General features: G+C 41.5%; 9 protein-coding genes, 1 non-coding gene and 1 pseudogene across 39 annotated transcripts; 6 read left to right on the forward strand and 5 right to left on the reverse strand.

The window, feature by feature from the left end:
* The first annotated feature begins 1,656 nt into the window (after positions 1 to 1,656).
* C9H11orf52 (chromosome 9 C11orf52 homolog) lies at positions 1,657 to 10,044 on the forward strand. The gene is made up of 4 exons (XM_054440246.2): positions 1,657 to 2,138; positions 7,467 to 7,504; positions 8,813 to 8,874; positions 9,120 to 10,044. The coding sequence occupies exons 1-4, from the start codon at positions 2,107 to 2,109 to the stop codon at positions 9,357 to 9,359; spliced, it is 372 nt and encodes a 123-aa protein (XP_054296221.1). The 5' UTR covers positions 1,657 to 2,106; the 3' UTR covers positions 9,360 to 10,044.
* A 290-nt stretch (positions 10,045 to 10,334) lies between these two features.
* Positions 10,335 to 102,212, forward strand: DIXDC1 (DIX domain containing 1). Of its 3 annotated transcripts, XM_054440248.2 has the most exons (21): positions 10,335 to 10,555; positions 13,013 to 13,105; positions 48,612 to 48,741; positions 52,386 to 52,511; positions 57,948 to 58,179; positions 58,801 to 58,908; positions 64,670 to 64,782; positions 66,273 to 66,421; positions 69,174 to 69,263; positions 70,813 to 70,866; positions 72,955 to 73,005; positions 76,396 to 76,500; positions 76,934 to 76,987; positions 77,479 to 77,571; positions 77,652 to 77,723; positions 78,820 to 78,909; positions 79,204 to 79,365; positions 79,863 to 79,929; positions 96,321 to 96,426; positions 97,415 to 97,523; positions 98,589 to 102,212. In XM_054440248.2, the coding sequence occupies exons 2-21, from the start codon at positions 13,049 to 13,051 to the stop codon at positions 98,667 to 98,669; spliced, it is 2,049 nt and encodes a 682-aa protein (XP_054296223.2). In that variant the 5' UTR covers positions 10,335 to 10,555; positions 13,013 to 13,048; the 3' UTR covers positions 98,670 to 102,212. The 3 variants fall into 3 exon arrangements, with proteins under 3 accessions (XP_054296223.2, XP_054296222.1, XP_054296225.1); XM_054440247.2 differs by lacking the exons at positions 10,335 to 10,555; positions 13,013 to 13,105 and adding an exon at positions 20,639 to 21,087; XM_054440250.2 differs by lacking the exons at positions 10,335 to 10,555; positions 13,013 to 13,105; positions 48,612 to 48,741; ... (1 more) ...; positions 57,948 to 58,179; positions 58,801 to 58,908 and adding an exon at positions 60,863 to 61,726.
* A 402-nt stretch (positions 102,213 to 102,614) lies between these two features.
* On the forward strand, positions 102,615 to 141,329 carry DLAT (dihydrolipoamide S-acetyltransferase). 3 transcript variants are annotated; one of them, XM_054440251.2, is made up of 14 exons: positions 102,615 to 105,383; positions 105,828 to 105,929; positions 106,472 to 106,596; positions 106,749 to 106,902; positions 111,376 to 111,502; positions 114,728 to 114,915; positions 116,695 to 116,848; positions 120,923 to 120,990; positions 122,632 to 122,724; positions 123,351 to 123,458; positions 128,698 to 128,813; positions 137,339 to 137,501; positions 138,490 to 138,626; positions 139,859 to 141,329. In XM_054440251.2, exons 1-14 carry the CDS (start codon positions 105,105 to 105,107, stop codon positions 139,986 to 139,988), a joined length of 1,944 nt encoding a protein of 647 aa, XP_054296226.2. In that variant the 5' UTR covers positions 102,615 to 105,104; the 3' UTR covers positions 139,989 to 141,329. The 3 variants fall into 3 exon arrangements, with proteins under 3 accessions (XP_054296226.2, XP_054296227.2, XP_054296228.2); XM_054440252.2 differs by having other exon boundaries at positions 105,146 to 105,383; positions 105,913 to 105,929; XM_054440253.2 differs by having other exon boundaries at positions 105,146 to 105,256.
* On the reverse strand, positions 107,800 to 108,332 carry LOC129008257 (peptidyl-prolyl cis-trans isomerase H-like; annotated as a pseudogene).
* On the reverse strand, positions 110,481 to 110,583 carry LOC129009082 (U6 spliceosomal RNA). The gene has a single exon (XR_008492627.1). It is a non-coding gene; the product is annotated as a U6 spliceosomal RNA (small nuclear RNA).
* Positions 128,963 to 152,163, reverse strand: PIH1D2 (PIH1 domain containing 2). Of its 10 annotated transcripts, XR_008492493.2 has the most exons (8): positions 151,814 to 152,013; positions 151,586 to 151,703; positions 150,824 to 151,031; positions 149,511 to 149,634; positions 148,910 to 149,155; positions 148,306 to 148,571; positions 130,012 to 130,167; positions 128,963 to 129,185 (listed from the first exon to the last, which is right to left on the reverse strand). XR_008492493.2 is itself a non-coding variant. In XM_063671422.1 (7 exons), exons 3-7 carry the CDS (start codon positions 150,998 to 151,000, stop codon positions 145,755 to 145,757), a joined length of 948 nt encoding a protein of 315 aa, XP_063527492.1. In that variant the 5' UTR covers positions 151,001 to 151,031; positions 151,586 to 151,703; positions 151,864 to 152,163; the 3' UTR covers positions 145,682 to 145,754. The 10 variants fall into 10 exon arrangements, 8 of the variants coding, with proteins under 8 accessions (XP_054296232.1, XP_054296231.1, XP_063527494.1 ...); XR_008492494.2 differs by lacking the exon at positions 151,586 to 151,703 and having other exon boundaries at positions 151,864 to 152,086; XM_063671422.1 differs by lacking the exons at positions 128,963 to 129,185; positions 130,012 to 130,167 and adding an exon at positions 145,682 to 145,889 and having other exon boundaries at positions 151,864 to 152,163.
* Positions 151,928 to 161,726, forward strand: NKAPD1 (NKAP domain containing 1). Of its 7 annotated transcripts, none has more exons than XM_063671419.1 (7): positions 152,109 to 152,243; positions 153,453 to 153,529; positions 154,612 to 154,677; positions 156,091 to 156,191; positions 158,279 to 158,428; positions 159,856 to 159,909; positions 160,335 to 161,726. In XM_063671419.1, exons 2-7 carry the CDS (start codon positions 153,461 to 153,463, stop codon positions 160,840 to 160,842), a joined length of 948 nt encoding a protein of 315 aa, XP_063527489.1. In that variant the 5' UTR covers positions 152,109 to 152,243; positions 153,453 to 153,460; the 3' UTR covers positions 160,843 to 161,726. The 7 variants fall into 7 exon arrangements, with proteins under 7 accessions (XP_054296236.1, XP_063527489.1, XP_054296239.1 ...); XM_063671418.1 differs by lacking the exon at positions 152,109 to 152,243 and adding an exon at positions 152,665 to 152,801; XM_063671420.1 differs by lacking the exon at positions 152,109 to 152,243 and adding an exon at positions 152,665 to 152,801 and having other exon boundaries at positions 160,338 to 161,726.
* A 1,286-nt stretch (positions 161,727 to 163,012) lies between these two features.
* TIMM8B (translocase of inner mitochondrial membrane 8 homolog B) lies at positions 163,013 to 164,638 on the reverse strand. Its single transcript, XM_054440267.2, has 2 exons — positions 164,510 to 164,638; positions 163,013 to 163,330 (listed from the first exon to the last, which is right to left on the reverse strand). Exons 1-2 carry the CDS (start codon positions 164,636 to 164,638, stop codon positions 163,163 to 163,165), a joined length of 297 nt encoding a protein of 98 aa, XP_054296242.2. The 3' UTR covers positions 163,013 to 163,162.
* On the forward strand, positions 164,585 to 173,648 carry SDHD (succinate dehydrogenase complex subunit D). Of its 2 annotated transcripts, XM_054440265.2 has the most exons (4): positions 164,585 to 164,829; positions 165,725 to 165,841; positions 166,747 to 166,891; positions 172,677 to 173,648. In XM_054440265.2, the coding sequence occupies exons 1-4, from the start codon at positions 164,778 to 164,780 to the stop codon at positions 172,840 to 172,842; spliced, it is 480 nt and encodes a 159-aa protein (XP_054296240.1). In that variant the 5' UTR covers positions 164,585 to 164,777; the 3' UTR covers positions 172,843 to 173,648. The 2 variants fall into 2 exon arrangements, with proteins under 2 accessions (XP_054296240.1, XP_054296241.1); XM_054440266.2 differs by lacking the exon at positions 166,747 to 166,891 and having other exon boundaries at positions 164,696 to 164,829; positions 172,677 to 172,765.
* Positions 173,649 to 220,634: 46,986 nt separating this feature from the next.
* Positions 220,635 to 247,256, reverse strand: IL18 (interleukin 18). Of its 7 annotated transcripts, XM_054440268.1 has the most exons (8): positions 246,824 to 247,031; positions 245,854 to 245,953; positions 243,680 to 243,878; positions 232,441 to 232,527; positions 231,009 to 231,020; positions 227,476 to 227,610; positions 225,935 to 226,068; positions 220,635 to 221,197 (listed from the first exon to the last, which is right to left on the reverse strand). In XM_054440268.1, the coding sequence occupies exons 4-8, from the start codon at positions 232,517 to 232,519 to the stop codon at positions 220,976 to 220,978; spliced, it is 582 nt and encodes a 193-aa protein (XP_054296243.1). In that variant the 5' UTR covers positions 232,520 to 232,527; positions 243,680 to 243,878; positions 245,854 to 245,953; positions 246,824 to 247,031; the 3' UTR covers positions 220,635 to 220,975. The 7 variants fall into 7 exon arrangements, with proteins under 7 accessions (XP_054296243.1, XP_054296244.1, XP_054296249.1 ...); XM_054440269.1 differs by lacking the exon at positions 245,854 to 245,953 and having other exon boundaries at positions 246,824 to 247,256; XM_054440274.2 differs by lacking the exons at positions 245,854 to 245,953; positions 246,824 to 247,031 and having other exon boundaries at positions 232,441 to 232,548; positions 243,680 to 243,886.
* TEX12 (testis expressed 12) lies at positions 247,034 to 252,311 on the forward strand. Of its 4 annotated transcripts, XM_054440277.2 has the most exons (6): positions 247,293 to 247,558; positions 247,899 to 248,078; positions 248,998 to 249,076; positions 250,175 to 250,286; positions 250,379 to 250,430; positions 251,528 to 252,311. In XM_054440277.2, the coding sequence occupies exons 2-6, from the start codon at positions 248,056 to 248,058 to the stop codon at positions 251,670 to 251,672; spliced, it is 411 nt and encodes a 136-aa protein (XP_054296252.1). In that variant the 5' UTR covers positions 247,293 to 247,558; positions 247,899 to 248,055; the 3' UTR covers positions 251,673 to 252,311. The 4 variants fall into 4 exon arrangements, with proteins under 4 accessions (XP_054296253.1, XP_063527496.1, XP_054296250.1 ...); XM_054440278.2 differs by lacking the exons at positions 247,293 to 247,558; positions 247,899 to 248,078 and adding an exon at positions 247,034 to 247,152; XM_063671426.1 differs by having other exon boundaries at positions 247,278 to 248,078.
* Positions 252,312 to 254,678: the final 2,367 nt, after the last annotated feature.

The raw sequence follows: 254,678 nt of genomic DNA on the forward strand, positions 1-254,678 counted from the left end.
TTTTTTTAGTGACAGAGTCTCACTCTGTCACCCAGGCTGGAGCGCAGTGGTGTGATCACAGCTCATTGCACCCTCGACCTTTCTTGCTCAATCCTCCTACCTCAGCCTTCTGAGTAGCTGGGACTACAGGCACACATCAACACATCTGGCTAATTTTTCAGTTTTTATACTTTGTAGAGATGATGGGTTGTTGCTATATTGCCCAGGCTGATCTTGAACTCCTGGGCTCAAGCGATCCTCTTGCCTCAGTCTTCCAAAGCAGTGGGATTACAGGCATGAGCCAAGCCACTGTGTAAACCCAGCTGCTTAGGTGCTTTTTAAAACATTACAGAAGGGGTGGCTAAAACGGAACCGGATTATGGAGGGCTTTGAGTGCCAGGCAAAGCAGTTTGAACTGTATCCTGTAGGTGATAGGAAATCATTAATGGCTTTTGAACTGGGAGGAGAAGGAATGGGTAACAGGATGAAAAGGATACAGTTAATGGTAGAGTACAGAATGGATTGCATGGAAGAAGCATGGCCATGAAATAGTGCAATGATTAGGGCACAAGAAAAGAAAGTAAGATGTGGGAACCAGACATGGTGGAAGGGTCACTTGAGGCCAGAAGTTCAAGTCCAGCAGGGGCAACATAGCAAGACTCTATCTTGGCCAGGTGTGGTGCCTCACACCTGTAATCCCAGCACTTTGGGAGGCTGAGATGGGAGCATTGCTTGAGGCCAGGAATTCGAGACCAGCCTGGTCCACATAACAAGACCCCATCTCACATTAACTAAAAGAGAAAAAAAAAAAGACCCTGTCTCTAAAAAGATTTATTTTTTTTTAAATTAGCTAGGCACAGTGGTGTGAGCCTGTAGTCCCAGCTACTCGAGAGGCTGAGGGGGGAGAATCTCTTGAGCCTAGGAGTTTGAGGTTGCAGTGAGCTAGCCACTCAACTCCAGCCTGGGTGACAGATTGAGACCCTGTCTTTAAAAATAAAAAAAAGAAAGAAAGAAAATAAGATGCTTGGTAATAATAACAAGAACAATACCTAACTCTTACTGAGTGTGTCCCATGTGCCAGGCCCTGCATTAGAGCTTTATTTTTCACCATGGTCCTGTAAGATTGTCACTCTTACCCATGTTTCATAAGAGGAGGAGTTCAAAGTCCAGGGTATTCTCTGTGGAGTGCAGAGCTGAGTGGTGGGCCCTGAACATCCACTTAAAGGACAATAACCAGGCATCCGAAGAAAACAGTAAAAATGGGGTGAGAGAACTGAAGACAAGAATGACGGGTTTCACAAATTCTCCTAGAGCCCATATTTTCTACTGGTGGGTGTGGGGTGAGTCTAACTTTGGGTTACTGGAAGGAGACGCAGAGTTGAGGGTAAGTGGAGAATCAGTAGTTCTGAACTGTGGATAAGGAAGTGAGTGGTTAAGTGCTGAGGCCATCCTGATCATAGAATCCTCTGATTTTATACCAGAAAGGGGATTAGATTCAGTTTTTTTTCATTTCACAGCCCTAGAAACTTAGGCCCTATAATGGTTAAGTGATTTGCCCACATCGATTTCAAACAGCAGGGGAGAATATATGAGGAACCCATTTCCCCAACCTTAAGTTTCCAAGAGACTCCAGTATCCCAACCCAGATTCTGCACAAAAATAATAAGAAATTGGTACCAATTGCCTCGAAAGTGAAACTCAGTTAAACCTGAGTGGTGCTGAGCAAACTACTACATTAGGCACTCATCTATTATAGAGGATATATTTCAAAGACAGAGTGATGTAATGGAGAAGCATTTTCTAAGGAAATCAAGAGCCCTTTTCTATCTCAGGTTTCTTTTTATTGAAGCTTGAAGCTCAAGTTCATGGCTTCATCAAAAGACGCTTCAAATCCTGAAGTTGAGATAGCTCTCACCTGGAGCCCGTGTGTTGTTCTACCCTTTGGCTGGGAACACAGTCACCTGGGAATCATTCCAGCAGGTGGCTTCAAAAGTCCAACCTGCTAGGTTGAAATCTGACACTGACACAGACTCCGGGAGCTGCCGCGGAAAGCTCTACCAGGAACCCGGAAATGCACAAGCCTCTTGATGCATAAAAACAGCTGGGCTCCCTTGGAGACAGAGCGCCATGGGAAACCGGGTCTGCTGCGGAGGAAGCTGGTGAGTAGAGTGGAAGGGCAAAGGGGAACATCTATCTCTGTTGGTGGATGTAGAGGCCCCGAAAATCAGAGCACCTGGAGATAGTTGTCTGCCAGCCTCCCACTGCCACCTTCCTCTGCCTGGTACCTCCTTGTTCAACACCAGAGCAGCACCTCCTTTCAGGAGGCCTTAGAAGACAGAGCCAAGTGGCCGGGCGCGGTGGCTCACGCCTCTAATCCTAGCACTTTGGGAGGCCAAGGCGGGCGGATCATGAGGTCAGGAGATTGAGACCATCCTAGTCAACATGGTGAAACCCCGTCTCTACTGAAAATACAAAAATTAGCTGGGCGTGGTGGCGCGCGCCTGTAGTCCCAGCTACTCGGGTGGCTGAGGCGGGAGAATTGCTTGAATCCGGAAGGCGGAGGTTGCGGTGAGCCGAGGTCGCGCCACTGCACTCCAGCCTGGCAACAGAGCTAGACTGTCTCAACAACAACAACAAAAAAACAGAGCCAAGCTAGCTGTCTGCGGAATGGCCAGAGAAGGGCAGGAATATTGAACTGGCATTGTTTTTCTGTGCCCTCTTCTTCCCTTTCCCCTTCTTTCCCTTTCTTTCCGGATGAGAGTAATAATTGTAGCATTTGAGAGGTTTCTATGTGCCAGGCATTTTACAGTCTCATTTAATTTTTCCAATACTTTATGAGGTAAATGGTTTTGCCCCTCCTCCTATTTTACAGTCAGCTGAGAAACTGAGGCTCAGAGAAATTAACTAACTTGCCTAAGGTCACATGGCTGGTAAGCAAGTAAACCAAGATTCCAACTGAGGCCCACTTGACTTCAGAGGCCACCTTTTGAACCACTGCATAATATTACCTCTCAGATCAAGCAAGTCAACTTTGAAGCAATGTTTATTTAAAAGGGCAGAAGTGCCGGGCATGGTGGCTCATGACTGTAATCGCAGCACTTTGGGAGGCCGAGGCGGGCGGATCATGAGGTCAGGAGATCGAGACAATCCTGGCTAACATGGTGAAACCCCATCTCTACTGAAAATACAAAAAATTAGCCGGGCGTGGTGGTGGGCGCCTATAGTCCCAGCTACTCGGGAGGCTGAGTCAGGAGAATCCCTTGAACCCAGGAGGCGGAGCTTGCAGTGAGCCGAGATTGCGCCACTGCACTCCACCCTGGGTGACAGAGCAAGACTCCGCCTCAAAAATAAAATAAAATAAAATAATAAAATAAAATAAAATAAAATATAAAATAAAATAAAATAAAATAGGCAGAAGTGGTCGGATGCGGTGACTCACATCTGTAATCCTAGCACTTTGGGATGCTGAGGCAGGCGGATGACTTGAGGCCAGGAGTTCAAGACCAGCCTGGCCAACATGGCAAAACACCATCTCTACTAAAAACACAAAAAAATTAGCCAGGCATGGTGGCACACGCCTGTAATCTGAGCTACTCGAGAAGCTAAGGCACAAGAATCCCTTAAGCTTGGGAGACAGAGGTTGCAGTGAGCTGAGATTGTGCCACTGAAGTCCAGACTGGGCGACAGAGCAAGACTATGTCTTGGAAAAAAAAAAAAAAGGAGTTTGAGACCGGCCTGGGCAACATAGGGTGACCCCATCTCTACAAAAAAATTAAAAATTAGATAGGCGTGGTGGTGCGCACTTGTAATCCCAGGTACTTGGGAGGCTGAGGCAGGAGGATCACCTGAGCCCTGGGGGTCGAGGCTGCAGTGAACCATGATCACACCACTGCACTCCAGTCTGGGTGACAGAGTGAGACCCTGTCTCAAAAATGAAAATAAAAATAAAAGGGCAGAAGTAGGAAAAAGAAGAATATCCATGGAATATCTGAATATGACTTTCACACTTATTTACTATCTGACAATAGGTAATAAGTCCCTTAATTTCTCTGTATCCATCCTCACATGTAAAATATAGATAATACATCCTACATTGTGTAGATCACAGGCTTATTTTGAAGAGCAAAGGAGATAATAAATTATCTGTGGCATTGTTACTGTTGTTTCCCAGAATTTTCACCACTGCCATGCCAGAAATTCCTGGTCCTGGTTTTATCCTGTCTACTGCCTTCCATGCCTGGGGCAGATCTGGAAGATGTCATGTTATAAATAAAGCATCATTATATTTAGATAGACAAGTGAAGTGCATTGGAAAACACACAGGTTTTGGAGTATACATTGGATTCAAGTCCTGTCCTACTACTCATTCATTTATCCATTCATTTATTAAACAATGTTTACTGAACATGTACTACAGGCACAGTGATAGACACAGAAGACATAGTAATAAAAGGACATTTGGTCCCTGCCTTGTTGAGTAAGAAACAAGGTCCAACCTTTGGAACTTGAAGGTCCAATATTTGGTAACTGTCTAAATACATGGCATATCCAATTAATGGAAAATACGTAGGCACTTCATAAAGAATGTTGGAAGAACACCTAACATCATGGAAAATTTTACTCTTTATTAAGTTAGTAAAAAAGGTGCTTCGTTAACCCATCTGTAAAATGGGAACAAAAATATGTATTTCCTGGAATGTCAGGATTGAAAAAATAAAGCACCCTTTAAACTCTGAGATGCCGTTAGACATAGGACATCCAGAAGCACAGAAAAGCTTCTAGAGAAGGGGATGTAACAGCTTCTTTTATTCTCTTTCTTACCAAGTGTTGGTATTCTTTTTTCATTACTGATTAGTTCTCTGATGATGATAGTCATCAGTGGTCAACTTTTACTCATGCTTATTATATGCTAGGAACCATGCTAAGTATTTTACATTTCCTGTTTTATTTAATCCTTACAATAATCCCATGAGGTCTGAATTATATTATCATACTCATTTTTTTTTTTTTGAAACAGAGTTTTTCTTTATCTCCCAGTCTGGAATGCAGTGGCACAATCTTGGCTCACTGCAACCTTAGCCTCCCAGATTTAAGCGATTCTCGTGCCTCAGTCTCCCTAGTAGCTGGCATTACAGATGCGTGCCACCACACCCAGCTAATTTTTGAATTTTTAGTAGAGACGGGGTTTCACCTGTTGGCCAGGCTGGTCTTGAACTCCTGACCTCAAATGATCTGTTCACCTTGGCTTCCCAAAGTGTTGGCATTACAGGCATAAGCCACCACACCTGGCCTATCATACTCATTTTATTAATGAGAAAACAGAAGCCCAGAGAGGTTAAAAATTTGCTAAAGTTCTCACAGCTATTCTGACCTCATCAGTCTGACTCCAGAGCCCATTCTAGAGACACTATACCAAATAGTCTAACCAAAATCTTTTTTTTCCTCTTCAAATACTAGTAGGATTGAATACAACTTTGTTCTCTATTTTTTGTTATCTCAATAAACCTCCAGAGGCTTAAAGATATTATGGCAATTGAAGATATTTTTATTTTAAAATACTCTTTGTTGTTATTGTTTCTGATTACAAAGGTAATAATCATTCATTGCAGAAAATTTAACTTCTGCAACGAGCAGAAAATAGAAAGCAACCATAAATATAAGCACCCAGAGATGATGGGAACATTTGAGTGTATTTCCATATATTTTTTAAATGTGCACAGTTTTTATTCCAAAACATATCTTTTTACTAACTTAATAAAAAGTAAAATTTTCCATGATGTTCGGTGTTCTTCCAACATTCTTTATGAAGTGGCTACATATTTTCCATTAATTGGATATGCCATTTCTTTAGTCAGTTACCAAATCATGGACCTTCGGAGTATTTCCTATTTTTTGCAATTTAAATAATGTTATAATGAATATCCATATTTGTACATGTATAATTATTTCTTAGGATATGGAATTGCTACATCAGAGGGTATAGACATTTATGTTTAAGGCTTTTTATACTTATTGCCAATTGCATTCTAGGAGGATTGCACAAATTTTTATTTCTATTACCACTGTAGAAGAATGCCCACTTAGTTTCCTTAAATCTAAAAATAAAATCCCGTCACCTGTGTGTCTAAATGAATACTCACTCCATTTGGGTTGTGTCCAGGCATTGCACAATATCTAACTTGAGAACAGGCTCTGTTCACTAACACTGGATAGCCCTAGTCTATGTATTTTAGGATTAATATTTTCTCTATCCATTTAAATAAAAATAAGTAGGTAAAGAGTAGTAACAAGTGGCAAAGAATTAGAAGATTATCTCATTCTTAGGATAAGGCTGACTGAGCAGCGGTAACACAAAGCAAGAGCTGAAGTGGCAGAAGAAGTAGAAAAACACAGGAGTAGTTTTTCTTCTGAACCACCTGTAGAGTTTGGCCGGAGACTCAACTGCTGTCAACTGAGTAAGCTGTAGCAAAACCAAAAATCACATCAAAACAGAAACCTCTGTCAAATGTGTGTGGAAAAATCCTGACTTTTTTCCCACAGTAGTCCTCATGATTTAGAAGTCAGTCTTCTCTCTCTCGCCCTCTCCAATTAGCAAAGAAGGAAACCTCCCAGGAGATGAGAGATCAGGCAGACAAACAGGGTTGGCTCTGGCAAGAGTTGGAAATGTACTAGCAAGAAAGCAAGAAAAAGAATCCGGAGTAAGCCCCAAACTATTTAGCCTATTTCCTCAGTCAGTGTTGTCTCTCTGGCATCAAACAGTTAACAATCACGTAGACACACGGGCGCCATTGGGGACCCCAGGGGCTCAGAAATAAATATAAGAGGTCTGCCTTACAGTGAGGGCAGGATAGCTGAGTCACTCACCAAATTCAGTGCTCCCTGTTCTGTAGACAAAGTTCTCTAAAGGATGTTAAAGGTTAAACATCTCTCACTTTCTCTGTTAATTAAAAACAAGGACAAGAAGCAGGGAGGGTGGTCACTTGTTAAGAAAGGGCCTTGAGGGGCTGTAATTAGTTAGCCATGGTTGTGGCAACTTCCATGACTCCCAGAATTAAAGTCCCAGATTGGCAAAGACCCCAGGAAAAAAAAAAACCACTGAAGAAGAGGCAAGAGGGTCTCTGGATCCAAGAATATTCCATCATTTGGCAGATTTCCCTCACCCTCTGCTGGGATTAGCCTGTTAGACAATCCCAGAATAGCTCTCAAGCCAGATACATCCCTGGCATGTAGTGCCTGGTTGCCTGAGGCTGTATTTTGGGTCTGGTTATGTCAGTTGTACTACTCTACCTTCCAGAACCATCCATGTGGGAGAGGTGTGGTACCCTTGACTAATGCTTTGGGACTGAACCTGGCTCAGGGTGAACCTTTGTTAGAGGGAGGTAGGGGAAGGTCATCAGAATGTTAAGGAGACCACAGAGCAAATGATGATGGAGGGAAGGCAGAGGCCAGGGCTCTTGCACATGGGTGATCTGTTTTTCCTACCACAGGACCTGCCCATCAACTTTCCAGAAGAAAAAGAAAACAGGTAACTTTGGGGCTGGGGGGAGAATCTGGGGGAGGTAAATTAGAGAAGACAATAGAACTTCAATCTTTGGAAAGGGCAGAAGGGTAGAAAAGGAATGAAAGGATAAAGGGAGACAGCACACCAAAGAGAATCCAGGTTGCTGCGTTCAAGACTAGCTCTGAACCTCTGGATCTTATCCTTTCCATTATTTCAGAGTGGCAGGGTTGGTTGCTCATTCTTTCATTCATCTAGCAAATATTTACTCAGCACTTATATTGTATGTGAGGACCTGTGTGGGTCCCAAGGAGGCAGAGAGGCACAAGAGGAAAGACACATGATCTCAGCCCTGGAAGAGGTGAAAATCAAATTTAAGAGATAAATTCATATAAACAAACAGTTGTAATATCATCTACAGGTGCTGTAATAGATGTGCACTCATGCTGTGGGAAAATGAGAGAAGACACTGATGTCAAAATGTCAAAGAAATAATAGCAAAGGGCCAAGCGTAGTGGCTCACATCTGTAATCCCAGCACTTTGGGAGGCCAAGGTGGGGCGGATCACTTGAGGTCAGGAGTTTGGGACCAGCCTGGTCAACATGGTGAAACCCCATCTCTACTAAAAAGAGAAAAACTAGCTGGGCACGGTGGTATGCGCCTGTAGTACCAGTTACTTGGGAGGCCGAGGCACGAGAATTGCTTGAACCCAGGAGGTGGAGGTTGCAGTGAGTCAAGATCGCGCCACTGCACTCCAGCCTAGGCAACAGAGTGAGACTCTGTCTCTAAATAAATAAATAAATAAATAAAAGCAAAGTTCACAAGTCAGCAGAGGAGGGAGAAGGTGTTTTAGGCAGATAAATCAGCTCACGGAAAAAAAAAAAAAAAAGAGAGAGAGACTGACCTGATTCAAAGTGGCTGATTGGTATAGCTGAGCACTTACCACCTTGCATTGTAAGCCTGTTTACTTATTTTTATTTATTTGTCTCCCCTAGCAGGCTGTAAGTCCCCTGAGGTAGAGGAAACAGCTTATTCATCCTACTACCCCCAGAACATTGCACACAGCCTGGCACATAATGGGTTCTCTTGTTGAACTGTGTTAGGGGCTAGTGAAAAATGAGGATGGAAGATATTATGGCCAGATTGTGAAAGGGCCAGATTGTAAACCCTGCTAAGGAGTTTGGATTTAGGACTAGTAGACATGAAAGAAGTGAGAATGGAGGCAGGGGGATTAGACGGAAGCCTGCTGTAATAGTTTAATAGTGATTTGAAGAAGGCAATCTCAGCAGAGACAGGGAAGAGAGAATGAATTTAAGTTGGATTTCTTCCCCTCAGGAAGCCAAGCAAGACGGACACTGAAGCCGCAGCCACAACAGCTGCAGCAGAATCTCCCAAAGGTAATGACAGGCCTCTGTCCCCTCTCCGGGGCTGCTCGGACATGGGATCCCAGTAGTCAGCTCTTTTGCACTGCAACAGACACATTTCGGTCACCTGTAGAATTTGCTGGCTCTGTCTGTCCTTCTCTGTCTGTCCTTTGCTCAAAGGAGCAAAGCGAAGGGACACCAGTTGACCTGCCCCTGCATTGGAGGTGAGGGGCAAAACCAAGCCATGAATCTCCCTTAATGCTATCCGTTCCTCGCAGGGCCATGAAACAACAGGACATACGTATGAGCGGGTGTTACAGCAGCAAGGGTCTCAAGAGAGGAGTCCAGGCCTCATGTCGGAAGACAGCAACTTACATTATGCTGACATTCAAGTGTGCAGCCGTCCCCATGCCCGGGAAGTGAAACATGTCCATTTAGAAAACGCTACAGAGTATGCGACCCTTCGCTTCCCCCGGGCCACACCTCGCTATGACAGCAAGAACGGGACCCTGGTGTGAACGTTGGGGAGGAAGGCCCAGTCCATTGTTAACCACTAATCCTGTGGGGGAGAACCTACTGCTTTGGGGAATTGGGTGGCAACCCAGGGATATTGGCCACGTTTTAAGCTTAAAGAACTCCAAGGCCCCTGGAATTGTGGGCGTCCCATTTTCTCCCCTGGCCTCTGACTTGCCGCTGTTAGGTTGGAGTTATAGTTGGTTTAGCTATGGGTGGATAGCTAAACTTAGCTATCCACATGAGGTTAGGTGGAGTGTGCAGGGAGGTAGGTCTTCGACCCCACCATTGTTGCTCCTGCTCTTGAAAAGTGCAGAAAGAGCAGGTAAAAAGTTAGCCTATAAGCACGTGGGCTGATCTTGTTGGACTTTAATTAATGGTATCCTTTTTCACACACCTTAAACTCCAAAGCTGAAGGGGAGGTGCTCTGGAAAAGCATTCTGAGCTTTTACATTCAGACACTAGGGCTGGCTTGGGCCATTTCCGCAGTGGCTGAGTCAGGTTCCAGACCTTAACAGACAAATGGGGAAAGGGGGCTGAGGCGTGGAGGAAGCGCTTTCCAACCATGGGCTACAGGACCTCAAGTCAGTGATAACCGACAGCACAGCGAGGCCCGGAAACTTCCCTCGGAGGGACTGTTGGCTCTCGCAGGTGCGGGGCCGCTAGGATCAATAAACGGCCTGAGAAACATGCCTGGCGCGTTTTCTGGGGCGGGGCCCCGAGGCTCCTTCAGAGGACAGCGGATCCCGCCCAGTTTTAAGGGCGGTTCGAAAGTCCAGCCAGTAGACAGGCCTTCCGGCCCCACCCCCAGGCCGCGGCTGGAGGCGGAGCTGGAGGGGGGTGGGGTTTAGGAGAACGGGGGCAGGCTACCATTGGCAGAGGGCGCAGTTCCTGGGGCGGGGGTCCATGCCGGGATTGGTTGTTGTCGGGGCTCCTGGGAGGCGGATGCGGAACGGCAGTCGTGGGATCTGGGTCCAGGGGGCGCGGTCAGGGACTGCAGGAGGCGGGATCCGGCGGATCAGAGGCGGGACCAAGGCCGGCAGGGGCTGGCTCGGGCTGGCTGGAGGCGGGCGGGGCCTGGGGCCGGCCTCCGCATCACCATGGCAGCGGGAATGCGGCGGCAAAGCCAGAGCACTGGCAGGCCGAGCCCAGGAGGGCTGGGGACAGAGATGCTGAACCAGACGGACCCATCATTTAAGAGGTAGGTGCTGAAAGGTGGCGGGTAACAAAAATATTACCCAAGTTGATCATCCACATCGAAACTGGGGACACGCGGAGGTGGCGAGGATGAAGTGGGTAAGAGGAGGCTAAAATTTCAAAGACCAAACCGCTCTCAGCCTTGTACATTCTTAGTGTGCAGTTTCCTGCTTCAGACTTTCAGAGCTTGGAGAGGAGGGGTAACGCACTCCCCTTTCTCAGTCTGTTCTCCGTTCTCCCCAAATACCGCTGCCTATCTGCTGGTCCCTAAGAGGGATGATTAAAGACTGGTAGAGTACTGAAAATGAAATTGTAGCACACGCACACGCAAAAGTTGGCAATAATAGTATCGACCGGGCGCAGTGGCTCACGCCTGCAATCCCAGCACTTTGGGAGACTGAGGCGGGCGGATCACTGAGGTCTGGAGTTCGAGACCAGCCTGGCCGACATGGTGAAACCCCGTCTCTACTAAAAATACAAAAATTAGCCAGGCATGGTGGCACGGGCCTGTAATCCCAGCTACTCAGGAGACTGAGGCAGGAGAATCGCTTGAACTCGGGAGGCGGAGGTTGCAGTGAGCCGAGATCTCGCCACTGCACTCCAGCCTGGGGGACAGAGCAAGACTCCATCTCAAAAAAAAAAAAAAAAAAAAAAAAATATATATATATATATATATATTATTAGCCCCATAAAGTGTGAGAATTTAAAGCACTTGCGACAAGTTCATAGTTTGTAGTCAAATGTTGGCTGCCATTATATCATTACCATTATCACTTTTTCCCGGCCGGTTGTCTGGCAAAGACTCAATGCAGGCAGATTCAGAAAAGGTGGGTTGGAGGACTGACCCCCCATCACTAGTTGGTGGAGAAACTCTGTAGCCTATTTTCTATATATTAAATGAAGGTGGCCGGACGCGGTGGCTCACGCCTGTAATCCCAGCACTTTGGGAGGCTGAGGCGGGCAGATCACCTGAGGTCAGGAGTTCGAGGCCACCCTGGCCAACAATGCGAAACCCTGTCTCTACTAAAAATACAAAAATTAATGGCCATACCACCCTGAACACAACCGATCTCGTTTGATCTTGGAAGCTAAGCAGGGTCGGGCCGGGATAGTACTGGCGAGGCGCGGTGGCTCATGCCTATAATCCCAGCACTTTGGGAGGCCGAGGTGGGTGGATCACCTGAGATCAGGAGCTCGAGACCAGCATGCCCAACATGGCGAAACCCCGTCACTACTAAAAATACAGAAAATTAGCTGGACGTGGTGGCCGGTGCCTGTAATCCCCGCTACTCTGGAGGCTGAGGCAGAAGAATCGCTTGAACCCGAGAGGTGGAGGCTGCAGTGAGCTGAGATTGCGCCACTGCACTCCAGCCTGGGCAGCAAAGCGAGACTGCATCTCAGAAAAAAAAAAAAAAAAAAAAAAAGGTAAAAACATTAACCCTGTTTTCAAAGATTATTTACTGCAAAGGTCAAATAAGATGATGTAGATGATAGTATTTCATATTCTTAAAGTGCTATATACAAATTTCTGCCTTTGAATTATACATGCCAGGCCAGGCGTGGTGGCTCACACCTGTAATCCTAGCACTTTAGGAGGCCACCCGAGGTCAGGAGTTGGAGACCAGCCTGGCCAACATGGTGAAACCCCATCTCTACTAAAAAAGTACCAAAAATTAGCCAGGCGTGGTGGCACGTGCCTGTAGTTCCAGCTACTCGGGAGGCTGAGGCAGGAGAATCGCTTGAACCTGGGAGGCGGAGGTTGCAGTGAGCCAAGCTCGTGCCATCACACTCCAGCCTGGGCGACAGAGCAAGACTCCGTCCCCCACCCCCCAAAAAAAGAATTACACATGTTGTCTCTCTGGGTTAAAACTCAGTTTCTGAGGATAGAAGGAAGTAAATGCCAGCAGCAGAGCTTCCAGTATTTCTCCTGATTATCTTCAGAATACTTCCTGTGGTCCTTGACTGATAAATATAGGAAGAAAGGAAAATGCATTGTTGCTTGACTAAGGATAGGGGAGTATTACTCTTCACTTTATTAGTATTAATACCTAAGCAACTAGGTTTAAAAATGCCACAGGGTTAGCTGGGTGTGGTGGTGCACACCTGTGGTCCTAGATACTTGGGAGGCTGAGGTGGGAGGATCACTTGAACCCAGGAGTTAAAGGCTGCAGTGAATTATGACAGCACCAGTGCACTCCAGCCTGTGTGCCGGAGCAAGACCTTATCTCTAAAAAAAAAAAAAAAAAAAAAGTAAATTTCAAAATGCCACTGTGATAGGCCTGTTGTGCTTGTAATATCTTCAGCTGGACTTCCTGCTGACTAGGGTCCTATTTCTGATACTTCAAGATGACTTAAGTTTGTAGGTTTTGGGGAGGGGTCTGGCCCCAACTCGGTTAGTTGAGCTTTAAATTTTTTTTTCCTGGCCTGTTATTTTGTACATTTCTTATTCTTTCTGTTTTAGGTGGCCCTGATTCGTCTCTTCTAGGGACTCTTGAAGATGGGGACCCAAGTGGTTATGAGATTCAGTAACTCCTTGCTGCCAACAGAGCCTTCTGTAAGTTTTTGGTGTACTGTTGTGTGATGATGTTACTGGAATTTCAATACAGTTCTACTTCTGGGGATTTCTCCTTCAGGACTCAGATCCTGGAACAGAATTTTAATATATTTCTCTTATTTTTTTGCTTTTCCTTCTTGTGGAAATTCTATTAATAGCTCTCTTGGACCTGAATTCATCTTTTTCTGGAATTAATAAAATGAGGCAGGGGTTGAGAAATTCTAGCAATTAATCAGAATTATGGATTTTTAAAAGATTTAAAGTTTGTTATAGCAATAATGTATGTTAATTACAGAGCATTGGAAAAATATTGCAAAGTATGATTTAAAAAAATGCAAACCGTAGTTCTCCCACCCAGAAGCACACTGTTAATATTCTGGAAAATATTCTTGCGGTCCTTTTTTCTATATATACATATATATATAGTGAGCGATCTCAGCTCACTGCAACCTCTGCCTCCTGGGTTCAAGCAATTCTCCTGCCTCAGCCTTCTGAGTAGCTGGGACTACAGGCACGTGCCATCACACCCAGCTAATTTTTTGTATTTTTAGTAGAGATGGGGTTTCACTGTGTTAGTATATTTTTAACATGAGATCGTATGCTGTGCAAACTTTTTAACTTGCTTTGTTTCACTTAACGTTAACATAAAATCGTTAAAATGTTTGTTTTAATGTGGGCACGTTTGGTAAACATTATAATGGCTGTAATTTTCTTAACCACTTCTCTGTTGTTGGACTTTTAGGTTCCCTCACCCCTGACCCCCACATTGTAAATAATTAATTTCCTTATTTAGGACTATGTCAGGCCAGGTGAGGTAGTGGCTCATGCCTGTAATCCCAGGACTTTGGGAGGCTGATGCCAGGATTGCTTGAGGCCAGGAGTTCAAGACCAGCCTGAGCAACATCGTGAGACCCTCCTTTCTTTCTTTCTTTCTTTTTTTTTTTTTTGAGATGGAGTTTCATTCTTGTTGCCCAGGCTGGAGTTCAGTGGCACCATCTTGGCTCACTGCAACCTCCACCTCCTGGGTTCAAGCGATTCTCCTGCCTCAGCCTCCCGAGCAGCTGGGATTACGGGTGCCCACCACCACGCCCAGCTAATTCCTGTATTTTTAGTAGAGACGGGGTTTTACCATGTTGATCAGTCTGGTCTCGAACTCCTGACCTCAAATAATCTACCTGCCTCGGCCTCCCAAAGTGCTGGGATTACAGGCATGAGCCATCACGCCTGGCCGAGACACCCCTTTCTACAAAAAATTTAAAAATTTGCTGGGTGTGGTGGCGTGTACCTGTAGTCCCAACTACTTGGGAGGCTGAATGAGGTGGGAGGATTGCTTGATCCTGGGAGGTCGAGGCTGCAGTGAGCTGTGATTGTGCCTCTGCACTCTAGCCTGGGCAATAGAGTGAGACACTGTCTCAAAAAAAATTTTTTTTAAGACTTATGTCAGGCCAGGTGCGATGGCTCACACCTGTAATCCCAGCACTTTGGGAGGCTGACGGGGGTGGATCACCTGAGGTCTGAGACCAGCCTGGCTAACATAATGAAACCCCATCTTTACTAAAAAAACAAAAATTAGCTGGACGTGGTGGTGGGCACCTGTAATCCCAGCTGCTCAGGAGGCTGAGGCAGGAGAATCACTTGAACCCAGGAGGCAGAGGTTGCAGCGAGCTGAGATCATGCCAATGCACTCCAGCCTGGGTGACAGAGTGAGACTCCGTCTCAAAATAAATAAATAAATAATTTAAAAAACACTACGTCAAAGACTGTCAACATTTGAAATAATAAATTACCTCGTAAAAGAATTGTGGCGTCAGATTTTGTATACATCTTTCAGAAGGCAGCTGGACATCAGTTAGGAGTTAGGTCCTTGATAGAAATCAGGCTACCTGTTGCAATGAGACCTTGAATCTTGCAGAAAGATGATTTGATGTTAGTATAATTACTGATGTGGAGCTCTGACACCTGATCAACTGATAGCCCAGAGGCATAGGGGTGCATTTTCAGTGCAGTCAGAGAAACTCGTGTCACTTCCAAAATATCCACCAGATGTCGCTAGTCTTAATATAACACTCACCCACAGGCTAGCTGGCAGATAACTTTTTTTTTTTTTGAGACAGAGTCTCACTCTGTTCCCAGGCTGGAGTGCAGTGGCACGATCTCAGCTCACTGCAACCTCTGCCTCCCGGGTTTGAGTGATTTTCCCACCTCAGCTTCCAGAGCAGCTGGGACTACAGGCATGGGACACCACGCCTGGCTAATTTTTTTATTTTTTATTTTGGTAGAGATGGGGTTTCACCATGTTGGCCAGGCTGGTCTCTAACTCCTGACTTCCAGCGATCCTCCTGCCTTGGCCTCCCAAAGTGTTGGGATTACAGGCATGAGCCACCACGCCTGGCCACTGGCAGATAACTTTTGAAATGTGAATTTTAAAACTTCATGTGAAAAAAGAAAAAAACAACTCTGAAGGAAAAAATCTAATAATCGATTTTAAAACGGGCAAAAAATTTGAATGCACATTTCTCAAAAGAAGACATACAAATAGCAAACAGGCATATGAAAAGGTGCTCAACAATACTGAGCATCAGAAAAAAATGCAAATCAAGGCCGGTCACGGTAGCTCACACCTGTAATCCCAACACTTTGGGAGGCTGAGGTGGGTGGATCACTTGAGGTCAAGAGTTTGAGACCAGGCCAACATGGTGAAACCCTGTCTCTACTCAAAGTACAAAAATGGCCGGTGGCTCACGCGGTGGCTCAAGCCTGTAATCCCAGCACTTTGGGAGGCCGAGGCGAGTGGATCACAAGGTCAGGAGATCGAGACCATCCTGGCTAACACGGTGAAACCTCGTCTCTACCAAAAATACAACAAAATTAGCCGGGCATGGTGGCGGGCGCCTGTAGTCCCAGCTACTTGGGAGGCTGAGGCAGGAGAATGGCGTGAACCCGGGAGGCGGAGCTTGCAGCGAGCCAAGATCGCGCCACTGCACTCCAGCTTGGGCGACAGAAGCGAGACTCCGTCTCAAAAAAAAAAAAAAAAAATCATGTAGAATATTTTCACATATCTGCTTTGGTGTGGTTTATATTAAGCACTAGCATCTGGTGATTACTTTGGCGACATCCTACTCTAGTCTTTCACCATTCTGTCTTTTTCCCTTCTTCTGCCCACTCGGTCTGTCACATTAACCATGTATACTCTTTCCTCACATACTAGTTATCGGATTCTCAGTTTTACTAGTCTTCCTTTTACTATTCTTCCCTCCAGTCTTGTTTCTTGCCCCATGTGTTATGTGTATATTTATGTGTAACTGTCAGTTATTCAAGTTTTTGCTAAAAGAATAAGACCTGGCATATAATGACTTATAAGAGGTGCTCAGCATCTATTTAATGGATGTTTAATGAAACAATGTATGAATGAATGAGAGGAAAATACAGGATACTAAAAATTATTTATATTTGGCTTCAGAATACAGTAAACGAGATAAAGATTCACATTCCTAAATTACCTATAATTAAGTGCTAAATGACACAGTATAGAACATGCTAGACCGTGTAGTGTTTTTTCTTTTTGGTTTTTTTTTTTGAGACGGAGTTTCGCTCTTGTTGCCCAGGCTGGTGTGCGATGGTGTGATCTCGGCTCACCGCAACCTCCGCCTCCCAGGTTCAAGCGATTCTTCTGCCTCAGCCTCCAGAGTAGCTGGGATTACAGACACGCGCCACCACGCTCGGCTAATTTTGTATTTTTGGTAGAGACGGGGTTTCTCCATGTTGGTCAGGCTGGTCTCGGACTCCTGACCTCAGGTGATCCGCCCACCTTCCGCCTTGGCCTTCCAAAGTGCTGGGATTACAGGCGTGAGCCACCGTTCCCGGACCTTTTTTTTTTTTTTTTTGAGGCAGTGTCTCACTCTTGCCCAGGCTGAAGTGGAGTGGTGCAGTCACGGCTTACTGCAGCCTCAACCTCCCAGGCTCAAGCGATCCTCCCACCTCAGCCTCCTGAGTAGCTGGGACTATGGGCACATACCACCATGAGTGGCTAATTTTTGTATTTTTTTGTATTAATTTTGTAATTTTTTTGTGCCACTACATTCTAGCTTGGGCAGCAGAGTGAGATGATCTTGTCTCTCTCTCTCTAAAAACAAACAAACAAACAAAAAAACATTATTCCGAGGTTCATTTAAAATATTTTTATTGACAATTGTAATTATTTGTTTATTCAAACTGCCTTTCTGTTTCTTTATAGTCATGAATTATTGCCCATAATAGTTGTGTTAAATTTTATATAGATTTGAATTTCACACTTCTTATTTTTACACAGAGAGAAGTCACAGGCAATATTTTCACCAAATGATGGTTTTGTTTTAAGGCTCAAAGTCTTACTTAGGCTAACATCTTACTCTATTTATTAACAGAAGTGATTAATGTTTCCTCCACTGGCTCATTCACTCCTTCAAGTAAAAATAGATTTACATTTTTGTAATGTAATCTTGCATTCTTATGTAATGTAATGTTGCATTCTTCATATGAAAGTATTGCATAATGGTTAAGAACCTGGACTTTGGCTTCACCATTTAGTAGCTATTGAGTTTGTGACAAGTTACTTCTCCAAACCACTCTTTCTTTATATGTAAAAATCCTACTGTTTATGGTAATTGTGACAGTCAAATGAGCTAATACTAAGTGCTGAGTACAGGGTTTGGCACATAGTAAAAACTCAATTTTGCTATTATTACTGTTATATATAGATATTTGGGTAGCTTTTAGTTTGTGGGGGAAGTGTCTGCCATTATTGTCAAAATAATGCAGGACTGAGGAAGCCAGGTATAAGTTCAGAAATCAGGCAGCATGGCAGAGATATGCAGAAAGCAGTTTGCTGGGTTACTTTGCCTCTGCTTCCAGGCAGAGTGAATGACAGCCCTGCAGCAGCGGAAGTGGTTCCAGCTACCCAGATGGCTTGCGGTTTTCCCACATACAAACACTATGGGATGCCTGATCATTGTCCCAGTTATTCCTAGTTCTTGTAGCTAGCCCTCATACTCTCCCAGCTCTTATGTTGATATTACAACATGGTGGGGATCGGGAGGATGGAAGGAATACTAAATGTTAGTGTTGTTTGGAGCTAAAGCTCAGTTCTTCGCCTGAGCCACTTTGTAAGGTCAACTAAGATGACTGTGGTGAACATCTCTTCTGAGCAAAAAAAAATGGACATTATATGGTCCGACAGGAATTTTGTGCTTTTTCCAAATGTGAGAGGCAGACTGTATGTAATAGTATAATTTTTGGAACGCATCTTAATAGTCATATGGGGACAACAGAATGAATATTTTGAAATTGTACTATTTAAATCAAAATTAGATGCCATTAAAATTTTAGTTCCACAGTTGCATTAGCTGTAGTTCAAGTGCTCAGTAGCCACATGTGTGGCCACTATATTGTACAGCATAGATATAGAACATTTCCATCTTCACAGACAGTTCTAGTGAACACCATTGCTCTAGAATACGTGGTTCGTATAGTTATAGACTTTTACGGAATAGTGCAATATTGGATCATATGCCTTATAATACATTTTTAAAAATCAGTTCACTACAATTCTCTCTTAATTCCTCCAGCATGCTGTGATGGGCAGTACAAAGAGCACAAGGCCAGACCTCAGAGCCCTCTGGTTCAGATCTTAGTTTCCATACTGACTTGCTGAGTGACTGTGAGCACCTCTCCTAGCCTTGGTTGCTTTTTCTGTGATATAAGGGAGTTGGGTCAAGTAAGGAAGTTGGGCCAAAATGTTTTGGAGCTTTAAAATTCAGTGATTTCATAAGTCTTTTTCCAGAAACACTGAGCTCACAGATCCTACTTTGATCAAAGACTTGTTTGAGAAACGCTGACCTCTGGCATAGATAACTGTCAGCAAGATCTCCCTCTGATGTCTCAATATTTTCTGCTCTGTGTACAAAGCATGAGGGGCTCTCAACCAATCAGGATCCTCTACCCAGGGATCCACCAACTAGGTACTTTGGTTTTGCATCATTATGCATGTAGATGTATTGCATGCAAGTCCGTGCTGTTGGAAATTTCATGCTTCTCTTTATAAAGGAACTTGTTGAATTGACATGGGTTAGTGACTCTCCGGGGGTGTTACACCATGAAGTGTGGTAGTGTCAAAGGGAGTTCTTGGCAGTTAAATTCCTCAGCTAGATTATGAAGCACAGTGGTCTTCGGACTTGTGGGCTGCTCAGTTTTAGAATGATTTGGTGTCTTCGTTTTTCCCCAGCATTAGCCAGAATTGAACCCACTACACTCAACAAGCAGCTGCCGCTCAACACCTGTGCTGGCCCTCTGCCCCCTGCCTGTTGTGGTCAGGGAGATGTGTTCTTTTTCAGAAACATCTAGCAGCTTTAGACATTCAGACAAGATATTGCTAGCCTGGCTGCTCTTGGTAAGGATTTTCTTTTTCTCTAAGGACCTGAAGAGGTCATTAGGTTGAATAAGAGCCATTACTGACTTTTCTTGCTAAGGTACTAATCAGGATTTGAGGAGGAATCTGGGCCTTCCAGAAAATCATAAGTGTAGACTCCTAGATCCTTGAGCTGCCTGTCACTGATTGGCTGCGTCCTTGGACAAGGCCCTGACCTTCTCTGAGCCCTAATGCTCTGTAAACCCTTCCTCTCCATCTGGGATCACGAGGTGGAATGTAAAATGAATGTTTTTTCAGCTTCGAGTTTTCCTATAGAAACAAGAGTTTGCAATGAGTTGCAAATGACTAGTATTCCTAAAAATAAATAATCAAGGCTATGACTTGAATAGCTAGAAACAGCCTAGAATAGCTTTCTGTTTCACTTGAGGAAGCGTTTTCCCTCTTTCAAATGCACCAGGACATTTTTGCAGTCTTTATTTTAATTAAAACCCATTTATTTTAAAACACATTAAAATATGGGTTGTATATTTTAGCAGTTATTTTATAAAGAATGAAATAGGAAAATTTTGGAAAAGCCTTGGTCATCCTTGATGTTTCTGTTGTGATCCTGTGTGATGTTTAACACTGTTCTATTGAATGTGTTCTGATACCATCAATAACTAAAGTTCTTTTTATCCTCTTTTCCCCCTTTCTTCCTCTGCTCCTTCTCTTTCTTATTTCTTTCCCTTCTGCTTCCTCTTCTTTAGCTTGACCTCACTGTCCAGGGCCCATGTGGAAAAAGGTTGCTGTTTTCGGTTAGTCTGGGGGAAAATCCTATGATTCACTCCCTTTCCCACCCACCTTCTGGTGGGCCGTTTGTGGCCTTAAGTTAGCAGTGTGTGTGTGTGTGTGTGTGTGTGTGTGTTGCGCACCCTCCCCGCGGGCACACCCACCTGCAAGCCTGGTGTGTGTGTGCGTGCGCGCGGCTGCAAGCGCATGCATACGCCAGCCGGGCCGCCTGTTTGTCAACGTGTGTGTGTGTGTGTGTGTGTGTGTGTATGCACGCAGCGCGCACATAGAGCAGCAGGTTTGCCTAAAAGCCGTGTGTGTATGTGTGTGTGTGTGTGTGTGTGTGTGTAGCGCACGCACACACACCCGTGCTGCGGCCCGGGGCGGTGTGTGTGCGCGCGTGCGTGCGGGCGTGCAGCGCGCGCCCTCGCCAGCCTGCCTGGCCTTGGGGCTTTCCCGCAGGAAAGCGGGACTGGGGGCAGCCCGGCAGCGCCGCTCCACCTAGTGCGCGCCCAGTGGTTTCCATAGAAACCGCGACCGCGCCTGGCCCCTCCAGCGGAGGCCCCCGTGCGAGCATGCCCAGTGCAAGCCGCTAGTTTGGCTCCAGTCTAGGTTTTCAGTAAGTGGCATGCGGGACTCCGGAGGGATCCCAGTGAGCTGAGCCGAGAGCCTTTGTGTGCAGAGGGAGGAGGAGGAGGTGGCGGCGGCCGCCGGGCTGGAGACCCCGCCCGGGGAGCCCCCAGCAGGAACAATGCTAGCCTGCCTGACCCGAGGGAACTTACTGGACGTCCTGCAGGAGGGCTTCAATGAGGTAACTGTCCTGCTCCTCCCACTCCTCAGCTGCCCTCCCCCAGCGTCTCCCGCCCAGTCTCCGGAAGGGGTCCTCCTCCCCCATCCTCTGGGGACCCCAGAGCAAATCGCCCCCAGAACCCCAAAGGGGCTAAGGTGGTACTTACGGTGCAGATGGGTGAACCAGGAGAAATCAGAAGGGCCGCCTGCCCACAGCTAACCTGGGCCATGACCTTCCCTGGTAGCTTACCTGAGCCCAAGAGGACAGGACCACAAATTCAGAAATCACCTCCTTCCAGAAGAGGGGGTCTCCATCCTCCCTAGAGCTTCTCTCTCCAAGGAAATCCTCAGGGAATCCCTGGATATTTGGCAAAAGTGCTCATCTGTATCAGGAGCTAACCAGCGGAGCCAAGGGAGGGTGGAGTGGTACTGCATTGGTAGAAAGTTTGAGAGGGCAGGGGACTGTAGATGGTCCATGTGAAGTGCCCTCTTCATGTCTGAATCTCTTTCTGAGTCTGGGGAAGTAGATTTCTCTGCAATCAAGGACACGGTTGTCTGAGAGGAGCTACTGAGCGAGAGGGGACCTGGGTCCTGGGCCCAATCCCAGGGAGTCAGCGCGTGCACCCGTCCATGTGAAAGCAGAGGAACTGGGGCCTCAGTCTGACAGGCAAGATGGGCTAGGGCCGACAAGGGGTCGTTTCCTCCCCACTTGTTTCTCTTACAATTCTGTTTATTGCATTTGCTTTTCTTGTGACCCAGGAAATTCTGGTTTGGGATGCTTCCCCTTCAAGATTTGCTCCATACGTCTTCCACTGCAGCTAAGCCCTACTCCTGCGGGTTGTCTTAGCCCAGCATCCAGGGAAACCTAGGCTGTTAGTTGTGCCTTTCTTCATTTCTCTCTCCCTCCTTTTCGTTCCATCTCTCTCTTCTCTCTGTGACTCTCTGAAATTTAAGATTTTTAAAATCAGCTTTTACTCAACATATGAATACATTGTCTTCTTAAATATGAGCATTATAGGCAAGACTGAAGTGCCTTTGGCTCCCCCCACCCATTCCAGCCTTTTCCCCAGAAATAACCATTCTCATGAATTCGTGTATAAGATTTTATTTCTCCAGCTGCACTACAGACTCCTTCCTTAATTCCTGTTTCTAATTAAGAAGCTCTGCAGCCTGACCTGCCACAGAACCCTCCCCCGTTCTGGTGCCTGTGCCCTGGCGTTGTTCCTAACACAGAGGAAAACTGCAGAAATGCTGTCCCAACCTAACCGAGTTGGAATTTTCCTTTGGCCAAGGGGTGTCACAACCTTCACTGAAGGGCGGAGCTTGCATCCTGTCTGCACTGCAGGGCACCTCATCTTTGCATCATTCCTGTCTGAACACATGTAAGGGGATTGTTAACAAAGAGCTATAGTCTAAGAGTTGAAACACAGAAGAGCCAGGAAGCCTACCTCTGAGTGATTCCAATATTCTGGTTCCTCTTCTCTTGCTCTCTGCCTTTGGGCTGCCCCTGGTCTTTAGCTGTGTAAGTCTGACTCATTCACCAACTGTGGCAGAAGCTCTTTTAGTTGTCTTATGCCTCCTGCCCCAACTTAACAACAACAACAAAACTCAGCTCTTGATGGTCCCACTGTCTGTTTAAGAGGAGGAAACCAGCACAGAGCTGGTCCTAATCTTAGTTTTCTGCTCATTTTCACTTGGAAATCTTTTGACTGAAGAGCCACCTAAACTAAGAGGCTTGGTCGTCTGTTTCATGCTTTGATGCTTCCATAAATATCCCCTGACCTCCAATTCTTGAAAAACATAAGGGCGTAAGGGAAAAGGGGAATGGGAGAGTGGTCTTTTTGTGGTGGTAATGGAATCATCTTCATAAAAACAACAGATGCATAACTTTTTAATTAATTGATCCCTAGAATAATGCAGTAGTGCCTCTTTTCCTTCTCTGATATTTGATTTTTCTACCCATTCTGTAAACTTCCCTCCACCCTCTCCACAAGCTAATGTACGTCTGTTCCTCTCTGTTAGATTTGAACTCTGATAGCCATTGAGTACTTTTGGTTTCTCTGAAAAATTGACATCATCTAAATAACAATGACAGTAATATGTTAAATTTGAATGGTTCCTTACAGTTTCAATAATTCTTTCACATTCTATATTAAATAATTCATTTTACATACAATATTACATTTAGTGCTACTGAATAATAGTGTAATTGGTTATTTTAGAGTCCATGGGGCCCTATTTGAGCTATTCCAGCCTCCAGGGTTGCTTAATCGATTCAGTAATATTCAATTTATTTTTTTAGAGTCCTTGAGATAAGAATGTAAACAGGGATTTAAAAGCTAGTGTCAGAATACGCTTTAATTCTTCTGAGAATTCCTACTGAGTCTACGAATACCACACATGTATCCAGTCACCTCCTGGGAATGATCCAAGTACATCTAAAGCTATTCTTCATCACCCAGATGCCTTATAGGTCTGTGTAGTTAGGGCTGTGACCTCATTCTCTATGGCAGAGAAAACTGCCACAGGGAATGGAGCTTTGGCCTTAATTGGTTAATTATAAGGGAACCCTGCAGCAGAGAGAAACCCTGCCCTCTGAATCCTGGCTTCCCTCTACCCACTGTTGGCTTCTGTTCTTAATCTTTTGCCACTATGTATAGCCATGCATGACAGAGTTTTCTCTTACCGCATTTCCTACACAGAGCCCTGGCCTCAACATGTCTGGCAAATAACTCATGGAATTGATTCTTGTCAGTGCTTTCAATGCAATGCCTTTGAATGGCATGGTTAATTTGGATGGCGAATTATCCACAAGTTTTGGCTACTGCCACCCTGGCTGTCATCCCCCATTTCCTATGGCTTGGCCAGGCTTCCTATAGATCACAATTTCCCCAATCTGCATCTGCCTCAAAGCTATTTGTTTTCTCTGCTGCTTGGTATTGGTGTTGTCCTATGAATGTTGTAAATGTGCCAACATGGATTTCTGCAAGTGTTTTTTGGGGGGCTAACTTTCTTTAAAAACAACTTTGGTGCTTGTGTTGGGAGGTTTTGAGAGACTTGAGATTATAATATGGTTTGGCTAATATGCATTCATTTATTCAGTTATTCATTAGTTATTCATAAATCAGTAATTTAATTGAAAGAGGATGGATAAAAGAATTGAAAAACACTCAGTTCCTGCTTCCAAGGAGTTTATAGGGAGAGATAGGGTGTACTGATATGAAAAGGACTGAACATTTACCAACCCATCTGCTCATTGAGGCCAGATTTTTTCCCTGCTCGTCTGGTACATGTATGCAAGCAGTCATTCACTGGACATTCTCTGAATTACTGTGTTTGCCAGTCACTGTGCCAGGCTCTGGAAATACATAGAAGTCCAATAACATAGAGTCTGCCCTACTGGAGCTCACAGACCAATGAAGATGAAGTAGCCAGGCACAGTGGTGCATGCCTGTAGTTTCAGCTACCTGAGAAGCTGAGGCAAGAGGACCACTGGAGCCAAGGAGTTAGAGGCTGCAGTGTGCTGTGACCGCACGTGACTGGTGACTGCACTCCGGCTTAGATGACAGAGAGAGACCCATCTCTTAAAAAAAGAGATAGGCCGGGTGCTGTGGCTCATGCCTGTAATCCCAGCACTTTGGGAGGCCAAGGCGGGTGGATCACCTGAGGTCAGGAGTTCGAGACCAGCCTGGCTAACATGGTGAAACCCTGTCTCTACTAAAAATACAAAAATTAGCCAGGCGTGGTGGTGCACACCTGTAATCCCAGCTACTTGGGAGGCTGAGGCAGGAGAATTGCTTGAACCTGGGAGGTGGAGATTGCAGTGAGCTAAGATCGTGCCACAGTAGATGTTCACAGTGTCAAACTTGGGAAAATTGAGGTGATACAGAAATCTTACTTGTGGGGAAGAGTGAACGTAGGCCCAGCTGTGATGTGCATGGCCTGGGAGGCTGAAAGTTGGGGGAATGGTTTATGAAAATGATGGTTGACAGGAAATCAGTTGTCTGAACCTTAAGCTTTTGAACATAAGTTCTGGCAGACTTTCCCTACCAGTTTTCCTCCAAGTAGAAAAGTAGAAATTGAAATTTCACATTAAGATTCATCTGCTTGGCAGTCCCTTAGAAATATAGGAAGAGGCCAGGCACAGTGGCTCACACCTATAATCCCAGCACTTTGAGAGGCTGAGGCAGGAGGATGGCTTGAGCCTGGGAGTTCAAGACCAGCCTGGGCAACATGGTGAGACCCTGTCTCTACAATTAAAAAAAAAAATGAGCTGGGCATGGTGGCATGCATGCCTGGGATCCCAGCTACTTGGGAGACTGAAGTGGGTAGATCACTTGAGCCCAGGAGGTTGAGGCTGCAATGAGCCATGTTCCTGCTACTGTTCTCCAGCCTGGGCAACAGGGCGAGATTCTGTCTCAAAACAAAACGAAACAAAATACACACACACACACACACACACACATACACACACCCACGAAGAGTGTTGGTCTGGTCTCATCTCCATAAGGGGGACATAGAGTGAGTGAGGAAGAGGATTGGAAAGTGAAACATTGCTCCTAAGGGCCTTGTGCCCTCCATAGAGTAGCAGTGGCATCAACACTGGGCCAATTAGAGGCTTCCAGACATTTTCACAATGAACTCCTCTGTGCTTTGCTGTAGAAATTAAAGGCTTGTTAAGTCTACAGAGCAACTCAGCACCAGATTCCCCAACCTTCTTTTTTCTATCCTGCCTGATTTCTCCTCTCCCCACCAAGGCTCATTGGCTTCATTCCCACAGGAGGCAATGCCAGCTAAACAGATGCACTCTGGCAGCAGGCTATCAGGCAGCTTTATGTTCCCTGTGGTGAGTGATGGGTTGGCCAGGCATGTGGAGCAGTGATAGGGCACTGTTAGCCAGGTGCCACTCCCCGAGGAGGTTCAGAGGATCTAGGGAACACTAGAAAGGCTTCATCTGCCATGATTGGCCTTGTTATCTAGGCTGTAAGGACCAAAGGCTAAAACTGACACTTTCCTGAATGCATTTTCTTGTTTGTTATCCCCCAAACCAAGCTCCATTAAAGTGATCATGGATAGTAGCTAGATGTGGTAAGGGAATAGAGAACCAATTCCACAGGCCCTGAGGGTGGGCTCTTATCTCCTATTTCTAGGATGAGGGACACCCCCAGACTATGGAGTGATACTTCATTCATCCATTCATTCACATGCATTTATTGAGCACTTACCTTGTAACATGTACTTGTGAAGGAGCAGAGAGTGTTTGGGAACTTATAACTGATGGAAATTTAAAAATAAGTTTAGGAGATGATATCTTTCAGAAAATCTTTAGCTCTTTACTTTCTGATATATTATCTTTTGACCACTGGGCTGAATACTAATACATTAATCTTCCCTTATCCAAGGGACATCCATCTCAAGACCCCCAGTGGATGCCTGAAACCATGGATGGTACTGAACCTGACTGCCATCAATTGGAGCCTGTTTCTGTTCATGTTTTCTACCCATAAATTTAATGTCTTTTCCATCTTAACTAAGCACTTATCACACACTGTGGCCAAAAATTTTGCAGTCTGAAGTATGGCAGCAAAACTAGCATGCATTCCTTTTTCAATCTTTACAATTTCATGGATGAAAGATTCATTCTTATCATAAATCTTAGCAACCTCAGCATATGATTTTATTTTCTTATTAATTCAAGAACTTTCACCTTTTCACTTAAAGGAAGCACTTTACAGCGTCTTTTGGCATACCTGAATTTCCAGCATCACTATTCTTATACTTTGAGGCCATCGTAGAGTAAAACAAAGGCAACTTGAACACAAGCACTGTGATACCTTGGCAGTTGTTCCAATAAAAAGATGACAGGTAGCATAGACAGCTTGAATATGCTGGACAAAGGGATGAGTCACGTCTTGGGTGAAACAGAGTGGGATGGCACAAGATTTCATCACACTACTCAGTGTTGGACAATTTATTTGTTATTATTTTTTAAATTTTGATTTTAATTAATTAATTTTTTGAGACAGTGTCTCACTCTGTCACCCAGGCTGGAGTGCAGTGATGTGATCTCAGCTCACTGCAACCTCTGCCTCGCACCTCTTGGGCTCAAGTGATTCTCCTGCCTCAGTCTCCCCAGTAGCTGGGACTACAGGCATGTGCTACCACGCCCGGCTAATTTTTGCAGTTTTAGTAGAGACAGGGTTTCACCATGTTGGCCAGGCTGGTCTCGAGCTCCTGACCTCAGGTGATCCGCCTGCCTCAGCCCCCCAAAGTGCTGAGATTACAGGCATGAACCACCGCGCCCGGCTACGATTTAAAGCTTAGGAATTATTTTTGGAATTTTCTTTCTCTCTCTCTCTCTTTTTTTTTTTTTTTCAGACAGAGTCTTGCTCTGTCCCCTAGGCTGGAGTGCAGTGGCGCAATCTTGGCTTACTGCAACCTCTGCCTCCCGGGTTCAAGCAATTCTCCTTCCTCAGCCTCCCGAGTAGCTGGGACTATAGGTGCGTGCCACCACACCTGGCTAATTTTTTTGTATTTTTAGTAGAGATGGGATTTCACCGTGTTATCCAGGATGGTCTCGATCTCCTGACTTCGTGATCCACCCGCCTCAGCCTCCCAAAGTGCTGGGATTACAGGCATGAGCCACTGCACCTGGCCTATTTCTGGAATTTTCTGTTTAATATATTCAGACGGTGGTTGAACATGGGTGGTTGAAACTGTGGAAAGAAAAGCTATGGGCAAGGGAGACTTCTGTATAAAGAACCTGTCCATGAAAGGAAGAAGAAATTTAAGGATATTTTTACTTGTGAACTTTATTTGTACCCAATTAGCCATCAAATTCAATGAACAAATACCTTTTCCAGGTTCAGTAAAGGGCTGAAAGAGTTAATAGAAAAGAAATACAATAGGGTGTTTACTGGCAGAATTTAGGCCAATAATAACATAAGGTTTCTAAATCTCTAGCCTTCCTCTTAGTTTTTCAGCAACTTCCCCACCCTCATCTCCTCATCTCCTGCTGCTGGAGGGTCTCAGAGTTCTAAACAGGTATCTGGTTTCACTGTAAAACTAATTTCCTTCCTGAGCCATTCATGTCTCCTCCTGAACTGTCCCTCTAGCATACCACAAAAGCTCTCTGCTTTTCTTGTTTGCTTTTCTTGTTGCCAGCAGGAAAACATAGAGCCACCTCCTTGGCTGTTTCTACTCTGAGAACAGTAGATACTACACACTTCCCTGGTGAAGCCCTCTTGGTGCTTTCGCAACTCTGGCAAATAAGTCCCCTGCAGGAATTCTGTGAGCTTGAGTCTTGGAGGAGATAGAGAACTGAGGCTTGGTTTACAAACTTGTTTGGAAGGAAGGGCAGGTCCCAAAGAAAAACAGGAAGAAAGTTACATTTGGTGGCAAGAAAGCTTTCAAGGTCAAGATTTTCTGCACAAATGAAGATTTTGCATAGAATTGTCTATACTGGAAGACTTTTACCTAAAATCGTAGGGTTATTTGGAGTGTCTTGGAGGAAGCTGATGGAGATTATGGGATTGCTAAAGCCTCCTTCTGCTGGCCACTTCTTGGTACTATCACTGCTCTCACAACTTTAGAGGGGTCCAGTCTCATCAAGCCAAAAATCCTTCTCAGACAGTTTTAACTCTTGTCGTGTCTACTGACTGACTTCTTCTGAGGCCTGACTCAGAGGGTGGTTACCATGAAAACCTTCAGTTGTTCTAGACATTTATTGTACTGGCATCCTTTTAGCTTCCTTAGAACAAGTTAGTCATGAAACTCCAGACTGAGATTAGTTCAACACTGTCACACACGTAGTATGTACCAACTGTCTTGGTCTTTTTTTAAAAATTAGTTTGGTTACAAGTGCCAAAAACCCAACTTGAACAAGCAGGGATAGGAAGTGGACGTTACTGACTCATAGAATCCAAGGAAAGGTAGAAAAACTAAACCATGGAAAGGGCAGGGATGCAGCAGAAACAATGAAATCAAGAACTCTGACACTGGCAGGATCTCTTCCTCTGTTCTCTGCCTCTTATCTGCTTCTTTCTATGCTGGCTTTATTCCCATTTACTAGAGCTGGTTTTTCCTTCTCAGGTGGGCAGCATGGCCTATGGCAATGTCTAAGTTTTATATCTTACAACTTTGAGAGAGATGAGGGAGGAGGAGGAAGACTGATTCCATTCCTAAATGCCAGTTCAGAAAGTTCCAGGGATTGGCTGGGTTTCACCAATCAACTTTGCCAGACCAATCAAGTGTGGCCAGTGGAGGGGGTGATACAATGCCAACCTGGTCATATGACCCACCACTGTGTGCACAGAGGAGGGTTCTTAAAGAAGAGGGAATCATTGTGGGCTGGGCAGCTACCCCAGGAGCTGTTAGCTACACTATCACTGTAAGCCTAGCTGGAGTCTGATCATTCCTACTTTGCCTCTCTTGACCAAGATCCAGGGTCATAATCAAGATATAGTTCTTTTTCCTTTTTTTAAAATTATTGTTATGCAAAAGAGCTTCATTTATTTGTTTAGTTTTCTGACTTTGTGCTGGTGTGTTCAATACTTTTTCTTTTCCTCAATAAGGAAGGCACACTTGGTTCTGTCACAGACACATTTAGTACACATAGAACAACCACAGGCCTTGCTGACATGGATTTTTTTTGAGACAGAGTCTTGCTCTGTTGCCCAGGCTGGAGTGCAGTGGTACGATCAGCTCCCTGCAACCTCTGCATGCTGGGGTCAAAGGATTCTTGTGCCTCAGCCTCCCAAGTAGCTGGAATTATAGGCATACGCCACCAGCCTGGTTAATTTTTTTTTTTTTTTTTTTTGAGGCGGAGTCTCGTTCTGTCGCTCAGGCTGAAGTGCAGTGGCACGATCTTGGGTCACTGCAACCTCTGCCTCCTGGGTTCAAGTGATTCTCCTGCCTTAGCCTCCCAAGTAGCTGGGATTATAGGCACCTGCCACCACGCCCGGCTAATTTTTGTATTTTTTTTTGAGATGGAGTCTCGCTCTTTCACCCAGGCCAGACTGCAGTGGTGCGATCTCGGCCCACTGCAAGCTCCGCCTCCTGGGTTCCCGCCATTCTCCTGCCTCAGCCTCCCAAGTAGCTGGGACCACAGGCGCCCGCCACTGTGCCCAGCTAATTTTTTGTATTTTTAGTAGAGACAGGGTTTCACCGTGTTAGCCAGGATGGTCTCGATCTCCTGACCTCGTGATCCGCCCGCCTTGGCCTCCCAAAGTGCTGGGATTACAGGCTAATTTTTGTATTTTTATTAGAGATGGGGCTTTGCCATGTTGGCCAGGCTGGTCTCGAACTCCTGACCTCAAGCTATCTGCCCACCTTGGCCTCTCAAAGTGCTGGGATTACAGGTGTGAGCCACTGCACCTGGTCAGTTTTTTTGTATTTTTAGTAGAGACGGAGTTTTGCCATGCTGGCCAAGCTAGTCTCTAACTGCTGGCCTCAAGTGATCTGCCTACCTCAGCCTCTCAAAGTGCTAGAATTACAGGCGTGAGCCACTGCACCCAGCCAACATGTTTTTTTTCCTTTGTTTATTTTGGAGAACCTCTTAAGAACTTTAGGTGTCATAGCAGGAACTCATTGAAGTCGGCCTGGGCACACGCCACATGCAGATTTTGGTGTTTTCCCAACCTTCTTGGTATGAAGGTAAACAGTTCTGTGAACAGGGATTTGGGACAGCCTAATTTTGTTAGAGGCTGTATTGTAGAAAAGCCTACAATGGTATGTCAAATGCTGGACCATTCTGAGTGCCTATGGACACTGTCCCCAGAATAAGCAAGATCTATTTCTCAATATTCCAGATATTTTCATTTTGCTGAGCCTGTTGTATCTTTTTATCACTGAATAATAGACTTGTAAAATGATAGTGTTAGAAGGAAACAAAATGCAGTTTTTTTTTCTTTTGGTGTTTATATCTGTTTTGGTTCTTGTTTTCAGCTGCTGTGTGAAGCCCTTAAATTACTTTAGATGGCTGGAGAGTAGGGGTGGGGGCTTGAGGGTGGAGAAACACAGGAAAAGTGAGCAGGGTTTTGGACTCCCGACCCTGGCCTAATCAGAGAAGCACGCTTTTCCCTGTTTTACATATCTGCTTCTTACACAAGTTATAATTTTAAAAAATAATGAGGCCAAAAAAAATGAAGAAATGAAACTACTAGTCCACCTTTCAGAGAGTAACAGCCTCCTGTAAAAGGCATATGGTATTTCACCTGCTACAGAAAGAGAAGCCCTAATATATTGTTCAAATGAAGCAGCAGAGCCACTCAGGGCCCAGGTTTGCCCCACAGGCCTCTTTGAAGACAAACTGCTTTGTAGGAGAAGTGGATGGCATGGCTAGCCTTCACAAGTGTCTACTTTGTCCTTAAGTCAGTTTCTTCAGAGCTGGCAGTAGGCATTTATAGGAAGAACAGGGTCTTGCCTGCCCCTTGGATGAGAAGTACAGATATCTTCAGGTCAAAGAGAGACAGACACTCAGTTTAGTACTTGACATAAATTAGACATAAAAGGAGAGGCAGCAGCCTAAAGAAGGGTAGTATAACCCTTCACCTGTGGATAAGACTAGCCCTATTCACTTGTGAAGCTCTGATCACTGTTAGATGCCATGGAACAGATTTGTGTCAGCATGCAAACACAGTGATGACATGCCAAAGGCTTATCTTCAACTAAAATTTTTTTATCAATGATTTAATTGAAGACATACTAGTTTTTAAAGTTACATGAAGGCCGGGTGTGGTGGCTCACACCTATAATTTCAGTGTTTTGGGAGGCAAGGCAGGAGGATGGCTTGAGGCCAGGAGTTCAAGACTAGCCTGGGCAACATAGCAGGGACTCCATCTCTACAAAAATTAAAAATTTAAAAAAAGAGAAAAGAATAAAGTAACTTGGATCTGGACAAAATGCCAAAGAGCCTCAGCACCTTAGTCTCTAACACTCTCTAGACAGGACTTCAGGATCCATACTCTAGCCTCCCAGTTCCTGGACTGTCCCCACTGTAATGATTGTCCCCCTCCATGCCACTTCTACAAGGCCAAATATCGAGGCCACACTCGGAACTTACTCTACAGAATTTTCCCACCGCTGAAATCTTGAACTCTGAAACTCTACTCTGCTCAAAACCCCAGTTTTCACAGTCCTACATTCCTATTAAACTTATTTTTTTCATTCCATCAAGTTCTCCTTTCCTTCCTGTCCTCTACCTTCTTAAGGCTTATCCACTGTCTCTTAATTTCTTCTCCCTGGCCCAGACTTTACCGTCAGTCACTTCAAGCACTTTCAACACCACGCTCACTTCTTTTGCCCTGGTGGTCACTGCCTCTTCTCTGATTATTTTCGGTCCTAGATTAGCCCATCCTCGGTTTCCCCTGCTCGTGGCCCAGGCCTGCTGAGCAGGTCTAGAGCAAATCACACAACCTTGCTGATTGATTCAATTACAAAATGATGATTTCCAGTCCTAGCTGCGTGCTTGGTGCTGCCAGGAATCTTTAGCAGTCAGTGTTCTTTCCAGCATCTCACGGGGTCTGCTGCAAGTCTCTGACCCTTTCCTGAAGCCTCCTTCATTCTCCCTGTTCCTTTCACCCTCAGCAGATAAACTGGGCTACTTCATAGGAAGGAATGACTTGAGGGACAGCTGCATTTGAACTCCTTCAGCTTCCCTCTTCCCACTTCCACACTTCCCCACACTCCTGATCAGAGGACGCAGCTCTCTTCCTCTTCCTCTTCTCTTGATGCATCATGATCTCTCCCATTTCCTTCTCTGCCAAATAACTCTTAGAGCTCACCTTACCTTTTGGGATGCTGTAGAGCCCAGGATTTAGCATCAGCACTGAATTCAAACCCTTGTTCTGTCACTGAGCAGCCCTGTGACTGTGGGCATATTCCTCTGAACCTTGGTTTCCACATCTGTAAAATGGGAAAAATATTTCCTCGCAGGGTCAATGTGAAGGGAAAAATATATGTGTAAGGGATGTAGCAAAGTGCTTAGCACAATACCTGGCATGTAGTAAGTGCTTGGTAGATGGCAGTTATCTCATTGGCAAACTTATATCTAGATACTCTCAAACGTGGATCTCTCACCCTGCCCCCAGCTCTTGGGCTCTAGACCTGTGTTCTGCCAACTGGCTGTGGAACATCTATACTCTGGTGTTCTACAAATAGCTCAGACTCTCAAAACCGAGCCATTGACTTTTCCCCAGTACTTGTTCTTCATGTCTTCTCCATCCCAGTTAAAGCATCACCAGCCAGCCAGTCATTCAGGTCCAATATTTTGGACCCTCTTTTTGTCACTGCCTGCATCCTATCAGTCATCTCTGACTTGTTTCTGGAGTTTGTCCTTTGCTCACTGGTGCTGCTTCAGTTTAGGTGCTTATCTTCTCTTGCTTGAATTATTGCCTGGGCTTCTTCAATCTGTATGCTGTTCTTTCTATTCCAAGATGCCAATCACACAGTTTCACTCACCTGTTTCACAACTTCTCACTTTCCTGTTGAAGATCATTAAGCCTTAGTCTAAGTGCTGGTGGTCATGGGCTGACCTGTTTCTCTAACATTATCACCTGCCACTGACAGCTCCGCCCACACGCCACCCCCTCAACTGGCTGTTCCTCTAAGATACTATATGTCTTCTGACCCTTCCTCCTTCCATCACCTCTGCCCTTGTCCTCTCTGCAATTGGCAGACATCTGTAAAGAACCAGCCAAATGTCTCCTTCCTTGTTGACCTTTTCCTGATTCCCCCAGCCTTACATCCTGTTGCTCCTTCTCTGCATAAATAGCTTTTTTTTTAAAACGTTTCTCCCTTGTAGCAGCAATCACTTTGTATCCATTATTTATGTGCCTGTAAGCACTGACCTTGGCACAATGCCTGGCAGATAGTAGGGACTCAAGAATATGTTGACTTGAATAAATGAATGCATGGAATGACAGGATCTCTTGAGACACAGTTTAACAAGGTGAAATTTATTAAAGGCAAATGTGGATCAAGAAAACCAATTTTACAAGCTCAAAGATGGAAGGGATATGGTTTAACAGCAAAATGTGTTAAAAATTATTTAGGGGTTTTGGTTGACAGTTTAGTGTAAGTCACCAATGTGACCAAAAAAAAAAGAAAAAGAAAAGAAAAGAATATGAAATATCTTGAACGAAGAAGCTGAGTATCTGGTTTTATACCTAGAGTATTGTGTTTGGTTCTAGGTATTACAGTTTTAGAGAGACTTAAATTGAATAGCAATATTTCTTATTTTAATTTTTTTTATTTTTGTGGGTAGAAAGTAGGTATATATATATAATATATATGTGTGTGTATATATATATAATATATATGTGTGTATATATATTATATATATGTGTGTATATATATATTATATATGTGTATATATATAATATATATGTGTGTATATATATATAATATATATGTGTATATATATAATATATATATGTGTGTATATATATATATGTGTATATATATATATATATATCTTTTTTTTTTGGAGACAGAGTTTCACTCTTGTCACCCAGGCTGGAGTGCAATGGCATGATCTTGGCTCACTGCAACCTCTGCCTCTCAGGTTCAAGCGATTCTCCTGCCTCAGCCTCCCGAGTAGCTGGGATTACAGGCGTGTGCCACCATGCCAGCTAATTTTTGTATTTTTAGTAGAGACAGTGTTTCACCATGTTGGCCAGACTGGTCTTGAACTCCTGACCTCAGCTTATCCACCTGCCTCAGCCTCCCAAAGTGCTGGGATCATAGGCGTGAGCTACTGTGCCCAACCAGTAGGTGTATATATTTATGGGGTACATGAGGTATTGTGGTATAGGCTTATGATGTATAATAATCATATCAGTGTAAATGGGGTATCCATCACCACAAACATTTATCCTTTCTTTGTGTTACAAATAACCTAATTATACTTTTAGTTACTTTAAAATGTACAACATTATTGCTGACTATAGTCACCCTTTTGTGGAATAGCAGTAATTCTTCAAACCATTTTGCTTTTAAGGTTTTTTAAAATAAATTACCAAAATAGAGAAACCACTAGCTAACATAAATAAGAAAAAGGGAGAAAATATAAATACACAAAATAAGAAATGACAATAGAAAAATAGCCACTGAAACAGAAAAAGTAATTACAACAGACTTTGCAGTCCTCTGTGCAAATACATTCAAAAACTTTGATGAAATGAATAATTTCGTAGGTAAATACTGATTACCAAAATTGATAGAAAATGGAAGTTTAAACAAACCAATTTCTATAGAAGAATTAGAGAACCCTATTAAGAAATTATTCCTCAAAAAAGTACAGGCCCAGATTATCTCTTGGGTAATTCTACTAAACCTTCAAATATCAGATGGACACAATATTGTGTAAATTATTTCCGAGCATTGAAAATGAAGGAAAACCCATAAATATGTACACCTACTGTATACCTACAAAAATTAAAAATTACAAAAAGAAAATGAAGGAGAATTTCCTAAAAGTTTTTATGAAATGTAATATTTATATCTAAACATTATAGAGATGGTGCAAAAAAAAACTATAGACTAATATTTATGAATATCCATGAGATTTGGGAGTGGCCAGGGGCCCCAAAATGATATAGTTTGGCTATGTCCCCACCCAAATCTCTTCTTGAATTCCCACATGTTGTGGGCCCCAATGGGAGGTAATTGAATCATGGGGGCAGGTCTTTCCTATGCTGTTCTCATGATAGTGAATAAACCTCACGAGATCTGATGGCTTATGAGGCAGAGTTTCCCTGCACAAACTCTGTCTCTCTTTTTGTCTGCTGCCATCCATGTAAAATGTGACTTGCTCCTCCTTGCCTTCTGCTATGATTGTGAAGCCTTCTTAGCCATATGGAACTATAAGTCCATTAAAACCTTTTTTTTTTTTTTTTTGAGATGGAGTCTCACTCTGTCACCCAGGTTGGAGTATAGTAGCACGATCTTGGCTCACTGCGATTTCCACCTCCTAGGTTCAAGCGGTTCTCCTGCCTCAGCCTCCAGAGAAGATGGGATTACAAGTGCGTGCCACCACACCTGGCTAATTTTTGTATTTTTAGTACAGATGGGGTTTCACCATGTTGGGCAGGCTGGTCTTGAACTCCTGACCTCAAGTGATCTGCCCGCCTCAGCCTCCCAAAGTGCTGGGATTATAGGCATGAGCCACCATGCCCGTCTTAAAATCTCTTTTTCTTCCCAGTCTCGGGTATGTCTTTATCAGCAGCGTGAACACAGACTAATACAATGTTCTTGAGTAGGATGATTCAACATCATAAATATGTCAGTTTTCTCTAAATTAATTTATAAGTTTAATACAATCCCAGTAAAAATTCCAAGAAGCTTTTTTAGGAAGTTAGACAAATTGACGCTAAAGTTCATATGGTGAAATAAATACACAAGAGTAGTCAAGAAAACACTAAGGCAGTGGTTTACAGGCAGTGGTTTACCTGTAATCCCAGACTTTGGGAGGCCAAGGTGGGAGGATGGTGAGGCCAGAAGTTCTAGCCTGAGCAACAAAGTGAGACCCTGTCTCTACAAAAAAATCCAAAAATTGGCCAGGCCTGGTGGCTCACACTTGTAATCCCAGCACTTTGGGAGACCAAGTCAGGCAGATCATCAGGTCAGGAGTTCAAGACCAGCCTGACCAACACGGTGAAACCCCATTTCTACTAAAAATGCAAAAATTAGCCGGGTGTGGTGGTGCGTGCCTGTAATCCCAGCTACTTGGGAGGCTGAGGCAGGAGAATTGCTTGAACCCAGGAGGCAGTGGTTGCAGTGAGCTGAGATCACACCACTACACTCCAGCCTGGGCAACAGCGTGAGACTCTGTCTCAAAAAAAAAAAAAAAAAAATCCAAAAATTAGCCAGGTGTGGTGGTGTGTGACTATGGTCTTAGCTACTCTGGAGGATGGGGCTAGAGGATGGATTGAACTTGGGAGGTTGAGGCTGCAGTGAGCTGTAATCATGCCACTGAACTCCAGCCTGGGCAACAGAGCAAGACCCTGTCTCCAAAAACCAAACAAAGAAAAAACAAATGGGGCAGATTTCTATAAACCACTTTGGAGTGATTTTCAGAATTAAATCAAGTGAATCAAATGAAGTGAAGTTAGAAAGGAAAGTACAAATTAGTATCAATACTATCATGTATTTCACAAAAGAAAGAAAGGGAAATAAAGGAACATACATGTATCTGTTATTTTCCATATAAACTGGAAACTAATGAGCTTGGTTATGTGGGATAGGGTGCGGAGAGGTACATGGGAATGCGGTAGAAAGAATGATGTGGGAGTGACACTTTTTATGTTTTTGAATAGCTCTTTCAGGACCATGTTAATTTTTCATCTATCCAAAAAATAATTAAAATCAACCAGGCCAGGCACAGTGGCGCACTCCTGTAATCCCAGCACTTTGGGAGGCCGAGGCGGGTGGATCACCTGACGTCAGGAGTTTGAGACCAGCCTGGCCAACATGGTGAAACCCTGTCTCTACTAAAAATATAAAATATTAGCCAGGCATGGTGGCACATGCCTGTAATCCCAGCTACTTAGGAGGCTGAAGCAGAAGAATTGCTTGAACCCGGGAGGTGGAGGTTGTAGTGAGCTGAGATCGCGCCATTGCCCTCCAGCTTGGAGACAGAGCAATACTCCATATCAATCAATCAATCAATCAATCAATCAATCAAATCAACCAGAATGTGGGGCTAACCAAAAATGAACTACAAAGAGTAACAAATGAACCTAACTGTATTATAAATGAATAATATAACCACAGTGGAAGGAGTGGAAAAGGAAAGAACTAACCCAAGTAGCTTTGGAAACAGTATTTTGGCTGTGTACTATAAGGCTAAAGACAAAAAGTATTATACAGTAAGCTGTCTCTATCCATGGGTTCTGTATCCATGGCTTCAGCATCTGTGGATTCAACAAACTGCAGATGAAGAATATTTGACAAAAGAATTACATCTGTACTGAGTAGGTACAGACTTTTTTTTTTGTCATTATTCCCTAAACCAGAGGTCCCCAACCTTTCTGGCACCAAGGACCGGTTTCATGGAAGACAGTTTTTCCATGGACCAGGTTGGGGATGGTTTTGAGGTGATTCAGACACATTACATTTATTGTGCACTTTATTTTTTTATTATTACATTGTAATATATAATGAAATAATTATACAACTTACCATAATGTAGAATTAGTGGGAGCCCTGAGCTTGTTTTCCTGCAACCAGATGGTCCTATCTCAGGGTAATGGGAGACAGTGACAGATCGTCAGTCATTAGATTCTCATAAGGAGGGTGCAGCCTAGATCTTCACATGCACAGTTCACAATAGGGTTCCCACTCCTATGAGAATCTAATCCCACTGCTGATCTGACGGGAGGCGGAGGTCAGGTGGTAATGTGGGCAATGGGGAGCAGCTATAAATACAGATGAAGCTTCACTCTGTGGCCCGGTTCCTAACAGGCCATGGACCAGATGTCTGTCCTAAATTATTACAGCTTAACAACTATTTACATAACATTACATTGTATTAGCTATTACAAGTAATCTAGAGATGATTTAAAAGGGTGCTTAGGTTATATGCAAATACTATGCCATTTTATATCAGAGAGTTGAGCATCTATGGATTTTGGTATCCAAAGGAGTTCCTGGAACCAGTCCTCTATGGATACTGAGGGACAACCTTATACAAATACTCTATTGCAGTTAGTAAATTTATTTTTCACCAGGTATGAGTTAGCAATTCTGAAAAGATTTTATGTGTATTCAGGGACTGAGCAAATAAATATATATTATGGATAGTGAGAGTCAGTTTTCTCAGGAGAAAAGAGTTACACAAATAAGGAAAAGTGAAAGGAAAGGATGAACTCTGTGGTGTTGGGTTGGAGGAGATATCAATATAATTTATGGTATAAATTATGTATGTAAATATATATATACACACACACACAACACACCCCATATATATATACATTCCATACATTCATATATATATATATGTCAAGATAAGTACATATAGGTATGTATGTATGCATAAATAAATTTCCTACTTTATCTACTGAGAGGACCTGGAATATTACCTCAGTAGCAGTGAGCACATCTATCACCTAAATCTTGCTTCCTAAAAACTATTCTCCAATAAAAGGAACCAGAGTTCTTCTAAGAAATAGTTCAGCCTGGGCAACATGGCAAAACCCCATCTCTACAAAAAATACAAAAATTATCCAGGCATGGTGGTGTGCACCTGTAGTTTCAGCTGCTTGGGAGGCTGAGTTGGGAGGATTGCTTGAGCCCAGGAGGTTGAGGCTGAGGCTGTAGTGAGCTGTGATTGTGCCACTGCACTCCAGCCTGGGCAACAGAGCGAGACCCTGTCAAAAAAAAAAAAAAAAAAAAGGAAGGAAAGGAGGGATGGAGGGAGGAAGAGAAAGAGGAATAGCTGATCCAGAGCTAGAGCAGGGAGAGTACTAGATGAGGAGTCTGGAAAATCTTACAGTGTCAGAAAGTAAGTACTCAAAAGATGAACAGGCCATATGATTCAGCAGTTCCACTTCTGGGTATATATTGAAAATAATTGAAATCGAGATCTTGGCTGGGTGCGGTGGCTCATGCCTGTAATCTCAGCACTTTGGGAAGCCAAGGCAGGCGGATCACTTAAGGTCAGGAGTTTGAGGTCAGCCTGGCCAACATGGTGAAACCCCGTCTCTACTAAAAATACAAAAATTAGCCAGGCATGGTGGTGCATGCCTGTAACCCCAGCTACTCGGGAGGCTGAGGCAGGAGAATTGCTCGAACCTGGAGGTAGAGGTTGCAGTGAGTCAAGATTGCACCACTGCATTCCAGCCTGGGTGACAGAGTGAGACTCTAGCCCAAAAAAAAAAAAAAAAAGACCTTGAAGAGATATTTATATACTTGTATAGCTGCATTATTCACAATATCCAGGAGGTGGAAGCAACTCAAGTGTCCATTAACTAATGAATGGATAAAGAAAATGTGGTGTATACACACACACACACACACACACACACAGTGGACTATTATTCAGCCTTGAAAAGGAAGGAAATCTTGTCACATGCTACAACATGGATGAACCTTGAGGACATTATGCTAACTGAAATAAGCCAATCACCATAAGACAAATATGGTCTGATTCCACTTATATGAAGTATCTAAAGTAGTCAATTCATAAAGACTGAAAGTAGAATTGTGGTTGCCAAGGGCTGAGTGGAGGGGGAAATTCAGAGTTGCCTAATTGATACAATTTCAATTTTGCAGTATGAAAAAGGTCTATAGATTTGTTTCACAACAATGTGAATATACTTAACACTACTGAATTTACACTTAGAACTGGTTAATATGCTTTAATCACAATTTTAAAAAAATGACCTAGGCATATAGTAATAATACAGGAACCAATATGAATGAAGGTATCCTAATGGCCAAATCTGGAACAATTTGAGCAGCAAAATAAATAGTAATAATACTAATTTTTTTTTTGAGATGGAGTTTCGCTCTTGTTGCCCAGGCTGGAGTGCAATGGCACAGTTTTGGCTCACTACAACCTCCGCCTCCCAGGTTCAAGCGATTCTCCTGCCTCAGCCTCCCAAGTAGTTGGGATTACAGGTGCCCACCACCACACCCAGCTAATTATTGTATTTTTAGTAGAGACGAGGTTTCACCCTGTTGGCCAGGCTGATCTCGAACTCCTGACCTCAAGTGATCCTCCTGCGTTGGCCTTCTAAAGTGCTGGAGTTACAGGCTTGAGTCACCATGCCCGGCCTAAAATAAATAATTACAGTAATGGATTAATAGCAGAAATAAAAAATAAAGTAAATATCCATGATATACTGATATAAATAAATAAATAGGGGAGAGGGCCAGGCATGGGAGTTCATGCCTGTAATCCCAGCACTTTGGGAGGCTGAGATGGGAGGATCACTTGAGCCCGGAAGTCTGAGAGCAGCCTGAGCAACATAGTGAGACTCTGTCTCTACAAAAAAAACAAAAATAATAATTAGCTGAGCATGGTGGTGCATGCCTGTAGTCCCAGCTACTAAGTAGGCTGAGGCAAGAGGATTGCTTGAGCCCAGGAAGTCAAAGCACAGTGAGCTGTGTTTGTGGCACTGTACTCCAGCCTGGGCAACAGAGTGAGACCCTGTCTCAAAAAATAAATAAATATGTAAATAAATAAATGGGGGAGGAGAGAGTTCTTCCTCACAGTTGGAATTACAATTAATAAATGTAGGAGGAATGACAGAATTAGAAAATCATCATTTGGGAACCACCATAATAATAACTGTAGCAGGAAAGAAAAATCAATAAATGTTAAATTTGAAATGGATGGGAAAAGCGATGATGAGAAAGAGGATATTTTCATAGTCTCAAAGCATCTTCCCACAAATACTAATTCATTACAAAGGGAAAAAGAGCAACTTTACAGTAGAGAAATGTGGCAGATACTACCTTAACCAAGTGACCGAAGTTAACTTCAATAACGAGATGTATTGGCATCATGTGCCTTTTGGTATGGTTCGCTGAGAAGAGCACAATGTGACTTCTGTGGTTTTCTTGCCAAAATTCCATAACCTGAATTTGGTTATGAGAAAACTTCAGATAAACCCAAATTGTGGGACATTGTACAACATAACTGGCCAGCACTCTTCAAAATTGTCAAGGTCGTGAAAGACAAAGAAAGACTGCGCAGCTGTTCCAGATTGGAGGAGATGGAAGAGACGTGGCAGCCTAGTGCACTGTGAGATCTTGGAAGGGATCCTGGACCAGATAAAGGACATTAGTGGGACAGTTGGTGAAATTTGAACCAAGTTTAGATTAGGTAATGGTATTTTCTCACTGTTAGTGATGGCAGCGGCAGTCCATCTGGAGCAGCTGTTGCCATGATGCTGGCTGCAGTGGGGCAGGTGTGGCTGGGGTGACACACTCCACAGAGCTGGCGGGAGCCAGGGACAGGCAGAAGCCTGCCCCCTCTGAGTTGGCAGGGTGGGAGCTTCATGCTGTCTGGGTGCAGCTGCAGCTGCAGACCTGGGCATCCCTGTGCTCTTGGGGGCCAGGAGCAGGCAGGAGCCCTACCCTCCTGGGTGCAGCTGCAGTCACCAGAGCCCTAGCTGTGGACCCAGGCATCCCTGTGCTCTTGGGGGCCAGGAGCAGGTAGGAGTCCCAGCCTCCCGGGCACAGCTGCAGCCATCCAAGCCATGGCTGTGGACCAGGCATCCCTGTGCTCTTGGGGGCCAGGAGCAGGCAGGAGCCCCAACTCCTCAGGTACAGCTGCAGCTGCAGCTGCCCAAGCCACAGCTGTGGACCCAGGCATCGCTGTACTCTCAGGGGCTAGGCTTGGAAGTGCTTGCTCCTGCTGCCTGGCCTCTCCCGACTCCCTGCACCTGCTCCGATCTTGGAGCAAAGTTGAGGCCAAGCCCGGGCACTGCCACAACCTGGCTGGGTGTGCACAGGGTTGGGGCAGCACTGACATGCCAGCCCGCTGCTGCCTCAGCTCCCTCTGGACTTTGGGTGCCAAAAAGCACTGGAGGGAGGCTGAGGGGGTGCTGTGGGCAGCTCAGCGCTGGCCTACACATGCCCCTTGGCACATGGCAGGAGGCAGACAGGCTCCTGTGTGGAAAGGGGCGGATTCCTGGTGAAGCCCCACCTTCAAACCAGGGAATCCTGAAGCCTGGGGGGCCGGGCTGCCAGCCCTGCAGACTGGAGTGGGAATTTATGGTGTTTTTTCCAGGCCTACCCATGGCCACCCATGAACCAATCAGTATGCACTTCCTCCCCTTTGAAGCCCATCAAAACCCCAGACTCAACCAGACTTGGGAAATGATGGGATAACCTGCCTGCGGAGAGGATCTACCCACTCCAGGGTCTCCTCCCTCATGAATGGTGAGCAGATGATGGGAAAACCAGCTGAGGAGAAGAGCTACCCACTCCAGGGTCTCCTCTCTGTTGAGAGCCGAACACTCACTGGAACACCCTGGCTGTGGAGATGAGCTACCCACTGCATGTCTCCTCCGAGCTGTTCTATTGCTCAATAAAGCTCCTCTTCGCCTTACCCTCCACTTATCTGCATATCTCATTCTCCCTGGATGCAGGGCAGGAACTTGGGACCTGCCAAATGGTGGGGCTGAAAGAGCTATAACACCAACAGGTCTGAAACATGCCCGTTGCTCACCATGTTGCAGGCAACAAGAAGGAGAGAACAGAGAAGGAGAGAAGAGCTACAGAGAGAAGAGCTCCCTTTGGGGAGCCCAGACCTAGGAGCTCCCCAAGCCAGGGCTGTGACACCCTCTTTTGGGCTCTGTGGTTCTTGGCGTCTCCAAACTTCCAGGCACCACCACATTCCCTGGTGCCAGCTGTGGAAGCTGCTTGCAGTATGCTTCGTCCAGCTGCAGCCTCGCAGGGAGCCAGCACCTGTGCCAGTGCCTGGAGCTGCACACCCCACCACAGCCAGTGTGTCTGGCTGTGTGCAGTGTCTGGACCCCATGTTCACTTGCTCACACACCCCTTGCCACTCCACTTGCCCTTGGCAGGCATGGGATCCAAGCCGGCAGCGCAAGCCTGCCAGGCTGAGTGGGCCCAGCGGGCCCAAGCAAAACTCAGGCAAAAGCGCCACTGGCCACAGAGGTTTCCAGCTGCCAAAGTGACACCCAAGGATCCCATAACATTAGCTTCCTGTTTTGATCATTGTACTGTGCTTATGTAAGATGTAAAAATTTGGGCTACCTGGGTAATGGTGAACTCTACCATTTTTGCTACCTTTTTGCTAAGTCTGAGATTGTTTCAGAATGAAAAATAATACTTAGCGGTTTTGAATGACCTCTTAGTGCAAGTCAGCAGTGTGATCTTTTGGCCAAAGGAGGAAGGAAAGAGGAGAAAGAGAAATACAGCATTTTGTTTTTGTTTTTGTTTGTTTTTGAGACGGAGTCTCACTCTGTCGCCCAGGCTGGAGTGCAGTGGCGCAATCTCGACTCACTGCAACCTCCACCTCCCAGGCTCAAGTGATTCTCCTGCCTCAGCCTCCCAAGTAGCTGGGATTACAAGTGCACACCACCACACCCGGCTAATTTTTATATTTTTAGTAGAGACAGGGTTTCACCATGTTGGCCAGGCTGGTCTTGAACTCCTGACCTCAAGTAATCCGCCCACCTTGGCCTCCCAAAGTACTGGGATTACAGGCATGAGCCACTGTGCCTGGCGAAATACAGCATTTTGAATGAAGAAGCTGTATGTCTTCATTACGTCTAGGGAGTATTAGATTCTAGGTGTCATGGTTTCAGAGAGATTTAGAAAAGCAGCAACACTTTTGGCTGGGCGCAGTGGCTCACACCTGTAATCCCAGCACTTTGGGAGGCCGAGGCGGGTGGATCACGAAGTCAGGAGTTCGAGATCAGCCTGGCCAACATGCGGAAACCACGTCTTTACTAAAAATACAGAAATTAGCTGGGCATGGGGGCTGGTGCCTGTAATCTCAGCTTCTCGGGAGGCTGAGGCAGGAGAATTGCTTGAACCCGGGAGGTGGAGGTTGCAGTGAGCCGAGATCATGCCACTGCACTCCAGCCTGGGAGACAAGAATGAAACTCTGTCTTAAAAAAAAAAAGAAAAGAAAAAGAAAAACACCAATACTTTTAACTATTTTATGTAAAGAATAGTTAACCTTGGCTCACATCTCTGCATGTTACTAGGAGCACTTGAGGAATACTGATATACCTTGGTCCCACTCTCAGAAATTCTGACTGCTCTATGGTGGGCCTAGACATTAGTATTTTTCAAAAAGCTTTCCAGGTGATTCTGATTGTTAACCAATGGGGCTGGGAACCCCTTGTTAAGGGAACTGGAATGTTTCGCTGGGAAAAGACTCAAGTCAGCTTCACAAGAATCATATGGGAAAGCTTGGGAAGATAAAGCTTTCTGAGTTCCTACCCTCTGGAGACAACTGGTAGATTTAGGATGACGTCTGCTTATGAAAAACTTCCCTTGTGACCTTGATGTGCAGCTAGGTATGGCAACAGTGGGCTGGGTCAGTGCTTCTCATACTTTCATGTGCATATGAATCACCAGGAGAGCTTGTTAAGATATAGGCTCTGATTCAGTAGGCTGGGGAGGAGCCCAGGAGTCTGCGTTTCTAACAGGCTCCCAGGTGTTGCTGATGCTACTGATCTGGGAAGCACACTTTAGTAGACAGCCGCTTAGTATAGTTTATTACACAAGGGATTCAAGCATTGGATGTGGTGGAGGGAGTGGTTTGATTCAGGTACATCCTGAAAGTTTTAAGGAAGTTATTTAAGCCTCAGCAGTGCATTTATTTAGGCAGCAGTGTGGTAGAGTGGAAAGAGCATTGGCTTGGGAGTCATATCTGGATTCCATATTCATGATTTACTGTTTGGGTAACCATGAACAAGTTATTTCACCGTTTTGTGTCTCTGTTTTCAATGAGGAAAATAAATACAAAAACATCTCCCTGCCAGATTAGCATTACAGAAAATGTGTTTAAAGAACCTAGCACAGCTCTTGATACAAAGTAGGTGTTCAGAAAAGTGACTATTACTGTTTATGCTGTGGAATCCTCTTTTGTTGGAAGACCAGACTGTGAGTAATGTGCATGAAAAGTACTTAATAGTACTAATCAGTTTTGCATCAGAGACGACTTCTACGGGCAAGAAAAAGCTAAGGTTACTTAAGTAGGAATTATCTTGACCTCAAGAAAAATACTTGTTCTTGTTTGTCCCCCACGCAATTAACTTTTGCAGTCATCTTAGTTATTGGCCTGATAAAATGTGACAAATGATTAACTGATTCAAACAAATATTTGTTGAGCACTTGCTACTCTAAGAGTCAAATAATTCTGAACTATTGTGACTCTCTACATAAAGCATATTTCAGGCCTTAGCTCCTTTGAGCTCACTGTCCTCTTTGCTTCTTTTCCTCCTTCAGGAGACCCTCTGAAGCTTGGGGTTCAGGTTGGGCTAATACTCTTATTAGCACCCTATGTACCCCATCATAGCTTTGTTTCTACCAGCCTGCAAGCTGGGGCTTGTAGCCTCATAACTGGGTACAGTGCCTCAAATTATTGTTGAACTGATTGTGTGACATAGGATGCCCTCAGGGAGATCAGAGTCTGTGGTATCTGAGAGGTCAAGGAAGGCTTTCTGAAAAAAGTGATACTTGAGCTGAGATTTAAGAAGAGGCAGGTTGGCTGGGTGCGGTGGTTCGCATCTGTAATCCCAGCACTTTGGGAGGCCTAGGTGGGTGGATCACCTGAGGTCAGGAGTTCAAGACCAGCCTGACCAATATGGTGAAACCCCATCTCTATTACAAATACAAAAATTAGCCGGGCGTGGTGGCAGGCACCTGTAGTCCCAGCTACTTGGGAGGCTGAGATGAGAGAATTGCTTGCACCCGGAAGGCGGAGGTTGCAGTGAGCTGAGATCATGCCACTGCACTCCAGCCTGGGCGACAGAGCAAGACTCCGTCTCCAAAAAAAAAAAAAAAAAAGAGGCAGGAGTTAGAAGGAGGTGGAGCGGCTGGAAAGCATGGTGCATTTGGGGAACTGTACGTAATTCAGATGAGCTGAGCATGGTGGGTATTTGGGGAATTGGGGTGAAGCTGGAGAACAGGTGAAGGCTAGCACGTGACGAGCTTAAATGGCAATTGGATTTTATCTTTGAGGATAATTGGAGACAACAGATTTTAAGCAGGAATGTGTGGAGGGTGGGTTGAGGATGATAATAGATACAAGGAAATTGGTTAGGAGTTTTATATAAAAGCCAGGTAATCAGATCCCACCTGTCACCTTAGTGTTTTTTCTGGGCTTAAGTGCTTTCCCTCAGACCAGAGTGGTTTACTCTAGAGGTGCCCTTTGCCTGGTCTGCTTCTGACTGCACAATGGGAGCAGACCTTGGAGCATCACAGATCTCATCTGGTCCCTGGTGATGGGTGTCTGGCCCACGTGAGGCAGAAGGTGCAGCCAGTTCTGTTCTGTGGAGTAAGTCGGATAGCAAGAGGCCCTTGGTAAATGCATGGACAACATTACTGGGTTTTAATACCATGTCTGCTATGTCCTAGCTATGGGGACATTAGAGAAGTTACATAACCTCTCTGAACCTCATCCATAAAATGGAGATAATGCTAACTCTAGTGTTTTTCTGAGAATTGAATTGGATGACGATGACAAAAAATAATGTCAGTTAGTACATTTAGTAAGCGTCAATTTTATGTCAGGCCCTGGCCCAGGTACCTTCACTAATTAAAACATGGGTCAAACACCAAAAATTGTGTTTAGTTCACGATAGGTACTCAATAAATATTAGATTCCTCCTCCCACCTCCTCCTGATCATTGTACTTCCTACAGTTTGTCAGTGGCTGATGGATTGTTGTCTTAGCACTGTCTTCCAAACGATGTTATTTATTCTCACAAATTGACACAGAGAGAAAATAATGACATTTAATTTATGTTTAGGAAGCAGCCAGTGAGTAATTTCCAACACTGTTTCATTAAGGAAGTACTTGGGGCTTAGGAATCAACTGTATTTTAACCAAATTATAATTTAATACAATTAGCTCTTGAACTTAAATTTTAGGCTCAGGGTCCTGGGCTGCAAAGAAACCGGTCAGAGCTGCTACTTGGACTGTGACATTGTTTGTGTGATATTTTGATATTAGTGCCCATCTTTTGACCAAATAATCAGCATAAACATCTGAATACAAGTTCTGTTTAATGGACAAAATGTAATATGTAAGGTTGTCCAAGGGTTGGAATGAGTTGTATGTCCCTACCTAGATGCCTGACCAGTTTCTGATAATACTGGGCCCTAGCTTTGTCTAAAAGTAAATGAAAATGCCTCTTAGTCTTCAGTAACATTGCTCACTATAGCCTTTCTTTTTCCTTCTTTGTGTAGGTTTTCGGTAACCAGATCCTCTTTGACAATATAAAGCATGGATTAAAACTAACTCTGTAGCAATCCTAGGATTATTGGCTCAGGAGAATAAATCTTGGGTTGACTGTGAGATGATTTCACTTAAGTCTCATTTTGAAGAAAGCAGCTATGGGAGAGGCAGCTCTGAGCATGGTTTATTGTTTATTCCTGGTTGCCCAAGAGCAATTCGTATGAGTATCACAGTCTGTTATGCATATGGCATGAGTGATTGTTTCAGAAGTGTGGTGGGTTGCTGGCAGTCGTGAATAGACCTGAAAACTGGCTGTGGTTCTGGGCCAAGCCCTCATCCCTGGTCAACAGAGCAAAACTTGAGGAAAGCAGGAGTCATAGTCATTGAAAGACTCATCTGCTTATGTGTGTCTACAGTGCCACCCAAGTCCGAGGTTAGCTTATCACTGGAGATTAGCATAAAACTAGAGAATTTGTGAACATGCTGTGTGTCTGACCATGATATAATCTTTCTTCTTTCTTTCCTCAAAAATTTCTCCGGCTTCTGGATATAGGTTGTTTATCATACCCCAGTCACAAATGCTTCCTCAGAGGGTATGAGGTAAGGGCTGAGATTAATATGCCTTTCCCTTACTTATATCTTTTATTTTCCAGCAACAGCTGCAGGCGTATGTGGCCTGGGTGAATGCACAGCTGAAGAAGAGGCCAGCAGTGAAGCCTGTGCAGGACCTGCGACAAGATCTCCGGGATGGGGTGATCCTGGCATATCTCATCGAGATTGTTGGTCAGTTGGCCCTGGACTCTGATACTAGAGTACATAGATCAGAACCTGGCCTTCTTTATCCTTCTTATGCCCTTTAGAGCAGGTTATTTTTTCTTTAGAATATATGGCAGTGGAGGTAGAGAAGACTTAAAATACTTGCCCAAGGTTAATTCATTTATTTATTAGTCAATAAACATTGTGTCCCAGGCACTGTATTATGCTTTGGGAATATGAGGATGAGAATAGTCCATGCTCTCAAGAGTCTAACAAACTAGTTGGAAAGGCTGGAAAGTGAAGTCAATTCCATTAATGTACTTAGTACTCCAGTGGGGTAAGCACAGATGGGAGCACATAGGAGGGACACCCAGCCCAGTCTTAGGGGCTCAGGGATTGGCTTACCAGAATTGATGTCTCAACTGAGGCCTACCAGAAGAATTGGTATCTAAACCAAGGCCAGAGAAGGAAGTAGTAGTCAGGCAAAAAGAGAGATGTTACTGGCAAAAGGACCCCTCTACCGTAATACTTCATAAAAGGTTTTTTCCTCTTGAACCCTGGGGTTGTTGCCAGTCATTCTTACTAGATGGTACCATAACCTTATTTCCATAGCATTTGTCCATATTTCTATTATTTCTCTCATCGAATGGTAATTATGTGGTAATCATTTGATTACCTATCCTGTGTGATCTGAGCTCTTTAAGAGCAGGTATAGTATAATATTTTTCTGTTTATGCAAGCTCTAGCCAAATGCACATAATAGGTTCTCAAACATTTATTGTTACATTAGTTAGCTGACTTTGCTTTGAGTTCTTGAGGGATATAGGACCTGCAAGTGGTACGGAAGAAGCCAGGTTTGCAACAAGCAGCCCATCCATGAATACCTCATTGGGACAGTTTATGAATTCATCAGAGTATTCATCTGTAATGATGGTAATAATGGCAACGGTAATAGCAACTGCTAGGATTGAACACTTTCTATCTTGTTTAATTTTATTTAATCATCACATCTTTGGGAAGCAATATTATCTCCACTTTTAGGAAACAAGCTTAAAAGAGAAGATTTATAAAAATAAATAGTACTTAGTATGAGTCAAACAAAATAGCTAAGCATGCTATTTTGATTTATTTATGATAGGTGTATAATATGACTAGTACTATTGTATTCATTTTATGAGACTTAGAGAGGCTAAGCAACTTTACAAAGTCACGTAACTATAAGTGCCAAAGTAGAGGTACAAACCTAGATCTGCTTTAATTCCAAAGCCTGTTTTAAACATTTAATGTTCCATGTATTTGAATAGGTTATACATGGACTAGTAGGAAATCCAGATGTACAAAAGGATGTAAGATCAAATCTCCCTTTTCCACTTATGTCCCCCCACCAGCTACCCATTTTTCCTTCTAGAGGTAGCTAGTGTTAGCAGTTTCTTGCATTTCTTCCCAGAGAAACTTCCCATTCTATGTCTATACAAGTAATATGAATATGTATTCTTATTTTTCCAAAACCTAGGCCCCTTTTTTCCCGTTCCCTCCCCTGCAAAACCCAGGGCTTTTTTTTTTTTTTTTTTTTGAGACGGAGTCTTGCTCTGTTGCCAGGCTGGAGTGCAGTGGCGTAATCTCGGCTCACTGCAGCCTCCACCTCCTGGGTTCAAGCAATTCTCCCGCTTCAGCCTCCCAAGTAACTGGGACTACAGGCGTGCACCACCACGCCAAGCTAATTTTTGTATTTTTTAGTAGAGACGGGGTTTCACCATGTTGGCCAGGATGGTCTCGATCTCTTGACCTCGTGATCTGCCTGCCTCGGCCTCCCACAGTGCTGGGATTACAGGTGTGAGCCACCGCATCCAGCCAAAACCCAGGTTCTTAAACACAACTTTCTATTGTGACTTTGCTAGATAGAAAAGCTCCTCACAAAATTTTGCCTATACTCACTGGATCCACTTCCTTATTTCCTATGCTTTCTTTAATCTGTTCTTATCAGGCTTTTGATCCCACTCCACTGAAACCACCTTCCTCAAGGTCATATCAAATCCAGTGGCCAAGCCTCCCCCTTATCAAATCCAGTGGCTAGGCCTCAGACCTCATTTTATTCAACATAGCAGTACTTGACATAGTTGATAACGCCCTTCTCTTCAAAGACTTTCTTTACTTGGCTTCCAGAATCCTATTAACTTCTAGTTTTCTTCCTTCCTCTCAGGCTTCTTTCATTTGTTTTGCTGGCTTTTCATTTCCTTCCTGACCTCTAATGCTGGAGTGCTGCAGGTTCAGCCCTCTTATATATTCTCTACTCCTAAGTGATTTCTTCCTAAATTTGTATCTTTAGGCTTGAATTTTTCCTTGAGTTCTAGACATGAATATCCAACATCTCTACTTGGATGTCTAACATAGAACTCAAATTTCACACATCCTAATCAGAAATTTGGATGTCCTTCCCCCTACCAATCCCGTTATTCTCCAAGTTTCTTCATCTGAGTAACACACTGCATTATCATTTGCCTAGGTGTTAAAGCAGAACACTTAGAAGGTGTCCTTAATTGTCCTTTTTGTCATATATTATATCGAATCCTTCATATGTGCCGTCTGCTTTGTATTCACAATATACCTGATATCTAACTTCTCATCAGTCAGCCTCTTCCACTCTAGCCCAAACCATCATGTCCTGCCTTGACTATTTTCATCATCCTTCGGACTGATCTCCCTGTTTCCTCTCTCCATAGTCTATTTCCACGCAGAGTCCATTTTATTTATTTTATTATTTTTTTATTTTTGTAGAGATGGGGTTTTCACCATCTTGCCCAGGCTAGTCTTGAACTCCTGAGCTCAGGCAATTCCCCTGCCTTGGCTTCCCAAAGTGCTAGGATTACGGGCACGGGCGTAAGCCATGGCGCCCTGCCAGTCAACTTTTAAAAACATAAACCAGATTATGTCACTCCCTTGTCTCAGACTCTCCATTGGCTGCTCATTACACTTAGGATAAAATTCAGGCCCTTTGCTGTGGTCCAGAAAGCCCCACATGCCCTGGCCTTGCTTGCCTGTCTAGCCTTTCCTAGGGCTTGACTCCTTGCTCACTCCCCCAGCCACACTACTCTTGCTGTTCTTCAGGTAAGCGGAGCTTGGGGTTTGTCCCTGTGGTTCCTCAGTCTGGAATGCTTCCTCCTCAAATCTTAACATGCTTTACTTTATTCAAGGTGCTGCCAAATGTATTATCAGAGAGACCATGGTCACTGTACTTTATTTTTCTTCAAGCACTTATCGCTACTATGAAATTATATTAAACACTTACTTGTTAACTTGATTGTTGTCTGCCACTCCTGCAGATATAAATTCTATGAAGGGAGGGACTTTATTGTTCTTTTTCTCTCCCATTTCTCTGGTGCCCAGAATAGTGAGTACTTGCCACTCAGTAGATGCTGAGTGAGTATTTGCTGACTGAATAAATGTACACACAGTAACTTCACAGACCCCTAAGTATAAATTTGAAAGCCTTCCAAAAGGCTTTCATTTTCCTATTTCCCATCTAAATGACAAACACCAGGACTTAACTCATTTATATATTCATGTATAATGTTGGTGTTCACATCAAATCTTCCCTTCCTCTGTGTCTAGCTGCTATGAAACTTTGATAATATCCCTCCCTATAACTTCCTATATTTTCTGTCTCCTAACAGCAGGAGAAAAGCTGAGTGGGGTACAGCTGAGTCCCAGTAACCAACAGGAGATGAAGAATAATGTGGAGAAAGTGCTACAGTTTGTGGCCTCTAAAAAGATTCGTATGCACCAGACTTCAGCTAAAGGTCAGTGCCTCATCACATCCTTGGTGCACGAGTATACTCAACGTTAACCAGTGAGTGCTAGCCTCAGGAAAATCCTTGGTTGTAACCTGGGGGGAGATAGAAAGTCTCCATTCATTTTATTTTATTTTTTATTTTATATTTCATGATTATTATTTTTTGTGACGGAGTTTCACTCTTCTTGCCCAGGCTGGAGTGCAATGGCACAATCTTGGTTCACTGCAACCTCTGCCTCTCTGGTTCAAGTGATTCTCCTGCCTCAGCCTCCCAAGTAGCTGGGATTACAGGCATGTGCCACCATGCCTGGCTAATTTTGTATTTTTAGTAGATATGGGGTGTCACTGTGTTGGTCAAGCTGGTCTCGAAATGCTGACCTCAAGTGATCCACCCGCCTCGCCTTGGCCTCCCAAAGTGCTGGGATTACAGGCATGAGCCATTGTGCCCGGGCATTCATTTTAATTGAATACAGATTTGCTTGAGTGTATGTCGGAAAATTAGTGGTTAGAGAAGAAATTATGGTCGGGCATGGTGGCTCTTAACCTATAATCCCAGCACTGGGAGGCCAAGGCAGGAGGATCACTTGAGCCCAGGAGTTTGAGACCATCCTGGGCAACATAGTGAGGCTCTGTCTCTATTTTTTAAAAAAGAGAGAAGAAATTACAATATTGGGATAATAATTTTAGAATTTATCATTTAAGTTATCAAAAATGAAGAGATTATGTTTTTTAAGTTCCTTGGGTTTCATGACAAAATATTATTTAAGATATTCATACCCTACATTTTTTCCATCTAGTTTTTTACAAGGGAAATATTTTATAGCCCTTTTTTGGATATCATAGAACATTCTAGGCAGGATGAAAGCAGCTCCGTGACCTCTGCATCTGCCCTCTTCTGTAGTGGCTTGACCCAGATGGGTTTGCTGGGCTATTTTGAGCCCAGGCTTCAAGGGAGGAACAATGTAGGTGTTCTTAGAGAGCATAGGCTCCCTAGTTCTCTTGCTGTTTCTCGAGAACTGACTATAGATCTGGTTTTGTTTCAGCGTCAGTTCTTGGGTCTGATTGCCTTTGGGTCTCATGACAATAGGGGCAGAATGGCTCATGTTGGATTATTATATTAGTGTTCTCTGTGTTTAGATCATTTAGATGGGGCCAATACTGATCATTGAGAGCACCTTGTAGAAGGTATCAAAGAATCCTTCACCACTCCTTCTCAACATAGTACTGGCATTCCTAGCCAGAGCAATCAGGCAAGAGAAAGAAATAAAAGGCATCCAAATAGGAGAAGAAAAAGTCAAACTATCTCTCTTCACTGATGATTTGATTCTATACCTAGAAAACCCCAAAAGGCTCTGCCAAAAGGCTCTTAGAACTGATAAATGACTTGAGTAAAGTTTCAGGATATAAAATCAGTGTGCAAAAATCAGTAGAATTTATTTTACTTTTTTGAGATGGAGTTTTGCTTTGTCACCCAGACTGGAGTTCAGTGTCGTGATCTCACCTCACTGCAACTTCCGCCTCCTGGGTTCAGGTGATTCTCCTGCCTCAGCCTCCTGAGTAGCTGGGACTACAGGCATGCACCACCATGCCTGACTTATTTTTGTATTTTTGTAGAGACGGGATTTCATCATGTTGGCCAGCATGGTCTTGAACTCCTGACCTCAAGTGATCCACCTGCCTCAGCCCCCCAAAGTGCTGGGATTATAGGCATGAGCCACTGCACCTGGCCAAATCAGTTGCATTTCTATACACCAATAACATTCTAGCTGAGAGACAAATTATGAACACAATCCCACTTACAATGACCACACACAAAAAAGAAATATCTAGGAATACATCTAACCAAAGAGGTAAAAGAAATTCAAAATATAAAAATTAGCCGGGCGTGGTGGTGCATGCCTGTAGTCCCAGCTACTCAGGAGGCTGAGACAGGAGAATAGCTTGAAACCAGGAGGCCGAGGTTCCAGTGAGCCGAGATTGCACCACTGCACTCCAGCCTGGGTGACAGAGCGAAACTCTATCTCAAAAAAAAAAAAAAAAAAAAAAAATAGAACAAAGCTACAAAGCTGGGGTGTACCATTACCTGACTTCAAACTATACTACAAGACTACGGTAACCAAAACAACATGGTACTGGTATAAAAACAGACACATAGACCAATGGAACAGACTAGAAATAAAGTGTGGAAATAAAGTTCCACACCTACAACCATGTGATCTTTGACAAACTCAACAAAAATAAGCAATGAGGAAAAGAATCCCTATTCAATAAATGGTGCGGGGTTAACTGGCCAGCCATATGCAGAAGAATGAAACTAGATCCCTGTCTATCATCGTATACAAAAATTAACTCAAGATGGAATAAAGACTTAAATATAAGACCTTGAACTATAAAAATCCTAGAAGAAAACCTAGGAAATAACCCTTCTTGATATTGGCATTGGCAAAGAATTTATTACTAAATCCTCAAAGCAATTGTAACATAAACAAAAATTGATAATTGGAATCTAATTAAGCTAAAGAGCCTCTGCATAGCAAGAGAAACTGTCAAGGGAGTAAGCAGATAGCCTATAGAATGGGAGGAAATTTTCACAAACTATGAATCTGACAAAGGTCTAATATCTAGAATCTATAGGGAACTTAACAAGCAAAAACAAATAACCCTATTAAAAAGTTGGCAAAGGACATGTACAGATACTTCTCAAAAGAAGACATACAAGTGGCCAAAAAACATGAAGAAAAGCTCATCAACACTAATCAGATAAATGCAAATCAAAACCACAATGAGATACTATCTCACACCAGTCAGGATGGCTTTTGTTAAAAAGTAAAAAAATAACAGATGTTGGCGAGGCTGTGGAGAAAAGGGGACACATATATTGTTGGTGGGAATGTAACTTTGTCCAGCCACTGTGGAAAGTAGTTTGGAGATTTCTCCAAGAACTACAGCAATCCCATTACTGGGTATATACCCAAAGGAAAATAAATCATTCTACCAAAAGGACACATGCACCCGTAGGATCATCGCGCGCCATTCACAACAGCAAAAACATGGAATCAACCGAGGTGCCCATCAACAGTGCAGTGAATAAAGAAAATGTGATATATATATATGTGGTGTATATACCATAGGTATATATAAATGTGGTATATATATATATATAAAAGAGGATACTATACAGCCATAAAAAAAAAAAATCATGTCCTTTGCTGCAACATGGATGCAGCTGGAGGCCATTATCCTAAGCAAACTAATGCAGAACCAGCAAACCAAACACCATTATGTTCTTACTTATAATTAGGAACTAAACATTGGGTGCACATTGGGACATAAAGATGGGAACAATAGAAACTGGGGACTACTAGAGGAGGGAGAGAGGGAGGGGGGAAGGGCTGCAAACTACCTGTTGGGTACTGTGCTCACTATCTGGATGATGAGTTCAATCGTACCCTAGACCTCAGCATCACACAATATACCTTTGTAACAAACCTGCATGTGTACCACCTGCTTCTGAAACAAAAGGTGAAAAAGAAAAAAACAAACACAAATAATCCTTTTCCAAGACTTGTATATTTAAAGGCTACAAAGCTAAAAAATAAAATAAAATTTTACCCATTTCCTTACATTGACTTTCACCAGACTTACCACACTGTTTTCTGCCTACATTCCTCTTTTATTTCTAGGGCAAAATTTAGAGTTCCACGATACTTCTGATCTGGTTCCCATGTGGAGTGGGCTTGGGGATCTGGCCCATTAAAGTCAGCTATTTTGAGGGAACACTGCCATTTAGGACATCATTGTCATTTACCTGGAGAAGTGTAACAGTCTGAGTTAGTCCCGCAGCATTGATTTTTGTCCCCTTCTCATCTGCTCTCCACACTGCAGTCAGAATGATCTTTCTAAGAGTACATGTACTCATGCCACTCCTCCGTATCTGAGTGAGGACCCTTAGGATAAAACCCAGAGTCCTTCCTGTGGCCTCCCATGCCCTGTGTGATCCACCCTGTGATTCAACCCCTGCTGCCTCACCTTTCCCTGTCCCCCCCTGCATTCTGGGCTCTGGCTATGCTGAACTTCTTTCACTTCCTCCACCACAGTGCTGTGCCACAGAAATAGAATGCAAGTCACATAGGCAACTTAAGGGTTTCTAATAGCGGGCCGGGTGCCGTGGCTCACACCTGTAATCCCAGCACTTTGGGAGGCTAGGCCTCCCTGATCACACTCCTGGTCACTTGAGGTCAGGAGTTCAAGACCAGCGTGGCCAACATGGTGAAACCCTATCTCTACTAAAAATACACACATTAGCTGGGCGTGGTGGTGGGCACCTGTAATCCCAGCTACTCAGGAGGCTGAGGCAGGAGAATTGCTTGAACCCAGGAGGCAGAGGTTGCAGTGAGCCAAGATCGAGCCATTGCTTTCCAGCCTGGGTGATACAGTGAGACTCTGTCTCAAAAAAAAAAAAAAAAAAGAGTTTCTAATAGCCACATCATAAAAAAAGAAACAGGTGGGCCAGGCGCAGTGGCTCACGCTTGTAATCCCAGCACTTTGGGAGGCTGAGGCAGGCGGATCACCTGAGGTCACGAGTTCAAGACCAGCCTGGCCAACATGGTGAAACCCCATCTCTACTAAAAATATAAAAAATTAGCTGGGCGTGGTGGCGGGCACCTGTAATCTCAGCTACTCAGGAGGCTGAGGCAGGAGAATTGCTTGAACCTGGGAGGTAGAGGCTGCAGTGAGCCAAGGTCACGCCATTACACTCCAGCCTAGAGAACAAGAGTGAAACTGCATCTCAAAAAAAAAAAAAAAAGGTGAGATTAATTTTAATAATATTTCATTTAACTCAATATATCCAAAATACCATTTCATGAAATCAATATAAAAAGTTATCGAGATATTTTATATTTTGGGGGCATGTGTGTATGCTAAGTACATACTCTACTTAGAGCACATTTCATTTCAGACTAGTGACTTTTTAAGTGTTTGATAGCTACAGGTGGCTAATGGTTCCCATATTAGATGGCATAGCTCTAATATATCATGCTCTCTCCCACTTCAAGACCTTTATACCTGCTGTTCCCTCTTCCTGGAATACTCTTTGTCTTTCTCTTGTCTAACTAATGTGCTACTCTTTGTCAATCAAGTCTCAGTTTAGAACCCACTTCCTCTAGGAATCCTTCTCTGAGCCATCTAGATAAGATGTCTCTACTCTGACCTCCCAAAGAATCCTGTACTTCTCTTATCAAAACACGTGATCTTACTTTATTGTCATTGCTGTTATATATTCGGTCTCCCTTGTTGCCCAGAGCTTTGTGAGGACTGAGACTCTGACTGCCTTGCTTACCTGTATCACTAGCAATATGTATTAAATGCAGAAGTCCTCAGCTTTTGCCTCCCTCTTAGGACCTCTTGGTCTGTTTTATTCTTGGTCCATTTTATCCTTCAGATATTGTGGATGGAAACCTGAAGTCTATCATGAGGCTGGTCCTTGCCTTGGCAGCTCATTTCAAACCTGGCTCTAGCAGGACGGTGAACCAAGGACGGGACTCCAGAGCCCCTCTGCAAAGTCACCGACCACACTGTGCCACTGCTGTTGCCCAGGGAGCAGCTGCTGCTCTGGCCGATGTGTGTCATGACATGTCCCGATCAGGACGGGATGTCTTTCGATATAGACAGAGGTAAGGGTAGAAATCCGGGGGTGGGAACTAATCCCTCTCTCTGATACTTCTTCTGTTAGATGATACAGTGCAGTAGATAGAAACGTCACCCAAACAGCCCCAGATTGCAGAAAAGAACATGGAGTGGGGAGGTAGGGGAGGGCACTCTCAAAAGAGAAAAGCCTTTTCTTCTGAGATGTTTATTTTTATTTTGCATTTAGCGAAAGTAAAGGAATCTTATGTGTAAGTTTTTGCTCTGGTGCCCAAAATTTAAATATACACTTTTGGCACAGTGTGTTTTCTTCACTGGGAGGTCCGTGGGAGCAGTGTTCCAGTTCATCTAGAGGAAGCTCTACTCTGGAAAGTACCCAAAGGTCAGGGTGTCTTGGGAGTCATGGCAGGAAATGCTTTGTGGGTTGTGTATCTGCTAAGAGAGAGCAGGACCCTGAGGTGTTGCAGAGATTGGTGAATTACTTGTTTTTTGTCTGCCTTCCCTGCTAGGTACCAAGTGTCTTTGAGGCAGGGGTTTTGTCTTACTCATCCATGTATACTGCTCGCAGAGTGGCAGTCTATCTGTACTTGTTGAGTTGATCTGATCTGAAGGACTGACACCTTCCCTTTGCTGGGGTCCTTTGACTTTAGGAACAGCAGCATGGATGAGGAAATTGAGAATCCATACTGGAGCGTGCGGGCCCTAGTGCAGCAGTACGAAGGGCAACAAAGGTCCCCGTCTGAATCCAGCTGCTCCAGGTAACTGTGGCCTCTGAAACCTGAATTCTGGAGGATTCTCGGAGTTCTCGGCTTCAAGTAACAATACAAGCAAAAAGGCACCTAAGCCCTTTTTCTTCCCTCAGTTTATGTTTGGCTTTAAAGGGATACCCCTTAGCAGTGCTTTGTGGGTTTGTGCTAGTAGGAGGGTAGGAAGGTAGGGTGGGGTGCTGGTTTATTTCCCACAAATGGAATCTGTGCAGTCCCAGTGCCAGTGCTTAACTGTGACCACATGGGGGCATGACTGGAACCTGTCAGGGCCCAGTCCAGTGGTTCTGACATTTGCATATCAGGTGCCAGTGTTTATGATAGCCAGTTCCATCATGCTGTCCTTGAGCCTAAGTGTAACTCTTAAGTTAAGGCCGGAAAAGTCTGTGTAAAGCTCATAGAAGAGAAGAAATTGAGCAGAGTTGTCTTAGAGCATTAGAATGTTTCCAGCTTTCCTCCACAGGAACTGTGGCTGATTAGTATGCGTTTGAGCAAACTAATGATGTTTGCGACTCTAGCTAAAAGTTGTCTGTATCCTTTAGAGCCAAGTACAGAGACCAAAACAGGATACAGTGCCCTAATAAAAACCTTATCAGTGGCAGAAAAAGATTACTTTACTGGCTTATGTAAATCGTGCTTCTATAAACACTCCCCAGATCATGTTTTTACTAACTTCATTTTGTTGCTGAATCATAATTTATGCTCTAATGACCTTTTCTTTCCTATCCTAACCCTGTGTAATCTGCTGTATTTAGGGCTAATTGTTCCTTGTCTTGTATGTATGTTATGTGTCCTTGTTTTCTTCCTCCTATTTTTTTTTTCTCATAAAATTCCATCCTATTTTGATGCACCATTTCCTAATTTATTGAGGTCATATGGAACTCTTTCTAGTATTTTAATATACTGGTAACCTTGCTAACTTTTTACCTTTTACATTTAATAGGTGTGCTCTTTCTTACTTATAAAATTCACATAACATAAAATTAACCATTAAACATTATAAAGTGTACAATTCAGTGGCATTTAGTATCCTCATAATGTGGTGCGACCATCACCTCTATCCACTCAGAAGACATCTTCATCACCCCAAAAGGAAGCCCCGAGCCCATTAAGCAGCAGGCGTGCTTTTAATGAGAATCTAAATCATTTCTTCCTTGCTTGCTGCTTAGGTTATCACCTGGAGCAGAATTACAGGATGTTTTTGTTGTATGATGAGATCTATTGCTTCCTGCACTTCTGCAGGCCTTTCACTCTTCTGAGCCTGATAGTGCCTGCTAGAGTTGGGGGTAGGAGGAAGAGTGGATTTCTTCCTGAGGGCACCTGCTTTCTCCTCCAAGGCAGGAGGACTGAGGGGAGGGCTGTGAGACTGTGCATGTGTGAATGAGGGGCCCACCGGCTATCAGGCTGCAGTGAGCTAATGGTGACAGTTTTCTAGGAGAGGCGCCAGAGGAGAATTGTTTGCTTTACCTTCTTTTTCACTACTCGATTTTGACATTTTCGTCTAATGCTGACCCCTCATCCAGCTCTTTGGCATGCTGGGTTAGTAGCTGCCTTTTCCTCAGTGAGCCCCTGGGGAAGGAGAGGGCTTCTTGTGGCTATCTGGACCCCAGCAGATTCCCGCACATTCTGAGCCCTCGCCCCCAGGGAGCCCACTTAGTGGCTCTGTGACCCATGAAGAGCCCAGGAGCCCCCAGATGTGGCTTGCTTAGGACGGGAGTGGCTCAGAAGGAAGGATAGCCGCTGGGTGTCTCATTCCCTGCCACTGCTCCTCCAGAGACGCCCCGGGGAAGCCCTGCCAGCCTGTTGCTCCGAAAACCGCATACCAGCCTCACATTGTAGCCAAGCAAAATGATCCTTAGTTGGTTAAAAAGAACACACTAAACGCCAGAGGGGAAGGTGGGAGGGGATAGGTGCTCGGCCAATTTTCCTGGGGAGCGTCAGAGTCTCCATCCCGAGGAGCGGCCAGAGCCCCACGCGGGCCTGACCTGTCCGACCGACCCCTCGTCCACAAAGGAGGGGCTTAGAGTGGAGAAGGCAAGGTTTTTGGTGCGGGGCTTCCCAGCACTCAGACCACCAGAGCCCTCCTCGTGATTCTGCCGATACGCGGCTCTTCCCCTGCCTATCCTGAGGCTCCCAATCTCCTCTCCTCGCATCCCCCAACCCCTCGTCGACGCCCCCACCCCCACCCCGCCCAGCCCCGCCCCTGGCCCTCACCCTCAACCTCCGCCCAGAGCGGTCGGTTGGCCAGCGGAGCTGGCTTGGGTCGGAGCCCGGCTGCCTCGCCGCGTGTGACAGCCCAGGGAGGGAGCAGAGGGAGGGGCGGGGAGGGATCCGGAAGGTGGCACGGAGTGGGATCGCCGCTGGGGACTCGAGGCACAGCCTGCGCCGCCGGGAGCCTCCCTCCCAGTGGGAGATGGGTTGAGATGCCCCCGCCAGGGGGGATGCCCGGCACCGTGCGTCCGCGGAGGCCAAGATGCAGCGGCCAGGGGCCGGCAGCCTGCGAGGGGAGGCAGCTTCCGCCGGGGCCGGGCTGCGGCACAGCCTGAGCGGCCAGGACTGCGCGCTTCAGAGCCTGGAGCATCCCAGTCGCTGGGGCCGAGACGCCGCCGCCGCCGTTCCCACTTCATCCCGCGAGCCGGGCCAGTAGCTCCGCTAGCTGGCCTTCCCGTGGAGGCGTTTTCCAGCCCCAGCGCGGGGAGACATGCCTGAATTTGGGAGCGATGTGACTCTCAGCCTCCCACTTCACCCGGGGACGCAGGCTTGCTGAAGCCCGAGACAGGAGGGGGACTATGGGAGGGACGCAAGTCAAATGGTGAGCTGAAGCCACTCTGGCTTTGGAAGTGGGGGCCTGGGTGGGAGCAGGGGCAGGGCTGGAGGATGCTGTTGGCCAGAGACAGGTAGGGTGGTGGGAGCACTATGTTGGGAGGACCGGCTGCTGACCAGGGGTTATCACTATAAACTACGGTGGGCGTAGGAAGGGGAACCAGCATGCGGGGAGGAGGAGTAGCCCTTGCGCCTGCCAGGGTCTTTGGTGGGGGAGGGCACTTCATGAGGATATAGGACTCTTCCTTATTGCCTATTACCCATTTAAAAAAATTGATTTGAGTGGGATTTGGAAGTATCTTTGCTGCAGGATTGCTTGTCTGATAAATTAAGATAGAAGAGCTATTAGACCTGTGGGAATTAAGAAATGTATCAGCCAGACCTGATCAGTCATTCTCTGACCTCAGAGAGGATTATGAGGCTAAGTAGGGGATTGTTTATAAAATAGGACTTTTAAGCTAATCAGGGAGGAGCCTGTCATATACATAATTAATTAGCATTAAAATATTTTTATCTGACCTGGGGCAGAGGATATAATGCATATTCCTTGTCCATGAGGTACTTCTTAGGGAGGCAGCAGGGTGCCTGCTCTGACATGTGCCTTGGGAGTTGCCTACCTGAGGTCCTTTATCTCTCCACTTGGCCATCGAGTTTCATGGTCTCACCTCTCGGTGGCCTCACATTGGCAGCCTCAATTCAAGAAAGAGAAATGTTGTTTTCCTTTGGCTGCTCTGCCACTCCCCCAGCGGGGTTGGATATCCAGACATCCGCCTCCTTCTGCCCTTATATGGGAGATAACTCTTAGGAAGGAGAAGGAGCTGAGCATGCGTCTGTGCTTTTAGGAAAGCAGTTTTCTAGCATCCTAGGTTCACACTGCACCCTCCTCCCCGACTTTGTCTCACACATACCAACTGTGGTCCAGCAAAGTCAGAGGATGGAACATGTCATCCATAGCACCTTGTCAGATGAGAAAGTGTTGTTTTCTTGTTTCTCAAAGATGAGCAGCTCTTGCAGGCCGCTTTCTACGCTTGGATTCCCATTTCTGTAAGAAGGTAAACGCTGAGGCCTGAGCAGGCACAAATCTATTCTCCTTGTGAATGACATAGTACACTTGGATGAGAGCTTTTCAAGCAGCTAATTCATGTTGGCCTGGAAGTCAAGATTGCCTAAGCGGTGAAAGATGAATAAGAAAGTTCTAGAAAGCAATTGCTATTTCGGAATATCACTTCTTGCCACTCCCTACCCCTCCTGCCTGTTTGGGTTATAGATCTATAGATATGGTTAAGCAACTTTCTTTAATTTGATATTTCAATTTAAAAGCTTTAAAATGTTTTCTGTGGTTCTAAGAAGGAAGAGAATGTATTTCTAATTGAGCTCATTCCCAGCAAAGTGCCTAAAATACGGACAGTGAGGAGGATGAGACACTAGTCCTCAGGCTGCCTCACTGCTTTTGAAGTGCCTGGCTACCTCCACCATGCCTGGCTCTCGTTTTTTACTGGATTCTAGGAAGAAAAAATGTTAACTCCTGATTGTGGTTGTGAGGATTCGCCTGGGAGACTTCAGGGGCACATTAAGTGGGTCAGTGAATCCTAGCCACTTTCACTGTTGTCTGGGTGATAGATTTGGAAAGAATTCCTGAGAGGGGGCTGGGCCAGGAGACCCCTCAGCCCCTGAGATTCTTTCAGTGCTGATGTTCTCAAGGTGCAGTGCAAAGAGAGATGGCTCGAGACTCCTTTTCCCTGTCACATGGAAGCACCAGCCTCACATTCCCATCTTGTCTTGTAGATTTGCTGTTTTTTTGGAGATTTAAAATTCCACTTCCCTGAAAAATCTGCATAGTTCCTTCCAAGGCTAGTAGTTATATCAGAACTTAAGGGCCAGGTATGGTGGCCCACACCTGTAATCCCAGTACAGAGGCTGAGGAGAGAGGATCACTTGAGCCCAGGAGTTTGAGACCAGCCGGGGTAACATGGGGAGACCTTGCTCTACAAAATAATTTAAAAAATAACTTGGCATCATATGCACCTGTAGTCCTAGCTGCTCGGGAGGCTGAGGCAAGAGATTTGCTCAAGCCCATGAGCTTGAGGCTGCCATGAGTTATGATGGAGCCACTGCACTCCAACCTGTGCAAGAGAGTGAGACCCTGTCTCAAAAAAACAAAACAAAACAAAACCTTAAGAATTGTTGAGAAGATTCTGAGGACAATTTGAAAGTATTGTGTCAGAAATATAAATAACTCTTTGATAGGAATAAATCAAGTAAACCCTTACTCCACTATTCCTAGCAGGTCTTTCCCCTTTTGACATATTATCTTTCCCTTGTCATGCTCTAGCTCAATTACTGATATATAACCACTCCTCTGCCCAGCCTGGCAATGTACGCCCTCCAGCAACTTTTCCCCTTGAACCACCCCAACCCTGTACTCTCCTTTGTGATCAGCTCAGAGCTGATCTGCCATGATAACTTGGCTGGTATTGCCTATATCTGTGAGAGATCAGTGTTTTGGAAATAAAATTTCCTTCTAGCTCCAAAAGCTACTAGACACAGACTGGCATCAGTCTTTGAACGTGGGCCCAGGGATGGTGATGGAGGAGGTGGTGGGAGGTAAAACAAAACAAAACTTGGAGTTCTTTGAATGCTAGTTACCCATCATTTTGGTAAATCTCTTCTCAATGAATTAGGCTTAAAGGCATCCTTGTTGTGGGAAAGACTTTATAGGACTGGGTCATTCCTTTATTCAATATTAATTTCATTCATTCAAAAAGTTAATCATTAAATAAAGATTTTATTTTCTGTGGGCCAAGTACTGTGTTACCCATGGAGGAGTAAGATGAATAAGAACATGTCCCTGTTCTCAGGAATAAATTATGAAAGCTGCTTTCTGAACAACTCTTCATAATAATCGTTTTTCTTCCTTTTTCTTCAATCACAGCCTGACTTCACCCAGTCCAATCCACAGTGCAAAGAGCGAGTCCATTATAACCCAGTCAGAAGAGAAGGCAGATTTTGTGATTATTCCCTCTGAAGGAATAGAGAACAGAACAGGTACTATCTCTATGCCTGCCTGGGCTGGTTCAAGGAACAGTGAGCTTGAAGAATTTAGAGGTCCCCACCACCAATAAGCTCCCTGGCCTTCCCCATCTCCATGGTCTGTGTGTGCAGGGTCAGCACTAGAGGGCTCTAATGACTTTGAGCCAATTAATGTGGTTATCCTCTTGCAGAATGTCATTTCTGATGTCCTAGCTGTCAAAAATCTTGCAGCAGTGTAGACAGGCCCTTTCTCAGCTGGCTGCCTATGAATTAGGAAATGACTTTGGGGCAGTCAAAAGCCTTACTCAAGTAAACACTTTTATTATTCCTATCTTATACAAAGAATTGCAGGACTTACATAACTTAAATTGGGACCAGAAATGTATTGTATAAGCTGAGGTGTCTGTGAGGACACAGAGAGTAGAGAGCAGGTCTATATCAGGCTTGGTATGAAGCTACAGAAAGGACCACAAAGAGTTCCCTTTGTTTAGACTTCCATACTCTGTCTCAGTTGCTCTCTATTTTTTCTTACATAGAGAGAGAAACATGTAAGAAGCAAAGTGCAAGACTTAGAATTTTATTTACCCACAAGAGTTGTAATGAAACAGAGGCCCTCAGAAGAAAAACTGGAATTGAATTCTTCTGTATTCTGCTCCCCATCTAACCCTGGCATTAGTACCAAAGAGGCAGTCATGTTATTGAGTCAAAACTCCCGAGGCCTTAGAGAGAGAGGGAGAGCATTTACTAAGTGCCGCTCTGGGCCAGGCACCAGCAGGCCCTGCACATAAGTTACCTCATTTAATCTTCGCAGCAACCCAGAGGGGTTATTATATTCATCTTATGAATGAATAAACTCACTGAAAGAGTTTATGCCTTTCTGAATTTCTAGAACGCATTTTAAATGGCTGTACATACAATTAGATAGTATAAAATAGACAAGGAAACCAGAGCAAAGAGACCTTAAAGCTAGGAAAATAAAAGTGATATTAAACAGTTTGTACAGGTATGTTTTTATTGGTTTGTTTGCTGTGTGACTCACACAGTATTCTATATGAAAGTGGTCCAGTTATGACTGAGTGCTCAAAGGAATATTGAATTGAGGTCTCCCCTCTAAAGCTTCAGAGTAACCAGTAAGATTTTGTTTTCATTGCATCTGACAGCTCCTCTTTTTGTACCTGGCAAAGTCAGGCTCTTGGAATGCCAGTTCTAAGAATTAAGGGTAAAGTCTGTGTGGCGCATACCAAGTCTCCCATGGAGGGAATCTTACTACTTCCTAAATGTTTTAAAAGAGGATAGATTGTTCTAGCACCAAGTGAGCCTGAGGCCTGAGCGCACAGTCAATTCTTTAGGCCTCACAACCCCACCTGGTGGAGAGTCCAGTCCGTGCTGTGAGAACAGGTTCAGAACGCAGGTGACCTGAACCTGTGAACGCTACCCCGTGAACGCTGTCTGCTGGAAATCAGTTTTCTTCAACATGAACAGTACTCCCTCTTTTCATTTTGTAGAGGGGACAGATTCTCCATTATCTCGAGACTGGCGGCCAGGGAGCCCTGGAACCTATCTGGAGACCTCATGGGAAGAACAGCTGTTGGAACAACAAGAATATTTAGAAAAAGAAATGGAGGAAGCAAAGAAAATGATATCAGGACTACAGGTAGCTCTTTCCCTTGTAGTTTGCCCTTGTTATACCAATTGATTATGAAGTCAGTATTATCAATGGAAAATAAACTGATTTTAGTTTTGTAGGAGGTCAGAACTGAATGAGGAGTTTAGATGTAGGGAATAGTACAGAAAGAGCAGAACATTCCTTATATTTGAGTACTTTAAATAGACTTTGTGGGCTACCGTTCATAGCACAGCGCTTAAGATTTCAGCAAGCCCAGGAGCCATTACTGACCCTTATCAAGTCCTTATTGTTGACTCTGTGCTACATAGGTGGGCTTCTACCCTGTATGTGGCTGCAGACCTGCAATTGCAGCTTTCACCGAAGAATGGCCCTGTGAATAGTCTGGGATTTTCTTCTAGGAATTCTCTAGCAGGAAGAGTGTAAGAGCCAGTAATGCTGCCAGGTTTCCATTTGAATTTAGCTAAGGGATTTAGCTCACTCCTAATACATGTGCAAATGGATGCCAAGGCATAATGGTCAGGTAGAAGAGGTTTACTTTGAGCAACAAAGCCCTTTAGTTTTTCCTATACCTGTAGTGCCAGCTCGGCAAATCTACCCCAGAGACTGACTGACCCACTTGACATAGTTCCCACCCTGAGTGACCCCCTCATTCCTGTCTTTGTGTGTCTGTCTCTGTTTGGGGGAGCCCTTATAGTGTGCTGATGACCCTGAAATTGCCTAGGAATATTCCTTTCTGTTTGTGCTGGGAACTGCAGTGCTTCTGAATTGTCAAATATTTATGGACACATAAACAAAGCCCACATTATGTGTGTGGCTCTGGCAGCCGGCAGGCGGTGGAGGGCTTGCTCCCAGCTAGCCTGCAACAGGGTGGAGACACAAAAGGTTCCTAAAGAAAAAAGGAGATTGGTGCTGCGGTAAAGCAATTTGCATAATGTATGCCCCAGGAACTGAGAAGTGTGGGAGGAATGTTTCCTGCGTAAACATTCCCAAAGAAAGTTGGTGGTTTTCCTTCATTTGCTCTGTATTTTTAAAATATCTGGCTTATGAGGCCTTTTAGATCTCTTTTCTGCCACTCCATTAACGAATACTTTAATGGAATGTTTTTGTGCGTGTTTTACTTGCATAGGAAGTATGTCATGGAGAACTTTCAGATTATACCCAACCAGGTTGTTCCCAGGATAATTTGCAGTATATGAACATAGATATTCATCAGTTTGGCTCAAAGTTTGTTTGCATTTCTTAGTCTGGGAGAAATTTGATGGCAGATTAGACAGAAAAAGAAGAGAACTGACAGGCAGAAAGTCAGCATCTTAATATTCCCTGCAAACAGAAGAGTTTTCATTCACAGCCACATGATCACAATGAGAATTTGGTTCCATTGTAAAATACAAAAGGGCTCACAGCATCCACTGGGCTTCTTAACTCTTTTCAGTGATTAACAAATTGCATGCTAAGCCACATCCAAGATTTCTGACTTATTAGTATTCCTTAGTTAGAACCCTTTGAACAGTTTGCCGTTATAGTTGATATTTCCATAATGTTGAATGCCTTTAGCTCCCTGCGGCCCTGTGGCTTCTTATATATGTCTGTACCTGTTGCCATGACTGGTGAGATAGCCAGATTCATTTGACTTACTCAAATTTTATTATAAAATGGGGTCACATTTTTCAGTCTTTCACTGACCTGATAGATACTCACCTGCAGGGACAGATCCAAGTTTTGTGAGTCCTCAAATATATAATTTGTGTGTGTACAGGGGGGCTTCTTAAAGAATAAGATTACAAAATTATGAATATAATAATTAGGTATAGGCCAGGCATGGTGGGCCACACCTGTAACCCCAGCACTTTGGGAGGCTGAGGCGGGCGGATTGCTTGAACTCACAGGTTTGAGACCAGCCTGGGCAATATGGCAAAACCCTTGTCTTTACTAAAAATACAAAAATTAGCCGGGTGTGGTGGCGCATGCCTCTAATCTCAGCTACTTGGGAGGCTGAGACATGAGAATTGCTTGAACCCTGGATTGCAGTGAGCCAAAATCGGGCCACTGCACTCCAACCTGGGTGACAAAGTGAGACTGTGTCTCCAAATATTATAATAATAACAATAATAATTAGGTATAGGACCTTGGGAGAGGCAATGCATGCGGGGGGCCTACAGCTGGCGCTTTCTTAGCTTCATGGTAAATCTGCCTCCCCATTACACCTACTTATATTCTAATGAAAACCGTCTGGGTCAGGAGCTGAAATGAATGAGGACATCTCTCTGCAAATGTATCTTCCTTCTTGTTCTATAGAGGTTGCTTTAGGGAGTAAAAATGCAGAATCAGTAAAACAAACAAAAATCAAACAAACCCAAGTGAGTGCTCCAAATGTATTCCAAATAATTCATTATAATACTCATTTCTAAGTCGTGATGATTCTACACTGATTTTAGATCATTTTCTCCCTGGTAAAATTGAGTTTGAGCAGCTCCAGTTTGAAATGTGTTGTGTCTCTTTTGAAAGTAAGGTTTGTTTTTAGATTTTCTTCTGGGGCCAAGGCACCTTGAAGTAGAGCAGTGAGGTATCCAGAGAGCTGAAAGAGCCAGAGCATGGACCTGATGAAAGGAACTAGTCCCAGGGTGAGCAATGGGAAGTATCTAAGGAGCAAAAATTACCAATGAAATTTCTTGAGGAAGCTGAGTTCTGATTTTAACTTGGGGTGAGCTTACCAAGTTCAACTCTGGACTAAGTCATCTGAAGGAGAGTTAAGTTTCTTTCTGCCTTTGTGGTTATTCAGGCCTTACTGCTCAACGGATCCTTACCTGAAGATGAACAGGAGAGGCCCTTGGCCCTCTGTGAACCAGGTGTTAATCCCGAGGAACAACTGGTGAGCTCCATCTTTTGTGATTGGACACTGAATCTGTATGTATTTTACTTATATTTAGCATTTGACACTGCTGTTCATGCCTTCTTGAAATGCTGTCTTCCTTGACTAGTTCTGGTTTTCCTCCTACATTTTTGACCATTGTTTCCTTCTTCATTCATTTAATAAACAAATATTTATTGAGTGCTGACTATATGCCAGACCCTATTTCAACATGCTGGAGATATGGTAGTAACAAAACAGACCTAAGACCCGACCCTTATGGAGTTCACATTCAAGTTCTCTTTGAAGCTTCTCTTTTTCTGCTTGTGCCTTTACTGTTGGTGTTCCTCAGCATTCCAGTCTAGGCCCTCATGTGTCTTAAACATTCGCCTGGGTGCTAGTATCTGCCTCCAGTTCTCCACTCACTTCCCTCTTGCCTCTCATGTATTTATTTCCAGCTCAGCTCTCGCTATGGAGTTCTAGATTTATGTATGCAATATGCAACTGCCTACTTATTATCTCCACTTGTAAGTCCCATAAGCATCTCAATTTCAGTGAGTCCTAGATTAAAGTGTTTCTGTCCTCTGCCCAACCACCAAAGCTACTTGTCCTTTTGGATATCTGTTTTGGATAACAAAATGTGCCAAACAGAAATCTGGATATTATCCTTGAATCCTTTCCCTCTACATACTTCCCTCTACATCCAATCAGTCACCAAGTGTTACCAGTTTACATTTCTAATTTCTTTATCCAGTTTTCTCCATTCTCACAGCCACTTGAAAATCAAGCCTCCATCCAGTATTCTAACAGCCTTCTCACTGGTTTTCCTGATTCCTCTCCTGTCTTCCTCTAATTAATTTTTTGTAAAACAGCAAGAATAATTTGCCTTAAAGACAAACTTCATTTTGTCACCCTTCTGCATAAAACTTTCCATTGATTCCCCATTGCCCTCACTGGCCTGTCTTGATCTGGCCCTGATATTTCTCTCCAAATTCATCTCTTGCCATTTCTTCTTCCCTTTACTCCACCCCCTCCCCTGCACCCAACCCCCACCACATACTTACTCTTTTTTTTTTTTTTTTGAGACAGAGTCTTGCTCCGTTGCCCAGGCTGGAGTGCAGTGGCACGATCTTGGCTCACTGCAACCTCTGCCTCCCAGGTTCAAGTGATTCTCCTGCCTCAGCCTCTCAAGTAGCTGGGATTACAGGTGTGCACCACCACACCTGGCTAATTTTTGTGTTTTTAGTAGAGATGGGTTTCACCATGTTGGCCAGGCTGGTCTCTAACACCTGACCTCAAGTGATCTGCCTGCCTCGGCCTCCCAAAGTGCCGGGATTACAGATGTGAGCCACCACGCCTGGCCCACCCATACTTATTCTAAGCTTTATCCATATAGATCTACTTGCTACTTGATGCATATACTTACATCAGAGAGCAGGAACTGTTTCCTGTTCTTTGTATCCACAGTACAGAGCTGGCATCTAGTAGTGCTCAATAAATATTTGTTGAATGAGTGGCTCTGTACTTCACAGCATAGGTGCTTAGCCATCTCTTTTTGTCTTATTTTCAGATTATAATCCAAAGTCGTCTGGATCAGAGTATGGAGGAGAATCAGGACTTAAAGGTATGTCAAGACATGTACATTTTACCCCTTAAAAACATTATGGGGGCCAGGCACGGTGGCTTACGCCTGTAATCCCAGCACTTTGAGAGGCCGAGGCAGGCAGATCACAAGGTCAGGAGATCGAGACCATCCTGGCTAACATGGTGAAACCCCGTCTCTACCAAAAATACAAAAAATTAGCCGGATGTGCTGGCACACATCTGTAGTCCCAGCTACTCAGGAGGCTGAGGCAGGAGAATTGCTTGAACCTGGGAGGAGGAGGTTGCAGTGAGCAGAGATTGTGGCGCTGCACCCCAGCCTGGGCAACAAAGTGAGACTCCATCTCAAAAAAAAAAAAAAAAAAACATTATGGGAATGTTACATGACTTCAAGAGGGAAAGGGATTTCAGAATTGGAATCTTTCCTGTATCTGTATTATGTCTTTACTTGAAAGAGAGAGATCCATCCCAAGTATGTCAGGAAGGTAATAGCTTTTTAATCCTGGTGGTAGGTAATAGAATTTCGGTGTCATTATTGGTTGTACCATTCTATATGTTTGAAATATTTCATGGTTTTTATTCTTTAATTAAAAGAAAAAAATGTATCTAATACCAGTACAGTCTTGTTTTATAAATACTTCTCAGAATTCTTTTAGGTCAGTGATTCCTAGCTTCTCTTTCGGTCATAAATCTATGACTAAAGCTATTAACCCTCTCCCTAGAAGTATGCATGTATGTTTGCACTCATACTCATAGACATGAATTTTTTTTTTTTTTTTTTTGAGATACAGTCTGGCTCTGTCACCCAGGCTGGAGTGCAATGGTGCAGTCTCAGCTCACTGCAACCTCTGCCTCCTGGGTTCAAGCGATTCTCCTGCCTCAGTCTCCCAAGTAGCTGGGACTACAGGCGCCCGCCACCATACCTGGCTAATTTTTGTATTTTTAGTAGAGATGGGGTTTCACTATGTTGGCCAGGCTTGTCTCAAACTGCTAACCTTGTGGTCCGCCTGCCTTGGCCTCCCAAAGTGCTGAGATTACAGGTGTGAGCCACTGTGCCTGGCCGACACGAATTTTTAATAGAGCAACTTTTATTTATTTGTTTTGTTTTGTTTGTTTGTTTTTTGAGACAGAGTCTCACTCTGTCACCCAGGCTGAGTGCCATGGCACGATCATGGCTAACTGCAGCTTCGACCTCCCAGCCTCAAGCGATCCTCCCACCTCAGCCTCCCTAGTAGCTGGGGCTTCAGGAACGCACCACCATGCCTGGCTAATTTTTGTGTTTTTTGTATAGATTGCTTTCGCCTTGTTGCCTAGGCTGGTCTTGAACTCCTGGACCCAAGTGATTCTCCCATCTTGGCCTCCCAAAGTGCTGGGATTATAGGCATGAACCACTGTGCCCAACCCAATAGAGCAACTTTTGAGCCCATCTGTGGAGTCCAAGTTACAGATCCCCATTTTAGATACATTAATTGCAAAATCTTGATGTGATACAATAGGAAGAGAAGAGATTGGGGTCTGGGTTATGGTTGTTCCCCTTCTAAAATCTATTTCCTAGTGACAATCATATACATATATTTTATCTATTGTAAGGGAATGTTAATTACTCAGTATTTCATTATTAGGCTAAATGTGTTTTTGTTTGGCCCACAAAGAACGATACCCTCTTGGATCAGAAACACTCCAACCCTTTGCTGAACATTAAAAATAGGGATAATTATTTAATGACATTTGGGGTAGGCATATTTAGAAATGATCATATATTCAGTAAGAAGGATTTAGATTATTATAATTAGGTTTTCTTGTTGGTGAAGATTGCTAAATATAGAAATGAGAGCCTATGGGAATTGTGGGGTATCTTCTTTCTTGGCAACTCTTCTCTACCTGAGCAGTTAAGCCTGGGTGCCAACAGGGAAGAACGGAATGGTTCTCTTCTTGTTTCCGTGGATCAGCCTGTACTGCTCACTGAACCAGAGCTGTTTTCTGCCTTAGTAGAGGGTTAATTTTTCATGGAATGATCAACTGGGTTTTGTCCTCTTGCCGACAGAATGAGGTAATGCATTCTGAAGCAACCCAGATGTCACCATCTGATCTAACTATATTTGGTTTGCAGAAGGAACTGCTGAAATGTAAACAAGAAGCCAGAAACTTACAGGGGATAAAGGTAAAAAAGAAGACATTTAATTCTTTAAATAAAGTCTCTGCAATGTAAAGTAGTCTGTTGGTGAGTGGTGAGAGTTGGAATTTTCTGTGGACCTTTAATAGCTCTGTGCTATTGGTAAAGAAAGGGCTTTGTGGGAGGGAAGTGAGACACGTCGAGGAATATACCTTTGTTTTGCTGAGGCTTATTTCTAGTACTTATGATTCATGTTGCTACCATTTCCATCTGTGCCACCTTGATTGTCTCTATATGTAAAAGAATCCTCTTCAGTGTGAAAGAACGTCCTCTAGGGCCGGGCGCGGTGGCTCACGCCTGTAATCCCAGCACTTTGGGAGGCCGAGGCGGGCGGATCACGAGGTCAGGAGTTCGAGACCAGCCTAGCCAACATGGTGAAACCCCATCTTTACTAAAAATACAAAAAATTAGTCAGGCGTGGTGGCAGGCACCTGTAATCCCAGCTACTTAGGAGGTAATCCCAGCTACTTGGGAGGCTGAGGCAGGAGAATTGCTTGAACCCAGGAGGCAGAGGTTGCAGTGAGCTGAGATGACGCCATTGCACTCCAGCCTAGGTGACAGGGTGAGACTCCGTCTTGAAAAAAAGAAAAAAAAAAAAAGGAATGTCCTTTAAAAAAATTGTTATTTACTTTGTTTTTGAATAGTTAACTAACGTTCAAATCATTTTAAAGGTATAAAAAGATAAACCATGAAGAATCTGCCTGCCAGCCCTGTCCCATCAGTCACCTAGTTCTCTTTCCTACAGGCATCTTTTTTTTTTTTGAAACAGAGTCTTGCTCTGTCGCCCAGGCTGGAGTGCAGTGGCGCAATCTCGGCTCACTGCAAGCTCTGCCTCCCGGGTTCACGCCATTCTCCTGCCTCAGCCTCCCAAGTAGCTGGGTCTACAGGCGCCCGCCACCACGCTCGGCTAACTTTTTGTATTTTTTTTAGTAGAGACGGGGTTTCACTGTGTTAGCCAGGATGGTCTTAATCTCCTGACCTTGTGATCTGCCCGCCTTGGTCTCCCAAAGTGCTGGGATTACAGGCGTGAGCCACCGCGCCTGGCCTTTTTTTTTTTTTTAATCTTGACACGGAATCTCACTCTGTTGCCCAAGCTGGAGTGCAGTGGCGCAATCTTGGCTTACTGCAATCTCCGCCTCCCGGGTTCAAGCGATTCTCCTGCCTCAGCCTCCTGAGTAGCTGGGATTACAGGTGTGCACCATCACACCCAGCTAATTTTTGTATTTTGAGTAGAGACTGGGTTTTAGCATGTTGGCCAGGCTGGTCTTGAACTCCTGACCTCAGGTGATCCACCCGCCTCGGCCTCTCTAAGTGCTGGGATTACAGGTGTGAGCCACCACGCCCGACCTCCTAGAGGCATTTTAACAGTTATCAGCACATTTGTGTTTATATCACTTTCCCCCACAGTTTTACCCAAATGGTAGTATACTAGAAATAAAACTCGACACCTTGCTTTTTTTCACTTAGTAGTGTATCTTCGAGCTCATTCTATGTCAGTAGTACATAAAGACTTTCCTAGGTCTTTTTTATGGCTGCATAGTATTCCATTGTATTCCACTGTATACATACATATATATGCTAAATAATTTATTGTATATGATAATTTCTAGTCTTTTGCTAATATAAACAATGATCTAACAGCCTTGAATATATGTTTTTTTGTGTGTGTTGTTTTGTTTTTTCTGAGATGGAGTCTTGCTCTGTCGCCCGGAGCTGGAGTGCAGTGGTGTGATCTCGGCTCACTGCAACCTCCACCTCCCGAGTTCAAGCAATTCTCCTGCCTCAGCCTCCCAACTAGCTAGGATTACAGGCGTGCGCCACCATGCCCAGCTAATTTTTGTGTTTTTGGTAGAGACAGGGTTTCACCATGTTGGCTAGGCTGGTCTCGAACTCCTGACCTCGTGATCCGCTTGCCTTGGCCTCCCAAAGTGCTGGGATTACAGGTGTGAGCCACCATGCCCAGCCTGAATATATGTTATTTCACCCAAATGGGAGTATATCTGTGGAATAATACCTAGAAGTAGAAAAGGATGTTTTTAAGTTGCTGCTTTTCCCCTCTTCCTTGCACATCCATTCATGGGCTAGACTAGAGTTATCACTCAGCAATATTTTCCAAAGTATATTCTGTAGGCTTAGTACTTTTGAAACACTTTAAAAAACAAATGTGTTCCATGGTCAGATAAGTTTGAGAAATGCTCTGCAGTCTTGAAGACTCACTGTGAATAATAACATGTAAAGGATCTGAAAAGGTCTGTCATAAAGAGGTTGGCCTAAAAATGATTTAGAGTTAATAACCACAGAAGTGTCTTTTCTCCCATGTAACATCATGTGGCACATTAATGTCCCATGGAGCACATTTTGGGAAATATTCCTTTGAACTACTGATGCCAAGGGCATCTTAGACTTCCTTTACCATGTACTGTCATGGCAGAGACTATAATTAAGAATGGGCTCCCACATTCTTCAGAGTCTGTACCCTTTCTTTGCAGTCTGTAAAGAGAGAAAAGTCAGGACAAATATATTAGAATGCAGCCCTAGTCCATTAGTTCCATTTGAAGTCACCATGGTTGATGGAATATGTCATAACCGTCCTTATAAGCAAGGATATCCAGCTCACCTTTTGTTAGGCTTGATAGGAACCAAGAGGGTTCAAGCTGAGGGAAAGAAAGCGTAATGCTATTAAGATCCTACGAAATTGGGAAGAGGAATCATGAATCAAAGAACAGTTATGCTCAGTGGAAATATAATTCTAATCCTGGTCCAGACTAGGCATTGGAAGCCATTGGAAGCAGGATAGCAGTGAGGCTCTGGAAGCCAGCATGGGAGTGATTTCAGGAATTCTTTAACAACAGAGTAGCGGGCATGAATAGTCCCCATCTCTCCAGGAAATGGGGACTGGGCAGAGAGGTAGAAGGAAAAAGAGCTAATCTAGATTGAGTATTTATATGCCCAAGATATAGATGAGAAAGCCAGGTGGGAGAAAGTAGAGTGCATTGTCCAAGGCTAACATCACAAAAGTAGTAAGTGGTAGGCTTATAATTTGAATCTATATCTGTCTGATCCCAAAGTCCAGTCATTGTCTCTCGAATACACCATGCTGTCAGGATTGAGGGTGGGGACAAATAGTAACCAGAGAAAAAAAATCAGGCTTCAGTAAGTTTCATAGAACAGTGGATAGGATTTTGCTCTGGATGCTAATTTCCTAGAGGGGGACAGAAAAACCCCTCCTCAGCAACTCGTGGCAAGACCCTTTACTCCATTTGTCTTCCAGTCTGCCATAACAAATGCTGGAAACACATTAAAGGCTTTAATAATTTGTAATAATAACTGGCTGATTGATGAACTGAACAACAATAATTAGTATGCTTTTTCCCCTAGGATGCCTTGCAGCAGAGATTGACTCAGCAGGACACATCTGTTCTTCAGCTCAAACAAGAGCTACTGAGGGCAAATATGGACAAAGATGAGCTGCACAACCAGAATGTGAGTTAAATGAATGAGCCTTGACCTCAGTGAGCCCCATTAGCAGAACAGCCTACTGCACGAAGAGCTATTAGATTGGCCATCCTAATCTCTTATCTTGCTTCTGGGATGCCTGCCTTAAGTGTCTGCAGTTATTTTTATTCCCCATTAGACTCGTCTCTGTTCCTAGGTAAAAGCCCACATCATACTGGGCAGGAGGGTCCTTGATCTCCTCTTCAACTTTGAGGACACTGAGATACAGAGGCAAAATTGTGGTTCTACAGTCTAATTACTTCACTAAAAATGTGGAGAGCAGCTGTGTATTTTTACCATCATACCCCCTCTGTGCTGCATACTGTAACTGCCAACATTAACTATGGTTACTAAGTAGCTGGCTTCCTTGAGGGTTAGCAGGCAATACCTGCGGGCCATGAATTCTTTCTTATTCTTGCAGGTGGATCTGCAGAGGAAGCTAGATGAGAGGAACCGGCTCTTGGGAGAATATAAAGTAAGAATGAATATCAGTTTGGAAATGACTTCCACTGACCTTTCATGAACAGCCCGTTATTGTTGCTCAAAAAGCACTTAAGTATTCTATTCTCATCCTTTTTGATTTTTTTTATCCTTGCTTTTTAGAAGAAAGCATTTTTCTGTGTCCCCTGATGCACTAGCTCTGAAGAATAGATGGCACAGCTAGGAGAGGGAGTACAGGACTAGGGGTCTAGAAACTTCAGTTCTAGTCTTACCTTTATCTCTGAATAGTATGAATGGCTCATAGTGGTCCTCCTACAAATGCCAGTTCCCTTCTTCATTACTCTTGAAGAATCCTTTGCACTATGTAAGATTATTATGGTGTGTAAAGTCTTCCTGGTATATTTTGAGGAAAGGACTTTTTTTCCTGAGGCTCTACTTTACTTGAGTGGAAGTTACATTGCAGAGGGTGAACTTTTCAGTGTCCCTGGTTTTGCCACTCATCTGAAAGCTCTATCTTTATTGCAGAAAGAGCTGGGGCAGAAGGATCGCCTCCTTCAGCAGCACCAGGCCAAGTTAGAAGAAGCACTCTGGAAACTCTCTGATGCCAGTTACCACCAGGTCAGAACATATTCAGCCACTGACTTTCCTGCCCCTTTGGCCCAAAGAAATCCTTTTCTGATTTAGTGTCTGTTTTGCAGGTGGATCTAGAGCGAGAGCTAGAACACAAAGATGTCCTCTTGGCTCACTGTATGAAAGGAGAGGCAGATGAGGTAACCTAGACCCCGTGTTCTCCCTCCCACATTTATGAAGCAAACGGGGAGACTGTGTTTCTGACTCAGGCTCGTTTGTTAGGAGGCTCTATGATGAGCTAGTTAAAAGTGCAGGTTCCAGAATAAGAAAATCTGCTTTCACGTTCCACCTTTATCACTCCTACATTGTGTGGCCTTCAGTTGCTTATCTTCGGAGCCTTAGAAATAGGGCTTATTTGGAAAATGGAAATAATAGTGATTCAGTCTGTCATTATGAAGAATATATGAGATAATCCACATAAATAACTAAACACAGTTCTGTTGGATCCACTTGGCATAGAGTCAGGCTCAAAAAGTATTCACCATGGTCTGGCACAGCGGCTCACATCTGTAATCCTAGCACTTTGGGAGGCCAAGGCAGGTGGCTAACTTGAGGTCAGGAGTTTGAGACCAGCCTGGCCAACGTGGTGAAACCCCGTCTCTACTAAAAATTACAAAAATTAGCCAGGCGTGGTGGTGGACACCTGTAGTCCCAGCTACTCAGGAGGCCGAGGCAGGAGAATCACTTCAACCCGGTGGGTAGAGGTTGCCATGAGCTGAGATCATGCCACTGCACTCCAGCCTGGGTGACAGATCAAAAAATAAAGCAAAACATATATATATATATATATATATATATTCATACATACATATACACACACACACACACATATATATACACACACATATATATACACATATGTATACAAACATACATATATATATATATTCACCATTATTTTTAAATTACTGAAGCAAAGCCAGGCAGTGCTGGAGCAGCATTCTCAGGCTCTCCAGTGCTGTGGCAGAGGCTAGGTTGGGGCCTCCAGGTGGAGGTTAGCATTTCCTTCATTCACATCCAACAATGTGTACTAAGTGTCAAGTGCTGGGCATACAGCAGTGACCAAAAGGGGAAAAAAATCCATACTTAAGAAAGATACATTTTAATAAAGAGAGCCATTAAACAGAAAATTATGTACTTCGTCAGGAAGTGATAAATATAAAGAAGAAAAATAAGATAGCACATCTGGTTTACAATTCTCCCTTTAACAAGCAACATTTCTTCATGCTGCTGTAGGCGACCGACTACAACAGTCACAACTCTCAAAGCAATGGTTTTCTCCTTCCAACGGCAGGAAAAGGAGTTGCTTCAATCAGCAACAGAGGGGTAGGTACCTGGAGTTTTGATGGAGTCCTGCCACTTCTCACTGAAACCAAAAGAGTGCCAAAGCCATGGCCAGTGGATGAGGCCTTTTATATTCCAATTCTCTAATTCCTAGATTTGTGGAGTGTGTAAAGATGTGAGGCACTTGCTATCCAAAATTAAGAATTAGTGGGCAAACCATAGGCCTGCTTCTGTGGGGGAAACATCTTCTGGAAACTTCTCTCCTATATCCTTTTAAGCCCAGTGGTTGGGACGTGGCACCGTGCCATGCCAGCAACACCTTATTTTTGCCCACAGACCAGCGACCTGCAGCTTGTTCGAGATGCTCTCCGCAGCCTGCGCAACAGCTTCAGTGGCCACGATCCTCAGCACCACACTATTGACAGCTTGGAGCAGGGCATTTCTAGCCTCATGGAGCGCCTGCATGTTATGGAGATGCAGAAGAAACAAGAAAGAAAGGTAACCTTCTTGCTGTGGTATCTCTCTTAGGCAAGCTCCTGAGAAAGCTGGGTTTTAAGAATTTTAATTGAGATGAAGGCAATGTGAAGAGATACAAGACCCTGTTAAAGGTTAGAGTTGTTTTTCTCTATTGTTTTTTCTCTCAGTGGCATGGTATGACAATCCAGAGAAGAAGTTCATGGTCATACTTGCTCCCAGCAACTGTAGCTGTGTAAGGATTGTGGCTCTTGACCCCGCAGGGTCTCCCTTTACTGCTTCTTCCCCTCCCACCTACCCCTGAATGAGCTTGGCATTGGATGAGAAAATATACAGAAAATGCATTGGAAACCAGAAAGCCTTTCATATATATTATTATTGTTAGGATAAATAGATTTTATGTGTTGTGGAAGAGATGGTAGAAAAGTATGTAGTATTTTAAGCACACTTTTATGATTTAAATTTCTTGGTTAAGTTCTCCCATTGATCATAACTCTTGTGATTTTTATGTGGCTCCCCAGGTTCGGGTCAAGTCACCCAGAACTCAAGTAGGTAGTGAATACCGGGAGTCCTGGCCCCCTAATTCAAGTAAGTACCCATTTTTGCTCAGTAGGGACTCCTAGCATATTAGACCAGAAATTTAGTATTTTTCACACTACTCATATTTTGGGGATGTAATTTTTCTTGTAGTACTTCACTTTTATACTATTTTGTTTCTGTAGCAATACTGGAATTGAGTTAGTTCTAAGACTATGAAGACATATGCCATCACCACCCCCAGTGCCATTTAGCCACATGCAGGCAGGATGCTGTTGACTCAGAGAGGCTAAAATATCTTTGAAGAACATAGAAGCTCAAAACATTTATGCTGAAAAAGCAAAATATAAAACAACAAAAACACATACATACATAAATTTTCCTACACTCCCAAACAGCACAAAAAAAATTTCCACTTTTTCCTTGAAGCAAGGCGTTTAATTTCTTTGGAGATATTCTTAAAACTTTGAGTGCTCAGGCCGGGCGCGGTGGCTCACGCCTGTAATCCCAGCACTTTGGGAGGCTGAGGTGGGTGGATCACCTGAGGTCAGGAGTTCAAGACCAGCCTGGCCAACATGGTGAACCCCATCTCTATTAAAAATACAAAAATTAGCCAGGTGTGGTGGCGCATGCCTGTAATCCCAGCTACTCAGGAGGCTGAGGCAAGAGAATCACTTGAACCCAGGAGGTGGAGGTTGTGGTGAGCCCAGATTGTGCCATCGCACTCCAGCCTGGGCGACAGAGTAAGACTCCATCTCAAAATAAAATAAAAACTTTAAGTGCTTAAGGCATTTAGTTTAAGTCCTGCAAAATGTTTGCACCATCTAGGGAGTGTATTTTAACCTGCTCCGTGCCCACTCTATATTTTTTCCCATTTGTTCAAACTTGTTGGAAAGCTACCCTGCCTGGTAATTTCTGTTTTAGTTTGTATTTTGCCTTTTGTGGCTTAGTAATGTTCATGTTTTCTAACTTTTAATCAGGCCTAATCAAAAGGTATCTAATAATTTATAAAAACCAAATAGTAAAAAGCTGACTACAAACAGTTTTGTATGTTACATATAAATTTTTAAAAGCACATTAAGAGACCTAAAGTAAAAATCTGAAAATACTTGCAAAAATATGAAATGTAAAATTTTTTTGTAGAGTAAATAAAATAGCATTTCAAACCTCTGATCCCAGATATCTTTTCCTCTTGGATGAGGTTATCTATGCTGGGAATGAAACAAATTTTTTTTTTTTAGCGGCGGGGGACAGAGTTTCACTCTTGTTGCCCAGGTTGGAGTGCAATGGCACGATCTCTGTTCACTGCAACCTCTGCCTCCCGGGTTCAAGCAATTCTTCTGCCTCAGGCTCCCCAGTAGCTGGGATTACAGACGTGCACTACCACGCCTGGCTAATTTTTGTATTTTTAGTAGAGATGGGGTTTCACCATGTTGGCAATGAATTATTTTATTACCAGAATTAGTTTCAGTTTCCTTTTCTAGCAGTGTTTCAAAATAGTCATTTCTATGGTTTGTAGAGGATTTTTATTATTATTTTATTCATTGATTTCTTCAGATTAGTGTAAACTGCCAATATAAATAGGTGTAAATACTTAGAAATTTCTTTTTTAAGTATAATAAATTCCCCCCCGACAAATTACTTTGTGCATATATAGTATTTATTTAAAATACTACAAATAAATCTATAGCTGCTTGAAAACTAAGATGTTAATCTAATGCTTCCAGTGATACCTGTATTCACAGATAAGCTGAAATGTCTCTTATCTGAAAATACAAAAATTTGTGTAACTTCTGCCGGCTCTCTAGCTACTGACTTATTTCTCTTATTCCTCTACATCAAAATTCTTAAAAGAAGAGTCTATATTTGCTCTCTTTTCTTCTTTACTTCCTGTTCACTACTCAGCCCACTACAATCTTTTATCTGTTACTCTGCTTAGTGTTCTTCTTGTTGGGTCTCTGTTGCCTTTCTTGTCGCCTAATCAAGTGGTTACTTTTTAAACCTTATCTTTCATTGTCTTTTCAAAAGCATTTACTATTCTCTAAAAGTCTCCTGGAAACTTTCTTCTTCTTCAGTTTCAGTATCATTCAGATATTCATTTAACATATTTACTAAGCATCCATTATTCACCATCAATGTTAGATGCTGGAGATATAGAGAGGAAGAAGTTAGACTTGGCACTTGCAGGTAGTGAAGTAAATACCTGAGTTTTCCTTCTAGTCCCTCCTGAATCTCCTTTTATTCTGCTCTAATTCTTGAATGTTAATGTGTCCTGGGATTCCATCCAATTGAAGCCTAAACCTAAGCCTTTTCATATTGTCTTTGGCGTCAGGTGACCTCTTCCACTCCCCTGGCTTTAACTACACTTGTGTGCTGATAATTTTTATGTTTTATCTCAAATCTCAGTTATTTTCTGAGCTTCAGTACTATTTTTTATTTTTATTTATTTATTTTGAGACAGAGTCTCGCTCTGTTGCCCAGGCTGGAATGCAGTGGCGTGATCTTGACTCACTGCAAGCTCTGCCTCCCGGGTTCAAGCGATTCTCCTGCCTCAGCCTCCTGATTACAGGTGCCCGCCACCACGCCCAGCTAATTTTTTTATTTTAGTAGAGACAGGGTTTCACTGTGTTGCCCAGGCTGGTCTTGAACTCCTGAGCTCAGGCAGTCCACCCGCCCCGGCCTCCCAAAGTGCTGGGATTACAGGCGTGAGCCACGGCGCCTGGCCTAGTACTATATTTTTAAATGTAAACTAGATATCTCTCTCTGTAGGTCCCAAGGCACTGTAAAGTCATGTCCAAAACTGGACACAAAACAATAGAGAGGGAAAAATACAAAATATGCAATCAAACAGATCTAGGGTACAATTTTGGCTCTGCCATTCACCACAGTGTGTGACCATGGGCAAGAATGTTAATGTCACTGAATCTTAGTTTCCTTTTTTATGGAACCAAAGTAATATTGAAGAATTTGAGCATTAAATGAAATATATAGAAATCATCTAGTGTACTGTGGAGCATATGAGAGATGCAAGGCAAATGTTTCTCATAACCCTCTGGCTGTGCCCTTTCTCTTTCCTTTTCAACATAATTAAATTTCCTGGAAGAGTAATGTACTTTCTGAACCCACCTCCTTTCTTGCCATTTACTCTTAAGGGAAAACAATAATTATTTCAGATTTAAAATAAAACAGTAGATTAGTGAAATCAAATTGAGAGTTCAGATAAAAACCCATATAACCAGAGAATGTTCTTTTCAACCAATGGTGCTTGGGACAACTGGATATTTCCATGAAATGGGACTCCCTACTTCACACCATATACAAAAGTTAACTCAGACTATAGATGAATGACTTAAATATAAGAGCTTAAAGCTATAAAATTCTTAGAAGAAAACATAGAGAAAAATATTCATGACCTTGGATTTGGCAGTGGAGTCTTAGGACATCAAAAGCATGAGCAACAAAAGAAAAAAGATAAAATTGGGCTGGGCGCAGTGCCTTATGCCTGTAATCCCAGCACTTTGGGAGGCCGAGGTGGGTGTGTCACCTAAGGTTGGGAGTTGGAGACCAGCCTGACCAACATGGAGAAACCCTGTCTCTACTAAAAGTACAAAAATTAGCCAGGCGTGGTGATGCATGCCTGTAATCCAGCTACTCGGGAGGCTGAGGCAGGAGAATCGCATGAACCCCGGAGGTGGAGGTTGCGGTGAGCCGAGATCATGCCATTGCACTCCAGCCTGGGCAACAAGCGTGAAACGCTGTCTCAAAAAACAAGGAGAAAAGATAAATGTTTGAGGTGATGAATATCCCAGTTACTCTGACTTGCTCATTACACATTGTATGCACGCATCAAAATGACACGAGCCAGGCATGGTGGGCTTATGCCTGTAATCTCAGCTGCTTGGGAGGCTGATGTGGGAGTATTACTTGTGTCCAGGGATTTGAGACCAGCCTGGGCAACATAATGAAACCCCATCTTAAAAAAAAAAGAAATATATATATATATATATATATATATATATATATATATATAAAATCACATGTAACCTAAAAATACGTACAACTAATATGTATCAATTTAAAAATTAATAAAATATGCTTTTGGTTAAAAAAAGGCTGGTCGTGGGGATAGAGTCTAAAGCAACCCTCCCTCCCTGCTTCATGGAGCAAGGGAGCAGCTGCCACTGCAGGAAAGGCATGAAGCCACATCCGGACCATTCTCGCTTACGGAGCAAAGCCTTAAGCCGCTGTGGAAGGGAAGTAAATCCTGTTGACCCTCCATCCCTGCTCTAGGCAAAGGTGAAGACCCATTACAGCTAGTGGGGATGGAAAGGAAAAGGAACACTACCTTGGCAGAGGGGCAGGAAACTATCTTGGACTCAGATTATAAGAGGTCGCCTACCACTGGGGGAGGGACAGGATCACTGTGAAAACCCCATTTAAAAACTGGGACTGCGTCAGGACAACAGAGAAGCACTGCTCATCCCCCACCACCAGGGGAGCAAGCACTGTTTAATTAGGAGCAGTGGACTGCTTCTGAGGCAGGAAACAGCATACAGAGACTGACTGAGGCACAGGCACATGAGGAAAGCCTGCAGCTGAGGGAGGGGAAGGAACATTGAGGAACAACCCTGCAACAACCAGCTGTCCCTAAACCTAACTCTAGAAGACTTGGAAAATGGTGGTGCACTGAAAGTAACCTTAACAAAAATCTCAATCCCAGCTCAGCTTCTGACCAAATTAACTCAACTGTCCCCACTAATGGCCTGGAAGAACAAACAGTGTACCCATTTCTAAACAGATATTTTTACCTCTGTCTCTCCTGTCTTAACATATGTCTGGCATTCAATAAGAAATTATGAGGCACCCACAAGAGCTAGAGAAAAACGAAGCCACTGTGAAGAGCGAAAGCAGTCAACAGAATCAAACTCATAGATGACAAGGATGTCAAAACCATTAGACAAGGAATTTAACAATGATTCATATGTTAAAGGCTGTAGTGAAAATGTTGATAACATGCACATACACATGAGGAAGACTCAACTATCTACTGTTTATAGGAAACCCACTATAAATATAATGATATAAATGGATTTAAAAGTAAAAAGATGGATAAAGATAGACCATGGAAACACTAATCAAAAGGAAGTGTGGTTATATTAGTATCTGATAAAGTATACTTGAGAACAAGGAATCATTCCAGGTATAAAGATGATACATAATAATAATAAAAAGTTCAATTCACCAAGAAGACATAATAATCCTAAATGTATGTATACCCAATAACAGCTTTGAAATACATGAAGCAGCCCAGGCACTGTGGCTCATGCCTGTAATCCCAGCATTTTGGGAGGCTGAGGCAGGAGGATCACTTGAGTCTGGGAGTTGGAGGCTGCAGTGAGCTATGATCACACCACTGCACTCCAGCCTGGGCAACTGGGTGACAGATAGAGTGAGACACTGTCCTCTCCTGTCCCCCCCTCAAAAAATACATGAAACAAAAACTGAAAGGAGAAATAGATAAATGTTGTTACAATTGGAGGCTTTAATATTTCTTTTGCAGTAATCAGTAGAAGTAGTGTACAGAACATCAATAAGAATATAGAAAACCTGGGCCGGGCGGGGTGGCTCACGACTATAATCCCAGCACTTTGGGAGGCCAAGGCGGGCAGATTACTTGAGGTCAGGAGGACAGCAGGTGTAGCCCACGGAGGGTGAATCAAAGCAGGGCGGGGCATTGCCTCACCCAGGAAGCGCAAGGCGTTGGGAGATTTCCCTTTCCTAGCCAAAGGAAGCCCTGACAGACTGTACCTGGAAAAAACGGGACACTCCTCCCCCAAATACTGAGCGTTTCCAACAGTCTTAGCAAATGCAGACCAGGAGATACTATCCAGTGCCTGGCTCAGTGGGTCCCACACCCACAGAGCCTTGCTCACTGCTAGCGCAGCAGTCTGAGATTGAAGTGTGAGGCAACAGCCTGGCAGGGGGAGGGGTACCCGCCGTTGCTGAGGCTTGAGTAGGTAAACAAAGCTGTCTGGAAGCTCAAACTGGGCGGAGCCCACCACAGCTCAGCTAGGCCTGCTGCCTCTGTAGCCCCCACCTCTGCGGGCAGGGCATAGCTGAACAAAAGGCAGCAGAAACTTCTGCAGACTTAAACGTCCCTGTCTGACAGCTCTGAAGAGAGCAGTGGTTCTACCAGCATGGTGTTTGAGCTCTGAGAACGGACAGACTGCCTCCTCAAGTGGGTCCCTGACCCCCGTGTAGCCTAACTGGGAGACACCTCCCAGTAGGGGATGACTTACACCTCATACAGGCAAGTGCCCCTCTGGGACAAAGCTTACAGAGGAAGGATCAGGCAGCAACATTTGCTGTTCTGCAATATTTGCTGTTCTGCAGCCTCCACTGGTGATACCCAGGCAAACAGGGTCTGGAGTGGACCTCCAGCAAACTCCAACAGACCTGCAGCTGAGGGACCTGACTGCTGGAAGGAAAACTAACGAACAGAAAGGAATAGCATCAACATCAACAAAAAGGACATCCACACCAAAACCTCATCTCTAGGTCACCAACATCAAAGACCAAAGGTAGATAAAACCACAAAGACGGGGAGAAACCAGAGCAGAAAAGCTGAAAATTCTAAAAATGAGAGCACCTCTTCTCCTCCAAAGGATCGCAGCTCCTTGCCAGCAAGGGAACAAAGTTGGACGGAGAATGACTTTGACGAGTTGACAGAAGTAGGCTTCAGAAGGTCGGTAATAACAAACTTCTCCGAGCTAAAGGAGGATGTTCGAACCCATCGCAAGGAAGCTAAAAACCTTGAAAAAAGATTAGGTGAATGGCTAACTAGAATAAACAGTGTAGAGAAGACCTTAAATGACCTGATGGAGCTGAAAACCATGGCATGAGAACTTTGTGATGCACGCACAAGCTTCAATAGCCAATGCGATCAAGTGGAAGAAAGGGTATCAGTGACTGAAGATCAAATTAATGAAATAAAGTGAGAAGAGAAGTTTAGACAAAAAAGAGTAAAAAAGAAACGAACAAAGCCTCCAAGAAATATGGGACTGTGAAAAGACCAAATCTACGTTTGATTGGTGTACCTGAAAGTCACAGGGAGAATGGAACCAAGTTGGAAAACACTCTTCAGGATATTATCCAGGAATATTTCTCCAACCTAGCAAGGCAGGCCAACATTCAAATTCAGGAAATACAGAGAACACCACAAAGATACTCCTCAAGAAGAGCAACCCCAAGACACATAATTATCAGATTCACCAGGGTGGAAATGAAGGAAAAAATGTTAAGGGCAGCCAGAGAGAAAGGTCAGGTTACCCACAAAGGGAAACCCATCAGACTAACAGCGGATCTCTCAACAGAAACTCTACAAGCCAGAAGAGAGTGGGGGCCAATATTCAACATTCTTAAAGAAAAGGATTTTCAACCCCAAATTTCATATCCAGCCAAACTAAGCTTCATAAGTGAAGGAGAAATAAAATCCTTTACAGACAAGCAAATGCTAAGAGATACTGTCACCACCAGGACTGCCTTACAAGAGCTCCTGAAGGAAGCACTAAACATGGAAAGGAACAACCGGTACCAGCCACTGCAAAAACATGCCAACTTGTCAAGACCAGTGATGCTACGAAGAAACTGCTTCAATTAACGGGCAAAATAACCAGCTAACATCATAATGACAGGATCAAATTCACACATAACAATATTAACCTTAAATGTAAATGGGCTAAATGCCCCAACGAAAAGTGACAGACTGGCAAATTGGATAAAGAGTCAAACCCATCGGTGTGCTGTACTCAGGAGACCCATATCACGTGCAGAGACACACATAGGCTCAAAATAAAGGGATGGAGCAAGATCTACCTAGCAAATGCAAAGCAAAAAAAAAAAAAAAAGGAAAAGCAGGGGTTGAAATCCTAGTCTCTGATAAAACAGACTTTAAACCAACAAAGATCAAAAGAGACAAGGCCATTACATAATGGTAAAGGGATCAATTCAACAAGAAGAGCTAACTATCCTAAATTTATATGCAGCCAATACAGGAGCACCAAGATTCATAAAGCAAGTCCTTAGAGACCTACAAAGAGACTTAGACTCCCACACAATAATAATGGGAGACTTTTACACCCCACTGTCGATATTAGACAGATCAACGAGACAGAAGGTTAACAAGGATATCCAGGACTTGAACTCAGCTCTGCACCAAGCAGACCTAATAGACATCTACAGAACTCTCCACCCCAAATCAACAGAATATACATTCTTCTCAGCACCACATCACACTTATTCTAAAATTGACCACATAGTTGGAAGTGAAGCACTCCTCAGCAAATGTAAAAAACAGAAATCACAACAAACTCTCAGACCACAGTGCAATCAAATTAGAACTCAGGATTATGAAACTCACTCAAAACTGCACAACTACATGGAAACTGAACAACCTGCTCTTGAATGACTACTGGCTAAATAACGAAATGAAGGGAGAAATAAAGATGTTCTTTGAAACCAATGAGAAGAGACACAGCATACCAGAATATCTGAGACACATTTAAAGCAGTGTGTAGAGGGAAATTTATAGCACTAAATGCCCACAAGAGAAAGCAGGAAAGATCTAAAATTGACACCTTAACATCACAATTAAAAGAACTAGAGAAGCAAGAGCAAAGAAATTCAAACGCTAGCAGAAGGCAAGAAATAACTAATCGGAACAGAACTGAAGGAGACAGAGACACAAAAAACCTTCAAAAAATCAATGAATCCAGGAGCTGGTTTTTTGAAGGGATCAACAAAACTGATAGACCGCTAGCAAGACTAATAAAGAAAAAAAGAGAGAGGCATCAAATTGACACAATAAAAAATGATAAAGGGGATATTACCACCGATCCCACAGAAATACAAACTACCATCAGAGAATACTATAAACACCTCTACACAAATAAACTAGAAAATCTAGAAGAAATGGATAAATTCCTGGACACATACACCCTCCCAAGACTAAACCAGGAAGAAGTTGAATCTCTGAATAGACCAATAACAGGTTCTGAAATTGAGGCAATAATTAATAGCCTACCAACCAAAAAAAGTCCAGGACCAGATGGATTTACAGCCAAATTCTACCAAAGGTACAAAGAGGAGCTAGTACCGTTCCTTCTGAAACTATTCCAATCAACAGAAAAGGAGGGACTCCTCCCTAACTCATTTTATGAGGCCAACATCATCCTGATACCAAAACCTGGCAGAGACATAACAAAAAAAAGAGAATTTTAGACCAATATCCCTGATGAACATCAATGCGAAAATCTTCAATAAAATACTGGCAAAGCAAATCCAGCAGCACATCAAAAAGCTTATCCACCACGATCAAGTCAGCTTCATCCCTGGGATGCAAGGCTGGTTCAACATACTCAAATCAATAAATGTAATCCATCACATAAACAGAACCAAAGACAAAAACCACATGATTATCTCAATAGATGCAGAAAAGGCCTTCAACAAAATTCAACAGCCCTTCATGCTAAAATCTCTCAATAAACTAGGTATTGATGGAACGTATCTCAAAATAATAAGAGCTATTTACAACAAACCCACAGCCAATATCATATTGAATGGGCAAAAACTGGAAGCATTTCTTTTGAAAACTGGCACAAGACAGGGATGCCCTCTCTCACCACTCCTATTCAACATAGTGTTGGAAGTTCTGGCCAGGGCAATCAGGCAAGAGAAAGAAATAAAGGGTATTCAATTTGGAAAAGAGGGAGTAAAATTGTCTATATTTGCAGATGACATGATTGTATATTTAGAAAACCCCATTGTCTCAGCCCAAAATCTTAAGCTGACAAGCAGCTTCAGCAAAGTCTCAGGATACAAAGTCAATGTGCAAATTCACAAGCATTCCTATACACCAATAACAGACAAACAGCCAAATCATGAGTGATTCCCAATCACAATTGCTACAAGAAGAATAAAATACCTAGGAATCCAACTTACAAGGGATGTGAAGGACCTCTTCATGGAGAACTACAAACCACTGCTCAAGGAAATAAAAGAGGACACAAACAAATGGAAGAACATTCCATGCTCATGGATAGGAAGAATAAATATCGTGAAAATGGCCACACTGCCCAAGGTAATTTATAGATTCAATGCCATTCCCATCAAGCTACCAATGTCTTCCTTCACAGAATTGGAAAAAACTACTTTAAAGTTCATATGGAACCAAAGAAGAGCCGCATTGCCAAGGCAATCCTAAGCAAAGGAACAAAGCTGGAGGCATCACGCTACCTGACTTCAAACTATCCTACAAGGCTACAGTAACCAAAACAGCATGGTACTGGTACTAAAACAGATATATAGACCAATGAATCAGAACAGAGGCCTCAGAAATAACACCACACATATACAACCATCTGATCTTTGACAAACCTGACAAAAACAAGAAATGGGGAAAGGATTCCCTATTTAATAAATGATGCTGGGAAAACTGGCTAGCCATATGTAGAAAGTTGAAACTGGATCCCTTCCTTACACCTTATACAAAAATTAATTCAAGATGGATTAAAGACTTAAATGTTAGACCTAAAACCATAAAAATCCTAGAAGAAGACCTAGGCGATACCATTCAGGACATAGGCATGGGCAAGGACTTCATGACTACAACACCAGAAGCAATGGCAACAAAAGCCAAAATAGACAAATGGGATCTAATTAAACTAAAGAGCTTCTGCATGGCAAAAGAAACTATCATCAGAATGAACAGGCAACCTACAGAATGGGAGAAAATTTTTGCAATCTGCCCATTTGAGAAAGGGCTAATATCTAGAGTCTACAAAGAACTTAAATTTACAAGAAGAAAAGAACCCCATCAAAAAGTGGGCAAAGGATATGAATAGACACTTCACAAAAGAAGACATTTCTGCAGCCAACAGACACATGAAAAAATGCTCATCATCACTGGTCATCAGAGAAATGCAAATCAAAACCACAATGAGATACCATCTCACACCAGTTAGAATGGCGATCATTAAAAAGTCAGGAAACCACAGATGTTGGAGAGGATGTGGAGAAATAGGAATGCTTTTACACTGTTGGTGGAAGTGTAAATTAGTTCAACCATTGTGGAAGACAGTGTGGTGATTCCTCAAGGATCTAGACTAGAAATACCATTTGACCCAGTGATCCTATTACTGGATATATACCCAAAGGATTATAAATCATGCTTCTATAAAGACACATGCACACGCATGTTTATTGCAGCACTATTCACAATTGCAAAGACTTGGAACCAACCCAAGTGTCCATCAATGATAGACTGGATTAAGAAAATGTGGCACATATACACCATGGAATACTATGCAGCCATAAAAAAGGATGAGTTCATGTCCTTTGCAGGGACATGGATGAAACTGGAATCTATCATTCTCAGCAAACTATCACAAGGACCAAAAACCAAACACCACATGTCCTCACTCATAGGTGGGAACTGAACAATGAGAACACATGGACACACAGCAGGGAACATCACCCACTGGAGCCTGTCGTGCGGTGGGGCACTGGGGGAGGGATAGCATTAGAAGAAATACCTAATGTAAATGACAAGTTGATGGGTGCAGCAAATCAACATGGCACATGTATACCTATGTAACAAACATGCATGTTGTGCACATGCACCCTAGAACTTAAAAGTATAATAAAAAAGAAAAAAGAAAAAGAAAAACCCTCATGAGAATCTTAGGTATAAACTTCATAAAATATGTGCAATGACTATACTGAGAACTATAAAACAAGGATGAAATAAAGATTTAAATAAACGGAGAGATATACTGTTTATGGATTGGAGTACTCAACATTGTTAAGATGGCCTATTCTTCCACAAATGATCTATAGCTTCAATGCAGTTCCAATGAAAATCCTACCAGGCTTTTGTAGATATGAACAAGCCAATTCTAAAATTTATAGGAAAGAATAAGGGGACTAGAATTAACTTCCCTCCCAACCCAAAGGGTGAAAAAGATGAACAATGCAGTTGGTGGACCATACTGTCTGATATCAAAATTAACTGTAAAGTTAGGGTAATCAAGACAGTGTAGTATTGGTGAATTGGTAGATACATAGATGAGTGGAACAGCATAGAGTTAAAAATAGACACAAATTTAAGAGTTGATTTTCTACAATAGTGCAAAGACAATTCAATGGTAAAGGGATCGGCTTTTCAAAAGTGGTGCTAGAAAAGTTAAAGATCTATTTTTTTAAGTGAGTTTGACCTATACCTTATACCATATGCAAAAATCAACTCCAAATGGATAATAAGCCTCAACTTATAAGCTATAACTATTAATCACCTGTTTTGTGGTAATTTTCAAAATCATGTATTAAATTTGTAGACATACACAAGGATATGTTTTTGAGCCATTTATCCTGCATGAGTTTTTTTGTATGTGTTTTTTATAGTAATGCCATAATACTGTAATAACTATCATTTTGTCACACGGCTTTGTTGGGTGAGACAAGTTCTCCCTCATTACTCTTATTTTGCTTTTTTACTTGAAAAGTCTATGCAATCCAACTCATTCTTCATTAGTCATCTGAATCGACTTTTCACTAGTATCATCAATGATACTTTTACCAAAGCAGTCTTTGCCTATTAGACCCCTGTGTAGCATTTGACATCATGATTACTCTTTCTTTGACATTCTCCCCAAATGTGTATATAACATTTGTATTAGTCAGCTTGGGCTGCCATTGCAAAATACCTTCAACTCTCTTAAACAACGTAAATTAATTTTCTCACAGTTCTGGAGGCTAGAAGTACAAGATCAGGTTGCCAGCATGGCCAGGTTTTGGTGAGGGCTCCTTGCCTGGCTTGTAGAAGGCCACCTTCTCTCTGTGTCCTCACATGGGGGAGAGAAAGCTCTGGTATCTCTTATAAGGACTAGTTCTATTGGATCAGGGCTTCACCCATATGACCTCATTTAATGTTAATTACCTCCTTAAAGGCCCTGTCTCCAAAACAGTCAAATAGCAGATAAGGGCTTCAACATATGAAGTTGGCAGCGGGGCGGGGGGGGGGGGGGGGACAAATTCAGTCCATAGCAATATTATTTTCATATTTATTTTATTTTATTGTATTGTAACTGTTTTGCTATTTCACTCCACTAGACTTTTGAGCTCCTTAAGGGTGGGGATTATATCTAATTTATTTGTGTATCTCTAATACTTGATACATAATAAGGCACCCAATAAACATTTAAAATGAATAATGAGATGATGTAATTCAACTTGTGTTCCCCTGTTTTAGGTAATGGTATTACCATGTATCTGTCTTCCCACGTTGTAAATCTCAGTCATTGTTTACTTTTCCCTTTTATATACCCTATGTTCAACTATATCCCCAGTACTAAGACTTTGACTTTCTAAAGGTCTTTCAAATTCATCCGTTCTCTGGCTCCAGGGCTACATCTTTCCTATCATCCTGTGTCAGATTGTTTTTATTGCCTCTTAACTAAGACATCTCTTAACAGGATGTCTTAGTCAGTTGAGTGTTGCCATAAAGGAATACCTGAGGCTAGGTAACTTAGGAGGAAGAGAGGTTTGTTTGGCTCACAATTCTGCTGGCTGGAAGGTTGGGCATCTGGTGAAAGCCTCAATCCTCTTCCACTCACGGCAGAAGGCAAATGGGAGTTGGCATGTGCTGAGATTACGTGGAGAGAAGAAGCAAGAGAGTGGAGGGAGGTGCCAGGCTCTTTTTAACAAGCAGTTTTGTGGGAACTAATGGGTGAGTACTCACTCCTCCTCCCCAGGGAGGGCATTAATCTAGTCTTGAAGAATCTGCCTCCATGACCCAAACACTTCCCATTAGGCCCCACCTCCAACATTGGGGATCAACTTTCAACATGAGGTGTTGGGGGACAAACACCCAAACTACTGCACAGGATTTCTGGCTTCCAGTTTGTCCCATCCAATCCATGCTTTGCTGCGAGATCAACTTTTCTAAAATGCCAGTCTAATCATATCACTACCTTTTAGTAACTTTCCATAGCTTAAGACTAACATCTTGAACTCTTACTCTGTCAGAGTCTTTTGTGATCTGGCTGCTGCCTACTTAATTACCTCACAACTTCCCAATGTATTCATTATGCTCCAGCCTTACTAATTCACCTACAGTTTTGTAAATATATGATCCTATTTCATGCTTCTGCACCTGTCCTTCCCTCTTCTTGGAATACTCTTTTCAACTTTTGTATCTCATGATTTTTAAAAGGTGCTTTTAAAAAGAACTCTCCAACCATGGGCCCTTCCTGACCTGTTCCAGGTGGAATTAACCTCGCCATCTTCAGTCTTTCAATACAGTTTGTAGAAATCTGATTTTAGTGTACTGTAATTATTTGTATCTATCATCCATACTAAATGATAAAACTCTTGGAGGTTGGAGACCACATATAGTTTATTTTTATATTCTCAAATCGAACACACAGTAGGTACTCAATAAATGTTTGTTGAATGAATGAATAAATTAAATATATAGCTTTAATGTTAAAAGTGAATATTTTATTTATTCAACAACCACTGTGTGCTGGGCACTGTGCTAGATGCTGGGGCAAAGGAGAATTATGGCATGTAGGTTACAATAATTGGCATTCTTTTTTTTTTTGGAGAGAGAGTTTCACTTTGTCACCAAGGCTGGAGTGCAGTGGCTCGATCTCGGCTCACTGCAACCTCTGCCTCCCGGGTTCAAGCGATTCTCCTGCCTCAGCCTCCCAAGTAGCTAGGACTACAGGCACGTGCCACCACACCTGGCTAATTTTCTGTATTTTAGTAGAGACGGGGTTTCACCGTGTTGCCCAGGCTGGTCTCAGGCAATCCGCCCACCTCGGCCTCCCAAAGTGCTAGGATTACAGGCGTGAGCCACTGCGCCTGGCCAATTGGCATTCTTTGAAGAAAAACTCTGAAAACAGACTGAATGCCATTTCTGTACAAAGAGGGGAAGTTCCTTTGTCTTTTTCCCCTCTATTAATTCATCCTTCATACTCCTTATTTTAAACCTCCTCCCAGAACTACTGTTCTGTGGCTGCCAATCTGACTGCCTAGAATAAGTTAAGAGGAAGATCAGTACAGGTGGAATAGCAGGAGATATTTTAGTAACAGTTTAATTATTAGTTTTTGATAAAAGGTTCTGATTGGTCATTTCTCCTGTGAAAGTCATAATTACAAGGACTTATACTTTTCCAAAAGTACCTTTTTAAAAGGTAGAGACAGTCCAGGTGCAGTGGCCCATGCCTGTAATCCCAACAGTTTGGGAGGCCAAGGTGGGTGGATTACTTGAGGCAGGGAGTTCAAGACCAGCCTGGCCAACATGGCAAAACCTTGGCTCTACTAAAAATACAAAAATTAGCTGGGCGTGGTGGCACACACCTGTTATCCCAGCTACTCCGGAGGCTGAGGCACGAGAATGACTTAAACCCGGGAGGTGGAGGTTGCAGTGAGCTGAGATTGTACCACTGCACTCCAGCCTGGGCGACACAGTGAGACCCTTTTTTTTTTTTTTTTTTTTTTTTTTTTGCGGCGGGGACGGTGTCTCGCTCTGTCACCCAACCCAGGCTGGAGTGTAGTGTCACGATCTCGGCTCACTGCAACCTCCACCTCCTGGTTTCAAGCAGTTCTCTGCCTCAGCCTCCCAAGTAACTGGGATTACAGGCATGTGCCACCATGCCCAGCTAATTTTTGTATTTTTAGTAGAGATGGGGTTTCACCATGTTGTCCAAGCTGTTCTTGAACTCCTGACCTCGTGATCCACCCACCTTGGCCTCCCAAAGCGTTGGGAAATACAGGCGTGAGCCACCGTGCCCGGCGAGACCCTGTCTTAAAAAAAAAAAAAAAAAAAAGTTTATCAACAAACCTGTGTTAAAGACCATGGCATCAACACTATAGATCTTAAGTTGCTAAGGTTCTGTACCTTTTAGACTGGGAGCATAAGCCCTTTGGGATCTGAGTTTCTAAGGTTGCTTTGCTTCTGTGGTTCTTGTTCCTATTGATTTTTCTTTCTATGAGTCACATGAGTATTCTCTACTACGGACCTCCAAAACCTAAATATTGGCAGAGTCTACAGCTTCTGCTGTGTGTCTACCCTGCCTGGCTGAAATCTTCCCTTGCTTCTCTGTCCTTTTTTGATCTTTAACAATGATACCTGTCCTATCAGTTGCTGTTCCCCTACGAGTGAGGAATGATGAGTCCTTGCGATCGTGTGCATGTCTGAAGCAAGTCTTGTCCTCATGGTCCTAAGCAATCATAGCATATGGACATGGTGTTTGGCAAGGGTGTGAGAGCTGTGGGCTGTGACCTCAGGCAGCTTTGTTCTCCCGGGACACTTTGAATAACTGCAGATGGGTGGTTTGGAGCAAATGAATGTTCTAACCACAGTCTCTTTCTGATTGTAGAGCTGCCTCACTCACAGAGCTCTCCAACTGTCAGCAGCACCTGTACTAAAGTGCTCTATTTCACTGACCGGTCACTTACGCCCTTCATGGTCAATATACCAAAGAGGTGAGATTCTGGGATCATTGTATTTCACTGTAAAGAAGGAAAGGAAGGCAGAACCTCATTAGTTACTGCCCATATGAGCAGCTGAAAGGTGTTTGAGAAGCAGTATAGTGAGATCTCACTATAGTGAGATGAGCCAGAGAGATGGAGATTCTAGTTTCAGCTTTGCCACTATTCAGTGGTATTATAAAGGACAAGTCATGATCTACTACTACATACAGGTACAATAATAGTACTTCCAATCCTGATAACTATGCAAATATTGCTCTGCATTTGGAAAAATCTTTTTTTTTTTTAAAGTGTTCAAAATAGCTCCTGCTGATACAATGGATTGCAGCCTGGAACTCACTCCAGGACTATGACTAATTGATCTTTGTTACTATTCAATGACTGCAACTAATCCCTATTGAGAAATTATGTCGAAAACCTTCCAAAAAGTTAATGTGCTTCCTTTTAAGGGAAATGGTTTTGAAATACAAATATTTAAATTCTGCAACCAACTATTGAGAGACGTTATAGGATTTTCCTTACCTAGACAGTCTGCTTATTTAGTCTGGGTTAGAAGCCAGCTTCCTAAAGATAGAGGGATAAAGATGATGATACTTGATTTGATTCTACCATCCTAGAGAATTGGGATATTGTAGCAAAGAAGAAAATCAAGAGAACTTTGATATATTTACGGTTGGTTATTCAACAAATTTTATTTCAGGGACTTTTTATCTTATTTCCAGAGAAAAGTGATTTGGCTTCTGAAGCAATAAGTCAATTTTAAATTCTCACATCACCCCATATTTAATACTGTTTTCATTCCCTAGTGGTGACTGGTTCTCCAGCCTCTGCTGTTTTAGTCATCTGGGTTATCAGGGCAGTGACCTAACGAGGGGCTATTTCTGCTTATTGACTTTGGCAAGGGGCTGGGTTTAAAGTTAACATCTTATCTTTCCAGCTATTGATCAACAGTCTATTTTAGTGCTCTCTCCTTGTGTTGCAGGTTGGAGGAGGTGACGTTAAAGGATTTTAAAGCAGCTATTGATCGGGAAGGGAATCACCGGTATCACTTCAAAGCACTGGATCCTGAGTTTGGCACTGTCAAAGAGGAGGTAAAGAATCTGTGGGGAGTCTGTATGGTATTATTGGTCCTTTCTGAACCCTGAAGCCTCCTGTTCAAGCACTAGTGTCCAGAAGCACATGAGTTCCCTGACTAGGTCAGAGGAATTTGCCAGAGCCTCAGACCATGGTCTGATTACTCTAGACAAGTGGTCATAGAATAGTCCAAGATGCTGATAGGTTCTTTAGTTGTAGGACTTCATCATTTGACTGAGAACTTGGATATAATTTTAAATTTTTTGGGGGGGAAAATAAAGAACCTAAGACAATAAATAATTTTCCATCTGTAGCCAAATCTTAGAAAACTTCTTGCTTCCTATGTAGAGCAAAATAAACAGGCATGGATATAGGGAACTGTGTATTTCTCATAATGAAATCAAGGAACTTCTAGGGAGTTATGTACACTTATGTCCAACTCCTTGAGTAAGTATTTTCTTAGCCTACGCATCTCTTTATAATCCATTTGTCAAAGATAGACTTTTTTGGGGGAATACAGTTCTGGGTTATATAGTATTACAAGTGGATTCACTGCAGTTACAGAATGAAAAAAGTTATTATAGAGAAAGTAAAATTTTATTTTGTAAACATTTCCTCAGTGAAATGTTTTAGTAACCCTGTTTTATTAGTGGCTTAGGAAATGAGTTGAATGAATTAATGAAAATAACTGCATCTGAGAAATATGTTAAAATGAGTCTTTTTTCCCACCCTTTCTTTACATTGCCTGGTACCTAAATTTTCCACTTTCTCATTTTTAAAATACTTACACTACATCTTTCCTCTAAGAAGCCCAAAGTACTTTGTGATTGGTAATTTATTAATTCTTACAAATCTCTATGAGCAAAGGAGTATCGGGGATTTTTAAAAACCATTTCATAGATGTGGATCTAAGAAAAAAATAAAATATCAGTTGCAGTTTTAGGGACAAGACCAAAAGGACATAAGACTCTTAACCCAAGGCTTTCTTCTACATGGTTGAGGTCTTATTTTTATTAGCAGCAATTGTTTAGTGAGTGAGATTCCCTGTTTTTTCATTGTGGCTTTTTTTTTTTTTTCTCTAGATTTTCCATGATGATGATGCCATCCCTGGATGGGAAGGGAAAATTGTAGCTTGGGTGGAAGAAGACCATGGAGAGAATTAATGCCAAGTATCAGATTGAGGGCTTATGGAACCTGGTCACTCCCTGGCTGCTTCACTCAGGAAAGGGAACTAAAACCAGAATACACTAAGAAGTTTCTAGTTTGTATGCCAAAACAGAAGCTTCTCCAAGCATGATGGCCACAGGTCAGTCCTATTTCTGTGCCTGGCATATCTGGTACTTAAAATTCTGTCCAAATGTAGACCATGGGTTCATCTGGAGTTCCTTGTCCGTGGGAACACAGTGTTCTATTCTACTCTGAGGACAACAAACCGAAGGCCTTAAACGATGGGGATGGATGATCCCGCCTCTGTAGGGGCATGGCTGCTATTATCTGGAAACTAGGAATTGGATGCATCATTCCTGTGTGTTAACAGTATTATTTTAACTGGCCTCAATGGTTGCAGCAATCAGAGTCCCAGCGTTTATACTCACAGACAAGGCAAAGGTACCAGCATTTCTGTTTCTTTGAACCTACTGCAAACCAAGAATAACTCATGAAGTGGTACCAAAGATGAAAGCCCAGTCTTCAGTAATCTTTTGAACCAGACGTGGATGGTGCTGAATTGTTGCTTGGATGGAAAAAGGGCTGCCCATATTGTGCTACACTATGCTAAAACTGTAATTTAGTAAGACCTTGGGCTGCCTCTTCTGTCTTAACTGGTTCTGCAGCTTGTCCTTTTGCCCACATAGGGCCTATTTCATGTACTGTTAGTTTTCTCTGGGGACTCTTTAACTTTAGAGCCATTTCTTTTTCTTCAAACTGATGAACTTTGTGTTTGAAAGGCATAAGGAGTGAAAAGCTCCTTGAAAATCCAGGCGGGTAAGGAAAGGTGCTGCTACCCATATCTTTTTGACTTTCTTTGTTTCATGACTTTAACTCATGGCATCTCCTTTGTAGTAAAAGGAGACAGACCATTAATTTCAGCATTTCTTTGTGATTTATAAGTACTGAGCATGAAGTACTTGTCTGCCCCTCATTTCAAGGCCAGAGTTATTTTCTATTTATGTATTAGTCTAGGCTGATCCTTTAGGGCACAATAGAAACCATGGGGCGTGGAGCATGAGTTGTGAATGGCAGGGATCATTCTGGGTAAAAAAAACCTAGAATCATTTCTCATGTGTAACATTGTCAAGTGAAGAAGCTAACAGTTCAACTACCGAGATTGTTTGATAACCTGGGTTTTCTCATTCATCCATCAAGCACCATCAACCAATCAGCCATTATTATTTATATATGTATTACCAAAAGCAGTCTGTCTGCCTGTGACCTCCAATGTACACTGCCAAACACAAGAGTAAGACACATCTGTTCTGGGTTCTTGACCTATCTGTCTCCAATTCATCTCCCCTTTTCAGCCATTTCAACAAACTACTCTTTGGAGCTCTGAGATGACATCTTGTTGTTTTATATAGATGTATCTTTTAAAAATAGTTCATGTTTGGAGAATTCTTTTGTACTCATTTGCTTTTTGTCTGAGAACCATGTCTATTTTTATAACTGGAGTGTGAGTTCTGTATCTTCTCACATTCTGTATACTGTATCCATTTTCTAGAGAACCCAGTAGCTTTTATACAGTCTCTTCTTACCACCCCTTGTGGTTTCAGAACAAGCTTTATTTTATTACGAGTATACTAATGACAACTAATTACTGTTCCAATTCTACCTGTTTTAGTTGTGAAGGTAGTTTTGTGTAATCCAGTTGATCGCTCCTCTGGCAGAGAGAAGGAGCTCAAAAGATACTTGATGTCTTTCATGTAAGTTTACCTGGTCTTTTCCTATTGAAGAATTTTTCATCAGAAACGACTGGGAAAGTTTGGGAAAGTCAGCCAAAAGAAAGAATGCATTTTGAAAGCAAACAGAAGAAAACAGTATATTCTCACAGTTTTTCCCCAGGAAGTCTGGAGAAAAAGTCCTCATGTCACCAATTTCTCTGTTGCATGAATTTTAGTGTTTTGCTATAAGACAGCATGAGGGCTATCAGGCCAAAATTCATTATTGTATTTCCAATACAGTTTGTCTTGAATGTCTGTCTCTTAAACCAGTTTTTACTTGTCAGTTTTCTCTCAGCAAACAGTCTTACTATTATGTGGAATTTAACTTTTCAGAGAAAATTTCCAAAGTCCTCTACTTTATTTGGCTTTTATCTGTGTCTTTTGGAAAAGGAGCTGCATGGCCTTAGTGCCTCCATAAAAAGCTAAAGTTGAGTTCATGGGAGAACATTAAGATCGTTTTTTTTTCCCTTTAGCTCGGTAATCTCATGTACCACAGGTAATGACCAAGCATCTCTGCTAGAGGATGTACCTCTCATAACTCCTGTGTAAAATGAGGATCCTGTTGGTGATCCTCATTCCAGTTTCCAAAGCGAGAGGAGCCTTCTGAGCAGAAATATGCAAGACTGATTCTGTTTGGAACAGTTTCCTATTTGGCTGCATTCTAGGAGGCCTCCTGACTTATTCATAGTATTGTCCCCTGGTGGCATTGGTGTGGGGTAGCTTGTCCTGCTACTTGCTAAAGTTCTCTTTCTTTGAGAAAATTGAGGAAACAGAATGCTTAGAGTTCATAAAATAATCTCTAAACCATGTTAGGTTAAAACAAAATGACCATCTCACAGAAACGAGTTTAGTTGAATGCTCAATTCCTTACAAAATCTTCATTTAAGGCTGAGTGTGGTGGCTCATGCCTGTAATTCCAGTACTTTGGGAGGCCAAAGCAGGAAGACTGCTTGAGCCCAGGAGTTTAAGACCAGCCTGGGCAACATAGGAAGACTCCGTCTCTACAGAGAAATTTTATTATAAAAGTAGCTGGGGATGGTGGCACACACCTGTAGTCCCAGCTACTCAGGAGGCTGAGGTGGGAAGACTGCTTGAGCCCAGGAGTTTGAGGTTGCAGTGAGCTGATCATGCCACTGCACTCTAGCCTAGGCTTCAGAGCAGGACCCCATCTCCAAAAAAAAAAAAAGTCATTTAAAAACTGAAGAATGTTCTCTTCTTGCTCAGTTCCCTAAATTAGCTGGGGGGATTGGGATACTTTACAATTTTTACATTTTTAAATTTGAAGAATTTGTTTTAAACTTACTTGGTAATGGCAGTTCTACTTACTGACCAACTTTTCAGCTCTTTTTGACCAGGATGGTTGTAAATTAGGGAAAATATCTTTATACTATACACCCAATTCAAGAGGACTTTAATTACTTAAAAGCATTTAGGTCATAATTAAAATTATTTTCACTGTTTCCATAAAATAAGCATTATGATTGCACACTCCTACTGTCTGAATTTATGTAAGAGGTATAGCTTGCTTCAAATACATATATATGTAAAGTTATATTTTCTTAGAAACATGGATGTTTGCAGCCATTGCTTTCAAAGAGATTATTACTGTGTATTCTCCCTGTTTTACAATATGTTTTCATGAAGACTATGTTACACCAGAGGCTTCTGATTATCAAAGAGATAACCAGTTTTAACTGCCGGTATGTACCAGATTTGTGAACTAATTTAAAAAACCACAAACTATCAATAAAATGGAGTTTGCAAACTAAATATCATTAATGATTTTCACTTTCATTTACTGATGAGATTAATCAATAAAGCCATTTACATTTAGTGAAAGCAAATTTACTCAAGTGATCTCCCTGGTAGCATGTTTACTCACTATGTGGAGTGGAGATAAGAATTACTTTATTGCTACAGATATTTTACAGTTAGTATTTCTATGTAAGCACATAGGCTATTATCAAGGACAATTTATTTAGCACTTATTTTGAAATTATATGTAAACATGCAAACAAATAACCCAAGAATATAAACTCTATGACAAAAGTCATGTATGCAAGCATTAAGAACTCTTTCAGAAATGTGTATTTAAAATGACCAGAATTCCCAGATCATTTGAAAGCTGCCTCTTATCAATTCATCTTAAATGTTTGCTATATTAAATTCTTTATCCCTGAGTGCCTTCATTTGACTTCCAATTACGTATTTTCAACTATTAATTGGCTATCCTATGTTAAAATTAAATATGTATATAACTCAAAATCTTTCACTACCAACTAATTTCTCTTTCTCTCAATATCAGTGATATCACCATTCTCTTAAGTATCTCTATTTCAAACCTTTGAGTCTTGAGTCTCCTTTTCCATAATTTCCTTTATCCAATCTGTTTAGTGGAATTCAAGCTTGTTCTCTCAGGACTGATTTGACAAACCTAAGCATTCCTAGCCCACCTCTGGACTCAGCTTGCCATCTCTGGACTGGTTGAGCTATGCATTCCTATAATTTAGCTACACTTAAGTCAAAAGTATATTCAAGACACAAACTCGCTATTCTTTGAAACATGCAAAACAGGGTTTAAGCAAGCATACCTAAGTGCACAGCAGATCCTGAAGATCACCTCATACTTTATATCAAAGGCTAATTTAGATCCAGTTATTAAGTTCAAATGCAGCAAAAGCAGCAAGATATTTTAGCCAACTCAAAAACATTTTTATAATAATTTATAAGTCCTGGGCGGGCATGGTGGCTCACGCCTGTAATCTCAGCACTTTGGGAGGCCGAGGCAGATGGATCACCTGAAGTCGGGAGTTTGAGACCAGCGTGACTAACATGGTGAAACCCCGTATCTACTAAAAACACAAAATTAGCTGGGCATGGTGGCACGTACCTGTAATCCCAGCACTCGGGAAGCTGAGGCAGGAGAATCGCTTGAACCTGGGAGGTGGAGGTTGCAGTGAGCCGGGATCATGCCACTGCACTCCAGCCTAGGCGACAGAGTGAGACTCCATCCCCAAATAATAGTAATAATTTATAAGTCCTTTCAGTAATTACAATTATTCTTCCATTGCTTCTTCCAATTGTTAATTCATAAGTTGTACATAATTGTAACAATATAATTGCTCTCTTCATATTAGGTAAAATATGCCTTTTCATTCAATCTGGAAATTTTATATTTCTCAGTTATATTGCTTACATATTATTCTGAGAGACAGCTGTACCTGCTTAAACATTCCAATTTAAGTAGGCATGAAATAGTACATCCAATCTGTTTTACTTTTCCAAATTAATTGTTAGCAAGATTAGCCCCCATTTTTTTTTGTTTTTTTTTTAAACAGATAGGAGTCTCATTATGTTGCCCAGGCTGGTCTCAAACTCTTGGACTCAAGTGATTCCCCCACCTCAGCCTCTCAAGCATTGCTGGGACTACAGGCATGCACCACCGCTCCTGGCTAAAATCTTGTTTTAAGTTTTTTCCTTCCAACTTCCTCTTGTGTTCTTGGTGTTGTCTAACCATCTCTACAGTGGGGAAGTGGTGATACACAGCACATGCTTCCTCCTTATCTAATGTCATCTTCAGTTCAGAAACGATATGTTTTCTAATTAAAAGACTACTTTACAAGAGAAGCGTGCCTAACAAAATGTGTAGATGACTTTTTGTTCATTGATTCAAAAGACATACATTCAGCCCCCGCTATTTACTGGATACTAAGCTCTGGGGCTACATGGAAGAACCACGCAGACAACTCTTCCTGCCCTCAACGGCTTACAGTTAAGTTTTTCAAACATTTGAAACATAACGAAGCTTTTGGTTACTTAAAAGAATTCTGTGGTATTAGGGAACAACACAAACCTGTTTTGTAAACCTATATCTTCATACAGAGAATATGCTTAATCTTGCTACAGTATACATTAATGCGGGAATGTATCTTCCTCGGGGCTGCCTTTCGTACCACTTGGCTGGGTGGAACACCTGTTCACTCCACTTTCCACTTGGCCTACAAACCTGAAACGAAATCTTTGCAACCAGTACAGCTTGCGCGGGGCGGGGCCCAGTCCATCCCCCTTCGGATGCGCAGAAGCAGAGGTCACCACGCCGGACCCCTCGATTCCCTCGCGGGCGGTTCCTGGCTCCTTCACCACCCCAGCGCTCCAAGACCCCCGCCTTTTGGCCTGAGGCTCCCATTGCCCTAGCCAGTTCCCGGGCTCACTTCCAGCTTTTCCGGAAAGCTTGGCCACGCCCCTCGTCCCAGACCCTCAGGCCACTCGGCCGCAATTAACCCGCGTCTCTGCGCCTTTTTAGGCCCCTCCCCCTCGGTCGTGCCCTTGCCATCTCTTAGGCCCCGTCTCACCCTTTCGGATGCCTCCCCTAGAACCCCACCACTTTCCACCCTTTTCCGTCTGTTATTTCTCCCAAACTTGCGCCCGCACAGGCCCCTCTGGAACACCCCTGCCCCGTGACTGCTCCTCGTCCCCGCTCCGTAGAGAAAGAGCGTGCGTGCCGCGCATTTCTGGCAGGAGGAGCAGGTGGACTAAACTTGCGGGAACCATTTTACGACAACGTGCGGCTGTGCGGCGTGGCTGACGGCAACGCCGCGCTGCTCTTGGAGAGGTCACTCCGGAGACGGCGTTGGTTTTGGGGTGTGGGGGGTTGGTGGCACTATGTGGCGCGTCTGTGCGCGACGGGCCCAGAATGTAGCCCCATGGGCGGGACTCGAGGCTCGGTGGACGGCCTTGCAGGAGGTACCCGGAACTCCACGAGTGACCTCGCGATCTGGCCCGGCTCCGGCTCGTCGCAACAGCGTGACTACAGGGTATGGCGGGGTCCGGGCACTGTGCGGCTGGACCCCCAGTTCTGCGGCCACGCCGCGGAACCGCTTACTGCTGCAGCTTTTGGGGTCGCCCGGTCGCCGCTGTTACAGTCTTCCCCCGCATCAAAAGGTGAGCCCTAGACCCGCCTTCTCGGGACCCCGTTGTCCTTCAGAGCTGACTGGATGCCTGCAGGATCCTCCTTGAGAGGCCTCACTGATCCTCCACCCATTCCCAGTATCTGCTTTCGCCCTTTGTCCAATAGCCGGCTTTGCTGTAGCTCCTTAGCGTCCCTCTCATAATGTATTTCATTGAAAGGAGAGCTTCAAGACTGGGGCTGTATGCAGAATATCTGTCGAGGTTCATGCTTTGTCAGACCCATAGGACTGGAGGAGAAAGCCTGTCACTGGAAATTACTAACTTCTTGTGGACAGAAACTCCCTTGGCATCCCTAGTTCCCGATGTGTAATGGAACTAGATACACTTTGCATGAAATCGAATTGAATGAAATCTTAAGCCAGACTGAGAGTTAGGTAGCCCTTAAAAAATTTAATGTTTCTTCTTTTTCTCTTTCAGGTTCCATTGCCTTCTCTTTCCCCCACAATGCAGGCAGGCACCATAGCCCGTTGGGAAAAAAAAGAGGGGGACAAAATCAATGAAGGTGACCTAATTGCAGAGGTAAGTTGTTTTAAAATAACGGAGATGAGTTCGAAGAGACTGGCTTTGCCTAACTGACTGAACATTGACTTTCTGGATGTGTAGCTACCCCTTTGTTTAAGAAACTGAAGTGTTTTTCACAACTTGATGTTAGACAAGATTGGTTGGATAAGTTGTCAGCAGCTGGCCAAACTGATGTTTAGCCAAGGCGTTTCTGAAGTAATTTCTTCTTTGAAATCTGTCGTAGTGGCCTTATCTTCACATGAACTGTATAATTCTAGACACAAAGGCCAGGCTGACCAACATGGTGAAACCCCGTCTGTGCTAAAAATACAAGGATCAGCCGGGCATGGCGGCCTGTTCCTGTAATCCCAGCTACTCGGGAGGCTGAGGCAGGATAATCGCTTGAACCTGGGAGGGGGAGGTTGCAATGAGCCGAGATTGCACCACTGCACTCCAGCCTTGGTGACAGAGTGAGACTCTCAAAAAAAAAATTCTAGACACAAGCTAATAAACTACATACTGACAGTACAAACCTGAGCTGCTGCTTTTTGTGTTAAAAGGTTGAAACTGATAAAGCCACTGTTGGATTTGAGAGCCTGGAGGAGTGTTATATGGCAAAGATACTTGTTGCTGAAGGTACCAGGGATGTTCCCATCGGAGCGATCATCTGTATCACAGTTGGCAAGTGAGTAGTGCACTCATAATTTGTGGAACTTCATTGCTTGGTGGAGTATTTTACCCAGAATTGAGAATTAGGAGTTAAAGACTATTTTTTAAGACTACTTTTGTGAAAGCTGAATCTGCCCATTATATTTATGCATTCTTTCTCTTCCTTAGGCCTGAGGATATTGAGGCCTTTAAAAATTATACATTGGATTCCTCAGCAGCACCTACCCCACAAGCGGCCCCAACACCAACCCCTGCTGCCACTGCTTCGCCACCTACACCTTCTGCTCAGGCTCCTGGTAGCTCATATCCCCCTCACATGCAGGTGAGGCTCAGCCTCTGAGTTTTTGCTCTAGGTGATTTATTACTTACTCACTTTTTTTCATAGATGGCTACTACATCTTGGAAACTGACATTAAATGTGGTTAGGTCTTGTCATTTGGGAGTATATAGGTTTAAACATGAAGATTGACAATTTTCTTCCTGGTTGTTATTTCCAGTTATAAGAACTTGAACAGTTCCTATAACCTTTCTCAGCCTCATTGTATAGTACACAGGGTAATGCGTGGCACTTTTCATTCGAGAACATTACATTACAGATTTTGAGGATGATTTTTACTAACATCTATTCCCTGTATAATTAGAGTTTATAGTAGGCTGTGTTAGTCTGTTTTACTTTGGCTTAAAGAAATACCTAGGGCTGGGTAATTTATAAAGAAAAAAGGTTTATTTGGCTCAAGGTTCTGCAGGCTGTACAAGAAGCAGGGCGCCAGCATCTGTTTCTCTTATGGCCTCAGGAAGCTTACAATCATGGTGGAAGGTGGAAGGGAAAGGGGAAGGGTGGTGTGTCACATAATGAGAGAGGGAACAAGAGACAGAGGGGAATGGGTACCAGGCTCTTTATAGCAATCAGATTTCCCCTTAAGTCGTTACTATGGGGCATGCAGCAAGCCATTCATGGGGGATCCTCCTCCAATACCCAGACACCTCCCACCAGACCCCATCTCTAACACTGGGGATCATATTTCTTTTTTTTTTTTTTCCCACATACAAAAAAACTTTGTTTACACAATCTTGGATTCTGAATCTCCAATACTTCCAGGGTCTCTTGATCAAATGGGGCAGCAGTGGGCAGGGAAGCAAACACAGGAGCCAGTCCAGATTATCTTACTCAAGAACACCACCAAGAAGAAGGGAAGGCCTAATTCAGTCTTGGTCTGGACTACATCTCCCCGCACTTTGAGATCACCACAGTAGTTTGGGCTTATTGTTGGGGCCTGTGGGAACATTCTCAATCTTTCTCATCACTAGAAGTCCATCAATGATTTTTCCAAACATTACATGCTTCCCATCCAGCCAATCACACTTAGAGCAGGTGATAAAGAACTGACAGCCATTTGTACTGGGACTGCTGTTTGCCGTGGAAAGCAGGCCTGGAGCTGAGTGTCTAAGTTTAAAATTTTCGTCTGCAAATGTCTCCTGGTAAATACTGGCGACTCCAGTACCATCTCCATTAACAAAATCTCCACCCTAAATCATGAAATCCTTTATGACCCTGTGGAAAGTGCTTCCTTTGTATCCTATTGGAACCCCATCTTTTCTGAATTCTCTAGTGCAGAACTACCCAAAGTTCTCGGCCATCTTAGGCACAACGTCTGCAAAGAGCTCGATCTTTGTGCGGCCAGCTTCCTGACTGCCATTGCTGACATCAAAGAACACCATGGGGTTAGCAGGGCTTGAAGTTGCCACCACCATGGCTCTGACCCGGAAGCAGAAGTCAGGGGGATCATATTTCAGCATGAGATTTGGAGGGGACAAACATCCAAGCTGTATCATAGGTGTCAAGTGCTGTCTGTTGAATGAAAGTCCCCAGTTGGTGTTCTTTTGACATGTGGTGATCTATTTTCCAAGAGTGGGTGACGTAGTCCAATAGTATTAATAAATGAGAAGACTAACAAAGTTAAGTGTAAGATACACATATGTAATAGTGTTGCATCAAAGTTGAAGGCAGTGAATGTAATCACTGTTGATTGTGCTAACTGAATCAGTTTCTAAGAAACTAAGTCAGTTTATTAGGTATTAGGATTATCTTCTGTATATTTGTGTGCTTTAGATGTTAAAAGTGGACAAAAATCCAGCCATCCTTTTCTAAATAATTCTGACTAGCATTTCTCCTTAATCTAGTTTATTTGTAGAAATTTTTATATAGGAATCGTTTTCTTCTTTGGAAATAATGTTCTACTCCGTGGTGTGTTAGTAACAGTCATTTAGGATTTTTGCCTGGTGTTCAGTTCACACATGTATTACATGCTGTTCAGCAAATTCTATCTCATGATGTAAGACTGACTTAATTTTCCTCTACTTTGTGTCTGTAGCTTTGTGTGCATGTGTTAGGGTTTTACCTTAATTATTCTTTAAAATACTGAATTGGATTCTGGATCTCCGATATTATTCTTTAAGATACTGTATAGAGATTATTGGCTTCACTGTTTTTTAAGAAGCAGATGAAGATGGCAAATTCTGCACAAAAAAAGTACTTAACAATTTTTTTCCTAAGGCTTGTCTTACTTTCCCCTCTCTGGAAACACCTTCAATTGAAATTATTTTCCTCTCTGCATAATCCTGTTGCTAATCAGATACAGAAGACAAAGAGGATAGCAAATGAAACCAAATTCAGTGGACACGCAAGCCATATAAATAGTAAAGCAATTTTAAATTTAGATAGGCATTCTGATGTTTGGATTTTATTGGGGTGGAAATGGCTATTATAAAAACAGGGCTTTTTTTACCCCTGGTTTTAAATTTTTATTTATTTATTTTTTGAAACAGGGTCTCACTCCATCACCTAGGCTGGAGTGCAGTGGCGCGATTTCAGCTCACTGCAGCCTCTGCCTCCTGGGTTCAAGCGATTCTCCTGCCTCAGCCTCCCGAGTAGCTGGGAGTACAGGCACACACCACCACACCCGGCTATTTTACTTTTTGAGATAGGATCTCACTCTTCACCTACGCTGGAGTGCAGTGGTACAATCTTAGTTCACTGCAGCCTTGACCTCCCTGGTGCGAGCCATCCTCCCACCTCAGCCTCCCAAGAAGCTGTGACTACAGGCGCATGCCACCATGCCCAGCTAATTGTTTTTTTGTTTTTTTGTTTTTTTTTTAAGAGACGAGGTTACATCATGTTGCTCAGGCTGGTCGTGAACTCCTGGGCTCAAGTGATCCTCCTGCATCAGCCTACCAAAATGCTGAGATTATAGGCATGAGCCACCATGCCTGGTCTTTCCTGTTTTTTTGGTTTTTTTTTTTTGAGACAGTCTTGCTCTGTCCCCATGGCTGGAGTGTAGTGGCACGATCTTGGCTCACTGCAACCTCTGTGATTCTCATGCCTCAGCCTCCTGAGTAGCTGGGACTACAGGCGGGTGTCACCATGCCCAGCTAATTTTGGTATTTTTAGTGGGGGGGGGGGGGGGTTTCGCCATGTTGGCTAGGCTGGTCTTGAACTCCTGGCCTCAAGTGATCTGCCCCTCCCAAGTGATCCTTGGCCTCCCAAAGTGCTGGGATTACAGATGTGAACAGCTGTGCCTGGCCTCCTGTTTTATTTTTTTGAATGATCATCACGCCACTGCACTCCAGGCTGGGCAACAGAGTAAGACTCCGTCTCAAAAAAAAAAAAATTATCAAATAAAATTCTGTGTAAGAATTCTATGGACATATATTATATACAACAAGTTGTTTCGAAATATGTATATATTGTGGAATGGCTAGATTGAACTAATTTATATATGCATTACTTTATAGACTTATCTTTTAGGCCACTTAAAAATCTACTCTCAGGAATTTACAAGAATACAATACATTGTTATTAACTTGTCACCAAATAACGTTTTTTTTTTTTTTGTTTTTGTTTTTAATATGGAATGCTTCACGAATTTGTTGTCCTTGCGCAGGGGCCATGCTAATCTTCTCTGTATCATTCCAATTTTAGTATATGTGTTGCTGAAGTGAGCACAGAACAGTTCTTAATATTACGTTTTTATCTTGGAAAGATATCTGGGAAGGTTGGGACAAATGCAGTTTCCTGTAGGTAAAAAAATAGGTAGATGCTAAGTACAGAGCGCAGTAAAATTTTAACAGAATGGTTTGGACCAAGGTCATTTTGTGAAAATGAAAAACTTCTTGGTTAAAAAAAATGAAGTCTGGGCGTGGTGGCTCACGCCTGTAATCCCAGCACTTTGGGAGGCCAGGGCGGGCATATTACTTGAGGACGGGCATTCAGAGACCAGCCTGGCCAACGTGGTAAAACCCCATCTCTACAAAAATTAGTGGGCATGGTGGCGCCCGCCTGTAATCCAGTTACTCGGGAGGCTGAGGCAGGAGAATCACTTGAAACCAGGAGGTGGAGGTTGCAGTGAGCCGAGATTGTGCCATTGCTCTCCAGCCTGGGCGACAGAGCAAGACTCTGTCTCAAAATAAAAATAAAAATAGATGAAAAGATGCTCCATACTTAGATATTGAGAAATTAATTTTGACTATCTGAAATAAATCTTTCCCATGTGCTTGTTGCATTTAACTTGGAGTGTGTGTCAAGAGTGTGGGTGAGAGTGTAAGCATATGGGTCAGAGTATGAGATTTGAAGGATGATTTACCTGGTGGGAAGCTATTGAGGTGCGAAGCTTTTGCTGTGATGAGTATTTGGATTATCATAGTCACCATCATTCTATGAAACTATGTAAGTCTGCCAGACTGTTATTACGTAGAAGTCTTCCTGGTATTAAGCAATAATATGTGTTTGTTTCTACAGGTACTTCTTCCTGCCCTCTCTCCCACCATGACCATGGGCACAGTTCAGAGATGGGAAAAAAAAGTGGGTGAGAAGCTAAGTGAAGGAGACTTATTGGCAGAGATAGAGACTGACAAAGCCACTATAGGTGAGATTTCTTCAGCTCTTAATGGTTGAGGCACTGAGTTTCCCAATGAGGAAGAGGATTGCCATTCTTTCCTAAAATGAGTGAGTGATAATATGAAAACTTTATAATTCTTAGGATTCATTTTCTGGGACAGAATATTTTATTTAGTTATACTTATTCTTTAGTTTTTATTTATTTGTTTATTTGCTTATTTTTGAGACAGGGTCTTAATCTGTTGCCCAGGTTGGAGTGCGGTGGCAAGATCATAGCTCATTGTAGGCTTGAACTCCTGGGCTCATGCCCAAATGATCCTCTTGCTTTAGCCTCACAAGTAGGTAGGACTGCAGGCCTGAACCACCACACCTAGCTGATTTTTAAAATTTTTTGTAGAGATGGGGTCTCACTTTGTTGTCCAGGCTGGTTTTGAACTCCTGGCTCAAGTGATCCTCCTGCCTTGGCCTCTCAAAGTGCTGGGACTCCAAGCGTGAGCCCCTGTTCCTGGCCCAGCATAATTTATAACAAAAATAATGCATAGTCAGATTTGTCAGTTCCATCCTGTGCTCATTGAATCAAATGCAATCAATCTGTCAATTCACAGATTATTTTTAGGCCCAAGTTTGCTCCTTGGCCTTATTATGTTACTGAGAAGCTATATCAGAATTGCTGCTGTCTAAACTAGGCAAAGGAAGGCGAGAAGAAACAGGAGAAAATCACTTCCATGGCAGGATAATAGCAAAGAATTTAAGATGACTTTGAGGGAAAACTGAAACCAGGGTTGAGATTGTTTTCATAGTTTGAGAATGACTGATAGAATGTATGTGTGTAATATATATATGTTCAGATATGTCATATGTCCACATATCTCCTTCTTAATTCATTTTTAGGCTAAAAAAAACCCATATAGACAATCATATATTTATTATTATTATTATTTTTTTTTTTTTGAGACAGAGTTTCGCTCTGTCGCCCAGGCTGGAGTGCAGTGGCGCAGTCTCGGCTCACTGCAAGCTCTACCCCCTGGGTTCACGCCATTCTCCTGCCTCAGCCTCCCAAGTAGCTGGGACTACAGGCGCCTGCCGCCATGCCCGGCTTGGCCTCCCAAAGTGCTAGGATTACAGGCGTGAGCCACTGCGATTTGTAGTATTATGAATTGCTTCTCCCTGCACCCCCTTTTTTTTTATTTTTTATTTTTTGAGACAGAGTTTTGCTCTGTCACCCAGGCTTGAGTACAGTGGTGCGATCTCGGCTCACTGCAGCCTCCGCCTCCTGGGTTCAAGCAATTCTCCTGCCTTAGCCTCCCGAGTAGCTGGGACTACAGGCATGCACCATCACGCCTGGCTAATTTTTTTGCATTTTTAGTAGAGACGGAGTTTCACCATGTTGGCCAGGCTGGTCTCGAGCTCTTTGACCTCAGGTGATCTGCCTGCCTCGGCCTCCCAAAGTGCTGGGATTACAGGCATAAGCCACCGCACCCAGCCTCTCTGCTTCATAATCACCACCAAAGGGAAGCCTTTCCCAAAGATGTGATGGGAGGTACTGGGCATCCTCTGCCTTGGTTGTTTTCAGATTGTGTTCTTCAAATCCCGTCATTCCTTTAAGGCACCTTGAGGCAAAGGGGGAATTAAAGAGCAGGACCTTACAGCCCTGTCTGCCTCCCTTACTTCCAGCAGAGCAGTTCTTTTCTTTTTGTATTTTGTGCTTCCCCATAAATTTTATTTGAAGAAAGGATTCTGTTTCTTAAAAACACAGAAACTTTGGAAACAGTAGTTCTGCTTCACCATTTAACTTGAATACCAGTGTCACTATAGAGACTAGTCACTAGAGAAGTGTTACCTTTGTTGAACTTTGAAGTCTATTGTGGCCCAGGAGCCTTTTCATTTTAAACGCTTTTTTTTTTTTTTTTTTTTTTTTTTGAGACAGAGTCTCGCTCTGTTGTCCAGGCTGGAGTGCGGTGGCATGATCTCGGCCCACCACAACGTCTGCCTCCCGGGTTCAAGCGATTCTCCTGCCTGAGCCTCACGAGTAGCTGGGACTACAGGTGCATACCACTACGCCCGGCTAATTTTTGTATTTTTAGTAGAAATGTGGTTTCACTGTGTTGGCCAGGCTGGTCTTGAACTCCTGACCTCATGATCTGCCTGCCTCAGCCTCCCAAAGTGCTGGGATTACAGGCGTGAGCCACCACCGCACCCAGCCTTTTTGTTTTGAGACAGAGTCTTGCTTTGTCGCCCAGGCTGGAGTGCAATGGCATGATCTTGGCTCATTGCAATCTCCGCCTCCCAGGTTCAAGCAATTCTCCTGCCTCAGCTGCCCAAGTAGCTGGGATTACAGGCGCCTGCCACCATGCCTGGCTAATTTTTTGTATTTTTAGTAGAGATGCGGTTTCACCATGTTGGCCAGGCTGGTCTTGAACTCCTGACCTCAGGTAATCCACCCGCCTGGGCCTCCCAAAGTGCTGGGATAACAGGCGTGAGCCACCGCGCCCGGCCTAAACATATTTTTTATTGGGTAGTCTCAGTTGGGAAATGGAAGGATTCATCAAAGATGTGTTCAAGGAGAGGCACAACAGTACAGAAAGCCAATGGCTTCTTTTAGTTTTACTTTTGCAATCCTAAATGTTTGAGTTCTTTGCAAGGAAGGCAGTAGTTGAATAACATATAAGTTGTCAACACCATAGAAATCCCAGTAAAGCTGTAATTCTTCACATTGAAATATTTGGTATAATATCAAGTATAACCTCTTTGAAAAGTTCCAAAGATGCCTTTAGGGCTAAAATCCAACATTAGTATCTAGGTTGGTAGCTCCCTTAATTAGGCATGTATGTGGTTCTTATCTTTAGTGGCATAGCTGACACCATCTTAGAGTCCTGTGAGTCTGCATGGGGACTGTCCTTGGAGATTTTTTAATAACTTTGAGAACTAACCACTGTCTGTAATCTTTCATAGTTTTATTGAACAGATTTTTAATTGGCATTTACTTTGTACCAGGTCGTATTATTTCTAAGAACTTGAAAAATATTAATCTGTTTAAATGTATAACGTCCCAGTACCAATCCAGTCAGATTGGTACTATTATTATCCCCATATTGTAGGTAAAGAAACCAAGACACAGAAGGTTAAATAGGTTGCAAAAAAGGTTATATAGCTAGCTTGAATGAGAAAAATCACTTTACTTAAAACTGTGCTGTGAGTTTGGAGGGATAGTGGAATCTCTTAAGTCCCATAATGTTTTTTCTTTCTATTTAAGGTTTTGAAGTACAGGAAGAAGGTTATCTGGCAAAAATCCTGGTCCCTGAAGGCACAAGAGATGTCCCTCTAGGAACCCCACTCTGTATCATTGTAGAAAAAGAGGCAGATATATCAGCATTTGCTGACTATAGGCCAACCGAAGTAACAGATTTAAAACCACAAGCACCACCACCTACCCCACCCCCGGTAGGTATGCTTCTAGAATTCAGGAAACACTTACCTTATTCATCTCTAAATTAAGGAGTTTTGATTAGAGATATCCTAGGTTCCTTCCACCTCCAAGATTCTATGACTGAGGAGGGAGATAGTTTATTAACATTTGTGGAGACCTATAGTGTTTGTTGTACTGCATTGTTCACCTAATGGTTGATAGTTTGGGCCTTGTAGCTTTTTTCTTCGTGCTATCTAGAGTCCTGCTGAGAACAAAGCTAAGGGACATGTTCTCTTTCTGCTTTAGATATAGATATCATGCTTGTGGAAAGTAAGGCTTCATTGCCCCACCCTTTTTTTTTTTTTTAAAGAGACAAGGTCTCACCCTGTTGCTGAGGCTGGAGTGCAGTGGTGCAATCATAGCTCACTTCATTGCCCATTTTTTATTAAATATACTGAATAATTTCTGTCACTTGAAATCCTCTTGCTATTGACGTAGTAGGTCAAGCATATATTTGTGATACAGTGGAACCTTGACATGACTTGTTTTGCCTAGAATTTATTATATCACCAAATGCTTTATACACTATATAACTATAACCTGAACTTGTATTAACTCCAACCAAGATAACACTGACAGTGAAGCTTCCGCAGATGCTAGAATCATGTGAGTTTAAACTAGGTAAACATTTCTATAAGAGAAAAGTTGATTTCTGACTACTGTACATTTGTGGGAAGCTGGCAAGTAGCATTGTTGTTGTATTTATTTTGTTGTTGTTGAGACGGAGTCTTGCTCCATCACCCAGGCTGGCGTGCAGTGGCGTGATCTTGGCTCACTGCGGCCTACGCCTCCCGGGTTCAAGCAATTCTCCTGCCTCGACCTCCCAAGTAGCTGGGATTACAGGTGCCAGCCACCATGCCCGGCTAATTTTTTTATTTTTAGTAGAGAAGGGGTTTCACCATGTTGGCCAGGCTGGTCACGAACTCCTGATCTCAGGTGATCCACCCACCTCGGCCTCCCAAAGTGCTGGGATTACAGGTGTGAGCCACTGCACCTGACCGTGTTTGTTAATATACTTTTCAACATGGGGCCTTCCAGCATAATTTTATATTTTGAAATTAGCTGGCTGCGTGTGGTGGCTCATGCCAGTAATCCCAGCACTTTGGGAGGCTGAGGCGGGTGGATCGCTTGAGGTCAGGAGTTCAAGACCAGCCTCGCCAACATGGTGAAACCCCGTCTCTACTGAAAATACAAAAAATTACCTGAGTGTGGTGGTGCATGCCTCTAATCCCAGCTACTCGGGAGGCTGAGGCAGGAGAATTGCTTGAACCCAGGAGGCGGAGGTCGCAGTGAGCCGAGTTTGCGCCACTGCACTCCAGCCTGGGTGACAGAGCAAGACTCTGTCTCAAAAAAAAAAGAAAAAAAAAAAAGAAAGAAGTTAGGATAATTAAAAATAAAAATCATGTTGGTGATGTAAAATAATGTGAATAAAGAAGTGGTAAGAGATTAAAGTGAAGAAAGGCCGTAGGATACTATACACTGATTGGCAATATTCAATTCTGTGCTTCTTCATGTTGTTATGGAATAAGGTAACTTTGTTCTGTCTTTGATATAGAAGTATATTGTTCTTGCTGTTCATATTACTACATTATGTTGGTTAAGCTGGAGAAAAGTACATTATGATCTTTGGAAAAATGAAAGTTATTAATATTTAATTAAAAGTTTTTAATTTATTAATAAGATGTAAACTTTTAATCTTTCAGACCAGTCTTTGAAGTGGTGAATTAAAACAATTTGTAATTTTTTTTCAAAAGGTGGCTGCTGTTCCTCCAACTCCCCAGCCTTTAGCTCCTACACCTTCAGCACCCTGCCCAGCTACTCCTGCTGGACCAAAGGGAAGGGTGTTTGTTAGCCCTCTTGCAAAGAAGTTGGCAGTAGAGAAAGGGATTGATCTTACACAAGTAAAAGGTAAATCTGTTTCTATAGAATGGAGTTATAAAGTTAAAATTTAGTTGAATTTCCTCCTTAAGACTTACAAGTACAACTATGTATAGCCGTACTTATAATTGGGATAGTAAGAACAATCGTTAATAATTCCTTCAGAAGGGAGAAATAGTTCTTTTGTTGCCACCACAGAGTAGGGAAACTTTTACTGAGCTTTATTTACTCTGCCTAGAATCTACCCATCCACTTTAGATACCTGTTTTTTTCCTCTTCTATTCGTGGAAACTGCTTGTTTGGTGAAAGTATATGTACTTGTTCAGCAAAATTTGGTTATGGGACTTGATTATGTAATAAGAAACCTCTGTTAGTGCTTGGTTGACTGTAGCAATAAGCAAAGCAAAATAAAATTTGAAGTTGGGGTGATTTGGAATGACTTAATAAAATTCATATAAAACAGAACTAGAGCTCCCTGAAGGCAAGGGAAAACGCCTTACTTGTGTGTCTGTCCCCAAAGAAAAAATATAGCTTTGTGATAAGAGCATGGGGTCTGGAATCAGACCACCTAGCATTTAATCCTGGCTTTATAATTTTCTATGTAATATGTTTTCCAGTGAATTACTTAAATTGTATGTCCTTATGTCAATTACTTTTCTATCTGTAAAACTGAGGTACTGTACATCATATAGACTGTGAGAGTTAAATGAGCTATAACAGGTGAAGTGCTTAGAACTGTATCTAGCGTATAAGTACTCAATACATGTTAGTTGTCATACATATTGATATTACTGCCTGGCGCTTAAATAAGTTTTTTTGAATTAAACTTAAGCTGAAATTTAGTGTAGGATAACTAAGGTACTTATTTGGAAAAGGGGGGAAGTTATTATTCTTGGAACTTGGTTTGATGGCTTGTACTATGTGCCAGTCATTTAACTTACCATACTTAATGTACACAACACTTCTTGAAGTAAGAATTATCATTCCTTATTTTCTGGATAAGAAAACAGACTCTCAGACACTTCAGGGTTCTTCCTTCCTGTTAAATAGTAAAGTTGCAGTGTAACTCTAGATTTGTTTAACTCTAAAGCCTGTTTCTTCACACTACCCTATCCTGCCTTCTGTTTTGATCCTCTGCCATCCATAATTACTAAAGAAAAATAGCTTATTTCCCCAATTGTCTAGTTATGGGTACTTAATGGTGGTTATCCCCTATCTGCAATTTGCTGTCTTGTAGTTAGAAGGCAAGCCAATCCCAAGACACAAGAGTAGAATGTTGTAAATTTTTTGGACCTCAGAGATTCTTGTAATATTGGAAGATTCTTTTTTTTTTCCATCTTAATGCCATTTCAGTAGTATATTGCTATTATTTATGTGTATATGATTAGAATCAGGGACAGCACTGTAAGTTGGAATAACTTTTAAAGGGAGAAAGGACTGGGTTAATAATTATATCTAAAGAATTTAGACAAGCAAAGAAGGACCATTTATTAGATATTCAGCAATACTTGTTACCTTACTAAAGATATAAGTGGAAAATCCCTTAGGTATGAGCTGAGAGGAGTGTTAAGAAAAAAAAAGAAAGAGAATCCCACTATTCTTACTATGCAGGCAGAGTTAGGTGATAAATATCATCAAATACTAACTACACATCAGACACTTGTTCATCAGATGGATAAGATTTCAGTTTCAGTTGCTTATATGAGCAACAATAAAGAATTAAATGAACAGAAAGGGAGTATAGCATAGTAGTTAAGAGTGTGAGCTCTGTAGCTGGAATGCTTGGGTATGAACCTCAGCTCCTTATACTAGCTGTGTGACCTTTTGTGTCACAGTTTCTTTGTATATAAAAACAATAGGTTTAATGGTTGTGAGGTTTAAATAAGTTAACCAGTGCCTGTACAGAGAAGGCTTATCTAGGTATTAGCTATAATGATAATATTTTTGTTATTAAATAAGATGATTTAAGTGCTAAGTAAGAAAGAAACTCAGCGATATACTAGTGAGTGAAAGGGTGGATGGATATATGTGCAGTCATGACTACTTTTAGACAGGGTGATTGGGAGATCTTTTTGATGAGGTGACATTTGATTTGTTTTGAAAGATAAGAAGGAGGCAGCTTGAGCCAACCATGTGAAGAACTGGGGAAAGATCATTTTGGATAGAGAGACTAGCTGTACACAGTCTGAAATGGGAAAGAGTTTAGCATATCTGAGGAACATAAAAGAGGCCAGTGCTGGCTGGGCGCAATGGCTCATGCCTGTAATCCCAGCACTTTGGGAGGCTGAGGCGGGTGGATCACAAGGTCAGGAGATCGAGACCATCCTGGCTAACACAGTGAAACCTCGTCTCTACTAAAATTACAAAAAAATTAGCTGGGTATGGTGGCGGGCACCTGTGGTCCCAGCTACTCGGGAGGCTGAGGCAGGAGAATGGCGTGAACCTGGGAGGCCAAGCTTGCAGTGAGCCGAGATAGTGCCACTGCACTCCAGCCTGGGCGACAGAGCAAGACTCCGTCTCAAAGAAAAAAAAAAAAGAGCCCAGTGTTAATGAAACATAATGAGCAAAGGGTCTAGTAGGAGATGAGATTGGAAAAAAACAGGGATGAGAACATAAATGACCTTATAGATTATGGTAAAGAGTTTGAATTTTATTTAAAGTACTTGAGGAAGCCACTGAGAAATTTAAGCAAGGAAGTGAAATAAAATGATTGTTTTTAAAAGATCATTTTGGTTGCTCTATGGAAATGGATGAAACATTTATCTAGTTTATGTTTGACAAGATCCCTACTTTTTTTTACCCATAGTCCAGTGTTCTTCCCTTTATACCATATTGCTTTATGATGGCCTGTTGTGCCGCCCAAGAGAGGTAGGGGAAAGGGTTTACAAGTTTCAACTAACTCCTAAGTCAGGAAATTCTTGTGGGTGGCTGAAGCTTAGCATAAGGCAGGTGGTACTATGGATTTCCTCCTCTTGAGGGGCTGTGGTGTCTAAATCAGCCTTGGCTGTAAGGGGCGGTTATGGTTTCTGTCTTTTATAACGGAGAGAAATCTAACAGGGGTACTACCACCTCTGTTCTAGAGCTCCTAGTGAGGATAAATACAATCCTAGCCAACTCAGTTTTTGTAATGAAGGAAAGGAATTGGGAAGAACTACACACAACAAGAGTCCTTTTTAAAGTCTGCCTTGGGGGAAGATGAATCAATTTGACCAAATTTTTCCTAGAAGTGGGCCAGTGTAAAAGGTATTCTATAATAATAACTAAATACTGAATCTCCGTAGAATTGAAGGTCAAGATTATCTACTTGGGTCCGAAATTAAACCTAAGAGGCTGTAGGTGGGAGGAGGGAGGAAATTGAATATGAGTAAAATTAAACCTACTGAGAGAACTTCGGAGATCCTTCCTCATGTGTGACATTGCATCTTTTTCCTTTATTTCCTTTAACACGGGCCAGTTTAGAGCCTTGGCTACTGTGAAAAAGCTATGAATCATAGAGACCACATAAGGAATGAATGATTCTAAAGATAAGATAATTGCAGTAAAGAGTTATTCATGCTATTTTGGGGTGAAAAAATTGACTTGATTTGTCAAAACAATTATTGTTATACCTGTAAATTCTGTATAAAGGGAATTCTTTATGGTCACATAAATCCAGAACCCAAATGAGATCTGTTTCACGGCTCAGGAATGGTTTTTTGGAGCTAACCAGGAGGAGGCAGCTAGTTTCCCTTTTGGAGATATAAACTGTGCTCGGAATTATCCTTATGCCAGCATTTCCCAATTTAAAAGTAAGGAAGATGAAAAAAATTAAGTACAACTTGGATAAAACTCTAAAAGAGAAATACATAAAGGAATATTTGCAGTAGTTAAAAAGAAAAGACCCACTCCAGATCACACACTGGTACTCTGTGTGGATTAACATTAATAGTTGACAAAAGCTGGTATTCGTAGGTAGAATCTTAAGGGATAGGGTTAAGGCTGTGAACCTTTCAGAATGTTTTTGGTAGTAAACCCTTAGGAGCTTGCAGTTTAGGCTCACAGTGTTGATCTCCTTGGGGAACCAATGGTATGTCGTTATGTATGTGATATTTATGTCTCTTACAGGGACAGGACCAGATGGTAGAATCACCAAGAAGGATATCGACTCTTTTGTGCCTAGTAAAGTTGCTCCTGTGAGTTATGTGTAGCTCTTACTTTTTTTGCAGTTTGTTGCTACAGCCTGTTAGACCATTTCATACATTATTTATGAATGAAATAGCTCAACCAAGACTGTTTTCTTCTAATTTCAGTGGTTTAATAATACAGTCATCCCTCGGTACCCATGAGAGGTTGGTTCCAGGAGCCCCCTTGTATACCAAAATTCACAAATGCTTAAGTCTCTTATATAAAATAGTGTAGTATTTGTATATAACTTACCCACATCCTCTCAAATACTTTAAATCATCTCTAGATGACTTATAATATTAAATACAAGGTAAATGCTATGTAAATAGTTGTTATATTTTATTGCTTAGGAAATAATAATAAGGACAAAAAGACTGTACTTGTGCAGTACAGATGCAACCATCTGTTTTTTTTCTGGAATATATTTGATTTATCTTTGGTTGAATCCAGTGATGCAGAACTTACGGATATGGAGGGCCATCCAGTGATGCAGAACTTATGGATATGGAGGGCCAAGTGTATTTAGATATTTGTGTGCTATCGTTTATATACAAGATCAAAGATGATATACTACACTGACATGTATTCCACATTATGTTTTGAGCTAGTTAATCGGTTTTTGCTTTGAAATAAAAGACTTGTTCTTTTTTTCTTTTTCAAAATATTTTAAAGTACAGTTGAATGAGTTGTTTTTGGTGTTTGGTTTTTTTGTTTGTTTGTTTTTGAGACAGTCTCACTCGCCCAGGCTGGAGTGCAGTGGCGCGATCTTGGCTCATTGCAACCTCTGCCTCCTGGATTCAGGCGATTGTCGTGCCTCAGCCTCCCAGGTGGCTGGGACTACAGGTGCATGCCACCACACCTGGCTAATTTTCGTATGTTTAGTAGAGACAGGGTTTCGCCATGTTGGCCAGCCTGGTCACGAACTCTGGCCTTAAGAGAGCCATCGTGCCCAGCCTCCCAACCCCCTTTTCTTAACATTGTTTAGGATAATGGATTAGCTTGTTTACATTTATTTATTATTCCTTGCAGCTTAAGACTGCTTCCATTGCTTTTCTTGAACATAATTTTGCAAAAACAAAATTATTTTGACATAAACTGGTCATTGAACATACTCTGATACAAAGAAAAATGACATTTAAAACATGATTTCAGAATTCTAAGTAAAAAAATTAAAACTCTTAAAACAAGCAGAAGTCTCTTTTGCTCACTGGGGACAGAAATAGGTATTCTATAAAGCTTTGTTTTTAGACTGGACATGGTGGCTCATGCTTGTAACCCCAGCACTTTGGGAAGCCAAAGTGGGTGGATCACTTGAGCCCAGGCGTTTGAGACCAGCCAGGGCAATGTGGCTAATTTCCGTCTCTACTAAAAATACAAAAAAATTAGCTGGGCATGGTGGCATGCACCTGTAGTCCTAGCTACTCTAGGGGCTGAGATGGGAGGATTGCTTGAGCCCAGGAGTTTGAGGCTGCAGTGAACCATGATTGAGCCACTGCATTCTAGCCTGGGTGACAGAGCAAGACTCTGTCTCAAAAAAAAAACAAAAAAACAAACAAAAAAAAAAACTGCATAGTCACTGGCAGTCTTTCCCAGGTACTTATGCTAAGATTGAGTCACAGTTACTAAGAGCTTTTTCTTTCCTCCCATAGGCTCCAGCAGCTGTTGTGCCTCCCACAGGTCCTGGAATGGCACCAGTTCCTGCAGGTGTCTTCACAGATATCCCAATCAGCAACATTCGTCGGGTAAGAGAATTACCATCATCTGGAATCAGCTGTTAGGGGCATCTTTACTCTAGTTGTTTAATTGCTTCCATAGTTTTTAACACATTAACAGAGGCTTTTTAAGTTGGAAATATTAGATGATTAAGGGAAGTTTTGGCCAACTGAATACTTGAATCACTTTGTTCCTATTAGAAGGGCCAGGCGCGGTGGCTCATGCCTGTAATCCTAGCACTTTGGGAGGCCAAAGCGGGCAGATCACAAGGTCCAGACTTTGAGACCAGCCTGGCCAACATAGTGAAACCCCGTCTCTACTAAAAATACAAAAATTAGCCGGATATGGTGGCGCGTGCCTGTAGTCCCAAATACTCGGGAGGCTGAGGCAGGAGAATTGCTTGAACTCGGGAAGCGGAGGTTGTGGTGAGCCGAGATCGCTCCACCGCACTCCAGCCTGGGCAACATAGCGAGACTCCATCTCCAAAAAAAAAAATCTAGGAGGTGTTATATTATGGTGGAGTCCTCCATCTTTCAATTATAATAATGCTTGAGGTAAGTATTAGCAGAGAGTAAGGTAAAGAGACAAACAGAGCCCTGAATTAGTTAAGGTCTTAACTCAAGATAATTGATTTTTTAAATCTCTTTGGTTTCAGGTTATTGCACAGCGATTAATGCAATCAAAGCAAACCATACCTCATTATTACCTTTCTATCGATGTAAATATGGGAGAAGTTTTGTTGGTACGGAAAGAACTTAATAAGGTAAAAGGTCTGAAAATTCCAACTTTCTAAGTTATAAAAATTTTGTCTTTCCCCACCAAACATTTATATTTTTGTCCATATATTTTGTTACAGTATGTCAGTTGGTGGCTACTTTCTTGATCTTGTCCTTTGAAGCACAAGATTTTAAATATTGGTTATGTCCACTTTTATCAATTTTTTTCTTCTGTGCTTTTGGTATTATATCTAAGAAACTATTACCTAGTCTGAGTTCATGAAGATTTATACTTTTGTTTCCTTGTAACAGTTTTATACTTTTATTTCTTATATTCAGGTCTTCGCTCTATTTTGAGTTAATTTTTTGTAGGTAGTGTGAGATAGGAATCCAACCATTGTTTTGCATGTGGACATTTATTCTTTCATCCCAGCACCATCTTTCCCCATCAAATTGTCTTGGTATCCTTGTCAAAATTAATCATATATGTGAGAATTTTATTTCCAGATTTTTTTTTTTTGGTAGATCTTGTTATTTTTTGTTTTGTTTTGTTTTATGATACTTTAAGTTCTGGGATACATGTGCAGAACGTGCAGGTTTGTTACGTAGGTATACATGTGCCATGGTGGTTTGCTGCACCCATCAACCCATCATCTACATTAGGTATTTCTCCTAATGCTATCCCTCCCCTAGCCCCCCACCCCCCCTATAGGTCCTGGTGTGTGATGTTTCCCTCCCTGTGTCCACGTGTTGTCATTGTTCAACTCCCACTTACGAGTGAGAACATGTGGTGTTTGATTTTCTGTTCCTGTATTAGTTTGCTGAGAATGATGGTTTCCAGCTTCATCCATGTCCCTGCAATGGACACGAACTCATCCTTTTTTTTATGGCTGCATAGTACTCCATGGTGTGTATGTGCCACATTTTCTTTATCCAGTCTGTCATTGATGGGCATTTGGTTTGGTTCCAAGTCTTTGTTATTGGGAACAGTGCTGCAGTAAACATATGTGTGCATGTGTCTTTATAGTAGAATGGTTTATAATCCTTTGGGTCTATACCCAGTAATACTATTCCTGGGTCAAATGGTATTTCTGGTTCTAGATCCTTGAGGAATCGCCACACTGTCTTCCACAATGGGTTGAACTAATTTACACTCCTGCCAACAGTTTAAAAGCGTTCCTATTTCTCCACATTCCAGCATCTGTTGTTTCCTGACTTTTTAATGATCGCCATTGTAACTGGTGTGAGATGGTAACTCATTGTGGTTTTGATTTGCATTTCTTTAATGACCAGTGATGATGAGCTTTTTTTCATGTTTGTTGGCCACATAAATGTCTTCTTTTGAGAAGTGTCTGTTCATATCCTTTGCCCACTTTTTGATGGGGTCATTTGTTTTTTTGTTGTAAATTTGTTTAAGTTCCTTGTAGATTCTGGATATTAGCCCTTTGTTAGATGGATAGATTTCAAAAATTTTCTCCCATTCTGTAGGTTACCTGTTCACTCTGATGATAGTTTCTTTTGCTGTGCAGAAGCTCTTTAGTTTAATTCGACCCCATTTGTCTATTTTGGCTTTTGTTGCCATTGCTTTTGGTGTTTTAGTCATGAAGTCTTTGCCCATGCCTATGTCCTGAATGGTATTGCCTAGGTTTTCTTCTAGGGTTTTTATGGTTTTAGGTCTTACAATTTAAGTCTTTAATCCATCTTCAGTTATTTTTTGTATAAGGTGTAAGGAAGGGGTCCAGTTTCAGTTTTCTACATATGGCTAGCCAGTTTTCCCAACACCATTTATTAAATAGGGAATCCTTTCCCCATTGCTTATTGTTGTCAGGTTTGTCAAAAATCAGATGGTTGTAAATGTGTGGCATTATGTCTGAGGCCTCTGTTCTGTTCCATTGGTCTATATATCTGTTTTGGTACCAGTACCATGCTGTTTTGGTTACTGTAGCCTTATAGTAGAGTTTGAAGTCAGGTAGCATGATGCCTCCAGTTTTGCTCTTTTTGCTTAGGATTTTCTTGGCTATACCGGCCCTTTTTTGGTTCCATATGAAATTTAAAGTAGTTTTTTTCTAATTCTGTGAAGAAAGTCAATGGTTGCTTGATGAGGATAGCATTGAATTTATAAATTACTTTGGGCAGTATGTCCATTTTCACGATATTGATTTTTCCTGTGCATGAGCATGGAATGTTTTTCCATTTGTTTTTGTGTCCTCTCTTAATTCCTTGAGCAGTGGTTTGTAGTTCTCCTTGAAGAGGTCCTTCACATCCCTTGTAAGTTGTATTCCTAGGTATTCTATTCTCTTTGTAGCAATTGTGAATGGGAGTTCACTCACAATTTGGCTCTCTGTTTGTCTGTTATTGGCGTTTAGGAATGCTTATGATTTTTACACATTTATTTTGTATCCTGAGACTTTGCTGAAGTTGCTTATCAGCTTAAGGAAATTTTGGACTGAGATGATGGGGTTTTCTAACTATACAGTCGTGTCATCTACAAACAGACGATTTGACTTCCTCTTTTTCTATTTGAATTCTTTCTCTTGCCTGATTGCCCTGGCCAGAATTTCTAATACTATGTTGAATAGGAGTGGTGAGAGAGAGCATCCTTGTCATGTGCCAATTTTTGAGACTGAGTCTCACTCTGTTGCCCAGACTGGGGTGCAGTGGCGTGATCTTGGCTCACTGCAACCTTGGCCTTCCAGGTTCAAGCAGTTCTCATCCCTCAGCCTCCCAAGTAGCTGGGATTACAGGTATGAGCCACCAAGTGTGGCTAATTTTAGTATTTTTAGTAGGGACAGGATTTCACCATGTTGGCCAGGCTGGTCTCGAACTCTTGACCTCAAATGATCCACCCACCTCGGCCTCCCAAAGTGCTGGGATTACAGCCATGAGCCCCCATGCCTGGCCTATTTCCAGGTTCTTAATTCCATTCCATTAATCTCTGTATACCCTTAATGCCAGTACCACAGTCTTGATTACTTTAGCTTTGTAATAAGTTGTAAAATCAGGAAACGTGAGTCGTCTTTGTTCTTTTTTCTCATTTTTTTTTTTTTTTTTTTTTTTTTTAAAGACAGAGTCTTGCTCTGTCGCCCAGGCCAGAGTGCAGTGGCGCGATCTTGGCTCACTGCCAGCTCCGCCTCCCAGGTTCATGCCATTCTCCTGCATCAGCCTCCCAAGTAGCTGGGACTACAGGCGCCCGCCACCATGCCCGGCTAATTTTTTGTATTTTTAGTAGAGACGGGGTTTCACCGTGTTAGCCAGAATCAAGATTGTTTTGTCTGAGTCCCTTGCAATTCTAGGTGAATTTTAGGATTAGCTTGTAAATTTCTGCATTGAAGCCAGTTGACATTTTGATAAGGATTGATTGGATGTATCTGCTGATCAGTTTGGCAAGTGTTGCCATCTGAAGAATATAGTCTTTTCATCCATGAACATGTAGATGCCCCTGTATTTCGTTGGGTGTTCTTCAGTCTCTTTCAACAATTTTTTTATAGTTTTTCAGAGTGTAAGTTTTGCACTCTAAATTTGCATTTGTTGAACTTATTTCTAGGTATTTTATTCTTTTTGATACTACTCTTAAGCGGAATTGTTTTCTAAATTTCATTTTCAGATTGTTCATTGCTACTATATAAAGGTTTTTTTTTTTTTTTTAAGACTAGTCAGGTATACTAGTGAGAAGGGGGAAAGAGTAGAAGTTAGATTTATAACGGACTCTGAGCAATCAATTGAGATAGCAATTGATTTTTCTATATTGATCTTTTTTTATATACCTGCTGAAATGGGATCTATATTGACCTTGTATCCTGCAAACTTGCTGAAGTCATTTATTAGTTTTTACAGTTTTTTAGTGTATTTCTTAGGTTTTTCTGTAAACAAGATAATGTTATCTGCAAATAGAGATAATTTTACTTTTTCCATTTTGACCTGTATGCCTTTTATTTCCTTTCTTGCCTAATTGCTCTGGCTGGCACCTCTAGGCAATGTTGAACAGATGTAGCAGAAGTGAACATCTTGTCTTGTTCTTGATCTTTGGGAGAATAAGTCTTTGATCATTAAATAGTTGTGAGGTTTCCCTAGATCACGTTGAGCAAGTTCCCTCCTGTTCCTAGTTAGTAAGAGTGTTTTGATCATGAAAAGGGGTGGTGAATTTTATCAAATGCTCTTTCTGTGTCTGTTGAGATGGTTATGTGTTTTTTGTCCTGTGTTCTGTTAGGACATTATTACATTAATTGATTTTCAGATGTTAATGGAAATTTGCATTCTTGGGATAAATCACATTTGATCATGGTGAATGATCCTTTTTATATATTGCTGGATTTTATTTGCTAGCATTTTGTTGAAGATTTTTACATCTATATTCATAAGAGATTAGTGTGTAGTTTTTTTTTTTTTTTTTCTTCTAATGTCGTCTTTGGTTTTGGTATCAGGCTAATACCGGCCTTACAGAATGTGTGGGGAAGTGTTTCTTGCTCTTCTTTGATTTTTCTTTGAAATAATTTGTGAGGAATTGATATTAATTCTTCTTTAATATTTGGTAGAATACTGATGAAGCCATCTGGGTCTAAGCTTTTCTACATGGGTAGTTTTTAAATTACCAGTTCAATCTCTTCGTTAGTTATAGGTCTATTCAGAGTTTTTGTTTCTCCTTGGTTCAGTTTTGGTAGCTTGTGTCTGTATGGTTGTTCATAGTATTCCCTATAATTCTTTTTACTTCTGTAAGATAGATAGTAATGTCCCCTATTTCACTCCTAATTTTAGAAATTCTAGTCTTCTCTCCTCTTCTTGGTCAGTCTAACTAAACATTTATCATTGTGATTGTCATTTGGTTGATCTTTTCAAAGAACCAAATTTTGTTATTGTTGAGATGAAAGAAAATGATGACATAACATACTGTAACTTATGGGATATGCTAAAGCAGTGCTTAGCAGAAAACAGCTGTAAGAGTCTGCATTTAAAAAGATGAAAGAACCAATGTTTTGTTTCATTTCTTTCTTTCCACCTCAGGATATTTGTATATTCTCTTTCTCCTCCTCCTTTTCTCAAGATTATACAGTTTTACTCTTTGGTGAGAGAATTTAGAAACTACAGTTGTCCGAGGAGGGACATCATTAGGAAAATTAGCTAATGCATGTGAGGCCTAATACCTGGGTGATGGGTTGACAGGTGCAACAAACCACCATGGCACATGTTTACCTATATAATAAACCTGGACATTCTGCACATGTACCCTGAAACTTAAAATTAAAATTAAAATTTTAAAAAAAGAAACTACAGGTCTTCTTGTCTTTCCAGATTTTAGAAGGGAGAAGCAAAATTTCTGTCAATGACTTCATCATAAAAGCTTCAGCTTTGGCATGTTTAAAAGTTCCCGAAGCAAATTCTTCTTGGATGGACACAGTTATAAGACAGTAAGTATAACTGGGGAAGATATATATCTATCGGTAGTTTTCTTGTATTATTTAATGTGTGAGTAGGAGTTGAGGGGATAAGGAGAAATGGAATACAGAGAGGCAGATGACTTACATAGGTCAAACAACTTGAAAACAGCACAAAAATGTTTATGAGTTACTGCTTTTTACTTTTTTTTCTTACTGGCTCCAATTTTCAACCTTGTTTTTGTTTTTGTTGTTGTTGTTGTTTATTTATTTTTTAAAGAGATAGGGTCTTGCTCTGTTGTCCAGGCTCATCTTGAACTCTTGGGCTCAAGCAATTCTACAGCCTCGGCCTCCCAAAGTTCCGGGATTTCAGGTGTGAGCCACTGTGCCCAGCCTGCGATATTGCTGGATTTAGCTAGTAAAGGCTATAGATTCTTTGTATGAGTTCAGCAAAGGGAGATTAGTGAACAAATATGTGTGATTAAGTTGATAATGACTGTCACAAAGCAGGGTTAAACAGATGATTTTCATTCACCCATGAGTTCTCCTGAACTTTAGGGGCAAAATTAGAGGTAGTAATTGTTAATAATACAATGGTATAGAGTAGTATGGTACTCAGTGTGTCTCTTTTATCTCATTTAATTCTCATGACCACCTTATGATTTAACTGCTTTCACTTCAATTTCTAGATGAAGAAACTGAGACTCAGTGAGTTAAGTAACTTGCCCTGAGTTAATAAGTTAGTGTTAGGACTGTGATTAGAACCAAGATTCTGACTCCTAAGCCTATTCGTTTTCTACTGTGTAGATGCTTTTATGTTATTCTTATTCTGAAAGGAAAAAAAAAACTTTTCTCCTTTGTACTTTGCTGTCACACAGCACAGCACCACTTCTGTGACCAGATGAGTAGAGGCAGGGGTGGGGAGGGTTTCCCCACACACCAACCAAGCAATTAGTTCTGCAGTGAATTCCTCTAATTCAATTCAATTCAATTCAATTCTGGTGCTGTCTACCTGTAGATAGTGTCAGATCCCAAAGATTGAGGGCTCAGTCCTACAAGACTGCCCTCACTTCAGATGCCAGTCAAAAGTGTAGGCCACTCATACTTGTAACTGACTGGCTACAAACTGGTTGCTGTGACCTCTTCCTTGGGTTTGATTAACTTGCTAGGACAATTCACAGAACTTGGGGAAACACTTTATGTTTATTATAAAAGATATTACAAAGGATACGGATGAATACCAGATGAAGAGATGGCTAGAGCGAGGTTTGAGGTGGGGTGGTGCAGAGCTTCCATGTCCTTTCGGGACATACCACCCTTCCAGCACTTCCACAGTTCAGCAACTGGAAGCTCATTAAATCTTGTTGAAGAGTCTTGATAGAGGGGGCTGGAGAGAAAAAGGAAAGGAAAAAAAAAGTCTTTGTAGAGTTTGATCTCCAGGATCTCCAGCCTACATCTCCCTCCGCTTTCCCTTAGGTCAGTGGGTAGAGCTAAAAGTTCCAACTCTCTAATCCTCTAGTCATTTTGACCCTTCCAGTGACTGGCCCCATCCCGAGGTTACTTAGGGATCCCACCCTAAGTATCCATCATGGAGCTTATTATATAAGGGGCTCATTATAAATAACAAAAGATACTCCTATCGCTCAGGAAATTCTGGTTTTAGGGGCTTTATGACAGGAACTGGCAACATGGGGACAAAGACCAAGTATATATTATACCACACTTAATAATATTTATTAATGTTTTAGGGCCGGGCTCACACCTGTAATCTGAGCACTTTGAGAGGCCGAGGCAGGTGGATCACTTGAGGTCAGGAGTTCGAGACCAGCCTGGCCAACATGGTGAAACCCCATCTCTACTAAAAATACAAAAATTAGCTGGGCGTGGTGGTGCACGCCTGTAATCTCAGCTACTTGGGAAGCTGAGGCAGGTGAATTGCTTGAACCCAGGAGGCGGAGGTTGCAGTGAGCCGAGATTGTGTCATTGCAGTCCAGCCTGGGTGATAAGAGCAAAACTGTCTCAAAAAAATTTTTTTTCTAATAAATATTAAATTTAGGTTTGAATACTGCTCCATGGCTTAGAGTGACTTGTTCTAACCCTTAATCTGAGGTCAGTTCCCAGGAGGCAAACACAACTGTTTGGTTTTTTTGTTTTTTGTTTTTGAGACAGAGTCTCTCTCTGTCGCCTAGGCTAGAGTGCAGTGGCATGATCTTGGCTCACTGCAACCTCCACCTCCCGGGTTCAAGCAATTCTCCTACCTCAGCCTCCTGAGTAGCTGGGATTACAGGCATGCGCCACCACTCCCAGGTAATTTTTTTGTAGTTTTAGTAGATATGGGGTTTCACCATATTGGCCAGACTGGTCTTGAACTCCTGACCTTGTGAACTGCCCACCTTGGCCTCCCAAAGTGCTGGGATCACAGGTGTGAGCTACCACGCCCAGCCCTTAAACACAGCTTTTAAACTATTGTTTCTTCTCGTATTTATTTACCTGCAGATTTCCAAATAACATTTTTCTGTTGCCTTTTATGAGTTTTTCATTTATTTTACTTTATTGACTGACTTCCCGTTAACATTAATATTTAGCTTTAGCTCCAGTCTTGGGACTAGAGAGAAAAAAAAAGGTAGCTTTGTTATGCCCTTCCTACATACACATAACACCATCCTCCCAAATTGATTATAGCACAAATTTGGATTAAATCTATATTTGGGGCCGGGCATGGTGGCTCCCACCTGTAATCCCAGCACTTTGGGAGGCCAAGGCAGGTGGATCGCCTGAGGTCAGGAGTTTGAGATCAGCCTGGCCAACATGGTGAAACCCTGTCTCTGCTAAAAATACAAAAAAGAAAAAAATTAGCCAGATATGGTGGTGCGTGCCTGTAGTCCCAGCTAATCAGGAGGCTGAGGCAGGAGAATTGCTTGAACCTGGGAGGCAGAGGTTGCAGTGAGCTGGGATCACGCATGCCACTGCACTCCAGCCTGAGCAACAGAGCAAGACTGCATTTCAAAAAATAATAATAATAAATAAATATAAATCTATATTTGGTTAATTTTTTTAGTGTGTGTGTCCAGTGTTAATATTTGAATGCCTGTGACAGTGATTGTGTATGACTAAGACATGTATTATACCATGAATGCTAACCTAATTGATTTTAATAATTGCTTTAGGGAAGGCTAGTTTTCTATGTATATGTGAATTCTTTCTGAAACTCCACAAGCAAGGAGAGGAGATTCAGAAACGATTAAACCATTTCTCAATGTGATCAAACCTATTGGGTAAACTCTTGGTTCTAACTTTTCCTTGGTCGTTCTTCTCTTGGAGAACATCTGGGCATCTAATATTCTTTATAAACTGTATAGTTTTCTAGGGCTGCCATTATTAATGACCACAAAGTTGATGGATTAAAACAAATTTATTCTCTCACAGTTCGGGAAACAAGTCTGAAATCAGGGTTTCAGCAGGGTCAATGCGTTCCCTCCAAAGACTATAGAGAAGAATCCTTCCTTGCCTTTTCCAGTTCTGGTGGCTCTAGGCATTTAGTGGTTTGTGATTGCATAACTCCAGTCTCTTCTTCCATGTTTACATGGCCTTCTCCTCTGTGTCTGTATTTTCTCTTCTTTTAAGAGGACAGTTGGCATTGGATTTAGGGCCACTCAGATAATACAGGATGATCTTATCTCAGGATCCTAATTATACCTTCAGAGACCTTTTTCCAAATAAGGTCACATTGATAGGTTCCAGGGATTAGGACAAAGACTTATCTTTTGGAGGGCCACCATTCATCCCACTAAACAGACTTTAGTCTTCCTGTTTTCAGCATTATTCATATTACTGACTCGTGGAGAGTTTCCTGGAGCCTGGCAGAAATGGCTTGCTTAAGGCATTGACAGTCTTCCGTAATTCAGTCAAGGCCTTTTTTTTTTTTTTTTTTTTTTTTTTGAGACAGTGTCTTGCTTTGTCACCCAGGCTGGAGTGCAGTGGCACAATCTTGGCTCACTGCAACCTCCGCCTCCTGGGTTCATACCATTCTCCTGCCTCAGCCTCCCGAGTAGCTGGGACTACAGGTGTGCACCACCACGCCTGGCTAATTTTCTTGTATTTTTAGTAGAGATGGGGTTTCACCGTGTTAGCCAGGATGGTCTTGATCTCCTGACCTGGTGATCTGCCTGCCTTGGCCTCCCAAAGTGCTGGGATTACAGGCATGAGCCACCGCGCCCGGCCAAGACCTATATTCAACTATTGCTCCTCTCTAAACCCCTCTTCTTGTGCCATTCTGAGTTAGCCACTGTTACTGAACATACCTTTCAGTTCTCTCCTTCTAGGATGCTGTTTGGGTTTTCCCGTTCCTTGCTTTTAGATGCATTCCTTTTCTGTGCTATGGCCACCGTGATGATCGTCACAGCAGCAAACATTCAAGGAATTTATATTCCTTAAATATAAGTACAGGATACTTGAAATCTAGATAAGAGGCAGGAATTTTTTTTTTTAATATTCCTTTAATTCCCCTCTGTGCCAGCATATAGACACTTTTTTTTTTTTTGAGGTGGAGTCTCGCTCTGTTGCCAGGCTGGAGTGCAGTGGTGCTATCTCGGCTCATTGCAACCTCCGCCTCCCGGGTTCAAGCGATTCTCCTGCCTCAGCCTCCCGAGTAGCTGGGACTACAGGCACACGCCACCACACCCAGCTAATTTTTGTATTTTTAGTAGAGATGGAGTTTCACCATGTTGGCCAGGCTGGTCTCAATCTCTTGACTTTGTGATCTGCCTGCCTCGGCCTCCCAAAGTGCTGGGATTACAGCATAAGCCACCGTGCCTGGCCGCATGTAGACACTTTTTAACATTTAGTTTGCCATTTTACATATCATAAAATGTACCTGCTCTAAGTGTACAATTTCTTGATTTTTGTTAAAGGTGCAAAATTATGCAGTCTTTACCACAATCTAATTTTAGAAATTTCCATTACCCCCAGAAGATCACTCATGCTCATTTATAGTAAATTCTTATTTTCACCTTCGGCCTCTGGGCAATCTGTTCTAGTGCTTGAGTCTATAGATTTGTATTTTCTAGACCTTTTATAGAAATGGAATCATAAAATATGTGGTCTTTTGCATCTGCTTTCTTTCACTTAACGAAATGTTTTTGAGACTCATCTATGTTGTAGCATGTATCTGTAGTTTAGTCTTTTTTATTGCTGAATAGTGTTTAATCGTATCAGTATACCTCTTTATCATTCACCAGTTAACATTTGTTTTCCAGTTTTTTGCTATTATGAATGATGCTACTATGAGTATTTACATACAATTATTTGTGTGGACATATATTTTTATTTCTCTTCAGTAGATTCCTAGGAATGGAATACCTGAGTCATAGGGTAAAATTATGTTTAATTTTTAGAGAAACTTCTACATTATTTTTCAAAGTGGTTGCACCATTTTACCTTCCCACCAATAGTGAATAAGTGTTCCAGTTTCTCTATGTCCTCATCAATATTTGTTACTGTGTGGGTGTGAAGTGAGAACCATCTACTTGTAAGAGTATCTTGCTTTATTGCACTTTGATTTATTGTGCTTTTTTATAAATTGAAGGCTTTTGGCAACCCCCTGTCAAGCAAGTTGATGGCACCATTTTTCCAACAGCATGTGTTCACTTCCTGTCTTTGTGTCACATTTTGGCAATTCCTAGAGTATTTCAAACTTTATTATTATATCTGTTATGGTGACCTGTGATCAAGGATCTTTGATGTTACCATTGTAATTGTTTCGATGCCCCATGAACCATGCCCATATAAGATGGCAAACTTCATTGATAAATTTTGCATGTGTTCTGACTGGTTGATAGAATTGATAGAATTATCAACCAGCTGTTCCTCTGTCTCTCTCCCTCTCCTTGGGCCTCCCTATTCTCTGAGACACAATAAAACTGAAATCAGGCCAATTAGTAACTCTGCAATGGCCTCTCAGTGTTTCAGTGAAAGGAGGGCTTTCATGTCTCTTACTTTAAATCGAAAGCTAGAAATGATTAAGCTCAATGAGTAAGGCATGTCAAAAGCCAAGATAGGTTGAAAGCTAGGCCTCTTGTGCCAAACAGCCAACTTGTGAATACAAAGAAAAAGTTCTTGAAGGAAATGAAAAGTACCATCCTGGTGAACACATGAATGATAAGAAAGTGAAACAGCCTTGTTGCTGATACGGAGAAAGTTTTGAGTGGTCTAGATAAAAGATTAAACCAGGTACAGCATTCCCTTAAGCCAAAGCTTAATTCAGAGCAAGGCCCTAACTCTCTTCAATTCTTTGAAGGCTGATAGAGGTGAGGAAGCTGCATAACAGAAGTTTGAGGCTAGTAGAGGTTGGCTCATGAGGTTGAAGGAAAGGAGGCCATAATAACATAAAAGTACAGGGTGAAGCAGCAAATTATTCAGAAGATATAGCTAAGATAATTGATATCCCTTATCAGTCGGCAGCCATCAACATCAAGGCAAGATCTACCAGCAAAAAAATTACAACTCACTAAAAGTTCAGGTGATTTTTAGCATATTTTAGCAATAAAGTATTTTTAAATTAAGGTATATACATTGGTTTTTTGTTAGTCATAATGCTATTGCACTCTTAGTAGACAACAGTGTAGTGTTAAGCATAACTTTTGTATGTACTAGGAAATCAGAAAATTCGTGTGACTCGCTTTATTGCAATATTACTTTGGTGGTCTGGAACTGAACCTACAATATCAAGATATTTCTATACTTAGATGAAGAGATTGAGGTCTGTTAATTCTAACCAAACACCATTCATTTACTTGTTCATACACCCATTCAACATTTATTTAACATGTACTGTTTACTGGATTCAGTGGTGAACAATATAGGGAATAAATACTATCCTTACTGTCTCAAAGGGAAGATGATTGAACAAGCAATATTGTAATAATTTAATCAAGAAAGCAGTATTTGCTGTGTGATACCTTGGCTAGAGTCCTGTGGTAATTAATGAGTCACACACGGTATTTTTATTAAAGCAGGTCCCTGTGTTTGTTTGCAAGTGACAAAATCCTGCTCCAGCCAACTTAGGCAAATTGGGGGATTTGGTACCCGTTGATCTTTTTGGAGCTTGTGCCTAGAAAGAGCTGGAGTTCTTTGGAGGCAGAGCTGTGCCTTTGTTTGAAGCCTTAACTTTTTCTCAATTGCAGACCACTAGCAGGGGCCCTTATGCAGACCCCAAGGAGACCATGGATAAAATCCATGAATCCATGAGCTTGTGAACTTCAGTTGGGGCGGGGGGTGGGGAGGGGGAATCACCTTTTTTTTTTTTTTTACTAACCTCTACTAACATTTAGCATTTCTTCCTTTTATAAATGTAGAGAACAGATCAAATGTTAACAGTACTTGTGTCTGGTGACCAATAAAAATCAGTTATTTTCATATCACATTGTAGTTGTATATATCTCAAAATGTTATTTTGTTCATCCCTGCTTCAAAATGATAGCCATTATTAGACCTGCAACAAGATCTTATTATTGAATGAATACAGAAGCACATTTGTCATAATTTTGCTTTTGAACCATTTGATAACTGAATTTTAGTACAGTTTCTCTCTTTTTTCTAGTAATTTGAGTATTTTCAGTGTTAAAAAGGTATTCTGAGATAAGATCCAGATGCATAGGGGCACCTTCTGTAGAAAAGATTGGGACTCCTTGATGACAACTGAAGATCTGATATTGTGTAAAAAAAAAAAAAAAGATTGGGAACCCTTACTTTTACGTTCTTCTGAGGTACCACCACCCATGTATCCTGAGCACTCCTATTTCTTGCTACAGTGCAGTTCTTTCCCTTCACTCTTCCTTTCATCTGCTCAAACTACTTGCAGAGACTCAACTCCAGCCAATGTACTTCCACTCAAAATCCAAGGAGTTCTGATTGGTGGGGTTTTCTTTCAGCTGCATTCATGTGTGGGTCAAGGCAGACGGCAGGGGATGTTAGACGATATGTGTGAAACCAACCTACTGCTGCTGACACATTTCTCATTCTTTTTTTTTTTTTTTTTTTTTTCTTGGCGGTTGGTGGAGTCAGGGGAAGCGTTGGGGGACGGAGTCTCGCTTTGCTGCCCAGGCTGGAGTACAGTGGTGTGATCTCAGCTCACTGCAACCTCTGTCTCCCAGGTTCAAGTGGTTCTCCTGCCTCAGCCTCCTGAGTAGCTGGGACTACAGGTGTGCACCACCATGCCCAGCTAACTTTTGTATTTTTGGTAGAGACAGAGTTTCACCATGTTGGTCAGGCTGTTCTCAAACTACTGACTTCAAGTGATCCACCCACCTCAGCCTCCCAAAGTGCTGGGATTACAGGCATAAGCCACCATTCCCGGCCCTCTCTTTGACTTTTAATAACTACAAGTCAAGGAGAGGGCACGGCAAAATGTAAAAATTAGGATAGACATCATCTTTGGCTGAACAATAACACACATTGGTTCAAAAAATTTTTGAAGTAAATATAAGAATTCTTGCTTAACCTGGCACATAGGCTCTTAATAAACACTGTTTTTTATTATATTTATTTTTCTTTTAAAACAGAAATCATGTTGTTGATGTCAGTGTTGCAGTCAGTACTCCCGCAGGACTCATCACACCTATTGTGTTTAATGCACATATAAAAGGACTGGAAACCATTGCTAATGATGTTGTTTCTTTAGCAACCAAAGCAAGAGAGGGTAAACTACAGCCACATGAATTCCAGGTAGGGTATTAATTATTGCTTTCTAATTATGTTATTTTTGAGGTTTGCATAATGCATTTATTGCATTTTTCACCTTTTGATTCTGCCACGTAATTTTTTTTTTTTTTTTTTTTTTTGAGACGGAGTCTTGCTCTGTCACCCAGGCTGGAATGCAGTGGCATGATCTTGGCTCACTGCAAGCTCCGCCTCCCGGGTTCACGCCATTCTCCTGCCTCAGCCTTCCGAGTAGCTGGGACTACAGGCGCCCGCCACCACGCCCAGCTAGTTTTTTGTATTTTTAGTAGAGACTGGTTTTCACCATGTTGGCCAGGATGGTCTCGATTTCCTGACCTCGTGATCCGCCTGCCTGGGCCTCCCAAGGTGCTGGGATTACAGGCATGAGCAACCACGCCCAGCGTAATTCTTTTTTTTTTTTGAAACAGAGTCTCACTCTTGTCACCCAGGCTGGAGTGCAATGGCACAATCTTGGCTCACTGCAACCTCTGCCTCCCAGGTTCAAGCAATTCTCCTGCCTCTGCCTCCTGAGTAGCTGGTATTACAGGCATGCACCACTGCACCTTGCTAATTTTGTGTTTGTGTGTGTGTGTGTTTTTAGTAGAGTCGGGGTTTCACCATGTTGGCCAGGATGGTTTCAAACTCCTGACCTCAAATGATCCACCCACCTCACCCTCTCAAAATGCTGGGATTACAGGTGTGAGCCACTGTGCCTGGCCTGCCACATAACTCTTACTGACACACGGTTCTGAAAATAAAGTAAAATTCAATCATATATCCAAAAGAAGACATTGTCTGAAAATAAGACATTTTCCAGCTGACATTTTTGTTCATATTGTAATGGTTGTATATCTTCAGTAATGTGTATTCCATTCAGGCCTTTCTTAAGACCTTGCACCTTTTTAGCTTAAGGTCTTTTCACAGAACATTTGTCAAGTTTTCTGATTTATGTTGACAAACAATATAATTTATTGTTAATATTTTTTTCCTCTAGGGTGGCACTTTTACGATCTCCAATTTAGGAATGTTTGGAATTAAGAATTTCTCTGCTATTATTAACCCACCTCAAGCATGTATTTTGGCAATTGGTGCTTCAGAGGATAAACTGGTCCCTGCAGATAATGAAAAAGGGTAAGTGCCAAAATGGAGGGGAAGTCGTAAGCTAATTTTTATTACACTATACACTTGTCCTGTGGTATCCTCAGGGGATTGGCTCCAGGAACCCCCTCAAATATCGTAATCCACAATGCTCAAGTCCCTGATATGATATGATGTAGTATTTGCATATAACCTACACACATTCTTCTGTATACTTTATTCTTATAATAATACAATACCTAAACAGCACTTCATTCACATGGATCCAGTGTAGTGCCCAGTGTGCAGCAAATTCAAGTTGTGCTTACTGGAAATTTGTGGAATTGTTTACTTTCTGGATATTTTGATCCATGGTTGGTTGAATCTATGGATTTGGAACCCATGGATATATGGAGGGTCAACTATACCTGTTTTTGAGTATCAGTGTTTTGTTTGTTTGTTTATTTGAGATGGAGTCTCACTCACTCTGTCACCCAGGCGGAAGTGCAGTGGTGCCATCTCTGCTCACTGCAATCTCTGCCTCCCAGGTTCAAATAATTCTCCTGCCTCAGCCTCCCGAGTAGCTATAGCTGGGATTACAGGCGTGTACTACCACACTTGGCTAATTTTTGTATTTTTAGCAGACATGTTGTTTCACCATGTAGGCCAGGCTGGTCTTGATCCTGACCTCAAATGATCTGCTCACCTCAGCCTTCCAAAGTGCTGGGATTACAGGAATGAGCCACTGTGCCTGGCCAGAGTCTCAGTTTTATATATAGTTATTGGCATGCTATATTGTATCTTCAAATAAAATTATATATATATAAAAAAGATGAAATTCTTCAAGGCAGCAACTTTTCTTTACTAAATGCAGTTAGTCCTATTTGAGGTGGAAAGCCTTATTTATTCTAGGTGAGGAGTCAGCATGCTTTTTTTTAGTCGTATAGTAAGTATTTTAGGCTTTCTGGGATATATGGCCGCTGTTGCAAATACTCTGCCATTGTAATATGAAGGGAGGCATAAACAAGACAAATGAATTGCAGTAAATCTTTACCTAATAAAAACAGGCAGAGGACAGGATTTGGCCCATTGCCCACTCATACTCCAGGTATCTGGTCTGTTTCTTCAAGCTATAAATTTGAGCTAAAGGTATAGGAGACTGGAAGAGTAGATAGGAAATATTACCTGGTTGGGATTATAGGGTAGGAGTGAGCATTTGGGTGGTTACTGGCTGAAATGCAGTCTTTTCTTTCAGAATATCTAAAATGTCTTTTATCTTTTTCTAGGTTTGATGTGGCTAGCATGATGTCTGTTACACTCAGTTGTGATCACCGGGTGGTGGATGGAGCAGTTGGAGCCCAGTGGCTTGCTGAGTTTAGAAAGTACCTTGAAAAACCTATCACTATGTTGTTGTAACTAACTCAAGAATTTCTAAACTCTCCCAGGTCACACTGATTCATTCTTATCAAGATATTTATACGTTATTAAACAGGTGGTTCTTTTTATTTTAACCAGTTATTTTTATTATTGAGTCTGTCCAGATAAGTTATTTATAATGGGCATTACTGAATTTTTAAAATGCCGATTACACCCAAATATTGTGCACATTTAATAATCAGACACCAGATTTTTAGCTCTGTACTCCTAATTACGGGACATGTATGTGGCCTTGCCTAGCCCTTTGGTGATAAGTACTTCCTCTAGGAAATGTACGATAGGTAGAATTGTGGTTCCCTAAAGACGAGTACATAAAGGTGACCACGATGAAACCTTGAAGTTCTGAAATTTAACTGCCTAAAATGTTCTCCTTAGATGTGAGAGAAAGAGAAAGCAGGAAAATTAATTCTCTTGGGGGAAGGGCTTGAATTGAAGCTTTACTTTAGAATTTAACCCTGGTTTGAAATTTTGCATTACATGATCTTGGTTTATCATCGATGGGAAGGGTAGAAAACTTCAAGGAAAATAAGTGAAATTTTAAAAGTCAGCATTTTCTTAGACCTCTTCAGCTGATTGTTTATTTTTCTATGAATCCCTACACATGGTTGTTCACCCCCCACTTGAGATAATCTAAATATAAACCAGCTACTTGATGTAAATGACAATTTGTGTAGATATTTAAACAAATGTGTAATTTTGAGTACAGAATTCAAGTTACCTCCAAAAAAGAAACATTCTTAATATAATTTAACAGAAGTTGTGAAACTAAAATTTTCCAAGATTAACTGATAGTTCATTGTAAATGAACCTAATGAACAGAATTTATTACTTCACTGTGGAAAATGCTATCAAATAACTAAGGAATATATATGGAATAAGTGTACATATGTAAAATATTGTTACTAGAGTTAGATATGTGCCAAAGTCCATTTATCCCAAATCCTGTCTGAAAAGGAGGGGTACATTGGTAAACATTTTGGAGTGCTTAAAAATGCCAAAAACAAAATGGTAATTTCTACTTTGATAAAAAAGTTAAATGTGTGTAAAAAAGTGTTCTGTGTCCTTCTACTCCAGCATCGTCTCATGTAAAATAAGAAAGCCCTAAAATACTGTTGGAGAGAAAAAATTAACTAGGTTGCTACCTTATTAGCCTAAATACTTTTTTCCATTTTGTTAGATTTTGCCTTTCTTTTGGAAGGAAGGAAGGAGGTGATATTCTGGATTATAAAAATGAATTGGGAACATTATCACAATTCCAGACTTTCTATTGATATTTATGTGTTTTAATAAACGTTTGAAATTATTTATGACTACTTAAAATGAATCTGACCAGTGCTTCCTTGTATATGTAATATGTGGAGTTAGCCCCTGAAATTTGCTTTAAGTGTTTCAGTGTTGAATCTGTTTCTAAATATTCATTATTACATGGTGCACAAGTGACACTCCATATATTCCACACAGACTTTTACCTTGCTGTATTATTATGAAAATAATACATTAATCTGATTTTTCAGTAATTAGTAATTTTAGGTTGAAGATTATCCAAAAGAAACAAGCTTATCACAAGGGACCATCATCAATATGATCCGAATCTGGTTCAAACATTCAGAACTTCAAAGATAATTCATCTTTCGCTAATGCTTGTGGTTCTGTTCCCTTGAAAAAAATAAAAACAGTTGCCTTCTAGTAAACATTGTTGAGTTAAAAATTAATCTGAGCTATAATCTAAATCTGGATTCAGTCTCTTACCAGAACTGAAAGAAAAAAGTTAGAAATAGTGTTTTTGGTTCATATGTGATTATTTAAAAATTAAAGTATAAATCTTCAATATGTCTGGTTTAATTTTTGATCTGTTGGTAATTATTTTCACATTTAAATTATTTAGATCTAGGGACAGCCATGTATGTATAAGCTCTCAATACAGATAAATTTCGAGTTTATATAATTGGTAAAATATGGACTGCATTTAGGAGAATATAATCTAACACTTTTAAGCTCAAAGAGTTTCTGAAGCACTCCATGTTGGGGTGTGGCACTTATTATCAAGATGGAAAGTGTGGTCTGGTTCTGTTAGGTGATTTATTCCCAATTCTGAAGCTTGTGATTATGAAGTTAGGGTATCCCAAGGCATGATCTAGAAAGGAGTAAACCAGCACGTTAGATAGGAGGAATGTTCATCATGTGTAACACACAAGTCCTGGAATACATGGGGAAATCATCATCACTACTGGTAAGTGATCTAAAATGAAGTCTAGAAATTCTGGTCTCCAAATTTCTTTTTTTTTTTTTTTTTTTGAGACGGAGTCTCACTGTCACCCAGACTGGAGTCCAGTGGCGCAATATCAGCTCACTGCAACCTCTGCCTCCTGGGTACAAGTGATTCTCGTGCCTCAGTCTCCCGAGTAGCTGAGATTACAGGTGCCCGTCACCACGCCCTAATAAAAAAAAGCTAATTTTTTGTATTTTTATTAGAGACAGGGTTTCACCGTGTTAGCCAGGATGGTCTCTATCTCCTGACCTTGTGATCCGCCCACCTCGGTCTCCCAAAGGGCTGGGTTTACAGCTGAGCCACTGCGCCCAGCCTCCAAATTTCTAATTTTGAGAAAAAGAAATCTTAGTAAGATTCCAATTTAAACCAGTCCATAGTTCATTATTAGTTAATGCCCTTACTGGGCCCCATTTTGTTTTTTGTACAGAGGGGAAGGTAGAGCTGTTTTTATTAATATAAAATGAGTGAGAATATTTTGGAAAATAACTAGAATATAAATTTTACCACTTTAAGTATATTAGGTCTTGATGTGCATTTTAATGAGTATACAAACACAGATACTGATGTAAATAGCATCTAAGTGCTGAGTGCAAGGGTAGAGATTCAATTCTATGTGGTTAGGAGTTTTTAGGAAATACATTTTGGTAGTGATTTTGTAGGAGTAAAGATAAGGTGAAGGTACTCAGTTTTTCTGAGGGGTGAGAATAGGTTTGTTAATTTTAGGACATGATACAGTTCCAGAAATTTTTCAGGAGATAAATTATCCTGTTGCTAGTAGAATTTAAATCCAGGCCAGGCCTTCAAAAGGAGATTTGAGGCAAGGAAAAAAAAAAAAATCCAGACCAGGCTTAAGAAAATGATATTTGCTTTTAGGCCAGGCCCAGTGGCTCACGCCTGTAATCCCAACACTTTGGGAGGCCGAGGTGGGCAGATCACTTGAGGTCAGGAGTTTAAGACCAGCCTGGCCAACATGATGAGACACAGTCTCTACTAAAAATGCAAAATTTAGCTGGGTGTGGTGGCAGGCGCCTGTAATCCCAGCTACTGGGGAGGCTGAGGCAGGAGAATCACTTGAACCTGGGGTGGGGCAGGGGTAGGGGGCAGAGGTTGCAGTGAGCCAAGATCACACCACTGCACTCCAGCCTGGGTGACAGAGCGAGACTGTCAAAAAAAAAAAAAAAAATTATATTTGCTTTTAAATGTCATGTATCAGTTACTTCTGTTATACAACATTAGTTTCTATAGTTAAAAAGTTTTAAAAGTAGTAAACTTTGGCCTGTATGTTGAACTAGAAACTTTATTACAAGGATAATTAAAGGAAACTTGTATCTAGAAAAGATAATTAAGGGATGTTTAAAGTCTGCATATAGCTTACTTGATGTATAAATTGGATAGTTGGTACCTTTGTATTTCAGAGCTTAGAAGAGATGAATGATAGTTGAAAGTACATCACTTTTGTACTTCTGATCATTTCTTTAGGGGAAAAGCACTTGTCCCAACGTCAACTACTTTTTTTGTTCAAATATGAGATATATTTTGCAGGCCGGGCGTGGTGGCTTACGCCTGTAATCTCAGCACTTTGGGAGGCCAAGGCAGGCGGATCACCTGAGGTCAGTTCGAAACCAGCCTGGCCAACATGGAGAAACCCTGTCTCTACTAAGTATACAAAAATTAGCTAGGGGCGGTTGCGGGTGCCTGTAATCCCAGCTACTCCGGAGGCTGAGGCAGGAGAAATGCTTGAACCCAGGAGGTGGAGGTTTCAGTGAGCTGAGATTGCGCCACTGCATTCCAGCTTGGGCAACAGAGCAAGATTCCATCTCAAAAAAAAAAAAAAGATATATTTTGTTTGCTGTTACTATGTCATTGTATCCAATCTATCGACAAGTCTATATCTGATACTAAAATGTCTGGCTGGGTAGCTGGGTCTCCTGGCAGAGTTGTTTAACTTAAGTACAGAGGTTAGGGGCTGAGCGCCGTGGCTCACGTCTGTAATCCCAGCACTTTGCGAGGCTGAGGCAGATGGATTACTTGAGGTCAGGAGTTCGAGACCAGCCTGGCCAACATGGTGAAACCCTTTCTCTACTAAAAATGCAAAAACTAGCCAGGCGTGGTGGCACATGCCTGTGATCCCAGCTACTAAGGAGGCTGAGACAGGAGGATTGCTTGAACCTGGGAGGCGAAGGTTGCAGTGAGCCGAGATTGTGCCACTGCACTCCAGCCTGGGCAACACAGTGAGACTCAGTCTCAATGAAGTACAGAGGTTAAATAGGCTTGAGTATTATATTTGGCCCTGTATTTTTACTGTTGGAGGAGACTCACTGATACAGCCCACCCTGGTAATAAAAAACTTCTTGCACAGTCTGGAATTTCTTCCTGATAGAAAAATTTACTAGAGACTTTTTCAAGCAGTAAACCAAGAGTTCTCACTTGTTACTTGGAAACAATTAGAATTTTCCCAAATTATAAGTTACTTAAGATATTTTTAAAACAAGTGTGTCATAGCAATAGTTTTTAATTCTGGTCGATGTTTATTTGAGAAGAAGAAGTGAGTTAAAAAATATAAGACGTGGCCAGGCGTGGTGTCTCATGCCTGTAATCCCAGCAGTTTGGGAGGCCAAGGCAGGTGGATCACCTGAGGTCAGCAGTTCGAGACCAGCCTAGTCAACATGGTGAAACCCCATCTCTACTAAAAATACAAAAAAATAGCCGGGCGTGGTGGTGCATGCCTGTAATCCCAGCTACTCGGGAGGCTGAGGCAGGAGAATCACTTGAGCCCGTGAGGCGGAGGTTGCAGTGAACTGAGATCGTGCCATTGCACTCCAGCCTGGGCAACAAGAGCAAAACTCCGTCTCAAAAAAAAAAAAAATATATATATATAATATATATATATAAATATATATACAATATATAAATATATATATAATATATATAAATATATACAATATATATAAATATATACAATATATATAAATATATATAAATATATATAATATATATAAATATATACTATATATAAATATATATAATATATATAAATATATACTATATATAAATATATATAATATATATAAATATATATAAAATATATATAATATATAAATATATATAATATATATAAATATATATAAAATATATAAATATATATAATATATATAAATATATAAATATATATATAAAATATATAAATATATATAATATATATAAATATATATAAAATATATAAATATATATAATATATATAAATATATATAAAATATATAAATATATATAATATATATAAATATATATATAAATATATATATATGAATATATATATATTTAACAGGTGAAGAGAAAATCTCAGTCAAAATGAACTTAGAAAATAAAGGAATTGGTGTTTAAGATAAACTACCTCTTTAACCTCTTTAGCCAAAATGAAGATCCTTTAATTCACATGACTTTAGCACTGAAAACCCAAAACATATGATGCTCTTCTTCTACACCAAAGGCATTGTGATGATTAGCGTGGATTTTTCTTTGATAAATTTTGCTGTGGTCATTTCAGTATCAATAAGTTTTGGAAGATTCAGATGTAATCTGTACTTCTCAGATACTTCAATCAATAAATCATCCTAAGAATAATAAACCAAGAGATTTATTTCCTACTTAAAATTTGCGATACTAACTTATTGTTCCCAGTTTTATTCACTCCTTTGCCATAAAAAGATCCCATTTGTTGTCATGTGACTTGGAATGAGCAAAAAATTACTGTTGTAAATCCCTTAGATTTTAAGGTGGTTACTGCTGCTAACTACATCACATGTTAACTGATACAGTACCACAGTAGAGTGTTGCCATCCTAAATTATGTGGCTGACCAGCAAACAGCAAGGAAACTTATTGGAGCCTGGAAAGGTAGTGATCCATGTTTCATAATGATGAAGCCTTTAGTGAAACTATCACAGTAATTTGGATGACAAATACTCTGTGCCTAGTTGATTTGTGGCTTTAGGTGAAGAAGTGGGAAAACAGATGGTTGGTAATGTGTTGGTTCTGTTCACTACATTTAACAGGGTATTACAAGAAAGATAAGCTTAGAATGGACCATTTTGCAAGTCAAATTAAAAGGGAATTGGCTGAGTGCGGTGGCTCACACCTGTAATCCCAGCACTTTGGGAGGCTGAGGGCTGGTGGATCACTTGAGGCCAGGAGTTTGAGACCAACCTGGGCAACATGGCAAAACCCCGTCTCTACTAAAAATACAAAAATTAGCCAGGCTTGGTGGCACATGCCTGTAATCCCAGCTACTCAGGAGGCTGAGGCAGGAGAATCGCTTTAACCTGGGAGGCAGAGGTTGCAGTAAGCTGAGATGGTGCCACTGCACTCCAGCCTGGGCAATAGGGTGAGACTCTGTCTCAAAAAAATAAATAAATAAAAAGGACTTTATAGAGTCATTGAGCCATTCCAAGACTCAATGACTGAAAAGTGGAACTAATTTTTATTTTCGGCAAGTAAGGGATAAAATTGAGAAATTCTATCAACCAAGCTGATTAAGGCAATATAGAGGCAAAGATTAAATCTTTATGCTCTTTGTTAAAACCTCTGAATTTTGTTTTGTTTTGTTTTGTTTTTGGGAGACGGAGTCTCGCTCTGTTGCCCAGGCTGGAGTGCAGTGGCTCAGTCTCGGCTCACTGCAACTTCCGTCTCCCGGGTTGAAGCAGTTCTCCTGCCTCAGCCTCCTGAATAGCTGGGACTACAGGCACCCACCACCACGCCCGGCTAATTTTTTTTTTTGTATTTTAGTAGAGATAGGGTTTCACCATGTTGCCCAGGCTGGTCTTGAACCCCTGAGCTCAGGCAATCCACCCCCACCCCCCGCCCCAGCCTCCCAAAGTCCTAGGATTACAGGCGTGAGTCACCCTACCCGGCCAAAGCCTCTGAATGTATTAAGGTGGACTTCAGTAAATCCTTATATTTGGCTAAAATGACAGCAATTTAAGTCTAAAGAGACAGGTAAGTCTTGAAATATGGGCAATGTCTAAAAAGGAATTATGGGTATCACTGACTGGAATCAAAATGCTACCAGCCTGGACTAAAAGAAACTGACTTCAAAATTTAAAACAATCCTTTGAGCCCCAAGATTCCATGAGCAGGAACCAGGGTGAAGGGGCTACTTAGCATATAAGAATGGCACATTCTCCAATACTCTTCAGATGTGGCAAAGGTGGATAGTGGGAAAGGGAAAAAAAAGAAAACATCCTCCTGAAGACTGAAACTAAAGGTCGTGGAAAACAATGGAACTGGGGAGCTAGGTAATTACAAAACTTTCTCAAGGAACCTAAGTAAGAACATCCTCTGTCTCCAGAAAAGGAGCCCTCACAATGTCTGCTTACTAGGATTTCAGAATTGCTGTACACCAATAACTGCAGTGTGCCTCATTTCTCCCATTTCTGAATTGAGATGGTTAATTACGGTTATCTTCTCCCCATTCCACATTGCATGACGGATGGGACTGAGGGAGTACATAACTTTTTTTACATGTCTTAGTCCATGGTTCAAGAGGAAGAGAAAGCAAAATTCTGTCCTTTGGGGTCTGATACTGGGATTGGAGGTGTTTTCCTTCCAGAAAGAAGCAAATATTTGCAACCAAGAGTATAGACTGGTAGACTGTAGGACTGACTCTATTTGCTTTTCTGTAAGAGGATAGTACATCCTTGCCATATGACTTCCTGTGACTGTGAGAATACACTTCTCAGTCCTACTGATGTAGAATTGGCCTTGTGACTTACTTTGGCCAATGGAGCGTGAGTAGAAGTGATATCATGAAGTGTCGTGTCTGAGTAGAAGTATTACGATCCATTGCATGGTTTGATCATTTCTATTTTCCCTTTGCTGAGATGTGAATGGCACATCTCAGAAGGGAATTGCTCCTTCACTGGGTAACCTGAGCAAATCATTGTAAGCCCGTGAAATTATGTAGTTTGTTACTGTGGCATTATATAGTGAATGCTGGCCAATACAAATTTACAGTGTTACCTATTCAACTTACCTCAGAAACACTAAGGTCACAGAGAGAGACAGAATTAATACCAGGTAATTCAACTTTCAACTCAATTTTCAGAGGTTTCTCATTGTGATCATGCACAATTTTTAGTTCATAGGCTGGCATCTTCATCTCCACCTGGATTTCAGTACTGGAAATCTCTTCTATCAGACACACTGCTTTGCCTGAAACTTGGTCTTTTGGCAGTAACAGTTGAGGAAAGTGATCTGGATTGCTCATAGTACTGCTTCGTATCTGTCCAAGAGTTAGTTCTTTATGAAAAAAAGGGTGGAGGGGAGATAAAAAATAAATCTACAACATAAAATACTATGAGCTGTAATATATGTGGTGTTAGTAGAGATGGTAGCTAAAGCTGCAGTTAAATTAGTTTGGGAATCTTAAGCCAAAAGAATCTTAAATCAAAGAATTTGATTGAAAATTTTTCAGGATTTAAAAATCAAGGATATGATATTTCTAATATTTAATATTTGCATTTTTCTATCTTAAGTTTCTCACCTTTTAAAATAGAGATTTCCAGTTTGCAAAATGTATACAGGATCCAAAAACATCTTAAAGCAGTTTAATTTTCCATTTACAATCATCAACTTACCCCTTCTCATTTTTTCTCTTAAATCTATGGAATCAGTTTGGATTCCCATCAGATTTTGTTTCATCCTTTGAATGCTTCCTTTTATTCTAAATTTGGTAATATGGTAAGAGTGTGAGAGGGTGAACTGGAATTTTTCCTCAATGCATTTCATGGCCATCTGAATTAACTGATTTTTTTTCACTTGGTCCTTTTCTGCTGCCTGAAGAACATCAGGACTGTAGGCAACATCAATGACTGTGTAAGCATCTGTGTGTGTAATTGAAAGGGTATGAAATGAAGACAAATTGTTGCACTAATGATACTGTCAGGCAATATATTAAACCATATTCCTGATAAAGCTAGAGAATATTCCTGTATTTTTCAGAGGTAATCACAGTAGTGCGACAGCAATTATGACATTTCTTGGCACTTTTACATGGATTAAAACAGCTCATCTTATTACAAAAGTTAAACAGTATTAAATTTGCATAAATGTACACTAATTGTAATTATATTATCACCAAATAAAGAATTTTACTTGAAATGCTCTCAACCAAGTAAGATCTTGTCCATTCCTAATAAAATTTTTACAATGTGCTTTCTCTCACTTAATTATTTGTACCTGATGTCTCAGTTGTATCTTCTGGTTTGCCAACAGTTAGAGGTACTGGATGAGTGGTTGATTGGGGAGCTGGGATCCTTGTCCACTGACACAGGTTGATAAAAAGTATTTTTTCTTTTGGTTTCTGGAAAGCAAATAATTTTGCACATCTCAAAACCTAGTTTAAAACCATTTAAGGCCGGGCATGGTGGCTCACGCCTGTAATCCCAGCACTTTGGGGGTCCAAGGTGGCCGGATCACCTGAGGTCAGGAATTTGAGAGCAGCTTGGCCAACATGGTGAAACTCCGTTTCTACTAAAAATACAAAAATTAGCCAGGTGTGGTGGTGGATACCTGTAATCCCAGCTACTTGGGAGGCTGAGGCAGGAGAATCGCTTGAACCCAGGAGGCGGAGGTTGCAGTGAGCCAAGACTGTGCCATTGCACTCCTGCCCAGGTGACGAGAGTGAAACTCCATCTCAAAAAAACAAAAACATATTAAAAATAATATCCTAAAAGCCACTCACCACAGGAATGAAAGAATTTTAGCCTCCAAGTAAGTCATTTCATGTATTAAAACTGCGTTTGCTTATACTGTTGTTATTTGATTTCCCCAAGGCTGCTGGCTTTTAATCAGGAATCCAGACCAGGGTGGTGGCTCACGTATGTTACCCTAGTACTTTGAGAGGCTGAGGTAGGAGGGTTGCTTGAGGCCTAGGAGTTCGAGATTAGCCTGGGAAACATAGGGAGACCCTGTCTCTACAAAAATCATTTAAAAATTAGCCGGGTGTGGTGGTGCCCACCTGTGATCTCAGCTGCTTGGGAGGCTGAGGTGGGAGGATCGCTTGGGCTGCAATGAGCTGTGATTGTGCCACTGCACTCCAGCTTGAACAACAGAGCCAGCAAGACCCTATCTCAAAAAAAAAAAAAAAAAAAAAAAACCGTCTGCCAGGTGCAGTGGCTCATGCCTGTAATCCCAGCACTTTGGGAGGCTGAGTCAGGTGGATCACCTGAAGTCAGGAGTTCAAGACCAGCCTGGCCAACGTGGTGAAACCCCGTCTCTACTAATAATACAAAAATTAGCCAGGCATGGTAGTACACACCTGTAATCCCAGCTACTTGGGAAGCTGAGGCAGGAGAATCACTTAAAACCGGGAGGCAGAGGTTGCAGTGAGCCAAGACCACACCATTGCACTCCAGCCTGGGTGACAAAGCAAGACTCTGTCTCAAAAAAAAAAAAAAAAAAATAGCAATACCTAAGTGTAAAGTATTCTCTGGTTATTCTGGGATTATTTCATTCAAGACCTCCCCATCCCTGGCACCAACTCGACATACCAGAATCCTGGTCTGTAGACAAAGCTGTGGTTCTGGGGCAGCACAGAGCTGTTTCCCTTCTTTCAGCTGGTGCTGAATAAACTTCTCATAGCGCTCAGGGTCACTTTCAGCTAGATCATCTAGGAGGTTCCAAAACTGAGTAACTTGGGTAAGCAGACCCTTTGAGGATGTCTCCATGACTGATGAGTGGTGAACAATTTTCTTAAGCCTGTGGAAAGACATGACTTCAGGAAGAAAACTGTCTGTGTAATTATTGATTCATTTCTGCTTTGGGGAGGTGGAATGGGCCAGGAATTGTTTTGGTGAAGTTAGGACAGCATTTGTGTCTAAAAGTTTGTGGATCAGCACCACTTTATGTTTTCCTTATTCTTTAATTATCTAGTACCTCTTCCTAAATTCTCACATTGTCCTCTCAGATAAGGCCTTACTTCTACTTGGACCCTGACAAGTCAGAGTAATCATTTTAAGTCTGGGTTTCCTGATCTTCTTGTTCCAACACCTGACTGGTGGCTCCCCAGTTCTGAAATTGCCAGAGGTGTGGTGTGGGGTGAGGGCCACATGAGACTTCCTTAATCCTCAGTATAGTTTAGTAATTCAAAGCATGGACTTGCGAGCCAGAATGCTTACATTCGGGTCTTAGTTCTATCTCTCACTAGCTGTGTGACCTTGAGCAATTAATGTATGTGTGTGTGTGTGTGTGTGTGTGTGTGTGTATATATATATTCCTCTTATTTGTTCTGTTCAAAATGAAGACGATAATACCTCTATCATAGGATTATTTCGAGATTAAGTAAGCTAATAGAAAGGCTGGGACACTTCTCTACGTCTTCAGATAACTCTCCTTAGCCTCTTCTCCCACTGGAGAGGTGTCCCACAGCATCTTTAGAATGAGGAAAAGAGGAGGTTTAGATTCTTCAACTACTGTGTAAGGGTTACGCTAAATGGGAAACTTAACTAACGGATAATCATTCCATAGGTCTGCAAACCCACCTCTTCTCTCAGTTCTAATGGGTAATCATTCTATAGGTTGGCAAACCCACCTCTTCTCTCAGTTCCTTGACAAACCGCGACGCCTGTTACCAGGGTAACCAGCCTGGGTACAACATCTAATTGGGTCCGGGGAACTTCAGGGAGAAAAGTCTCTTCATATCTAGTTCCGGAATGTCCCCCTTCTGGTGCCAGGCTTGCTTTTCAGTTGGGCCTGACTCATTTCTCTTCCAGGAAAGCGCCCGCCTTCCTTCTGCACCCGTCAACCTCTGGAGTGTCCTGAAAACCCTCCCTTATGGGAGTCTCTGGGCTGCCTGTTGGTGGGACGATTTCTCAGGAGCACGACTTCCGGCCTGAAAAGGAAGTCTGCTCCTTTTTCTCCCAAACCCGCTTCTTCCCCCCTACCCCCCGCCACGCGAGGCTGCGGCGCACGGTATGGGTGTGTTTGTGTGTATTTGTGTGGGGAGGGCGTTTGGAGGGAAGGTTACTGGGAGCTCCGAGGCCGCTGGGGAACAGGGATCCCGGTGACAAAGATGGGGATATTTCCTCTGTCTTCCACTTCGAAACCTTAACCCCCGCTTCAGGCCCCCTAGATACTTTCTGGGGCCCAACCGAAGGCCGTTGCCATCCAAAGCGTCCCCAGCCTTTCTGGGGAGTGAAACTTACCCCCGGGGTTCGTCCCAGAGGAGCGTGAGCGGGGAATGCCCAGGTCAACCGGGCTGTCCGAATTCCGCGCCGGCTCAGCCTCCGGCCTCAGTCCGGGAGAGAGATCTGCCTGTCGATCTGGGCTGGGGGAAAGGCGGCAGTGGCCTGGGCCACAGGTGAGGGCAGAGTAACCAGTGGGAAGGCTGCGTTTTCACGAAGGACTCGGGTGAAGCTGCAGAGCTGCCTTTGAGCCCTGACTCCTTGGCTTCCTGGGTCGGAGGAGATCTTGTAATGGAGTGGTTCTTCGCCTCACTAACAAGATGCCTGATTTCCTCAGGATCAAGGGGTGAGTGAGCGTTGGGGTGGTTGCACAAAGCTCCTGTTAGCTACACACGAAAATATTCTTGTCATCTAGTTTTTGGAAGCTTCCGTACCAAGTAGGAAATAAAATGCCCCCAAATGGAGAAATTTAGGACATCTTTGCATTTGATGTTTTGAGTCATCAGTTTCTGTTACTGTTGACACCTGTGGTTCCTCACACTCTCAAATCTACGTATTTGCTTCAGTGCAAACTATATTGGGATTGGAGGTTTGATTTTTAATCTAGACAGTGACATACATCATTTGCCTGGGACTATGTGGCTTGGGACGTTATAGCTTTAAGGGAACTTCATCTACAAAATAGAGATGGAGATACTTGCCTCATATAAAAAATAGTTATTATGAGGAGTAAATAAAATGGTGCTCATGAAAGCACTTAATTTTATGTAGTCTTGTGCATTTTCAAAGAACTTTAATGTACATTATCTCTTCATCTCACATTAGTGTGTTTAGGCATTTCCCTCTTTTAATGGTAAAGGGAAAATTATTCTTTAGGATCTCTGACTTCTAGTTCAGTGATCCTTCCTGTACCTCACGCTTCTTTATAAAATTTAAGAAAAGATAAAGTAATAACAGAAATTATTACTAAACGTTATTTGTTGTTGATTCATTTCAGATTGAAGAATGTCCCGGATTCCACTGGGGAAAGTCCTCCTGAGGAATGTCATCCGGCACACAGATGCTCACAATAAGGTGGGAGGTACAACCTAGTTACTCCTCAACGCTTACTGAAGGCAAGCAGTGTGCCAAGCATTATTTTGGCACAACTGGGAGATACAAAGAATATTCTTGTCATCTAGTTTTTGGAAGCTTCCGTACAAAGTAGGAAATAAAATGATGAATAAAATAGATAATTATAATACAGTTTGATAAGTACTGTATAACAGAGATATTTGCAAAGTGCTTTGGAGCACTAAGGAGGAAATAATAAAATCTACTCTGGGGAATTAGAAAAGATTTTACAGAATTAGTGGTATTTGCGCTGCTGATCTTTGAACTGGTTCTTGAATAGGTGTACGTTTACCAGGTATGAAAGATCATTCTGGATAGAGAGCATCATGCATTAATATGGCAGCGAGAAAGAGCATTAATCACTTGGGGCATGGCAAGAAATTTATCCAGAAAGCAGGGAAGGTAGGGGATAGTGGCAGAAGACAAGGCCTCAGTGGTAATTAGAGTTGGATTGTGATGTTTGGAGCTGAGACTTTTTCCTCTAGGCAATAAAGAAGCCATCAAATGTTTTTAAACAGGGTGTGGCATGATCATAGTTATGTTTTAGAAAGATGGTTTGTCAGCTGGGTAGGGAATGAATCAGATGGGGAGATACAGAAGGGAGAGTAATTAGGAGGCAACTGCAGTATTACAGGTGAAAGATGATGAGGGTTGGCATGAAATTAGTGACAGCAGGAATGAAGAAGAGGAATTTAGGAGAGAGAATCCAAAGAAGTTGGTGGCTAATTAGATTATAATGATAAGAATGGAATCTAATTCAGTTGACCCTTGAACAATGCAGGGGCTAGGGACATCAACCCCCTGCATAGTCGAAAATCCATGTATAACTTTTTACTCCCTCAAAATTTAAGTGCCAATAGCCTACTACTGACTGAAAGCCATAGTGATACCATAAACAGTGGATTAACACATATTTTTTATGTTACATGTATTATATACTGTATTCTTATAGTAAAGTAGCTAGAGAAAAGAACATTTTATTAAGAAAATCACATTGAGTAGGCTGAGGAGGAAGAAGAGGGGCTTGTTTTGCTATCTTACAGGTGGCAGAGGTGGAAGAAAATCTGAGGATAAGTGGACCTGCACAGTTGAGATTCCTGTTGTTCAAGGTCAACTGTGTAACCACCTATGTGACTGGGTAGATGATGACAATTCTGTTAATTGAGGTAAAGAAAAAAGGGGACAATTATGATAGGAAAGGTAATTAGTTTGGTTTTCAACATGTTGATGGTGAGGTGTCCAAACAGTTGAAAATTCAGACTTGGAGTAGAGGAGAAAAGTTGGGGCTGGACATAAAGGTTTCGGGATTATTGATGTTTAAGTTGATGATAAGAGGTCATGAGAGTAGATGAGGTCACCTAGGAGAGCACATATAATGAAAAGAGGGCCAAGGCCCCTGGTTTAGTTTTCTTCAGTAAACTGTACTACTTTTGGTTTGATCATATTATTATTATCATATCACCTGATTCTTAAAATTATGGGCGAGGGTAAAACTGTTACCCAAGCTGCCTATGCAATTATGTTAACCTGCCCCTAGTTATGTAGTAAGCTTAGATTTAAAATGGTAGCTAGAAAAAGATAAATCTAGCACAGATCTAATGAAATTATGCAGGAAGACTTAGAAATAAAATGTGTTCTTGTTGTTTGGGTAATCACATTCTGCTTTTCAAGAAATTCTCTAGCAGCCATACTGATTATTTTATTTTATTTTATTTTTGACAAAAATTATAACGTTACCAGAAGAGATTTAGCTTAGGGAGTTTAAAGACCTGTCCTTACTAGTTTTTTGACTTTGTTAAAATCTCTGAGCTTTTGTTTCTTTACAGTAAAATGTAATAATGGTAGCTGCTTTATTTTCCTCATGAGATTGCTTAAGGTTCAATTGAGATGATATAATTAAAATTACATTGCATTTTGGAAATGTGGCATTATCATTTTCTAATCGCAGCATAATTGCAAAATTGGTAAGGTGATGTTTGTCTATGCAGGGGTTTAAAAATTCTATTGGGGAAGAATTCCACATATTTGAGATTTACTGGATTGGACTGTTCAGCCACTTTCTAGAGAAACCAATTTGTTTTCCAGGTTCCTGATCATAGCCCAGTCTGTAGTCCAATAATTAGTCAGATTGTATTTTCAGCTAGTTGCTTTTTTTTTTTTTTTTTTTTTTTGACACGGAGTGTCACTCCATTGCCCAGGCTGGAGTGTAGTGGCGCAATCTTGGCTCACTGCAACCTCCGTCTCCAGGGTTCAAGTGATTCTCCTGCCTCAGCCTCCTGAGTAGCTGGGATTACAGGTGCATGCTACCACGCCTGGCTAATTTTTGTATTTTTATTAGAGACGGGGTTTCACCATGTTGGTTAGGCTGGTGTCAAACTCTTGACCTCATGATCTGCCTGCTTTGGCCTCCCAAAGTGCTGGGATTACAGGTGTGAGCCACTGCGCCTGGCCAATTAGTTACTTTTCTGTAATGTAAAATTATTTTTAGTAACTTATTTTTATTTCCTTTTTAAAAATTCTAGATTCAGGAGGAATCAGATATGTGGAAAATAAGAGAACTGGAAAAACAGATGGAAGATGCTTACCGGGGGACCAAAAGGAAAATGCTACCCAGCAGTTCAAGGTGAAGTTGCAGCTCTGAGAACTGAAATAATTCTCATCTTTTTCAGAATCATCAACTTTTGTTTAAAAATACTTTGGTATATTAAGGATAAATTCAGTTCTGTGAGTCCTTAAGCCTTCCCTCTTTCGTAAATCTAGACCCAGGCATAAAGATAATGGCTGTGATGCATATGGCCCCACTCTTTGTACTTATTTACAATGGAGGGTTAAAAAATTCTACCTGAACAGTTATGAATGTGTAGGGTTCTGTGGATTCTAACCTTACCTGATAGCTTTTAACTGAAGATTTTCTACTGGAATCTTGTGGTCACTAAGCTGATCAGTCATTCAATTTTCTATTAATCTTTCATTCTTTTAGGCTTTTCTTTTTGTAGCTGGAACTGCAGGTGCATGCCACTATGCTTAGCTATTTTTTTTTTGTTTTGTAGAGGTGGTGTCTTGCTGTGTTCCCCGGGGTGGTATAGAATCCTGGGCTTATGCAGTCCTCCCACCTCAACCTCCCAGTGTTGGGATTATAAGCATGAGCCACTTGCCTGGCCTCAGACTTTTCTTCACCCTGTCTATTCACCCTCTTCACCAGATCAACAGCCTTTTCACATTACCTTAATAGCTTGAGTGTAAATATGAAGGATTATGCAGGCTTAGTTGTCTTCCTTGTGGAGAGGCCTAGGAATGCTTGAATAATTGGGAACATCCTTACATGCTTGTGAGTGTAAGAGCTACATATATAAGAAATACTTAAACTCTTTAGGAGCAGGGCTTGTGATTTTCTCATTTGCTGCTATATTCCTGCCAGCTAGACCAGTGCCTGGTACATAGGAGGCCCTTACAATTTTTTTTCTTTTTTTTTTTTTTTGAGACGGAGTTTCACTTTTGTTACCCAGGCTGGAGTGCAATGGTGTGGTCTTGGCTCACTGCAACCTCCGCCTCCTGGATTCAGGCAGTTCTTCTGCCTCAGCCTCCCAATCAGCTGGGATTACAGGCACCTGCCACCACGCCCGGCTAATTTTTGTATTTTTAGTAGAGACAGGGTTTCACCATGTTGGCCAGGCTGGTCTCGAACTCCTGAGCTCAAAGTGATCCACCCACCTTGGCCTCCCAAAGTGCTGGGATTACAGGTGTGAGCCACTGGGCCTGGCCCCTTAAAAATTTTTGATAACTGATTAGCAGCTTACTGGCTAGTTAGTAGAAATGGTAAACAGAAGCTGGATCAGTGGTTCTCAACTTTTTTCCTACTCCAGTATTCCCATGGGTTAGACCTTGTTCCCACTGTTATTGGGACCTCTCTATAGTAAGTTGCTGGTTTGCACAGAGGGAAGTGTATTTCAGAATCTCTAGGGTAGTTTGAAGTGTCCCTAGCTATGATTATGTTCTGCTTCCCTCTTTGCATGCCCTCCTAGTTGAGAATCAGCGAGTGAACTATCACATGACACAGTCCAGAGTTGATTTCATCTCTCTATGCTTTGCAATAGGATGGGTACTAATTTTTTTCTTTTTTTCTTTTTTTTTTTCCTGAGACGGAGTCTCACTCTGTTGCCCAGGCTGGAGTACAATAGCATGATCTGGGCTCACTGCAACCTGTGCCTCCCCGGGTTCAGGCAATTTTCCTGCCTAAGCCTCCCAAGTAGCTGGGACTATAGGCGTGTGCCACCACACCTGACTACTTTTTTTGTATTTTTAGCAGAGACAGGGTTTCACCATGTCCCCCAGGCTGGTCTTGAACTCCTGACCTCAAGTGATCCACTCGCCCCAGCCTCCCAAAGTGCTGGGATTACAGGCATGAGCCACTACACCTGGCCTGGTCAGATTTTTTTCCACTGGACTTTACAAATGTACAGAGAGGAACAGATAATCAAAGTGCTGGGATTACAGGCATGAGCCACTGCACTAGGCCTGGTCAGATTTCTTCCACTGGACTTTACAGATGTATGGAGAGGAGCAGATAATGTCTTTACCTTTTTTTTTTTAAACAGTATCATGTTGTTTCCTCCCCCCTCAGCTTGTTCCATGAGTTTTGTGCATGATGTTCCATAAAGTAAACTCACAGATTGTTTTTACATCTAAAAGTTCTTCTGCTTTCTCTTTTAGCCGGATGCGCAGTGATGGTTTTGATGAAGAAAGTCAAAGAGACTATTGGAGGCCAAAGAATGAAATTTCTGGGACACTGGAAGATGATTTTCTTAAAGCTAAATCCTGGAACAAAAAGTTCTATGATTATGAAGCAAACATGCCAGACAGGTTTGTGATTAATTCCTGTGAGCATTAATGTTTGGCCTGAGAACATGTACTTATCAAAATTAATTGTCCCCACAAAAAACTCGTGTACAAAAGTTCATACCAGCATTATTAATAATGGCCCCAAAAAATAATGGCCAAGTAATCCAAATGTCTGTCAACTGATGAATGGGTAAACAAAATGTGATATATCCATACAATGGAATATTACTTGGCAGTAAAAGAAATGAAGTACAGATACATGTTACAACGTGGATAAACCTTGAAAACATTATGCTAAGTGAGAAGAAAGAAGCCAAGTCACAAAAGACCACATATTGTATGATTCTATTTATGTACTATGTCCATACATAACTGTATGATTCCATTTATGTGGTAGGCAGTTCCATAGAGACAGAAGGTAGATTAGTGATTGCCCTGGGCTGGAGGCACTACACTTTCAATTCCATGATATGTGAATTATACTTCATAAAGTTGTTATTTTAAAAAAATAGGCCAGGTGCAGTGGCTCATGCCTGTAATCCCAGTACTTTGGGAGGCTGAGGCGGGCGGATCACGAGGTCAAGAGATTGAGACCATCCTAGCCAACATGGTGAAACCCTGTCTCTACTAAAAATACAAAAAGTAGCCGGGCGTGGTGGCATGCGCCTGTAGTCCCAGCTACTCGGGAGGCTGAGGCAGGAGAATCGCTTGAACCCAGGAGGTGGAGGTTGCAGTTGAGCTGAGATTGCACCACTGCACTCCAGCCTGGCAACTGAGTGAGACTCTGTCTCAAGAAAAAAAGAAAAATAAAAAAATAAGGCTCGGCGCGGTGGCTCATGCTTGTAATCCCAGCACTTTGGGAGGCCAAAGCGGGCAGATCATAAGATCAGGAGTTTGAGACCAGCCTGGCCAACATAATGAAACCCCATCTCTACTAAAAATACAAAAATTAGCCAGGCATGGTGGCATGTGCCTGTAGTCCCAGCTACTCGGGAGGCTGAGGCAGGAGAATCACTTGAAATCGGGAAGTGGAGGTTGCAGTGAGCTGAGATCACGCCACTGCACTCCTGCCTGGGCAACAGAGTAAGACTCCATCTCAAAAAAAAAAAAAAAATTGTCCCCATGTAGACAGCATGATATTATGAAGTGTTTTTGGAAAAGTGCTTCACAGCTAAAGAGCAGAGTGTAAGAGTTCGTTAGTGTTTCTTAAGGAAAGCAATGGCAAGTTCTCTTACAAATCGACAAAATGATCTTGTATGTCTGAAGTAATAGTGTACAGTACAGGAAATGTAGCTGTTATTGAGCTATAATGGGGGCTTGGTTCTACCATATCTCTATTTTGTGTTTATGTTTCTGTATGCATGTACTCCAAAGTCTTTCTAATGTTGCTTTAATTTCCAAAAATGTATGCATTGCTTTAACAATACATGTGATGTGTCATATTACAGATGGGGTCACAGTGGTTATAAAGAGTTATACCCTGAAGAATTTGAAACAGACAGGTAAGGAAAATAGACTTACTGAAAGAAACTAAGATGGTACAAAATCTGTATTATAAATTGATTTCCTAACTTTTACAAAGAATATACTTGCCAAAAAAAATGTAGCTAAAGAAACAATAGGTGATTTAGTTAGGAGGTGATCCCTGTTTTCCCATTCTCTGGTTGATGTTTGGCATGTCTGTAAGCATTTTGGTTTTTATATATAGTATTCCATACAGTAACTCAGCATGGCAGCTTAGAATTTTTATCTTCATTTTAAAGATGAGGAAACAACTCAATGAGAATATTAAAGTGTTAAAGTATATGTTAAAGTGCTTATTTAAAATTCAGATGTTAACCTCAATTTTTTAATCTAGAATGCATAATAGTAAAATAATATGCTTTTTTTTTTACATAAAAGCTTCTATTTTTTACTTTTTTATTAGTAGTGATCAGCAAGATATTACCAACGGGAAGAAAACATCTCCCCAGGTAAAGTCATCTACCCATGAATCCCGCAAACACAAGAAGTCAAAGAAATCCCACAAAAAAAAGCAGAAAAAAAGGTCACACAAAAAACAGAAGAAAAGCAAAAAGGAAGCTACAGATATAACAGCAGATTCCTCGAGTGAGTTCTCAGAAGAAACTGGGGCTTCTGGTACAAGGAAAAGGAAACAACCACATAAGCGCAAGAAAAAATCCAGGAAAAAGTCTCTCAAAAAACCTGCTTTATTCTTAGAGGCAGAAAGTAACACTTCACATTCAGATGATTCAGCATCCAGCAGTTCTGAGGAAAGTGAGGAAAGAGACACTAAGAAAACCAAAAGGAAAAAGAGAGAGAAGAAAGTCCATACCTCTGTAGCCAACAATGAAATACAGGAGAGGACAAACAAACGCACAAATTGGAAAGTAGCTACAGATGAAAGGTCTGCTGAGAGCTCAGAGGATGACTAAATGGGAAATACTATTGTTTTCCACATGACTGTGGATATTTACAGTTCTTACTCCTTGTGGTTTTTCCAGTGACTCTTGTTCAGCACGGGGCCTGAGGTCAGAGCTATCTTGTGCCATCTGTATGTTCTGACAGACTTCTTGTCTTCTATTTTGGTGTTAAGCTTGATCCCCTTTTCTTGTTAAAAGGGAATCTGGTATTTTGTTATGAAGGTTTCTTGAAGAGATTATTTTTTTGCAATTAATTATGTTTAGTGTAGAGTGCATATACAGCAAATTAAAGGACCCAGAAAGCTGGATCCAATAGTGACCTGGGTACACCAATCGGAATATTGAATTTGGGGAAGTCAAGGGCTGGGATCAAGAGGTGGATTGGAACTAATGCCATGTAGGATGGTATGACAAGGCAACACTATATTGCTCTCTGTTTATATAGCAGGTGTCACAACTGACTTGTCTTTAGCCTTGGTGCTTTGATCCTTCTATATTTTGACCCCATAGGTGTGGTCCGGTTTACTTAATCAGGACATGGGCCTAAGAACAAACCTTTTCCCTTCATGATAACATCCATAGACAACTTATTAGAAGGGACTAGAGTTTCTGCAAATTTCCCTGCTGGACGGGGCCTACAGCTATACTTAGTATACGCCTAAACATGGTAATTGGATATTAAATGGTTTTTTAGTTCCATTGCTGTATATTTGCCTAAATGGACTTGTGTTCAAATTATTTCTTCAGTTGTCATAGATAATCCTGTACCAAATGGGGAAGAATTAGGAAATAATCATGTTGTTTAATGGTACTCTGGATTCAGGGCAGCAACTGCCATTTAAATGTTGTCTTGTTCATTTCTAAATCTGTTAATGAAGTTTAGGTTTTCTCTGAAACTAAGTTGAATTATTTCCAAAATGAAACAGGCTTCTCAGGGACATATCCACTTCTTCCCAGTCTGCCTTTGGATTAAAGCACCAAGCAGAGACCACATTATTTCCCTTTGCTATACTGTGATCCTTAGTATGTTAATTCTTAAGAAACCAAAATATCACTGAAAGAAGGCTGGCAGAACACAAGTGCATTTTTTCACTATGGGAAGAAAGATCAAGTGACATATTATTTTTTCCTGGTTGTCACTTAATGGGCTGAGTAAAAAGCTTGAAAACTCAGACTTTTGGTCTTGGTTCTGCCACTCATTGGTTATGAGGAGGCCCAGAGCAGGTAAGTTCACCTTCCTGGCCTTACTTTCCTGATGTGTAATACGGAATTACTTCACAGTAGCATGACAGTATAAGACACCAGCAGTAGATACAACTATGATGACATTCCATGAGTTGGTATTTTTAGTTCTAACTGCTAAATTTGTTCTCTTTATGGGACAGATTTCTAATAAAGTGCTTGGTCTTAAAATACATGGTTGGACAGAGGTGCCCTATCCCTTAACTATGAGCAGGTGCTACCTTTTGGGATATTTATTTGAAATTTTAATACTTTGGTACTCAATTGTCAGTGTTCCATGGTGTGTATTTTCATTTTTGGGATTAGTGGGGGCCTAAAGGGAGAGGAATAGTCTCTAATTACTACCTCTTAACCTAAAGCAATTATTTTGTTCCTGGAGCAAGTTGAATCTTTGTTGGAAGGAGCTTTGGCCATATATTTTTTAGCATGCATTGTTTCTGTGCCCTGAAAGTACCTGAAAGGTTTTAAGCACAGACTCAGGAAAATGTGCCAGTAGAACAGGCCATCTCCAGGAAATTGGCTCTATTTGGGTCCTGACCTTCCCTTCCTCCCAAGTTAGCAGGCTTGTTCTTTCACAAGGAATACACATCTTGCCTTTTTTTTTTTTTTTTTGCCATGTTTTCCTTTTCTTGGTCATGTATAAGCAATAAAGCTGTTTTTTGTTCTTCATCTTTCTTAACCCCATATTTTCTTCTATGCCTTAGGCTTTGATGGTTTTTCCAACCCCCTTAATACGGCTTAGGGTGGTTTTTCTAAACCTACAATCCCCCATTTGCACTACTGGCCATGGAACATTTATTTCTAGTGTTCCTGCCAATCAGAGATCTCTATATTAAATTCTAAAATGGGATTAAAAGAAGAGTTGGAGAATTCACACTTATTGAGTAACTGATGTCATACAACCTGGAATTTCTGAATTCCAAATAAATAAATTTCACTCTTTGAACATTTCATCTTTTACTTTTTAGCACCAACAGACTTGATAACAGCCTGATGCTGATCTGACAGTGGGTTGACAGCCTTCCCCCACTGGCCCTTAAGTCTGCTTAATAACAAGTCCTTTGCTTCTGTCATTCTCCTGGGGGATGGCCTACTGCCCTCCTTTCTGTACAATCTGGGCAAACCGACTGGTGATGGCAAGAGTGGTGTCAATGAAGCGGTCTACACAGCTGGAGAGACAATTTTCAGTGCGAGAGTCTAGGCGATTCCCTGGCTTCTCCACACATTTATCCCAACATAACTCCATGAAGTGATGCACCTAAAAGGAAAGAAAAACAATAACCATTGGGTCTGCAGATAGGCCTAACTCTTGTTTATTAACTTCTCACTTTTTGACACCTGAAAAAACCATTCTTGAAATCAACCACGGAGTCACTTTGGGCTCTTCTCTTTCTTCATTTCCTAATTAGTCACCAATATTGATCCAGATCCTCGTCCCTACAGATTGTACATTCTCACATAGGACTAATAACATTTTATATTCCCCAAAGTAGCTAGCACCAGTGTGAACAAACTAGGGAACCAATTAATTTCCCCAAACTATTGCACTCATTTTATTCCAAACCTATCCCCTAGACAAGGTAATTGTTCCATTAACCTTTTGGGGGTTATGGATCCACTCCCCAGAAAAATGCACATACAGGCACAGAAATTATGTGCACTTTCATTAGAATGTTCAGGGCCCAAAGATTTCTAGCCAGGGTTCTTGCTGGTCATCCCAGCACCCTCTTCCTCCCATCCAAAAGGAAAAAAATAACCATTTTACCAAGAGCTTACTATTTGTGGGGCTGGGTGCTAAGAAATCAGTTCTCTCTAAGGTCCTCAAGGATAGCTGTCATCACCTCCCATTTAAGAGGCGTGATTATGTAGTCCAAGGTCATGTAGCCAGCAAGAAGTCAGGCCGCGTTAGAACCATGTCCGAAGGGCTCCAAACCCTTGTTCTAAATCCATAGTCTACAGCGACTACTTCAGAGTCCACCTTCCTCCGATAATGTTCTAGTCGTTTTCAAATACATTGTCGCATATGATCCTCACAATCCAGTGAGGCAGTGAGGTGAAGGCGAAACCAAAACCCACAGTGGATGAGTATCTTTTCTACGGGCACGTGGCCTGCAAGGAGTAGAGGGAGGATGAGAACCCACATCTTTCGAATGCCAGCCCAGTCATGTCGCCGGCTAACTAGGCTCCCGTACCCTTGCGTCGCCCAAATCTTCCCTGCTTTACACCTTTTCTTTTCTCCACGCTACGCTTACATATCCGGCACCTGAGCACTACCGGTCACCAGGGACAGGAGAGCCATGACTTGTCTTTCGTGAGGGGAATGGGATGCAGCCGGGATCGAGCACCAGTGAGCCGCCAGTGTACAGACCTCCGAGCGTGCCCAGGACCACCAAGGAAGGTGAAACTTCCTTTCCCTTTACCCTCCCCGTCCCCGCACCTGTGCAGTAAACTGCGCCTTCTGCTGCTCGGCGGCTACCAGGCGCTGCAACTCCGCTTCATCCGCTTCACCCAGCTCCGCCATTGTTCGCCTCAGGCTCGCCACCTTCCGACAACCGTGTTTGCGCATGCGCGACGGGTGTGTACCGCCTCTCGACTTCCGGTTCACTCAGCATTTCCCTCCTCCCTGTTTTGTTTCGTCGTCGTGGTGGGAATTGTCGCGTAAGTGCTTCCGGGTTGGTGGATGACCTTGAGCCCTCAGGAACGAGATGGCGGTTCTCTGGAGGCTGAGTGCCGTTTGCGGTGCCCAAGGAGGCCGAGGTGAGGGGTCTTCGCGCCCTGAGGTGCTTAGCGCAGCCTCCAGCCAGGGAAGGGGATGGAAGTGAGGACTCATCTGCCGGGTGGGAGATGTCTTGAGGAGAAGAAAATACCGAAATCACAGCAATGGCCACTGTAGTCTAGGGGTCCAGATGTTTACCCAAACGTATATTTCACTTGCTGTGAGCTGACGAGTTGACGGAATAATCAGAAAGAGAGCTCCCTCTGGAAGTTGCAGTCCTAATGAGGCTAATCCGCATAGCAGTTCTGTTTTCTCCCCGTTCACTGTCCCTAGAATGCTCCCCACTCGCTCCCACCCTGAGTCGGGAAAGAGGGTTAGGAGCTTGCCCATTTCTTCTGGAGTTGGTGTGTTTGGGTGTGGGAGTGGAGGGGGGATCAGTTCGAAAATCATTTAACCTGGGCATTTGTGTTACCTCAGGCACTGTAGTAATGCTAGGATACAAATGTGAAGAAAACATAGTTCCCGCCCTCAAAGAGCTTTCATTCTGATGAGGAAAACACTGTCATAGTAGTCCGGGCAAGATGAGGTCCTGAACTAGGAAAGTAGCACAAAGAAAAGAAGATTGTCTCAAGAACTGTTAAAGAGATATGCCAATAGGATTTGGCGATTGAATTTAGGGGAAAAGTCTCATGATTTCCAGGTTACTGAGTTAGGTTAAAGAATGCCTGAGGTGTCATTAAATAAAGTAGGGAACATGCAGATGTTCCCTAGTCTTAACTTCAAAGTAACCCCAGTGAAATAGATGCTATCTTCATTTTACAAATAAGATGATATCCCCTATTTATTGTTAAGTAGCTTACCTATGGTCATTTAGAAAGTTTGTCAGTCCTGTTAAAGGAGAGGTTCTTATGATCATCCTAATGATTCTTTCCTCAGCTCTGTTGCTGCGAACCCCAGTGGTCAGACCTGCTCATATCTCAGCATTTCTTCAGGACCGACCTATCCCAGAATGGTGTGGAGTGCAGCACATACACTTGTCACCGGGCCACCATTGTATGTTCTCTCCATCGCTGCTGCTTTCTGGGCTCTAGCCATCTTTACCTTCACTAATGGTCATGCCTTTAGCAGGACTTCCTACCTGTAGGGGGCTCTTGTGTCCAACTTTGTCAAATGAAGACCTAGTTTACACCTTTGGGCAGACAGTGCCATTATGGTTGAATGATGCCATTTATAATCATAGAAGACCTTCTAGCCTAAGTCTTTAAAAATTTTTTTCTTTTGTTTTCTTTTTTTTTTGGAGACAGAGTCTTGCTCTGTTGTGCAGGCTGGAGTGCAGTCGCGCAGTCTTGGCTCACTGCAACCTCCACCTTCTGAGTTCAAGCAATTCTCCTGCCGCCGCCTCCCGAGTAGCTGGGATTACAGGCGCCCACGACCACGCCCAGCTAAGTTTTGTACTTTTAGTAGAGACAGGTTTCACCGTGTTGGCCGGGCTGGTCTCAAACTCCTGACCTCCTCAAACTCCTGACCTCAGCTGACCTCAGCTGATCTGCCCACCTCAGCCTCCCAAAGTGCTGGGATTGCAGGCGTGAGCCACCACGTCCAGCCCACTAACTTACATTCATAAGGTATCTGTTCACTTCACTGAACCAAGACTGGCTTAATTCTGTAGCAATACAGCAATTCTGTATTTTATCCATCTTCTTGGATCTGTCTTCTAATCAATATGTAGGCATTGAGATACCCTTGTGCTAAAAGACTTCAAAAAACAGAGATAAAGACTTCAAAAAACAGAGATACCTTCTCTCTCAACTACTATTTTGATATTTTACTTCCTTTGTACTCAGAGTTATATCCTATATGTACACTGCCTGTCAGTTTGGGTTACTGTGTGGCATATGTTGAACATGAAAGATGTGTGTTTCTCACATCGACTTTTATGAATCTGGTCCTTTTTGTAGCTGGCTCCAAGGCTGCATCTCTCCACTGGACTAGCGAGAGGGTTGTCAGTGTTTTGCTCCTGGGTCTGCTTCCGGCTGCTTATTTGAATCCTTGCTCTGCGATGGACTATTCCCTGGCTGCAACCCTCACTCTTCATGGTCACTGGCAAGTATAGCAATTCCAAATATAGTTGTCTGCTCAGTTTGTTTGCTGTGAGCTTGTCTTATGTATTATATATGAGGGAGAAGTTGATTGAAATGCCCTAAATTTGTTGAAAACTTTAAAATATATATAAAATATGTATATGCCTAGATTTATATATCCGCCTGCCTATTCAATGTCTTTCAATTCGATTTCCGTGTCTAATAGCATTTTGAATGTAGCCTGTCAAACTGAGTTTCTGATCTCCCCTAATCTGTTCCTCCTGCACTCTTGCCCCGTCTGAACTAATGGCATTTCCAGTTTTCTCTTTGTTCAAATCTAAACCTGGTAAGCTCCAAACTTGGTCATTATCCTTGACTCTAGTAGTAGTCTCCTAGCTGGTCCCCATTTGTGTCCATTCCCAACACAGCAGACCCAGTGATCCTGTTAAAATGTTAATTAGAATAAGACATTCCCCTTCTCAAAACCCTATTTTGTCTCTTCATGTTACTCAAAGTCAGAATTCTTAGGGTTGTCTGTAGACTCTACATGATTGAACCACCTGTTTCTTCCCTCATTTTTAGCTGCTCTCTCTCTCACTCACACTGCCTTCCTTGAGATTCCTTGAACATGCCAGGGACATTCCAGCTCTCAGGGCTTCTCTTACTGCTTCTGCCTGAAACTCTTTTTCTAGCTATACACTTGGCTTGTTTCTTCATCTCCTTCAGGTCTTGAATGCCATTCTCTCAACAAAGCCTTCCCTAACCACTTATTCAAAATTGCAGTTTCTGTCCTGCCATTCCTTGTCTCTCTTGCTTGTTTTATTTTTCTCAATAGCACTTACTGCCTTCTAATATACTACATCATCTGTTTATTATTTTATATAGTAATTGCTTCCTTGCATTTTATCACCCAAATGTATATCCCTAAATAGTATAGTTTATTCTTGCCTCTTAAAAAAAAAAAAAGAGATGTATATGGGTGGATTATTTTGTTATTTTTACTGTATTTGTTTGCTGTTGTGCCTCTAGAGCCTAGAACTACTCTCTGGTATGTGACGTATAGCACTCAGTAAATACTTGCTGAATGAATGAGTATCCAGCATCTGTTTGTTTGTTTGTCTATTTATTTATTTATTTATTTTTTGAGACAGAGTCTTGCTCTGTTGCCCAGGCTGGAGTGCAATGGTGTGATCTCAGCTCACCACGACCTCTGCCTCCCAGGTTCAAGCGATTTTCCCTGCCTCAGCCTCCCAAGTAGCTGGGATTACAGGCGCGCACCACCACATCCAGCTAATTTTTTTGTATTTTTAGTAGAGACGGGGTTTTGCCATGTTGGCCAGGCTGGTCTGGAACTCCTGACCTCAGGTGATCTGCCCGCTTCAGCCTCCTAAAGTGGTAGGATTACAGGCGTGGGCCACCATGTCCGGCCCAGCTTTTGTTTATTTTATCTGGTATAGTTTATATGACTTTCTACGTTAATGAACCTTCTAAAATGAGGGTAAATGACAGGTTGGGTTCCTTGAGTTGTTCGTTTTAAGTTTTGCAGGGACAATATGTTGTCATTGTGGGGAGTTGGGAGGCACTTTCGGATTGTTGAAACTGGAAGTACTTTGAAGAGTATCTTAACCAACTCTTTTATTTTACAAATTTGGAAACTAAGACCCAGGGAGGTTAAGTGACTTGTCAGAATCATTTTCTAGCTAGTGTTAAAGATTTTTTTTTTCTTTTTTTTTTGGGACGGAGTCTAACTCTCGCCCAGGCTGGATGGAGTGCAGTGGCGCGATCTTGGTTCACTGCAACCTCTGCCTCCTGGGTTCAAGCAATTCTCATGCCTCAGCCTCCCAAGTAGCTGGGATTACAGGCATGCGCCAGCACGCCTGGCTCAGTTTTGTATTTTAAATCGAGACGGGGTTTCACCATGTTGGCCAGGCTGGTCTTGGACCCCTGACCTCAAGTGATCCTCCCACCTTGGCCTCCCAAAGTGCTGGGATTATAGGTGTGAACCACTGTGCCCAGCCTAAAGGGCTTTTAATTATCTGGTTTTGTAGGACTGGTTAGGAGAATGAGTTGTTGTTGATGTTGTTTTTTAACCACATAGATCTTTCCAAATAAAAGATTCCAGTTGCATATGAAATATTAGATCACAAGTACAGTAAGTAATATTTCTCTAACATATCATCCCTCTTGAAGGAGCTGTCTATAATGTGCTCCACTTCCTCAACACTGAGTCTTTTTTAGCCTGTATTAATTGGGGTCTTATCCCAACTATATAACTTAGGTTATTCTTACCAAGGGCACTGAAGGCCTTCATCTTTCCAAATCCGGTTGTCTATTCTCTACCCTCCACTTCCTTGAAGTCTCAGCAGCCTTCAACTTAATTAACAATTCTCCCTGTAAGTCACTTTTCTTTGGCTTTCCAGATGCATAGAAGTCTCCTCTGCCAGATCCTTCTCCTCTTGTCTGACCTTGAGATGACAAAATCTCCAGGGCTGAGTCATGGCCTTCTTAATTTCTCCATCTGTACCCTTTTTTAGGTGAGCTCAGATCTGACCTGTTTTTCTGAGCTTCAGACTTGTTTATCTGATTGTCTAATTGACATCCACTTGGATGTCTGATAGTTATCCTAGATCTAACATTGGCCAAATCACTCTTTTTTCCCCCCAAATCTCCCTTGATTTCTCCTTTAAAACCCCCTTCTCAGTTAAAGCTATGTTCAAACTAAAATTCTTAGGAGTCATTCTAGATATTTCTTTTTGTTCTTACCCCACTTATTCCATCAGTTCTGTTCTTTCTTTAAAAAATAGTCTGAATCGGCCAGGCGTGGTCTCACGCCTGTAATCCTAGCACTTTGGGAGGCCGAGGCGGGCAGATCATGAGGTCAGAAGTTTGAGACCAGCCTGGCCAATATGGTGAAACCTTGTCTCTACTAATAATACAAAAATTAAGCTGGGCATGGTGGCACACACCTTTAGTCCCAGCTACTTGGGAGACTGAGGCAGAAGAATCGCTGGAACCCAGGAGGCGGAGGTTGTAGTGAGCCGAGATCATGCCACTGCACTCCAGCGTGGGTGACAGAGTGAGACTCTGTCTCAGAAAAACAAAACTCTGAATCGGGGTGGGGGGGAAGGGGAGGGAGAGCATTAGGATAAATACCTAATGTATGCGGAGCTTAAACCCTAGATGATGGGTTGATAGGTGCAGCAAACCACCATGGCACATGTATACCTGTGTAACAAACCTGCACGTTCAGCACAGGTATCCCAGAATTTAAAGTAAAAGAAGAAAAAAAAAGGAAAATGGACATTATTAGAAAAAAAAATAGTCTGAATTGTCACTTTACACCCTGTCACCAGCCTAGGTTAAGCCAACAGTCTCACCTAGGCTACTTCGGTTGCCTTCTAACTAGTTTCCTGTTCAGTTGTTGCTCTTTCCCCCACCCACTCTGTTCATTCATCACACTACAGCCATAGTGACCTTTTTAAAACGTAAAAATATATTCCTCCAAAGTAGATATACAAATGGCCAATAAGCACATGAGAAATTGCTCAGCATCATTTGTCATTAGAGAAATGCAAATCAACACCACAATGAGATGCCACCTGACACCCCATTAGGATGGCTGTAATAAAAGATGGACAGTTTTAAGTGTTCCTGACGACTTGGAGAAATTGGAACCCTCGTGGTTCTGCTGGGAATATAAAACGTTTCAATCACTTTGGAAAAGCAGTTACAACAAAAAGTTAACCTTAGAGTTACCATCTGACTCAGCAATCTACTTTTAGGTGTATACCCAAGAGAATTGAAAACATGTCCACACAAAAAACTTGTACAGGAATGATCATAGCGGCATTATTTATAATAGCCAAAGAGTGGAAACAATCCAAATGTCTGTCAGCAGATGAATAGCTAAACAAAATATGGTGTATTCATACAATAGAATATTCAGCCATACAAAGGAGTGATGTATTGATAAATGCTATGACATGGATGAACACTGAAAACATTATGCTAAGTTGACACAAAGGCCATATATTGTATGGCTTTTTTTTTTTTTTTTTTTTTGAGACAGAGTTTTGCTCTCGTCGCTAAGGCTGGAGTGCAGTGGTGCAATTTGGCTCAGCATGATCTCGGCTCGACACAATCTCAGCTTACTGCAACCTCCGCCTCTTGGGTTCAAGCGATTCTCCTGCCTCAGCCTCCCGAGTAGCTGGCATTACAGGCACGTGCCACCATGCCTGGCTAATTTTGTATTTTTTGTAGAGACGGGGTTTCTCCTTGTTGGTCAGGCTGGTCTCGAATTCCCAACCTCAGGTGATCCGCCCGCCTCACCCTCCCAAAGTGCTGGGATTACAGGTGTGAGCCACCATGCCCAGTGGTGTATGGGTTCTTTTATATGAAATGTCTAGAACAGGCAAATCCATAGAGACAGAAAGTAAATTTGTAGTTGGGTAGTGGGCTAATAGGTAGAGGGTTTCTTTTTGGGGTAATGAGAATGTTCTGGAATTAAATAATGATGATTGCACAACTCCATAAACTAAAAACCACTGGATTATATACTAAAAAGGGTGAATTTTTTTTATGGCATTTTACTTACATTTCAATAAAACTGTTATAAAAATAGTAAAATTAAGTCACTCCTAACCTCAGGCACTCCCTGCTTAAAACGTATCAGTGGTTTCCTATCATATTTCATATAAAATTCAGATACCTTATCATGCCCTTCAAGACCCTATGCAACCAACCCCTGCCTTCCTCTGATCTCTGCTTCACCCCTGTGCTCCAGCCACACAAGTCTTACTATTCATTAGAGACGCCACTTTGGTTTGGATGTTCTCATTCATGTCTTCCTTTCTAAAGTGTTTCTTCCCAGTACATATGTATTTACTTTTTCCTTCTCATTCACTAGTATATTCCATAAGGGCAGGGATGCTGTCTCACTTATTATACTCCCAACATTTATGGCAGATTCTGGCACATGATATCTACTTAATAAATTCTTTTTGAATTAATTAAAAATACTGTAGAGTTTTAGTTATTTTTAGTTATTGAGGTGAAAGGATCACTTGCAGCCAAGAGTTCAAGACCAGCCTGGGCATCATAGTGAGACTGCATCTTTAAAGAAATAAAAAACAGGCCAGGCGTGGTAGCTCACACCTGTAATCCCAACACTTTGGGAGGCTGAGGCGGGCAGATCACAAGGTCAGGAGTTCAAGACCAGCCTGGCCAATATGGTGAAACCCTGACTCTACTAAAAATACAAAAATTAGCTGGGTGTGGTGGCGGGCACCTGTAGCCACAGCTACTTGGGAGGCTGAGGCAGGAAAATCACTTGAACCCGGGAGGCGGAGGTTGTAGTGAGCTGAGATCGTGCCACTGCACTCCAGCCTGGGCGAAAGAGCGAGACTCTGTCTCAAAAAAAAAAAAAAATAAATGAAATAAAAAACAATTAGCCAGGCATGGAGGCATGCTCCTGTAGTCCCGGCTACTTGGGAGGCTGAGGCAGGAGGATCACTTGAGCTCAGGAGTTCGAGGCTGTAGTGAGCTATGATCAGGCCACTGCACTCCAGCATGGGCAACAGAATAAGACTTTGTCTCTAAAAAAAAGTCACTAGAAATAGACTTACTGACATACACACGCAAAAGGCTATACAGAATCCCCTAAAGAAGCAAACAGTGACAGTGGAGTGGCAAATGGAGACATTGCATTTGAACTTGACAGATCGTTTTTTTGCAGCCAAGTTATCTGTATAGTCTTCTAATTTCACTGTGGTTTTTCATTGATGTTATGATTTTTTCTTTTTCTTTAGGGGCCTTGGACAAGTTGTTACTGACTATGTTCATGGGGATGCCTCGCAGAAAGCTGCCAAGGCAGGGCTTTTGGCACTTTCAGCTTTAACCTTTGCTGGGCTTTGCTATTTCAACTATCACGATGTGGGCATCTGCAAAGCTGTTGCCATGCTGTGGAAGCTCTGACCTTTCTGACTTCATACTTTGAAGAACTGATGTATGCCTCTTTGCCTCTGCTTTGTCATGCCATTAAGCTCGCAATAAGGAAGAAATAACAGATAAGCCCATTGGTGGACAGCCTTCTTCTCATAATCACAAGATTATTTTCAGAATTTAATCTTTGAGGAAAAGGTTTGAGAGGAATTATATCTAAGATGTGAGACTGAGTTCTGTATTCTCGTGAGTTAATGGGGTTGCCTCCCAGCTTCTTATAAGACTCACAGTATAACTAAACATGATATATCAGCTTTTGCCTTTTAATTTATTAATCTCTTAAAGAGAATCCAGCTTTATTACGATTAGTATATGATCAAACTTCCATATTTGCCTTGGGAATAATGGACAAAGGGAAATACTGTTAATTCATGAATAAAAACTTTGCAGAAAATTAGACAGTGTTTAATTTTCGAAAACTTCCCTCTCTAGTCAGTAGATACCACCTACTGATGGTTACATATACTAGGGAAATTTTAAAATTAGGAAATGCTGATATCTCATATTATAAATTTCTAAATCCTAGGAAGAAACGCTTGGAGTGCTTCTGAATATACAGAAGTTCCATTTAAGGGCAAGTTTCCCCGTAGACGTATCAAAATGCTACCAATTGTAAACTGAGATTTAATTCTCAAATGTATTCTACTTGTTTTAAAACAATCTGTCCACAAATATAAAACTGTAAGTAATAAATTGTTATTTTCGCACAATGGGAATCTCTAATGTGAAAATGTATTCTATGAAAATAATTTTTTTAAATAAAATGTTGTATAATAAAAGTGTCTTCTACGCTTTTATGTATTAGCTATCAGTAGTTTTATTCATTAGAATTAGGTGTCTGTTGCATCCACAGCATGAAAACAAAATTGGGTGTTTTTTTTTTTTTTGAGACGGAGTCGCACTCTGTCACCCAGGTTGGAGTGCAGTGGCGTGATCTCGGAGCACTGCAAGCTCCACCTCCCAGATTCATGTCATTCTCCTGCCTCAGCCTCCCGAGTAACTAGGATTACAGGCACCCGCCACCATGCCCAGCTAATATTTTGTATTTTCAGTGGACATGGGGTTTCACTGTGTTAACCAGGATGGTCTCGATCTCCTGACCTCGTGATCCACCCATCTTGGCCTCTAAGAGTGCTGGGATTACAGGCATGAGCCACCCCGCCAGCCAAAATTGAGTGTTTAAATTTCCTGGGGCTTAACAGTTAGGTAAATCAGACACAAAGTACTGGAAAATAAAAAGGACTTACATGTAATAGGCAGAAATATACCAAGTGTATAAGTAATTTGGTATAAATAGAGTATAAGATTTAATATTTAAGTAGGAATAAGAACTATGTCCAGATTATGGTGTTCTGTGAATACCAGCCTTTGGAATTCAGATTATATTCTATGTGTATTTAGTCTGGTCTAAGAGTTGAGTGTAAGGCATGATGCTGTCTTCTATCAATATAGAGTAACTGGGACTAAGCACATTTTACTCACCAAGGACCTTACTGGGAAGCTGAGGCAAAGGAAGAGTATGTGTTTATGAATGTGTACTAGGGGTTAAAGACGTGCTCTCCTTAATGTGCCTGTGGTCTTGTAGGAGACTCAAGTGTACATTAGGGTTTAGGAAGAGGTGATTAATTCTGTTTCGGGTTTCAAAAGGGGGTGATGCCTGAATAACAGTGGCACACCAACAGATAGTGGTGGTGGGACCAGTCCACCCTGGTGGGAGAGAATATATAAACAATATTCTGACATTGTTTAGAATTGCTGATGCTTGATGATGATAAAAAACAAATGGACTAAAAGTCAATTTTATTGTTTTAAAATTCTCTATAGACAATGGATCCCCTCCCTACCTTGTAGTGTCATTCCTTCCCTCCCCTAGCCCTCAGTATACTGCTGCTGTAGAGTGGAGTGATGAAATGGAGTCTTCCATAAAGTCAAAATGGGGATGGCAGTGACTCTTTATAATATGGGAATCCGTAGCTATCTCCAATACCGTCAGATCTAATACCATCAGATCCTAGATAAACAAGGCTGTCTAGTGCTAATAAGCTTCATTAGATGGTGAACGAAGTTGGAGTGGAGGCTGGTTGGGCACTGTCTGCCCCATGTCCCTGCTGGTTTGGTCATTAGGATGGAGCTGAGCTGTCTTTGGGAAGTCAGTAGGTTGCTGTGAGCTGCTGGAAAATGAGGCAAGATTCCGGAAAGGTGCTGTGGCTCATGCCTGTAATCCCAGCACTTTGGGAGGCTGAGGCAGTAGGATTGCTTGAGGCCAGGAGTTTAAAACCAGCGTGGGCAACATAGCAAGACCCTGTCTCTACAAAAATACGATAAAACAAAAAAAAGATTAGCCAGGCATCACTAGCAGTGGCATGTGTCTGTAGTTCTAGCTACTTGGGAGGCCGAGGTGGCAGAATTGTTTGAGCCCAGGAGTTTGAGGTTACAATGAGCTATGATCATACCACCGCACTCCAGCTTAGGTGACAGAGTGAGACCTTGTCTCTTTAAAAAAAAAAAAAAAATCCAAGGGCTAACAGCAATAGCAGTTTCTGATGGTAAGCAGGACATGATCAGAACTGTGCTTTAGAAATAATTTGGGTACCATTAGGTGGGTTAATAAGCTAGAGGCAGAAGGACATGTGAGGGGATAGAGACAGAATAAAGGGCCTGAATTTTGAGAGTAGCAGTGGAAGTAGGAGTCAATCTCAAAAGGTATTGTAGAAGTCAAAAACATTAATTCATTCATTTGATAGATACTAAGTACCTCATGTAATCAGCACTGTGCCAGGTACTGTGGATAAAGATAAAATTTTACCTGTCTTTGAAGGGAATTCATAGTCTAATTGGGGCAACAGAAGAATGACTGCAATACGATGTAGTAAGTGCAGTAATGGTGAAGCACATCATGCGCTGTGATGTAACAAAGGGTGCAGTAAGGATTTGCCTGCAAGTTTCCTGGAAGAGAAGATTTGTAACCTGGGTTTTGAAAGATAAGGAGCTGACAGTGGCCAGGGAAGCTGGGGTGAGGTGTAGGGTTGACTGGAGGATGGCAGATCAAGCAAAAGATGATACGTAGTTTGGTATGACCCAGCAGAGAGAGGGACTGATTGTACAGGACCTTATATGCCATGATAAGTAATTGAAACTTTATCTTTTTTTTTTTTTTTTTGAGACAGTCTCTGACTCTGTGGCCCAGGCTGGAATGTAGTGGCACGATCTTGGCTCACTGCAACCTCTGCCTCCCATACTCAAGACATCCTCCCACCTCAGCCTCTTGAGTAGCTGGGACTACAGGCACCTGCCACCATCCCTGGCTAATTTTTGTATTTTTTATAGAGATGGGGTCTTGCTCTGTTGCCCAGGCTGGTCTCAAACTCCTGGCCTCGAGTGATTCACCCACCTCCGCCTCCCAAAGGTCTGGGATTTCAGGCGTGAGCCACTGTGCCTGGCCTGAGACTTTATTTTGACAGCAATAAGGAGTTACCGAAGACTTAATTATGCGAACGGCATGATCCGATTTTTATTTTAAATAGGTTTTGCTGACAGCTATGTAAAGAATGGATGTGCGGGAGGTAAGCATGGAAACAGATTATTTTAGTGACCCAGAAAAGAAATAATGAATTGTGAAGGCAATTGTAGCTAGAATGAAGGAGAGAACAAATTTAAGAAATATTTAGAACTTAGAATCAATGAGAGTTATACTAAGATGTGAAAGCTTGAGGGAGGAAGGAGCCTTTGCTCAATTTTTTGTTGTAAATAAGTGGATGGGAAGTAGTGTCATTAAAGAAAAATGTTGAAGGAAAATTAGATATGGTACTGGAATCAGTAACTACTGAAGTTTTGGATTTGTGAGATAGCTAGGAAGAGACAGAATTTGTAGACTTCTATTTTTTGGCAATATGGCAGACTCAATTTTGGAAAGTATTTACTTTGATATGAAGCCTGTTAGAATGTTAAACAAGAACACCTTTAAAAATATTTCATTTATTTATTTGGGATGGAGTTTCACTCTTGTTGCCCAGGCTGGAGTGCCGTGGCATGATCTCGGCTCACTGCAACCTCCGCCTCCTGGGTTCAAGTGGTTCTCCTGCCTCAACCTCCTGAGTAGCTGGGATTACAGGTGCCCACAAGCACACCTGGCTAATTTTTGTATTTTTAGTAGAGATGGGGTTTCAGTTATGTTGGCCAGGCTGGTCTCAAACTCCTGACCTCAGGTGATCTGCCCACCTCGGCCTCTCAAAGTGCTGGGATTACAGACCACCGCACCCGGCCAAAACATATTATTGTTTTCAAAAAGAAATCCTCTGGAGCCAGACCAAAGTAAGTCTGCAGCTAGGGAGGTAAGCAAGTGCTTAGGGTATCAGTTGCCCCTAAGAGCATCTACTAAGCCCAGGTGGCCCAGAGTTCTAGTCTTCTTCTTCTTCTTCTTCTTATATATATATTTTTTGAGACAGAGTCTCGCTCTGTTGCCCAGGCTGGAGTGCAGTGGCGCCATCTTGGCTCACTGCAAGCTCCTCCTGCCAGGTTCACGCCATTCTCCCACCTGAGCCTCTGGAGTAGCTGGGACTACAGGCGCCCGCCACCATGCCCGGCTAATTTTGTTTTCATATTTTTAGTAGAGATGGGGTTTCACCGTGTCAGCCAGGATGGTCTTGATCTCCTGACCTTGTGATCCGCCTGCCTCGGCCTCCCAAAGTGCTGGGATTACAGGCATGAGCCACCGCACCTAGCCGTTATTATTTTTTTTTGAGTCAGAATCACGCTCTGTTGTCCAGGTTGGAGTGCAGTGGCATGATCAAACTCACTGCAGCCTTGATCTCCTGTGCTCAAGTGATCCTCCCACCTCAGCCTCCTGAAAGTAGCTGGGATTACAGACTTGTGCCACCATGCCTGGCTAATTTTTTTGATTTTTAGTAGAGATGAGGTCTCACTGTGTTGCCCAGGCTGGTCTCAACTCCTGAGCTCAAGTAATCCACCTGCCTTTGCCTCCCAAAGTGCTTGCATTATATGCTTGCGCCACCGTGCCCGGCCGGATTCTAGTTTTAAGAAGGTGGCACATAGGCCTGGAGCAAAGCTTTGGGCTCAAACCAGGGAGTTAGAATGAAGATTCCCCTAAACCAGGAACCATAAAGAGTTTTGCCCTCAGAGAAAGGCTGAATTAGAAAAAATGATATTTGGCCAGGCGCGGTGGCTCACACCTGTAATCCCAGCACTCTGGGAGGCCGAGGTGGGCGGATCACCTGAGGTCGGTAGTTCGAGACCATCCTGACCAACAGAGAGAAACCCTGTCTCTACTAAAAATACAAAAAAAAAAAAAAAAAAAAAAAAAAGGCTGGGTGTGGTGGTGGGTGCCTGCAATCCCAGCTACTCGGGAGGCTGAGGCAGGAGAATTGCTTGAACCTGGGAGGCAGAGGTTGTGGTGAGCTGAGATCACACCATTACACTCCACCCTGGGCAACAAGAGTGAAACTCCATCCCCCCAAAAAAGAAAAAATGATATTTACCTGAAAAAGCAGAGAGCAGAGCAATGTGTGTATCTTGCCTTGGCTCAGGTTGGAGGAAAGAGTCTCTTCTGAGAATGTGTGGCTAAGAGCCAGTCCTCATGCCAGTTTGGAGTCTGAGTTCAAGTTACCTGCATATCTAAAAAGGTTACATGCTGCAAATTTAACTTTGACCTAGGTTTGTAGGGCATGGTAGTCAGCACAAATCCTCACCAGAGAGAGAAGGGTTACCCCAACACAAGCTTCAAAAATCCCCATAAAGTTCCAGTGAACGTGAACTGTCAGCAAAAATCACAGTACTGGAATGTCCTGAACAAGAGTCAGCACAAATAAACAGAACCATACCCACAAAGAATTCAGACCTTGGAATTTTCAGATACACATTATAAACATAAGATGAGATATTAGTCTAAATATGTCAGTTTTCTGCTCAGGGATCAGAAAGTTTTTGGAGAAAGTGGTATACACTTGATGTTATCGTCTCAATCCATAGAATCTTAAAAAGTAGATGTCTACTTAGGAGAGTTTTCTCCTCTGGACACCTGATAATGAGTGTCAGGGTCAATTCCCAGTGGGGCTGAATGTTCAGTTTCTGAGACCTAAGCACCACTGTGAAGCATGTATCCATGGCTATGAGCCTAGAGCTTCAGAACTGTGTCTATGAGATTAAAATACCCCAAATGGTCATTTCCAATGTGGTTCTAAGTCTAACTTTCATCAGTGACTCTTTCTAAACTAGTCTTCCAGGCCAGGTGCAGTGGCTCATGCCTGTAATCCCAGAACTTTGGGAGGCCAAGGCAGGCGGATCACCTGAGGTCAGGAATTCCAGACCAGCCTGGCCAACATGGTGAAACCCTGTCTCTACCAAAATATACAAAAATTAGCCGGGTGTGGTGGCATGCGTCTGTATAGTCCTAGCTACTTGGGAGATTGACGTGGGAGAATTGCTTGAACCCAGGAAGCGGAGGTTGCAGGGAGCTGAGATTGCGCCACTGCACTCCAGCTTGGATGACAGAGTGAGACCCTGTCTCAAACATATAGGGCCTGGCGCAGTGACTCACGCCTGTAATCCCAGCACTTTGGGAGGCTGAGGCAGTTGGATCACCTGAGGTCAGGAGTTTGAGACCAGCCTGGCCAACGTGGTGAAACCCCGTCTCTACTAAAAATACAAATATTAGCCGGTCATGGTGGCTCATGCCTGTAGTCCCAGCTACTCAAGAGGCTGAAGCAGGAGAATTGCTTGAACCCGGGAAGCGGAGGTTGCAGTGAGCCAAAATCATGTCACTGCACTCCAGCCTGGGCAACAGAGTGAGACTCAGTCTCAATAAATAATAATATAATATAATATAATATAATATAATATAATATAATATAATTATAAATAAACTAGTCTTTCAGTTGTAGATTATGCTGGTGATGATGGGAGACACAATGTATCTGTTGATATTCCTTTGAGAAACAGAGTTAGTAAATTGGGCATAAGACTATGTATGTGAGATTCATTTTTGAAAAAATACAAGATTACTACATACCAAGGATGAAATCTGTTACGCGATGTGTCAAGCCCAGCCTCATAGAGTGTTTCTATAATAGTTTAATATGAAAGCTTATGAAGATTTTAAGAAGTAAATTGCAATATCATCAGGCCTAGGTATAAAACTTAAAAACGTAAAACTAAGGGAGGCCGGGCACAGTGGCTCATGCCTGTAATCCCAGCACTTTGGGAGGCTGAGGCGGGCATATTATGAGGTCAGGAGTTCGAGACCAGCCTGGCCAATATGATGAAATCCTGTCTCTACTAAAAATACAAAAATTAGCCGGGCATGGTGTCATGTGCCTGTAGTCCCAGCTACTCGAGAGACTGAGGCAGGAGAACTGCTTGAACATGGGAGGTGGAGGTTGCAGTGAGCCGAGATGTGCCACTGCACTCCAGCCTGGGCTACAGAGCAAGACTCTGTCTCAAACAACAACAACAACAAAACAAAACAAAACAAAACAAAAAAAATAAGGGAAAGCTCTAGTCTACCAGAAATGTTATAAACTATTATTAAAAAGTTTTTTTTTTTTTTTTTTGAGATGGAGTCTTGCTGTGTCACCCAGGCTGGAATGCAGTGGTGCAATCTCAGCTCACTGGAACCTGTGCCTTTGGGTTCAAGAGATTCTCCTGCCTCAGCCTCCCGAGTAGCTGGGATTACAGGCACCCACCACCACGCCTGGCTAATTTTTGTATTTTTATTAGACACAGGGTTTCACCATGTTGGCCAGGCTGGTCTTGAACTCCTGGCCTCAAGTGATCCACCTGCCTTGGCCTCCCTAAAGATTATAGGTGTGAGCCACTGCACCCAGCCTCAAATGGTCTTTAACGTTGGTGTTTCTTTGTATATTCATTCTGGATTATTATAATTAAAATGAGCAGTACATTGATATGATTAATAAATTAATGCATTGATATGATAAATAAAATGAGTAAGCCTCTTAGGTAAGACTTTTTTGACTAGAACTTTATAAAGTTTGAGCCAGTTTGTCCCTGTCAATTGAGCTATTATTATTATTATTATTATTATTATTGCAGCATGAAAATTATTGATCTGGAGGTAGTTTGGGAGAAACCAAGCAGTATGAAACAGTCTTGACAAAACCAATGTCTTTCCTCTTATCCACCCTCCTACCCTCAATGAGGGCAGAATGTTGTATTTTAATCCCTCTTATATACAGAAATCAGATTGAACAACTATTGTTATAATACCAATGCTGGTAAAGCTAGAAAGGGCTATTTGTATAAGGTGGCAGCCTTTTTTTTTTTTTTTTTTTTTTGAGACGGAGTCTTGCTTTGTCGCCAGGCTGGAGTGCAGTGGCACGATCTTGGCTCACTGCAATCTCTGCCTCCTGGGTTCAAGCGATTCCCCTGCCTCAGCCTCTTGAGTAGCTGGGATTATAGGCACCCACCACCATGCCCTGCTAATTTTTTGTATTTTAGTAGAGACGGGCTTTCACTATGTTGGCCAGGATGGTCTCGATCTCCTGACCTCGTGATCCACCCGCCTCAGCTTCCCAAAGTGCTGGGATTATAGGTGTGAGCCACCATGCCCGGCCAAGGTGGCAGGCTTTAAAGCATGACCTTTAGCATGCACTTTATTCTTAATGACTGAAATTTGCTTGGGTTGTTGGAGTATCTTTAATAAGTCATTAGTTTCTTTTCCATTTTTGATTCAGTTGTCTGAGGAAGTTAGGAAACCCCTTTGTTTGCACAATGTGCCGAAATCACAAGCAATCCTGAAAGCTCATCTGTAGACAATATGGATGTTAACTCTTAATCCTTTAGCAAGATGGCATGTTCTTAATAGAGCTATCAGTTTAGCTGTCTAAGCTGTTGCTTATAAAGTATTCCAAAATGGAATATTTCAAAGTTATAGCATATTTGGTGCGAAGTATACCTTGATTTATTTTTAGTTATGAGTCATAATCAAAAGGCAATATATCAGGGTTGTACAGGAGAACATCAGTCAAATCAAGACTGGGCATGCTTACATTTTAAATATTGGACAATATTGAGATTCCTCTTCATCAGGAAGGGGAAATAGGGCAGCTAGATTTAGATTGGAGCAGTATTTAAGAGCTAAAAGGAAGCAGACAAATAATATAGAAGGTAATGAGCTTGTAATGAGTCCCTAGTTTTCAGTAAGCATCACTAAAACAACCAGTCTGTCTTTTCTTTTTCTTTTTTTTTTTGAGATGGAGTTTTGCTCTTGTTGTCCATGCTGGAGTGCAATAGCGCGATTTTGGCTCACTGCAACCTCCGCCTTTCAGGTTTAAGCAATTCTCCTGCCTCAGCCTCCCGAGTAGCTGGGATTACAGGTCTGCGCCACCACACCTGGCTAATTTTTGTGTTTTTAGTAGAGACAGGTTTCACCATGTTGGTCAGGCTGGTCTCAAACTCCTGACCTCAGGTGATCCACCCACCTTGGCCTCCCAAAGTGCTATGATTACAGGCATGAGCCACCGCGCCCAGCTGACAACCAGTCTTTCATGTACAAACAATGAGAAGCCTTTAGCATAGTTAGGAAATGCCCAAGTTCGAGATGATTTTGAGAGGTTATTATTTAAGAAAGAAAATGACTGTTGAACATTTGTATACTATGGGCAGAGTTGTGAGATATTAAGTGAACTCATACAGTGTTTTAGTTAATCTAAATATGTAAACTACCAAACATGTCTAATTATATTTATTATCTCTCCTTTCATGAGATAATAAAACATTATGGCCATCTGGGTCACTCCAAAGAAAGTTTAGATGTAAAAGGCCTCTTAATAATTCAATCATTCTTCATTTAGGTCTTAAGTAGGAAATTAAGAAAATTGTCAAAGAACATTGGCTTAAATATATGCATAAGTCAGGGTGGGCGCAGTGGCTCAGGCCTGTAATCCCAGCACTTTGGAAGGCCGAAGCAGGTGGATCATGAGGTCAGGTGTTCGAGACCAGCCTGGCCAATATGATGAAACCCCATCTCTACTAAAAATACAAAAATTAGCCGGGCGTGGTGGTGCATGCCTGTAGTCCCAGCTACTCAGGAGGCTGAGGCAGACGAATCTCTTGAACCAGGGAGGTGGAGGTTGCAGCGAGCTGAGATCATGCCACTACACTCCAGCCTGAGCGACATAGCGAGATTCTGTCTCAAAAAAAAAAAAACAACATATATATGTATATATATGTGTATATATGTATATATGTATATACGTATATATGTGTATATATGTATATATGTATATATGTGTATATATGTATATATGTGTATATATGTATATATGTATATATATATATCTAGAGAGAGAGAGAGAGAGCGATGCATAAGTCATAGATACCAAAATACAAGAAAACATCTTGCTTTAAAGTGACAATATGTAAAATAGGAGGCTTTTTTTTAAGAACTGAGGAGCTTTTGGTTAGATTGATTAAAGAGTGTGATGACAAAGATACAAAAACTTTATTTAAAGATTGAACTTATTCTGTATTATGGATTTTCTCTTTAAAAATGGTTTATGAGCTTTTTTTTGGCTACTAATCTTAATATTTCGTTATATGTGTATGGTTATATATATACAAATAGATGGTATTTTAAAGTTTTGACTAGTTTTTTTTTTTTTTTTGAGACAGAGTCTCGCTTTGTCACCCAGGCTGGAGTGCAGTGGCACAGTCTCTGCTCACTGAAGTCTCCACCTCTTGGGTTCAAGCAATTCTCCTACCTCAGCCTCCCAAGTAGCTGGGAGTACAGGTAAGAGCCACCATACCTGGCTAATTTTTGTATTTTTAGTAGAGACGGAGTTTCACCATGTTGGCAGGCTGGTCTTGAACTCCTGTCCTCAAGTGATCTGCCTGCCTCGGCCTCTCAAAGTGCTGTGATTACAGGCATGAGCCACTGCATCCAGTCTTGACTTGCTTTAAAATACGGTTAACCTTGTCAGCATAGTATGTAAGCAAGCACATGTATCTTATTGAATTTTTTGCCTTAGTAAACTAAAAATTCTCTTGATAAATAGACAAAACATATCCATTTTCAAGTATATATATGTATATATATATAGCAACAACTATATCTAGTGTAATCTTTTTTTTTTAGATGGAGTTTTGCTCTTGTTGCCCAGGCTGGAGTGCAATGGTGCAATCTTGGCTCACAGCAACCTCCACCTCCCGGGTTCAAGCAATTCCCTTGCCTCAGGCTCCCGAGTAGCTGGGATTACAGGGATGTGCCACCACACCTGGCTAATTTTGTACGTTTAGTAGAGGCGGGGTTTCTTCATGTTGATCAGGCTGGTTTCGAACTCCCGACCTCAGGTGATCTGCCCGCCTCGGCCTCTCAAAGTGCTGGGATTACAGGCGTGAGCCACCGTGCACAGCCTATCTAGTGTAGTCTTAATCATACACATTAGTTACAGTCATTAACCACAGCAATAAATTTGTTTCCTCACAGACAAGAGAAAACCATCAGGCAGGTGACTAAGAGCTGACACACAGAGTACCCTAGTAAACACTAATATCACCCAAAGGCATAGGGACATTCTCTTAAGCATGTTAATTGATGCTCAATATATATAAAAATACAGTTAAAGGCATAATAAAACTAGATTGGTGACCTATGCTTTGTATTCTCTAGCTTACCTAGAAATTGTCCAGGTGTCTAAGGATGATTTACTAATTAACTTAAATAATAGGAGGGGAAAGAGAAGAAATACAGGGTAAATGGCCCCAAATAAGATAGTAAAAATGAAAACCAGATATGGCACTGATCTCTGAGAGAATAAATGGGTTAAATCTACTGGTCAAATTATAGATATCAGGTGAGATAAAACAAAATACAGCTATATACTATATAAGAGATATGATTAAAGTATAAGGATGTAAAAAGGGTGAAAGGGATAAAAATGGATATTCTTTCAATACAAACCAAAAGAAAGCTGGTATATGTGTATTTATATCATTCAAAGTAGACTTTAGGGCAAAAAGCATTATTAAATATAGAGTCAGGCTGGGCGTGGTGAGTCATGCCTGTAATGGCAATTTGGGGGGCCAAAATTGTTTGATCTCTTGAGGCCAGAAGTTCGAGACCAAACTGGGCAACAAAGCGAGACTCCGGTTCTATAAAAAAATGAAAATAATAAAAAATTTGCCTGGTTCAGTGGCACATGCCTGTAATCTCAGCTACTTGGAAGGCTGAGGCAGGAGGATTGCAGGAGCCCAGGAGTTTGAAGTTGCAGTGAGTTATGATCAGCTATTGCACTCCAGTCTGGATGACAGAGTGAGAGCCTGTCTCAAAAAAATAAAAGTCATTACATTACAATAAAAATTCACCAATATGTTATAACAGTCTTGACCTTTATGTACCTGATAATAGCCTCAAAATGTCTAAAACAAAATGACAGAATTCCAGAAGAAAGCATGGAAAATGTCAGGTGTATTTCAGAGATGGACAGATTAGTTAAAAAAGTTAACAACATATTTAAACAATAAAATATTTAACAATAAAAGTAACAAGCTTGATTTAGCGGACATATGTAGAACTTTGTACCTACCCGTAAGAGAATATATGTTCTTTTGAAAAACATACCTGACCATGTATATAGACTACAAAAAAAAAAAAAAAAAAAGCCTCAACAAATACTGATGAGTATCACACAGAATGACTCGAGGAGGGGCTCAGGATGCAAGATGTATCTAGTACTTTCTTCTTCTACCAAGAAGATCAAAAATAACGAGTAATGGGTCACCTAAGAGAGAACACTGGAATCCAACAGAGAACTAACAGAAAACACCAGTAGCAAGGAAGGAGAACGAAGCGAGGAAGTCTGCTCAGCTGGGGTCATCTGGGAACCTATAGAGGCTCCCTAATGTGGAGAAGGGTAAGTGAAAGACCCCCAAACGTCCACATTCCCACCATGGTCCCCTGAAATCCTAGCTATAGGAGAGTCCCTTGACCTTTGTGGTCCCTGAGACTAATATAGGGAGATGCCCAGAGATCACATAACAGCATTGCTCCACAGAGGGAGCTCATGCTGAGTCCTACAAACTCCAAAGTCCTTAAGCAGTGGCAGCTGCCAACCCCCAGCAGACTGAATCCTGCCTTAGGGCCCAACAGCCCCTGCATCTCCACATCCCTGGAGCCCCATTGACATTCCCTATCCACAGCTGCTACCCATGGAAATGCAAGCAGGCTTCTCAGTACCTTTGTGGCAATCTCAGGATATTCTGCCTTGACTTTAATCCAGACTATTTGAAGATTTGAAGTTTTCTCAAACATACTTTTAAGGCCACCATCATTTGCAATCTCAAGCAGTTGATCCTCTTCTAGCATAGACAAAGTCGATTCACCTGGCTTATCCACAAATGGGTCATGGACCCACTCCTTCCCAGTTTGGGGGGTCTTTAGCGGTTGGGAAGTAACTCTCAAACTCTCTTGAAAGCTGACATAGGTGATCAGGCACCAGTTGGGGGAAAGAAGGCCCTGGCTCGGTCTCTCAAAATCTCCTCTAATGTTTGAAACATGTAAAAAAATCCTAATATTCACTTATCACCCCCAAAATTTTAATTTGGCTTTGAATGCAGCCGCTTTATCTGCCAACTTGAACACAGTTGTTGTTCTCCAATGAAGTGATAGATTGAGTTCGTTGAGCAGGTTGAATATGTCACACAAGTAGATTGAGTTCGTTGAGCAGGTTGAATATGTCACACAAGTGAGCAAATTTTGTGACCCATTCTGTGTCACTGAAATGTGCTGCCAGATTTCCTTTTCTAAAAGAAATCTCTGGAGCGGCTCTTATAACTCAAAAACTATGGCTAGTGATCTACCTTTAGAAAGCCTTCTCACTTCTGGCCGGGCACGGTGGCTCATGCCTGTAATCCCAGCACTTTTGGAGGCCGAGGTGGGTGGATCACAAGGTCAAGAGATCGAGACCATCCTGGCCAACACGGTGAAATCCTATCTCTACTAAAAATACAAAAATTAGCTGGGAGTGTTGGTGTGCGCTTGTAGTTCCAGCTACTTGGGAGGCTGAGGTGGGAGAATTGCTTGAACCTGGGAGGTGGAGGTTGCAGTGAGTCGAGATCGTGCCACTGCACTCCAGCCTGGTGAGAGAGCAAGAATGCGTCTCAAAAAAAAGAAAGAAAGCCATCTCACTTCTGTGTATAAGAGAAGAGGTGTGTGTTCTGCTTCCGTCTCCTCACAGAACTGTGCGAACAGATGTGAGTTAAGGGGATGTGCTTTGATGTTGATAACTTTAATCACATCCTGCAAAATGTTATTACATTCAGGTGACATTTTTGGCCAGCCAGAATTTCTCTATGGATGACACAGAGCGTAGACTCACATTTAGAAGCGACCTCTTTGACCTAAGTAGTGAAATCAGAAAGCCACCCAGTCATGGCAGCCGCCCCCTCTGTGTATATACTGACACAAAATGACCAATTCAGATTTCCTGATATGTAATCATTCAAATACTTGGATAGTTCTGCAGCTGGGGTGTTGGTTGGCAAGAAAAGCACACAGAACATCCTCGTGCGCATCCTCCTGAAAAATATATTGCATGAAAACAAGCATTGTTGCCTTGTTGTCAACAATGGTAGGCTTGTCAATCTGGATTGTGTACCACAGTGACTCATTAATCCTCTCTAACAATTGTGCCTCGATATCCTCTGCTATTTCATCAATTGGTCTAGTTATGGTACTAACTGGAAGAGGAACATGTGGCACCTTTTGAACTGCAGCCTCTGCTAAAAGTTCATAACAAATGTCCTTAGCAGCAGGCAGGATCAACTCTTCCCCAATAGTAAAGGGCTTCTTAGCTTTAACAATGCGATTAGCCACTAAGAATGATGCTCTCACTGCAGACACATTTGACAAAGTGGTGGCCTTCAATAATGACCTTCAGTAGTGGTGGCTTCTGTTCTTTGTGTTCACATTTTGTTTTCTTTTGAAAAACTCCAAAACTTGTCTTTTAATGCAGGGTCTTGGCCTCATGTGGCAAAGAAGTTTTGAAGGTTTCATGGCTTTTTTGGATAGTTGGTCACCATATATTATACAAAGCAGGCTTGGAGAATATGAATCACCTGTTGCAATGAACCCATAATTTAAGTAGGACTCTTGGTATTTTCTTTTAAATGCAGTTTTCTTTTTGTTGGCAGTGTTAGAGTCTTCTGCTGTCTCCTCATTGGGTCTTTCCCCTTTTCAAAGAAGCTCTCCATTGACATTTGTTTTTCACTCATTTTGGCTAGAGCTAGCCTGTGGGTTTACCAAAACTGTGACTGATACAAGTGCGCAGTGCTCCTGCCTCAGCCTCCCAGTAGCTGGGATTACAAGCCCTTGTCACCACACCTGGCTAATTTTTGTATTTTGAGTAGAGACAGGGTTTCACCATGTTGGCCTGGTCTCGAACTCTTGACCTCAAGTGATCCACCCACCTCGGCCTCCCAAAGTGCTGGAATTACAGGTGTGAGCTATCGCTCCCGGGCTTGATTTGCATTTTTTCTGATGTTCAGTATTGTTGAGTACCTTTTCATATGACTGTTTGCTATTTGTATGTCTTCTTTTGAGAAATGTGTATTAAAATTTTTTGCCCATTTTAAAATCGATTATTAGATTTTTTTCCTTTAGAGTTGTTTGAACTCCTTTATATATTCTGGTTATAAACTTCTTGTCATACGGGAAGCTTGCAAATATTTCCTTTCATTCTGTAGGTTGTCTTTTCACTTTGTTGATTGTTTCTTTTGCTATGCAGAAGCTTTTTAGTTTGTAATAATCCCATTTGTTTATTTTTGCTTTTGTTTCCTATGCTTTTGAGGTCTTATTCTTAATATCTTTTCCAAGACCAGTGTTCTAAAGTATTTCCCCTATGTTTTCTTCTAGTAGTTTTGTTGTTTTGCATCCAACATTTAGGTCTTTGATCAATTTTGAGTTGACTTTTGTATAGGGTGAGAGGTGGGGTGGAGTGTCTAGTTTCATTTTTCTGCATATGGATGTTCAGTTTTCCCAGCACCATTTATTGAAGTGACTGTGCTTTCCCCAATGAGTGTTCTTGGTGATTTTGTAAAAAATCAGTTGGTTGTAGAGATGTGGATTAATTTCTGGATTTTCTATTCTGTTGTATTGGTCTATGTGTCAGTTTTTATGCTGCTACCATACTGTTTTGGTTACTACAGCTTTGTACTGTATTTTGAAGTCTGGTAGTGTGATGCCTTTAGCTTGGTTTCTTTTGCTTAGAATTGCTTCAGCTATTTGTGCTCTTTTGTGGTTCCATACAAATTTTAAGATTTTTTTTATTGCTGTGAAGAATAGCGTTGGTATTTTGATAGGGATTTCATTGAATCTGTAGACTACTTTGGGATGTATGGTCATCTTAAAAATATGAATTCTTCTGATCCATGAGCATGGGAGGTCTTTCCATTTGTGTGTATCCTTTTTATTCATCAATGTTTTGTAGTTTTCCTTGTAGAGTTTTTCACCTCTGGTTAAATTTATTCCTAGGTATTTTATTTTATTGTTTTTGGTAGCTATTGTAGATGGGATTACCTTCTTGATTTATTTTTCAGCTAGTTCATTGCTTGTGTATAGAAATGCTACTGATTTTTGTGTGTTGATTATGTATCCTACAAATTAACTGAATTTATCAGTTCTATGAGTTTTTTGGCAGAGTCTTTAGGTTTTTCTATATATAAGATCATGTCATCTGCAAACAGACAATTTGGCTTCCTCCTTTCCAATTTGAACTTCCTTTATTACTTTCTCTTGCCTAATTGCCCTGGCTAAATCTGTAAATAATTTTGGAAAGTATTACCATCTTTACTACATTTAGTTTTTTTTTCTTTTGAGGCAGAGTTTTGCTCTGTCGCCCAGGCTGGAGTGCAGTGGCATGATCTCGGCTCACTGCAACCTCCGCCTCCCAGTTTCAAGCGATTTTCCTGCCTCAGTCTCCTGAGTAGCTGGGATTACAGGCATGTGCCATCATGCCTGGCTAATTTTTGTATCTTTAGTAGAGACGGGGTTTCACCACGTTGACCAGGCTGGTCTCGAACTCCTGACCTCAGGTGATCCACCTGCCTCAGCCTCCCAAAGTGCTGGGATTACAGGCGTGAGCCACCGTGCCTGACCTACGTTTAGTCTTCTTGATCAAGAGTATTTCTCTATCTGTTTTAGGGTTCTTTTTTTTTTTCTAAAAAGTTTTATCATTTTTCTGAGTGACTCTTTTGTTACTAAATTAGGTTATTCCCAATATGATCTTTCTATTATAAACGGGAGTCAAAATATTATGCTTTCTAACTTATATCACTTATATATTGAAGTAAAATTATTTTTTATGGATGTATGTAATATTTTGCAATTTTGTAGAATTTACTTATTTGCTGATAAATCTTGAGTTTCAAAAACTTTTATTATATACAAGCCAGGTATGGTAGCTCATTCTTGTAATCCTAGCACTTTAAGATGCTGAAACACAAGGATTACTTGAGCCTAGGAGTTTGAGACCAGCCTGGACAAAATAGTGAGACCCCATCTCTACAAATTTTTTTTTTTTTTTTAATTAGCTGGGCATGTGGTCCTAGCTACTCAGTAGGCTAAGACAGGAGGATTACTTGAGGCTGGAGTTTGAGGTTATAGCAAGCTATGATCACACCACTGCACTTCAGCCTGGGCAACAGAGTGAGAACTTGTCAAACAAAACAAAACTTTTGTTATATACAAATGGCCAATAAGCACATGAAACGATATTCAAAATCATTAATCATTAGGTAAATACAAATCAAGACTACAAACAAGATAGCACTTCACACCCATTAGGATGGATATATTTAAAAAAATTAAAAAACAGAAAATAACATGTGTTGGTAAGGATGTGAAGAAACTGGAACCCTTGTGCAATGTTGGTGGGAATGTGAAATACTGTGAGCTCTGTGGAAAACAGTATGATGATTCCTCAAAAAGTTAACGATAAAATCACCATATGATGCAGGAATTTAACTTCTGGGTATATGCCCCAAATAACAGATAACAGAATCTCAAAGAGATATTTGTACACCCATGTTCATAGCAGCATTATTTACAATAACTAAAACATAGAAGCAACCAAAGCATCCACTGATAGATAAACAGATAAGCAAAATGTGGTCTATACATACAGTGGGATATTATTCTGCCTTAAAAAGGATGGTTGTAATCCCAGCATTTTGGGAGGCCGAGGCAGGCGGATCACGAGGTCAACAGATCAAGACCATCCTGGCCAACATGGTGAAACCCCGTCTCTATTAAAAATACAAAAATTAGCTGGGCATGGTGGCAGGTGCCTGTAATCCAGCTACTTGGGAATCTGAGGCAGGAGAATCGCTTGAACCTGGAAGGCGGAGGTTGCAGTGAGCCGAGATCGCGCCATTGCACTCCAGCCTGGGCAAGACTCTGTCTAAAAAAATAAAAATAAATAAATAAATATTTAAAATAGATAAATATATGATATATATGTTTACATATATAATATATTATATATTAGTGGTGTGATCATAGCTCGCTATAACCTCAAACTCCAAACTCTCTCTCTCTCTATATATATGTATATATGTAATATTTTGCAATTTTGCAGAATTATTTATTTGCTGATAAATCTTTAGTTGAAAAAAATATATATTTTTATAGAGAGAGAGAGAGAGAGAGAGAGAGAGAGACCTAGACCACAAGGGAAGATTTTGATAAACTAGTCCTGAAGTATCTCTTTCTTTCCACTAGGGGGAGCAGATTTCTTGCTTCTCATCCAGTCTCTCCTTCACTGGAGGTTGCACCGCTTTCCGAAACCCAACTCCAAAAAAAGAAAAATCACACTTCTATAACTGAGATTTGTTTTCTTTTTTTTCTTTCTTTTGATCACATGAATTTCAAAAAACTATTGGAAGAACTGTCTAATTTTCACTTGTGTGTAAAAAAAAGAGAAAAAGGAAAAAAAATTAAAAATCAAAAAACTGTTGGGCAGAAAGTTTGGGGAAACTAACCAGAATTCAAGCGTAACCCTGGTGTGATTTAGAGTTAGGGGAGAGAACAGGGAAAACCTTACTAGGGCTCCATTTTTTAAAAAATCACAATTCCTCATGTAGTAGATTAGCTGAGACTAACAGAAAACCAGGAAATAGAAGCAAAAGGGAGATGCAGCTTCAGCAGAGCCGAAGTACACCAAGTGAAAAATGGCTAGAAACTGGGAATGAGGCTGGGACACATGCACATGACCTGCCCTCCAGATAGAGACTTTATTTGTTTTGACTGATTGATTGGCACAGGGTCTTGCTCTGTCACCCAGGCTGGAGTGCAGTGGCACAATCATGGCTCACTGTAACCTTGAACTCCTGGGCACCCGTGATCCTCTTGGCTCAGCCTCCCAAGTAGCTAGGGCTACAAGTGCACACCACCACGCTGGGCTAATTTCTGTATTTTTTGTAGAGGTAGATCTTGCTATGTTGCCAAGGCTGCAGATATAGATTTTAAAGGAGGATTCAACCATCCGGCTATCAGACAGAAAGCAGAACCAAAGGAAATCCTCACTCACTCTGCTTGGTAACAAACACTGAATCTGAATAGCTATTACCCTGTTCAAAATTGAGCACGGAGAAAAAAAATCAGCATGGGACCTATTAAAAAAACAAAACTACAAAACAAGTGAAAGAAAAAAGTATAATAGAGTTTCAGAAGTTTTGCATAGGTCCAAATGATTTTTTGCGGAAGCCAGGAAAAAGTTCTAGGAAATTGTTGGGTATCTTAAATGGAAGTGAGTGAGTCATGAGCTCTGTTACAGAAGAAGATGAAGGTAGGCTAAGATGGAAGATAAACTAGGTGTGATGAAAGAGGAAAAAGAAAAGGAAGGGTTGAAAGGAAATGAAAAACACAGGATAAAGAGTAAAAAAGCAAAATTAATTCTGTCAAAATAAAATTAGCAAAGGAAGACAAGTGTAAATAAATTTCTCAGGCCAGGCACGGTGGCTTATGCCTGTAATTCCAGCACTTTGGAAGGCCGAGGCAGGCGGATCACCTGAGGTCAGGAGTTCAAGACCAGCCTGGCCAACATGGTGAAACCCCTGTCTCTAATAAAAATACAAAAAATTAGCTGGGCATGGTAGTGGGCACCTGCAATTCCAGCTACTTGGGAGGCTGGGGCAGGAGGATCGCTTGAATCCAGGAGGTGAAGGTTGCAGTGAGTGGAGATCTCACCATTGCACTCCACCCTGGGCAACAGAGCGAAACTCTGTCTCAAAATAAATAAATAAATAAAAATAATAAATAAATAAATTTCTCAGATGCAGAGGATAAAGACAAAGACCAAAAAAAATGCTCACCAAAAGACAAAGATGTATATTCAAAAACATTCATCAACGTTGTTACTTCTGATAGAAAAGAAAATTGAATCAAGCTAAATGTGTAACTAGAGGACCAATTAAATAAATTGTGGGATATTCATACTATAAGGTAGGTTTCCTTTTGGCTGCAAGCAGAAGAATACACACTCACTATCTCCCATTAAAAGAGTGCTACCACAGAATCGCTCGTAGTAAAAGATGTCTGGGTAGGCAGGTCCAGTTTTGATGCAGTGGTTAAGGATGTCATCTAAGACTAAGGTTCTTTCTGCCTCTCTGTTCTCATCCTCAGCATGTTGGCCTGTCACTTTTAGGCTTGTCAATTTGTGGTCACAGTACAGCTGGAAAGGCTTCAAGTACCACATTCTCCTTTGATTGATTTAAAGGCAGGAAGCAGGGTTGCAGGTAGGTCAGTAAAAGCCTTGGTTGTCAGAACATCTTTTTCATCATTCCCTGCAGACTTCTTTTTAGAGTTCATTGATCAGAGCTGGCACATTTGGCCACCTCTTGCTGTAAAGGCTTAGGGAAAAGAGTGTCTGCTGTTCTCAGTCTCTGCATTAACAAGGGAGAAAGGGGCTGGGGATGGCCTCTGGGTGGTCAACAATATAACATGAGTACTCCATTGCTATTCAAAATGATATACATCAATCTTTGACTGCATCTCTGATTATTTCCTTAAGATAGAGTCTTGAATAGGAATTTCTAGGTAAATCATCATGAGCCTTTAAAAAGCCCTGGTTATGTCATGCAGTTGATTTCCAGAAAGCCAATAAAATTAGATATGTGTCAACATGTGTATCTCCTGATGCCCGCACCAGTACTGAGTGAAAAACTTTGCTGAAGGTTCCTGTTTGTTTGAACTTAAAAGGAGCACATGCATAGAACAAAGAGCCAGCATTTGTTAAAGAGCAAAGGTAAGCTCATCGAAACTAAGATAAAATAGGCCAGGCACGGTGGCTCACACCTGTAATCTCAGCACTTTGGGAGGCCGAGGTGGGTGGATCACTTGAGGCCAGGAGTTCAAGACCAGCCTGGCCAACATGGTGAAACCCTGTCTCTACCAAAACTACAAAAACTATCAAGGCGTGATGGTTCACACCTGTAGTCCCAGCTACTCATAAGGCTGAGGCAGGAGAATCACTTGAACCCAGGAGGTGGAGGTTGCAGTGAGCCGAGATTTGTGCCACTGCAGTCCCCCCTAACCGATAGGGTGAGACTCTGTCTCAAAACATAAAAAGGAAAAAAAACCTAAGATAAAGCAAGAATGTTTCCTGTCCTCCCTCATTTCTGTTTAACAGAGATACTAACCATAGAATCATTGGATTTTTTAAAAAATGAGGAACAAATATAGGGAAAAAATAACAATACAGCAGGATTTTTGGATGACATGATCATAATTAGAAAATGCAAGTAAAAAAAAAACACCTAAAAATCTATAAGGGAAATAAGGGGGGAGTGGAGAAATAGAAGAAATGAGATAAGCAAAATGTCAATAATTGTTGAAGCTGGATGATGAGTATTTGTGTAAGTTTTAAACTTTTTATAATAAAAGTTGTTTTTCCAATCTTATTGTGTTAAAATATAAATAACATAAAATTTACCATCTTAGCCATTTTCAAGTGTACAATGCAATGGTATTAAATACATTCATAATGCCATATGGCCATTACCACCATCCAGCTCCAGGACTCTTTTCACCTTGCAAAACTGAAATGCTGTACTCATTAAACTCCCCATTTCCTCCTCCTTCTGGTCTCTGGCAACCACCCTTCTACTTTATGTTTTTATCAATTTGACTATTCCAAGACTTATGTAAGTGGGATCATACAGTATTTGTCTTTTTTGGACTGGCTTCCTTCACTTAGCATAATATCCCAAGGTTCATCATATTGTAGTGTATGTCAGAACTGCCATCTATATTAGTCCATTTTCACGCTGCTGATAAAGACATACCCGAGACTGGACAATTTACAAAAGAAAGAGGCTTATTGGACTTACAGCTCCACATAGCTGGGGAGGCCTCATAATCATAGTGGAAGGCAAGGAGGAGCAAGTCACATCTCACATGGATGGCAGCAGGCAAAAAGAGGTTGTGCAGGGCAACTCCCATTTTTAAAAGCATCAGAACTCACGAGACCCATTCACTATCATGAGCACAGCAGGGGAAAGACCCGCCCCCATAATTCAATCATCTGTCACTGGCCCCTTCCCACAACGCGTGGGAATTATGGGAGCTACAAGATGAGATTTGGGTGGGGACACAGAGCCAAACCATCGCACCATCCATTTTTTTTGTTCTGTTTTTGTTTTTTGTTTGTTTTTTTGAGATGGAGTCTTGCTCTGTCGCCAGGCTGGAGTGCAGTGGCGCGATCTCGGCTCACTGCAACCTCTGCCTCCTGGGTTCAAGTGATTCTCCTGCCTCAGCCTCCTGAGTAGCTGGGACTACAGGCACGAGCCACCACGCCCAGCTAATTTTCGTATTTTTAGTAGAGACAGGGGTTTCACCATGTTGGCCAGGATGGTCTCGATCTCTTGACCTCAGGTGATCCACCTGCCTCGGCCTCCCAAAGGGCTGGGATTACAGGTGTGAGCCACCACACCCGGCCTTTACTTTATATATATACATATATATATATATGATATATTTTTTACCAACACAAATATTTTTAAATACCATACACTTAAAAGGAATTTCAATTCATATCTTAGGTGTCATGAATAAAGGAGTGGCACTTTCTGTTGTCTACCAATTTTCCTGTTTCTAATCTGAATATTCTTTTCTAAAAAGATGGATGTGGGCTGGGTGCGGTGGCTCATGCCTGTAATCCTAGCACTTTGGGAGGCCAAGGTGGGTGGATCACTTGAGGTCAGGAGTTTGAAATCAGCCTGGCCAACATGGTGAAACCTCATCTCTACTAAAAGTACAAAAAAAAAAATTAGCTGGGCATAGTGGTGGGCACCTGTATTCCCAGTTGGGAAGCTGAGGCAGGAGAATTGCTTGAACCTGGGAGGTGGAGGTTGCAGTGAGCCGAGATCACACCACTGCACTCCAGCCTGGGCAACAGAGAGAGACTCCATCTCAAAAAAAAAAAAAAAAAAAAAAAAAAGATGGATGTGACAGATGGTTGGCATAGTATTAAAGGTGCCTCCTGAGCCATGACTCAGCTATGTCGGTGGCCCTGCTAAATTTGTGGCCAGGGCACCTCCTCCCTATCCCCTAGACTGGTTTCATCTCCCTCAAAGCTGGTTTCTCTCCCTCAAAGCTAGTACTGCAGAATTAGGGGCTTATTTGGCATGGGTTGATTCCTTCCTGTGACTTAGAATCTTGGAGAATTCAATACTTTTAAATTTAGCTTCTTTGTTTTATCTAATAAGTTTAGCAGATCAAAATATTCTTCTGGCCAGGTCAGGGTCTAACCACTATAGGGTATCTTCAACTCAGTGTACATTTTAACTGAAACATACTCAGCATCTCACCTAAACACGATCAATATGGGCCTCTATTGTATCTTTTTCCAAGGTAATATGATCCTGACAATATTCTCTGAAAAAATTTCACTCATAGACTAACCCATAAGTTTGTTTTTCCTCATTCCCACCCTCAAAGGTAATATGAATGCAAATAAAATTTAAAAGAACCTCCTATGGAGAGGAGACATTGCCGTTTTCCGTGCGGTACAGAAGCGCAAGTTTCTAAGTTGGTGGACACAGTGGCAGAAGTAGGAAGTTTTAGTTTTGAGGTTTCCTTTCTTCTCCTTCTTAACATCAATGTACTTTGGTTGTCTAAAATGCGTTGAAAGCCTTATTTTCTGTACTTTATGTCTCTCACAATGTCATCTAAAAACATTAATTGGCATTACATTAATCTTGCTTTTACATAATTTTAAAAAGATTAATTATATTTTTTTCTTTTGAGACAGGGTCTTGCTCTGTTGCCCAGGCTGGAATGCAGTGGTACAATCACAGCTCACTGCAGCCTCGACCTCCGGGGCTCAAGCCATCCTCCCACCTCAGCTTCCCAAGTACCGAGACTACAGGTGTACACCACCATGCCCGTCTAATTTTTTTTTTTTTTGGTAGAGATGGGCTTTCACCATGCTGTGTCGGCCATTATCCAACTCCTGGGCTTAAGTGATCCACCTGCCTCAGCCTCCCAAAGTGCTGGGATTACAAGCCTGAGCCACCACACCCAGCTGTTAATTGTGCGTTAATACATGTGCATCTTCCCCTGTTTCCTGTGTTTGCTTTCATATGTCCACTGCTCCTGCTGTGAAGATGGGTACATTCATCTGTCATAGCTTAATGACACCACCTTAAAATTTGCAAATGGATCCATATACATCTTATTATTCACTCACTCACATATTAAAAAACATTTAAGTATCTACTATGTACCAGGCACTGTGCTGGGTCCTGGGGATACAGAGATGAAAAAGATACCAGGAGCCTGGGCGTGGTGGCTCACGCCTGTAATCCCAGTACTTTGGGAGGCCAAGGTGAGTGGATCACTTGAGGTCGGGAGTTCACGACCAGCCTGGCCAACAGGCTGATGGTGAAACTCCGTCTCTACTAAAAATACAAAAACTAGCCTGGTGTGGTGGTGCATGCCTGTAGTCCCAGCTACTCGGGAGGCTGAGGCAGGAGAATCACTTGAACCTGGCGGAGCGGAGGTTGCAGTGAGCCAAGATCGTGCTTGGGCGACAGAGCAAGACTCTGTCTCAAAAAAAAAAAAAAAAAAAAAAAGACACCAGAAGCTCACAGACTTGATGGAGAGGCACACAAGCCAATAAAATGTGTTCAAAGCAAACTTCTGATAATGGCTTGGTTTCTAAAGAGACTTTTTTTTTTTAAACTGAGAAGTAAGTATATTGACTAATGGACACTGGAATTTTGTTCATTTGACAGTTTTATTGTGTGTGTGTGTGCATAAAAAATGAATACATTCATATTTTGGCTTATGTCCTATGTCTTAAGAGCATGGCTAGCACTTAATCTCTAATACGGGTAACTGGACAAATGTAAGGTTGTAACCCTTAAACTTGAGCCCCATATGCATTCCCCCCTGGCGATCCCACCAAGGCTCAGACAAGCAGGGGAGTCTGGTCTGGTCCGTCGACTGTCCTCTTTCTCCTTCTCAACATATAGAACATCCCATTGGTCACAAATGTCGGGTAAATGAAGGATTGCAAAAGCTCAAACTTTTTTCTTTTTTGCTTGCATTGATGTTGTAATTAACACATAGGAGCTGAACTTTTTCCTGTGCTGACTTGTAATTTTGGCATCATTCAAAGTGGAAACGGGTTCTAATGGTATCAATGTTATTTCCTGGGCAATAAATATCTCAAATAGAGAAGTGAGTCATAGGCCCAATGAAACTTATGAACCAAGATTAGTCACGCGGATAGTGGAGCTGCTTAACATCAATATAACTTTCTCTTCAGGTCATTTCCCACAAAATTGGGTGGAAAAACCCACTCCTATTGCTCAATTGGGCAGTTGCAACGATGAGCTAAATCAATTGTACTCTGGCAGTACTGTAGTAATAGCTGTAGTTTAAAAAATCACGGTAGTTAATCCACTTTGTTTCAAACTCTTCTATATGCTTTATAAAAGGTATGAATTGGCAGGGAGTGGTGACTCACGCTTGTAATCCCAGCACTTTGGGAGGCCGAGGTGGGTGGATCATGAGGTCAGGAGATTGAGACCACGGTGAAACCCCGTCTCTACTAAAAATACAAAAAAAAATTAGCCGAGCGTGGTGGCATGCGCCTGTAGTCCCAGCTACTAGGGAGGCTGAGGCAGGAGAATGGCGTGAACCCGGGAGGTGGAGCTTGCAGTGAGCTGAGATCGCACCACTGCCCTCCAGCCCGGGCGACAGAGCGAGACTCCGTCTCAAAAAAAAAAAAAAAAAAAAAAGGTATGAATTATTAGGGATGTTATAATATCCAATTAAGAAGAAAGATGTTAAAAATGCCTCAGAACTATGGCAAAAACTATTCTATTTTGGAGGTGTTTTGAAATTAATTTTAATTTATGGGTGTTTTGGAATGAAGCAGTCCTGTCCTCTCAAAAAGCAAACAAACAAAAGGGCAGTGTGATTTTGATTGCTTTTGAATGTCAGTAGGACTAGTTAGGCAAAGTCTATTTCTAAAACATACCCCTTTTCGTCATTGCAAAGGAGAAGTACGCTACTTTCAAGGCTGACTCTGGGCATTGAGAACACAGAAAGATGATTTCTTACATTCTTAGCTAATTAACTGTAAGTGTAGCTGGAAGCCTGGTGAGGCAGAACTTGAAGAAGACGCTACTTCTTGAATTTTAAGCAGAGGCAGCAAATCACTTACAGTAAAAATTACTCAAGGAAATCACTCAATTGGCCTTTTTTGGCTATGGAATTGTGACTTTTTTCCTATAATGCCCTAGGGAAAGAATATAACTGTACCTCCCTTCCTTCCAATTTCTTCAATGTCCATAGCTTTAAAGAAGAGGTCAAAATTTTGTATAAAGGACTCAAGAACCTCTTGAAAGGACAAGCTCTGAGTCCAATCTCTTACCACTCTCAGCATCAAGGTTAGGGCACCTTCATTGGAAGGAAACTGCACGGTCCAGTTCTAGACTTGGGGGCAGATAAGGCCAGGAGTTCCAGTATCCTGCCATAAAATTACCACAATGGCTGGAGATGGAACCAGCTTGACGGCCCCTGCACTGGTGAAGGCAGCAGGAGAAGGGCACAGCTTTTGGCCTGTGAAATGGCTGGTGCTGGAAGCTGGACTTACCCAGCTGTCCTGGGGCAGACTTACCTCCTGAGAAAGTAACTATGTCCACAGAGCTGTTGTCTTGAGAACCCCCGACTGAACTAACAGTGAGACATGAGCTTGTTTTTTTTTCAAGGAACTCTTTAGTCTAGACTGTTGCAGCAAGTGGAAAGCCCCTTAGACCTTCTCGGAACATCTGTGACCCAAGCTCCTACAGTGACCCTTCCAGGAACAACCAGTCTGGTGGTGATGGGGGCATCTTTTGGCCTCAAATGCCAAACAGGCTTGAGCCTCTCTTTCCCCATCTTCTGACACTTAGACTCACATAGGAGCCTGCAAGCCTAAGGGGGATGAAACGCATGCCTTCGGAGATGAAACTGGACTTGTGTGTGGGCGCTGAGCATTAAAGGTTGGGAGGAGAGGGTGTGTGCAGTTGGATATTATAATAACCTCAGTAATGATTTACACATGTAAGGCAAAAATCAGAAGCTCAATTCTTCCCGTTAAAAATAAAGGATGCCGGGCATGGTGGCTCACGCCTGTAATCCCAGCACTTTGGGAAGCTGAGGCGGATGGATCACGAGGTCAGGAGTTCAAGACCAGCCTGGCCAAGATGGTGAAACCCCGTCTCTACTAGAAATACAAAAATAAAAAATAAAATAAATAAGCTGGATGTGGTGGCAGGCGCCTGTAATCCCAGCTACTCAGGAGGCTGAGGCAGAGAATTGCTTAAACCTGGGTGGCAGAGGTTGTAGTGAGCCAAGATGGCGCCACTGCACTCCAACCTGGGCGACAGATTGAGACTCCATCTTAAATAAATAAATAAATAAATAAATAAATAAATAAAATAAAATAAAATAAGGGATGCGACCTGCCCTGGTCCCTTTTCTTAGAGCATTTACTTTAGAAAACGTGTAAGTTCTCTTCAGAATACAGAAAATCCTTGTAAAATTTAAATACGAATTTTGCCAGCTTTACAACCCAGGAATGTCTTTCTCAAGGACCCTGGAGCCATCTCTTCTGAATGTAAACTTCCAGGGAAAATCATTTCCCTGTGTCGCAGTTTCTGTGAGAGTGTAGGAGCCTAGCTTCGGCAGGTGCCTGGCACCCAGTGGCAAAACTCCCTGCTGCCAAGAAGATAGCAGAAGTTTCTTTTTCCTTTGTATAAAACCAAGTGACTAACACGGGTGGTCACCCCTGTTACCAGGTGAATTTAGGATGAATGATGTGTTATGAATGGCGCCCTCAAGTCCTCTTCCTTGGACTGATGATTGTTTATCTTGAGAACACGTGTGTAATGGATTGCATTTGCCTGGCTGTATGAAAGGGTGAGATTTCTTTCTGCCTTTGAAATCTTTTAGTGAATTGCTTGGGATGTGCATCACTTTCTGGTTTAATGCTTATTCAATAATAAGTGTGTTTTCTTTCTCTTCCTTTGTGGAGAGATTTTCTGGGTTGAGAGAAAAGTTAATTTTTAAGTATATTTCCCCAATTACACTAATGCCACAACTCAACAATATGTGAAAAAAGGAAAATTTATATTGACTTGAATCCTTCAGAAGACCTGACTTTTAACTAATTTATTTTCTCAGACTTTACAAGAAAATGGCCTTTTTTTCCTTTTGTCTCTTCCTCTCCCCCTCATTTTATCCAATTTTCCTATTGGATTGCCTGCCTCTCTTTTATCCTGTTAAAAGATCACTTTTAAAATAAGATAAAGTCATGATTCTCAAACAGACATAAAAATGAACACGGTAAAGATTTTATTCTATTCACTTAATCTATGAGGGAATCAGGAAGCTGTTGCAACCAGTTCAGAAGATAATCTGAAGAACAGACACATTTATAGAGAAGAAATATTGAAATAAATGGGATGGAGGAAAACTGGTTTTCAGAAGGAAGGAGGGAAGTCAATGGCTCTTCCACTACACAGGAGAGAATTGCATGTCTATAGACAAGAATTATTTTGGATTGCTATCAGTTCTATACAACTTAAAGAATAGTAAAATAGCTTCAGCAGAATTGGAATCAGATAACTAGAGGGGCCTCCTCAAGACCATGCATAATATAATCTTCCACTGAAGCGTAAAATTTCTCCTACAATCTTCTTTATTTTTGGAGACAGAGTCTTACTCTGTTGCCCAGGCTGGAATGTTGGGGCACGACCATAGCTCACTGCAGCCTCGAACTCCTGGGCTCAGGTGATCCTTCTGCCTTAGCCTCTTGAGTAGCTGGGATGACAGGTGTACACCACCATGCTCAGCTAAGTATTCTTCTTACTGTAAAAAAAAAAAAATTAATAACACGTGTGGGCTGGGCATGGTGGCTCAAGCCTGTAATCCCAGCACTTTGGGAGGCTGAGGCGGGTGGATCACGAGATCAAGAGATCCAGACCAGCCTGGCCAACATGGTGGAAAACCCTGTCTCTATTAAAATACAAAAATTAGCTGGGCGTGGTGGCAGGCACCTGTAGTCCCAGCTACTCAGGAGGCTGAAGCAGGAGAATCGCTTGAACCTGGGAGGCGTGTAAAGACACTTTTGAGAAGTCGACAATAGGTAGTAATTATTTTCTTTTTCTCTACCTAAACAAGTTTCTTACCTTAAGTGTGACTTAAAATTATCTATTCTAGGAAGAATTCACTGATTAACTCAAGCTGGCTTAGCTCCTCTGTTTACTATCATTATTAATAAACATTTTTTATCTTTAATGTGCTGTTGCTGTGTCTGACAGGTACTGTTTGCATAAATAATTATGTCTGTAAAGCCATGAGTAATTGCAATAATTATTAGGATTACCGGTATAGGTAAAAATAATTAAGAAATTTCTTTTCTTTTTAAAATTTTTTATTTCCTCTATCTGAATTCTACCCTGAAAGCAGTTGCTTTTCTTCAATTGCAGGATGTCAGAAAACCAGTGTGACAAGTTAAAAAAAAAAAAACCAATTAAAAAATTAATTGACAAATAATTATATATTTTCAAGGTATACAATGTGATAATTTGATATACATTGTTTGATGATTACTACAATCAAATTAATTAACACATCTGTCACCACACCATAGTTACCATTTGTGTGTGTGTCGAGGTAGAGGGTGGTAAGGACACTTAAAATCTGTTCTCTTATCAAATTTCAAGTAAACAGGACAATATTATTAACTGTAGTTACTATGTGTACATTAGATCCCCAGAACTTATATAGAAAACCCTAAAGATTCCACCAAAAAACAGAACTGAGAAATGAGTTCAGTAAAGTTGCAAGATATAACAGGTTAATTTACTAACTTGATGGATGATTTTGGCATATTATAGACCTGGTCTATAGTGTCTTTTTTGTTTGTTTTTAACATTTAAAAAATACATACATTTTTCTCTGTCTTACAGATACTCAAGTTCCTTAAAAGCAGGTATTATGTCTGGGTCATTTTTGTATGCCCAGCGCCTGGCACAATGCCAATGCCTGGCACACAGTAGGTGCTTAATAATACCTACCAAATGACCAACTCTCTGACTTTAAATTTCTATTTTTCTTTTGAGACAGGGTTTCACTCTGTTTCCCAGCCTGGAGTGCAGTGGCACAATCATAGCTGACTGCAGCCTTGATCTCCCAGGTTCAAGTAATCCTCCCGCCTCAGCCTCCTGAGTAGCTAAAGGCACGCGCCACCACTCCCAGCTAATTTTTTTAATTTAAATTTTTAGTGGAGATGAGCTCTTGCTATGTTGCCCAGGTGATCTCCAACTCCTAAACTCAAGGGGTCCTCCATTGGCCTTCCAAAGTGCTGGGATTACAGGCGTGAGTCGCTGCACCTGGCCTCTGATTCTAAATGTCTTGAGGGCAGGGATCCTGCTTGCTGTCTCCTTGGCATGCCAATGGATACTGGCTTTATGCTTCTGCTAAGGTCTCAATTAGTCTCCTTATTTTGAAATTATCTTTCTTCTCTCCTTGGGGCCCACAGATACCCAATAGTATAGTGGTTTATTGGAAAATTGTATGTCGTGGTGGAAAGACTAAGGAGCTGGGAGCTCTGGCACTACCAGGGACTAGCGGGGTGATCTTCAGGCAAAAAATTTCACTTCCTGAATCTCTGTTTATTTTTTCCTCTGCACCTCAGTGTACCCTTCTGTATAACAAGGATAATAGCCTCTATCTTTTTTTTTTTAATTGGAGCATTGTGATTATAAACAAGACCTATTCTGTATGTTGAATTCTATGGAAGCCATGAAAGGACTTAGGAAAATATGAGCTGCAATTTAATTTTTGATCCCAACTAATTTTTAAAGCAGCAAGCATGTGTGTGGGTTGTGTATGTTATGAATATGCATCCAATAGATTTATCTTTTAGGTGCTTTAGAGACTGAAGGTGCATTTCCTTTGTACTCATTGTTTTAAATGTGAGATTTGATAATACGAGGCCTGTCTGGACACTTTTTTTTTTTTTTCGAGACACAGTTTTATTCTGCCTCCCAGGCTGGAGTGCAGTGGTGCGATCTCAGCTCACTGTAACCTCCACCTCCTGGGTTCAAGTGATTCTCGTGCCTCAACCTCCCGAGTAGCTGGGGCTATAGGCATGTGCCACCAAGCCCAGCTAATTTTTGTATTTTTAGTAGAGATGGGGTTTCACCATGTTGGCCAGGCTGGTCTTGAACCCCTGACCTCGAACTCTGCCTGCCTCGGCCTCCCAAAGTGCTGGGATTAGAGGTGTGAGCCGCCGTGCCCAGCGGAGACCTTCTTAAAGATGTCTGTCCCTATGTGATTCTGAATATGGAAAACTCCATTGCCAACGAGGGTCATGTTTTTGTAGAGAAAGCAGATGGTAAAGGACTCTACCCTTCAGGAATTCAGCTTGCTTGGCAAGTAAGGTCGGATAGGCCAGGTGATGTCAGACCTAAACCAGAAGTCATCCTGCATTCCTCCCTACCCTTACCCTCACATCCAATCTATTGGCCATTCCTGCTGACTCTCCAAAAAGTATCGGAATCAGAGCTCTCTCCTCCTGCACTGCTACATCTGGTCTGGTGTTGTTATCCCTCATCTAGGCTAGTGCACTGCCTCCTAACTGGTCTCTCTGCTTTCACCTTTGCCCGACTCAAACCCATTCTCTTCCCAGTGGCCAGAATAATCTTTCAGAAACATAAATCAGATTGCATCATTCCCCCAACTTAAAGCCCTGTATTGGCATTTAGATAAAATCCATACCCCGTTCTTGAGTCCACAAACACTCTGACCAAACCACAACTGCCTCTCCCACCTCATTTATGGCCACTCTCCCTTCTGCCAATTCTCCCTTGGCCACAGGAGCCATTTTCTCTGCCCTCCTACACTCCAAGCTTGTTCCAACCTCAGGACCTTTGCACCAGCTATTCTCTGTGCCGAGAATGCTCGTCCTCATAATCTTGGCATGGGAGATCTTGTCTTGGCTTTCACATCTTAGTTTAACCATCACCTCTTCATAGAAGTTCTTTTTTGTTTTTGTTTTGTTTTGTTTTTGTTTTTGAGATGGAGTCTCACTCTGTCACCCAGGCTAGGGTGCAGTGGTGCGATCTCAGCTCACTGCAATCTCTGCCTCCTGGGTTCAAGCAATTCTTCTGCCTCAGCCTCCCGAGTAGTTGGGATTACAGGTGCCTGCCACTATGCCTGGCTAATTTTTGTATTTTTAGTAGAGACAGGTTTCACGCCCAGCCTTCATTGAGGTTCTTAATTTTTCAGATAGCATTTTGTGTTATCTGATTTTTGGATCTTTAAAAAAAATCTGTCTAGATGTCATTTTCCCCCTACTAGAATGTAAGTTCCTTGGGAACAGGGATCTTTCTCTGTTATTTGCTGAATACTTAGTGCCTTGAAAAGAGCTTGGCTCATAGTAGGTGCTCAATAAATAATTTGTCAGATGCATGAAAGGCATTTTAATACTTCTTGTTAAATTGGGGTCGGTGTGATGGCTCATGCCTATAATCCCAGTGCTTTGGGAGGCCGAGGTGGGTGGATCACTTTGAGCTCAGGAGTTTGAGACCAGCCTGGCAAACACGGCAAAACCCCATCTCTACTAAAAATACAAAAAATTAGAGGGATTTGGTGGCATGTGCCTGCAGTCCCAGCCACCCCAGAGGCTGAGGCAGGAGAATCGCTTGAACCCCAGAGGTGGAGGTTGCAGTGAGCCCAGATCGTACCACTGCACTCCAGCCTGGGCCACACCATGAGACACTTGGTCTAAAAAAAAAAAAAAAAAAATTGGTTTGTCTTCTTCTACCTAAGGGTGAAAATAACATGTGAGCTTCAAGATTCAATGCATGGCTTCCAACCCTGATAGGCTAGCTGGAGAGTGGTGGAGTGAGAAGATAAGGTGGCAGACCCAAGGTGGATTGTCAGATGGCAGAGATGGGAAGACACCAGGAAACCAGGCTCATATTTTCATGGAACCACTGGCTGCTGAAGCCTGTGACTTTGGCAGGCAGCCCAGGGTGAATCACTACTTAGACGAATGAGGAGATTCTGCTTTGTCCCTGACACTTCAAAATGTTATTCCTTCCTTAAGCAATTTATGGGCACTCCCATAGACTCTCTAGCCTTTGGAGCCTTTGCATTAGGAACTTGATTTATGGATATCTGTATAGTTAAAGGAAATAATGTTGTATAAAAGGCATTTAATATGGAGGGGCTTTATAACCCCTTGCTTGGGTGTAACCATCCCTGTCAGGGTGCCAGGAGAGAAGGGTGGAGCTTTTTTGGATGCTGGGAAGTGAGGGTGTGAGGTGTTATCCAGGTGGGAAAGGTATGCTGAGAGGGAGGGCCACTGTGTGATTCTGAACACTGTGCTCCATCCACACAGCCCTCCTCAGGGGCTGGGTGCAGCAGCTGTTGGAGTTCTTTCTTCACAGTAAATACTTAACCATGTAAGATGCCCAGGCTACCAGCCACTGCTAAGTGACAGGCAAAATCCTAAGCCATAGATGTTGCCCTCTGGCTCTCAGCTCAGAGAGCTGAGGCTGTTGACTGGAGTCCTCAGAACTTCAGAGAGCTTGGAAGTTTGTGCATTTCATCAACTGACTTGCTTTGTCTGCCAGAAAGCATTAAGCCTCAGAATTAATCCTCAGCATTAAGCCTCAGAATGAAGAAGCCTTCCCTTCTTCATTCATTTGTGTATATTCATACATTGAGCACCTGCTCTGGTCCGGGTTCTGCGCTTAGGTGATTGGGATACATCAGTGAATAAAACAGACAAAGTTCTCTGCCTCTGGGAGCCAACGTTCTACCAAGGAAGAGGGACAATAAACAATGAGCATACTGTATACATTAATTATATGTAAACATTATATATTATAAGGTGATGGGCCTATAGATGAAAAATAATGTGGTGTAAAGGGAACTAGAATGTGTGGAGGTGGGACGGGGCAGGTTATGGTATTAAACAGCCAGGGTAAGCTTCACTGAACAAGTGAGATTTCATCAGCATCCTGAAGGAGATGAGGAATTTGTCAAATGGACATCCAAGGGGAGAGAATTACAGGCAGAGAAAACAACTAGGCCCCAAGCTGGAAGTATGCTTAGAGTGTCAGAGCAACAACAAGACCGGTGTGGCTGAAGCAGGCTGAATGAAGACTAGAGAAGTAGGAGACAAAATCGGAGTGGGAACTGGGAACTGGGGACCAGGCAGTCAATGGGGACCAGAGGTTGCTGGGCCTTGTAAGCCATTATGAGGACATTGGCACTTACTCCAATGGAAAGAGGAACTTTTGCAGAACTTTGAGCGGAGATGTCTCATGATTTGACTTCTGTTTTTAAAAGGACCACTGCAGCTGCTCTATTGAGAACAGATTGTAGGGAAGCCAAGGCAGGGCCCAAGGACTTGGGAGGAGGGTATGGGGGTGAGGTTGCTGCAGTAACAGATGACATGGCTCAGATGAGGGTGATAGTGGCGAGGACGCTGAGATGCAATTGAACAATCAGTATATTTTAAAGGTAGAGCTGACCTGATTTCCTGATGGATTAGATGTGGGTTGAGAGAAAAAGAGGACTCAAAAAATACTTAAGAAGTTTTTGGTTTGAACAACTAGAAGGATAGAGTTTCCATCAACTGAGATGGGAATAGCTATGAGTGGAGCAGGGTTTTTGCGGGGAACTCAACAATAAGAAGGACTAAACTATAAATACATACAATGATTTGAATGAATCACAAAGGCATTTTGTTGAATGGAAAAAGGCAGTCCAAAAATGCTTCACAGTGTTTGATTCCATTTGTAAAACATTCTGGAAAGGGGAAAACTATATGGATGATAAACAAACCAGCTTTCGCCAGGGGTTAGCGTTGAGGGGTGGGTTTGACGACAAAGGGGCAGGATGAGGGGATTTGAGTGATTAACTGGTCTGTATCTTAATTATGTTAGTAGGTACATGAATCTATGTCTGTTAAAATTCATGTACTGTACATGAAAGCAAAGTTTATATATGTCAATTTAAAAATTAGCAAATATTTAAAAATTTAGGCTGGGTGTGATGGCTCATGCCTGTAATTCTAGCACTTTGGGAGGCCGAGGCTGGTGGATTGCTTGAGCTCAGGGGTTTGAGACTAGCCAGGACAACATGGTGAAACCCCGTCTCTACAAAAAACACAAAAATTAGCCAGGTAGGGTGGTGCACACCTGTGGTCCCAGCTACTTGGGAGGCTGAGGTAGGAAGATCCCTTGAGCCTAGGAGGTTGAGGCTGCAGTGAGCCGAGACTGTGCCACTGCACTCCAGCCTGGGTGACAGAGGGTCTCACTCTGTCACAGACAAGACCAGAAAAATTAAAAATATTGTGTTGCTGTTTCAGGAAAGTCATATTTTTCTGTGCATGATAATATTTGTAGTATTTGTCAGCTTTTAAAAATTATAACTTGATTTATTTTGTTATTCTACATATACTTTTTTTTTTTTTTTTGTAAGACAGGGTCTTGCTCTTGTTGCCTAGGCTGGAGTGCAATGGCACGATTTTGGCACACTGCAACCTCTGCCTCCTGGACTCAAGTAATTCTCCTGCCTCAGCCTCCCAAGTAGCTGGGATTACAGGTGCCCACCACCACGCCCAGCTAATTTTTGTATTTTTAGTAGAGACAGGGTTTCACCATGTTGGCCAGGCAAGTCTTGAACTCCTGACCTCAGGTGATCTACCTGCCTCGGCCTCCCAAAGTACTGGGATTACAGGCATGAGCCACTGCGCCCGGCCATTCTACATACACATTTTTACACCTGATTTTTTGTTCATATTACTGTACTGTTTTTCTTAAAATACAACAGCTGATAGCTACCTCTCTGCTGGATAGGCCTGCAGTCCCACAAACCCCAGATCTGCCCCTGGAACAGACATCAGATGGGGGACCCTGTGCAGTCAGAGATTTATCCTGGGCCCTCATTTCTGTTTGCTGGGAAAGCCTGGCCAACATGGTGAAAACCCATCTCTACTAAAAATACAAAAAATTAGCTTGGCATGGTGGCATGTGCCTGTAGTCCCAGCTACGCAGGAGGCTGAGGCAGGAGAATTGCTTGAACCTGGGAGGCAGAGGTTGCAGCAAGCCAAGATCATGCCACTGCGCTCCAGCCTGGGTGACAGAGCAAGACTTCTTTTTTTTTTTTTTTTTTTTTTTAAATCTAATTCAAATGGAATAAACAGATTTTATTGGCTCAGTAATAAAAGCTCAGAGGTGGGAGTGCTGTGATTAGATTCAGTTCATTGTTGTTCTCACATGGGTGTTGGCTTTAACCTCAGGCTGGCTTCCCTCCTAACAGCAAGGTGGCTGAGTCAGCTCCAGGCCTCCCACCTGCCTGTTCAGAAAGAGAATGTGTTCTCCCAACCAGGTAGAAATACTTTTCAGTTTGGACCAACCTCAGTCACATGCTCAGCCCTAAAAGAACCACTGTGATGAGGACATGCCATCAAGGCAAGAAGGAGAGGTTATGCCTGAGTCAAGCAGGAGCCACCAGTGGAACTGGTAGTGATGCAGGTGAATCCCAAATTGGGGCTCAGCTTGGGAAGGTTCTTGTGTGCAGGAAAGAATTCAAGAGCCAGCCAACAGATTAAAGTGAAAGCAAAGCAAATTTCTTAGAGCAACAGAGTACAGGAAAATGGCAGCTCCATAGACAGAGCAGGGCTATCCCACAGGCAGAGTAGCGCTTGTGGATTGCTGGCTAGCTATATTTGTGTGTGTGTGTGTGTGTGTGTGTGTGTGTGTATGTTTTGAGGTGGAGTCTTGCTCTGTCACCCAGGCTGGAGTGCAGTGGCACAATCTTGGCTCACTGCAGGCTCCACCACCCAGGTTCAAGTGGTCCTCCTGCCTCAGCCTCCCGAGTACTGAGATTACAGGCACCCACCACCACACCCAGCTAATTTTTGTATTTTTTTTGAAGATGGGGTTTCACCATATTGGCCAGGCTGGTCTCGAACTCCTGATCTCAGGTGATCTGCCCGCCTCAGCCTCCCAAAGTGCTGGGATTACAGGTGTGAGCCACCGAACCTGGCCTGCTAGCTAGCTATATTATTTTTAGCTACTCCTTAATTATATGCTAAATAAGAGGTGGGTTATTCACATATTTTCTAGAAAAGGTGTGAGGATTCCTGGGACAGAGGGTTTCTCCCCTTCCAAAGCATATAAGGTAACTTCTGGGCATTGCCATAGCGTTTGTAAACTGTCATGGCATTGGTGGGAGTGTCTTTTAATATGCTAATACATTATAATTAGCATATAATGAGCAGTGAGGGTAATTAGAGGCCACTTTTGTCACCGTCTTGGTTTTAGCTGGTTTCTTTACCACATCCTGTTCTGACCAGACTGTTTTGTTCAGCGGGGTCATGACTGGTGCTTGGGAAGCAAGTCCTGCTGATCTCCTGCCTCAGAAGGGAGGGGTGGTGGTGGATGCCAATCCCACCCCAATCATCTGCCTGTCATACCACCGAGGTGGTGAAATGGATCCTGGGTCAGCAGCTGTGGAAATGGAGAGAGCTATGCTCCTAAAAGGGCTTTGTGGACAATAGTGAGGGTCTGCTCAGTAGCCAGACATCTCAGCAGATTCAGAGGTTGTCAGTATTGACCAAGGATCAGATCCCTACTCACCCTGTCCCTGACACCTTGGTACTATTTACCCCGTGGAACTTAGATACAACTATGTAGAAAGAGGGGCACCCAGCGATTACTCAGATTGAGTTTCCACTACCCTCAGCATAATGAGAACTTGGAGAAGAAATTAAAATATAGAAAATAAAGTTGCATTTCCTACACATCAGTTTGTGGACTTTGACTCATACCTGCTATATCAATTAGGGCTCTGACCTACAGAGAGAACTTCCAACAAATCCAGGTTCCTATGCTTGAAGGAAACAGTCCTTCCTCACATGTGTCTTCAGAAATACTTCTTGTCCTTCATGGCTTAGCTTAAGTGACACTTTTTCTATGAAGTCTTCCCCAACCAGCCACCCAGAAGTCCTCCTCTCCCTCTGTGCTTGCTCTTATCCCTCCTGTTGCAGGGTCCCTGTGGAAGGCCGAAGGCTCTGCCCCAGTGTGTGCCTCTGGTCTTGAAAGGCATAGTGTTCAGAGAAATATGATATTTGAGAGCTTTCTGGACATATCTCCAACCATCTTTTTTTTTTTTAATTAAAGGCTTTAAAAAAGTGAGTTAATGATTCTGAAAATGTCTTGTAGTTCATATTGCAGTCTAAGAGCCAAAAAGAGAAAGTGCTTTCTTTGTATATCAGTTGAGGGATTCTTTGGGGGAAGGTGGAATGTCACAGCATCTTGACACAAATTTGCCTATGCCTTTGATTTTTGTTGTTGTTGTTGTTGTTTTTTATTTTTTGAGACCAGAGTCTTGCTCTGTCACCCAGGCTGGAGTGCAGTGGCATGATCTTAGCTCACTGCAACTACTGTCTCCCAGCTTCAAGCGATTCACGTGCCTCATCCTCTCGAGTAGCTGGGATTACAGGCATGCACCACCACACCTGACTCATTTTTGTATTTTAGTAGAGATGGGGTTTCACCATGTTGGCCAGGCTGGTCTTGAACTCCTGACCTCAGGTGATCCATCCACCTCAGCCTCCCAAAGCGCTGGGATTACACCTTTGATTGTTTTTTACTTCCTAGTTCCCTGAACTGAGCTCTGTGAGATACATTGAATTTAAGTCCTAGACAAAAGACAACGGTCCACTCCTAAGGACCCATCCATGAACCTTTGCTATCACCATCAGAAGAAAAAAATCAAGGCTAAATTTTGAGCAGGACTGCAGATGTGAGTAAAAAAATTGTTCGGTTATATGGGTTTTGTGAATCTGGAAATGATCATAGATGTAGCAAAATTCCAAGCTGTGAAGTGCTATTTTCTGTAGATTAGGTAAAATTGGATTTGTGTGTGTGTGTGTGTGCAACAAAATCAAAGGTGTAAAATTTGGAAAACAAACATGCAAAACAAAGCAGGGTTATGTCCTGAAGTTTTCTTTCAGTTATAAAGCCCATGTGTTGAAAGATAGGGCAAAAGCAACATATGGCTATGAGTCAGAAAGAAAGGTAGGAGGCAATGGTGCTTTTATTCCTTTAGGGTGGGAAATGAGTTTACACAGTGCAGGAAAGAGAAATGACATAAAACAGGGTGGGGTTAGCTCTTGTAGGGAGGAAAGGCCTCTTTTCTCTCCTACACGTGATGTATAGTGTGTGAGGTTTGGTGGGGGTGAGTGGTGGGTGTATGGAGAAGTGTAGGAAGGGAAATAATACTTCTTAGCTATGGTGTTCCAGTACCAGATACCACTGGGAGCTTTATCTCATTTAATCTGTACAGCTGTCTCATGAGGTAGGTATTTCTTATCATTCCCATTTACGTGTAAGAAAACCAAGCCTCAGAGAGATTGTGTCCAAAGTATACTTTGTACTTGGTTTTGGGACAAGCCTTGGGTTATGGAACAAGATATAAAACAAGGTTGTGTGTCTGCAAAACCCATTCTCCTCATTTCATCATTTCACACTGCATCTTTAAATGTCCATATCATATTATAAGAAGTCAAAATATAAAGAAGCGAGACCAAAGACGCTGCGAAAATGAATGGGGTTGGGTGCAGTGGCTCACACCTATAATCCCAGCACTTTGGGAGGCTGAGGTGGGAGGATTACTGGAGCCCAGGAGTTTGAAACCAGCCTGGGCAACATAGTGGAACATCATCTCTACAAAAAATAAAAAAATTAGCAGGGCATTTACCTTGCACATCTGTAGTCCCAGCTACTTGAGAGACTGAGGTGCGAGAATCCCTTAAGTCCTCAGGTTTGAGGCCACAGTGAGCCGTGATCATGCCGCTGCAGTACAGTCTGAGTGACAGAGTGAGACCCTGTCTCAAAAATAGAAAAGAAAAGAAAGAAAAATGGAGAAAGAAAGAAAGAGAGAGAGAGAGAAAGTAAGAAAGAGAGAGAGAGAGAAAGTAAGAAAGAGAGAGAGAGAGAAAGAAAGAAAAAAAGAAAGTAAGAAAGAAAGAAAAGGGCATGACTCAATCCTTTAGTTTCCTTCTTTAAATATTTTTTTAATGTAATTTTTTTTTTATTTTAGAGACAGGGTGTTGCTATGTCACCCAGGGTAGAGCGCAGTGGCACAACCATGGCTCACTGCAGTTTGACCTCCTGGGCTCAAGCGATCCTCCCACCCCAGCCTCCTGAGTAGCTGGGACTATATGACATGTACCACCATGTTCAGCTTCAGATTTAATTTTCTAAGACCCAAATTGGCAAAGACTGATGTCAGATTCTAGCCAATTCAAAACAAAAGTGATCAAACTAACTAATTAAGAGGGAAAGGACATAAAACAGTCTAATCTGATGCTTGTTTTGTATTTTTTTAAAGAAGTACTCTCCCTGTCTATTAGGATCTTAAGATTGGCTCTAACCCCCATCTGAGGAAAGTTCAGTGTTGTTCTCAAAGTTTCTTCAGATTCTCGAGACTCTGGGAAAACTTTGGTTCTATGGCTTGCTGCCTCCAACAGGGATCATCTTGATATTCAAAGCATGCTCCTCTTTAATTCACACTAATTCAGACTTGAAATTCATCTGTTCCCCCTAATTTCCACAAAACATCAGCCACACATAGTGTTACATATTTAGCAGACTTTATGAAAGGTTTATGGAGATGGTGGTCATCACATTAGAGTAATGCAAATAGTTCTAAATTGTGTACTGCATTTCATCAATTCCAAGACAGTGACTTTTCACATCTTAGTATCTCTGAAATAAGAATATGCCTTACAGTTGAAGGCATGTCGTAGCTTAGTTGGCAGTATCTTTTCTTTTTTCGTGGTACACAAAATAATGGTGCATCTTACAATCAATGGCATCTTAGATTTGATGAAAAAGGGTACTTGGAAGTAAGTGTAGTGGATGGTTCCATGCCAGCTCATACTAATAATATTGCCTCAAATGTGCAGTGAGTTTGTTCATTTTCTTTCTTTCTCTTTTTCTTTTTCTTTCTTTCTTTCTTTCTCTTTCTTTCTTTTCCTTCCTTCCTTTCTTTCTTTTTTCTTTTCTTTCTTTCTTTCTTTCTTTCTTTCTTTCTTTCTTCCTTCCTTCCTTCCTTCCTTTCTTCCTTTCTTTCTTTCCCTTCCTTCCTTCCTTCCTTTCTCTTTCTTTCTTTTCTTTCTTTCCCTTCCTTCCTTCCTTCTTTCCTTCCTTCCTTCCTTCCTTCCTTCCTCCCTCCCTCCCTCCGTCCCTCCCTCCGTCCCTCTCTCTCTCTTTCTTTCTTTCTCTCTCTCTCTCTCCCTTTCTTTTTTCTTCTTTTTTTTTTCTTTTTGACAGTGTCTTGTTTTGTTGCCCAGGCTGGAGTGCAGTGGCATGATCTCGGCTCACTGCAGCCTCCGCATCCTAAGCTCAAGCAATTCTCCTGCCTCAGCCTCCCGGGTAGCTGGGCTTACAGGCATGCACCACCTTTTTGTGCCAGCTAATTTTTGTATTTTTACTAGAGACAGTGTTTCACCATGTTGGCTAGGCTGGTCTCAAACTCCTGACCTTGTTCGTGATCCACCTGCCTTGGCCTCCCAAAGTGCTAAGATTGCAGGTGTGGGCCACCATGTCCAGCCTGAGTCTGTTCACTTTCCACTGAAGGTAAATCTGCCTGGGTGAGCACAGCTTGGAAGTGTGGGGGTTAACACACCCACAGGCAACCTTCAATGACTGAGTGTCAGGAACTAGTAGGTAAATGCCGTATCTTTCTTCCTGAATTTAGGTGGGCCATTGGGAAGCATTCTGCAGGCTCCTTAGGAGGGGCTGGACAAATCAGGTGCACAGTGACAACCTTGACGCACCACCTTCTACTGATGTTTACACCGTCGCTCTCTTACTCTTCACCTTTCTCCTGCTCGCTGGGATCGCCTCTCAAATAAATTATGTACACACCTGCACACAAGTCCTTGTTTCAGGCTCTGGTTTTAAAAAAAAATTTTTTATTTTTAATACTGAAGTTAGGACTTTCTTTGTGCCCTCCCTCTCAGAGCACCGCCTTCTTGCTTAGGCAGAACCATTCAGCTCTTTCCGTCCTTGACACCCAGTCTCAGCTCAGCTTTCCCCTTTGCCTGTCCAAAATTGCCTCCATTTGCCTGTTCATATTAAAACTGAAGCTTTGCAGGGATGGTTGTAAAGGTATATCAGATTCTGTCTGGGGGAAGGGATAGAGAGTGTTTTTATTTTTCAACCTACATTCCTATGGAAAGAAAAATTATAAAGTTATATGCCAAAATGTCAAAAATGCTTATCTGAAGATGGAAGGTGGATGGTTTACATTTTCTTCTTTCTGTTTCTTTGCATTTCCTAAAATTTCTTAACAGATGTGTTTTATTTTCATGGAAAGGAAAAACAATAAAAGCTAATATAAGTATTTAATTGGCTTTTTTTGTCTCTTTTAAAACATACTTTTATTGAAGTATAATTTGTATACCACAAATTCACCCATCTTGTATAGACAATCAATGATTTTTAGTAAATTCACCAAATTGTACAACCATCACCATATGTAGTGGGTTTTTTTTTTTTTTTTTTTTGACAGGGTCTTACTCTGTTGCCCAGGTTGGAGTACAGTGGTACTATCTTGGCTCACTGCAGCCTTGATTTCCTGGGCTCAAGTGATCCCATTTCAGCCTCCTGAGTAGCTGGGACTACAAGGTGTGCACCACCATGCTCAGCTAATTTTTTACTTTTTTGTAGAGATAGGGTTCTGCTATGTTCTCCAGGGTGGTCTCGAACCCCTGGACTCAAGCAATCCTTCTGCCTCAGCCTCCCAAAGTGCTGGGATTACAGATGTGAGCCACCATGCCCGGCCCACCATATCTAGGTTTAAAATGTTTTTTTCATCATTCCAATAAGATCATATCTTTTTATGAAGCTCCTTCATATCCGTTAACCCTAGGCAAACATGAATCTATTTTCCTGTCTCCATGGATTTGCCTTTTCTGGACATTTCATATATGTAGAATCATATAATATATAACCTTTCATGCGTGGCTTTTTTCACTTAGCATAATGTTTTGAAGTTCATTCGTGTTATAGCTCATATAAGTATTTTACTGTTTTTGGTTAGGATTTGTCTTCCATTAAGGATCTCCTACATTTTGTTTATACCTTCACCAGTTTTTAGACATTTGGCCTGTTTCCACTTTTTGGCTATTATGAATAATGCTGCTATAACATTAATGTACAAGTGTTTGTGTTCACATATGTTTTATTTCTCTTGAGTAGATACGTAGGAATGGAATTGCTGAGTTGTATAAAAAATTATACTTAACCTTTTGAGCAACTAAAAAATGGTTTTCCGGCCAGGCGGGGTGGCTCACACTTGTAATCCTAGCACTTTGGGAGGCCTAGGCGGGTGGATCACCTGAGGTCAGGAGTTCGAGATCAGCCTGGCCAACATGGCGAAACCCCGTCTCTACTAAAAATACAAAAAAAAAATGAGCTGAGCATGCTGGTGGGTGCCTATAATTCTAGCTGCTCAGGAGGCTGAGGCAGGAGAATTGCTTGAACCTGGGGGGTGGAGGTTGCAGTGAGCCGATATCAAGCCAATTCACTACAGCCTAGGTGAAAGGGTGAAACTCTGTCTCAAAAATAAATAAATAAATAAAAAATAAAAAATGGTTTTCCAAAACGGCTATATACTAACTCACATTCCCACAGGTAAGGAATGAGAATTCTTGTTTCACTACTTCCTTGCTAGCACTTGCTACTGTTTGTCTTTTTGATTATAGCTTTCCTGGTGGATGTGAAATGGTATCTCATTATGTTTTAAATTTGCATTTCCTTAATGACTGACGATGTGAAGCATCTTTTCATTTGCCATTTGTATATCTTCTTTGAAAAATGTCTATTGAAATCTTTTGCGCATTTTAAAATTGAGTCTTTTTTTATTTGGTTTGTTTTTAAGAGTTCTTTGTTATTCTGGGTACAAGTTTTTTTGAAATGTATGTGATTTCCAAATACTTTCTCCCTGTCTGTGGCTTTTCTCTTCCTTCCTTCCTTCCTTCTTTCCTTCCTTCCTTCCTTCCTTCTTTCCTTCCTTCCTTCCTTCCTTCCTTCTTTCCTTCCTTCCTTCTTTCTTTCTCTTTCTTTCTTTCTCTTTCTTTCTTTCTCTTTCTTCTTTCTCTCTTCTTTCTTTCTTTCTCTCCTACCTTCCTTCCTCTCTCTCTTTCTTTCTTTCTCTTTTTCTTTCTTCCTTTTCTTTCCTTTCCTTCTTTCTTCTTTTTTTTTTTTTTTTTTTTTTTTGACAGAGTCTCGTTCTGTTGCCCAGACTAGAGTGCACTGGCACAGTCTTGGCTCACTGCAACTTCTGCCTCCCAGGTTCAAGTGATTCTCCTGCCTCAGCCTCCTGAGTAGCTAGGATTACAGGCGCCCACCACCATGCCTGGCTAGTTTTTGTATTTTTAGTAGAGACAGGGTTTTGCCATGTTGGCCAGATTCATCTCCAACTCCTGAGCTCAAATGATCCGCCCCCCTTGGCCTCCCAAGATGCTGGGATTACAGGCATAAGCCACCTTGCCTGGCCGTTTTTCATTACCTTAATGGTGTCTTTGGAGGGCAAAAGTTATTTCTTTCTTAAAATACTTTTTATTTTCCACTCTGTGCAACATAGCAAGACTCCCTTCTCTACAATTAAAAAAAAAAAATTAGCCAGGTATGGTGGCATGTGCCTTTAGTCCCAGCTACTTGGGAGGCTGAGGCAGGAGGATCACTTGAATTATAGCTGCAGTGAGCTATAATCACACCACTGCACACCAGCTTGGGTGACAGAGTGAGGCACTGTCTCTAAAGAAAGAAAAGAATAGCTTTTTATTTGGAAATAATTAAGGGTTCACAGGAAGTTGCAAGAATGGTAGGGAGATGTCCCATGTATCCTTCACCCAGTTCCCCCTCAACCCCAAAATAATGAATTTTGGTTAAGTCAAATTTGTTAATTATTTTTCTTTTATGGATCATGCTTCTTGGGTCATGTCTAAAAAACCTTTGCTGGACCCAAGGTTTTACCATTTTCTTGTATGCTTTATTCTAAAAGTTTTATAGCTTCAGCTCTTACATTAATGTCTCTGGTTCATTTTGAATGAAGTTTTGTATAAGGTGTAAGGTAAGGGTCTAAGTTAATCTTTTATTTGCATGTGGATATCCAATTGTCCCATTATCATTTGTTGAAAAGATAATATTTTCTCTATGACACAGAGTTTTGCTCTGTTGCCCAGGCTGGAGAGCAGTGGCACAATCTTGGCTCACTGCAACCTCCACCTCCCAGGTTTAAGAGATTCTCCTGCCCCAGCCTCCTGAGTAGCTGGGATTACAAGCACATGCCACTATGCCTGGCTAATCTTTGTATTTTTAGTAGAGACAGGGTTTCATCATGTTGGCCTGGCTGGTCTTGAACTTCTGACCTCAAGTGATCCACCTACCTTAGCCTCCCAAAGTGCTGGGATTACAGGCATGAGCCACTGTGCCTGGCCTTATTTTCTCTATCAAACTGACTTGGCACGTTTGTCAAAAATCAATTAACCATAAATATGAGTGTTTATTTCTGGACTCTAAAATCTGTTCCTTTGATCTATATATTTATATCTTGTATTAGTACTAAATGGTCTTGATAACTTTAGGTTTATAGTAAGTTTTAAAATTAGGAAGTAAAAGTTTTCCAACTTTGTTTTTAAAAAATTATTTGCTATTCTGGGTCTTTTCATTTCCATATACATTTAGGGTACAGCTTGTCAATTTCTGCAACAACCCTGCTGGAATTTTGATGAAGACTAAGTTGAATGCATGCATCAATTTGGGGAGAGTTGTTATCTTAACAATATTGAATGAGTTTTCCAATCAATGATCATAGAATGTCTCTCCAATTATTTAGATCATCTCTAATTTCCCTCAGAATGCTTTGAAATTTTCGATGTACAAGTTTTATAATTCTTTTGCTAAATTTATTTGTATTTTTTTAATACCATTGTGAATGGAATTTTCTTGTTTTCAGATTGTTCATTGTTCATATACAGAAATACCAATACACCCTTTTGTTTTTGAGACAGGATCTCACTTTGTTGCCTAGGCTCGAGTGCAGTGGCTATTCACAGGCAAGATCACATTGCACTATAGCCTCAAACTCCTCACCTCAAGTGATCCTCCTACCTCAGCCTCCCAAGTAGCTGGGACAAAAGGTACATGCCATCTCCACTGAGCCCAGCCTTCAATGTATTTTTGCATATTGATATTGCAACCTGCAACCTTGCAGAACTTATTAGTTCTAACATGTGTGTGTATTCCTGAGGGTTTTCTGCATAAAGAACCATGTTGTCTGCAAATAAAGACTTCCTTTCTAATCTGGGTGCCTTTTATTTTTATTTCTTGTATGGTTGCTCTGGCTAGAACCTCCAGTACAATGTTGAATAGAAGTTGCAAGAGCTGACATGCTTGCATTATTCCTGATCTTAGGGTAAAATAATTCAGTTTTTCATCGTTAAGTATGATATTAGCTGTAGGTTTTTCATAGATGCCTTTATCATGTTCTCTTTCAAGTTTGAGAATTTTTATTATGAATTGGATTTTGTCAAATGCTTTTTCTGCATCTATTGAGATGATAGTGTAATCAAGGAATTGCGAAAAAAGAAAAAAAGATGGGAATACGGTTTTGATACTTTATTAATATAGTATGTTATGTTAATTGATTTTAGGATATTAAACCATCTTTGCATTCCTGGGATGAATGTCAGTTGGCCAGAGTATATAATCCCTTTTATATGTTGCTGGATTCAGGATCAAACTGAATTTTAAAGGTATACTGACTTTGGAAGAAATTCAGAAATTTGTCAAGTGAAGTGGCCTCCTCATAAAAATCTTGATGGTTTAATGATATTCTTAAAAATTAGAAAGTTCAAATATCAATATCTTTTGTCATTAGGACTAATAACCCAAAAGATTTAAAAATAATTATATTAAGTATAATTAATATGCCAATTAACAATGTAGAGTGTTTTCAAACTATGAATTTTTTAAACATTATTTTATTTTATTCACTTAAATAAGGGAAAGTCTGCTTTTGTGAAAGTTCATTCATTTCTTAATGATATTTTTCAAGACTAGTATTTATTTTATTTCACCATTACAATTATAGACTAATAATCTCATAACCTTTCTAAACATAAAAATTCAGACAGTTCACATTATGAATTATTTATTTATTTATTTATTTTATTTTTTGAGATGGAGTTTTGCTGTTGTTGCCCAGGCTGGAGCGCAATGGTGCAATCTCGGCTCACCACAACCTTCGCCTCCGGGGTTCAAGTGATTCTCCTGCCTCAGCCTCTTGAGTAGCTGGGATTGAGGGCATGGGTCACCACACCCAGCTAATTTTTTGTATTTTTAGTAGAGACGAGGTTTCACCATGTTGGTCAGGCTGGTCTTGAACTCCTGACCTCTGGTGATCCGCCCGCCTCAGCCTCCCAAAGGGCTGGGATTACAGGCGTGAGCCACCGCGCCCGGCATGAAATTTTAATAGCTAGTCTTCGTTTTGAACAGTGAACATTATAGATCTATCCCCCAATTCATCCTCTTTTTTCAAAATGAGTTTAAAAAGGTCTCTCTCTTTTTCACAAGCTAGAAAGTATCCTTCGTATGATGAAGATTCAAATTGCATCTTATTATCATGTCCTGGGACACTTCTCTGAAAGAATATGATATCACTTTTTGTATCCTTGATGTTATCAGGAGGATTCATTTCCTATAGAGAAAAAACATTACCTAATTATTTCAGGACATGAACAATTTGAATATATGAAGTTTGTTTTGAAGTATATTACCGAACAGAACAAAAGTAGTTTTGCTTCTCAAGAGTTACATAAAAAAGATCTCTGAACAGCAATACTGACCTCCTCTCCTTCTTAACTCCGAATCTCCTATTCTCCCTGTCGTGGGATGCATATTCAGGTCCAGGCCTCTAGTTTTCCCCTATCCATCGAACAGCTTACTTCTCTCCTCTACCACTGAGTGGTGTCCACATTTGCTCAAGATGAAGTAGAGTTCCAGCAAAGACCACAAGCTTTTTGGGCTAATGTCAGTTTCTGTCCTCTATAACCATTCACGGCTAAAGACGTTGATGACCTCCACCCATAAACTTAATCTAGTTCTAGTTTCTTTTTCTTTTTGCTTTGAGACAGGGTCTCGCTCTGTTGCCCAGCCAGAAGTGCAGTGGTGAAATCATAGCTCACTGCAGCCTTGAACTCCTGGGCTCAAGCAATCCCCCTGCCTCAGCCTCCTGAGTAGCTGGGACTGTAAGTATACACCACCACATTTGGCTAATTTTTAAAATTTATTTTTGTAGAGAAGGGGTCAGGGGGTATCTCACTTTGTTGCCTAGGCTGGTCTTGAACTCCTGGCCTCAAGTGATCCTCCCACTTCGGCCTCCCAAAGTGCTGGGATTCCAGGTATGAGCCACCATGCCTGGCCTGGCCAGTTCTCGTTTCTGAGCCAACTGTGAGAGAGACAGGAAGTGCCAGGAATCTTAGCTTACTCTTTCAGTGGAGCCTGAAATTAAAACTTACAGTGAATAGACCCAATACTTGTTGTAGGGCTAGGCCCTGGGTTCCTGTATAAGCCTGCTGTATTGGCTCAGTTGGCAGTCTTTGACTCTGTCTCCCTGCCAAGCACTCCAGTTCCATAGTAGTCTTGAATTTCTGTCCTGAATATGGTCTACTTGGCTGGGCCCTGCCCTAGAAGGCCAAATGCAGATTCTTGTATGTTTCAGTCACAGAATAGGGTCTTGTGAGAAATGGTTAGATTACTTGAAACTATAATCTTGCAGGTTATCCAACTGGTAGTGCTGCCTGCACTTTTCCTGTTAGTACAGCATGTCTATTTTGCAGGATGGATCAGAACATGTGGGCACCACCTAAGGTTCTTCCATGTTAATCCTGGAACCAGTAGATGTTTTGGACTTAATTTTGGCCTCATGGCAGCACAGATTCCCATGATCCTAAGCACTGATAGAGAAACCTCCAGAATTAAAATAGCATTTCTTCATCCTCCAAAGATGCCTGAAAGACTCTGGATGGCAGAGGTTGGGGGGTTACCTCCAACTTCTCAATCAGTTGTGGAATCGATAGTCATAACTCTCGACCTTTGTTCTTTATCAACAAGTGTGGGTCCTAAGTTGATGAAAGTATAAACTAGTTTCCCTATTGGCACCCACTTCTGCAGCTGTCTACAATATACCACAATTTAGGAAGAGACCCTAAGCTGTGGGCATCAATTTGGAACTAATCTGAAATCTAATGTATAAATGAGAAATAATCCATAGCCAAAACTTCAAAAGCTCTGGTAACATTACAGAGGAAGATGAACCAGTATAGAAAGTTACAGTTGAGCCCGGTGCGACGGCTCACGCCTGTAATCCCAGCACTTTGGGAGGCTGAGGCAGGCGGATCACAAGTTCAGGAGATTGAGACCATCCTGGCTAACACGGTGAAATCCCGTCTCTACTAAAAATACAAAAAATTAGCTGGGCGTGGTGGCAGGCACCTGTAGTCCCAGCTGCTCGGGAAGGTGAGGCAGGAGAATGGCGTTAACCCGGGAGGCAGAGCTTGCAGTGAGCCGAGATCGTGCCACTGCACTCTAGCCTGGGCGACAGAGTGAGACTCCGTCTCAAAAAAAAAAAAAAAAAGAAAAGAAAAAAAGAAAGTTACAGTTGAAAGTGAGAGTGTGGATAGGTAGAACAGGCGATCTCTTTAATCACAGTTATTGCACATTTCAGAATAGGGGTAAGGACATCCTTGGGCAGTAGCTTTCCTAGTTTTGATGTTGACCCACTCCCAGCCATCATAGGGAAAGTACATAGCAAATGGATGTCAAAGCAATCCCAATGACCTTGGAGAACCCCCAACTTGGAAAGCCCTACCTGGTGAAACTTGAGTGCTCCAAGGGAAAAGGGATTTTTTTTTTTTACATCAGAAGGGGTTGAATCTGAATCCAGGGAAAGTTGATATTGACCTAACATCTCCCAAGTGCACTGGAAAGTCTGAGGGAACCCTGGCCAAGCCTGGATATAGATACATATATACATGTATATGTATATATATGAAACACACACTGACAGTAACCTCTCAAAGCAAATCCCTCTTAGTGTTGTCAAGGTTCTTGACCAAAGAACTTTATAGGACTTTATAGCTAGTAGTCAACAGTGAAAGGTGAGCACATGAGGGCAGCCAGTTGTATCTTTTTCTTTTTTTGAGACGAAGTCTCATTCTGTCGCCCAGGCTGGAGTGCAGTGATGCGATCTCAGCTCACTGCAGCCTACGCCTCCTGGTTTCAAGCGATTCTCCTGCCTCAGGCTCACAATTAACTGGGATTACAGGTGCGTGCCACCATGCCTGGCTAATTTTTGTATTTTTTTTAGTAGAGACAGAGTATCGCCATGTTGGCCAGGCTGGTCTTGAACTCCTGATCTCAAGTGAGACACTCGCCTTGCCCTCCCAAAGTGCTGGGATTATAGGCATGAGCCACTGTGCCTGGCCTGTTGTATCTTATTATCTAGAACCTAGGCCACTTTTATGACCACTGCTAAGATCCTTATTAGTGGCAGGAAAAGGGATTAAAGACAAGGGCTAAAACTGGTCCTAGTCCACCCCTCACTCTCTCCCTCCCTCCAACTAATATTTACTGAGTTTCTTCCAGAAACAGATTGGCTATGATGCTGATGAAGCTTAAATGTCAGATTCCCTCATTTGCACAGATCTCTTCAAGCCACCCCCGCCCTTTTTAAAATTTGAATTAAATTATTAAGCTTATGCTTTTGGTAATTTTACATTCTTTTTTTTTTGAGACCAAGTTTCACTCTTGTTGCCCAGGCTGGAGTGCAATGGCACGATCTCGGCTCACCGCAACCTCTGCCTCCCGGGCTCAAAAGATTCTCCTGCCTCAGCCTCCCGAGTAGCTGGGATTACAGGCATATGCCACCACACCCAGCTAATTTTGTATTTTTAGTAGAGATGGGGTTTCTCCATGTTGGTCAGGCTGGTCTTGAACTCCTGACTTCAGGTGATCTGCCCGCCTTGGCCTCCCAAAGTGCTGGGATTACAGGTGTGAGCCACCACACTCAGCCACATTCTTTTTCTTTAAAAGGGCCATCAAAATTGAATAAACTTCAGGCTCCCCCAAATATGGATTTGCCCAATTCCTACTAACTGCCAAGCATTATTTCCATCTTCTTAACATTGTCACCAGTCTCCCTCAACAAGAATCCACTTGTAGGTTCGGACTTATCCCAGTTTCTGAATCTGCCTCTGCAGCTGAGTTTTCCTCTATCCCACATAGCTTGAGCTTGGCCATCTCCTTCCCTTCTAATTATGTTGCTCAGTAACAGCATGCTTAACCCTTTCCACCCTACCCTTCCATCCCAGGCCTCTTATGCCATTTTGATAACTAAGCTGCCTGTCAGGTCTAGAATGGGGACTCTAAATTGTCACCTGAAGGGGTGGCACTCTGGTTGGAGGGAGATAGCTGAGGGATTTGTCTGGGGGCTGTGTCTGTTGCATATGCACTGTTCTTACTTGGATTATATTTTAGAGTGGCTTTTTTCTCCCTACCCCTTGGTACCTTCACTAAGGTCATATCCTAACTGTCTTTCAGTGGGGACTGGGTGGGCATGAAAGCAGTTATTTATCGGCAAATCTCCACTCAAAAAGAGTCTTCATGACATGGAATTCTCCTCTGAAGCATTGCCAATTTGTAAGCATCCCTGGTTACTCTTACTGGCTTAGTCTGTAGCTATAGTTAATTGTGGTTTATCTAACAATAATGGAGGAAATAGAGAAAAATAATAGAGAATAATAATGGAGAATAATAGAGAAAAAGTAGAGGCCAGAAATACTTTATACCTGGCTTGCAGATAATTATAGCATTACTTTTACGCTGATCTCATAACTTATTCAATTAGATTAACATTAAAAATAACATACATCAACTGGAAGCTGAAGCTTGTGTCTAAGACTTAGGCTAAGGATCAGCAACAAAACAACTAGGGATTAAAATATTATCATAATTTACAAAGGTGTAGAAATATAGAAGGATAATTAGCTTCATTCTTCATAGCAGAACTCATTCTGGAAAGTCACATGTTATTCTTAAATGTATAACTCACATATGTATTCTACATTATTACTTGTATAAAGACTGATTATTCAGGAGATGCAGATCATAAAACAAGTGTTGTATCTCCTCTTCCCTGTGACAGGCTCAGAAAAACCATCGTTATCACAATAGGTAAAGAGTTTGATAATTTTTAGTAAGTATTCATTTTAATGGTTCTCTACTTCTTGTTATTTCTGTTCTAGACAAAATGTTGGTCTGAGGATATTTGAGTTTTCTAATTATATTATTTATATTAACATTAGAAATAATGTTATATTTCTAATTATATTAATTATATTAACATGGTTGAAAACAAAGTAAGGCTCAGTCTTACCTTAAAGGAAATAATTTTGTTCTCACAGGAGAGAGTTGAAATTTTCTCACACTTCACAGAGATGGTTACAGCCATACCTCTAGGCTGGCTATCTTTATACATACTTATAATAAATATGGTCCGGGGTGCATTATCTGAGATAAATATAATAAATGAGAACTCTAGTTAGAAGAATTTTTGCACAGGAACATTTGTGGAAATTTAACCAAAAGATAGTCCTTAATACACCTGTTCCCACTTTGAGACTTGGCCAGTCTGCAGGAGACTATGTACAGCTGGTCAGACATTTTTAAAAACACAGTTCAGGCCTGGCACAGTGGCTCATGCCTGTAATCCCAGCATTTAAAAGTTAAGAACAACCTTTTATAATCCGTATCGTTAAAATACTCATAAAAGTTGCAGCATGTGTGTTGTAACACATATTAAACTGTGGGGTTGTTTGTTTGGGAGGCTGAGGCGGGCAGATCACTTGAGGTCAGGGGTTTGAGACCAGCCTGGGCAACATGGTGAAACCCCAGCTCTACCAAAAATACAAAAATTAGCCGGGTGTAAGTGGTGCATGCCTGTAATCCCAGCTACTCGGGAGACTGAGGCATGAGAATCACTTGAACGTGGGAGGCGGAGGTTGTAGTGAGCCGAGATCGCACCACTGCACGGCACTTCAGCCTGGGCAACAGAGTGAAACTGCGTCTCAAACAAACAACCCCACAGTTTAATGTGTATTACAACACACACGCTGCAACTTTTTTGAGTATTTTAAAGATGTGAATTCTAAAAGATTGTTTTTAACTTTTAAATGCTAAATAAAGTATTTAAAATATATGTTAAGGTAAGTATTCAGTATTTTTGAAGAATGTACATTCACTGCTTCAACTCAGCCTAACTTTGATACTTGGAATTCATATTTTGGAAGGCACAGTAGACTTGATCATTTTCTTTTCTTTTTAGGTTTTTTTTTTTTTTTTTTTAATTTTAGGGACAAGGTCTCTATATCACCCAGGCTGGAGTGCAGTGGCTATTCACAGGTACGATCATAGTGTACTACAGCCTCAAAGTCCTGGCCTCAAGGAATCCTCCTGCTTGAGCCTCCCAAGTAGCTAGGATTACAGATAGATGCCACCACACCTGGCAACTTAATCCTTTCCTATTGTACTCTAAGTTTCTGGGGGAAGACAGACTCATTTGAAATGTGTGTGTATTTATTTTTAATATTTTGAAAACTATCAGAATTTTCAGCTGTAACAAGCACGGATTAAGCATCCAACTAGAGGTTTTAAACAGTTAATGCAATCACAATAAAGGGATTGGTGATTCAAAGGCAGGCTCAGAGAGGCATGACCCCTAGCAATGTCTTATTGTATCCAATTTTTTACCCCAACTAAAAAACGTGGATGCCTTATAAAGTTTCTTGTAAGTGAAATTATTGTTACTCCTGTGACTTTTCATCTAAGGATTGGGACTAGCACGGAAAAATGTAAGCAGTAAAACAGAATGGGAAGAAGTAGCTAGTCATTTCTACGTTTAGAAATTAAAAAACATACCTCTACAGTCAGAATCAGTCATATCTTCAAATAGGGGCTGATTTCCTTGGTCAATGAAGAGAACTTGGTCATTCAAATTTCTTATGATTGAGAATTTAGATTCAAGCTTGCCAAAGTAATCTGATTCCAGGTTTTCTACAATAAACATTAAATCTCATTTAAAAATACATACTTTCTTTGTTAATTGACAAATAAGTATGCTATATATTTTAGTTTTCTAAAACTATTAATGACAATCTTCTGTTCCAGAAGCAGCTACAATAAAGTTGCCTATTGTTTTTTAACCTACTCTCAAAGGCACAGTCAATTTCTTGTTACCATTCAGAACTACTCTGCCTCTGAAGTGTTAACTTCAAATATCCTAGTCTCTTACCCTTTTAGTTTTCTCACACTTTTACTCCAACTCTATGTGTTCTTAAATTTCACAACATCTTCCAGTCTCCTGACTCTTGTATTTCCTCTCTATCTAACCTCTTCCTGTCTTCCCTTCCTCCCCAGTGCAGCTGGACCTCAGAGTTCATTTTGTCTACCATTTTGCCAGGATATTAAATCCCTAACTTATTTGTCTTTCTGCTACAAAACTCCAGACTTGGCTGCTGAGTGCTGCTGGTGAACAATGGCACAAGTGTTCAAAACGGTGCCATTACAAGCATATCAATTGTCAATACTTCTTTTGTTTTCCAGTTCAGCACTCTCTTCCATAGTTCATAGCCGCAATTTCAAATTTTCTTTGCTCTCTTCAGGACCTCTACACCATCATCTCTGTTTTCATTTTCAGCAAATGATTTCCTGCCACTCCACGTACAAATTTAACTCTGGCAGCACCAGTTATTTCCTCTCTCCATTTTGTCCCAAGGGGAAACGCGAAGGTACCATTTCTGGTATCTAGGGCTGATCCCATTTGTGCTTGGCATGTACCCTCTACTGAAGCTTTGATTTACCAATCATCCTTTCTCTTCTATCAACCCAGCAATTCTACCTCCTGGGTTTTATCCTGAAGAAAAAATCAGACAAATGTGTGAACATTTTTGTACAGGAATGCTTATGGGAACATTGTTAATAACAACAACAAACTGGAAACAAACATTCACCAATTAGGAATTGATTAAATAAAAACGGCAAAGATATGCCCTTATTGTGAAATATCATGAACTTAATATAACTGCAATTACTTGTTGCCATGGAGAGATGTCCATATATATCACTAACTAGAAAAAGCAGCTTAGGTATAAAACAATCCCTTTTAATAAAAATATAAGCATTTCTGTGTCTTTATATATATATATAGAAAGGAGTGTAGAAATATTGTATCAGAATGGTAGCTATCACTATTTCTGGGTGGTTTCTATTTTTATCTTTCATATTATTATCTTTTTTCATTGCCTCAGTTACAAAGAACACATTATTTTCATAATCAAAAAAGCACAAAGCTCTTTATTTTGAGATTTAAAACTGCTCCATCAACCCAATCTCACTTTGCAGCTAGTCTTGTTTCTCTCCTCCTTTTAACAGCCAAGCTTTTAGCAAGAATTGTCTGTATCATTTCTTCACTTTCCATTCACTGTTTCACTCATTGCAATCTGCCTCTGCCTCCATTTCACCATCAAGCTGCTTTCATTGAGATCACCAAACTCCTTGTTGCTGAATCTAAAAGCTGTGTTCTGGCCCTTGATTCTCCAGGCTGCAAAATTCAACACAATGCCTATCCCCTCAATTTGAAATGCTCTCCTGGGAGTCGATGGAATTCTCTTGGTTTTTCTTCTTCCGTTTTGGTTAGTCTGCTCTCTGTTCTTTATTAGCTTCTTTCTACTGCATCCTTTAAATGTAGGTATTCCCCCCAGTTCAGTACTTGGCTTTTACTCTCACTTTACACATTTCCTCTGATTTGTCTTTTTATCTCTATAGATTCAAATGCCATTTCTATGCATAAGCCTTCAATATCTCTATCTCCAGCCCAAATCTTTGTCCTGAACTCAGTACCACATGTAGAAGAGTTTTTGGACATCTCCACTAGGATGTTCCACAGACATCTCAGATCCAAAACTAAATGCATCATCCATCCTCCACTTTGTATACACCAAAACCTGCTCTTCCTTCTGTGTTTCCTATTTCACTGAATGGTACAAATTGCCTAAGTGAAAAATGTAGGCATCATCTTTTCTACTTTCTTCTCCTTTCCAAATCCAACCCTAAATCATGTCCTATTGATTCTCTCAAGTGTTTCTAAAATCCATTCACAGCTCCTCATCCGCACTCCCCTATGTCTACCTTAATTCATGACACCATCATTTCTTGTAAGAACTAAAATAATAGCCTCTCAACCCTTAATTTTGTCCTCCTCACCCCACACCATCAATTCTTTATACCAAAGCCAGAATGATATTTTAAAAATATATTATTTCTGAATTTTAAAGAGTCATATGGTTACCTGGAATAAAGATTATATTTTCCAGATTTCCTTGCACTTAGTGTGGCCATGTGATTAAATTCTAGTCAATGGAATATGAGGGGAATTGATGTGTTTAACTTTCAATTAGAGTCTTTGAAAGGAACGAGCCTGACTTCTCTTATCTTGACCCTTTCTTGATAACTGGGATATGAACCCAGGAAGTATGATGATTTTCAACTATGTGAGTGAGATCAACAACTAGGGGATGATGGGTAACAAGACAGAAGAAAGTTGCGGGTCCCAATATCATCAGGTTGCTTCCAGCCATACTACTTCTGAGCTGCCTACTTAGACTTTCTTTGAGAGAAAAATTCTCTATCTTATTCAGCTACTGTATCTTTGGATGTCTTTGTTACAACAAACTAATCTTTACCCTAGCTAATACATATTGTACTTAATTAACCCTATTATCTCCAAGATAAAGTCCAAATTTCACATCTTGGGGTAAGAGAACGTCTTGCTCTACACCCTGTTTATCACTCTAGCTTCTCTCACTGGTCTCCTACTCCTACTCTACTTCCATTCTGAATTACCCTGAGTTCGTCATAAATGCCATGGTTTCTTTCAGATCTTGACCTTTGAATGTGGTCTTCTTGCTCCACCCATTCCTATCTCCTCTACTTCCAGAATTTTCTGCCCCCCCCCCCCGCCCCCCACCAACCCGGGAACCTCCCAGGCTTCTTCCCAAAGCATTTCTCAGAGGAGGTGTTACTGATTTTGGACAATTCTAATGCTTCAATCCCTTTTTCCTATGCAACGCTCCCCCTGCAACAGAATCCATGACTTCGTGCTAATCTTAGGACCTATGAAACAAGCAAAGTCTATTTTGTAGATTCTAAGAGCTGGAGAATTTTTTAAGGCGTAGAGAAGCATCTTTTGCTAGAGGTTCTTCTTTGTATCTCTTATGATCATCTTCATTCCAAAGCTGTGCTACTGAGTCCACATTTCTTTGAGGGCAGATTGGCTTTTCAAATAGATTGGTATCATGAGAACCATTTTTTTTTCTCAGCTGACAATGGTGAGATAGATGTGTCTCAAGCAGATACTTAGTTTGCAAAGAAAAATAAATTCATTTATACTTTACCATCATCTTCAGCTAAGAGGGGGAAAAAAAGAGAAACAGAATATGTAAAATTTTGTATTTTGACCCATAATTTAATCTCATTCTAGCTTTTACTTTTGCTACTCCTCTTTCTCGAACTCCTATTTTTATGGTTTAACGGTCTGTCTTGGCTTGTATCAGAATATTATATAATCATCCAAAAGGCCCATAAAATGAAGCTTATCAGACTTAGTGTGTTCTCAGGTAATTTAGACATAAAACTTAAACCTAGGGTTTAAAAATTTCAATATGTAACTAAAAATAAATTTTATAAAATAAGAGATTTTACTTTTAAATGTATTGCTTAAATGGAAAGTCACCTAAGAAAAGTCACCTAATAATTTTTTATGAAGGTTTTTTTTGTGTGTGTGTGTGTCAGGGTCTACTGTCATGCAGGCTGGAGTGTAGGGGTGGGATCATAGCTCACTGCAGGCTCAAATTCCTAGGCTCAAGTGATCCTCCTGCTTCAGCCTCCAAAGAAGGTAGGAGGTGTCCACAGGATATTTTTCAATTTTTTGTAGAGATGGAGTCTCACTTTGTTGCTCAGGCTTTTAAATGAAGGTTTCAAATGAAGGCAAACTTTCAAATGAAGCCAAATTGTTCACAGAAGATTAATCATAAGAATCAATTTTTAGGCCATGTGTGGTGGTTCATGCCTATAATCCCAGCACTTTGGGAGGCCGAGGCAGGAGGATCATCTGAGATCAGGAGTTCAAGACCAGCCTGGACAACATGGCAAAACCCTGTCTCTAGTAAAAATACAAAAAATTAGCCAGGCATGGTGGGATGCACCTGTAGTCCCAGCTACTCAGAAGGCTGAGGCAGGAGAATTGCTTGAACCCAGGAGGTGGAGGTTGCAGTGAGCAGAGATTGTGCCACTGCACTCCAGCCTGGGCAACAGAAAAAAAAAAAAAAAGAATCAATTTTTACTTGTCAAACATATTTACATAAAATGGTGTAATTCGCAGAACTCTAAATTTACAGAATCTCTTACATAATTTGCCAATTTGCTTTGGGAAATTGTATTTCCTGAATGCACCCAGTTTTGTACTGGGATTTTTCCCATGGAAATCCCATGAAAACTGGGATTTTTCCCATGGAAATCCCATGAAAACTGGGATTTTTCCCATGGAAATCCCATGAAAACTGGGATTTTCATGATGTGCACTTACTGCCACCTGGAGAGTGAGCTACTGCTGATTAAAGTGCCAGGACACGTGGTGTGACAAGGTGCTGAGACTTTGGACATGTTATGGTTAATTTCTAGAGGTCCACTATTTTTTTTTAAGAGCCATTAATATTACAATGAAATTTGGTGACAAAAAGAGTCACTTAATAGTTCACCTCACAACATCTTTTCTAGTTGAATAGATTTATCTGAACCTGGTAATTTGTTCTATGGCATTAGCCTTACCTATAAAGTAAAGCGTATTGTCAATAAATTTCATTGCCACAAAGTTGATGCAATTGTCTTCTACTGGTTCAGCAGCCATCTTTATTCCTAATGAAAGCAAAGAGCCATCTGTTAAGAGACAATGATTGTACCTTTTACTACTACTTTATACTACCTTCAAGTTCAGTGGTCAGTTAATCACCTAGTATACTGATGAACAATCTTGACATTCAATAAATGCCAGAAGTTTCAGCTTATGAATACCCATGTTTAAGTGTTCTCTTACAAATCATCAGATATTTGAAAGATAGAAAGCATTCTCTCATGAAACAGTATTATAAAGGGTAGATAAATGGCCCAGTACTGAACTGAATCATTATTCTAGTATTCCTTGAGAAATATAAATATATTATCAATATAAATACAGTTTCATCTGAGGATGCCAGAAACACATCTAATCCTACCCTTTAGGAAGGACTGGCTTCATCCTTCTCTTACAACCAGTGGATTCCTATGGGTGAGAGGCTGAAGGTTTGTGACTTCATTGTCAAAGTGCTGAAGGTGAAACAATGATAAAAAAGTGCTTCCATCTGAGGGTACCGGCAGGGTGGGAGAAGGCTGAAGGGCTCTGGCATTTGGTGGTCCTCCTTCTCCCTGAGCAGCAGTGGTTTTTGATCTGGAGTCTAGATTATACTATATTTTTAACACAAGTAATACATAAATACAATCTTGCTGTAAAATCAAGGGATACAGGATTTGAAAAAAATTTAAATCCTTCTATTTGCTCTTCCTTTCTGCCCCTCTTCCAATGTGGTGTGCAGGCTTCCAGAATTTTGTTATGGAATAGGAGTTCTCAGTGTGAGAAATCTGTGAACTTGGATGGGGAAAAAAATACACACGTATTTTCACCAACCTCTGAAATTTAGCATTCCTTCCATGATTAGTTGCAGGAAACAAACCACAGTATTATTAGCAGTACGTGTGACTCTCATTAATAGAAATACCTATTTTCTATTGTGCTACAATTATTGCAGAGATCTTGAGACATGGTTTAAACTCATTACTACTTTGAAATTACAGAAGTTTAGTCCTCACAGTAGATCTTATTATTTAATGTGTTGGTAAAATGGCACATATATACTGCATCAAAATTTGTTTAAAAATTAAATGGTATGCAGGAGAGTATTCATAAATCTGGGCTCAAAATTTTTCTAGCATAATATGAGGCCTAGCATGTATGGTAGAGTAAGCAGGAATTTAAAACTCAGTTAAAAAAAAATTAATCTGAATTAAGCTAACCCCAAAATAGTTGTTAGTTGGTGTTATACAACAGTTTTGTCTAGATTGAGTTCCTTATACACATCCAAATGTGGATGGTTATTAAATTTATTTTATTTAATAAGTTTAAATAAAATAAAATTTTATTAAACAATATTTAAATTTACAATTTATTTTTTCTTTTCTGCTTTGGTTTTTATTAAATGAGTTTCATATCCAGTTTAAAAGGCAAATGTAAACATGCTTTCTTAAAGATGTATCATAAGCTGTTTTCTTTCAGTGAATTGAAGTGTTTGACAGAGAAGCAAATGTCAAAACCATGCTATCAGACATGTTTCTTTCGGCATTTGTACTTATTATGACAAGTTTACATACAAAGTTTTTTTGTATTTTTATTTTATTTGTATAAATTTATGGGACACAAGTGTAATTTTGTTTCATGGACATATTGCATAGTGGTGAAGTTAGGGCTTTTAGTGTATCAATCACTGGAATAACACACTTTGTATCCATTAAGTAATTTCTCATCCACTTCCCTCTCACTTCCCCCACCTTTTGAGTCTCTACTGTTTATCATTCTATACTGTCTATGCATCCACACTACCTAGCTCCCACTCATAAGTGAGAACATGAGGTATTTGCCTTTCTGTGTCTGAGTCATTTCACTTAAGATAACGGCCTCCAGTTCCATCCATGTTGCTGCAAAAGAGATGATTTCATTCTTCCTTATGGCTGAATAATATTCCATTGCATATATGCATACAGACACACACACACACACACACACACACACACACACACACCATATTTTCTTTACCCATCCATCAGTTGATGAACACTTAGGTTGATTTTATATCTTTGCTATTGTGAATAGTGCTGTAAATAAACATACAAATGCAGGTATCTTTTTGATACAATGATTCCCTCTGGGTAGATATGCAGTAGTGGGATTGTTGGATCAAAGGGTAGTTCTATCAGTTATCTGAGAAATCACCATATTATTTTCTATAGAGGTTTTATAAATTTACATTCCCACCAAGAGTGCTTAAGTGGTCCCTTTTTCTGCATCCTCAACAATATATGTTATTTTTTGTAATAACAGCCATTCTGATTGGTGTAAGATATTATCTCATTGTGGTTTCAATTTGCATTTCTATGATAATTAGTGTTGACAAGCATTTTTTCATGCTTGTTGGCCATTCATATGTCTTCTTTTGAAAAATATCTACTTGTGTCCTTAGCTCATTTTTTGACGGGATTATTTGTTTTTTTTGTTGTGAGCTGTTTGAGTTCCTTGTAAATTTGACACATTAGTCCCCTGTCAGATGTATAGTTTGCAAGTATTTTCTCCCATTCTGCAGGTTGTCTGTTTACTCTGTTGATTATTTCTTTTGCTGTATAGAAGCTCTCTAGTTTAATTAAGTCCCATATGCCTATTTTTGTTTTTATTGCCTGTCCTTTGAGGGCTTGTTCATGAATTCTTTACCTAGACCAATGTCCAGAAGAGTTTTCTCTAGGTTTTTTTTTTTTTCCATTTTATAGTTTCAGGTCTTACATTTAAGTCTTTAATCCATCTTGAGTTGATTTTTATACATGGTGAGAGATACGGGTCCACTTTCATTCCTTCTGCATATAGCTACCCAATTTTCCCAGCACCATTTATTGAAACTGGTGTCTTTTTCCCATTGTATATTCCTGTCAGCTCTGCCAAAAATCAGTTGGCTAAGTATGTGGCTTTATTTCTGGGTTCTCCATTCTGTTCCATTGGCATATGTGTCTGTTTTTATACCAGTACCAGGCTGTTTTGGTTACTATACCCTTGTAGCGTAACTTGAAGTAGGTAAAAATTTTTTTATAACTCTGTTCTAATATACCAGGTTTCCTTTATACAGTTAAGTATTTAATTTTATGTCTGTAAAAACATTGTTCTGAGAAGGGGTCCACAGTCTTCATATTTCCCATGAAAGCCCCTGCCAGAAAAATAATTAGGGAGCCCCTACACTAGAATTCAGTGGTGCCTTGGGTTCCTGAAGGCAGTTGTGGTTGGGGCTCTAAGGAAGACGGGTAAGTCACAATTGTCAATGGTACATAGAGAAGTAGCCATAAAACTGTGTTCATAGGTAGAGAACTGACTCAAATTCTTTCTAACATAATCTAAAAGCAAGCATTTATGTAAGCAGGAAATTAAAACTCAGTTGAAAAAACCTAATGCAAATTAAGCTGACTCCAAATACTTGTGAGTTGGTGGCCATTTAACAGGTTTATTTTCTTTTTTAATAGAGATGGGATCTCATTATGTTGTCCAGGCTGGTCTTTAACTCCTGGACTCAAGATGTCCTCTCTCCTTGGCCTCCCAAAGTGCTTGAGATTACAGGCATGAGTCACTGTACCCAGGCCTTATTTGACAGTTTTATCTAGGTTTAGTTCCTTATGCTCATGTAAGTGTGAACAGTTATTAAATTTATCTTATTTAAATAACATTTTTTTTTTGAGATGGAGTCTCACTTTGCCACCCAGGTTGGAGTGCAGTGGCACGATCTCAGCTCACTGCAACCTCCACCCCACGCCTCTCACCTGGGTTCAAGCAATTCTCCCATCTTAGCCTCCCAAGTAGCTGGCACCACAGATGCGCACCACCACACCCAGATAAATTTTCGTATGTTTGGTAGAGGTGAGGTTTCACCACGTTGCCCAGGGTGGTCTTGAACTCCTGAGTCAGGTGATTTGCCTGACTTCGCCTCTCAAAGTTCTGGGATTATAGGTGTCAGCCACCATGCCTGGCCAACACATTTAAATAAAATAAAAACTGATGTACAAATGAATTTAAATAAACATTTAAATATTATAAAATTTAAATATTTATCAAATATTTAAATATTATAAATATTAAATATTATTAAAATTTAAATATTTATCAAACATTTAAATATTATAAATATTAAATATTATAAAATATTTATAATATTTAAATTTACAATTTAGAATTATCACCTAGTTTTTTAAAGGAGGGGATAAGGAAGACTCTTAGAGAAAAATAATATAGCAAAGGATGAAAAGATCGCTGAGATAAGTCTAAACATTTTTTACCAAAACCCAAACCAACATTAATATTAAAAATCAGGACAATAATGACTAGGCTGTGAGCTCCATGAGGGCATTTTCTTTATTCACCTTTATAGCTTCATTGCTGAACATGGCCCTATTATCAGCATCAGAAGGTGTTTGTTAATGACTGCATTAACTGAAAAGGCAGACATTTGTTAACCTCAGAGGCACTCTATGTTTTGATTAGTTATCAGTTGGTGAAATAATGACTAGCATGATCTTCTCTACAAACTTTAATATTATGTAATACACACATATTTATTCAAGTAATTCACCTGAAATGTACCAAGCAGTATGGGCAGGAATTGGATTAAATTACTGGTGTTTACTATTTTGAGTCCATAGTTAGTCAGTGAGTGAATGGATTTAGACAAGGACAATATTTGAGCTGATGCACCAGTTAAGGTTTGAGCATCAACTACGCATCAGGAATGCGGCCAGTAGCTGACCAAACCACACATGAACGAGAGTTGGCTCCTACTCTCCAGTGACTCAGAGTCTAGTGGGAGAGAAGAATCTATAAAGAGTTACAAAATAATGTAATGAATGATGTAAGAGCTGAATTTACAAGAGATTCATTCTTTCTGTTTGATGGTGCTGGAGAAGGTTACCACAGGAAGTGAAGACTGTGCCGCCTTGAAAGAGAAGCAGGCATTTTCAAGGCCAGAGGAAGAGCTTCCACCAAGAAGAAGCAATGTAAACAAAGGCTAGGCAGCAGGGAGACTGAGAAAACATGGGTTGTTTGAGGCCTCAACATTTTTACCATAAATAAGGCAAATGTAGTCACATTTTACAGAAAGAATGCATTTCTAAAGATCTCACATAGTTCAAGGTTAACTTTTCTCTTCTTTTTTTTTTTGGATACAGAGTTTCGCTCTTGTTGCCCAGGCTGGAGTGCAATGGCACGATCTCGGCTCACCGCAACCTCCACTGCCCGGGTTCAAGTGATTCTCCTGCCTTAGCATCCTGAGTAGCTGGGATTACAGTCATGCACCACCACGCCCGGCTAATTTTGTATTTTTAGTAGAGACGGGGTTTCTCCATGGCTGGTCTCGAACTCCTGACCTCAGGTGATCTTCCTGCTTCGGCCTCCCAAAGTGCTGGGATTACAGGGGTGAGCCACAGTGCCCAGCCTAATTTTCTATTCTTTAAGTAGTGAGGGGGGTGGGTTTCTCCATGTTGGTCAGGCTGGTCTCAAACTCCCGACCTCAGGTGATCTGCCCGCCTTGGCCTCCCAAAGGCTGGGACTGCAGGCGTGAGCCACTGCGCCCAGCCAAAGTTAACTTTTTTTTGGAAAAAACGTAAAAGTTTGAGAGGAGATATTCTTGGAGTACATAAACCTACAACAACCAAAGCATATTGTTGCTTTCTTTCTTTTTTCAACTTTCTCAGCATTATTACTAGTGTTTTGTAGCCTGCTGTCTCCACACAGCCTATTATGGTGGTACTTTGGCCTTTTTAATATTGTTTTCTTGCATATAACCTTGGTTTCAACATATTTATTTGGAGTTTTTTTTTTTTTTTTTTTTTTGCACAGCAGTAACAATACATCCCTTAGCACTTGGATAACATTATCATATATAAAATTATTTAAAATTATGTTAAAAAAGCACAATAATAACCTGTATGTCTGAAGAACTTCTGAGTTATTTAAAGTCTAATTTACATAATACTGACATGGAAGCAGATAATTCTACCAGGTATAAGAGACACTTACATGTGGTAATAGTGTTAACAGTTTATAACTCATTTGACCTGCCAGCTTTGAAATTATGTCATTCTAGATAAACTATTTGGAAGAGTTAACATTATTTCCATTTTGCCCATATAAACTATAATTTTTATATTGTTGCCTAATTCAATTCACATAAAATGCAACTTGCAGTATAGTTTGATGAAAGCTTGGAAAGAAGAGTCAGACTACAAAGGCCTTGTGTAAGCAGGCTAAAGAGTTTGAACTGTTTTTTCCTGAAAAAAAAAATACTGACTTAAATAGGAGAAAGATATAGTCAAATTTGTGTTTTAAAAACTCACGCTAGAAGCAACATAAAGAATGGATCTGGTCCGTGTGCAGTGGCTCATGCCTGTAATCCCAGCATTTTGGGAGGCTGAGGTGGGTGGATTGCTTGAGGTCAGGAGTTTGAGACCAGCCTGACCAACATGGTGAAACCCTGTCTCTACTGAAAATACAAAATTAGCTGGGTGTGGTGGCACATACCTGTAGTCCCAGCTACTCGGGAGGGTGAACTGCTTGAACCCAGTAGGCTGCGGTTGCAGTGAAGTGCTCCATTGCACTTCAGCCTGGGCAGCAAAAGTGAAACTCTGTGTCAACACCCCCACCACCACCAAGAACAAAAGAATGGACCTGATTGAACAAGATTGGACAGAGGTCAGACAACAACTACTGAAGCAATTTTAACAATTAAGAGTTGATGAGGCTATAAATTAAGGTAGTGAATTCAAGAGATACTAAACAGCAGGATTTCTCAGCTGATCTGTTGTAGGTCAGACAGAAGAAGGAGGAACTGAGGATGACTTCGTAGTTTTTGGCTTGGGCAATTTGTTGAGTGGTTACCTCATTCATTAAGAAAAAAGAACGAAAATACAGCTCAAGTGTAAAATAATTAGTTCAGTTTTGTAAATCTGAGATGTGTCACAGAAATCAAAAGAGAAAGGGTTTCAGGAGGGGCTGCTTGAAATCAGAAACTGTAGAGCTCCTAATTTACATATAAGCTTAAACTTGTTCATTGAATTTGGCAATTAGGAAGTTTTGGGTAACTGTAGAACAGTTTGGGTAAAGTGGAGGCAGCAGATGGTAGGTGGACAAATATCTAGGACAGAATGGGAGGGGGAAAAGTAAGGACAGTGACTACAAACTATTCTTTTAGGAAGTCTGGCTACAAAGTAAAGAGTTAGGGTAGTAGTTACTGGTCGGGGGGGAGAGTTATATACATGTACAAATTTTAATTTGGCTCCAGATACATAGTTCCAATGGTAAGAGATCTAATAAATTACTTTTCAAAACATGTCCTAGTTACGTGCCCAAAACTGAAACCTGGGAGTCATTCTTAACTCCTTTGTCTAATCTTTCCCTTGTCTCCAGAATTTGGTATCTCCTCTCCATCTCCAACAGCACTGTTTTAAATTAAGCCCTCATCGCCCCTGGCATCTTCTATTTTAATACTCTTCTACTTGGTTTTCTTGCTTCCAGACTCTCCTCCATTGTTGCCAGAGTTATTCTCTCTGCCAGGCAGAACTTCCCCTTCCCCTGCTTTTTTTTTTTTTTTTTTTTTTTTGCCTGCAAACTCTGCCTCATCTTTCATCCCGTAACTCCCAGCTTTTATAGTTCCTCTAGGAAAACTTCTCTGCTCTTTCATTCCTAGCTAATTATTCTCTCCTCAGAGTCCCACCTCCTTCACACCTGTTCATGCTTCTTAACTAGCTCTTACTACCCTGAATTGAGATTACTTTGATTAAAAATAGGTCTGTTCAGTTTCCATCTGAGTTTTAAGACAATGAGTTGTCTTTTTTTCCCCTGAATCTTCAACACCTGGAAAGAGCTTACCACACAGTAAGATATGTGGTAAATATGTGGTAAAGTAAACTTACCACATAGTAAGTTTGCTATGATAAACCTTGTTGCCATGACAACAGCGTAGAAAGGGATGTGTAGAATATATATATTTTTTCTATCTTAAACTTTCCCTCCACCTGAAAGCCAATGAGAAGGAGGAAGAACAGGAGGGAAGTCTGAAAACAGAATTTTAAAAATAGAATAATTTTTCTAATGTCTTCTCCATTTTTCCCTAGTAGTTTCTTTTTTATTTCATGTGTTGATTTTGAATTCTTCATTCTTATTTTCTTACAATTTTTCTTGTTAGTTCTCAATACATCTATGACTGATTACAAGTGGTGTGTTCTCATCCCCATTCCTCTTCTCCTCAATTTTCCTCTTCCTTCCTCATCCATGTTTCTTTGCTTTAATCTATGAAATTTATAGTATCCATTGGATAAAAATACTTTGACTATTTCATCTAAAATTCTCAGACTATTGACTTTTTTTTTTTAAGAGTTACAAAACACCTCAGAAAGATCCTCCCAGGAGTAAGCAGTGACAATTTGTTCTTTAAAACAGACATAAAAATTTAGTTATGCAATACTTTGACAACTAGCCAGAGGCTAGCGAACGGTAGAATTTCACGATGGAAATTAGGACACATGAGTTCCAGTTTTGTCTGGGGCAAGTCACTTAATTTTAAGGGTCTCAGTTCCCTCATTTGGACAAGGAAGTTGGATAGTCAATCTTTAAGGTCTGTTCCAGCTCTACCAACCTGAAATTCTAGACTCTAGTTAAAGCTGTAAGGAGAGAACCATTGATATGTGGCAAACGGCCTAGTAACCACTTCTTCATAATTCTAAGACAGTACATATTTATGGCATATTTATTATACAACCAGCATTGTTAAGCCACTAAGAGTTTAAAAACATACTATTAGGCCGGGCACCGTGGCTTACGCCTGTAATCCCAGCACTTTGGGAGGCCGAGGCAGCTGGATCACTTGAGGTCAGGAGTTCGAGACCAGCCTGGCCAACATGGTGAAACCCTGTTTCTACTAAAAATACAAAAATTAGCTGGGCATGGTGGCAGGTGCCTTGTAGTCCCAGCTACTTGGGACACTGAGGCAGGATAACTGATTGAACCCATGAGGCGGAGGTTGCAGTGAGCCGAGTTTGTGCCACTGCACTCCAGCCTGGGTGACAGAACAGGGCTCCATCTCAAACAACAACAACAACAAGAACAAACATACTACTAGATTAAAATGCCTTGAACTTGAAAAGCAACTATGATTATGATTATCCTTGCTGTGGAATTCCAATCCTGTTGAATAGGTATGGGATGAAATGAGGGAGCATGCTACATAATTAATTCCCTGAGATCAGGTAGGTAGTCGTCTTGACAGCAACAAGATCAAAACCTAACTTTTCCGTTCTATAAATCATTTTATCCTTGAACATTTTGCCATCTTATTATGAATGCGTGTATGTGAGTGTGGAAGAGGTGAGAATAGAAGAAAACTTAAAAAATAAGTTTTTAAGTTTTTGTTTTTGAGTCTGTAGACTCAAAGCAAAAAATCAAAATGGAACTGATGTAGTTTAAATGGCCTTGTTTGAAAAGGAGAATTGAATTGAATCTCAAAGAATGCTTAAAGATTTGAATAGATAGAGAAGGCAATGGACCAGCATTTATGTGATAATCAAAACAATGTTGTGGTGGGGGTGAACTGAATACAGCGATTTTTTTTCTTTTCTTTTCTTTTTCTTTTTTTTTTTTTTTGAGACGTGGTCTTGCTCTATCACCCAGGCTGGAGTGTAGTGACACAGGAAACATGGCTCACTGTAGCCTTGACCTCCTGGGCTCAAGTGATCCTCTTGCCTCAGCCTTTTGAGTAGTTGGGACTACTGGCACATACTACCACATCTGGCTAATTTTTGTATGTTTTGGAGAGACAGGGTTTTTGCCATGTTGCCCAGGCTGGTCTTGAACTCCTGAGCTGAAGCAATCCACCTGCCTTGGCCTTCCAAAGTGTTGGGATTACAGGTGTGAGCCACTGCACCCAACCTGTGATTTTTGGATTGTAGTACAACAGTCCTGCTGTTCTGCAGTGAACACAAGGTAAAGTGGGATTAGATTATGGAGGGCTTTGGAAATCAGGTAAAAGAGTAAATTTAATCTCACAGGCAATAGGAAAACATTGCAGATAAAAAGTTATTTTGAAGGAAGTTTTTTTGTTTGTTTGTTTTTTTGAGAAAGTCTCGCTCTGTTTAGTGGCTGAACTCACCGCAGATTTGACTATTCTGGGCTCAAGCAATCCTCAGCATCCTGAGTAGTTCTACAGGCATGCACCAACACACCCAAGTAATTTTTTATTTTTCTGTAGAGACTGTGTTGCCCTGGCTGGTCTCAAATTCCTGGGCTCAGGCCTGCCTGAGATTCTAGGCATGAGCTACTGCACCTGGCCTGAAAGAAGATTTAATAGAACTTAAAGTAGCTGAATATAGGCAAAAAGAGGAATTTCAGGTGTCCTAAAATTTAGGGGGTCCTAATTTTTGTTATTCAACTTCAAACAGAGATATTTATTCAGCCCTTTCCTTAATTGTGAAAGAAAATTATCTCGGGGAATGCTATATTATCCAATTGTAGCCCAGTCCAAAGGTGTGGCAGATTTCACAAGATGACTAACCATGGGCAAATTTTTTGTTTGCTTTTAATGTAACTGATTCTGTCTTGAGATTCCCTTTAAAGAGAAACTTATTTATTTTACCACTCTAAAGCAGAGATTCTCAGGGAGTACCTAAAGTGAAAGCTATTTCTAATAATTCTAAGACATAATTTGTCTTTTTCACTCATTCTCTCATGAGCGTACGATAGAGTTTACCAGAGGCTACATTCCGTGCAATATTGCAATAGTCTGAATGCAAAGCAGATGAGAATTCAGCAGATCTATATGGCTTCTATTAAACCAGTTAAAACACTTGTAAAAATAAAAAAGGGTCACTCTTCATGCTTTTTTTTGTAGTTAAAAAAGTACATAGTTATCTTTAATTAAAAATGTTACTTATGCTAACATGTGATGTGCTTAGTGTAAAGGGAACATGAGAGCAAAAAGTCTGAGAACCTCTCCTCTAAAGTGATACTCTCCCATATCTGATAAAAGAAAAAAACTCTACTCTGACTTTGCTTATATTTCTGATGTTGATACTGACTGCTCATCGTAGTGATGCTAGATGGTTTATATTCCTCTCAATTGCTTTCTAGCTTATTTACCTCTAATTGCCATGGCTGACTTTCCAAATAAAGAGGAATGATATTTCTTACCTGCGACAAATAGTTTGTTGCGAGAGGAAGCGATCTGGAAGGTCTGAGGTCCCTTTCCTCTTCCCGAGGCTGTGTAGACTGTAGCAGGTGGCAGCCGCTTTAGCAGCCAGAATTGGCAGCCAGGAGGGCAAAACGCACTGGGAGACAACTCCTTGCTGACTGTCCAGGCAGTCGCCAGGGGAGCAAAGGGCTCAGCAAGCTGGGGAGAGAATGAGGAAGAAGGTGGAGGGAGGAGACTGCTGCCGGCACTCCTTGGGCCCGCCTTCAAACAGGCTCTTTCCTAGGGCAAGAGAAGTTGAAATAAAGTGGCAGGGGACACGAGTACTTCTTTTAATGTAATATCACTATTTCCATGAAATCTTTTCTTCCGTAAAAGTTGGGGCTCTATGCCTTCCGAAACCTGTACCTCTTTCTGAGTACCTCTTTCTGACTTTAAGAAAGCACCTCCTTAGTCCATTAGAAGCATCTTCTTTTGTCATCTGTCTCTCTTCATTTTCAGACTTCCTGGTCACACTTCAGCACAAAACTTTTTCTTATTTTACAATGCGGAATAATCAGTCCTATTGGGGTAATTCCTACAATGTTACAACACTTAAAATATTTCTAAAATGTAACATTTTAAAAAAAGGAACATTTTGCAAATATTTTCTTTTACTTTATAACCTCATTCAGGACTTCCCCTTCCTCCCAAGCTCAATATGCTGTCAAAGGATACTTGATACAGGCCATTAAGATTTAGTTTTCAGTGGAACAGGAGTCCATTTTCATAAAACTTCTTTATCTGCTATATCAGATGCAAGCCACATGGATACCATCATCAGAATTTTATTTAATAATTTTTACATTTTCTGCAACAGAAAGTAAGCTTGGGGAGAGGGATACCAAAATTCAGGTAAGAGGGCAAATATTTACTTGCAGTTTCCAGTGTTAAAACTTTCTATTCCTGGAATGATAGCAAAGACTGACTTAAAATATTTGAAATACGATTTAAGGATACATATTTTTAGGACTTACGTTCAACTTGTTAAAAAATAGTCTTATGAAATGTAACTTTTGAAGAGCAGAGAGTAAATATCACAGTCTTGAAAATAATTAGTGGAAACAAAATTTCTTAGCCATTTTTTTCTTGAACATGTGCTAAACTGTATTACTTTGCTAGGAAGGGAATTAGCAACGTGGCATTTTGTTTTTGTGTTTTGCCAGTACAGAGATGATATAAAAACAGAGGGGTTCCTAGAGTCAGGGAACAAAATGCTTACATAAACACTACTTTTTGTTGGTTTGTTTGTTTTAAAAACAAGATAGGGTTTTCATTTCGGGAAGTCATAAAAACATCATGTCCTTCAGCAGTGATTACAAAGGAAGTCTGTGGCAGGGTGGCTGGAAGTGCTTGGTGTGGTGACTATCAGAAGAAAAAAAATAGTACATTTAAGAAGTATATGGTAAGAATACATACATGAGTCAAGTTGAAATAGTAAGTTTTCACCTTCCAACTGTAAAGTCCAGTTGGGCCAATTAACATGAAAGCACGAAGTGGGATCAAGTAGTGATCAGAAGCAGAGCACTAAGCAAGCTCTAATTTTAAATATTCCATTGCCAGTGAATTTTCTCCAGCTGTAAAGATGCAGAATGTGTAATTTACACATTTTGAAGTTTTGGGGCAAACACTTTTTTCTTTGATATAGAGCAATCCAAATGTCTCAGTGTCCTTTGTAATTCATAGAGTTGTTTTCAAAGATTAAATGAGATGATGACAGCCCTTTGAATATTTTAAAGCTCTAGATAACAATATCTATATCATCTCACTTATTCCTACCCATTTAGCTTATGCAGTGGAGGTAAGATTTAAAAAATAAAATAAAATAAAATGTCCATGGTGTTCTCTTAATCTGATGAAAGCATTTATGCATTAGGTGGAATCATTTTTCTTGGAAATATTTTAAGAATCGGATGGACAACCACCTGTTTAAATATCATACAGTGTGAAGGCTGTGAGATGAATTCCATGAGTATTTCTCAGACCCTTGGGTTTAATGAACCATTAAAAATAATAACAGCAATCATGATAATAAGGAGGAGGAGATAAACATAGTGGACAACTCTACATTTTACCAAGTAAGGACACTAAAAATGTAAGAATTTTTAATCTTTTTATTTCATAAAACTTATCTCACCTGTGCCCCAAAATTAGGAAGGACATGGTATCAGAATAAAGCACAGTCACTTTAAAGTGAATATATTTGACTCGATGAAAACTTTATACTGCTCAAGAGTCTGAAACAATAAAGATAAAAATTAAGGCAAACTAAAACTTCATTCCTTTTCCCTTCATTTTACCACAGAGGGTAAAAATTCAACACAGATTGCTATTGTTCTGGGACAGTGTTTGAGACTCCTTACTTCGCCATAGTTATCTAGGCTAGTATTTAGTTACGTAGCCTATATTTCACAATATTAGCAACTCAGATTAAACACATTGAGCGCTTATTTTCTAGGAACTTATTTAAAACAACTGGCTTCTTCACAAACAGCAAATAAATATACACACACAGAATACTTCCAAGGCTTGATGATAACTAACATTTAATCAAGCAAAAGGAAAAAAAAAAGACCTTAGTAATGTATGTAAGTGTTAAATATAGTTCTCTAAGATGTAAGATTTTGTACCTGGAGCTTAGGGATGTGTGTTATTGACTTTTGTGTTATGAGGTAATTTGCTTCGTTTTTTTCTTCCACATCCACTAACTGGGCATAAGCTTGGAATGTATATCTTTGAAATTGCAGGTCAAAGCCTCCACATTAAAGCACCCGATGAGGCAAAGCTACAATTATGTAAGCCATGTGTGTTATGCAACACTTTTTGATAGCTGTTGCCAATTAAATTGACTTAACTTATTGACAGACCTAGAGAAGAATTTTCTAAGAAGGTGTGCAAAGAGGAAGAGGGGCAGTAACTGAGGCTCTGGATCTAAAAGCTTTGCTTGTGGTCCAGGGGAACACGTGATTAAAGCCTTCCTGCAAACAGAGCATCTGCAAATGCGGTTTTAAACCCTTCCTGCAAACCAAGTAAATTTTACTCGAAAAGAGGCCGTGAATGTGCTATTTTGTGTTCCTTTGCTGAGATTCTAAGCCGCTGGGACTCACCCCGGCCTTGCTTTGGCAAGTCTTCCTTGTTCTTTCTTGACCAGTTTCAGATTTTTTCCTGATTCAAACACACACATGGTGGCAGGGAGAGATTTTTGTTTCACGACTATTCCAAGTCGAGGGGAAACAGCGGGAGAAAACCGGAAAAAAGCTGCCCTTCTGTGGGCCAGGTTCTGGGAGGCTGCGGTGGGAGGGCTGTCACGTGACTCGTGCGGGGGCTGCTGGGAGTGCGGCGCGCTTCCCACCTGCACCCGCGAAGTCCAAGCAACCCGCACCTGGCGTCTTCACTCCCTCGCGTTCGCTGACGAGGAAGGTCCCTATACCGCGAAGTACATTGGCCTTGGGGTGGGGCTGGAGGGATGGGCGCCTGTGAGAATGTGACGGACTGTGACACAGGGAAGGGCGCGAGGATGGAAGCTTCCTCTGAGGGGCTCTAGTGGGGCGGAAGCAACAGTAGGGAGGAAGTGGGGGGGGCGGCGGGAAGTGAGGAAAGATGGAGGCGAAATGGCCTGAGGGGCTAGGATGGCGTTGAGAAGAGGGAGAAGACTAGAAGGAGACAGCTGCATGGGGCAGAGGGGACAGTGCTTAGTAACGGCCAGGTCACTAAGCCTAAGATGGCAGAGCTAGGGCAGTGGTCAGTGTTTGGCACACGACGAAGACCAGCCCGTCCACCAGGCCTGGATCTGCTGAGGCCTTGGGCCATGACAGGAAAACGAACTTATTTTTGCAGAAACGGTTACTTGAGTATAAGTTTTCATTTGACATAGGTGCACAGTGTTAACTCTGGGAGAGAAGAGAAGGGGGTGAAGGGGAAAGGGAAAATTAGAAGGGGAAGGGAGGAGAGAAAAATTTGCCTGTTGGCTTCTCTGAAGTATTTTCCAACTCCCAAGGCAAAGTTAGCACTGCCGTGCATGTGTAGTATTTTCTAGATACTGTTAATACTATTACAGCACGTAAACTAACATACTATAAAGGTACTGGCAGGAATGGAGACGTACGATACAGAATTTACTTAACAAGCATCTTTCAAATTTGTTGTTGCTCTTTCTGTCTTCTATATATGCATATTTTATAGGACTAATCAAACAGATGCGTTAGAGTTACCCAAGTCAACATCGTTTCTCAAAAACAACAGAGTCAATTGATAACTTGAATATGGACAGGGCTCCCCTCATCTCAAAGACACAGAGACTATACCCTTCCAGGTTTCAACATTTGGACTCCTAGGGAAAATGCCTTCCGAATTTATGGAAAAGTAAAAGTAAAATTGGAGCTACTTTAAAGTAAGGTTGGACAGTGGGAATAACCTCAGACTCGAAGAGTGAGATCTCGGTTCTAGTTTAGCTCAGTCTTACTGGTGTCACTTGATCCACCGTCACTGTCCCTGTTTTCTCACTTGTAAAAAATGAGATTGAATTAGATGAACTGTAAGACCTGTTTCAACATTAAGATTTTGTGAAGATAGAATAATCCTTTTTTTTTTTTTTTTTTGAGGTGGAGTCTTGCTCTGTTGCCCAGGCTGGAGTGCAATGGCACAGTCTCGGTTCACTGCAACCTCCCTCTCCTGGGTTCAAGCGATTCTCTCGCCTCAGCTTCCCTAGTAGCTGGGATTACAGGTGCCTGCCACCACGCCTGGCTAATATTTGAATTTTTAGTAGACACAGGGTTTCACCATGCTGGCCAGGCTGGTCTCGAACTCCCGACCTCAGGTGATCTTCCTGCCTCAGCTTCCCAAAGTGCTGGGATTACAGCCGTGAGCCACCGCGCCCTGCCAAAGATAGAAGAATCTTAACTGAACCAGTCCTGAAACAAGGCAGAATTGCCAGAGAGACTCATTTGGCTAAGTACATAGAGAGGAGTAGTTGAAAATGATGGGACTAGTAGGCTTGCACTAGATAATACAGGACCTTGAAGGCCATATCATGGAATTTCAACTTATTCTGGAACAATGAAAGTTTTTGAGTTAAAGGAATGCAGTAATCAAAGTTTTGAAAGATTACCCAAATAGCAGTTGATAGAATGATTTAGAGGAGGGAGAAATTGAGTTTAGGAAAGTGACAGTTAATGACAGTCTAAATTAACATCAGCAGTAGGAGTGGGAAAAAGGGAAGGATTCCAGAGAGCTTGTAGCATGGAGTTTGTACCTAAATCTGGCATTGTTCTAAACTTTGTAGCTGGTGCCTTCGGAATATGATGGCAAATCACCTTGTAAAGCCTGATAACAGAAATTGCAAGAGGCCAAGAGAATTGGAGGTAAGCTGTATGCCTATGGAGCCTTAATCTTTTATTCTGTTTTACATACTACTCAAATTTCTTCCCTTTAAGAAAGCTGTGTAGATAAGTGGAATTTATCTACTTTCGTATGCCCAGAGTTAGGATTGTCCTACAACATAGCAGGAACTATGTTGATTCCAGCTGCTTTTTCACTAAATATAGGCCTCCAAGAAACTATTGGGAGATTTCTTTTTGGTAGCTTGAGATCTAGAGACAGAAGTGAGTCTGTGCCTTTATGATCCATAGGATTTTATGTAATTATTTTGCTGTGATAAGTAAGATAACTAAGTACTATAGTTACTGATCTTTTTAAAGAGCACAGTATCCTGTGCTTTACTACTGCCCCCACCAATTGGTCTGTTGCATTTGGGACATGATTTGCTCCCTTGAAGATTATATTATTTTGCAAAATTTTGCAAGCATTTGGCTACTGTCTAAATTACAGTTTAGCTTCATTGCTATGAAAATATCTACTGGTTCAAGATACCAGACACTTTTTCAACAGGAGTTTAAAACCACATTTAAAGTCTAATTTAAGGCTGGGCGCATTGGCTTATGTCTGTAATCCTAGTGCTTTGGGAGGCTGAGGCAGGAGTATCGTTTGAGGCTAAGAGTTTCAGATCATCCTGGGCAACACTGCAATACCTTGTCTCTGAAAACAAAACAAAACAAAACAAAACAAAACTAAACTAGCTGGGCATGGTGGAATGTGCCTGTAGTCCTAGCTACTCAGGAGTCTGAGACAGGAGGATCACTTGAATCTAGGAGACTACAGTGAGCTAAGATTGTGTCACTACACTCTGGCCTAGGTGACAGAGCGAGAACTTGTCACAAAAACAAACAAATGAAAAGCAAAATGTAGTTGAAAACCAAAATAAAATTTAATATATTAAGCAAGGTGTTTCTTGGGCCTGTACATTTCCTTAATAATAAAAACTCAAATGACTAAGTCATATGCTTTCTAGCATGTTTGCCTTTTTCTGAAAAATGTTTTATTTGCTTTTTCTTAATAAACAAAATGTATATGTCCTGAAGATCTTATTGACTGTACCCGTTTTTTAAATTTTGTCCTGTTAGTCTCCAGTGCCAGATAGTCCACAGCTGTCCTCTCTTGGAAAATCAGATTCATCTTTCTCTGAAATTTCCGGACTATTTTATAAAGATGAAGCCTTGGAGAAAGATTTAAATGGTGATGTATAAAATGTTTATATTTCTAAACATCAGTTTTATAATGCAGAAGGTTTGTTATATTTTATAACTTACATGATTTTTCTTGAACAGATGTGAGCAAGGAAATTAATCTAATGTTGTCTACCTATGCAAAGCTTTTAAGGCAAGTACTTGTAGTATATTCTCTGGGGTCTTTATGTTAGTTTTCTTCTGGAACCTCTGTATTGGAAAGTTTAATTCTGTGGCTGCCAAACCTCTCCAGTAATTAAAACTTCGGAATTTTTTATTCTACCTCAGTCCCTTATAATAGATTAGTTGGTTATTTCCAGGGAATAGCGTCAACTTTTCCACTAAAAATCCTTTTATTTTTTTACTCTTGCCAAGCTAATTCTAGGCTGTATATATCTTGGTCTGTAATTAGATGACATTACATTTTAAATTTTATGTAAATACCTCTTTGAGAAAAATGTTTGGTGAAATTAATGATAACAGACTGATATTAAAGATAAATATTTATGTCATAGAGAGTCAGCCTTTCATATCCATGGATTCTGAATCTGTGGATTCAATCAACCACACATTGAAAATATTTGGAAAAAAAGGGTGGTTGTGTCTGTACTGAACATGTACAGACATTTTTTTCTTGTCATTATTTTTCAAACAATACAGTATAACAACTGTTTACATAGCATTTACGTGGTATTGGTCTTATAAGTAATCAAGAGATAATTTAAATTATATGGCAGAATGTTCTTAGGTTATATGCAAATACTATGGCATTTTATATAAGGGACTTGAATATCTATGAGGGATGTTCCTTTGGTATCTGTGGGGGATTCTGGAACCAATACCCCATGGATACTGAGGGATGACTGCATTTATATTTTACCTATATCTATTTTAAGACCAAATTTAATTATTTTATTAGCCTAATATGTTTTATAAAGTGTTTTTTATACACTGCTGGACAGTCCTTATACTTGGATAGTGGTTTGTGTGGCTGTAAAATAATGTATATAATTGAATATTAGTGTTATAATGTATAAGATACACTTCCTGTTGTGTCAGGAGACCTTTTTGAGTAGTCAAAAATATTTGTGGGACTAATTTTTTTTCTGAAGAGTATTAGTAAATTAATGAAGTTCTGTGGCACATAAAGCCATTTAAATGAAATAGTTAACAAATATTGTGTAATGAAGAACAACATAATGATATTGTTTATATCTACTTAGTTTAATATACAACTTTTTTTCCTATTAGTGAGAGAGCAGCAGTAGATGCATCTTACATTGATGAGATAGATGAACTCTTCAAAGAAGCCAATACTATTGAAAACTTTCTAATACAAAAAAGAGAGTTCCTGCGACAGAGGTTTACAGTGATTGCAAACACATTACACAGATAAAATATATACTTGAAATAAGCTGAGAATTTAAACCTATTATTGTTATAATGACAGAATGACATTTATGCTTTGAAAGCTCTCGAGTTGTTAAAGAAAATGTATATCTTGAATAGAGAAGGGGAAACTCCTTGAATTTCTAGGTTTAAAAAGGAACTTTTAAATTCCTTAATGTTAATATTATTGTTCATGTTAATGTCCTAAGCTGGCCATTAACATGAACTACGTCACTTTTCTTTTGAGAGTCAAATATTTAGTGCATTTTATAGAAGTGTAAATTATTTAAATCTTACGTGGATTCTTTTATTTTTTCCTTAAACTTCTTAGTGTTTCTTAAACTTCTAAAAAAGGATCCAGTTAATTTATAATGTTTAATAATATTATACTTCTAGAATATTTTGTTTAAATATCAGATAGTTTTGGAGATAATTTTGAAATTTTTTTTATGGTTAGGATTATAAAAGAAGATTAAAACCTTAGAGGTGATTTTTCCAGTTTCTTAGAATATAATGACATAACTGTGTGCTATTTCCATTTGATTATTTTCACTATTAGTTATTATGTATGACTAATAAAAGCTCTTGGCTTAAAATTATTTTCTTGTGGTAAAAGTAGTAAAATAAAAACCAGAAATTACTCACCAGAACCTTGTATGAGTTGGCTTTTTTACACATCAACCACATCAACATGTGCAGTTAATGAATTATATTTAGAAACATTAGCAGCAGTGTGGTATGGGATAAAGATTAGTGATTCAGAAGTAAATAGATTGGCTTAAACAACAAGATGACTTTGGGAGGTCACTTCAATCCTATTATAATTGAGAAATTGAATTTGGACTGGAGGATCTATACTACTCATCTAGCTAAAAAAAAATTATCCCTTTAATGTGAAGTACTACTATGATTTTACTGAAAACTTTCTATATTATATACTACTATATGGGATAGCTGTATTAAGCAGATTTTTAAACAAAATAGCACCCATTTTTCAATCATATAGGCAGTTCAGTTTATTACATGTATGTTTTTCCAATATAAGCAATCAGAAAATTGCAAATAGTACTACAGGGAATTGTTATTCCTAAGGGAGACTGCACATTTGCCTTGCTGCCTTCTAAACTCTAAAATAAAATCTCATTTCATCACATTACTATTTTAAGGCATAAACACCACATGATGTAAATACTCATATAAGAAAAGATGACAAAAGTGAAATAAAATAATACTTGCTAAAGAAAATTGGTTAAGTGGAAAATTATTGGGTTGATAGAGGTGGTGGCACAGAATAGGTTGGAGGTCAACAAAGTAATTATTAGAAATGAATTTTTTTTTTTTTTTGCCACGTGCAGTGGCTCCCATTTCTAATCCTAGCTACTTGAGAGACTGAAGTGGGAGGATGGCTTGAGCCCAGGAGTCTGAAGCTGCTGTGAGCTATGATTGCATCACTGCACTCTAGCCTGGGTGACAGAGTGAGACTCTGTCTCTAAAAAAAGAAGGAAAGAAAGGAAATTTTTTCAATTTTTTCTTTCTTCTTTTTTTTTTTGAGACAGAATCTTGCTCTGTTGCCTAGGCTGAAGTGCAGTGGTGCGATCTTGGCTCACTACAACCTTTGCCTCTCGGGTTCAAGCGATTCTCCTGCCTCGGCCTCCTGAGTAGCTGGGATTACAGGTGCCTGCCATCACACCCGGCTAATTTTTGTATTTTTGGTAGAGATGGGGTTTTGCCATGTTGGCCAGGCTGGTCTCGAACTCCTGACCTCAGGTGACCCACCTGCCTCAGCCTCCCAAAATGCTGAGATTACAGGCATGAGCCACTGCGCCCGGCCAAAAGGAAATTTTTTAAAACTAAATACAACCAGAAGATTTGTGAGTTAATACGACATGTCATCTGGATTTCGACCCACCATCATTAAGAAATGTTCTTTTTCTAAGCATTTATTACTAATATGAAAAATAAGGCCAACAGATTGTTTCAGACTAGATTTCATAATATGCTTGTTATATCCTGATGGTATCACCATTGTTTAATAGTTCTTCCCTTTGCAGGTTCAGAAAATTGATTTGATCATTTCATTTGATATGATTAAGACTGGAGAACTGATTTTAAGTCACAATGTGTTTACTGTTCAGCACTGTTCAGAATTGTTATACCTTGTAGTATAAAGGTGCCTGAAAGCCTAATCATGAAGGCTTATTTTTTAAATCAAATTTGGATGGCTTTGGTACCATCCATGTAGACAAGAGTAATTCTCTTGGCCAGGCATGGTGGCTTACACCTGTAATCCCAGCAGTTTGAGAGGCTGAGGCAGGCAGATCACTTGAGGTTAAGAGTTCGAGACCAGCCTGGCCAACATGGCGAAACCCTGTCTCTAATAATAATAAAAAAAAGTAGCCGGGTATGGTGGCGTACACCTGTAGTCCCAGCTACTCAGGAGGCTGAGATAGGAGAATCACTTGAACCCGGGATGCAGAGTTGCAGTGAACTGAGATTGTGCCACTCTACTCCAGCCTGGGTGATAGAGTGAGACTCTGTCTCAAAAAAAAAAAAATTAAAAAAAATAATAATTATCTCACAACTGGAGAAATGCTATTGCAGGAATACCATTGCCCTTTAATTTACACTTATAATGTTACTCTTTACTATTTCAATAAAGTCTCACAAATTTATAAGTTACTTTTCATTGATTACTAATCAAAATATATACCGAACCATCTTTGTACTCTGCTATATGTATATTAAGACACTCCCTTCTGACAATTTTAACCACTTCTTTCTTGAAATACAATTTTGCTAGGAAAACATGTTAATGTTAAAAGCAACTCTGTGGCAGTGCTGTGGGAGTTACTAGAGGACCTTTTGGTAAGGGAGTCAGAGAGGTAGATTTTAAATTGGATTTTTGAAAAGGAAAGGGGATATTTCAGGCACGGGAAAAGTTTCTTCAGTGGCACAGAAGGACAAACATCATGGTATGTTAGTCACTTTGCTGGGATGATAATTCATGAAGGGG

Source organism: Pongo pygmaeus, chromosome 9 (assembly GCF_028885625.2).
Source record: "Pongo pygmaeus isolate AG05252 chromosome 9, NHGRI_mPonPyg2-v2.0_pri, whole genome shotgun sequence".
Taxonomy (NCBI): domain Eukaryota; kingdom Metazoa; phylum Chordata; class Mammalia; order Primates; family Hominidae; genus Pongo; species Pongo pygmaeus.

What these genes read in the sequence shown, in the direction of transcription:
- C9H11orf52 (XM_054440246.2), top strand. Translation starts at nt 2,107, where the DNA reads ATGGGAAACCGGGTCTGCTGCGGAGGAAGCTG. An exon ending in GTCTGCTGCGGAGGAAGCTG is followed by an intron (nt 2,139 to 7,466) that starts GTGAGTAGAGTG and finishes TTCCTACCACAG; the next exon opens with GACCTGCCCATCAACTTTCC. An exon ending in CCAGAAGAAAAAGAAAACAG is followed by an intron (nt 7,505 to 8,812) that starts GTAACTTTGGGG and finishes TCTTCCCCTCAG; the next exon opens with GAAGCCAAGCAAGACGGACA.
- DIXDC1 (XM_054440247.2), top strand. Translation starts at nt 21,028, where the DNA reads ATGCTAGCCTGCCTGACCCGAGGGAACTTACTGGACGTCCTGCAGGAG. An exon ending in TTAATCCCGAGGAACAACTG is followed by an intron (nt 69,264 to 70,812) that starts GTGAGCTCCATC and finishes TCTTATTTTCAG; the next exon opens with ATTATAATCCAAAGTCGTCT. An exon ending in GGCTCTTGGGAGAATATAAA is followed by an intron (nt 76,988 to 77,478) that starts GTAAGAATGAAT and finishes TCTTTATTGCAG; the next exon opens with AAAGAGCTGGGGCAGAAGGA.
- DLAT (XM_054440251.2), top strand. Translation starts at nt 105,105, where the DNA reads ATGTGGCGCGTCTGTGCGCGACGGGCCCAGAATGTAGCCCCATGGGCG. An exon ending in CACCACCTACCCCACCCCCG is followed by an intron (nt 114,916 to 116,694) that starts GTAGGTATGCTT and finishes TTTTTTCAAAAG; the next exon opens with GTGGCTGCTGTTCCTCCAAC. An exon ending in CAATCAGCAACATTCGTCGG is followed by an intron (nt 122,725 to 123,350) that starts GTAAGAGAATTA and finishes CTTTGGTTTCAG; the next exon opens with GTTATTGCACAGCGATTAAT.
- PIH1D2 (XM_063671422.1), bottom strand. Translation starts at nt 151,000, where the DNA reads ATGGAGACATCCTCAAAGGGTCTGCTTACCCAAGTTACTCAGTTTTGG. An exon ending in AGATACAACTGAGACATCAG is followed by an intron (nt 149,156 to 149,510) that starts GTACAAATAATT and finishes TTACACACACAG; the next exon opens with ATGCTTACACAGTCATTGAT. An exon ending in GTGACCTTAGTGTTTCTGAG is followed by an intron (nt 145,890 to 148,305) that starts GTAAGTTGAATA and finishes TATTATTCTTAG; the next exon opens with GATGATTTATTGATTGAAGT.
- NKAPD1 (XM_063671419.1), top strand. Translation starts at nt 153,461, where the DNA reads ATGTCCCGGATTCCACTGGGGAAAGTCCTCCTGAGGAATGTCATCCGG. An exon ending in ACACAGATGCTCACAATAAG is followed by an intron (nt 153,530 to 154,611) that starts GTGGGAGGTACA and finishes GCTATCTTACAG; the next exon opens with GTGGCAGAGGTGGAAGAAAA. An exon ending in ATGCTACCCAGCAGTTCAAG is followed by an intron (nt 156,192 to 158,278) that starts GTGAAGTTGCAG and finishes TTTCTCTTTTAG; the next exon opens with CCGGATGCGCAGTGATGGTT.
- TIMM8B (XM_054440267.2), bottom strand. Translation starts at nt 164,638, where the DNA reads ATGCGCAAACACGGTTGTCGGAAGGTGGCGAGCCTGAGGCGAACAATG. An exon ending in AGGCGCAGTTTACTGCACAG is followed by an intron (nt 163,331 to 164,509) that starts GTGCGGGGACGG and finishes CTTTCCTTTTAG; the next exon opens with GTGCATCACTTCATGGAGTT.
- SDHD (XM_054440265.2), top strand. Translation starts at nt 164,778, where the DNA reads ATGGCGGTTCTCTGGAGGCTGAGTGCCGTTTGCGGTGCCCAAGGAGGC. An exon ending in CTTGTCACCGGGCCACCATT is followed by an intron (nt 165,842 to 166,746) that starts GTATGTTCTCTC and finishes TCCTTTTTGTAG; the next exon opens with CTGGCTCCAAGGCTGCATCT. An exon ending in CTCACTCTTCATGGTCACTG is followed by an intron (nt 166,892 to 172,676) that starts GCAAGTATAGCA and finishes CTTTTTCTTTAG; the next exon opens with GGGCCTTGGACAAGTTGTTA.
- IL18 (XM_054440269.1), bottom strand. Translation starts at nt 232,519, where the DNA reads ATGGCTGCTGAACCAGTAGAAGACAATTGCATCAACTTTGTGGCAATG. An exon ending in GACTGATTCTGACTGTAGAG is followed by an intron (nt 226,069 to 227,475) that starts GTATGTTTTTTA and finishes TATTTATCTCAG; the next exon opens with ATAATGCACCCCGGACCATA. An exon ending in ACAAAATTATTTCCTTTAAG is followed by an intron (nt 221,198 to 225,934) that starts GTAAGACTGAGC and finishes TTTTCTCTATAG; the next exon opens with GAAATGAATCCTCCTGATAA.
- TEX12 (XM_054440275.2), top strand. Translation starts at nt 247,346, where the DNA reads ATGGCGTTGAGAAGAGGGAGAAGACTAGAAGGAGACAGCTGCATGGGG. An exon ending in CAGTGCTTAGTAACGGCCAG is followed by an intron (nt 247,423 to 248,997) that starts GTCACTAAGCCT and finishes TAAACTTTGTAG; the next exon opens with CTGGTGCCTTCGGAATATGA. An exon ending in AGAGGCCAAGAGAATTGGAG is followed by an intron (nt 249,077 to 250,174) that starts GTAAGCTGTATG and finishes TTGTCCTGTTAG; the next exon opens with TCTCCAGTGCCAGATAGTCC.